The following is a 288,358-nucleotide window of genomic DNA, read 5'->3' as shown; positions in this document are numbered from 1 at the left end:
CACGACATTTTATGACCACAGGGCTTCCTGGAAATGCAGTATATTTAGCAGCTGTGTTATCAGTGACCAGGTCTGGAGCCCAAAACTGCTCCAGTCTAGAGGTGTCAGTTGCTTGTGCACAACTTCTGGGAGATGCCTGTGTTGGTTAGCTGTCTTCCAGCTTCCAGTTGCCCTCCCACTTGCACTGATGCTGGGCTATCATTAACATCATCTTCTTTTTAACTTGTCTGGCAGCGCCATGACCAGAAATACCTCTAATGTAGCCTGGGTACCCTCCTGTTCTCTTGTACCATAAGGGTGTGGGTTTGCTTTTACTTCTGCACAGACCATTTAAAGCATAAAGGAAGGTTTAGATTCCTGCCTGTGTTCCCCCCTCAACCCCTTTTTAATTTTAAAGACACAAGAAAATAAAAATAGATAATATAATAGAAGAATCCATTCCAAATGATTTGGTGAACATTTAATAGTTAACAGTTTGTGCTTATTGGTCGTACTTACAAAGTGGATTTATTCTTTTAAAAAGTGGTTAATGGATTTTCTCCAATGGCTGTCCATTCAGTGCTCCTTAAAGGAAATGAGTTTCCTCTCATCCCATGAAATTGTTTACTTGTTGGTTCCCAAAGCTCACATTTTGGGTTATACCTCAGATCGCATCAAGTATAGGAAGTATCTGAATATGGAAAACAGAGTTCAAGAGTAGGTAATTTTAATTATCTTTATTCTTAACTATTAGTATTTTATAAATCAATGGATGAGTGCTACATTCAGTGGCATTTTTGTGATTTTGATATATTGGGGTCATTTTTTTCTCAGGCAGAAATGTTATCTTCCATTTAATACAACAACAACAAAAAAAAGCACAAACTTTTGCTGTATGTTTCACTTAATCTTAGGAAAAATCAGGTGGGTCTAGAACCTCTCCAGTAATTACACATTACTGCATATTGCCAGTTGTTCATATGTGTAAAATCTTTTCAGCTTTTATAAATTAAATTTTCTTTAGATTTTGTTGGTTTTGCTGCTACAGTACCTTAAAAAAATAAATCTGTCTCTCTAAATGACTTTACTCTTTCTGATAATCCAGTTGATGAGGCAAATCCCACTAATGTAGGCTGAGACATGTCCCAAAGTTCCTTCCTTCTCTAGTCAGAAAATCATAGAGCACTTAATAATCCTTCAGCCTTCTTGAGAAATGTATAACAATATTATGTTTGCTCAGATAGATTTTATTTAATCCTTTCAGAATATTGCATTAGGCTTGGAGGCTGTATTTACTCTTGTGTGTTTCCAGTTAGCAAAGGATAAAGTTGGAAAAAGGAATTTAGGTTAAATTGACTTCTAATAAGAAACTGTTCAACTGAAACTGAGAAGCGCATCTGCATGTGATAAAGGACTACGTCACTTTGACTTCCAGTCATGTAAGTGACTAAATTCTTCTTGATGATATAATTAGAGATGTGCCACTTCCACACTATTAGCATATCAGTTTGTTTTTTCCCTTCCACATGTTAACTGTCCTTCAGGAAGAAGCATTAGTTCGTCAAACTATGTACGTGACTTGATTAACTGCTTCTGCAACATTAAAGTGGAACTCACCCTGTAGCAGCCAGATACAGAAAACTCTCACTAGGAGCAGGTAAACATGAAGCACTCCAGAGCAATCTTATCACTTTAGTAGGTTTGAAAGATGATTACCAAAACTATAATCAAATTTTTGAAGTCTCGACACTGCAAAAGTGAGCTACATATCCCAGCAAAGCAGTGCATGAAGTAGTTTTGGAGCGAATTATTATTTGTCTGTTGACCTTAACACGTTCTACAAATGGTACTTTTCCAAGGTCAAACCTGTATGGAAATAATGATTCTCTGCTAATATCAAATAGGTAGAAAGCAACCCTGAACAGGCAGTAGGAGACTCTGCATAAGATTCTAACGTAATATACATCATAAGCGACTACTGGTAAGTTGGCTCCAGTACGTTGTACTGTGGAAATCTGAGAAAAGTTCGTTCCCAGGGAACTGCAGCTCTTGGGAAGTTCAAACTGGCCTCCCTCTACCCCAAACAGGCCAGGTTGGTATTAAGTGTTTTAAAGTAATTTTCTAGGGGACTCTTAAGAGTTTATTCTGATTCTACACACACACACATGCACGACTTCTGTTTTCAGTTGTCAGGATTTAAAAAAAAAAAGATAATTTTTTTTTTCTTCCTCTAGTGGATGAGTGAATGATAGCTTCATACAGTTGCTTAGCTGAAAATGGCCAGTATTTGGTATGGGATTTGGGGAGGTATCATAAGTACTTGCCATATGTTTATAACTTTCCTAGGAATCATCTTCTGGTTAGGAACAGGAACAGGGCACAGAATTAGACGGTCCCTTTTTCTCGCCCAGGACAGGTGTTTTTTCTGATGTTGACAGGAGACTGTAAACCTTGCCCAGAGATGGATCAGCCCTGTCTACAGCATTTCTGAGAACTGTTTTTCAGAACTTTGCCTGGATATGCTCAGGAGAGCATCTACATTATATTCTTGACTTTATACTGTTAGGTTTTCAAGTAATGAATAATAGGCAGCGATACGCCAGCAACACGCGTTTTTCTTGTTTGTGTATTAAGGCATCCTGTAATGTTTAAATGCCTTACTCCTTTCTGCTTTCTGACCTGGAGTGAAAAGAGCATGAATAAACAGAGAAAGAAATTAATTTTGGACAGAATAAGCCTGAAGAAAATCTGCTGGGCAAAATTCAGCACTGGAGAGAGAGGCTATGAAAAATAGTAAACATCTCTTGTTAACATACTATTATCATGAAATCTTGTCTTGAATAGTAATTAGTACTTAAGGAAAAAAAAGAAAAAATGAAGAGCTGTTTCTGAACTGACTTTTTAAAAGCAGCATAGACTCTGTTAACCTATGTGGGTTAAATAGCTATTGGAGATGCTGGCAGGAGAACAATTTCTCTTCAGAGAGCACTCAGTTCATCTAGCTTATTGACTGCACTTAGGCACGGACCAACTTCAAGGATTCATTGCCAGTGTTTGCCTTCTGGAGCTTCTGTTTCTCCTGTCTTGTTCCACCAGCTTTTAGGTGAACAACCAGTAATAGATGCAGGGATAGTCACTTTGTGGTTTTTCCACAGGTTTCTTGGAAAACTGACTTGTCCATTAGTTAGCAATGGTCCTTATTTGTATGTTTTTCTGGTACCGCACTTTCTTTTTATAACAAGAGAACATCAGATACACGAAAGCCAAGCAAGTGTTCTTTGCTATAAATGTTGGTAAATGAGCAGTGGAAAGGAAAGACTGGATGAGATTGGATACGTCTTCCTGTTTGTAGAGTGTCTAATAAAAAGGAAAATTCTTAGGAAAATTTAATTTATTGTAAAGGTTTGAGAAGTCTTGTCACATGTAGTGACATTTTTCTTCTTTTTTGAGGAAAGAATATGTATTCTAATGACAATGTGAAACAAGGATCTTTGAATGCAATGCTTAGTTCTTATTATTCTTGTTAACTGTCTTTCAGAATGTATTGAATCAGTAGGCTTTTGTTTGCTTTGCTTTTTTAATCAGAGCACTATATTCACTTAAAATGTGTTTGGGAAACGTACTGGAACAGCATTGCTCTGAATCAAACTGATACTGGAAATTGATGAGGGAAAAATAGTACAATGTTGATGTGAGTAATAGCCTTTAAAACAATCAAAGGAAGTTTCAAACACAAATGGGTTTTCTAATCATGTTTTCTTTAGGATTGCATCATATACAAAAGGAAATAGCACATTATTGAAGTGTATTGCATGTCTAACTCGAACCAACAGCACAATTTACCTTATGTCATTAAGTCTTACACAAATAGACAGTATTTTCCCACAAGGGGAATATTTACTTCTGCTTGAAATATGAAGTAATAAGTCTAATAGAAGTAGGAAGGTGTAATATATTGTAAAGCTATTGTGTACCAACAGAATTTCCAATAAGCGTAGCTTTTGCATTCAGCAGCTCTGCTGTAAGTAATTTACAATGATAATGGATATTTCAAGGTTTATGTTGGATAGAAGGGAAAAAAATTATGGCTATGGGTCATAATTAGCAGTAGACTTGATATATGGGTTTTTTTTTTAAGGTATGTGAATTATAAAATAGATGGTAAGAACTCTTAAAGTTTAATTGCAGTCTTAGCAGTGTACTTGCTTTTGATGTAGGGATACTTGGAGAATAAAGTCCAGGGTTTTGTTTACACTTTTTACGAGAAGGTCTGACTTTAAAATTAAGAAAATGATTGTAGCAGATTTTTTGCGATGAGCAGTATGAGCTGGTGGTGTGTGCTGCCTACTTGGAAGGAATGAAGTTATAGGTGAGGATTTTGTACTTAACAACAAAAATAAGATGCTGTTTTTACTGTTTAGGGGCTGATTAAATTTCATGTCCATTATAACGTTTTGAAGAATGGACAAGTTGTGGATTAAATAATGAGAAATTATTTGGTTTCTCCACAATCAACTTCTTTATTATAACGTATGACACTATTGACTGCTGGGTCATGGTTTGCCACTGATTAATTTGTGTAGCTGAGATCTTGCTCTCTTCAAGGGCATCCAGCTGATTGCCAAAAAGGCAAAAAGTGGTAGTATCAAACCATGGGTAATACCTGTATTTTGTTCTTTAATTGGGGAAATTTTTCTTTGAGAGATGCTTAGTTCGTCCAAGCTGATGTATATTTGCTTACCTAGTGTTGCATTTTATAAAACATGCCTTTTATATCTATATCTTCAATTATTTTATAATCCAAAATTCCCACTGTTGTCTTCCATACATTTGAGATAAAGTAATTACCCAAACCCTTTCTAGATCTTTTTAATTTGCTTAGATTAAAAAAAAAAAAATCCTCCTTTTTAAAACATTTATTACAGTGCTTATTAATGGATATGCAAAAGCATGTATCAGTTCTTCCAGGTTCATGAGCTCAGATTATTTTACCTTGAAGGGTTGCATAATACCTCTTTGTACATTGTTTCAAATTTGATTGTAGTAGCTTCCTTCTCTGGTTTCCTACTCCTGTCTACCTTTGCACTTGCATTCCACCTTATCGTTATTTTAAAAAGGCGGTATTTTAATTTCATTTGAGCTCTGTTTAGATTACCTTTAATCTCCATTTCTAGCTGTGTACATTTTTCTTCTTTTACTGCTTATAGCATTAAAGCATTTTCCTAGTTTCATGAATTTCTTTCATACGTTTAACCTATGGCAATTTTGATCTTTCTTTTCATTGTTACAGCAGTAGTAGTGTGTCGGTCCTGTTCTGCTAATAAGAATATTAATCACATCTCTGCTTATGCCAGGTTTTATTTCTGCACAGTACTGTGATGTAAAATGTCTTTTAATGCAGAGTCAATAGTTATCTCTACCTTTTAAAAAAATGTGCTGAGTTGTCAGGATGTGTGTCAAAAAACACTTAGATTTTTTTGTGGGCATAGTAAGAACAGTATTATTTCACCTCTTTAGGCAGTAACCTAAGTTGACTGATCACTATAGTAAATAATGGTTTACTATACTAGGTGTTGTGAAGGAATGAATAAAATTAGATTCAAGAAAGTTCTGGTCTATCATATTTGTTTTTATTTACATAAGCAACATTTCCAGCACTAAAGGACATTTCTCCTTTGCCCGAGTTCCTAAATTGTTTGCTTAATGGAGTAAAGCAGTTTGTAGTGTCTCAGTGGTTTCGGGGATGGTTGCTTTTGTGGTTTTTTTGTTGTTGTTTATTTTTAAACTGCTTTACATGTAGCAAAGGCTGTTCTGCTGCGTTCTAAGCTCAGCAAAGAAATCTTGCAGAAAATCCTGTTCTACATATTTGGGAAGGAACCGTCAGGATTCCAAACTTCAGAACTGGTAAACAGGTTTTTCAGCTCTTCAGAATGGCAAAACAAGCCACATGTGAACAAAATCCATTCAGTCATTGTTTCATCGTATACACTCGCCACTTCCAACTGAACCATGGTGCAACAAGTGTACGTTTTATTTACATGTAAAGAACTTAAAACCAGCTGGAGTTTCATGAAACTTTCAAGAGAGATATGTACCTTTTGAGGAGAGGAGGAGTTCCATTGTGAACTTAATTATCACCTCTAAATCTACATGTTGATTTCCATGTAGATTCCTCTGTCTTTATGGTTGGAGTAAGGGAGAAGGCAATTTGCTGCTTCTGTAATGTTGTCCCCTGTGAACCTCTTGCTTACTTGAGAACCTGGTGAGGAGAGCTGGGAAAGTGAAGAGATGAAATGTACTGGCAGATGGGTATGTTACATCTCTCAGTCCTGTGGTATTGCTGCTATAGGGACCTGTTTTGGACAAATTCATGGATCATCATGAGTAGGCTAAAAATAGGGACCTTGTTGATGTTTCTCTGATAACCTGCCAAAGTTAGAAATGGCTATGTTGAAAGGCGTCATGCATTCTTCCATGAAGAAGTAACGGGTAGAAAAACTAGTGAGAGGGGCTTGCAGAATAACGTCACTTGCTGGAGTTTTTGAAGATCTTACTATAAAAGTAGCATATTTCTCTATCAAAATTATTATGGGCTCTTTCGCAGGTATTTGTACATATTTGTTTGAGGGAAAGGTTAGGATGCATGTTTTAAGTGTGCATGTCTCTCAAAATTCAGGGACATTCCTTTGAAATGGAATCTTGAGGAGGAGGTGGTGAATTTGGCAGAAACTCTGGAATAGCACTGACGGAGAAGTTTCACTTTTAATTTACTGTGACTTCACTGAGAATCTCTACTTCTTTAACCTTGTTAACTGGAAGAGATGAAACCACTCTCCAAGAGATAGCAGAGAAAAATTGGTGGCACTTTAACTCCCTGCTAATACCTTTGTGAATGAAAGAGCTCTTTGGAAGACAGAGTACAGTAATCGCATGACAGATCCTGTGATAGTCAGGCACTTTTTAATGGCTTGGATTCTGAGGGGTCACGGCTCCACAGCTGGAGAAAAGGTAGCATTTCTGGAGGGACATGGGTTCTCCTGCCTCAGAAGTCATCTTCTATTCCTGGATGACTGCTCTTTAATTGAGTTAAAAGAGCAGCTGTGTTGGTTCAATAGAGACATTTTTATATAGAGTAGTACCATTAATTCCTTAGAGGAACAAATATTCTGCTGGCAGAATGATGTTACATGGTACTATATTTCCAAGTCAAGGATAGGGAACCAATTATAGAAGAAAAAGATGAAAAGTGTAAGGAAATGGCTAACAGCTCAGTGAGCTGCACTCTCAGTGTAGCAGAGTTATGAAAATATTGACTTTGCCAGGTCCAGATAAAAACAGGTCTGGAGTTAACAGCCTGTGGCTATACTCCAGCGGTGCCTCTCTCCATCTATCGGAGGTGTTCATAATGCTCTTACTTAAAGTGAAATTTTCTTTTCTCCTTAGATTATGCTTTAACAGGCTGTTATTTCATGCCAAGCACTTCTGTGGGTGTTTGGGGTTTATCTTTTAATCCTGCTTGTTTGCTTTGCTATTCTCTGTCTCACAAGCTTTGCTGTTAATAATACTGCCAGCAGTAACAGCAGAGACTTCACTGCAAGTAAGCTCACCAGAAAGTTCTCCTGGATGACTAAGTAATAATTGTAGTGAGGTTTGTTCAGGTTTTCTCAGTATAACAGATTTAAAGAAGGTAATGACTGACTATGGTATATGAGGGATCCAGGCTCCTAAGGTTGCTAGCTTGCCAGCAAGTTGCCTGAGATTGTACTTAGTTATGCACCTTTCAGTACTTCCTATTTTCTTCCCTTTTCTGGGTTTCTGCTCAGTATTTCTATGCTAGACTCCTTTCCAAACAGTGGGAAAAGGTACTTTGGTCATGTTCAATCTCTGCAGACAACACAAGAAGCTCCCTGCTGAAGGGTGCAAACATTTGATGAGTGTCTGACTGCTCCCGGGCATCCAACAAGAAAAGACTTTCATTGCAGTGTGCAAAGTCACTGTAATACTGGTGACCATTACCCTGTTCCTCATGAATGTGTCTGACTTTTGGATAGTGCTCAGTCTTTTGGATGTCCCAGCAGAACATGAAGCACATGAGGCTACAGCTGTTGATCTGCAGCCCATGAAAAGGAGCACTGCATAAGCCACAGGGAAACTGAGCCAACCCATTTGTAAAAACTTTTCCTTGTACTTATGACTTCAAAAGTAAATATTTTTTTAATAGATTGCAATCTGTCTCCTGCACCTGAATAAAACTCCTGTTCAAATCAGTGGGAGGTTTTACTCCAGAAAGTTAAAGCAGTAGCAGGAAAAACTGGTCTTAAATGATTTTGAAAACACTGTCGCTCTTCTCAGAGATAAATGTAGTATCCTCCAGAGGGTACAGCTTCCCTTTATGAAACATGCATGACTTGTATTAGCTGCTGTTTATTGCGCCTGTGGTTAGTACTCAAGTGGTAACTGAATAATTTAAAATTGCAGATGCGAGTCATTAACTCTTCTATCCTCTACCGTTTTATCAGAAACTGACCTCTACCAAGTCTGTCTGCAGAACAGAGGGAAAAACAATAGTGAAGCTTTGGTTGGCGCTTCTAGTTATTCTGTAACCAACTTCACTTCTTTGATAAATACAGGTGGCTTGGGAAAACAAAATACAATTCTTATAGGATTTCTAGAACCTTATATCAAAAGCTTGGTCACAGCACAAGACATATAAGAGAGATCGATTAGTCTTTTTTAGAAAGACTATAAAATATTAGCTGTAGTTTTGGGGGAAAAAAAGGGCGTGTTTCCTTTTGTTTCTGTCAGTAGGTACTGGTATTCACCATAGTAACAGGAAGCACCAGAAATTTGGGACAGAGTATCTTTTCCACTTGCTAAATAATTTTGGTTTGTGTACTTATTGCTGGTGAAACGTGCTTTAGAGGCTTGAAATGAGGCTTGATTGTTGAAATCAACACTTAAACAAACTTTTGGAAGTTTCTACTCCATAGCGTGTGCAAGAATATAATTGAAAACTTGCTCATTGGGGACAACAGTCGTGACCATCCTGTGCCACCCTTGCCTTTGTCTGTTGGCTGCATAATGATCGTTGGCCTTAAGGCTGTTGTGTGCTCCTTGGCTTGCTTGCCTCTTCAGACATCCAGCGTTTGTCTTGGAGGGAGCCAGGAATCAGGGAGAGTCCTGGGACACTCAGCACATCTTATGTATTTAAGGGCAATTGCCCTGTAAGATGATGTTCACCTGTTGGAAGTTGCCAAGGGGTGACACTGAGGTAGGGACAGACTGAAAGTCTTCCTAAGCAGTAAGTGCAGCCTGCCATATGTGCTTTTCTATTTCTGTTTTTTCTGTTAGCCTCATTCACAAGCAGTACTAGTCTGTTATGACAGACATTGAATACAGGTGAAAGCACGTGCTTCAAGATGAACTTGGGAATTGCTATTCTCCTATAACTTGAGGAAGAATAACTTTGCTCTTGATACTGTTGTAATACTGATGCTTAGCAACCGAACTGAATTATAATACTGCAGACGTGACCGCTGCGGTGTGTGCTGAGCTCAGGCAGTGTGCACTGCAGTCGGTCTGTCACACTGTATACTGCTGGGGTCTCCTGGCGGATACACTTAGGAGCTGGAGAGACTCAGAGCTGTAAATTATTAGTTTGTGGCACATACCGTGAAAGAAGGGGTGAGAACTGCTCTGAATTTCATGCTAATTCATGGTGACATTGCTTGTTGTGAAAGTCTGACAGGACAGATGTGAAAGTCAAATGTCCAATCTTGTTGGCCATGTATTCATGATTTTTGGAATATGAGTAGTTATATAGCTGTCCTGGTTTTGACTGAGATAGAGTTAACTTTCTTCCAAGTAGCTGGTATAGTGCTGTGTTTTAGATTTAGTATGACAATAATGTTGATAACATGCTGATGCTTTAGTTGTTGCTAAAAGTCGTGCTTACACTGGTCAAGGACTTTTCAGCTTCCCACGCTCTGCCAGGTGCACAAGAAGCTGGGAGGGGGCACAGCCAGGACAGCTGACCCAGACTGGCCAAAGGGCTATGCCATACCATATGACATCAGGCTCAGTATATAAATGGGGGGGAGTTGGCCAGGGCGCAGCGATCGCTGCTCGGGGACGGCTGAGCATCGGTTGGTGAATGGTGAGCAGTTGCATTGCTTGTTTTTCCTGGGTTTTGTTCTTTTGTTGTTGTTTTCCTTTTCACTATTGCTATCATCATTATTATTAATTTATTTTATTTCAATTATTAAACTGTTCTTATCTCAACCCCTGAGTTTTCTCACTTTTACTCTTCTGATTCTCTCCCCCATCCCACTGAGAGGGGGAGGGTGAGCGGGCGGCTGTGTGGTGCTTACTTGCCAGCTGGGGTTAAACCATGACAGTAGTGAAAAGTGCACTGAAAGGAAAAATGAGCATACTATTTCCAGAGCAAAGGCAGTTCTTCTGTGGGATGTGGATAATGTGCAAAGTCATCTTGATGTACGCAGCCCAGCCATTCAGATAGGTCACTGAAAGGCCCTCAGGCAAGAGCAGTTGAAGGGTACTGCAAAATCTGCAGCTTTTAATAGCTGAAGTTCTGGACCAAAATCTTGTCTTATTTTAAGTTCATATCTTCCCATCCTGGAAAGCAAATACTTAGCTAAGTTACTGTTTTTAACACCATAGTTACAAAACAATAGGGAAGAGAAGTGTTACTACAGATGAAAATAGGCTTTATTGCACGTTCCACAAATCTTTTGTTTGTGCAGCTACCCTCATAACACCTTCATGCAGTAGTTTTATGCTGTGCTTTACAGATTTGGAAAGCTGGGAAGTGGAAGGTTACAGTAAATTATTTGCTGAACTTCCACAATGAGTTAGAGTATTGAATTACTGTCTGCTTGTTAGGATAGACATAAGCTCCATAAGAACCCAAACTAGTAAGCATAAAAACAGTAGACAACCGTGTTACCCCTTTGGCACCCGCTTTCCAGATGTACAAGTCTTCATTTTGAAGTCAAGTTCCAAGAAGTTTGGCTGTGGTATTAAAAGCCATAGAGCATCTAAAGTTTGGCAACTCGGATCCATTCTCACCATTTTTTTGGTAAGACTATAAAACAGTTGTTTAGAGAATCATTTTTATCTTCCTCTTTCATCCCTTCTGCAGGTCTTCTGACAGGGCAATAGAAATTTGACCTGCTAGCATCCAAACTATTCAGGGAGCAATAATGTGAAAGAACTGTAGAAGCGGAGAAATTGCACAGGCTCAGAGGTTTTATAGCTTCTTCCTCTAAAGCAATGCCTAAGAAATGAGTGGATTTTAGTGAAGGGGAGAGAGTGCAGCTGATTTGGAATAAGTAGCAGGGTGGATGTGTCTGACACAAAAATGATCAGAGCAATAAATTGAAGGGTTTTGACTCTGATCAGAAGCTGCTGTGTATGATGCCATCCTACTGAATGTATTTGGCATGAGAAAACTGAAGTAGGAGATGCAAAAGTGAAAACAGCTATTGCTGAGCAAGATACGAAAATAAAGAAGATGAGCACAGGAAGGGAGACTTTTGGAGCTCTCTGCTAGTTGTGATCTTCCCCACATGGAACATACCTGTTTATTTGACAACTAAGGTAATTTCTTGGTGCTTTTGAATTGCAAATGTATCAGTAATGGAAGATTGTTTCCTATTTTTTTTTTTTGTGATGGAATCCATTCTACTGTAAAGGCTGATTTCTGAATCTTGCAGCATTTTTTTTGTTTTGTGACACATGCAGATACACAACAAAAATTCAAGGGTTACAGCAGCTTCAGAAATCTTCTCCCCTGCCTCCTAGCAGTTTAAATGACCTAAAGATAGCAAGTGATACTGCTTAAACATAGCAAGTGATGCTTTTTGGCTGAAACTTAGTGAATTCAGGAAGAAAAATCACCCCAGGAATTTATCTAAAGTTTGATGTGAATCAAAAATGAGTTCTTGGTAGGATGGTATAACAATGCTTGGTGAAAATGATAATGCAGTGAAAAGATAGCTGTACGTTCCCAGAATAGGAAAACAAGCCAATTACTTGAAAAATTTACAGTAATTCAAAGCAGACTAGCGTATATTGTCTAGGGGAAATTTGCTTTTACATACTATGTAAAGCTTGAAGTGGAATTTTGTACATGAGTGGACAGAAAATACCTCTATATACTTAGGAGAAAACGTGCTCTCCATACTCAGGCATTTCAGCATCACAGATATTGTGTGTAATGTTAACTTAATGGTAATGACACTTGGTATGTTGTAGTATTCCATTTTATTTCCTCTCCATTGGTTTTGAATAAACGAGTATGGTTTTATCTTCACTTAGAAAGCACGGCTTCTATTATACCTAGTTGGCTTTCCTAACAGCTTGCTATTAATTGCACCAGTAACTTAAAAACCAGCTGATTCTTTTAAGAATTTATTGATAAACACCAACAATTAGGTAAAATGAATTTCTAGGAGAAGGAGGTTTCTAAATAAAGGAGTCTATCTCATACCACTTTAATAGGAAAGCAGAATAAATAAAACAATCAACTGAGATAAATTAGCACTTCCCTTTGAGTGCAGCTCAAGCCAGTGACATCAGTTGGTTTTGTCGCTAGGTCCCTTTTCTTAAAGACTAGTTGCTTTACTAAAGACGTCACCAGAGCAAACACATGGTGGCAATATGAACAATGCTTTAGAAAATTCCTTCCAAGAGTACAAGAGCTCCACCTTGCAAATGTCCTACATTAACCTAAAAATCATAGAAAAATCAATGGAATGTAGATTTCTAAATAAAAAGTTGCAAAGAGGCGTGGGTGAGACATAGTTGCCTCACTGCTTCTTTCTGTGTCTGACACTAAAGTAGGACTCTGAAGGTCAAGTCATTTTCTAATTAAGGAAGTGTCTGGATCATGTGTCTTTGTATTTCTTACAAGTACTGTAACTCATGAACATATTAGAACTATTTAGCATTTTCCAAAGGTGAAGACCAAAAATTCAATAGGCAGTTAGTTTTACAGAAGGTACCATATTGTTTTTAGAAACTGCGAAGGAGAATTGTTTTCCTTATCCCACAGTAAAGTCCAAGATACAGCATTTTAATGAGGTTTGTGTTTTGGTATGCTGTTGCATGTAAAATGGGGACCCAATTTGCAAAAAGCGTGCAGCAGCCTCATCTTTGTAACAGTAGTACTTGTAATGTGCTAGATGCCAGCAAGGCCGCACTTCAGTTTACCTTAAGTAGCATGTTCATAAGCCCAACCATTGACTATCTAGTTATTTATAGAATCTGGAAAAGATTTTTTTTCTGTTATTCATCTTAGAAATAATACTGACTTCCTATACTGTGTAATGCATAGTAGATTTTGATTCTTGATTTCGGGACAATGGACAACATAACACCACTCTGAACTAATGGATTTTACAGAAGCAGACTATAACTCTTTTTAAAGAAAAATCACACACCTTACTAAAACATAAAGCATGCATTAAAAAACAATGAAAATAATATTTTGGTTTACTCAGAGATACTTAGAGGGATGTAGTTCCAGTAGGATGGTAACAGTTGATTGCTCATAAAGGATCAAATTAAGTTATGTTTTTAATGTAAAAGTGTCAAAGAGTGAGAACGTCAGGAAAAAATTCCCTTCCATTTTGACTTTTGGCTAATATCTTTAAAGATTTCCAATCTGATTTGTCTAATCCCTTTCATAAAGAGATGATGGGGGATGGAGGTTTATCAGCACTTTAGGTGTCGGTAAAACTTTAAATGGATTGTTGTTTCAAATTAACAGCTGTGGTAGCAACACTCTTTTTAACAATTTAAAAGTGCTATGGAAGCATGTGCTTCAATGGGAGATAGCCGTCTTCTTGTTTCAGCTGATGAAACACAAATAAAACAGCCAGTAATTTGTTTATATTGTAGTGGTTTTAAATGAGACTAGGAATTGAAGAATGTGATTTCCTTGTCTGTCTCTGTGTCTTTTGGGTCAATAATGTCAACTTCCTTTGAAAGTCTTAGCATTCTTGGTAGGTTTGTCCTCATCTGCAGTAGAGCCAGGATTTTTCTCTTCTAAGTGTGTAAAATGTAGGCTTGCCCATTAAAGGCTGGGATATAAGCCACTTCTGTGAAAGACTTAAAACCAGATGGAATTCTATAAATTAGTTTGAACACAATAAATATTGTTACTTTTTTTATTGAATGGCTTCCATACCATATACGAAGTATTCTGGTATACTGCAGTAGTGTTAGTGGTGTGAAACATGGATGTTTTCTTTATGACTTTGAAAACATACTCGTATAATACATATCCCGTAACTTCTTACTCCGTTACTCAGCTGAGAAAACCTAATGTTTTGCAGAGACTGAAAATATATTAGCTTATTTGCAGCTGTCATCCTGTTTACTTTTGGGCTTTTGGGCTTTTTGTCTTTAATCTATGGAATAATCTGTTCTTCATTGCAGTCTGTATAACTGTCTTTCCCTGAAATCAGACTGAAATCATAATGATGTCTGGTTGTAAAATTCACCTCACAGCATCAACTCAGAAAATTCTTCTATGTTGGTTTTTGAAATTTAGAAATTAACTTCCAAGACAAGCAAAAATTAACTAGTACTAACAAAAGTACTAAGTAGGGGGAAAAGAAATCAATAAGGGAAGGTGGAGAATTTAAATGCTACAGTAATTGCTCATACTTTAATTCAGATTCACTTGATCTGGAAAGGTCAAATAACTGTTTTTGAAACATCTTCTGTCAGTAAACTACTTTAGTAAAATCATAACCTGGGAATTCATTGGATAAGGTCAGAATAGCGGGGGAACCAAAGACAGGATTGGACATTATGAACAAATATGCGGGATAAAATCATGCTTTCTAGAACTCATTTTGGGCCAGGAATACTTCTGCCATGTATTAATGAATTTAATGTATGCTGACAAATGAATAACAGCAGCAGCAATTAATGTAGAGGGTTTTTTTCAGGCTGTGCCCACAGTAGAGAGAGAGAGAACCATTTTACTTGAAATGTTTCTAGTTTGGCTGGCTATCTGTGCTAGAATTCTGGTTTGGTCTCATTCACATTAAAGTAGGTATTTTGTATCAAGTGGAGTTGACATGTTGCGCATTACAAGGACCTAACATGGAAATGATTATGATTTTAGGAAGACGTTGGGATTATCATAGGTAGTCACAAGTTTTCTAAAGATACTATACAAAACTCTCAATTTTCTTTGATATTCTAGTATGTTTTTAGGTATACTTGCACAAAACAAAGAAAAACTGGACTTCTCTGACAGGAAATCTAATAACTTTTAGAGGTAAGAGATAAGGCATAAACCACATAGGATTACAATCTTTACTTCCTAAGAAAGCAGAATTTCAAGATTAAAAGTAGTGATTAAGACCTTATTATCTATTTTTAAATATGTACAGGCAATAACCACTTCATGATTTAGCGGATCAATTACTATAAAGTCAAGTTCTCTCTAGGATTGTTCAGAGGTATTTGTCTGTACTCCATAGATTTTAGATTTAGAACCTACTCCATAGGTTATAGATTATAAAATTTTTAAATTTTATATTTTAAAAAGAAAACTGTACAAAGTGTGCATTACTCAAATAATTAAAATAACAACCCAAAACCATTTTCTAAATCTACATTAATTACCCCACCCAGACCTCCACAGAGACAAGAACTCATGTCAGTAAAATACTACACTTCTGAAAGACTGAAGAGATGCTTCTTATTCCCAGAGTATACTTTTAACATCTCTCTCTAAAAATCCCATGAGATGATTAGTGGAGAAGTAGCCATTCTTGACTTGCACTTAATATGCCTTTCGTTTTGTTAGCCCTTTCTTATTTTTTCATCCAGAAGTGGAAAATGGAGGAGCAATTAGATAAATCTTTTTATTTAGAAAAGCTTAGAGTAATACTGGCTATTTAGATGCTAGTATTTAGATGCTACAATGATTCTCTTTATACAATCTTTGCTGCAGTCTGGGAAGAAGTAAGGATATGATACAGCACAATAATTATGTGATTGCTTCTTGAGGGGATACAATTTTAATTCCTTTAAAAAAATAACAGATTTCTCTCGTTAAGAGATGCTGTGACAATCTCCTCGTGCAAGGTGGGCTCCTCCTGCAATATTAGGAAAGGCTTGAGTGCAAGCCTGGGTTGCCTGTGGATCTTTTTGACATGTTTTGATATTAGAGAGGTTCTTTTTGGAAAATGCAGTGTGGTATCAGTGAGGACTGGTTTGACTGGCAATCTGTGCCAACATCTGGCTATAAAACCCCCCAGTAAGAGTCAAGTGCGCGCGTGTGACATCGCCATGCCGAGATGTCTGACGCAGCGTGGAGCAGAGTGTGTGTGGTGGGAGGCTGTGTGTCGGGGTGGAGCTGGTGCCAGCACTCATGGGGAGGAAGCGTGGGCCTCCCCAGGGCTCCCCCTGGGCCGACTGGCCGAGCAGTGCTTGGGGCAGGTCCCAGTCACACGCACCTGTACGTGTGTGCGAGTGTGAAGCTTTCCCTGATGCAGCCCGTCTCCCACTTGGTGCACTAAATAAATGTCCACTTACTGTGTCATGTTGTCTGGTGATCCTCTTTCCCCTGTTATGGAAAGAGTGGAAAAAGCTCACCACAAAAGCAGTGCAAATTTTGTAGGAAAGACTAGCAAAATTGTGCTTAACCATTCTTTATGATGATGGGTTATTCATATGAGAGCAATACTTTTTTTCCCTTTTTAAATTGTTGGAATCGGGAGGCAGACTGAAATCTGTGCCAAAACAATAATGAGTCAAGTTTCTTCGCTTTCTTTTCCAAGGTAGGTGGTGGGTACTGTATTTATCCTTTCATGACGTGTGTGTATATGTGTGTATACATGTATACATATATGTGTATATAAATACACATACAAGTTTGTCTACAGGGAGTGATAGGAATATAAGCCAGTAGATAGATGCATCGACATCTTTAGCACACTGTTAATATAAAATGATTTTTGAAGTGTAGCAACATCTGTTTTAATAAGATACGAGCTGGTGTGCTACTTTGACCTGATACAGCTTTCTAACATGCAGGAAGAACAGACGTTTGTAGATACTGGTCTTAATCTGTAGCTAAATACATGTTAACCCAGAGACAAAACATAAACACATTATACAGTATGAAGAAAGACACATTTTATTGTTAGTGTAACCTGGGTAGTGTAAATGGAGAGAGATACAATGTATGTCCCAAGCTGCTCAGTTGAAAATTAGAAACATAGACCCAATAAGGTCATTAACCTAACCAGTTAGCTATTCTAGACTGATCTTAATTACATATTATGCATCTATTTAATGCATAATATGCTTCGGATTATAAACTTAGACTGAATGATGGCAGAGGTATAGATGCCTTTTTTTGTTTACCTGATTATACTGCTAAGCCTTTCCTGTGTGTTTGTAGCCTTTTTCTTTGCTTGTTTTTATTTATTCCTAGTTATACTTCAGTAGCCTACTAAATGTGTTATTTTCAACAATATTTATCTTTCCTTGCTGTTTAATTCTTCTAAATATTTATAGATCGCTATATTCTCACTCAGTAGGCACTTGGCTAATCTATACAAATTTATCTGCTTTATAAATTATTCCTTCTGGCCCCTTGCCAGATTGCACGTAACTGAATGCGAATTAAACATGCTTCAAACCTTATCAATCAGCAAACCAAGAACAAGAACTCATCTTATTGAAGTGTGGTGGCTTAAGCCAAAAGAATGGAAACTTTGGTTTTTCAAAAGAAATCATGAGAGGATTTGGCAAAGCAAAACAAGTACCCATTCCTACATGGATCAGCCAGCCGGTGAAGTGCCAGAGGTCACTGCTGCTTGTTTGGCTGCATTTCAGTTCTGTTTGAGACCTGACCGCCAATTTGAACCTTGTTCACACAGATGGGCTGCCCTGTGGTGACCGGGAGCATTTTAAGCAGAAGATGCCCCTGCGCCCTCAGAACAGTAGATCAAGGGCCCCAAAAACCCTGTGTAGAAGCAAATGTGTAATACAGAGATGCATCAAATGTTTCTTGGTTATTTGAATAATATTAGAGAGTTGACGGTACTCTTCTGCCTGAGGGTAACCTGGAAGCTTTCTAATTATTGAGAGCCTTTGGATTTAAATAAAACAAAACACAATGCAACATGAACACAATTACAGAATTCAAAAGCTTTTCAGAATGTTTTATTTTTACTCTTAGTTATTTTGATCCTTTGTCAGCAGCAGCAGCAAAATGTAACTGTGAAAGGTGTTTGAGCTTTATGAAGGGTTTTGGGATTTTTTCTTTTTAGTGGAAAGCTTTGACATATACACATGGATTTTAAAAGTTTGGAGGTTTTCCTCATTAAAAAGATTTCCTGGAGGGGGGGGAAAAAAATCCCTGATTTTTGCTTGCAAATATCCCCTGCAAGAGAAGATACATAACAGTATGATTCATGCTTAATTATGTGGTGACTATCAAGCTTACTTCTTGAGATTATCCCTTCTTAGAGTATTTGGGCTTGATTTGACTCAGTATCAGTTTAACTGTGCTGTAAGTGAAAGAGAAGCTAAGCTGCCTCTTGATACTTAGGAGCAGGGGAGTAATGTCAATGGTGTGGAAGTAACATCAATGGGCAAAATCCCTGAAATCACCAGGAATATTCCAAAAAGCTTTTGTGGCTTTGGATCAAACCTGTCTCTCTAAGTTTGGGAGGAAATTTGCATGCACATCCATTTGCCCATGCAGATGTCTGTTCTGTATTCAGAACAAACAATTACACACATCAGCAACTGTGTTCACTTGCAAATATGGGTTACTGTGCATATGGATTTTATAGGAGTTTTACGGAAACAGTCCCTGTAATAACATAGCCAATAGCACCTCCTATTTCAATGGTGTTATTCTGGAATGATCATTGCTGCCACAGTTGCCTAACAATTGTGAAATTTTATTTCTGAAATTGCATGTTTGTAGATTACCTAAAGTCAGCTTTGGCATAGAGCAAGACAAGCAAATAGTGATTCAGTGATGAACGTGATGTACGAGTTTAAAAGCTTAATGTTTGTTAGGTTTAATTACCTCTTAAGTTTAGCCAAAAAGGGTAAGGTGAAACCTCTAACCTACCTTAGCCACCTCGACTCTCAAGTCAACCAAATCTGTATCACCGGAAGGATTTTATGGACGCTGCTGCGAGATAGGTCTGTAAGACATCTAGTGGGTCACAATTTCTTTTAGGAGCTGCTTATCTTCCTCTAATTATCTAGAGCACTCAAGGGACATGAATTTTATCTTGCATCTGGGGATGAGCCTAATCATATGATATATTTATTTGTATAAAATGCTTTTCTAACATCACTGTATGCTTCTAGAGAAGCATGGAATTTTTCTGTGCTAGAATGTGGGAAGTAGAAGGGAATAGACCCAGGTAAGATGGACCGCAAGAGAGACCTTACTTTGGCGTGGCCTTTTGTTTTCCTTCATTGCAATATAGGAAGCTGAGCCTTGCAGAAATGATAATCGTACAGTTTTTTGGCATTGTCACTTGGAAGACAAATTTTGCCTTTTAGACATAGTGATAGGGAAGTCCTACACCACTGGAAGATCACTAGAAAGAGCGAGCAATCCTCCTGAACCAGCCTCCTCCCAGTTTCCGCCCATTACTCCAGGGAATTTACACTTTGCTGCTGGGCTATGACAGCAAACAGTTTGGATGCCTTTGTTCACCCTCAGTTGCTGATGCAGCTGTGGTGAGGAGGGGAATTGCTGTTACTGTGAGTCTTGAGAGCTTACAGCACTGGCATGCCCAGACCGAGCGGTCGTATTGCTTGTGTTAGTGGATGGAGGCCAAGTGACAACTGAGCCCCAGTCGTTTACAAATACGTTTAGCTTGGATTCAAATCCATAAATATAAAATAAAACAGTGTTTTTTCTAAATCAGCTCACAGCTGCGGTGGTTGAATATCCCCGATCAGCATGCAGACATTACATTTTTCTTTGTCTGTGTAATGCCTTCTATCCATGAATCAGAACAAAGAGGGGCTTTATATATCATTTACTCTCTCTGTTTGCTAGAAGCAAAGACTGTGCTGCATTTGTCATAGAGGCTGACAAAAAGCATATGGATATAGGTATTGGTTGTTGCAGGCAGATGTGTGCTGCTGACAGAACCCGAGAAAAATCTGCAGGCTGCTCCAATTTTTCATACTAGCTGCGTTTGACATTTAATGACACGATTGTAGCAATTTGGTTTTGTTATACAGAATAGAGGAGGATGTTTAATTTCATAATGTTTGGAATGGCTGCCTATTTATATTTAACATCTTGGGGACAGACTGGAAACCCTTTTACTCATCAGGTCTAGTCTAAAATTTGCAGAAAACTAGTAGGTGCTCTTACAGTGCAAAAGCAGTCCAAGCAATTGCTTGGTTCCTTTTATACATAGGGCTCTCAAATGACATGGCCTGTCCTAAAAAGGCCTTGATGTTTGCTGCTGTGAGTTAGCTGCCTATATGCAGGCTTTTGCCCCACACATAAAGTAGCTTCATTCTCCTATGAAAAGGAGGCAGATAAGACAGACAGGGAGATAACCTCACATAATATAACTGCCACAAGATAGATGCCTGTACAGCAGAAGACAGCTTTTAGATGATCCTGAGGGAAAGAAAAGATCTTGGCTTTCAGCTGCCGTCTCTGCTCCATAAAGGCTGCAGGGGCAGGGCACAGCATCAGTGTCCTGATTCGAGGGATGTGGTATGTTGTACAAACGTGGGAAGCATAGGGCTGATGGCCTATTTTGGCTAAAAGGCAGACTGCTCTGGTCTGTTAATAGAGCATGTAATGGGGGGAAAGTTAGGGAATCTCTGCTGCCCTCCGTTGTCAGTTACTGGAATGGGTCCTGCCATTATTTTTAGTTTTGAAAAAATTGGCAGCTATTGGTAGAAAGGTGTTGGGTTTTTTTTATTCCATTATCTGACTACACCTATAACTTAATGAAAAATTGTAAGTTGATTAAAAAAACACCAGGGAGACTGGATGTAGAAATTGTCACAATTGTCAGCAATGCTGAGTGTCATATTAATGCAGATTGAGGATTTGGTGTGATGCTGGCTGAAAATGAACAGACATCACTAGGCTGGTGTTCTTACTGTGTTAATCTTCCAGGTTTGGGGCAATTTTTATATTTCAGCTTTTTTTTGCTGATGATAGTAATCATAAGAAAACCGTAAGCATTTAGATCAGATAATTTCCATTAATTCTAAACACACGTAGAACTCAGATCAAATTTCCACAGTCAAATTGCATACTCAGTTCAAATAAATGGATTGTCCCCTTATCAGTGTTTTCTACCTCTGTAGTACGTTTTCATTCTCAAATGTATCAATAAAGTCTGAAAACATGTTGCTATTGTCTTACTCTGAAAATACTTTACAAGACCACCTGTAGTTCTCATCTCTTTGCTATAGATGTTGATAGTGGAAGTGCTAAGGGGTAAAATATTTAAGAATGCAAAAAAACCCCAGCAATTCCATTTTGACATTAATTCAAAATTGCCAGTAGTCTGATGGATACAGGGATAAGAGGAACCTGGATCTCTAAGATATATCCCTGTGTAAGACTTAGGAGTGACACTCTGAACTATTCTAGACTGATCTTAATTACATTCTGAACCATTCCTAATAGAAATTTGACCAAACTCTTTTTCCCCCCCTAGAAAATACTGATCATATCTGCGAACACCCTGTACCAGATGGGAAGCCAACAACAAGAAGCAAAGAGCAGTTTTCCTGCATACCCCATACGTTATCCGTCCCTTCAGCAGAACTGAAAAGAAAAGGTAACGAACGCTAGCAGTGAAAACTGCAAAACAAACCTTGGAAATGCTTACTCATGTTAGTGATTCCTATTGATGTAGGAAATCACGTTAAGGACTGTCAGAAACATTAGTATCAAAAAACACCCGTGCCATTCTTCTACATGTTCTACATTTCATTCCATCCTGTAATGTTCGGGTGGGACGTTTTTCCCTCCAGTTTTCTATACTTTTCCATTGTGGAAACTATGCAGTCTGAATAAAGAAATAAATTATAGGAAGCTCTGAGGTAATGTTGAGTGCCTTGTAACGTCACAATTTCTAACAGAAAATGAAAGTCTCTAATATGATATAAAAGCCCCAAGTATGTTATGCCATCTGCATTGTACTTGCAGACATTTACTTTATTTGTCCTTGACTTTCAAAAGCATCCTAGAATTAAGCTCAAAACCTGCTTTGTCTATATTTCCCTCTTGTTTTCCATTGAACAGTAACATTTTTCAGTATTTCATATATTCTGGATAGTTGATATTATGTAAATTCTGGAAATATACAGGTAAAGATCTTTCCTTCTAGTCCTTCCGTGTTATATCTAGAATGGTTACTACACTCTAGATAATAAAGTAATTAACTTGTGGGGGATGTAAGATACTGTTTTGGTTTCAGCTGGGATAGAGTTTATTTTCATCTTGGTAGCCGGTATGGGGCTGTGTTTTGAGTTTAGGATGAGAACAATGTCGATGATACACTGATGCTTTGGTTCTTGCTAAGTAGCTCTAAGCTGTTGCTAAATAGGTGCTAAGTGGCACTCACACTGGTCAAGGACTTTTCAGCTTCCCCTGCTCTGCCAGGTGCACAAGAAGCTGGGAGGGGGCACAGCCGGGGGAGTGCTGACCCAGACTGGCCAAAGGGCTATTCCATACCATATGACATTATGCTCAGTATATAAGCTGGGGGAAGAAGAAGGGAGGGGGGACATTGGGCATGATGGCGTTTGTCTTCCCAAGTAACCGTTACGCGTGATGGAGCCCTGCTTTCCTGGGGATGGCTGAACACCTGCCTGCCCATGGGAAGCAGTGAATGAGTTCCTTGTTTTGTTTTGTTTGCGTGCACGGTTTTTGCTTTGCCTATTTAACTGTTCTATTTTATTTTACTTCAATTATTAAACTGTTCTTATCTCAACCCATGAGTTCTCTCCTTTTTACCCTTCTGATTCTTTCCCCCATCCCACCGGTGGGGAGTGAGCGAGCGGCTGGGTGGTGCTTAGTTGCTGGCTGGGGTTAAACCATGACAGGTACGATGACACTAAGAATTTTGATAGTATCGACAATTTCACATTGGGAAGCTCGAGTGTCTGAAGTTGTTTGGCCTGTGGACTTTAATAGACAGTCTGCGAGAGAATCCTTCAAACATGTTAGCACCATCTGTGATAGAAAAAAAAGTTTAAAACATTTTATACTCAGCAGCATGTTGATATTTGGAGTGTAATTGGGAAGATCTCACCAAAAGACGCTATGAGAAATAGAAATTATGGCAGCATCCAGGCCTGTCCATTTTTATTTGCATGGTAATGGTTTTCTAGAATACAGTGAGGAGACCACACAGGCTTAGCATTTCAGCTTGTGATGATTTTTCCCTCTTGCATTTTCTTCTGTGTATGCTTTAAAAAACAAAAAAGCCAACATTTGATTAAAAGCATAAGAGTGTTATTAATTGCAGTACCATATATACTCAGGGATTATTTAAGGATTTTTCCTGCTTAAATTTCAGAATGTTGATGATTTTTTTTTTTAAATAGGGTTTGAACGGATTAATTCAAATAGCGCACAGGATTGTCGTACGTATTCGGTTGGTCATACGTATTCAGTAAATTGCTTCTTATTTTAAGGTAGTTTTTGGACGGGTTTTATTGTCTCAAGTAGTAGATGATGGCAATATTACAGGAGTGCGTATATATGATGACATTAAAGTTGCATATGTTTCACTCTAGCCTTTTCTGTTTCTAATGCTTTTATGTGATACGTACTTGAAACTTGGCAAAAGAAATAATCTCAAACCATTGTTATATGTTATATGTGCTAGTTTTTGAAACCATAAGCTTTTAAAAAGTCTGTTTCACCAAAAATGTAGTAGAACAAACTTTGAAATATCTGTGCTTTTGGAGGTGATGTTTTAATATAACTACAGCATGAATTCTGTCACTCAGTTTTGTGTCCAAAACCCAGAGAGAAGTAGGAATCAGATAGTGTTATATGATAAATAGTTTTGCCTATATTTGTTGTCATTGTTGACAGCTCAAATTCGTATTTTAATTTTAGACACTATATTTCAGTCTTTGAAAACATGAAGAACACAGAGCCAGCCAACACTTGTAATTCTATTTCTTTAGCTTTTAGAGATTGTTTTCCTTCATCTTCCAAGCTGTTTGCAGCTTAGTAAAACTTATGGGAGTGGTAGTGTCTAATATCATACAGTAATGTAGGAACATAAAGTTAACAAAATTTTTTGGAGTTGTTGTCCTGCAGTCTACGTATTACTGTCTCTATATATGGCCACTCAGGACAGCATTCTTTCCTTTTGAAGTTACTGATTTTTCCTTAAAAATATTATGAAACGTCGATTTTGAAGTATGGTAGATACATATTAGGTTAGAAGCTTAAATACTTGTAAGTAAGGTAAAGCGTTATGTGAGAACTTCAGACTAATTGCCTAATTCTGGAGACATAATTATTCATTGTGGATGAACTGTGTTTAACAGTATCACTGAGGTAGATTTACACAATAATTTAGAGGATGATCACTAATGAGAATTAGTTATTTGTGGGTAAGAGACAAATTTACTTTTTTATTTGTTCAAACATGGTGATGATCTTTAAATACGTAAATGGTCAGGGCGTTTGTTTGATGCCAAAGAAAGACTCCCTAAATTCTTAATGGATAATTTGCATAATGTGTGGTGTTTGTATCCAGTCAAAGATCATTGTCTTCCTGGGACTAAAAACTGTGAAAGCATGCAACAAAAGGATAACACTTACACCAAAGAGCTTACAGTTTAAACATCTGAGCAGAACTGGAGTAGGTTTGCTATTGTATAAACATAAGATGATGTGAAGATAATGCAATGGCTTATAGTACCGTACATCTTAATAGCTCTTCTCAACAAAATCTTCTTCACAAAATCTTCCTTTCAAGGTAAATCTCTGCAATGTGAACTTTGAAGTCCATCTACTCTTTGACTTTGTCCCCTTACAATTCTTGTATAGAACTCAAAGGCAGACATGTACAGTAGGGGATATTAAAAGGAGGTTTGGGGTTTAATACTGATTAAAATATTCATTAATGATTGGGAGAAATCCTCCATGTGTTTGAAGTTTTCAACTGATGCTATAAAACAGAAGTCAAGGCTGTGTCTTTTATAAACAGGGAACTAAATGCCTTTCAATTGGTATAACAAAAATAAGATTAACTTAATTACACAAGGAGATGTACTTTGGATCCTGATATCACAAGATGTACTGCATAAAGTCATGTCCTGAGGGACTGCTAACAAGAATTTCTGTAGTTTATCATGTCAGTGTTACAGAAGAGCAGAGCAAGCCTGGGTGTATTTGTAGCTTTACTATGGCTGTGACCCACGTATGTGCTGCCACTGGGAGAAAACTAGTGCAATTTTCATGTATCAGGCGTGATGTTTTCTGGCATAATCAGACAAATACTGTAAAAGCCATTGGTAAGCTTTCATACAGATTACTGTAAGCAGTCGCCTTAAAAATATGTATCACTTTATTGGACTGGATGAACAAGAGAGTTACTATTCTGTTTACAGAAAGGACAGTGTATCTGTTGAAAAGTTGAAAAGATCTCGAAGTAATTTTTCTAGGCTTGTGTAGATTAGCAAAATTAAAGGTGAGGAACTACAAGAATATCTTATGATTACATCAGTAGAGAAAATATCAAGATTAGGCAATAATTATTTGGTTTAAAATATTGGTACAGAATTGAATGGATATAGATTGACCATGAATAAATTTAAACTTGATAGCGGGGGGGGGGAGGGGGGGGGAAGAGTCCTACACAGACCTGTGACATCAGTAATGCCTTTAGAGCTGTACTGTGTGGTTTTTTTGTTGTATACTATGGTTTTATTTGGGGTGCTTTGTTATATTACATCTCAAGTCTGGTCTAGATAGTGGTTTTGAGGGTAGAGCATTTTACTTGGAAAACCACACATTGTTGTGTGTACCCTGTGTGTTGCTTTGTAGCATTTTGGGCATGAAACATAACCTGTACGTCTGTATGTGGCATCCTAGGGACTGTGGGACAAGGACATCTGGAGAAAGGTCCTTGGCAGCAACTCTAGGAAATGGTCTAGATTCCTTCATTGAGAAGAGTAAAGGGAAGGAAGGCCAGTACAGGCTTTGGGAAAAAAGGGATTAGGCAGCTGTATGTAAACCTTATTGTCAGTAAAAGAACCCTGAAAAGCCTGCTCGAGTAACAGCGAGGTTGTCTAAACCTTCCCAGGCATTGGGCTGAGGTGGAGATGAAACGGGAAGGGCACAGGTGGCATTACAGTTCAGGATAGTGGAGATGGACAGCCAGGCCTTGCCAAAGGGAGGAGTGCTTATCCAAGAGACCCACACGGCACCACTGACCTTTTATGTCGTAAGTGGCGATTACCCTTTTTGAGTGTTGTTCTACCATGGTTGTTCATCAGTACTGGGTATTGGTGTTTCTGGGGCCTTTCATTGGTGGTGTGACTCCCAGCCTGACTACTGCTGCTTGGTGTGGACTCCCAGCCTGACTACTGCTGCTTGGTGCGGGGGAGTGACAACGCTGAATAGCACTGGACTTACTGGTCCTGTAGCTATATTGCTGCAAGGCGGTTTTACTCGAACTAAATGGAGAGCTATGACGTTTGCATACCTCAGTACTAAAATTTCTGTAGCTGCTGTGTGTGATGACAAATTTTGTTGCTGGCCTGAATTTGCATTTTCTTACACTCTTTTTCTTTGCCTTTAGAAGAACTAATAGCCTGGAGGCACGCAGTCTCACAGTAGACTTTAGTTACATTTGAAAAATGTGTGCCCAGTTCCATACAGGTGAAATGAAAGAAATAAAGATTGCCTTCACTTGCCTGCAATTACTTGTGTTTTGTTCGTCTCTGTATGAAGCAATGTACAAACACCCTGTGTGTACAAGTCCAGCTGTCTCTCCCAAATTTACTGATGCATTTATTCGGTAGCATCTAGATGCTTTTTCCTTAGCATCTTTTGGTGTTGTCATTAGCTTTGATAGGCATTTCCACAATTTGACTGTAATTACTTCTGTCGTACATGTATTTATCAGGTGGCTTGTGTTTTAGCGAAATAGGAAGATTTAAAAGAGCACTGAGAATCACCTGCTTACTCAAAATGCTTTGGGTATATTGTTTTCATGAGAGTCCAACCAATCTGTTCATCATGGATATATCTCCCTTTGAAAGTGACAGCACTGCTTGCCAGACAAAATGCAGCAGTGGTGCAGCTCATGCTCCTGAAGTACCTTCAAAGGAGCTTGCTATAAAGAGAAATCAGAAGCACCTGACTGGCCTGTGAAAACACCTTGGGGATCTTGTTGTTCTGAGAAGGAAGGCGATTTATGTACTTCTTGGAATGAAAAGTCTACTGGACATAGTATGTGTAGTCTTATTTGTCAGTGAATCTTCAATTCAAACATTGTTGACCTGCTTTAGGGCCAAACTCTGAGCCCCAGTTACATCAAAGAACAGAGTTGTTGTGGATGCTTTCAGGCGATTTTATTTTCACAGAACCGCTAGAAATTATACTCTGTGATTCATCACAGGGAATACAAATACCACAATTACACAATTATCTGGTGGTTTCAAAATTAAGCTTTTTCAATTTGAAGGCATTATACCAATAAGATGCATTTAATCAGGCATGGAAATCAGCACCCCCATAGGCTTTTGCCCACGTTAGCACTGTTTGCTGTAACGCGTGCTTTGTTTTATGATAGGGTCACATTTCTCCTGCCCTTTGAGTCAGAACAAGACTCCGATTGCCCATGAATTGTTTTAATCAGTATTATTCTGAAATAAAATGATATGCTTAAATGGTGCATAAAGACTGATCATCCACTGAAGTTCAACTTCATACTTACTTTCTGCAAACATGTTTGAATAACCAGTCAGTGGCCATGCAGAACACGGTTCGATGATGAACTGTGCACAGACTTACCTCTTTCTAGTTCTACAATGATACCTGTCTCATTATTCACACCCAGAGATGGGTTTAATTTAAATGTTGAACTTGAAAAAAATGCACTGTGCAAAAATACTAACTGGAATTTTTATTCCACTTACAAATGCCACATGTCTTGGTTACTTGCACTAGACTACTATCTTACTGGATTTTTTTTGTCCTATCGTTTTTACATGTGTTCATGTTACAGGCTTTATGAAGTGCCCCCACACCAGTTTCCTCTGAAATATCAAATGATACCTTACGAAAGTAACCTCTTTCTCAGAAATTAAGGGCATTTGTTCTGTGTTGCTCCCCTATTATAGATATGATTGTTTCAGAAGCAAGGGAACTGCTCCCATTGCCCAGCTGCTGGAGTGCCTTCTGGACCTAAAAATAGGTATTCAAAGGCGCACTTGTCTTCAGGTACACTCCAGGTTACACACCGGTTATGTACGCAGCAATGTGGAGATACGATGAGCCAAAATCAAACTTTTCTCCATGCTCCCCTTTGGACTAAACAATGAATATGTGAATAAGCACTGAACCTAATTACAAATTATCTGTAATCTCTAATCTGAGATACAGCTTTGGTGCAGAAACCAGAAATGTCAGTCACAATTTGAGCACAGAGATTGCACGTAACTGGGACAGATGTCTGCGATTGTAGCATTAGAGGGAGGACAAGGCACAAGGACTGTAATCTGAAGTGTGATTAAATTGGACTAGTTATAAGGTATCTCTCTGACTCTGTTTTTACCTTTTTAAAAATACAGAGGAAAATCATATTTTCAAGTATTTAAACCAGTTTAGAATATCTTGCTGTAGGTCTGTCAGATGTTATGCACCCAATGCACTGCTTAGTCTAATTCTACATTTTGTCTCATGTAAAAAAGTCAGACGAGATTACAAAATCTCTGAGTTTAAAATGTATAAGTTTATGTTACAAAGTGGGAAAATCCTCTTGTTCCCAGTTTGATGCTTTGGTGGGCTTCAATGGATTCGAAGTCACAATGAAGTTCGCAAAATATCTTACGTTTTATATGAAATAGATATGTTTATTAGCAGATGAGAGAGGAATGCTGTGCTGGGCCATAACTTGCTAACTTCCATAAAAATGAGTTGTTGGTACATACAATTTACTGCTTCATCTAGGCAGAGAGGTTTCGAATGGTAGAAGTAGCTCCAAGAGACAAAGATAAATGAGCCTTTTTCTTTGAGGAAAGCTAGTACACTTGTATTAGATGTTTTTAAGGTATCCAAGTTCTACTATTAAATAGGAATATTTTTCTGAACTGGTCAATAGGCGGTACTGAAGCAAAGTGTAAGTTGATGCTACACTTATAGCAACTTGTGTTGCAAGATCATCAGCGCACGTGAAAATATGTTTTGACCCCTCTGAAAGATCCTGGTGCACACTGTTAAAAGATAGTGGCGCAGAAAAGTTATAAATTTCCTAGGGTAGATTTAGTTGATAATGAAACCGAATAAGAATGCTGCAAGCTACTCAGAGCAAACTGTCTCATAATCTTTTTCCCACTAGGTCTCTGAGGACTACTTTTCTGCAATCTTACTAAACTTGTAATTGGGGGGGCGGGGGAGCTTGCTTGGCTGTGAGAGAGGTTTCTGTTGTTGTGGGTCACTCTAGCTGTACCCCAGGCTCCTCTATAGCCACCATCATGGAGGGAGTCTCATGTCACTACTTTAGAATAGCGCTTCTCTCTTCATAGGCAAACAAGACATAGCCTAAGGATATTTAGGGTGGAGCATCACCTCCTTGGCCCAAGCTTTCCCTTCTAGTGCATGTTTGGAAAAAAGGGACTTGAAATATGTGCAGCGTGTCCTTTTGTATTACAGTCAAAGGCGGCTGTTTTAGTGACCTGAGGTGTGTGTGATTATGTAGGAAACCATTTTTGCTTGGCTCTGTCCTCAGATGTGCTGGCTTAAGCTATTTCACACAGTAACCAATAGAAGGACAGTGTTTGAATGCACTGGCTTCCCTTTCTCCTACTTATATCCAAACTGCCCATCCTGAGTTTGGACACAAACCAAATTAAACAGTCTGTAATTTCCTTGGAATTAGATGAATCCGCATTTTGGCAGGCTTCACTTCTAAAACATGAGCCTCTGTACATGAACCATTTAATTCATAGATTGCCAAGCAAGAAGCTTGTCCATATGCTCATCTCGAGTTGTGCCACTGGAGAACAGTCAAATTCTGTGTACCTGCCCTCTCCCCTGCCCTACTCACCTGGGGGACTCTGAGAGGAAAATACTGGTGTCACAAAAGCATTCATGGCCCTTATGCCAACTGATCTTTTTCCTGTGAACGGGCTCTCTGAAACAAGGGCTGTGCTGAATTTGCACTTTTGACTATTTTCTAAAAAAATGTGCAAGACGTTTTCTGTAGCCTGAAAATACTTAGAAAAAGTATTTCTTAGAAAAAGTTAATTCTAAAACTCAGTGTAGTTTACCTGAGGGAAATCATTGGTGAAAAAAGTAAATCTGATTTAGGCAAGTGCTATGTTTGAAAGTATCAACACTCCATGTTTATTTACTCTTGCATAAAGGAAAAGCAGTACCATACAGTTAAACTAATGACTGTGTTGATGTAATCTTTTTCCCCCAGACTGATGTCCAGTGATGCTGTTGTATAAGAGGGTGTCATGTCTCTTTATGACTTGGAAAATCAGACAGATTCTGTGATGCTTTTGTAACTGAGAGATCCTGGTTTTCCATCTGCAATAACCCCTCTGGATTGCAGCTCTCATATCCTGATGTTCATAAATCATTAGAAATATTTTGCTTTTATGATATTCCTGGTGTGTTGGACCAGGGTAAATATATCCCATTAGAGACAGCAAATATAGACGCAATTTAAAATTCTGCAGTATTAGAGTGACCAATAAGCAAATTAGGCTGAATCTCTTTTGTCAGAAATTACTTTTCAACTCGATACAAAGACATTCGAATATGAAGTTATTGAACAAATATGAACTTAAATAATAACTTGCTGCTTACATGGAATGATTATATCCATGCTGACAAAGACAAAAAAATTATTGGTCTGCCTAACTCTGAGATTCTGAATTTCTGTAATGTTTTCTTATGAACACTGTTGGACTGTGCATTGTGCACAGACAGGACCTTTTGTCTGTGGTAGCAGTTGGCAGAGAGACAAACTAGAGTCCATGGGCAAGCTAGAGTACCAAAGCTTGTTTTGCTGAGGCTTAAGCAACTGTTATTCATTGCAGCATTATCAGTTATCACAAACGAATGGCTGGGGCTACAGGCTCTCTGTGCCTAGCCTCCAGTGAACATCTCCATCTGTCCATACCCCAAAAATGAAGATGTCCGCAGCATGTCCTAACCCTCCTCTCCTAATGATGGGTATCAGCTATTGTCTGAACTGGAGTAATTGAAGCCAGCGTAATGTTGCTTCACCTACACAACACTGCCGGCTTTATAATGAAAAGCGCTGCTTTTTCATTACAAAATCCTGGCTAGATTTTCTTAAAACACTGTGGACAACAGCAGAAACGTTCTGCAGCTGTCTACATAGATGTTTCTCTACAACTTGGTGGTGGGGATACAGCCTATGATTTTCATTTGTTGAAGAAAACTAAGGGTCCTCCCACAGCTCCCCAGGATTTCTTACTGTCCTGCCTTTCCTGTGTATATGTCCCCTTTTTTTTCTGTAACTTTTGCAATTGCGGCGAGTTCATAGATTTGTTGTTTGAAGTAGTCTACACATCACAAGTGTGAACGCTTGTGACGGATACCCTTGACTCCTAGCCGTACTTTGGCTTAGGCTGACTAAGGAAAAAGAGTCCTCGTGTCCTTGCAGTGAACTTGCGAGCTGGAAAGCCCCTGGCTCACGTACAAGAGTGAGGATGCCTTGAAAAATATTTCTAAAGGTGGTTCTGAAACCCAAAAATCCAAGATAACCAAAGTACAGAATAAGATACCAGAGCTAAAATGAAGACATCTATTTTGTCTGTACTATTGACTAGCAGCCAACTACTTCACTCTATAAATATTACCATCAGGTTAAGTTCCTCACCTGAGACTAAGAGACCCTTCCTTGCCCAAGGTTGAGAGATCCCTTATCTGTGACTGATCCTCAGTAAGTGACTGATAGCATGCTGAATTAATACTATGAAACATTACTAATCCATTACTAATCCATGTAGCTGCTGAATATTATTCTGGTAATAATATTATTATTTGAAGGACATGGACCTGTGGGAGAGGGTCCAGAGGAGGGCCACAAAAGTGGTCAGAGGGATGGAGCATCTCTGCTATGAGGAAAGGCTGAAAGAGCTGGGGTTGTTCAGCCCGGAGGAGAGAAGGCTTCAGGGACACCTTATTGCAGCCTTTCAGTACTTAAAGGAGGCTTATAAGAAAGATGGGGACAGACTTTTTAGCAGGGCCTGTTGCGATAGGACAAGGGGTAATGGTTTTAAACTAAAAGAGGGTAGATTCGGACTAGATCTAAGGAAGAAATTTGTTACAATGAGGGTGGTGAACCACTGGAACAGGTTGCCCAGAGAGGTAGTAGATGCCCCATCCCTGGCAACATTCAAGGTCAGGCTGGATGGGGCTCTGAGCAACCTGATTTAGTTGTTGATATCCCTGCCAATTGCAGGGGGGTTGGACTAGATGACCTTTAAAGGTCCCTTCCATCCCAAAGCATTCTATGATAAACATTGTATAGATAAGTCCATTAGACATAAACTGTTGACAAAGTGTGAGACTAAGATTGGACCCAGCCACACCTATAGAAAGCAAGGGGGTCCACTCTGAACCTCGTGACTCACTGGGAGGGTCCGTGTTAGTCTTTGTGTCTCTGGTCTCTGTGAATCATTCTAATTCAATTCTAATTCAATTTTGCTTTGTATGTTTCTTCCATGCAGTAGTTAATAAGGTGAACCTTGCCATCACGCTTACTGAACCTTGGCAAACCACTGTTAAACTTTGTTAAATTCTATCAAATTCATTGAACTCTGTCAAATTATTATTTTACCTCAATAAAACATACTGCTGCTTCTCTCTTTTGAGTGAGGTGCACTCCACTCATCCGCAACAATGCTGACCACAGTGGTGGACTATATGAGCAAGACAGCAATTAGGACAGATAAGAAAGAGGAAAAGCTATCCTTTAGAGTATGTTGTGAAGATTATGAAACTGGCAACCCCAAGCCCTCAAATCTTTTATTACTGATATATTATGGAGATTCAGAATTGTACTGTTAAAAGTGTCGCTTTGTTTCCTGGATGTTTTCTAATTTTCCAGCTTTCGGGGAAAGCATTTCAGAGTGCAAATGCACTTCTAAATGTAACCGAGGAATTTTAGTATTGAGGTCATTAAATAATTTGGCAGACGATAAGAAAAGTGTGCACCCAGAAGGTTGCACATTTTTTCACCTATGTGAAAAAACAAACAAACAAACAAACAAAAAGAAGCCTCCCCTAAGAGAGGACTACCAAGGTTTCAAAATGCTGGATTTTCACAGATTTTAGAGAACAACGATGTTATTATTAATGTCTGTAGGTGCTACATCTTTTGGGACAACACTTCTGCTAAGTACTCTATCAAGTATTCCGTTTATGAAGGATGTCCAAAAAAGTTACGGTTAGTTTACACATACAAATAACTCTTGTTCCCCCTGCCCCAGAATGTAGTTTGTCACCCAAAAGAATTACCTTCAGTCCTGCCTACCAGATCTTCCTCTGCCATTTTAAATATGCAAACTCATCAAACTGGGATCTTTATGAATTTTTTTTTGTCAAGTGGATCGCATGTTCATATCCTTTGGTACGCCCTCATTGTTAGTAGATATACTGATAAATCACAGCCAGATTCAAATTGCTGTGGTTCTGTGAGTGTCTAGATGTCTATAGCTCTGCTCTAGTAAAGGAGAACAGAAAGAATACTTAGCTCTACTTTGAATTCTATAAATTTTACTACAGTAATGCAAGAAAACTCATGTATTGTTGACCGTTTAAAAACTCCTGATAACAACTATATTATTAAATAATGGAGCTTTGGGAGCTACGTAATGGGAAATGTAGTTATCAAGCGTAGCTTCTTTCCTCTTGTCTACAGGCCACTCTCAGCTTCTCTAAATTACTTCGTTATTCATAACTGCATCAAATCATTTGCCTGCAGAAATTGCGGTGTATGGATTTATGTCTAAGTGGCCTGCTCTCAGAATTCGTTAGCTCTGATTCAAGACACAAAGTGATCTTTCCCTTCCCTGACTGAACATCTTCAGCTTTTTTAACAAGAGGCTAGTGAATGATGAACTGAAGTGCTCTTGTTCATGTCTTAATATACTTGTTCTTATGCAGGTGTAGGTATTTGTAAATATTGAAGCACCTCAAATATTTATAGGATCCAGATTGGACACGTAAAAGCATTGAAGAAGAGTCTGTGTAAGGTACCTTTTGGTCTGAATGTCAGTGAAATTGGTTCTGATAACAGGGAGTGAAAGCAGCTGTATCTGAAGGCTACACCCTCTGTTCATTGAGTAGTACTTCATAGCACGGGTCAGTCAGTTGTCCCAGGTCATGTAATGACAGAAACATTATGACTGATAGTAAGTCTGGTAAAATCTAAAGGCTGTACTGTGAATGTCGTTTGCTGTTCTATTGATATAGCTCAGTTGGTTTCAATGGGACTACTTAGGAGAGCAGCATCCCCTTGATCCAAGGAATCAGTTCTGCACCCTGGATGTTGCAATGCTGAAAATAAGATCTCTTGCTATAATGGCAAATATTCTCCTATGATAAATCAAAGGAACTTCACAGAGATCAGAAGAACTCTTGAAAATTTAGGTAATTTGAAGGCGTTGGGTTTTCTTCTCCTCCATATTTCCACTTTCGGACAAGATTCTCATTGCTTTCTGTAAATTGGCTAGTATTTTCCAACACAGTTCTTCTGAATTCATAGACCTATTAGCTAACACAGTTCAGAATCTGACCCTTGTCTGCCTGATCTGATCTCTGCTTTCAGCAATCTCCATCTGACCTCTGAGGTGGCTATTTCCTCATGTAAGTCTCTCATGCACACATAGACGTTGTTAGTAGAATATCATTAGAGAAAAGAAGGAATAGGAAAGAAAGAATGTTCTCATGATAGCACCTTCCATGCCACGTGGTGCAGAGCGATGCTTGGATTTTAAGCTCATTAATGATGTCAGTCTGCATTTCTCCATCTAGCATTTAGCTCTGAGCAAAGTAACGATCAGTCTCCTTTGCTAGCTATTCAGTACTGTGTATCAGACTAATGGTCTTAAAAAAAAAAAAAAAAAGTCACTATGTTCTAGTGCTCTTTTTTTTTTTCCTTGTGATTTGATCACTTTATCAAAGAAGAATTTTGACTACATTACTCAGATTGGACTTTTGTATTTAGGAGCTCTAGTGGTGAATGGATCTCTGTAAGCCTTGTAAAACTGATTTATGAAAAATACATATGAATACTGTCCAGTGTGTGTCCAACTTTCTTGTCTCTCAAAACCTGTCTTCTCCACAGCTACCAGGACACATATGATAAACAGATGCACAAAATGAAGAAGGAATCGGCAAAAGCAAGCAAAGTGTACAGCTTTGTCGTGGACTAACAAACCTCATATGATTGTGAGTAAAAATAACACAAAATTACCAAATCCTAACTGTACCACAACATTAACTGTTCTCCTGTACAGTATGCAGTGTCCAGATAGGCATTTGGTTAATTACAGTAAAAGAAAATCATACAATTTTCTGGCAAAATGTGTTCTTTCAAACTTACTGACGCTTTCTTACTTTACTTGCGTAGGATATGACAAAAATTATAAAGCTGCTGGAGAAACACTGTTTATGTTCGCAGTTCATGCTAAAACTGAGGTGCACTGAAGTTTAAAAAAGGCGGGGGGGGGGGGGGCGGGGCGGCACAAAACCCAAACCAAAGCAAACACTGTGAGCAAATAGTGAATAAACTGACTGTTGCAAAGCTCTTCAGTCTGGCCCTAGAGGTTCGTAACTGAAAGAGAGGTGGTTTAAAGAAGTGCTGTATACTGTGTTTATTTCCAAAGGTTTGGAATAAACCTTTAATGTAAACCAAAATCCATTTTATCTGCTTTTAGTGACAAGAGGATAGCATAGTAATACTTTGCTGTGCTGCTCTGTAGTGCACTTCATGCTCCTTTTGCTTGCATGTATCTTTTGGGGAGGGCTGACGGTGGATTATTTCATGTTAACAGCTTCCAAAAATCAAAATGTTCTAACAAAGCAAGCGTATGTGTCCTGTGAGGCTGATCACTAGAAGAAGCAGGGACTAGAGTCTGTGGGGTGCTCGCAGCCTGCCAGCAGCGATTGAAGCTGGCAGCAGCAGCGAGAACTGGCAGCAGCCAGAGCAGACCGTGTTGAGCCCTCCCACACCATTTGCGTGCTAAGAAACCAATCTGTTTCTCTCCAGTCTGCACTGATGGTAGAGATCGCCTCGCTGTTGATAAATAAAGTGTAAGGTTTTGAGTATGTATTAAGCCTGGTCAAAATTAAGGAATTCCCCGAGCCAATATTTGAAATCTGTGCTTCTGTAGATGGTGAGCCAAATTCTGTGCAGATGCTTAAAAACCATCATGTATTCCCAGGTTTCTGGTGGAAAAATGTTTTGTTCCCAGTGTCCCTTTCTGTCTGTCTGAGCAGAGATTGAGATACAGTTGTGTAACTGAAAGGGTGATGATTTGAATTAAGGCACGCAGGCAATAAATGAGATTGGACAGTTTGTAATAACTTCAATTTTCATTACTGTTTCTGTCATCACGATAATAGATACATGTGGTATCATTTTCTCCTCCCTTTACAAACTTTCACATACAGAAGATGTGTGAGTATTTTAATGCCTGTTTTTTTTTCAGTCACGGGAGCAGCGTACATTAGCTTGACCTTTTGGTTGTCTGCTGCGTCTTTTCTTCTTTTGGTTTGTTATTCCGTTTTTTCCTATGCAGATTAATTATCCTGTGGTAAAAGAAGATACTGTTAAATATCATATCCTTCAGGAAGAGAATACCAGGAAGATAAATTCAGCACAGCCTTCTGTTAAATTTCTGTTTCTTTTTCCTCACTTAGAAAGAAATGTACATTAATTAAGATGTGTACATCATGAAACCATTTTAGAATGAGCAGTAAGGAGATGTTAGCATTGTAGGAGTAATTAATAGTCTTCTGTAGTCTGAAAGAATCCAGTTCAAGTACCTCTACAGGTCTTCATGTGCCAGTCAGGGATTGGCAACGACACAGAAAGACTGTGTCATATCACTAAAGAGCACTTTATTTGGCCAGTTGATTATCTACACTGACAGACATTCTTTCCTTTCGGGTTTTATTGTAGCCTGGCTGAAGGGTGGTCAGCAAAAAAAAAAAAAAAAAAAAACCACCAACCAAACTACTTAACCAGTCCCAGAGATCTAACAGGGAACCCTATGGGAAAGGAAAAATAGTAGTATTCTGAACTTGTTGATTTTATTCAATAAAGAAAGCATAGCTGAAAGTGAGCTGGCTCTTCTGGAAGAAAAAAAAAAAAGGGATATAGATTACATTGCAAAAATGTAACACTGAAGAGCCAGGAATTGTGCTCTGACTTAGGAATATACTCATCTGTCATACTGGTGCCAGAAGCTGTGGAACAGAGCAATGTAGTTTATTTCTGCTGTCAAATCTGTCACGTGACCATTATCGCTAAGATTCTCTCTGAAAGAGAGAATAAGGACTTCTTGTAACTTAATTAGGCAATATGGATACTTCTAGGTGGGACATAGTTCTAAGGAGAAAGCAAAGAACCTAGGAACTGGAAAACAGGTAATATTGTACCGAGGCTTGTGCACAATAGCTTGTGTACGAGTAGCAGATCGAGTGGATGATCTAGGAAGAGGGGCAGGTAAGCCTTTGGTTGCTGTCGTTTGCCTTACAGGTATCCCTTGCCATAGGGACAGAGAGTAATGTCTACATGTTGTTACTAGAGGAACTTTTCCCCTTCTCTGTGCCTTTTTGAGTCACCAATTCTAACAGCTTAGAGGACTAAGTTTAGATTGATGTATATGTTTCTGAGCCCCAGCTTCTGGCAAATTTTTAAATCCCTTGATCCCAGTGCACAGGCATTTTGTGTTACAAAGAAGTAGATATGACAAGAGTAAATAGGAAGATAGCTGGTTTTGAATGCTTTGTAACAGTTGGTATGCTGTGCCTTTATGCAGTGAAACTAATGCTAAGAAACAGGAATAGCGACTGAAATGCATGCTCTATGGGGCTCTCTGTGTAGAAAGCACCATGGCTGATAGAATGAGAAGAAAAACTGTTTCTAGTGCAACAGTTACTATTTTTAGCGGTGGTGTAGTAATTTTTTTATCTTTAAATTGTGAAACTGACCTGTTTTCCAGAACTTCAGCTGATTACATAGGAACAAAAAGTACAAACACTTCTTATGGAGTCTCTTTATTGAGTGGCAGGTTGCAAATATAAAATGATCTGAGTGTGAACTTCAAAGCACAAAGGAGAGCGAGCATTAACATTTGGACTTGGTAGAGAAAAGTGGATTGCATAGGGATAAATGCAAGCAATTAAACAATGCAGGACATAATAACATGATAAAGTTAGCTGGTTAGTGTGAAGCTTCAGGCAATCTTTTTAAGTCTCTGCCTGATTTTTCCCTCTTCATAGGTTAACAGAGAGACAGTGTTGTAAAAAAAGGGACAGATTCCTAATTCCTAGTCACTCATCATAGAGCATTTCTATAGGAAACATGGGACTTTTGGCAAGAGTGGGGCATTAAATAGCCTATTGTAAGCTTTGAATGTTGTCTGTAAGGAGGGATTGCCATCATTAAAGTTGTTTTGCTGGTATTTATTGCTGCAGTTTATTTCTTTTCACCTTCTTCCTGTTTGCAGATTCCTTATTCTGCTGAACACAGCCCCTGATGATGGAGATAAAGAAATGTAGTGAGTCAGTAGAAAGGACTGACAGAGAGGAAGGAGTCGGAATTTTCAGGAACTGGAAGTTTGGTCTGATGATGTGCACTGGTGATGCCTCATGTATAGTTTGATAGTTTTTGAGAATTGATGGTGTAAAGTGATGTTGGGGGTATGGCTCTGCAAGTATGAGTAATAATGTTTAATTCATTATGTGTCTCTTATAGTCTTGAAAATGAAATGTCATGGCAGTGTTGAAATGTGATGTAGTACTGGAGGAAAGGAGGGAGGACCTTGGGGGCTGTTGGTTGACAACCAGCTGAATAGGAGCCAGCAGTGGGCCCCGGTGGCCAATAGCATCCTGGCTTGTATCAGGAATAGTGTGGCCAGCAGGGCGAGGGAAGTGACTGTCCCCCTGTATGTGGCACTGGTGAGGCCGCACCGTGAATCCTGTGTTCATTTTTGGGCCCCTACAAACTACAAGAAGGACATTGAGGTGCTGGAGCATGTCCAAAGAAGGGCAACGAAGCTGGTGAAGGGTCTGGAGCACAAGTCTTATGAGGAGCAGCTGAGGGAGCTGGGGCTGTTTAGCCTGGAGAAGAGGAGGCTGAGGGGAGACCTTATTGCTCTCTACAACTACCTGAAAGGAGGTTGCAGCGAGGTGAGGGTTGGTGCAAATTTATGCACCAACATAAGGAAGGGGAAAGGAGGAAGGGAACCCTCGGAGCTAGGCAGACTAAAAGCCTAGAAAGAGCAGTCATACGATGCTTTGAGATAAGTGTGCTCTCAGAAAGCATTATCATTGTGTCTCTTGGGAAACACCTGGAGTAAAAAAATGCCAAGCAGTGATCATTACTGACTTAAATGACTGGTGATTATAGCTTTGCATTATTTTACTGTGTAACTGAGTTATTCATACAGACAACACGTACGCTGTCTTAATTACAGTTACCTAACAGGCATGGTGCAACTACAATATATATTAGGACCTTGCTTAGATCAACAGGGGGTGATCTGCAGTGAGAAACGGACAGAGCTGAGGACCCAGGACCCATACCACATTTCCAGGATTTTGGTTTTGACTTACGTATAGTCTGATTGTGCTGCTGACAGTTAGATAACAGTAGGTGTGCGCTCAGACACCATCTTTCCATCTTATGATGAAAAGAAACTGGCCTTTCTGAGACATGCAGCAAAACTATTGTAAATTGGGAAAATCATGACATTACTTCAAAAGCTCTCTCCTGACAGGAACTAATGTGGTGACATCTAGTTATTCAGGAAAAAACAGGTGGATAAAATGCAGGCTACAAGAATTTCTGTCAGAAATATTATCTAGGGTCAACTATGAAAACAGATCATCAATACAGACTCACCAATGTGTTGAAAATATCCAGAAGAACTACTGATGACCACTGAAGGCTGACAGTTAATTGCAAAAGGCAGTTTCTTTCTTTTACCGCCACCGTGAAGTAGAAAGATTTTCTCAGAGGTTCTGAGGATCAATACTGGATCTGTACAACTACAATGTAATGCAAAGGATGGCATTTGAATGAGTGGTAACTACAGCGATTGGAAAACCATCTGATCCTTTGTTTTGTATGTTGAAATGTTGAAGTTCTTCATTTCATGAGCACGGGTCATTCAGAACTGGAGCCAAAGGAAATGCAACCTTTAGCATGTCCGAGAGGTTCTTCACGATGCACAAAAGAAATAGCAGTGACTAGTCTGCTTTGCAAAGTCAATTTTTTTTTTTAAAACACACGCAACATGGAAAAATTTTGTCTGAAAGTAAAAATTTCTACCAAACATTCTCCCCAAAATAATTTGGCTGATATAATGAATGAGAGCTTTTTTTTGAGATATTACAATCTCATGTTACATTGTCACATTGCTTACCTTGACCAAAACCACCTCTAATACCCTACACCCTCAAAGTTTCCATGCTGAAGTCATTTAAGATATAGACACAAATTTATAAAATTATTTTCAGAACAATTTATCCAGAACTTACATCAGGTATTTGTTGTGCAGCTGGGGGTTAAATAGCTTCCTTGGTGTATTTGTTCTAGCCTCACACTGGGAAGTGTGGATACATACGTGGTCCTTGCCATGTAAATCACATCTATTTCAATCTCCATTAGTCCTCCATGGATTTAACTACTTCCATCTCTGCCTTTTCTGGAAATACATTATCATATCTATTGACTGACGTGCTTTGATTGAAGATATTTCTTATGACCCTTTTATTTAGGGGTTGTGTAGTTCTGAAGCACAACATCAGTGTATGTGAAATGGTCCCTCCCACAGCAACTTAACTCTAAGGATTACCATACAGGTAATTTTTATTACCATTTAAGTATTAAATTAACCAGTAAAGTACAAGTCTAACAGTCAAATCACATTAATGAGCACATACACTGGCAAGATGTCAATGAAAGTTCAACTAAATTACTTTGCTTATTCATAGCTCAAGAAACTGGGGACATAATTAATCCTCTGTCACAGCTGCTAGACTGCAAATATCAAATAATGATTACAACAGTATTTTACAGTAGGCAACAAACATTTGTTTCTGAGATTTTATAAGAATTTCTAGAAGGTTTTTCTACTATGGAAAAAAAGGGCTTCCAATAAAGTATTTTAATGTGACAGATTTTCCTGTCATTTGTTGGTGGGAACACATAGATGTTTCGAAAAAAATGGTAAGCTTTCAAGAGCTCTGATTTAAAAAGAAAAAAAACCCTATCAGGTCTTTATGTGTGAATTCCTACAGTTATCCTGTGCTTTCCTTTTACCTCTCTGTTTCCAATAGATCAAGACCAACAGAGATTATGAACAACATACAGTCAAGTCACTGTTAGGATTAGCACTATCTTAACTCCTCCATTAACGGTTGCTTTGACTGTATCTGGGATGCACACCAAGAGTAGCCCATGGGTGGACCTTGTAGCTAGGCAGATCACAAGCCTGTGATGTGTTCAGGCTTGCAGAGATGAGATTGAGGGACGCCTCAGAGCCTTCCCCCTCTCCATGCCCACCCAGTTTGTCAGCAGGAGACACGTGGGCTCACTGCAGGGACACGTGGGGTTGCTGCAGGCTCTCTGCAAATGAGCCAGCCAAGCAAGAGCTGGCTTACATAGGTTGGCCTTTAACTTGTATTGGAGCCACTTGTTTTATAAGCAACTGCTAAACATGAGTTGAAATTCAGAATCTGACCTGTGATAACTGGTGATAAACCAGCTTGAAGCTGGGAAGACTAATTTTCAGCTCAGTGGTCACCTTCCATCAGAATGTCACATGCCAGGAAAGTTGAGGGCATTTGTTTGTTAAGGCTTATTATATTGGTAGAGGAAAATGGGAATAAATTATATTAAGCAAAATGAAATCAGAGCCATCACTGCAATACACCTACAATACCCCAGATAATACTAAGTAGCTTCTTTGCCAGTTAATTACTTCAAGACAACATTAACTTTTGTGAAAACTAAAAATGCTTGTCACCATAGCATGCTAATGTGAGCCTCACAGACTGCTCAGAAGGGAACATAAAAAAGCAAGAGTTACACTGTTTCTCTTGTACTAATGTCTTTCTCTTCCCGCCCCCCCCCCATCTTCCCCTCTCTACCAAATGACAGCTCTATAAAATAAATGAATACAAGTAATAATACTTACTTGAACTTCAGTGCTTAAATCTGGCTTGCAGTACGATCCTTTTTATTAAAGGAGACGGCACAAAACATTGATTATTTCTGGGTACCTTCATTTTCTTTAATGAAAGAAGGGAAGAAAACATGAATGGCTTGCAGATTAGAAATTCAAATCCAAACATATAAAAGTAATCTATCACTATTACTGTCTCATGTTCATCCATGGTCTGAAATGAGTATGGTGGATATTACAACAGCCCAGGAATTGTGCCAGAGGATTTAAGGACTGGGCAGACAAGAAGCAGAAATAGGGAAAATAATACGGAATTAGCCTGAAGTGAAAATTTGTAACTGCAGTTTCAAAGTGTGGGACTAGAGACCAGCTTCTTCAGAAAGACAATGAAAAATCAGAAACACATCATAACTATACGTCATTTAACTCCTGACATCCCAAAATTGTAGAAAAGTGGAGACAAAGAAATAGCTGCTCCTGAAAAGACAACCAACAATGGAATTGAAGCAGCCACCCTAAAAGTTTGAAATGCACTGAGCATCACAATTTCATACAGTGAACACCACAGTGATCAGAAGGGGGAGGATAAATGGGAGAGTCCAGAGAAAACAGTGTGCAATGTAGAAACCAATTATTAAGTATTTAACTTTGTAAAGAGTCTGGTGATACTTGGACATAGCACCAATGTACCTTTCCAGAGATTTTCAGATGTTCTGCACACAAAAGGACTAAATAGCATTTTTGGTTTATCAAATATTAATTGTAACTTGATCCAATGGACGGACTTAGGATACTACTGATCCGTCTGAATCTTAGGTGCTGCAAGTTAACTATAAACAACAGACACAAGTTACAGTAAGTTATAAAGCATGCTTTCTCTGGAAGTGATTCCATGCCAGGGATTTTCATAGAAATCTGGAGTACTTCATCTGAAGGTTTGCAGTTGGCCTGTTGTCGAACAAGTTGTGGTAATTAAAAAAAAAAAAAAAAAAAAAGCAGCACTATGGCTTAGTGTACGCCACATTTTGGATGTCAAAGCTATCAAGAAGTCAAAGTTTAGGTTCCTTTCCTTGCTGTGAAGATGCTTAGGGGAAATGGCTGTTCAATTGGTAGGTTCAAGAATAAGTTTTCTATAAACTATTCAGCACAGCTCAAATTGCATTTCTTTCTTCTTTATAATGTTGTATAATATCTGAAAAAGCCTGCTTATTTGTAGGTGCTGTTGCCATGCAACCAGTTCACCTTTCTTTCTTGCTTTTAGAGGTGAGCAGGTAGTCATTCTCCTCTAAATGTTTTGCCCAAACTTGCAAACAACCAAAAACTTTTGCTAATGCTTTTATAGGTATGAACGTATTCCAGCTAAATTTAAGACCTGTTAAAAACAAATCTTCATTAAATACTTTACACCTTTTTCCAGGTAAGTGGCATCATCTTAGATAAACAAACAGCCCCATAAAAAAAAAAAAAAAAACAACGACAGAGAAGCCAACCCAAAGAAGGTGAAAAGAGAGGAGCTCTTTCTTTCCAGAAAAACACATTCACACGTATACACCCATCTAACACTATGAGCGAGATAATGAGAGATCTCATTTCAGCAAACTGTTTATGCATGTGATTATAAAACTATTCAATAAACAAACTTAGGGATATATTACAAAGGCAATAAGTGAAAGGCCATATGATGTATCATCTGCATTTTTTCATATGAAATGGTAGAGTACCTGATGGTAGACATGCCTATATTTAATGAAATGGTAGAAATATATTTGACAATGGTTAACTATCCATATGCAGGTTTTGATTCTACTGTCATGGTAATGCGGAGTGTTCAGCAAGACTGCCTGTATTAGTTTTGTCTTGCATCTTGAAACCCTAGGAGAAAAAAAATCCAACCAAAACCACACTAGTCTTTTGTTGTACTTCAGAAATATATTGCAGAGGAAGGACCGTCTTTGTTCTTCACATGTGGTATCCTATGGTATCCTTTTAGAATTTGACATTTTTCCTTTTCAAGATGGTACGGTGTACACAGAGCAGGTGCTGCATTCCCTTTTACATAAGAACAATGCAATCCACAACTGTAACTAATTACTGGTATTCATCAGGTTCATAGTACCATGCTTTTCCAGCTCTCTGCCTCACCCTGAACTTTCTTGTGCCCGCTCTAGTCTCTTTGGTTTTATAACCTCAGCCTCCAGGTCTTTCACCCAACATGCTGCTCTTCTTCACCTGAAACTGTCACCTTCGCTCAGCAAAGGGAGAATTCAAACAAAAAAAAGAAAAATGAGAGGAAATATGAAAGATGATCATTTCCCATAAAAGCCCAAAGATCTTTATCTTTTTTTAGTATAATGCAGATTATACACCTCCTATTCAAATGAACGTAATGGACCTTGGCTCAGATTGAATACAAATGAACAAGGAGGTAGACTAGGTCAGATTCTTCTTTCTTGCAGAAATAGTCTCAGCATGAAAAAGGTTTATGCCCTCTGCTTCTAATAGGCACTGTTCTTCAGTTGCACTGAGACACTTCACCAGCTAAAAAATCAACCTTTCCATGCATGATACTTGTAACTTTTTATGAGGTCACAAGCAATAGCATGTACATCTTTAAATATGCATGTTTAAAACAACTCATAAGTTGTTCAAGAAAGCATGACATAAGGTACATCCAAAATTAGTAGATAACACTTACTTACTCTGTTACTATCTCTGTTGTTCATCTGAGTGTAATTCTACACCAATAAAATAATATTGCTTAGGTTAGTTAATTCCTGTTTGAGAAGCACTTCGATACCGTAGCAATGAGTGCCACAGTAGGGAAAGCATGAGAGAATTAATAGCTCCACCTTCAGAGAGAATTTGAATAGTGTACAATAAACAAAGCCCGGAATCAGTCAGCTGGCACCCTTCCATACCTATGTATAAAGAAGGGACTAAATTAAGATTACAGAGAACCATAATTCTGGTTTTTCCAACTTGAATACACGATCTGTTATCGTTAACATTATTTGGTTATGTTTTCCTGTATGTAAATATATACACCAATTTTTATTTTTAGTTGCTAACTGTGTCACAATTCTAGCTAATAAAGCATCTGTTTATCCAATTCAACATGTTATTTTATTAAGTTTTATTAGGAAAAATGTTGAGTGTTTCTTTGTACCAGATCACCCAGCATCATCGGAAATAACAATCCTGAAACTGGATAAGCTTTTCCATTTAGGTTAATAGTACAAGGTAAGCTTCATTTCTTTGAAGATGAACAGATTATTTGGAGCAGTAGATTAAAAAGGTTTTAACCTCACTTCTGCCTGCCTGTTTACTAGATTATGGATCATTGTCTTAGTACCTGAAAAGATTTTTGAGAAAATACAGATTTCCATTCTCTGGTATCTCTTCAAACAAAAGGGACAGGGTCTCATTACTTCAAGTGGTTATTATTTGTGAGACTCCTCTTAATTTCTGGAATACCTGCAGAAAGAGGGCAACGCTACTGGCGCTGGATAATTCCACTCAATCTCACCATAATGTTCTGTCAGGCACTAATATGTTGCCTGGAGCGTGCACTCCACTGAAACTAGTCTTTGTCATTTGTAGAACATCTTATTTCAAGTCTATTTGCTGGAATAAGACTCGTGCTTGGAGACCGATATTGGCTAGCATCTATGTGATTTGCAGTACCTTGAGGTTGTTACTTTCATTAATTGCTCTGGATGTTAATGGTCATTTAATTGTATGTTGTGTAATCCAGCAACCACTATTTTGTAAAGGTTAATGAAGCCTTTAGGCAATTATGATCTTTACAAAATTCCCTGACCTTTGTATAATAGCTTGTTCCTCTAAAAATTGCTGTTGACAGTAAGTGTTTCACTGAGGGTGGAAAAAAACCCCCTGCCTTTATAACTGTTGAGAGCAGAGATGGAGGCAGACAGCAGAAGAGAGACCGAAGTGAAACGCGTCATTAAGCTTTTCACAACATGTAAGAAGCAGAAGGAGCAGTCACAGAAAACATTCATAAAAATTGATCAGAAATACCTCCAGATAATTGCTTCAATACAGCAACTACAGCTAATGGTATCTCTCACCACACAGTCCCGCAGAGGACGCGTTCTGGCCGATCAGTTCAGAAAACAGCTCCCATGGGCAGCTGCTGGTCTGGGAAAGGCTCCAATAAGGCGCAGCAGCCCTACCATGCGCTCATTGCACAGCTGATCTCTGCATGCATCCAGAATTTACTTCGGCTCTTGCAGAAAAACAGTAGCAGTAAACCAGACTTAATCGTCTTTTATGGCTTCTGTAGTCAGAGGAGCCCTAGTTGTAAAGATGACATTGCATTTATACCATTCTTCAGAAATTGTGCTGATACATCTTACTCTTACGATGCAAATCAAATTTATAAATTGGTTTGTTGGGGTTTTTTTGTTGGGCTGTTTGTTTGGTTTTTTTTTCCTTAATTGCTAAAACTCCCTGGTAAGCTACTATTTGTGCTAATCACCCTAGGAATTAAAAATACAGTTTAAAATTCTGTATTTAAAATCAAGAATCTGAATTGGAATATGTGTTTGCTCTATGTATTGTTCAGTGTATAGGATCAGTGCATCCAGAATAAGGGCAGATAGATAAATACAGTGCTTGCTACAATCCCTATTGGACTGCATTGGTAGCATCTGACAGACACGTAAGGATCGAGGGAGCACACTTTGCGTAAGTGCAGACTAATACTGTATTTTTTAACAGTTTGTCGACCTCGGATCAGATACAACATGTTCAATTTACTGACAACTTACTCGTTATACATACCTTGTAAGCTGCGTACTGTTGGAGCTGCATTTCTCTATGGCTACTGGTTTCATTTGCAGGATTAGCTGAGTATCTGCTTGTTCTGCAGCCTTCCCGTCATACTCGTTTCTTTCATTTAAGCAGTCAATAGTAAGCAGAAGACAGACTGCCCAATCTGTAGGACCAGAGGGGTTTTTTTTATACGATTATGCTTGGTTGATGGTCATTATATTTCTTACTAATAATGCAGCAAGATTTTATGTCTATCATTACTTCTATAAAAGTGTCACTTTGAACATACTAAATTCGTTTGGGAAAATAATAATACTAATATATTTATTTCCAGCTTCACTAAATGGGAGCTGAATGACACATCGATAGCTGACCAGTGAGCTAATTTTTCTAGACCTAAAGGCTTGATGTTTGCATTTCTATTCTGCAATATGATCATAAAATTTATTTACTAGCCAAACTTCCCGAACTGCAGATTCCTGACTGTTGTTTATAATTATTTTTCACAAAACACACTACTAGTTAGAGGAGAGAGTGGTGACTATGGTTTGGCTGCTTAACGGATGCTGCTATAAACAGCTCTTCTTGGAAATGCTCTCATTAATGTATTGCCACCTTTGATACACGCCAGACTGAAACCTTTTCAGTTAAGAAAGTGTCTTTTTGTTGTCCTGTGTAATTCATCTCCTACCTCACTTGTGTTTTCCAGAGGAAGCAGCTCTGTCAGTCTGCCTAAAACCCAATTTCCTGTAAAAGCACTTGAAGACCATTTCATTCCAAACAGCCTTTGGAGCACTTGAAGTTGGAGAAGAAGGCAGGCAGGCGGGCTGGACGTAGGGCAAAAGGAAGACATGGTATGAGAGAAGTTCCACCTGGTTAAATTTTTTTCATTTACAGCTGCAAACAAGAAAAAGGAGTGTAAAACAGCCCACCCAGAAGTTCCTAGTTAAAGCTTTTCATTAGAATATACTGATTTGTCAAAACTGAAGTGTTTTATGAGCATGTTAGTTTTCACAAAATTCTAGTCAAACCCAGGCTGCTGAGAAACACCTTGTTCCCTCCATTTCCCCTGCCATGCTACTTGGGACAGCAAATGTTTCAAAATCGGTGATTCTGAGCCAGAAAGCTGTCGAATACACAAAACTCTCCATGAAAGGGGAAGTCTGGGTCCATCCCCCTGGGACACTTAGCAGGGCTGCGCAGCTCTGGCTGCCCTGGGGAGCTGGATGCCCAACAGCTTCATACCTTGGGAGCAAGTGACCTGGGTTTTCACATCTTTGCCTCTGTTTGCAAGGCAGAGAAACTCCGAGCTGGAAACCTGACCTCGCTGGACAAGCCTCAGCCAGTCAGACACTGTGGAAAGGATTTGAGGTCCTAAAACCCTGGGCTCCCACAGCAGGTTGCAGGGGTATTTCTGGGGAGATGAGTGTGTGCGCTGCAAGAAACAAGAGATTCTCACCCTATATGCTTTATATCTAGAGCAAACATTTTTAAATAATGTCGCTATTTTTTTTATGGTTAAAAGAGACCACTTGCAAATTTTTCTCGTGCTCCAATAAAACCTATTTCATACACGTGGTGAAATACAATCTCTGAGGCTGAATAATTTGACCATGCAGCTTTTTGGTAAGATATATTTTTCTTCATGAAAGAAATAACCTTAGGTTGAAGAGACTGTTGCTGAGAGCTTATCTTGTTAACCAAACCTTTCTGAGCCAGTTTATAAATATGTATGGTTGAAAACCTTAAAGCCTTCCACCTCTAAGGGTATTATTTTTGCCCAGTGCACTAATCCTCTGCCTCTGGAGAGCTAATCCAAATCTTGGCCTGGTCACACAGACGTAACCCTTTTTTTCCCCCCGAGGAGCACAAGTTACATGAGTAGCATCTTCTCTTTAATGGGAGAGCCCAAAGGATGGGAGAAACCAGTTTCAGAGCTCTGCAGTACGCTAGACCGCTGCAGTAAAGATAAGCCAACATCTCCTGCTACTCCATCTTCTTTTCCCGACTTCTTGAAAAGTGGCCTTACCCATGCACTTTTAAAACCACTGTCTTGAAAGATTTCTTGCTGTGTTTTTGTGGTTTGCATTTACCCACAGTAACGAAGGATCAGCTACAGCAAGCAGGATGCAGTAACTTCACTTGGCAATCTCACGATCGCCTAGAAGCTGCCGATGCTTGCTGAGCTCACCTTGCTTCAGTGACCAGTGCCTCCGAAAGAAGTGAGAGTCCTCACCTGAGGACTGTTTACCATTTAGTCTAGTATTTATTTGGTATTCAGTAGAAAAAGACCTGAAGTCTGATTAATATTCAATAAATTTGCTACTTACAACTTTTCCTTAGAACTCAATTCTGCTATGAAAAACAAAAGCCACTTTCAGAATGGCTAGAAAATTGTAGTTTTTATAGCTTGCTACTCCCCAGAATTTTCTTGCAGTTGCCTTATGTCTTCTCTTTCTTACACTGATTTGTTTTAATCATTAAATATAACTGATACTTTCTCTGGAGCAGGAGATATTTTTCTTCTCTCTGTGAGACAAGTTTGTGAAGAAAGTTAATATCTTTTATTAGAGAAACTGATAAAGTTAGGACAAAAAAAGAGCTTTCAGGCATACAAGCTGGTGGCAGCAACAATTTTATTGCATGTGCTTTTATAGAGAAAGCCTAAAACTTAAGCAGAGCCTCTGGAAAGTACTATAAAACGGATAGGAATATATAAACTGTACTTAATTCAAATAACAGTTCTCATATCTAGACTGCCACTCAAGAATCTCCATAGATTATGGATCCTTTTAAAGACAAAGAAACCTACTCAGCACTGATTACCACTTCATAATAACTAGAAATTTACAGCAAGACAGTATCTTATAGTGGTATTTAGTACAAAAATAACATTTTCCCATCTACTAACTGAGCAGAAATGTTCAGGGACTTCACAGTTTCATTTATATACGTGTATGCATGCATGTTTTGGCTTGGAAGAAGTGTTCTAAGGTACTTGTCTTTGTGATACTCTGCTAGCTTTACTGTATATCAAAGCTAAACAAGCTAGTGATATGCAGGGTGTGCCACAGTAAGCTAAGCAATCATACCAAACAGTCAACTGATTTTTAAATGAGATGAAAGAGTGCTACATCTAAGTTACGTTAGCATTTTTCTTATTGTTGTATAGGGCTTGAGCAGATTAAGATACGATACATAAAAGGCCAAGTTATCTCCTCTAAGAAGAGGCAAAGCACTCTCAAAATAAGTAAGCAAAAAAAGGTAACAGAAATCCCAGTGAACTGCAACATGATGTACTCGAAGAGTAGCTAAAGCCATAGTTGTATTCAGCTTACTGACGCTCCAGTGATTGCTTCTGTGAGAACAGAGGCCATAACCGAGAAGATAGCAGAAGGGGAGCACAGGTGAAAGAGTGAGGGTTCAAAAGGAATATTGCATAGCCATAAGCCGAGTAGGAAGATTCAAGTTGGCTATTTTTGCAGCACAATGCTAAAAATGCCATTGCTGCTTCTCCCTAATGCTTTTATACTAGCAAATGTCAACATCAAACCCAGACCAACGAACCGACAGACAAATGTATGTCTTCTCTATCTGACTGTAATCTTTCTCTTTCACTGCTCCTCCTTTTTCAAAGCCCTGTGGATTTTCGTTTGTTTGAGCCAGTCACAGAGTGAGTAAATGGAAGCATCAAAGATCTCTGCTCATCTGAGAAAGCAAGAGGAAGAAAAAGAAGAATGGCTGATAGATAATAGCTACTAAAAAAGAGAGAAAGTGTGATAAAGCTGTATATGATTTGAAGATATTAAGGCTCCCTTGGTGTGACAAAACTTAGATCACCACTTGCCATGGCTAACACCATCATCTTAATAATTCATTGCTAGGAACTATCACGCCATCATCATTATTGAACAAATGATAAATACCCATTTGTAACACTTGCTGTGGATTTGTACCTACCTTTGCATGGAGAGTATGTTGTGCGAAGGACTATTAATTTTGCAAAGGAGCGCTGGCTCTTTGTTGCCATAGATGAAAGACAAAGAGAGAGCTGTTGAAAAGAAATGGGTTGAATAAAGGTAAGTATACAAATAGCAAAAGAAAGCAGGAAAAAACATCCAGACACAATGTATTTTTGTTTTAAGACAGAGTATTATAGGTAAACTGATGGAGCAGGAGAAATACACAGTTTATAAAACTGCATTTCAAATTTCTCTTATGCTGTGTTGCTCTAAGTCTCGGCCACCTTTTCCAAGCTAGCCCCTTCCCTTAGCAGGAATTGTATTGTGCGCTACAGTCAGCTTGCTTCTGCCTGAAAATAATTTCAAACTGAACACTACAGCAGAATATTTTTTTTCCTCCCCCTACAGCTATTACAGTTGTTCCAGCCCATGTTAGCACAAACTGTGAAAGCCAAAAATGTTGAATAGGCACAGAGCAGACACACCAGGGTTTAAGGTTGTGTCTTATTCTCTGTTCAGGGGGGAAGACCTGTGCTAACCCTCTACTATTTTTTTTTTTTTTTATGAATACCTTTTTTCTTTTCACCAGTTAATCCTAGGTAATACCAGACAGAGCTTTCGTCTTTGGGTTTTGCTTTCTTTCTGTTTACACAGGACATTGGCTTGATTGCATGAAATGATGTGACTAGAGGGACATATTACCAATTGCTTCTTTGCCCCTTTGCCTTGAGTTCCAAGTAGTAAAAGCAATTAAAAATTATGGACCCAGAAAATTCCTAGAATAAATCTAATACTTTTACAACTACTACACACAGTTTCTCAAGAGACAGGGTTTTTATGATATGGCACTATCAAATATGCTTAGCTTTATGAAACAGGCAAACAATCTTACTTTTTACTTATCTAGAGTTTGCAACACAAGGAGCTCTAAGGTGGTAGCAACCCTCGGTAGTTAGTCATCCCCTTCTTTCCTATTTTAAAGTCTTCATGGAGTTGGTCTTTCTGTTTATTACAGGTAACTGGCATTAAAACTATGAAGATGAGGTCCTTATGCTTAACATTTATAATTACGCATCTGAAGCATGATCCAGGTTTCCACAGTGCTGGAAGAAGGAGCTTTAGTCCCTCTGTCTGTAAGCACTGATGTATTTATGGCTTTTTCTGCTGTCCCCGCTATTTTTCAGTTTTTCAGTCGCGTGTATTATAGCAAGCCTCCTTCCAGCGTGCTAGTCCTATTACCAATGCTGTACTCAAATCTGCTTCCACAAAATCAGTTCCGCAGGGAATTTCAGTTAGAGATCTTCTAATGTGTGCTTTCTGTGGTGATTTATTCTCCAAGATCAGATTTCGGATCAATTCTCAGGGCATGACGAATGCTTTCTGGATCTTGGATGTGCAGTAACTTGACCTTCAAAAGGTTGTTTTCTTCCATCATTAGTAGCATTACTCGTATGCCACCAGAGCCATGTGTTTTATTTTTCCCAGATGCCTAAACGTACATTGTGCTGTGTCTGTTTTACAGAAAAAGATGAGAAACAAGAAAGCAGTGGCCACGCTTAGTGGATGAGGAAGCCGAAGTTCACTGAAGTCAAAAGAAATACATTTATTAATCTTGATAGGATGCAGATCACACGCAGACTGATTAATGGGTTCAGTGCAATCACAAATATTTGCTAAAGATAGTAATTGAAATCTAGAGTCCCAGTCCATTACTTAGTACGAGCCCTCTTTCAACACTCACGCGAAGCCTGATCACACCAGTTTGGCTTCCCAATTTATAAGAATTAGGAAATGCCTGTCTGGGCAAAAGGGGCACCTGCCCTGGAGCAGTCAGAGTTATAAGAAACCAGTAAGGAGTGGCATGAAAATCAGCCAGTGTGACAAGATCTGAATAAGCTGCGGAATTACTGTAGAATTTGGGAGCACACTTATAAAATACTTTGGATTTTTTCCTGATTGTTAGGATAAAAGATTTTGTCACTCCAATCATGGTAAGCGGAACAGAAATTTTAAGCTTATTTAGATCCTGCAAGCTTCTGCTAAATAGCATGTAAGCAATAACAATGTACCACTTTTGCTATGCTATAGCCAACCCCAGGATCAGCAGGGGAAAAGAAAAAAAGAAAAGTAAAATCAGTCAACACTGAAACGATTCAATAATACTGAAAAGGTAAGTGGCGCATGCTTATTTTTGTCTGAGAAAGACACTATGGATGAAAACGATAACCATTTTAACTGCAATAATGCCAGGAACAGGAGTAACACCCACAGAGATAAGTGTCTGCAGCAATCTCTCCCAATTACAGGCCAGGTGTTCTGTTCAGCACATCTCCACAGAAGACTAAAACCATAGGCTGGAAGGTAGAAGCAAGAAATCAGACTTTAAATCTCAAAAGTGCATCGCTAACCAGTCAGACCAGCCTGACTTTTGAAACAGCCTTTGAAACGTTACTTGGGAAATCCGAGTCTCCTACAACACACATTTGGGGTTTTTTTTAATGCTTTGTTTTGAAGTGTTATGTATGAGCATTAGATTTGGGGGTCTGACCGTTTATGTTTGTTTAGAAATACCAGTTAATGGCAAAAATAACGAGAGAAGTTCAAACTGAACACAGCCATAGAACAACAACTGGGCAGAGAAACACGTGCCTTAACACCATGTAATTTGCTCATCAAACCAAACGCCATCTACAGGAGTTAGCATAGCTTTGCAAAACTGCCATTGTAACAGTCGTACTTAAAGTCCCAGTTCTTAATCTGAAGGACACTATGTAGCTTCATTCAAGATATTGTTCCATTTATGGCATTTTACAATTGGTTATGGCCACAGAATAGTTCAAACCCGTAAGGCAAAAGCATAGACCAGCCAGTCAGACGCAGAATTCACATTCCTGAAATGAGTAGAGATCACTACCTCTTCCTGGACCTGCGTATTAGTGGTTCCGATAGCGATCAAGAGTGGTGGCATGCACAGAATTTCTTTTGCTGAGCTAAAGCTAGCAGGTTTGTTTGAATACCTTCCCCCAGCTCCCCACCACTTGCCTCAGCACGCGCCTCCCCTGCAACCCAAGAGGGAAGCAAGGTGGAAAGGAGGATGGGAAACCCTTTTAAAAGAAACCTGTTGGCAAGATGTGGAACAGGATGATCTCAGGCATCATCCTTACGGTAAATCAATCCTGCTGTCACAACCTCTCATGGGAACAGCAGTAAAAGTGACTTAAGAAAAAAAAGAGTCACAATATGCCTGTCTATTAATTTCAGTCTAAACAACTGTATAACATTTAGAAATAACTCCAGCTTCTGAGATAGTAAGTTGTATCATTCACTAGCACTTGGCTGGTAGGTGTTCGTACACTTCAAGAATCTCATTTAACTTTAGTCCTTTCTGAACGGAAGGCATTTTAGCTAGACTTTATTTAATCAATACATTAATAATATACACTTTTTCTACAGAAAACAAATGCTCCTTTGTTACCTCACAACCTGCCTTCACTCCCATCCTCAAAGTCCCACTCAGTCCCTTAGGAGAAAATTTGTATGGGGTTATGGAGCCACGTCAAGATCTCACCCTGGCTCCTGTCACAGGAACGGCAGCAGTAAATTCCCAGCCATAGGGTATTTTCCTACCATTAGCTATCAGTGGTGACCAGCTCGTACTGTGTTTCTGTGGTAATGCAACTACTGTGCACATGAAGGAATTTATTGGGTTGGGGAAGATCGGCAGAGCACACACCCCTGAAATGCAAGCTATATTCTCTGCTATTTAAGTCACAAAAGCAACTGTGACAATTTAAACGAGCCAAGTGAGTTTTAACTGCAGGGTTGGGTGTTTTTTTTTCCTTACTATGTGGACAGACATAATTATTCCAACCACAGCAAGTGCGCTAGGTTTCATTTTAGCTCCATTTCCAAAGTGATGAACAACGTTGTATAAATAAGTCCTCAAAATGTTGGAAAAGAGAATGCTATGAATACAGTACCCCACACACAAATTAGAGACATTTCAAGATAGCGCTCAGACTTCCTAATTCCCTTGTAGCGAATCAGCAAAGGTAAAGCACAGTAAATAAACAAACTAAAAGCAAAGTGCTCTTCCAACTCCCTTTCAAGACAGTATTGCCTGGCTGAATCTCTCTTGCCATGCTAGATTTCCACCACAGATCAGTACTTCGTCATTTTTGTCACCATTTGAAACATTGTCATTTTAAATTATACAATAGTCACAAAGAAAGTACCTGATGTGTCCAAATGATGAACCACCAACTCCTGCTAAAAAACAATAACATGGCAACACTTATTTTCTGCTGGGTAAACCGCCTCATTTCTGTATTACAGAAGACTTTTTCATAGCTGAAAAATGGCATGTTAGCAGCCCAGGAACATTTGCAATCTTGAAGTCCTCCCTTTCCCACTCCCCTTTCTATGCTGTCCCTCACCCAACCAGGTTTAAAAACCTGATGGGAGCAGAAACTGCTGGAAGTTTTAATCTGTTTTTTCCAGCATTCCTTCCAAGTCATTCACGACTATTTAGCATGTACCTCAAAGAATCGTGTAGTGCACCATCCGCAAAAATGGTACAGATTATATAGACACTGGAAACAAACAGGTGTTTGTCTCGCCATCTCACTGAACATTTGAGAGATGTCTGGAACAACTGCAGCCCGTCATCCGTAGGAAAAAAATACACCTTGTTGCAAACAGACTCTGCACCAGTGATGCTTTAAAGTGAAGAATGGGGAACACGTGCTCTAAGCACAGGCAAAGAACGTGATTTTATCCCAGAGCATAAGATCTTAAAAGCATACTATTGGGCCAGATTGAAAAAAAGTAAAAACAAACAGAAGGACAGAAACATTCAAATGTTCATTAGCATAAGTGCAAATCAAAGTGAAACACTTGAAAAACTAGCAGTGCCAAGGGATTTTACAGGCACTACTACAGGACTTTGTTTCATCGGGGAGGCTTTTTTTTTTTTTTTTTTAAATTGTCTGAACATGCAACATCTCCCTGGCTTATTTCCATTGCTTTTTTAAAGTGTTGGTAAAATGCTTTGGTTTGTTTACCATGCACTTAACAAATCACCCTACACCAGACAACTAGAGATCTGTTACATGCATTGCAGGAGTTTGTTTATGCCAAATTCCTCTGCAGCCCGTGTTGCTGCGTGTGAATCCAGTGGATCCAGTAACTGAGAAGGCAGGATGCCCTGATCCCATGCCAGGATCCCTACTAAAGCACAGGATCCCTGGAAAAAAAAACAACAAGCTGCCTTCATGACTAGTTATTCCTATGCAACGTTGTTGCTCCTGGCACTTAAGGTACAGGTCAGAGATCTGCCTTCCTTGGGGACCATTCCCATGAGCTCCCTTCTGTCCTAGAGGCAGCAAGTTCAGATTTTTGGGCGAGTAATTTTGTAACTGGCCCCTTCCAGCTAGAACTGTTGAGCATGAGGAATGGTTATCTTTTGTTCCTGTATAAAATTGAGTGTAGGCAAATTAGTTCAGCTACAAGAAAATTACTTCAGACAAAAATCTAAATCTTTAAGTTTTTAAAAAACTTTTCCCTGTGAGGTCTGTGATAAAATTTTGGGCATTTGTCTGACATACATATGCAGTTTGGTTCTAAGAAAGATCCAAGGAGGTCTAGTTTGAAAGCATGTGCCCAACTTATAATTCCCTCAAGAGGTTGCTACTTAGCTCCTTAAAAAAAAAAAAAAAAAAAAACCACAACACACACACACAAACTTCTGCCTTTTTTCTTTTTTTATTCCTCTCTCTTTTGTGAACAGGAACATCCTGCTAGTTTTTGAAAGGTGAACATAGCATTTCACCACTTACCAGCTTAACAAGGTGACAGGCTACATTGCCAGTCCCAGACATTTTTCATGTAGCTTCCCCTGAAGCCGCTGGTCTGCCACTTCAGTTCACCAACCGGGATGCTTTCCTGTTTCATAGGCCTTCAGCATCTGATCTGCAGAGTAGTGCAAATATGGATGAAACCAATTTAAAAAGTTACGGCAGCATAAAGAAGCTCAGTAAATTGGGCCACGCCGAGTTCTGCGCCGTCGTGTCTAGGCCAGTTACAAACAACCCTGGTCTCATCTGTCAGGTTACGGTACGTCCTTGGAGAGAATAAAACTACGCAGGAGGTTCCTGACTGAATTCAAGTTTCAGAGCCTCATCTCTGGATTACAGTAAATTCCCCAGCAAAAAGGAAAAATAGTGCCAATGTCAGATCCAGAGCTGTAATACTCTGCAAGTGGGTTTTGCAGCCAGATAATTTTCTGTGCTAATTTTTGAAAAGTATTACCACAACGGATGTTTGAACACTAGCAAGCGTTCCTTTGTTTTGTTTTTATGTCGCCACCAACCATAGTGATATAGTATAGCCCCTTTTAATGGAAAACTGTTAAGGGTTTTGTACCCATCAAGGTTGTTTTGTTTGATTTAGCAGACCCAGAACCAAAGCTGTTCGATAAAGACCTCTGTTTTATTGTGCACTTTGGGATATGTTGCATCCAGTCAGCATAGATACCATTAGGCTGTGAGAAAACAAGCTATCCAGCAAAGCAATGCTTTGATTTCAAGGTGACATGAAGCCACCAAAGAGACTGTCAAGAAAAACATTTTGTATTTCTGAACAGAACTCATGATTCTAAGCAAGTATTTTGCATTATGACAACCATTGCTAGGTAGCAACAGCAGAATTTCTAATTTTCCATGCTGCAAAGCAAAGAGGCTTTTTTTGGAAATCGGCTATTTCTTTAATTCAACTTGCAAAAGTAACTTCTTTAAGAGGTATTAAATCGGGTCACTTACTGTTTTTACTCAGCATTACTATCATCATGGCTTTCACTACAGTTAACAAGAGGTTTTCTGCAGTTTTGCGAAGTCTTTCAGCATTAGCAATTAAGTGATAACATAAAAAAAAAGATGGTTTAATGTGTACAGCAGTGGTGAAACAGGCGATATTTTTCCTGTTTCCAGTTCACTTAGTTGAAGACTCAAAAAAAACCAAAAACCAGCCCAAACAAACAAAATAACTTACTAGACTTCAGTAAGGAAAGAGAAAATGATTGCCCCCTTCAATCCCAGTTCAGTACCAGTTTACCTGCTTTCTATATTAATTGGAAATCTTAAGCTGCTTTAGGAGAGAGAGAAAAAAAAAAAAAAAAAAAGATTTTTGGATATATGAACAAATATAGTATTCTTTAGCATGCTTATGCTCCCTTCTTTAAAATATGGGAAATTTTTATGCCATTTCAGGAAAGCAGGAAGACAACAACTGTTTCAGGACTTCATTAGAGCATCTTCAAGTAGTGATTTTCCACTTGACAATAATTTTTATATATTATTTATTAAACCAATTCTTAATCTAACTAAAAAAGCATGTTTTCCTGATACACAAGCTACTTCCTTACTAAGAAAACATGCAATAAGATAATCCAAATGAAGCCCTTGCAGAACACCAGGCATAAATATTTCCAGATTAATCACCAAAACAAACAGCCCAAAAAGCTTTAAGAACTGACTCTGCACTATTTCAGTCACTGGGCATTTCTGAATGGGGTCACAAGATCCCAAATCATTATGGAACCAACAAGCCTCGGTGCAGCCTCCAAAACACTTTCTACCGTTCATTAACAGCACAAAAGAATGATTTAGGCACCTTTAAAGCACATCCTTAGAGAACAGATAGTCTTACAATTTTTCCACCCACTCATTTCAGGAAGCCTGCATGCTGTAAGCACTCCCCCTCAGAAGAGTCAGGTGAAGGGTTATTGATATAGTGCTATCACTTAGGGGTTTTTGTATAAACAGGGGATAAGACACACGAAAAGAAGTGGCTTGCATAAGTCTGCTTGGGTGGAACGTCCTAGTGAAACCTTAGCTTCTTCATAGGAAAGACTGTTGAAATTAATACAATTACTTATTTGACCATAGTCCAAGCATAGTCAAAGGGCCCACACACAAAAGTTGAAGGTGCAAATACATTTCTGAATAATCCTTTTTGCAATAGCATGCTAATTAAAGAACTTAAAGCTCCTCCTAGGAAGGTATCCAGGAAAGCTGTTGATCTGTGCCACTGGTGGTGAAGTGTTAATGCTATATTAGTAGGGAGACATGATGTACTGAATAATTTCTGATAATTTTAAGTGAACTACAATGGGCTGTTATCTCTTTAGAAGGAGGCTGAGCATCAAATGCAAACTGGAGAAACAGGGAACTTCTTTTGATGAGATATTTATGATGCTATAGTACTGCTGATAGTTTTTCTTAGGGGAAGCTCCTACAAGATTTAAAAAAATTCGGCTACTATATTGGCAAGAATTAGCATCTCCCCCATCCTGCCCAATAAAAGTCATGGAGATGAACCATCCATGCATTCCTCTCCTGTTTGTGATTGTGGAAGATATTCTGATCAGATCCTAAGAGACCCAGCATATAAACCTTTTCAAGAAAATTTTTCAAACTTTTATGCAAAAAGTTTGAAAAATATGTAAATAAAAATGTGATCCTGATAACCTTCCTAGCCTAGTAAGTTTACATTTATTTCTAGAGTTTTTGGAGGTTGGATTTTTTTTTGGGGGGTGGGGGGGGTGGGGGGGGTGGGGGTGGGTTCCTGTTTATTTTTTTTGTTTGGGTGGGGTTTTTTTTTGTTAACCCCTCCAGTATTTTCTTTCCTTGTGTTGTAAAACATTGTTGATCCAGTGGTAACAAATGTCATCTGGCAAGAGCCTTTTGTGATAGTCAGATAAGAGGCAACGTCTATGAAGGAAAAGGTTTGTTTCTCACTGACATCACTGGAAAACGGGAACAAAGTGGCTATAAATTGTTGAAGAGGCAGGAAGTCAAAACTAGTAGCCAAGAGTGACAATTTGATTCATGTTTTGTATTGGTAGTCTTTGGGAGCAGGAATTAACACTTTCAGTGAAAAAAGTAATGCTGTCTGCTGTTCAGAATTCATCATTTTTCTCCTCCATAGCATGAGTTGGTGTGAGGGTTTTTTAGTGAAATTTTAACACAGTTATCAGCAATTTACTTTTCCCTCAAGCGGAATATATAAATAGGGTTTTCCCTCTAAAAGGTTTCCATATATGTAAATAGTGACCTAATAGTAGCATATTCATGACTTTCTAAAATGTTAATGCATTACCAAGCTTTATCTTTACATTTTTCATTTTCCAAATTAAAAAGATATTTTGTAGTTTTTAACGCTATCTGTATGTCTACGAAAGCTTCTGTACAGAGGAACTCTCTGTGTAGAGGCCAAATTTGAGAAATCTGTGATGAATTTTAGATGACTCTCTGATAACCGAGATTCTTTTGCATTCAAAAGACAAATACTGCGTCACCTTGTCACCAGAACTGATTGCAATTGAGCAGGAAGAAACAAGAAATTCCGTAGTAATACCTTTTGAGTTTTTTAAACATCATACCAAGCTTAGTATACGTTTACAGATAATAAAAACACTTGTAGCCCAGCGCCTTAAGTTTACATGTTCATTTACACTTTTTAAAAGGTAAAGACTTTCCAGTCAAATATATCAAAGAGTAATAAGAACAAAGAAGTTAACCCTCTATTGCACTGTTTTACTTTTGGTACCCTAAAGTCTAGTTTCCAGAAGTTCAGTACAATAAGGAGGTAACAAGAAATAGAAAACTTGCCCTTTGCCTCTTCAGGCTGCTCTGGTGGTTTCATCATTTTTGACTGGTTAAACATTTGGGCCTAGTATCTCAGTAGAATTTATCCATAAACCAAAATACGTCATACGCTTCCCTGAAAAATTAGAGGCCCCTTCACCAGCTCTCCTTTTTGTCAGTGATAAACTATTCACACAACAGCAAATTCCATCTCAGTTGTCATCTTGATAAATTAAACAAATAGACATTTTCAAAGCTAAAGAAAGTTCTTTATACTGATAAACTGAAGTAAGTCGACGTGGGTCTTTTTTTGTTCTTGGATTTTTTAACTTTATTTCCAAAATGCAGACATCAAAGCAAGACTGAGCATTTCAGTATCAAAGTATTAAGACATGCATTGATTTTAGATTTTGCTCTCTCTCCTACACAGCAGAGGATGAATACTGCAACAGGTCTGGAAGGAAGATTCACAGGCTGATAAATATTAAGCAGCACTAAAGCAGCACAGGAGCATGTACAGTATTACAAATTTAAGGCCCACTTGAATTGACTGTATTTTTAGTGTCATTTACCTACCTTTCTCACTTATTCCCTCAGTTTATGTATCATAGATCTGCATTCTGAAACACTTGGTCTGGCTTTCCAGACAATTTATGCAAGTTACTGGTGGGGGGGGGGGGGGGGCAGGGGGAAGAGCACAGTGAAATTTAAGTTTCACATTCTAATTCAAGTCATGCTTGCCAGCTAGTCCATTAACATTTTCAAACCTGACAAGGTACTCCCGATTTTACAGAACACTAGGGTTGATTTAAAACTCTGCTGACTGAGCTAGTATTCACCATTCACTCAAATCCACTCTAGAAATACGAGCAGCATGCTAGATTTAGTATCTTCAGATAAAAATGGAAAGCAAATGATTTTATTGTTGGCATAACCATCACACCACTGATATTTTTTATTACAACCCTACAAACATAGATGAGAAGAATTGACGGAGGAGGAGAATAATTGAATTCTTGCTTATGACTGGGTAGACTTGCCTTTAAATTGTTAATAATCTCTACCAAAAAAAAAAAATCTAACATGGAAGTGTCCTCCATTTTTGTATTTGGAATGCCTTTGGAAACAGAATACCACGGATATTAAAAAGCTATAAATATGAAGAGATTTAAAAAGCCTCAGAAGTAACTAGGGCCATCAGTTTAGAGTAATTTGGGTTGGACAGTCACTGCTGGAGGGTCAGCACAGCAGTATAAACTGTCCTTCCCACCCCCTTTTTAAGCTGCAGGGCAAGTCCTTTCTTGCTATAAATTGTCACTAGGTGTTTACCAGCCATTAACTTAAAAAGTGGCTATAATTTCTCAGCGTGTAATTAGCGATGGTGACTAAACCTGATCGGGCATCATCCTGTCAGCTGTCTCGGATTACGGATGCAAGGCACTTCTCCCTCTCTCCCAGTCATGACAATTCATTAGTTCTGCTGTTTGAGAGCAGCTGTACCATTTGAGATGTAATTTATTCAGATTCCCTCAAAATTATTGCTGAAACGTGGGAAGATAAGTGATTTGACGAGGCTATGTATTTACTGTCAGATAACATTATAGGTTGGATCTGTGGTCAGAAGTGATAGGAGATTATGTTGCATGAGAAATATTGCCCTTTTTAAGGCTAAAGATTAAGTTAGATAAGGCAAAGGACAAAATGCTTTAACATGTCCGTCATGTCTCATACTGTTATCCATAAAACACCCCTAGAAAAGAACCTGTGAAGATCATTAAAATTTTACCTTTCTGTCCCAGCTTATTGATGTATTTTTTTAAAAAGCATCTGATTTAGTCAAACAAAGCTGTTCAAAGGACAAGAAAATATAAAGTGCTCTGCTTGATTAGTAAACTAGGGTGGGACAAGTAAAATTCAGGCAGACTTAAATGCCAAGCTAAAACTGATCAATCGAGAATTTAGGGATTTAACTCGTGTTCTGAGAAGTAACATCAATGCCTCTCTTCTGAACAGACCTGGAACAAATCTGCAATACTTGGAAAACTCAACAATGTAACTTGTGTCTGTGTCTGAACCCCAGTGACAACCCTCACCCCTGTACATGGCAACATAAAGCCAACTCAGAGTGAAAGAGCAAACTGTGGGGTTCTAACCAGCTCGCTCCCCTCAACTGTCATTTTCTTATTTCACGTTAATAATATGCCAGATGACTAGCCATACTGAGCTGGACCCCAAGTCCAGTTTTTAACTTAAAAATAAACTTCATGTCTCAGTTCTGTTTCATCAGAATAATGTTCCTTCTACTTCTTTCATAGTATATACATTCAGACTTGCTTCTGGTCCCCATGACTGGCTGTAACCGAGGATGCTCAATTGCTTATGATGACAAGTTTCCCTATGGATTTGACTTAGGCTTTCACCCGGCTTTAGCATTCAAATATATACGCACATTGAGTACACCGATACCGTTCCAGCAATGAAATGTCAGAAACATTGACAACCTCGTCATGGTCTTAAATCCAATATCCTGTGGCCTCACTGACTTCTGGATTTTAATTTGCTATCCCAGTGCACAGTAATTTCTGGTTATCTATGTCATAGTCTTAAGCACATCTCAAGATGAAATTTTGGCAGGTTGTCACGTTTGCTAAGAACAGGTGCTCTGACTTTTTTTTTTTGTGGTTTTTTTCTATCTACGCTTTGAAATTGGGCACTCTGTGTGTGAATGTATAATCTCTGGCCATCTGAATATGTAGATCTTTTTATCCCCATTTTTATACATACATGCACAGCCATTAATTTTAATCAGGGAAAGCTAAGATGAAATACCATTAAAGAGGAGTTGTTAGGCATGACATTTCATTTATGGATATAGCTGAGAAGATTAATGTCTGAGCCAGGAGCCTGTCCATTACTACCTTCAGCTACTGGGAATGAAACATCATATATGACAACTCATTCCTCACTGCTCATGAGAAATTCTTACTGCCATTTCATTCTATCACCCTCCATTTATCTATACAATAGTATTAATTAGACCATGAAATCCAGGTAATTTTAAAGAAGAAATTCTGCATGATCCCTTCTAAGGGCACATGTGTATGTGTGTATTTGCATATTTTCTTTTTATTAAGATTTTAAATGTCTTTAATGTGCAACTTACATGAAGGGACCTTAGCTCATCAGGACTCTGCTTATTTAAAAACTTCAAAGCGAATGAATGTACCTATAACCTGGATTCAACTAAAAGACTGAACTAATTAATTCCCTCCGAGTACTTTACGTGGCAAGTGGTGTTTTTATGGTTTGTTCACAAGCAACTGGTCACATTTACTAATGGAGTTTTCCCTTGATAATCTGGTAAGCTACCTTTGGCTGGATACCCTGGCTTTATCGACAGAAACCGTAAGCGGGTACTTATCATTCGTTCACCTGGCCCAGTAACAAGAACAGAAGTGAGAAGCAAATACTAGCAGAGTCGGAATAAAGTGGATATTAATTAATTGAAAATACTGAATGGATAGCTTTGATAATATATGCTTTTACAAATAAGGCATAGAATTTATACATCATCTAGAAAGAGTATAGAATAACATAGTAATGGCCTTGACTAGAATCCATCACGGTTGAAATACTTCCTTTCGTGGCAGCCCTCCTCTTTTGAAACCCGTTCTGTAAATTGCATTGAGGATGGGTGTAACGGGAGAGCGCACTGGTTCGGATTAAAAACAAGCACAGCGACGATGTCATTCCTTCTCCCTCTGGGTAGCCACCACAAACCCAGCACAATACCATCTCCATAATGCAGTGATATTAGCCCATTCTACCCTGCCTCCAAACAGCTGAACTGCTCTATGTTTAATCAAAGTGGATCTTAAAAGGTTTTTTTTGAAAGTTCAGTGTTGGAAAATTTATTAATGCAGTGCCATGCTATATGCTTTGAAATGCGGAGTGGGTTTATTCAATAACCCAGGTGTTGCTGCACTGCGCTCTACCAAGAGGAAACGCGTAAAGAGGAGACTCATTTGTTCTGATTATCAGGACATTGGCCTTACACAGGGATTGACCCAGGTACGTTTGAGAAAGCCCACACCAGGCTCATGTTCCAAACATACAGCCTTCAATGAACCCTGAGCCACCATGGTTTGTCTGCAATTTTGGATTAAACAGCAACAGGAAGATTACCCACGTGCTGGAGAAAGCTTTCATGATTCCACCCGCGGGGACACACACACAGAGGCACAAAAGAAAAAAAAAAAAAAAAAAAAAAGGCAATCCAGACCTGGTAGATTGGGTAGAGAACAACTCCATTGCTCCCCCCACCTCCAGGCACCTAAACATAAATATATTTGGGCAGTGCGGGGAGACAAGGAGAAGAATTAGAGGAAATGGAAGAGAAGGGAGAATATGGATGAAAGTAAAAGTAGATTTGTTTGCAGACATCAATGCCAGAATGATTATTCTGCGACTGAGTTAGGAACTTATCCTAAGTGTCTCAGGTCCCTTTTATTCTCAAACCTCTCTATTCACACTGTTAAATTAATTTCTTGCTATTAATGTGAAATGAGAAAATATACTTTTTAGATAAAAAAATGAATTATATATGAAGTACAACACCTAGAAATGAAGAAAAGTCCATTTTATTTTAATGCTTGTTTAAACAGGGTGATATCTTTCAATTTTACCTCAGGTGAGTATTTAACTGATCAAAAAGAAAACGCATTGTCTAAGTTACCTAGCACACAGGGATATCCCTAAGAAGAGTATTTCTTTGCACAACAGATTAGAAGGAAAACAAAGCCTAAGCAGGTTTGTTTGGGACAAAAGTAAAACATGGACATAAAGTAAAATTATGACATGACACCTGTGTGTGTGAAAAAGAGAAAAAGAAAATATGATCTTTTTCCCCATGAATGCAAATAGATTCATCCCAATAGTTATGATGCTGCATTATATTTATAACTAAATCTTTCTGTAAGGTATTTTCTACACATTATACCAAAGGAATACCTTGTATGTCCTAGACGATCCACAGGAACAGTAACTCTGTATTAACACAAAAACTGTTATCCCAGTAATATGAGCTTCTCCCCGATTTCACATGTCCATCACATACACAGAAAGATTGGCAGGAAAAAAAATAACACCCCTTATTAACTCAAATACACAATTTACATAAATTTCTGAAACCTCAGAAATTCAGAGTTGCTGGATGTTTTGAATCTTTGGTCCAGGACTGCATCCCTCCTTTGTGGATATTGTCCAAAAGACAGTGAGAAAACCCAGCTCGTTCAAAATATACATATCATTTACATTACACAGCAAGTAGTAAAAAGACCGTCCCTGCCTTTATCAAATGCTATTTTTAGCAATATTTTGTATATTTTACCTAAACACTTTTCTGCTGTCTAACATGCATTAATATCACACGACAACTTGACATCTTTTACATTTTTCAGAAGGGGTAGCTTCACATAAGACTAGCTAGATTCTGGAAAGTGTTATTATAGAAAAATCACTGGAGAACGAATTGTTTACAATGACAATGGGTTTCTTGAGCTTTCCTCTTTGAAGAGACGCATTGGCTGCTACCACCAGGTATTTTAGCACAGCTTTTTTCCCCACTCAAGAACATTCTTTCTGCAACACCGAAATGTCAGACACTTGGCAGACACTTTACATTTGCCTCATTTCTTGTTGCTGCAATTGTCTTTGGTAACAAAAGAGAAACTCAAAGCCAGTTTTCCCACTAGGAGTATTTGTCATCTCCTTGGACTTCATGTTCAGTGCATTTGGAAAATTCAGGGTGAAGTGACTGACTGACACACAGGTTGCTTCAGCATAAAAATCTCATCATTTCTTTGCAAGATAATGAGGTGGTTGTGCTGAAATGGTATGTGTTTGTGCATGTGTAGGAGTCAACATGTTAAACATGTCCCTGGAGAATTAAAGAGAGAAGAAAATTGATAATTCTAGGGAAAAGCTATTAACACAGCAAAATCATAAAACAACACTTTGAAGAAACTTACTTTTTAATATTGTTTATAAATTGATGCGCTACTTGAATTAGAGATCAAGGCATATCTGCTTCCCACCTCACGGCTGCACAGAAGAATGAGCATTTTCAGATGTGGGGTGACCATGCTAGGACTGTGCCAGCAGCCTTCTGATCACAAACATCAGCAAGTCTATCCACCACTAAGTTTTCTACTACTCAATTAATGTGGCAAAAGCACATGACGCAGTGACTCTTTAATATCTAATTTTAGTATATCAGGAACATTCATTAATTTGAGCTGGACATAGTACAGACAGACCAACACATTCTCAAAAATCAGTCAGACTACCAATAACATCTGGTATTAGCTATCAGAATTTTTTTTTTCCCCTTTTAAAGAAATACCTGGAAATTAAATGCAAAAAGCCATCTAAGTAGGGTAAATAAAAATGTTCCATTTTTTTAATGACTTTGTGTTAGAGCTATCATTGAAGGTTCCTTCCTGCCCTTCTATCGCTGCAGCAGTATTTCCATCTTTTGCTGCTCCTACCTAAATGCCAAGCCTAAAAGAGAGTGCATGCAAGTCTCTAGATACCAAGCTAGCGAAGAGGCTCTGCTTCTCCTCCTGAAGAGCAGCGAAAGAGGAATTACTATACAAGACAGCTCTTTGCAGGATTGCACAGTTGATGCAATTTGTATTTCTCCCCCCTTGTCCCAAATAACTTTTTCTAAGGGCATAGTTATCTATAATTTTGTAATTAATGTATATGTTATAGTATGATCCCTGCAAAAATCATCACCATTCTGCAAAATACTACACAAACATGTCGCTGGACTTTAAGGATGTGGGGGAAAGAAAAATAGACATACGGAACAAGATTTACTCTGGTTGCTCCATTATTAGTATTTTTTGGCCAGGAGGGATGCTTACATAGCCGTTCCCCTGCAATTCAAGGGCTGTCTCAATGCCCAAGCCTCCTACCAGAAAGATAGCCAGGATGCCAGAGAGGGGACTCTTATTTGAAGACATTGCATCAAGATGCTCTCACCAAAAACAAAACCACAACTTTTTAGAATTTACTTGGGCACCCACTACCCAGTAGCGCAGGACAAGATGCTTGCAACTGCCCCCAAGCCTGTAATTAGTCACCATGTACTCCTAATATTTCTTCAGGGGAAAGCTCACCTTCAAGTTTTACCACTGAGCCAAGCTAAGATGCTTTTAAGGTTACCTAATTACAAACGTTATTATTTCTACAGCTTCTTTCATGCAAGAACTACAAAGAAGTTCAATAAACAATTCCATAAAAAAAAAAAGGGGGGGGATTTTTTTTTTTTCTTCCCAATCAAGCCATCAGGTCTCATAAGAAGCAGGTGTCATTCTCATGCCTGCTGTAAACTTCCTGAGTAATCGTAAGGAAATAATTTGTGTTCTTTGTGTTTTAGTTCTCTACTCATTAAACTGAAATAATAGCACTTCCTTTCTCTGACCTTTTGTACATTTTCTCTGAAGTCTGTTGTATATTTTACTGGGCATGTAGTGTCTCTTATTATGTGTAAATTCAGTACCTGTTAAAATAAAGCCTTGATTTCAGTTGAGACCTCGAACAACAACTACAGAAGAAATAATAACATACAGACATTTCAGGTGGAAAAAAATGTGTAAGTTATTATTTTCATTTAAAACACAACATGCTTCAGCTGTGGAGTTTTAAGATGAATGACAGTATAAAACAGGTATTTTAATTCTTTGCTTTGTAATGCCACATCACCTTGCAGGCATCCAGCATTAAATGTAGAAACCTTTCCCAGAATGTAAGATATTGTTTCTAGCAACCAAAGGCGCATTGATTAACTCATGCATCCTTTTTAAAGCCCTTAAAAATTTTATAGGCTATGCAAGTTATTTTTAAGACATAATCTTGAAGAAAGGGATTTCTGATATACGAACAGCACCAAGCCTCTAAAACAAACTTGCAGACAACAAATATTTAATATGTGACCTACTATTATGAGGATTGATTTGCTAAAAGAAATTAAAAAAAAAATAAGAACCCACAGGCAGAAGCATCCTCTACTTAATCCAGAGACAAAAGGGGAGAAAAAAAAAATTAAAAAAAAATCAAAGGGCATATTAGAAATGAAAGCAAAGACTCCTGACTGTGCTTAGAGATGCACAGCACCATTTCAGAGATAAGATTACTTTCAAGGCCAGGCTGTTCGAGCTAATTTCCTGATGCCTTCCTTCCTGGACAATTTGAATGCCAATGTTAAATACTAGTGTTTCCTAGGATCAATTGGAGTGTTCTCTTAACAGACAGATTTTGACCGTGGAACAATGTTTAATGCACATCAAGGAATGAGCGAGCATGATGGTAAACCCTAGATTAACCCATTGTCTTTAAGCACTTTATTTTACTGTATTGCAGACCTAGTGTAATACAGAAGGCCACTGGAAAGCTACACGTCCACGATTATAAACTCTGATGGATTAAATGTTCTTTAGCATTGCCTTGTACTACTGAAGATATAAAGACAGCCTCAATGAAAGTGATGTGGTCCTAACTTCACCAGTAAGCAGGACTGGAGAAGTCACTATTTCTGAAAGTAGTCCTTTCCTGCACTACACTGCTAAGCTAAATACGGAAACCCATTTTTTTTTCCCTCCTCTCCTCTCATAAAATAGACTAATCATTTCCTTTCTCTTTGGTGATCTTGTTTTCACCTTTGCCTGGATTCAATCTCTTTAGATATGAAAGGCTTTTCAGATGCACCCACAGCAGCCAGCAGCATTCCACTAGTATAGTACAAAACCAGCTGCAGTAAATTGACTTTAATATTACCCCAGGTTTTTTTATTTCATAAAAAGAAATAGTTTCTGTGATTGTTTTCCTTAAGGATTAAAAAAAAAAAAAAAAAAGAGAGATAAATAGCAAGGGGACAGATAGGTTGCAGTGTTTGCTATGACAATACTGGCTTGTACCATGCAATCTTCAAGTGCAGGGTTTTCAGATTCATGATTATTTAAAACTGAACTTTAAAGTTGTTTATCCTAAAAGGTGAAGTCTCACTGAAAAAGTTACCATTTTTGTTGCAGGCAGGCAGGCAAAGTTTTGAGAAGAGATAAAAGGGATTTGAATTTCAGAAGAATTTCTACTTCTTTGTGAGGTAATAATTTTGCCTCTCTTATTTTTTTGGAAAATTAACTAGTTTTTGCTAGAGGTCTACTTCAAATCAGAATTTGTCTGCAATCACCCTGTAGTTTAGAAATATATTAGAAAGACTTACTAAAAATTCTTCTTAATATTTTAGTATACTAAAGTTCATTAATGTAACAGCAGTGAGTCTAATATAGCTTTATATGACTGGTTAGTATCTTCAATACAGATCTCCATGAGGCTGCAAACTGCACACTATTGAAATTCATAAATTGGAAAGAGTTGCAAATAATCAAAACAGAAAAATAATTAGTACAGGTTCCATGGACTTGAAAATATGGGAAATAATATAAGGTTGTTTTCTGGAATAAACAAGCTAACGACATACAGAGGAAAAAGTATTATTAAAAGACAAGACACCTAGAAAATAATATATGTGTTTACATCTATACATTCCTGTTGTTATTTAGCTACAAAAATGATTGCAATCTATATTATCTCTAGGTCTTTATATAGTCAGACAAAATATAAAGATCATACAAAAATTAGAAACTACTACTACTACTAACAATAAAACCACTCTCCTTGTCACTGAAGGAAAAGTAATGAAAACATCTCTAGCTCCACATATGCCACCCTGCCTGGCCCTCCTCTCCTCTCCCTGAGGAAATACTTTGTGTCTAAGTTGTTCTTGAGGTACCCAGCCCCCTGGGCTGGAAAACAGGGACGGGGAGCAGAACGAAGCCTTCATAATCCAAGGGGAAATGGTTAGCGACCTGCTACACCATGTAGACATACACAAGTCTATGAGGGCAGATGGGATCCACCCAAGGGTACTGAGGGAGCTGGCAGAAGTGCTCACCAAGCCACTTTCCATCTTTTATCAGCAGCCCTGGCTAACCAGGGAGGTCCCAGTCAACTAGAGGTTAGCAAATGTGACACCCATCTACAAGAAGGGCCAGAAGGAGGATCTGAAGAACTACAGGCCTGTCAGCCTGACCTCAGTGCCGGGGAAGGTTATGGAGCAGATCATCCCGAGTGCCATCACTGGCACACATGGGACAACCAGGGGATCAGGCCCAGCCAGCATGGGTTTATGAAAGGCAGGTCCTGTTTCACTAACTTGATCTCCTTCTATGACAAGGTGACCCACTTAGTGGATGAGGGAGAGGCTGTGGATGTTGTCTTCCTGGACTTTAGTAAAGCCTTTGACACCATTTCCTACAGCATTCTCCTGGAAAAACGGGCTGCTCATGGCTTGGACAGGTGTATGCTTCGCTGGGTAAAAAAAATGGCTGGATGGCTGGGCCCAGAGAGTTGTGGTGAATGGAGTTAAATCCAGCTGGCAGCCTGTCACAAGTGGGGTTCCCCAGGGCTCAGCACTGGGGCCAGTTCTGTTTAACCACTTTATCAGTGGTCTGGATGAGGGGATCGAGCGCACCCTCAATAAGTTTGCAGACGACACCAAGTTGGGGGGGGAGTGTTGATCTGCTGGAGGGTAGGAAGGCCCTACAGAGGGACCTGGACAGGCTGGATCCATGGGCCGAGGCCAATTGTATGAGATTCAACAAGACTCAGTGCCGGGTCCTGCACTTGAGTCACAACAACTCCATGCAGTGCTACAGGCTTGGGGAGGAGTGGCTGGAGAGCTGCCTGGCAGAAAAGGACCTGGGGGTGTTGGTCGACATCTGGCTGAATAGGAGCCAGCAGCATGCCCAGGTAGCCAAGAGGGCCAATAGCATCCTGGCTTGTATCAGAAATAGTGCGGCCAGCAGGACCAGGGAGGTGATAGTGCCCCTGTACTCGGCACTGGTGAGGCTGCACCTTGAATACTGTGTTCAGTTGTGGGCCCCTCACTACAAGAAGGACATTGAGGTGCTGGAGCGTGTCCAAAGAAGGGCAACGAAGCTGGTGAAGGGTCTAGAGCACAAGTCTTAGGAGGGAGCGGCTGAGGGAGCTGGGGTTGTTTAGCCTGGAGAAGAGGAGGCTGAGGAGAGACCTTATTGCTCTCCGCAACTACCTGAAAGGAGGTTCTAGCGAGGTGGGGGTCGGTCTCTTCTCCCAAGCAACAAGCAATTAGGACAAGAGGAAATGGCCTCAAGCTGCGCCAGGGGAGGTTTAGGTTGGATATTAGGAAAAAATTCTTCACTGAAAGGGTAGTCAGGCACTGGAACAGGCTGCCCAGGGACGTGGTTGAGTCCACATCCCCGGAGGTATTTAAAAGACATGTAGATGTGGTTTAGTGGTGGACTTGGCAACACTAGGTTAAGGGTTGGACTCAATGATCTTAAGGGTCTTTTCCAACCTAAATGATTCTATAATGAGTTTCTAGTAGGTATAAGCAAAAGACCCCACCAGGTAACTTGTGAATTACTCATTTATATTCTAACAAAGGGCAATGTCCTTCTACCAAAATCAAGAAGTAGCCAGCAAATATCTAGAGTAAATGGCTCATTTTGTTTCACTGTGGCAGCCATCCTACATAAAAGATCAGAGTGGCATGAGTAGAGGTAGAAGAGGTCTCACTCAAAAGATGTAGAAAAACTTCAGCTTTTTGGTACAAAACCCTAGAAGTATTAGGAAAAATAAAAAACAGAGGAGATAAATCAGTAAATAACTAAACAAATTAGGGGTAAAAAACCTGAGCTAGTACATTGGGAATGCTATTGCCGGAGAGAGGAGGTCTACTGAAAACACAATTTTGGCACACGGAAGATGTTTTGAATGTGCGCAAGAAAAGACCTAACGCTGAGAACTGACAACTAATTAGAGATAAACTTGTAAATTGATATGACAGCAAAGAATGTTATTGTGATTTTAAACCCTACCAATAAAGATTTCATTCTGTGGACAACACAGCTAATTAAATGTCTTCCATTGACAACTGTTGCACCCAAATTTACCATATTGCACAAACCTGGTGCAAACCAGACAGATACAGACAAATTGGAAGGAGTTCTGGGCAGAGAAAAAAAATGTTGCCAACTATATGTGAAGAGACATTTCAATAACATTAATTAGGGCATTAGACAAGATGACCTCCAGCTGTCCCTTCAGCCTCAACCATTCTGTTATTCTGTGATTCTGCAATTGTTCCGATGGTTCAAGAGACACAAGTAACAGACAGAAAATTTACAGCACAGGTGAGACAGTACATTTCACGCACTAGAGAAACTTAATTTCATAACAGTGAAACAGACTGGAAAGGGAGAGATAGTATTTGTACAAGTGAACACAATACAGGGAGAGGATGCTGTATCAGTTCGGGTAGTCCTGTACAAATCTGAGACTTAAGTGAGGTTGGATTGACTGAAAAGCAACAAACTCCAATTTAAAGATGTCTTCTTCTTGTTGGAACGTTTTGGGGAAATTTCAGAAAGATTTCTTTGACTCAGCCTCAATTAGCAGATGGTCAGTATTGTTTTGCCAGGACCAGGGGACAGGAAACACACATTTTCTTCATATCGAACCTCAGTTCCTAACTGACTCCTGTCATCACCGTGGTCTGATTACAATGCAAATCACTTTAAATCAGTAACATCTATTTCAAGAATTGACACGAGCACACAGGTGGGAATCACACAGAATTTTCATAGCAAGCTCAATAATTACTTTGCCTTCTTTCCATATCCTGTCCTTGTCTCTCCACATCAGGTGATGAAAGGAATTAATCTGTTCAGGCACCATTGCACGCACTAAAGGAAAAGCAAAGCATTCCCCCACAGAATCCCACTTTGTTCCTAGTTCGCCTAGGGAGAGAATATCGCCATTTCTTGCGTTATGAGGAAAAGACAGACAAAGCCGAAGAAAACTTCATTATCTATTTGGGTATTTCACATACCTATTAAATATTTATCCTCTGGGGGATATTGCTGAATGGGTTGTCTTTGCAATAGTCTGCAACTTAAGGGGACTAGCTGCTCCTCAGTTTTCAGAGATTTCGACCGTACTTTCTTCCCTGTAAAACCACTATAACTAATAATGTACATAAAAAAAAAAAAATCACTGTAAATAAAAATATACTATGTATACTTAAATACATACACATGTATGTATATATATACACATATAAAATTTGACGTGACAGTCAAACAACAGTCCTCATCATCTTTCCAGTGGCTTATAGATTTGAACCAGAGCCCTGAGAATTTATAAAAGCCAATGACAATTCCAATTTCAGATTTAGCATTTACTGTTGGACCATTCTTGGGAAAGTATAGGAAGTTTTCATGAATTCCCATGGAGAGCACACAGCCAATTTAGCTGGTTAACAAGTGAATCATCTGTAGAAAGAAGGTCTTCAGGCAACATGGGTAGCAGTAGTGCATACATCTACATTCCTTGAAGAAGCCCTTGTTTAATGAATATTAAAATGTTTCAAATAGATCTGCTTAGATTTCAGTGGAGGAAATTTTTGTGATCCATTGTGAGACATAAGAAATCCATATGTAAAGCTATAAATGATATCAGATGACAATCATCTTTATAATGATGGCTACAGTATCATGTCAATATTAAGAAACTAATTTCTCACTCTATTTCCCTCCTGCAATTTTTTGAGATTTAACTGATCATTCCTCAGCTGTAATTTTGAGCTCCACTGAACTGTTGTGGATGTTCCATTTAAAAAAGGAAAAAAAGAAAGAAGAACATGTGTGAACTGAAGTCTTTCTTCTGCAGCCGAGTGGTGCAACTGATTGCGTTCTAATCTTACAAGCAGTCCTCAAATGGTGACTTACTATCTTTGTTGGATAAAGCAAAGATATCAACACTAACCCTGCTTTTTTTTTTTTTTTCCCTGGTTAAAAAGCCACAATAATGAATAGAAAGACAGAATCTGTGTATGTGTATATGTTTGTATATATTTATATATCTTACGTATACATCTGTGTGTACGCAAGATTTGTATTTTAGCTATTCATCCTTCAAATCACATTCTTGGGTGAATGTGATTAAGAACTTGAATTTGGAAGGAGAAATAACATCTAGTCTTATCTGCTATAACTGTTTTGCAGTCTTACGCAGATGTTTATTTTTCTCTCCACTTTTCTTGAAAGGTAGACTAACACACGCTTAAGTTTTTTTGAGATCCTTCCAAGTAAGTAGCTACAAAAATCCAAGCCACATCATAAATCACTGTTGATTACTGGTTTTCATATCTCAACCTGTAAAACTAATTCAGTTATTTGTGACGATAGTGTTAGAATCAACTCACACCAAATTACTAATTTAAAAAATCATTGCAAATGGATAAGGGTCTGGTTAGAAGAAATGAAGTTGTTCTGCAGTGGCAATTAACCTGTCTTTGTACTGAAAACCAAATTTTGGTATACCTATATTAATGTTATTTGGCTTTAGTACAAGACTGTTTGAATCTTGCCTGAGAAAGATGCTTATGAAGTATTTCTGTGATTATCAGAATAATTTTAAAAGCTGTAATTTTTTATATACTTGTAACAGAGCCTTACTAATTCCATTAACTGTTTCCCATATTTCTGCAACGTCAGCTATTTGTGCCTCTGTGTTGATGAAATGAATAAACTATTCAGTTCTGAGGCCCTTTTCATCACATAAGATCAAGAGTAGTTTTATAAAAGAATGAAACAGCTGCAGGAAGGAAGGGAGTTCTACACTTCCCTGCTTACGATGTACTGTAGGTATTTAGATATTGTGAAGCTATCCAAAGCTCCAGCCAATGTTTTTTTCTAAGCAGGAAGACCTCCAAGTCCTAATATACTGAATCCATCTACCATTGTTTGAAACAATTGCTGTTGATTTTTAGCCCAAGAAAAACACTGGATGAAACAAAAGCAGCGTAATAGTATAGGATATAATAGAATAATAGCAATAGAATGAGAGGTTTGCAGAAGCGCAAGTAATACTTAACTAAGATACAGAAAAGATTACGTTGGAGCAGCACGTACATTAATTCCTCTGCGGAGCCGTAATAATTTCCAATGTGTAGTTTTGCTTTTTTCCCCTGACAAAGAAAGTTATATATTGTTTTTCAGAGTCGCGTATTTTTATTCCTTAAAATACAACAACAAATGCCTATGTTGTTTATAGTTAATTGGTTCTGGAAGGCTAGCAACATTTTAAACAGACCTGACATGTTTCACTTGCTCTCAGCAGAAGGCCCGTTACCTTTTACATTCCTTCAACATTATAATTTAATTACTGTGGAAACTCTACATATCCAAGCTGCATTTATTAATAAATATACATCAAAATGTCTAATGTAAATTATTGATATGCTATATTATCTCAGCTTTTCTGTAGAGGTCCTCATAAAAATAATTTTCATTTTGACAGTCTGACTTCCAGGTTTTTATATTACAGCTCTCAGTAGGACGCAATCATGCATATATATATATATATGTTAACCTTTAGATAAATTTTCTTTGAGCAAATATAATCTCTTTGACACCAATCTATGCACGTCCATATTTTGAAGGTTATATTTTAAATTGCAATGATTTTGTCCATTTTCTTGCAGTGAAAAGGCTAGAGATTTTCCAGAAGGAAGATAAAGATGCTCACTACCAAAATATCTCAATTCACAAAAGAAGTTATTCTTTAAGTAAAACTATTAATATACCTCTCAGAATTAACCTACTAGGTTGCACACCCTCCACCGTCAGCCACATACTTGCTTGAAAACCACATACATTTAAACCTCACTAACCTCTAGGTATGATACACAGCAGTTACATCATAGCATGGTGCACAGCAGTTGACATGCATACCACAGCATGGCAATATACCTACATTCATATATACACTCCACAATGATGATGCATGCACATGAGCTTAGAGATACACTTTCCTGCCAGTTGCCTGTACAAAGAGTTTCACGCTCCTAAAGACACCAGATCCATTGTCCTGAAAATTAGTGTCTTAGATGCCCAACGTAAACATTCCAGTGATTTTGGGGTTTTTTAACAGTATTTTCCAGTAATTATAGCATCTATCTGAACCATCCACATCCAGGATTAAGCTCACTAACTATATCTGTCAAAGATATTTATGTGTCACCAGTAGTACCTAGTCATTATAGAGAAGCGATTACTGGAAAGAATCTAAATCACTGTTAGAGCAATCTCAAAGCACAATGCTGTAATTACAATTTGAATTTCAAATACAGAATACAGGGAGCGATACGTCTCTTTGGGACAACTTTTGCTAGTCTTATTGCCTTTTTGTGTTTTTTATTAGAAAATAGTATTTTCCATTATTTTTTTATAACACATTGACACACTGTGAATGCACTGCTACAGGCATAATATACAATGCTATGAATATATTTATATTTACTCTAAATATTAAGGAGGAAGCCTGGATATAATCGTATAAGAGTTATTTCTAAGCTGGTATATTTTTGCATTTTATCCATGAATTCCACTGGAGCTGAAAATCAGTGGAGAAATAAATCACCAACACTTTTTGACTACATCTTCAGGCTCTGTCAGTTTGCTTGAAATATACCAGATGATCCTGCCTGATAAGAAATAATACACCTAGTCTAACAAAAGACCTCTTAATCCCCCTGCCAGCAGCATTCCCCCCCCCCCCCCCAGACCAGCTCCCTCCTCCCGGTCTCCTGACAGCAGCAGGAGCAGTAAGCCCACCTCTCCTTGCCTTCCCCACATATGCCCCTTCCCTCCATTTGGTACAGCTAAGCTTAATTTTGTCTGCACTACTCCAAGAAGCCCCACATGTAAACTTCATTCTTCACATGCTGAAGGCTACTCAGAACTGTGGATCATTACTTTGATACATCAAAACAAATGTTAAGTACACCAATTGTTGTCACCTTCTGGAAATATTTTAACTTCTGTGTTGTATAATTTAAATGCCATTGAGTCAAGTGAGATATTAACAACTGGCATTAATTGGAGCACAAATAACAAGGGTTTGATGAAATACAGAGAAATACCTTGTTTATGCCCTACTCTCCAGACTGCAGTTTTTAATTTGCTGAAGGTAAAACTGATCCTTCTCTATCTGGATACTTAAGAAGTCCTGTGGCAACGTTCTTTTACACCAGTGCAGGCTGATGGGAGCGGGTGGACGATTTACCCTCCAGCAACTGAATAACTAGAGTAGATATTTCTAGCTTCTGAAGAACAGAAGAAAGGGTTTGGGGGCTTCCCTGTTCTACCATCAACCCTCATTTTTGGTAGGTTAGTTAAATTAAAAAGAGTTTTCTATCTAGGCTCTTAGCCAAGATGATTTTTAACTCTAGCTCTTAAAAAAGACTGATGTTGTTGTTTCCTCTCAAATTAAAATTTGTTTGAAATAAAAAGTATTCGTGGCCAGGAACAGTTAATGCCCAGCTATAACAAAGCTTCCTCTTCCGTAAAGAGGAAAGTCTTTTTCAAGACGCTATTGATTATCTAGTATCTCCTGACTCTTACACAGAAGTATCAAATGCAATGGCTACCGTGAAGATCAAATAAACATATCTGGAATCTCACCTTTGAACAGGAATATTTATCTAGGAAAAATGACTGGTAATCCTCATGACAGGTTTATTATTCACATTCCAATTTTCTCATAGCAACATACCAGCCTTCCTAATTAACAAATAAGCAAGCAATTCAGTTTCTCCAGTTCAAAACACAGATGTTACCAAGATCTGTTGGGAGACTTCCAGCCATGCTTTGTTCTGCCAGTTTTCCCAAGTTCTTTTCCTAATTTTAAAGGCTTTCTGTTCTTCTAATTGTTTGGTAGTTTGGTGTTGGTTTTTTGTTGTTGGTGGTTTTATTTGGCTGGTTGGTTTTTTTGTGGGTTTTTTGTTTGTTTTAACACACTATCTATTGACTGTCCTCTGACTGGTTATATTTATGTTTCTTTCTCTCACCTCTTCAGAAAAATGAAAGAAAAAATATTTTTTTTTTCTGCCCATGAATGAACAGGTATTCTTATTTCTGATATGTCTGATTTCTCATTAATCGAGCTCAGGGGATGCTCCATGATGCTATCCTCCCATCCTTTTACTTTACCATACCAGTACAGTTAATACTGAAGGATACGTTAGCAGTCTCCAGAATTCATGAGAGTCAGCTTTAGTATCTTTTAATTATAATTACATAGTAACTGACAATACCACTAATGCTTCTTATTATTCCAACTATCCTTTTCGAACCAAGTTCCACATGCAAATGGGGCAACGAAACACAATAATTTAGTTTTCATTAACATCCAGTGCAGCATATGCATTCCTGCACACTGTTAGTAACCCAGTCAGAGCTTCAACAGGGAGTCAGTAACTGCGTAATGTATAGATGTTAAATCCTATGTGTTTGATCTTTTACAAGTGTTCTGTAGTCAAACCATACCTGCAGCATGTGTAAGAGATTTGATACAGACTGTTCATGCTTTCCATAGTCAAAATGTGTGCACATTAAGTCCAGAACATCCAACACATAGTGCACCATGTGTGTGCTTGACTTCAGATTTGACATTCACTATACATTACACATCAATGTTTCTCCCTGGCATTCCCCTATTCTACGTGCAATATACACTATTGCAGATCTATAGAATGTCAGATTATAGTTTATTTCAAAGCATTTTGGATCAGAAAACATACATGGCTACAACAGGCAACAGTAGTCTAAGTTGGACACTTAGGAGTTACATGATAAAGGAGCAAATGCTGCATAGCTTAGATGCTAATGGGTAACCCACTCAAGGCTCAGACACTCTTAAATCCACACTTGTAGTAGATAATGAATTATTAATGCAAACCAAAACTTTAATCAGTAAGTATTTTTGATGGTTAACTAAATCGATACTTGCAGCAGTTAGTCACTTAGAGTCAGCATCCTCCAGAACTGTGTTATTTCTATTAGAAAGTACTTTATGGAGCAACAGTGGAAAACACTACACCTTCTAGTATTTATGGGTTTATCTCCAAAAGCCTTGCTATACGTAAGATTATCTCTTTGAGAAAATTCTAGCTACTGGAGATAGATTTTTAGTCTAACTTACAAGGAAGTTGCACATTTCTGAAAATCTTGTCCTAATACTTCAATTGTTAAAGATGCAAGCAGGGAAGTCGCAAGAGGTATTTTGCAGCAAAAGCTAGGCGCATGAGTAATGAACATTTTGACAGCTACAGAACATTAAAAAAAGGAAAAAAGCCCACACAACTTATGAGGTTGGCTTGTCCCCTTCCTTTCATTAACCAGGGTGAAAAATATGCTACCTAATTGGAAGTTTGTGTGATACGTGACATTCTCACTGCACATATTGGAATGAATGTGAGCAAGATAGTCTGTGCTCATCAGATGGAGAATCAACAAGGCTGCACATGTAACTAATTAATACACACTGACCACAAATAAAACATGGTATGAAAACTGTATTATTTTCATTTGAGCTGTACTAACAGTGGTCAATTCACATGAATTTGGAAAGACAATTGGGAAGTGTATGCCAGATAGAAACAGCACTTTTGAAATAAAAGCAGTAATAAACTTTGATATTTGCCCCCGTCTTATTCGTAAGCACAAAAGATGGATCAATATCATGTCTGCCAAGCTACCAGTTGGGCACAGTTAGTTTTCTGATTTTATTATAAACCTATTTAATATGTAACATACCCTATTACCACTGTGCAATTCAAGAACAACCTAGCCCAGAAAAATCTCAGACAGTACATTAAACCACAAGAGGTTTTGAAGTATGTTTTCTCACATGGAATAGTATTTCTCAATTCCAAATTTTATTCTATTCTCAATGATCCAATAGCATATTACTTCACCAAAGGCACCCAAGTGTCTATCCAATTTTTGCACAGAAACTCTGGAAATACCAAAATTTCCAGTGATAAAGTGAAGGTATAATATACGCAAAGTCTTGTGAGAACTTAATGTAGCTTAAGAAGCTATATCAAGGAAAAAATGTATCCTAGAAAAGTCTGCTTTTACATTTGCTTATAAAAATCACGTAACAGTTATTTAGTAGGTCTATTATATTTATAGCACTTCAAGCTAACGCTCCAAAAAATAAATTTGTACTTTCCCCTGAAAGTGATTAGTGTCATTCCTGACGTTTGCTATGAGAAGAATTAGTTTAAAAACATCAGAAAGCTATTAAAGTTCTTATTTAAACATCCAGTCTAAGATATTCGGGCTTTGATAAAAATGCATACAGATCTCACCCACTTCCCAGAAGCTGTACAAGGAGGACTACAGGGTGATCAAGGAAGTTTCAGTCACTTAAATACAGTCATGAAACCTCTGAAGGAAGTCTTTCCTAATCTTCAAGAAGATTAAGACTGTCCACATGTGTACAATTGATCCTGGAATCTAGCCATTATGACCTTAACTCATGCATTTTTGGTTTATGGTTCACATATGTAAATGGTTCTTCTTCTGGACTGAACAGAACCCCTATGGTTCTCACATTTCCTGTTATTTTCTCTTTCCATCATATCCTATTAACATAGAACAATTTTCCTTAAAGACTGCTTCAATTGAAACATGTTTCCTTTACTTGAAAGATAATATTTCTTAATTTTTATATTATTTAGCAGCCATTTTCCTTCAAATCATTTTTCCTAATATTCCAGTTTAATGACTTACAACTTTCAGTATATTTTCATCCATTTACTACAGAATGTGCATCATTTCCATAGTACTACAGGAGGGGGGGGAAAAAAAAAAACAACAGACCAAACATAACATTAAATAAAATCCTCTTAAAGCCCTTCTGAAGTACTCTGAATTTTTCTATTGTATGCAATAAAGTTTACCAGTGATTAAGGAACGTCAATAAACCAGGAAAAATTAAAAACAAAATGGGAAATAGTACCTTAAAACTTAAAGACAGTAGATTTTAATGCTTCAAGCTTCTAATAAGTTGTTTGCATTTCCTGACCTCTACAACCCTTGGTCTTCCACATACCGCAACGCCTTATTTAAGCTGTTTGGTTTATCATTCCTGCATCCAGATCTCTGACTTCATTCCCAGCAGTCAGACACAAAACAGCAATCCCCTCCCCGCACCCCTCCAAACTCATCAGAGGTTTGACTGAGTTTAATTATCGCTTGAAGACACAGAAGCGTCAAAGATTTCATTACTGGGGAGCATAGGCATTGAGCAAACAAGGAGCTATCAGTCACATTGCCAAACCCAGTCCCCCAACTATTTGTTGCAAAAGGTTGAGCAATAAGCATTGACAACTTCAGCTTGATACTAAATCTGCGTAACAGCCAAGTTAGTCATCGATTAACATCTTTCCAAGAGCGGCAAAATGACTGTGATCATCTTGACTGTGCTAGAGGGCTGAGAAACCAGGACTGTTAGCACCGCTTTTACTACCATGAGTTTGGGAGGTGTACATGAAATACGCTTTGCCACTAAGAAGGTAACCCCTTCCAGAAGCCTGTGCTTCAATCCTTTCCATGCTCTGCCAGAGGCTTGATTTAGCAAATCTAGCCATATCCTACAGGGACTGCAAAATGACAATTTGCTCATAGTTGAAGAGCCTTGAGCTGAATCAATATCATTTATTCAGATCAGTATAATTTATTCATTACTCAGGAATATGTGATTTTATGAGTTGGCAATCAAAAGGAACCCAGGGATGCAATGCATATTCAATAGCTGGCCTTCCTTGTCTTCTGTGTTGCACGAAAGCAATCCTACCCAGACTACTTGAGGGAATGTCTCAGCACTTGTGAGTAGATGGACAGGAGAGCATGAGTGTGTAGACTCAACTTGCTTAGAACATTAAATCAAAAACATCTTCCAGGCAGTTTCTAGGAGAATTTTTTTGCGTTAATCGCAGCCTATGGAACAGACTGCTAGAGAACAACATGCCACTCTTGCTTTTCCCAAACCCTACCATCCTACAACTTTTCCCGTATGTTTTTTTCCCCTTTGTGACTAGCAACAGAATGGATGCTGGTGAGCATGCATCTATCTATACGCGTATTACAATGGCAATAAATATGGACCATAGGTCTTTGACTATATTCAGGGTCTTCAAAACCTGGTATAATGTAAGTCATACCCCTTAACCTTATTAGCCAAGGTTTTAGAAACAAAGTGTCAAGTCCAGACATACAGGTTTAGTATCCAGATACACCAAACACTTCACAGCCCTCATTATCCTCAGGACATCATGATTGCACATACCTGCATAGGTGATGTATGTCTCCCTTCTAATGTACCTATATTTAATTGATTTTAGCTAAAAATCTGTATAAGGAGATCTCCTCAGGAACTACAGCCATTAGCTACCCAATCCTTCATTGCAAGGAAAGTCTAAGTCAACACTAGTCTTCTACAGAAATTTTAGTAATGTTCTTAAACATCCCTGCAGACTTAACCAGTTTTATTGCATTTCTGGACAGAACTGTTTTGTCATAAAAGTGGCAGTTTGGGGAATAAGCCTGCATCCAAATTTATGTTTCATCTGGTTCTGTAAAAACTAGTTGTAAATCTAGTTGTCGTTATGTTTTACATCATGGCATAACAGGCAGCTAAAAGATGAAAAAAAAGCTACATCTCAAAAACACAACAGAGCAACCAGAGGACCATCAATACAGCTCCTCACAAGTGGATTTTTTCCATGTGGGATCTTTGTACCAACTTTGTTTACACAGCAAACCATTCAAGCACACCGATGCAAGCCAAATGACGAGGTGGGACAGTGGTTCTTTTCTCTGAGGGAAAGCCAGTCTGGTTAGAAGGGAACTTTCATCACAGGGCACAACAGTTCCCTATGAAGTGTAAACAGCCTTCAGCAGAAAGAAGCAAGCATTTACAGGCTCTTTGCTCAATGAGCTAGTATCAAATCTTGGGCCTGATGAAAGAAGCTAGAAGCTGATGTGCAAGGATTGTCTCTAGAAGATTAACATGCTTTCTAAATCTGTATTTTAGTGTTTATTTGCATACACATCTTCCTACAATCCTATTGCTAGCTTTCTTTCCGAGCACCCCCTTGCCCCTGAATGATAGCTGAGTACTCAGGTGTACCTGTGAGGACTGAAATATTAATTCTCTTGTACAGATGACTGTAAGACAAAACCTCACTGCAAGAAGCATTACTGCTGTCCTGCCACCTCCTAGAGCATCCAGAGCTAACAACAAGCATCCAACACCATCCTGACATTCAGAGTTTCACAGTGGATGCAAGTTAGCATCTGAAAACATTAACAGCAGTTTAGTTTCCAAGCAAAAAGCCACATAGTTTGTGATAGCACAGCCTGTGCATTTAAAAGCTCTCTGAAGACTCTTTAAGAAAAACAGCACATGCCCCACTCATTCAGAAATGGGGGAAATGCAGCCTCCTGACATTTTCGACTCAAACAGCTCTATAAAGAGAAAGCTCACATACTTTCCTACTGAATCAGATTCATTTAAGTGGGTGGTGAATTGAACCTGCATATGCTAAGCTTAAAAATGCTTCAGGAGGGAAAACATTGTGTAAGGTATCAGCTCTTTTGATTTTTCCCATACACACACAAGTTATTTTGAACTACTAAGCCATTAAACCCCTTCCATAGTAATACATTACTTAACCACACTTCATTTGAATTCGCTACAAAATTCCAGATAATTCATATTTCACCCAAGAAAGAGAGCTGTGCTACAGCACTTGCTGAATTGCCAGCAACTAACTGTTACCAAGCAAGCGTGCTGAATTCCAAGCAGAGATTTAAAGTCTATGCGCTCTGGTAGAGGCAAGACACGTTTGCCTCAGATAGTGCTTAGCAAAACCACAGTATATTAGGTTACCCCATTGCTCTGTACTTAAAAATAGAGACACTGACCTCACAGATGGGGCTCCTGATCCAGGTGAGAAAAGATGATGACAGCAACAAGACCCATCAACAGTCCAGCGACCCTCAGCACAGGGAGGGTTACAAGTCAGGCCCAAAGTCAGTCCAGGAAATCCAAACAATAAGTCAGGAACAGGACTAGGAACACATATACCTAAAACAGCTCAATCCAAGTCTGAACCTTCAGGCTGGAGCTTAAATGAGCTCCTGGGCTGATGGGCTGCAGCTGTGGGTGGAGCAGCAGGTGAAGCTGGTCAGGGCAATTACAGCCTACTGCTGCCCTGAGGGCTGACAGCCAATCACCCCTCATTTTGTCTAACTCCCTTTTGAACCTGCTGATTCTTTCCCACTTAAGCACCTGGTTTTGGCCAGCATCAGAGGCCTGCACCAGGCTAAACAGACTACTGGTCTTGCCATGTGTGGCTCTTCTCAAGTTAAGTGATTTTCTTTTTATAGCTCTGTGTATTGTTTGCATTTGCTTTGTTTCAATTCAGGTAGAGAAGGAAATGTGCAAGTGCATACTGGGTTCATACTCCACTTGCACCTATGCATAGCTTCTTCTTAAATTGCCACTAACATATAATCTCAGCCTCCTACTGCATGCAGGGCAATCACCTGCAACAACAATGCACAGGTGGGACTTTTGCCTCACATCTACGACTACAGCTCTCCTGTTAATGCCCTTGAAAGCAAAACTTGACAAAAAATACTAGAGCAAATGTCTTTCAATTCAGAATCCAGAGTGAGATCTGAATTTCACAGCCACTCTCTAGAAAGTAATTTGCATATCTGGGCAAACTGAGGTCCCCAAAAGCTTGAAAGTTCATTTTTTGAAGCTCAATTACAACTCTACTGTAGCATCTACTAAAAGGAAGATATTCAGCCGTAGAAATCAGAGGACAAAATGCAATTATATTGCATGAAATGAAACAAATAACTTTGATATTTTGACTGACACAAAAGATCATATTTCTGCCACACATCTGGGAATTATTATTAAAGAAAGGTTTTCATATACACGTGTACATTCCTCTACAGAAAAACAAAAATTACCATACAAAGAATTAAGCCATTATATTCCTTCTGCTCCACCTCAAATTAGTCTAAACAGGAAAACAATGAATTTGTTGCTTTTCCTTAAAAAATAATAAAGAGAGAAAACAGCTTTATATGTCGTCAAAAGAAAATAAGCTTTTTACAAGGGTTCCTTTTCAATGTTCATTTTAAAAGTCTCATTTTAAGCAGACAGTATTTCAGAAGAGAAAAGATGTATCATTTCCTTTTGTTATACATTAATATATTCTCCAGTCTGTCAAACATCTAAAGTGTAAGCTGAGATTCTTAAAACCCTACAAGCCTTACTTATTTTTAAAATTCTTATAGATCTTTTTCTCTGAAGATATGAAGATTGTGAAAACAGACATCAGAGAAAAGGGATCAGCCAATTTTCCAAATGAAATAGTCACAAACTATGTGAGCGAAGGGATGAAACTATCAAACTTCACTATGGCAATGTTGAAATTCCATGTTCTTTAAACATGGCAAAATTGGAGACACCTTCCAGACCACGTATTTGAAGAATGGAAAATACTTCTGGCAAAAATAGCCAAATAATAATAGTGGTGCTATTGGTATTTAAAATTTGACGTGTGTTTTTCAGCATATATTTATTTCCAGAATTACTTAATTTAAATATTCAGCTTTAATAACACATCTGCACCCGCTGCAGTGAAATGCAGATCTTGTTTTCTACTTCCTAGGGAAGTCCAACACAAATGGAACAGAAGTGCTCTATTCATCTAAGGAAGGGTTTCCTTTGGGTACCCACATGACAGTGTGAGAAAGACACTAAAATAAATCATTGATTCAACCAGATATGATTCTTGCCAAGCATTGACATAGGTTAACTACAAAACTGACTTTAATTCCCTTAAAATTATATAAAGGATGCAATCCAATCATTTGAGTGAATTATTTTTATTGCCTGTGAAGAAAATATTATAAAACATGTTATGCATTTGTATGATGATCTGATGCTTTTTAGAATGGACTCTATTCACCAGTAACATCTACCTTCCGAGGGTTTTTATATGCTATTGCACATACTGTAAGTACTGCAAACATTTGTAACAGCTGCATATGTGCTTAGATCAATGGACTCTATTCACCAGTAACATCTACCTTCCGAGGGTTTTTATATGCTATTGCACATACTGTAAGTACTGCAAACATTTGTAACAGCTGCATATGTGCTTAGATCAAGCTACAGCCATGACTACTTAGATTCTGTTTTATTAAGCACACCACATACATGAATTAAAATTAAGAAAAAATGAAAAAAGAGCTGCCAAATCAAATGTCGATATATGTATGTGTTTGTCTGTGTGTGCACCCTTTGTATAAAAAAAATATATGTCTGAAAACATTTTCCATGTTGTTTTTGGCCATAGCACGGCACGCCAGGAACCAGTATGGGTTGCTGTATGCTTCAAAAGTAATATTCGCTTATATATGATGTCTTTGCATTTTCCAAAGAAAAGTGTCATAGCAAAGATTCCTATAACTAATCAGTGTTACCAAGACAGCCTCAGAGGCAATAACACAAGCCTCAAATCCTGCCTTGCTGCACATTGTCCTTAAGACATTGGACTAAAGCACTTACCTTGTGTTGGTTCTGAAGCAGCTATAAAGTTTGGGATGATATTTCCCTCATCTGTTCATCAGCTAAGACAAACTAGCTGATTTTATGAGTGCTCCTACTCTATTTCTGTAGAAACAGAAAACAATACATTTGATTCATTGCTGAAATTTTTGAGGGAGTACGTGGGTAAATCACGACTTTGGAAGTGGGAATAACAGTTTTAGGAAGCCACTCCAACGGTGTTTTGGGCTATGCTTGGTGTGATATGTTATCATTAAAGCTGTGGAAGGAAGGCTTGTTGTTTGGTTCAACTATTGAATTAAAAATGGAACTGCTTTAGAGGAGAGAGAGTTGAACTGCTGCGGCTTTCTTTTCTCTGATGAAATAATACAAATTTCGTACAGTTCAGTGGGATCTATTGCAAAGCTCTTGGCTTTCAGGCTCATGAAAGAAAAGCAGTGAAGGGCAGCAAGTGGATTTTAACCTTGCCTTGAGAGCTCTACCTTGCCCACTAGACTGGACAGGGTATCCCTGAGAGTGGATAACCTGCTTTGTACACGTCGCATAAAAAGTTGCGGAGGACAAGGGAGCAAGACCAACTCTCCAGTACAATATCTAGTACGATTCAAATGGCTTCTTTGATGACTTGCTCCATAACTTTCAGAGGGACTGAGGTAAGGCTGACTGGCTGGTAGTTTTCCAGATCCTCATTCCTTCCCATTTTGAAGATAGCTGTAATGTTTGGTTTTTTAGTCACTGGGGAACACCTGTGATTGCTGTGACCTTTCCAACGCTGGAGAGCAGCTTTGCAATGACATCTCTGTCCTGCATCACCTTCAGATGCGTCCCATCTTGTCTCCTGGGCTTACACAGGTGCAGCTCAGTGAAAGAGTAACAGTAGTAAATAATGTTGCCAATTCTGGATATTTTATAATGGGAACCACATACAGTGATTCTCACTGTGTGAAAACAGGTTGTCATCTCAACCACAACCAGCTTCTGGAACTTTTCCAACCGGCACAGAAATAGAATATAATCTTTATTATTATTATTATTATTTGTTAAATTGCAGCACTTAAAAAGTTTCGTGATTTTGAAGACATTTTTAAAATTAAATTAACATTTGATATCTCTATCCAGTGTTACATTACAGATGACAAAATTAGAAAATGGGAATGCTTTCTCAGAGCCTGATGTAACATGTTGGGCATTACAGATTTCCAAGCTTTACCATATCCCACACAGATATTAACACCCACTGTGGTCATTTCTGATCTGAGGTTCTGAATCACCAAGTAAGTATGAGTCAGAAAAATATTGCTGCTTTAATAGACACAATCAACAAGAGGGTGGAGGGCAGAAGAGGAAACCTCTTATTGTTACACATAACATCTTCCTTCATAACTACCAAGATTTATTTGGAAAAAAAAAAAAAAAAGTTGTTTACTGAGTGGAATTATCAGCAATTTATGTGTAGCTATGGCAACTTTCACAAAGTATGAAAAGGAAAAATGGATAAAGCAGAAAAATAAATTTGCAGGGAGAGTTGGAACAAATAAAATTTAAATTTTCCAAAATTGAGTGCATTTCTATTTAAAAATGATCCTCTCAAAAGGAAATAAAAACTCTCCCAACATGCTGTTTTTTTAGCCTACAATCAGTTTTTATAACTGGAAACCTGTCAAGGAAAAATCAGTCCATTTTCTATAGCAAGAGAGAAAGAAGACCTTCAACAAGAGATTTTTAACTGCTTACAAAACCAGGCTTTTGCTTCAGATTTAATCCTATAATCACACATGGTATGCAGACAGAAAATGTTACAGTACTTACTTGTAGTTGAATTGAATGAGAAAAGTGTTACTCTTAGGCACTTGCCTTATCTTAAGAAGCATTAAATCTGCTGGATGTGATGAAATCTGTTCCAAAGCGTTTATCAAACACTGTGAAAATCGGCAAGATTAGTAACACGGCAATGTCAGCATTTGTCTAGTCAAGGGTAAAGGTTCTTGGAAATGGGAGAAGTAGATAATATTTACTTCAACGAGTAATCTCAGAAAACTTTGACATATTATGCTGGAAAAGCCTGGAATATAGATGCCATTCCTATACCGTAATTCTTTTGAATACACTATCAAAAACTTTGCATGGCTTTTAGCACGCTTTGGCCAAAGTCCCAGATGGTGCAGTCATTCCCAGGGCTTATGCTGTGAAACTACTGCCCTAAACATGAGCTCAGTCTCACACCATGGTGAATGCCAGCTAAGGGATGAGAAAACTCCTGCTCACCTGAATCCTCTGCTCACACAGAGAGCAAGGGATGGAGTGCACTCTTCCAGCATGGGTAGCTGATGGGTGTGGGAAGAGGTGAAAGTCACCTTGCCACCAGCAGAAATGTGCGAATGGCACTTAGTCACTATGGAAGACTTGGATGGGTTCTTCATGTGCATCATTATATATTGTAGCTGAGTCAGAGATACTTGATGGTCCAACCTCCCCACTACCACCACTCAGTGTTCTCAGGCAAAACCTCTTGTCTTCTGACATCGTTTGGCATACTGCATAGAGACTGCTATTTTCTGCAGCTTATTAGCCCCCATTTCCATGCTGTAGTAGCATGCCGCTTCTAGGTATAGGTAGATTGTTTGGGAGTTTGTGCTGGAAACCTACTCTGTGTTTTATAACTCTGAAGCAATTTAGTCAAAACATAAATAAAAAAAATCACCTTTTTTTTTTTATTTGTTTGCGAGTCAGTGGTGGCATTATTCAGTCACTGACATGTTCATGTTAAAAATCAGGGATCTAGCAAAAGAAGAAAATCATGAGAGCACATAAGAAAGGTAGATATGTTTAGAAAAAACAGGAGTGAAAATAGTTACATGTAAGAAGTAACTAGGCTTGTCAGGGGAAAAGGCCAGATAACAGACCTTTGACAGGAAGTGAATGTAATACTTGTTTTAAAATAAGGAAGGACTGAACAGGAACAGTGTGTTAAATATATTGATCCCATTTGTCTTTAGTTTAAAAAAAAAAAAGTCACTTTAAAAATAAATCACTGCTTTTTGACAAAGAGAAAATTCATGTCCAATGTTACTATGTCTCAGACTGGGGGCCTTTTAAAAGCATGTTGCATCTGTCTTACAAAGACAATAAGCGTATGCCCTCAGAAATCTGTGATGTTAGACATTAACCTTAAAAGCCTATGCTTTTTAGCGGATACTTCATATTTTCATTCCTTCCAAACATTGTGTGCTTGTAGAAAATGAGTCGGAAGAATTAAATAAAATTTTCCTTCTTAATAGCAGCTCAAGAGGTAATTATTTCATTAAACAGAGACCTCCAGGGCTGCTCGAAGCACAATGCTGGTTTCACTTTGAAAAGACACCGCTGCTCCTCATCCTGCTGGCTCCACTGAGAGGGGCAACCGTATCCCTCCGCCTGTTAACACTCCTTTCGGATTTCTCCTGAGAGCGATGCGCCGTGTCGGGCTGCATGGGATTGATGGCGAGCAGGCAGCACAGCCCCCTGCGAAGCAAGAGCTCAGCACTGTCATCATGGCTCATTGCCATGTGGTCTGATAATGGATAGCCCAGCTCCGCGATCTCCCAGTATGGCACAGTTCATTAGCATTTGTTAGATCTGCAATTGATGGGGCTTCGGAGAAATACAGTTGTGAAGCAGATTGGTAAACTGCTTTTAATCTAATCATACAGCCTGGCTGTAATCTAATTTAATGGCACCCATGAAAAACCTCACTGGATAATATTCTATGATATAGAATGCAAATGGAGTTGGTAACAAATAGGAAGGCCAGATCTGGAGATTTATCAATATCTTTCAAGATACAAAGATATTGGCTGTATTCACAATGGGTAATTAGGAGCGTACAATCTTCATACAAGATGTAGGAAACACATGCTGTTTTCAATCTGTGGGGATTTAATGCTATATAAAATCATTCCCCAACTGACACGAATGATGACAGCAGTGATGCAATGACTACACTTCTGGCTAAAAGTGATACCTGCACTGTGGCTTCATCTAGGTACAATGTTACTGGATTGTTTTTTTATTAAAAGCTTTTAAGAAAAACTGGAAAAAAGTTAATCAAGATAAAAATTACTATATTGAAAATCTAATGAAATATTAATCACCGGTTATTTCTAAAGTGAAAAAAATTTGTTGTTAAATGTAGAACAAAAACATAAGTAAAATCCACAGCATATCAATAAAATTCCTTACAGCTGCATTGCCTTCTGGCTAGGCAGATCTCTCCACTTCTGTGGCACAGTTAATTTTTTTTTTTTTTAAAGAGTGCTGTGTCCATATTCAATATTCATGTAATTAGGTCTTTTGACTGACTTCTCCCATCCTGGAATTGAATGAGCAATTTTCTGTCATAAATTCCAGCTGATTCAGTGGCTGGTGAAAAGGCAGCGATTTTTTCTATTCATCTAGAAAGCTCAGGAGATGGCTCTCCTAAAGACATTTGGATTGTCCCACATTGTAGTTCAAGTTTGAGATGCCCACTGCACTGCATCTTGGCAGGTACAAGGTCCCCCAAAAGCTGTTTTGTTTGTCTCTGTTCCTTTATTTTGATATGTGAGTATCAACAAATGTCAGCAAACCAATGATGTTTGTGATGCTATTGCAGTCATGCAGAATGAGGGCTCCTAATAAAAAATACAGCCCATGTTGAGACATACAGTCTGCTCTTTTCAAGCTATTGCTGCTTGGCACCCATGAAGTCCTAGTGAACTACTCCAACCAACCCATGAGCAGGAATGAGCCATCCAAACAGATGGCTGCAACTGCAGGCAGCCAAGAGACCACGGTTTTTTTTCATGACGTGTGGGTGTTGACAGCATTTCCAGACATAAATCCAAATGGCTGTCAGTTCTGAGCTTCTTGTCTAAAGGGGATATGTCAGCGTTAATCTACTTCTGAGACAGATTACCCTTCACAATAGAAAATCTTCCCCTTATTTATAATTGGTTTACTCTTAACACTTGCAGATCTTTCCTTTCCTGAGCTGTTATGTAGTGGGTTTTGGATGCCTTTAGCTACAGTTCACCTCTGGGGCAGATGGATCTCAAGAATGAAAGACTAATTTGCACGTGATTTGGGGGTTTGATGTTTAGTCCGACACATAGGGCTATTTACAAGCTAGCATAGAGGCAAGGGTATTGAAAAAGTTATTTGACTTTATACATGTTTACACACAAAATAAAATACATACTTGTTTTGTGTTTACAAATGAATGATTTCACATTTGGTGTACCACTGTTACATACTGTCAATGTTGCGTAAGGTGTTTATGATCAGGAAGATTCCTCATTCCCAACCAGGTCACACTAGAATTGCTACACTGATTTTTAAAGGACAATGCTGATATATGTAATAAGAGCACATGACCTGTCAGGATTTAGTGATGAACTGTCAAAATCAGCTGGGTAAGGCTTAAGGCATAGCTAGTCTACACAGAATATGTGGAAGCTTTCCAACAACTCTTAATTAAATAGAGTGGTGAACCAAGTTTAAAAAAGCTGATTTCAGCTAAATCCGCATACTGACAGCTGCTCTGGCATTGCCCAATACAAATAAAAGTATTAAGAAAATTAAAGAATGCATGGAGGAAACAGTAGAGAACTATGCCTAGTCTGCCTCAATACACAAATACAGTTAGATGGTGTTTGCAATAAATCAGTGACAGAATGTTTTCATCGGCTTTAATTTGCACTTACCTTCTCTATTAGCTCATATCAGCCTTAAAATAGCCTTTGTTTATGCATTATGTCCTGCCGTACAGTAAATTGCCACAGCCTTCTGCATCCCAGACCTCAGATGAACCCTTGGCAAGGCATGGTCATTCTAGAGAAACAATATTAGTTCAGTATTAATTAGAGAAATGTGCATGAAAACTCTCAGTACAGTTAGTTCCATGAGGTGAAATGAGCTTTCTTTGGATAGCAAGCCAATGGCAGCCCACAACAAAGCATGTTATAAAGCCATCTTAAGATCGATCAAATAAAGATAAAAATCTATACGTTGCATTCTAATTTTCTTTTCAACAAAGGACAGATTGATTTGAAAAGGCCTAGAATGCTTTTATCCCTGTTGCCCACATGGCTTCCTTCATCCACATGCCACAGTAATACCCGACATTCAATTAGGAGACAGGAAGAGGCAAATTCATGTTGCTTTTCTTCCTCGTCTTCATTCTCTGTTAGTGAAGCCTTTCATACCTCTCGGGGATCACTAAAGCTTGAGGCACCATTGAAGCATGTAGATGGTGATTTGGCGTCTTCCTTCATTTCCAGGTGAGCTCATGGACACAAAAATAATTCCTGTACCTTCCTCTACTCAAGACTAGGGTTATTCTTCTGTTTATTTGCCATGTTACCACAGTACTTAAAAAGCTTTATGAGTGTATTTACAGAGAAGACAATCATTAATAAGAGGCCTCCTGGGCTCTCCCTTGGAAAACAAGTCACTCAAGAACCCAGCAGACATTTCTGCCTGTCAGAGGGACAAGAACTTCATGGACTCATTTCCTCTTCTCCAGGAGCCCACCCAAGAGCTGGGCTTCTGGCAGACAAAGCTCTAACCTGCCCAGAGGCACCACAGTTTGAAGTGCCATATTGTTCTCATAAGCTTGCTGTGGACAATTACATTTTCTCCTGTGGATCCTGGAAGCGATGTGTACGGGCTGCAAATTCAACATGAAAAAAGGAGTATCTCACATAGATTATCAGCAGCTGCACATGAGGTACTCATTTGAAATTCTCCCATAATTGTAAAGGGCCCCTTGAGAAGAACAAATAAGCCTTGCCATGTTTCCTAATCTTGCTACACTAGTTATACAGAGAAATGTTCACTCCTAATGATGACACAAAAGCTGCTGTAAGCTTTTCTTCTGCAACGCTGCTGCTTCTATCAGCTATTATTCAGTTATTCCATCCTAACAGCGGAGAATCATTTTTGTGCTTTTCATTCTTCCTCCCAGAGGGCAACAGATGTAATAACTTATTCCCTGTCTGGCACATTAAGGCTTGAAAAATTAATGCAGTGCTGCTGAGATTTCCACTTTCTGCTTTACTTAGAGTGCCAAAGCTTTGAATTTCAGTGAAAAAATATTAAGTAATAAAAAGCTTATTTTAAGTTTGTTAATGTGCTTGTCTATTTTAATGCCTTTCTGAGGTTTCCACAAAATAAGAATTCCAGTGACTAATCTTCCTGAATCTCTCTTGCTTCTAAGCTATTACTCTACTGTCTAATTAAGTCCTCTCCCATTTCACAACTTTGATAAACCAACTAAAATCTAAACACTATTATCAACTGTATTATGTTAAAAAAAAAAACAAACACCAAAACAAACCAATTAAGAATATCAAATGAATGTAGATATGCTTACTTGCAATGTTTTATCAGGCCACTCACAAAAAGTCCCTGGTCACATCATCCCACAGCTTAATCAGTCACATACTGCTCTGCACATGTAGCTTATGCTTTATATCCAGGCCTATCCATTCCTTCAAAACTATTGTCCAGTTACATGAATTTTGTAAAAGAGAGTAGTAGTTCAAACCAAATTTCACCTGTGTTTTATTGCTTTTGCTCAAACTGTCCCTTTGGAAGCAGCATGCAAAGCAAACATCGCAGTTACTATGTGAAGCTTGCCTGGGGTTTTGATAACTGTGACACAAGGCTTGCAGCAGAAAATCAGAACCTGTCCAGCTGAAGATTTCATCACAGAGGGTCCAGAGGATGTCGCAGAGGTAAATGCATCATGTAATCCTTTGGAGAAGTACAGGGGATGGATTTATGTGTGTAAATGTGTTTCCCTCTAAATTAGCGCTATCTAATCATTCATGTCATACACCTTCAACAAGCACATCTCCAAAGTGGCTACCTTTGCAAATAATAAACAGACCTATATCAGGTGATCATACTGAAAGAAAAAGGCAAAGAGTAGTAAAGTATGAGTTTGAAGAAGGCTGAGAATGAAATCAGAGCTGGGAACTACCTCTCCAAAAATAATGCAGAATTTTTTTCTGCTCTCTCCCACATCTTCACAGTAAAAGAGATGAAACAATGATTTAGACTTTATCTGTGCAGAAGTCAGTTCTTATGTCAGAATTCTTACCCAAAAGGAGAGGGTGGAAATCCTCAAATTAAATATACATGTTCAAAATGTATTAGCAGTCACAGGAAGAGGAAGTCCCAGGCAATTCTCCCTAGCACTGTAGAGCATTTGTTAATGCTACTGCTTTGTGTATTCCAAGTCTGCAAGCATGGGAACCGGCATTAACTACGCATCATATCAGGCTGTCCTTTCACTCCTACATACAGCCACCTAGCTCTCTTTTCCTCCTTGGATAGAAAACCTCAAGTAATTTCTCCTTTGTCCTGCAGGCTGCTGGCTGGGCCCCAGAAAGCACTGAGCCTTAAAGAGCACAGACTTCCTATTTCCAGGCTCTGGCAACACTTGTTCCTTTATTCCACAGAGAGGGATCTCTGTTTCCTTAAAAGCTGGCTTTGATGATTTGGGCTTCCTCATCTCAGCAGATTTCAGTTCAGAGTTTGATCTATCAGCATCAAAGACATCCTTCTGTTCAGAGCATGCCTCAGCGATCAGACAATAAGCAGCAGAAAAGTTTCAAACGAGGCTAGTGGTTCCCCAGGAGACCAAAAGCAATTAATAACATGTTTTTCTGCATGGAGCAAAGCTAATGAAGCCTGATTTCCTACACATCTGAGACATTCATCTTCTACCCTGTCTGTAAACTGTTAACCTAGTTAGCCCTGTAAACCGAGCTCCTCTGCCTCAAGCCTCCTGTTCACCTGCTGATCCCTCCTTACCCAATTCCTCCTGTACCTTACTGTGACAAACAATCTTCTTGTTCAAACAGTCATCTTTGACAAACATCCACTTTCCTCTTGTTCCTACCAGGACCTCCACAGGGTCCTCAGCTTCCTCTGTGCACATTTATTTGGTCTATCACTTGCAAGACAATACACACTGTGGCTAGCCCAGAGCCATGGGGGTACTCAGGGGCCAGCAAACTGCTGGCAGGCAGAAGGAGCAATGTTTGCACCTTCAGCAAAAGGCATATTAAAGCACAGACCAAACTAGCAATTTTAATGAAAACCATAGGCACTTCACAGCTACGAAACCTTAGTTCAGCCAGAGTTGCCAAGTTTGGCTGAAACAGGCCAATAAATACAGAAGCTATCAGGAAGCATTGGATAAGTGAGACAGAAAGAGCAAGAAGAAACAGTGTGAGTGCAAAAATTTTTCTTTGAAAACCAGGCAACCAAAAGAACAAAGAAGTCTTTCAACAGGTGAACTGTGACCCTGACTCAGTCACATATGCTGATCAGATCTGATATGAACTATTGCAGTTGTGACACTGACCATCTTTATTTTTTCAAAAAAAGATGTGGAAACTGTAATTCTATTAATACCTGTATCATGATGGTTGACTGCCATTTTAAAAAATGAACACTGTTTAGCTAGAAGATGAACAGAAGTTGATCAGACTGACACTAAAAAGACTCTAATTAAAGTCATTTGGTTCCCCTCAAGTGTGTGATTAAACTGGATTATTCTCTATCAAATGATGTAGGAGCACACTTACTTAGAGGAAACCTCTGAGCACAGCTATCTGGCTGTTCAGGGGACTCATCCTGTGGAATCTTTGGATGTAACTTTTGAACATAGCATTTAGTCCTATTAGCAGGAACATGAATGGGTAATTACTTTCATTTAGAGTTGCTCACCGAAATTTTTAAGCCAATGTCTAACCCAACCTACAAACTAACACATCTGCCATTAGCCAGGATTTAGAACAAGCCATACAGATTGAAGTGTCCAGTATCTATGGAACTACTTAATGGCATCTCTTACCTAGTCTCTAACATTAACTGGACTGTACCTTGTCTTCAATCATGTGCTATCGTCAACAGTTTCAAGTGGGAACCGAGCAGACTTTGCAAAATGCTCTCAAGAGAAGACTTTTCATTTAGCAGGCAGCAACTCAGGGAAATGGAATAGTCTTTATGAGATGCTGCCTACCTTCCAGTCAACAGCTTTCTTATAGGTCATGGCATATTGTGATTGCTGCTGCTTATAATAACATCTGCATGACTTGTTTGCAGATTTCGTTCTTCTTATTATAAAATCCAACTCCACAGCTAAAAAAAAAAAAAAGATCAAAGGAGCATACCATCACTAAGAGCATGGTAGTGGGCAATTTAGACCACAGATTCAATGAAGTTAGACACTGGGTTTTTTGTTTTGGTTTGTTTTTTTCCCCAGATACAAACTCTCATACAGATAAAAATCAGCTATACTAATTGCGGATGTTGAAATTGAGGCATATAATTTCTGCAAAGGGTCTGGAATAAATGTCCTTGTTTTCCATAATCCTCCCAGACATAACATGTTTATTAAACAGGACTATGGCTGTCCTGTTAATTTCTGCTTTCTGTGATCAATTAAAATTGAATAAATAGATGTTGCCATTCTGATCCGAACATTTACATCTTTGCATTAAGTGCTCTAAGTACAGGAATTGCATCTTTTTCTGAGGGGAGAAAACTTCTGGCATGACTCATTCACCAGGCAAGACCTTTTGAGACCATTCAAGAGATCTGCTTGGAACCTAATTATCTAACTTACATTCTTTTTTTAACTTGCTATTAAAAAGTAAGATGATCATGCCTTAAACTAGCTGATCACAGGAGCTTAAAATCGATATGTTTCTTGAAGATGAATGGAAATACCATCAAAGGGAGAACAGTTTGTTTGTTTATTTTATTTCAAACTGTGAACTAGTTTAAACTGAGGGGCAGAAGATAGATCAAATGGCTTCAGTAAGACGGAACTTAATAGCAACTTGAATAAAGAATCAAAAGGAAAACAAGGTGACAGGAGAGAGACCACAAATCATTATTTAGTTTCTCTCAGTCACGTCTTACGCTGACCTTTATCTAGTGCAAAATTGTGTTACATTACAGTCATTGACTAGTGTATATATATACACACTATAGTATTTGTAGAAAATGTTTATGAAAAAAAAGAGATTATTTAATTTTCAAGACAGAAAGTTCCTGCAAATGAATCTATTAAACATCTGCAAATCCAAGGAGAAATATTTCACAGCAGCAGTGATGGAAAAGCTCTGACTGAGGATTTACAAACCATGTGTGAAACTATTACAGACAGCTCTTAATCACTAGGTTAAAAATCAGCAGGCTCTCTGAATGTCACTAGTATCAAGGTGAATGTCACACATACTGCAAACGATTTTTTTTTTTAATTGTCAACACTTGAAATGGATATGAGAGATTTTGTAGGCTATCAGAAAGGTGCAGAAAACATAGAAGTGATAGAGCGCCAATGCAGCACTCATTGCAGATGTACCCTTTCACAAAACATTTACTGAAACATTGGAAAATTCGCAGAACATTTTGCTTTAACTGGAGGGAGGGGAAATAAAAAATACTTTCAGAGTACAACCCTCTCCAAATTTGAAGAAAATAAGCCTCCAGAAATGGAGAGGGAAGAGGAGAGGACATAAAGCTGAAAAGGAAAAAAAAGACTAAAGCAATTTACAGTGTTCTAAGACCATACAGCGGAGCTGTTTGTGACAGAATCCAAACCACCTCTTTATTTCATAGAATAGTTTGGGTTGGAAGGGCCTTTAAAGGTCATCTAGTCCAACCCCCCTGCAATGAGCAGGGATATCAACAACTAGATCAGGTTGCTCAGAGCCCCCTCCAGTCTGACCTTGAATGTTTCCAAGGGGTGGGGCATCTACCACCTCTCTGGGCAACCTGTTCCAGTGGTTCACCACCCACATTGTAACAAATTTCTTCCTTAGATCTAGTCCGAATCTACCCTCTTTTAGTTTAAAACCATTACCCCTTGTCCTATCGCAACAGGCCCTGCTAAAAAGTTTGTCCCCATCTTTCCTATAAGCCTCCTTTAAGTACTGAAAGGCTGCAACAAGGTGTCCCTGAAGCCTTCTCTCCTCCGGGCTGAACGACCCCAACTCTTTCAGCCTTTCCTCATAGCAGACGTGCTCCATCCCTCTGACCACTTTTGTGGTCCTCCTCTGGACCCTCTCCAACAGGTCCATGTCTTTCCTGTGCTGAGGACCCCAGAGCTAGACAGATTACTCCAGGTGGGGTCTCACCAGAGCAGAGTAGCAGGACAGAATCACCTCCCTCAACCTGCTGGCCATGCTGCTTTTGATGCAGCCCAGGATACAGTTGGCCTTCCGGGCTGCAAGCACACATTGCCAGCTCGTGTCCAGCTTTTCATCCACCAGTACCCTCAAGTCCTCCTCCACAGGGCTGCTCGCAATCCCTTCATCACCCAGCCTGTAGTGATACTGGGGGTTGCCCCGACCCAGGTGCAGGACCTTGCACTTGGCCTTGTTGAACCTCATGTGGTTCACATGGGCCCACTTCTGGAGCTTGTCGAGGTCCCTCTGGATGACATCCTGTCCCTCAGGTGTCAATGGTACCACTCAGCTTGGTGTCATCTGCAAACTTGCTGAGGATGCACTTGATCCCACTGTCTGTGTCACTGACGATGTTAAACAGTACTGGTCCCAATATGGACCCCTGAGGGACACCAGTCATCACTGATCTACATCTAAACATTGAGCCATTGACCACTACCCTCTGGATGCAACTATCCAAGCAATTCCTCATCCACCAAAGAGTCCACCCATAAAATCCATCTCTCTCCAATTTAGAGAGAAGGATGGGGGGGGACGACGACTGCATCAAAGGCCTTACAGAAGTTCAGATAGATGACATCCATAGCTCTTCTCTTGTCCGCTGATGTAGACACTCCATCATAGAAGGCCACTAGGTTGGTCAGGCAGGACTTGCTCTTGGTGAAGCCATGCTGGCTGTCTTGAATCACCTCCCTGTCCTCCATGTGCCTTAGGATAGCTTCTAGATCTGTTCCATGATCTTTCCAGGCACAGAGGTGACGCTGACAGGTTGGTAGTTCCCAGGGTCTCTTTAAAAATGGGTGCAGTGTTTCCCTTTTTCCAGTCCCCAGGGACTTCATCTGACTGCCACTTTTCAAATACCATGGGGAATAGCTTGGCAACTACATCAGCCAATTCCCTCCGGACTCTGGGATACATCTTGTAAGGTCCCATAGACTTATGTATGTTCAGGTTCCTCAATCCTATTGACTAACTCCTTGAAGAGCTGGAAGTTTTGCTTTCCTAAAATTCAGGGTCCTGACTTCACTCTTTGCCTGACCCATATCCCTCAGGACTGTGAACTCCACCAGTGCATGATCACTGCAGCCCACGGCTGCTTCCAATCTTGATGTCACTGATTAGCTCACTTGTGTTGGTGACCAACAGGTCCAGTGTCACATCCCCTCTGGTAGGGCTGTCTATTAACCAGCTTCAGAAGTTATCCTCAATGCACTCCAGGAGTCTTCTGGATTGCCTATAGCTCGCCACGCTACTTTTCCAGCAGATGTTGGAGTGCTTGAAGTCCCCCAGCAGGATGACAGCCTGCGAGCGCAATGCCTCCTGCAGCTGGAGTAAGAAGGCTTCATCAATAGGCTCCCCTTGATCAGGTGGCCTGTAGTAGACACCAACCACAAGGTTCCCTTTGTTATCTCCGTCTCTGATTCTTCCCCATAAGCTTTCAACCTCTTGTGGCTATTCTTCAGAGACAGCTCTTCACGCTCTATCCATTTCTTGATGTAGAGGGCAACGCCTCCACCCTTCCTTCCTCGCCTGTCCCTTCTGAACAGCCTGTAGCCATCGATAGCCGAACTCCGGTCATGGGATTTGTCCCACCAAGTTTTAGTAATGGCAACTAGGTCATAGCTTTCTAGCAGCACGGTGGCATCCAACTCCTGTTTGTTGCCCATGCTGCATGCATTGGTGTAGAGGCACTTCAGCTGGGCTGTCGACCATGTCACCTTCTTAGAGGAACACCCCTTAGTTCCTTTGAGGTACTTCACCAGTGTTGCCCTGTTGGCTCCTATTACCTCAGGATCCCCTGTCTCATCTCCATATGACTTCAAGTGTGCTCCTGTGTACCCAGCAAGTCTCAGAGTAACAGGCTGAGGGCCCTCTCTAGCACCCTGTCCCTCTAACTTTGGCGTGTCATCCCACAGCTTGTCACAGGTGAGCCTGGTATTATCCCACTCCCCCTTCAAGCCTAGTTTTAAGCTGTCAATCAGCCCTGCTAGCTCGTGAGCAAAGAGCCTCTTCCCCCTTTGAGAAAGGTGAACCCTATTTGACACCAGCAGGCCTGGTGCCATGTAGAGCATCCCATTATTGAAAAACCTGAAACTGTGGCAGTGACACCAGGCATGGAGCCATGTATTAATAGACTAGGTCGGTCTCTTTCTTCCAATATTGCTGCCTGCAACTGTAAGGAGAGAGAAAAAAAATTACCTGTGCTCCAGATTCCCTTACCAACCGTCCCAAGGCCCTGAAGTCTTTTTTGATTGCCCTTGGACTATGCGTTGCAGCTTCATTGCCACCCACATGGAAGAGCAATAACGGGTAATAGTCCCAGGCTAGAAAGTTTCCTAGTGATGTCCTTAACCTGGGCCCCAGGGAAGCAGCAGACTTCCCTAAGAGGAGGATCTGTCCAGCATATTGGACCCTCTGTTCCCCTCAAGGGAGTCACCTACAACTATAACCTGTCTTTTCTTCCTCATGGAGGTGGTCATGATACAGGGGTTAGGCCTTTCTGACCTTGGCCACACCTCTAGTGCAGATGGAACATCATCCACATCACCCATTGACTGACCTTCCACATCCAGAGCCTCATGTAGAGAGGCACCTGGGAAGGTGAGGTAGGCAAGGAGGGGGTTTGTCTGCTGCGTCGAACGTGGACTTGCCTCTGTTCACTTCTTTTCTTTAAGCTACTGCCTTCTGCCTGGTGGGGGGGAGGATACAGGATCCCCTTGATCTTGTTTTTTTTCTGGTGGCTGTTCCTGTTTCTTTCTCAGGGAGGGCAGAGCAGGGTTCCACCAGTCTCTCTTTTTCTCAGACTCCCTGATGCTCCCTTCTACTCTCTCTCATAGCTCTGCCACCAAGCTGAGCAGATTGTCCACTTGATCCACACCTCACACAGCTGTTCTCACTACTGCCATCTGTTACTAGTGAAAGGCTCTGACACGTCCTGCAGCCTGAGACCTGAGCAGCTGCAAGTTTGTGGGAGCTCTGTCTGGGTTGCCACATCCATTATGGTGAGTGCAGAGGACATGACTTTCTGCCGGGTGGATACCATAGCTAAACTCCTTCTGGGAGAGTGAGGACCACCAGCTGAACTGACCTTTTGAGATGGTAGGGTGATAACACCCTTCCTGCACAAGCTGATGCGCCATGCTCTGTTTGCCCGCTCTGGTCACTCATGCTCCCCAGGCTGGTTTGTACAGGTGCGGGGGGTGGCCGCAGTGCTCTAGCAATGCCCAGCCCTCATCAACATCTCTTGCAGGAGCTGCTGGCTCTCGGCGGGTGTCTCTGTGGCCCTGGTGCTTCCCTGCCTCAGGGAACCCTAAAGAATATTTCCTTTCCTAACACAGGCATGGCATGCAGCAGTGATATTTTACACCAGCTAAGAATCTCAGCACCTAAGGGTTTCAATAAACCTAAATCAAGCATGGCTACTTCTGTTCAAAACCTGAATATTTCTGAAAGTACTCCTGGACCAGGCTCAGCTGGAATATCCTTATGAGTCTGATTGTTTGCTCCAGTTATACCCCACGAATACATAGCTCCCTCCACGGAGCACAGCGGGTTGCATGGACCCAGCTCATATCAACAGCCACCACAAGTTTAGTGGCCACTGGAATACCTGTTCAAAACAGTTTGGCTTTAAAATGAAACAACTGCTGATTGCTTTTGAAATTACACCAGCTTTCCTTCAAGGACTTCTTACAACAAAAATAAATCCATAAAATATTAACTGCCAGCTGCAGTTTTTCCTCTCCTTTCTTGCTCTTCTTTCTCCTTAAAAAATAACTAGAATACATAAATCACAAAATCTTTAATGACATCCCTGTTTTTACAATGCAGAATATGAAAATGTTACGTCAAATACCAAATGGGCGTGATTCCTACTTGACATGTTTCAGAGGAGACTAAAACAGTCTTTGGAAAGAGTAACTAGTTGTACTTAAAATTTGTAATTTGCAACATGCAGAGCATTAGGATACAATTTATGTTTATTAGACTTCGTGGGGTGCAATAAATCATTGTTTTCATTTATAGTGCATTATTATAGGAGTGATTTACCTGAAGAAATTCTTCCTCATGGCCTATAGGAGTGAAAGGTTAATGGCATAATGAATTCCTATAAAACAAATAGTAGACTTCCGTCATCCTTCAGCCAGCAGGTGGTAAATTAGCAGGTAATAAAGTGTGTATGCAATCTGCATTCACAGGCCAATAAGTAATATTCAGGGGCTAGTTTTACCTGCTCTAGTTGACAGTGCATTACTGGGACTATATAGCTCCATAGCATCGAGCAAAGGTACAGAGAGCAAAAGGGAGCCGATTTTGCAGTACCCTGACTTTTAGCACTGATATATGTCAGATATTACCACAGAAGCATATCTAGAATATTATAGCAATGCTCATAAATTCCACATTACGCTGTAATAAAGTACTGCTTCTACATGTGGCAAATACACATTCCTGTGGTCCCTTCAGCTTGTGACATTTACTCTACCATGCTATTAATACTGGTGGCATTTCATTCTGGTAATGGAATAGCTGAGGGAAAAAAAACCCTTAATATTCAGCACCACTCTAAAGGCCAAAAAAAACCCCCTCCTAAAATAATATGCTAGCTCTCACTGTGGAAGTTAAACATATTATCAATGTATTTCTATGAAGGGGCATTAATTATCCACTCAGTCTACAAGACTTGTATAATGTGTTGATGCTCTCCAGCTACAAGAAATACTGCTACATTGCAATGCAATTAAATCAAAGTATTATTAAAAAGGAAGTACTTTTTTTTTTTTTAGCTGTAATTGTATTCTTTGCCATAACCAGTCACCGCTTTCCATTTTCTTTCCAGTATTGCAGGAGAACATGTCGTCAGTTAATTCCTTGTTGTTGTTATTGATGGTTCTTTGCTACACAAGTCAAGACGCAAGACTTGTGTAGTGAATTCCAACACTGAAAGTAAATTCAGCAGTTTTGTTAAAGTTTGGTTGTGTTCTGTATTTCCCAGGGAAAGAAGTATTTTCTGACAGGTAGCTGGAAGTTTGGGATAATATTTGAAATCCTTTCACCCTGAAGAAAAGAAAAAGGGTCAGTTTTCTGAGGGTATTAGGATGTTGCTCTCTTCAGCCTGAACAGATCAGATGGTGACTTTTGAAAACCTCATTCTGAGTCCCATGTACCTTGTAATGTAATCAGCCTCAGAGGCTTGTCTATACTGCGAAATGAAACTGCTAAGTTAAGCCAAGTGGCACGAACCAAACAAGACCCTAGGTCTCCTCAGGGCCCTAGTGGTCCTAAAATATAATTGCTATTTGCGTTTGATATTTTTTCCTGAAAACTACCTGTAGTATGAGGCCTGCACAGCAGGCAGAGTGGTGCTTTTCTAGCACATGGAGGTGGCAGAGGGAGCCACGGCTGCTGGGCAGCGCTGGGGACCAGTGGAAAGAGCTCACACCACTGCCAGGCTTCCTGGGGGCACCCCAAACTGCTCCTCAGAGTTATTGCAGAGACTGATACCAGGCACGAGTCAAAACTACATTATAACTAATTGCAAAGCTTCCTCTTAAGTCCATATATTTATACTTAATCTTGCTAATTTTAGTAACTGATTTTATTACATTCAGAGCAGTTACTTCTGTGTTATATAAGTTTATAGATATCTGCTGAGAGAGGAAAAATTCTTCTTTAAGCTCTTAGCATTATCCTAAATGACATTCTCATTTGAGAGCTGATTAAAAGAAACAAAACAAACGCCCTAACAAACCAGATAAAAAAATCATATCAATCAGGCCCCAAGTATGTTATTTCTAGCTTTCAGGAAAACTTTGTATGAATAAAACTTAAAAGAAAAAAATACTGTTATCCTACTTATTATGGTACTTGAGCAAGGGTATGAAAAAGTACATTTCTTGAAGTGACAGAACACCACAAAAGCAAATAATGCCACCACAGCGCTATCAATGTCATTAAATTGCTGTTTCAGTGAGAAGAATAACTGCCCTGTGTGACAAGTACAGACAAATCAAGGAATTCCATGAGTTAGTCCATACCTTGTTCATTTTCTTTTGGTTTTAGTTTGATTTTTCCATCACTCCACCCTCAGTTTAACGTTAAGCTTATGTTTATAGGAGCTTAAGTAACCAAATGGCTGTAGCCAGCACATGTAATACCTGTAAATTGATCATGCTTTTTGTAAAGCAATATTTACCCAAGGAAGACTAAAGGAATTGTTATCTTTCACCCTCTGGTGTTACTGTTGAATGGGTGTCTCATTGCTTCCATACCCACATCACTGCAGATGCTGGAATTAATAGTGGCTTTTTAAAGATTATTTATCACTTTTAAATAGACAACATATGACTCAGCATGGGAGTTCAGGGCTTTTATCAGGTGATAAAAAGGGACATTCAGGAGCCCTGCTGGGGCAGAGACATGGCAACCAGCTTCACAAAACGCTTTGCTTCTGTTCTGCTTTAAAAACACATAATTGTTGTGATTGTGTAAAAATTAGACAGGTAATTGTGGATTGCAATGTTGTTTTAACTTTGAACATTGCCTTTTCTACCAGGGCCACGCAACAAGTTTGGGTGCATATATTTGCACAGATTTTGAAATGGTTAGAACAACCTACCCCCTTGCATTTAGCGTATGATTTTTAACACTTATTTGAGACAGTTTCTAACTTTTTTTGCTATTGAGTACTTTCCACCTGTGTGCAATGCTGGAAAAACATTTTGCAGAAAAAACCCACCCAACCCCACACAATGACATATACCTCTTCATGATTTTTAGGTAGCATCTACTTATTGTAGAGAACATGCTCCAAAACATTAAACAGAGCACATTGGTTATGGTATCACACATACTTCTGTTAGTCTGTTGGTTGCAGTTCTAAGACTCTCCTGCATAACTGTGTTATCCAGGCTGAAATAATTTTGTCAAGAGCAATATAACTATACCACATTTTGAAACTAGGACTGACATCTTAAAATCTATCACAAAGCCTTTTACACTAGAGCTGGGAGCTAAGGACAGGGAGCCATTTTGATGCTGCTGGCTGGAAACCCTGCCCTCAGGCACGTGCACTCAGTGGTTGGACAAGGTTTCCCAAATGCCTCCCTTCACTCAGGCCCATCTGCTGCGATGGCGCAGCGCCCACTTGCCCGGGACGGTGCCAGTTTTGCTGGGTGCCAAGCAAAATGAGTTTAGATGGGCAGTTTGCGAGCCGCATTGCTTCTATAGAAAGTCCCTCCTCTGTGAGGGCACTGGCGCACTGGTGCCAAATGCCACTTTATACTTCATTGCATCTGCTGGTACTTACATGCCAAGAGCAGAGCACCTAAATGGAGACGGTAACAAAGATAGGAATCTACATTTATGCTTGCCAAAAGACTGTCTATGCTCAAACATAAAGCCATTAGAACAACATAGGGTATCAAGCTCGATGTTAAACTAGACCACAACCTCAGAAGAGCCTGTTATGGCTAATTCACAACTGATGATGACATCAGAAAACAAGAAACCCATGAGGGATAAAACGTCCAAAACACAGTTTTACACCTACCTGAAGGACTATAAAGCACTTACAATTGTCTTACCCTTGTGTGTTCTCAGACATGTTTACGGTGGAAGAATTAAAGATGTTAAGTTAAAACCAATTCAAATGCAAAGATGCATAGAAAAAAAATCAACCAAAGCCTCACTAGAAATTCCCTAGCCTGTCTTCCATTTGCCTGCATAGATGTTTATGTTATCTTCTTAATGGGCCAACACGTTAAGTAGTTGACTATTCCAGATCGCATAAGCAGAAAAACACCACTTTCCTTTCCTGCTAAGGCAGAAGACGACAAACATTTAGAGACTCTCTTCAAAAGACAATAGGTGTTTAGTGATATTTTTTTTCCTGCAGCTTCCTCCTTGTGTGACCTCACTTACTGATAAGCTTCTGGCATTCATTTTTTTCCCCTCAGAGGCTATAAATCATAATGGCTTATGATTAAATGTTATTTCATTGTACTGTTTGTACATCAAGAAGATGTTTTTGTTGCATTAGGAACCGTACATGTATACACACACTCTGAGAAACAGGCTCTCCCATAAAGAGCAAACAGTCTGTCTAGACAAGGCTCAGAAAGTGTCCTACGTGCTGCTCATCAGCTTGTTATTCCCCCCTCCTGAGATGGGGAAAAAGACTAAAACACAAAAAGATGTTGCCTCTAGCTTGCAACTTACTTAAGAGGTTGCGAGTCCAGGAAATTATTCTCATGTTTGTGCAAAGAGCAACACACAAAAATTTAATTATTACACTCTAGACCAGCTAATCTCTTTTGCATGTTTTGATTGCAATAATCAAGAAACTCTTCCCAGTTCTTTCTCCCTCTCTCTCCCCTTCTTGTCTGTCTGTCTCTATTCTGTGACCCAGACCATTAGGATGGCCATACTGAGTCATGGCAAAGGCTCACCCAGTCCCTATCTGTCTGCTCTGGCAGGGGCCCATAGGGCTGTTTGAGTAAACACAGATCAAGATGCTTCCCACAGTACCCTATTGGTAATTCTTGATTATAATGTCTAGATCTTTCAGAGAGCTTCAACTTTTATGCTTCTTTTTTTGTTTGGTTGGTTTTTTTTTTTCCTTTTCTTTTTTTTTGTTTTTGTTAAGCTTTTTGGTCTAATTTGTCTTTGGCTAAGGTTTTCACAAGTGATTTTTCACAGCAACTTTTTTTAACAGAGGGAGTGTATTATTTTGTTAACACTTCATATTTCAAGAAGAAAGCTTAATAAAATCTCATATTTTACTCTAGATGACTGTAATGTATTTGAAATGTTTGCATCTTCTCTGAAAGAAGTGTTATCCTATTCATAGATCAGGTGGCAAGAACACACAGAGGCCACCAGAGCACATTACTCACCATTTTCTCACCTAAGCTGTTTATGAAACTTGCATCTCAAGGAAGAGGAATCCATCTCATGATGTTAATGCCAGGTCACAGCAGGAGCTCCCCAGGCTGAACTTAAACAGACTCCCTGGCAGGGGTGGATGGGGGTCCCAGGTGAGGCTAGTTAGGGCCATTCAGGTGCATTAGTACCTCTCCCGGTCTTCTTTTGGCTATGCTTTCTGCTCTGCTGATATCAAATAGCATTAGTCATTCATTCAGGGGAACTGTTTCTATCATTTACTGAGACTTCTGTAGCTTCATTGTCCTTTTCAAGAATTGTCCCAGATGTGTTCCTGTGCCGATCCTGCAAATCCTTAAATATGTAAACAATCTTTGCACATCCAAGTCGTTCTCCTGACTCCCCATAAAGTCATCTTTCTTCTTCACTCTGTAAGTAGGTAATTTTTACCCTCTCAACCTCAGCTACACCCATCCTGTCTCCAAAATACCTTTGATCAGGCCCAGTTTTAAAACCCATTTCCACAACCACATCTCATCTGAGTCAACTGCTATTCAACTCAATGGGAATATTAAAAAAGATCTTACTGGTTTTACCAGGAATTGAATCAAGCATATGATCTTGTAACTGCTGAAACTCCTATTGCAACTAGCAAATGTGTCAGTTCCTGGCAGCCCAGCCATATTTAAGGAACATTTAAATATTAGTATTGTTTACTTTCAAGCAAGTGTAGCAGTCCTATTGCTCTCAGAAAGACTTTAGCACATACTTAAATTTAAGGATAAGATGAAATATTTTCCTGAGTCAGTAATATATATTACAACGGCTTTTAATGACAATAATTTTTAAATATGTCTTTTACACTGTACTATATATCACGTATGTTGGATTGCCAATAGCTACTAGCATTTTTCCACTATCAGTATGCTGCTTATTGCATCAGCACAGACTGTGCTGCTGTTTTTATTCTCCAAAACAGCCTGACTTTATGATTCTGTTTATTTCACACCTGGCAACACAGAAAATGCAGAGGTAATAGAGGGGAAATGCTTTAGCAATCAGTAAAACGACTAGAACTGCAGTGGTGATGTGTGTTATTTTCTCAAGCAGCAATAAAACACATGTGAATTTTCAAGGGAGCTACAAGTCATTGTTTGCTACAGTGACATGCCAGCATATGCTCATGGTATCATTTAATAATATGGAAGATAGCACTCATCATAGCCATCACAGAGCAAAATACCAGGGAGGTAGGTGTTGCAATACAAAGTAACTCAATGTGAAATATGCGTAACACACGCCATTGATGTTAGAAATAGATTTTATGCAGACATACATAAACACAAAAGCTCGTGAACATACATAGGCATACAAACACATGCTCTTCTATTACTTAGAATAGTGAAAAAGCACAGTATATACTTTTACCTGGAACATGATGGAAAGTTTAGACTCTGAAAAAGAATTCCAGTAATGATTTTGTAGAATTTAATCTTTGTGGTTTCATGATGTTTACTTGGCCACAATGTCTTCTACCTTAGTATTCTCTGGTGATGAGACATTTCTTCCTGAGACTGGAAAAATAAACTATATGCTTTCCAATAAGTATTAATAGGAAAGAGACTACTGAAAATCCTACACCTGAACTAGCACAAAGCTTTCAATGTCTTCATTTAAACAGTGATTTACATAGTAATTTTTATTCACCAACAATAAACAGTCTACAATAGTAACCACCTGTCATTATCATGAATCTAGATACAACCCATCTTCCTCATCTGTAGATGGCAGAGGAGATAAGGAACAAGAGCATGGGCCATGCTTGAGTTCCCCAAGCTGAATTTCTTCAAGATATCTGGAAGGAAATACCAGAAAATACATCTGAAATGTGCAGTGGGAGAGAGGTCAGGTCTAGATAAATCCATGAGTCATTGTCTTAAACAGCTAGCTGAAGACATGTAAGAAGGAAAAAATTCCCCAAGACAGAGAATATAGAGTAAGAAGAGCATCACTACAATAAGGATCGTGGTGACCTAAATCTCACAAAGACAAGGCAAAAGCAACCAAGACTTGGAAACTCTCCTTCAAAACTATTTTACACACTCCTGACCTTATTTCAAATTAATTTTCTGAATTTTTTCCAAATAAATTCCTCTGCATGTTGCACCATAAAAATATACATTAAAAAAATCCCTGGTGATTTTATATAGTTTAAAGAAAATTATGCCATTTTACCTATGCAAGCTAACTTTGATTGAGACCACAATGAAACAGTAGATCTTACAGTAAACTATATGCTGAGGAATTGGTTCACAGCTAGTATAGAAAGTGTCCCTGTAAAATAATATATAAGGAAGGGATTCAAATGCAGATTAATTGTTTAATAAAGCATAAATGATTAATAAACATTTAATAAAATTAAACATTAAACTAATTATGTTTACATAAATATTTAATACATGTTTATTAAGTTTTAATAAACATTTATTATTTAAATTTGATAACATTAAATGAATTCATTCCTGAAAGCTCAAAAATGGTCATACAACAGACACATGCAAGAATATAAAACTTTGGGGGAGAAAACCTTTTTATTTTAGTGGTATTTTGTAAATAATCATTATCCCATTGTTTCTAGTAAAGGGTCTTGCTTTAAAAACACCCTTCCAAAAATGTCATGCGTAGAGAGAAAAAGCATATACTCTAATGACTTTATGCCTTATTTTTTCAGGGAAAGGCAAGCCTGCAGGGGCCTTAGGGAAGGCAGGAAACAAATGTCATCTTTCTTTTCATATAATTGTATACCCATGTGCTTTATGTAATCAAAATGAATACTTCAATTTGCTACATATTTAGCTGGAGGAATAGAAGGCATATGGAAAAAAAGCCCCAGGGGCAAATGATCTCACTCACCTGGAAAACAATGTGTGTGTTAATAGAATAATTTGTTAATTAAAGATTCTAAGATGTCCACCAAAGCCATTTATTTCTGAATTACCACTTCCTAGAGTTAAACAAGATCCCGGGTAAAATGTAATTAGAAACTCTATTTTTCCTCTGTCTCAGTTGTTTCTGAGTGCAATCAATTTGACAAGTATCCCAAGAGTTACCTCAGCAGCAGATGGTCTACACACCAGCCCAATCAGCACAGCGCACCAAGAACAAAAAAGATAAAACAATTTCACGCCTGTCGCTAGAGCTCTGAGATACAGTGTTGTATTGAATTATCTTCAAATTAAGCTCCTTACTGGCAGTGGAACACAAAACAGGGATGACTGCAGAAGACAAATAAATACTCATTTATAAGACTCCAAGCACAGTGAAAATTTTTTTTGGGGAACGCTTAAAACATAGGTGGTATTATTTCAGTTCACGGTAGCAAATATGAGAACTTGGCCATAAAGATTTATCCAGCAGCAGATTCCCCTGATACCTGGGAATACCTTCCATTTCAACTATGTGGCAGCCCATTACAAAAGTTTTAGCTGATTTTTTTTTTCTTTAAAGAAAATAAAAAAGAATTACTGTGTTCCATGTTGAGAACCCTGATTACTCTGTTTTGTTTTTTAAAAAGAAACAAACAAAAATTACTATTTTGCACTTATAGCAGTAATATGAAACAAGGAGATAAGTAACCCACAGGTGTGTGTTATTCAGGAAGGCCCTAATTTCCAAGGCTTTCCAGGGGGCTTTTTAGGTTGCTATGGCAGGAAGAAGGAAGAATTGTTCTGGTAGGAACCACTGTGTTTGGCTCTGACTCCTGCTGCTGCTGTTGGCTGTGCTTCCAGGTTTAGCGCTCTGCGTGGTACTTGGTTCTCTATCCTCTCTGAGGCAGGAACCCAAAAGGTTGAAAGAAACTTGTATTGCAGAGTGGTATTGGAACTGGGGGTTATTTTTAAAAGTCCCCTTCCAGGTGCAAAACATAGGAGGAAGATGGAGCTAATAGCTTGCTAAGACAGGGGGGAACTACATACTTCATGGTATGGTTGCTCCTATTCTTAATGGAGGAATTTGGCTAAAACCGTTGGCAGATGATGTTTGGATTATAAGTAATCACAGCAGAGCTTCCTTTTGGCAAGTTGCTAAGAGACATACTTAAGGTTTCAAAAGCTCCATTGTCTGGTCCCCAGGCAAAGTAGGAAAATCGATACCAAAGAAAACTCACTGTGTATATTGTAATTAGTCTTGGGGATTTCTCAAACAAAAGCATCAGCGAAGAGCTATTCTTATTTATGGGCTCATCTTAGGTGTAAGCATTGCTTATCACACGTGTACTCTCTTACAACAGGTTTTGGTCAGTGGTTCCTCACCAGTTTGTTTATAAGGGATTGTTCCTTTAATTAATTAAAGGTTGTTCCTTTAATTAAGCTTATAAATGTAATGTTATCAAATTTTACAGTTGATATTAGGAACAAGATGTTCTCTTGCATTAATATGTGCTTTGCCATATATAAAGATATATTTATAAAAAAATAGGTGTCTTTAGTGATGAAATCATATAAATACATATTTCTAGACACAAAAATCTAAATCTGCCTTTTTAAATTTTTTAATCAAATGCATGTTATGCATCAGTCAGAGAATGTACTATGAACTTGAATACTCCTAAACACTAATCCACTGAAAAATCATTTTGCTGTAGTAAGCATTTAAAAGCAGAGTAATTAAAGTTGACATGAAAATAACCAGCAGTAAGGTTAGTACTCTAAACACAGCATGTAAGACATGATAGTCCATGAAGGCATATGATAAATAATGCTATTCTGTATGCCAGATAATCAGTATTTCTGGAAAAGTGTGACAAAAGTCTCAGCATTGCAGTAGCAAAATGTTTTAACATATGGGATTGATAGTTAATATTCCGGCTGTTACCGATAGAGAGGTTTTATCTTTCTGTGTTGGCCATTGTATCTTCCAAGCTCAGCAATTCTGATGCTCCCCCTCTCTTTCTGTAGAGTAGTTACATTTACTTTTGGCATTTGGCTTGATTTCAGCCATTGGGAACTTTTAATATTGGTTCACTTTGCAGCTCTGAAAAATGTGTTTATTTACAGAGGAGAGCTTTCTTTTTCCTAAACTTCCTGGATACTTTGTCATACCTTTCTTGACTTTAAAGAAAAAAAACCAATACCCTGCGAACACAACCAAGCCTTATTTTTCTACTCCAACAGTCAGTTATGGAAGTGATCCAAGAATCCACCAAACCCACCAGCTTTTCTATATCAAAACTGCCAAAATTATTTTCCTTCTTGTCCTGCATCCTGCCTAAGTGGCCTCTCTAATGCCCGTTTTGCTTCAGACTGTGGCTAAACAGAAGCTCGTCACCTGTCCATCTCACAACCTCTTTCAACTTGGACATTTTTTCTTAAGTCTGCTCTGGCCAGAGAGAATACCTTTAGTGCATAACTGCAACATCAAAATAACACGCTGAAGGTTTCAGAGTTTCTTTCCATAAGGCAGACCAATATGTGAAGAGGAAATATTTTAATACCTCTCTCTGAATCTTCACAAAGCATTATCAACTTTAATTAAATACTACAAAATAAACAAATAGGAAATGTGCTTCTGTGAGGGTCTGCGAATCTGTTTGCATACATCTCCCTGTCCCAAGCAAAGACTTGTCTAATACAATGTTTATAAACTGACTAACTATATTTTTTCCATATCTGGGCTTCTCAGAGAAGACTAGAGATACTGATGGGGTATCGATGCGGTGAGAATGCAAATTTGCTACTTTTGTTATTCAGCAAGGACCCTGTGGAAGTCCTTGCATTTCAGTTTTGGTTTTGGGAATAAACCCACCATCTGCTGCATTATTTCCTCCCTACAATTGCCAGCTCATGCCAAGGTAAATTAATTTGTTATTAGCTTGTATCACCACCAGTGTCTCCCCCTGATGCAGACTGGGATTGTCTCTTTTCACAAAGTAGTGAAGAGTTTGCAGTAACGTGGAGCTGATCAAAAGCTGTGCTGTTACGGGAAGGATTATTGGGAAGAATAAAAGATTGGAGAGGTGCTCTCATGTTTATAGAGATATTCTGTCACTTTGCTAGGAGAGGAACAAAGGGGAAACTACTCTAGGAAACAGAGGGGAGACAGAGTTAATGGATTTTCTAGTAACCTGCACATTTCCTTGATAAGGAACGGTGGGGCCCATTGCTGCAGAGGTCTATAGAGAACGCCGTTGCATACTGCCCTCTCAGCAACCTCTGTCTTAGATATTTGTGTTGCAGAGTAATATTTGCAAGTTCAGGCAGAAGTCTAAACCTATTAGTTTTGCACTAAAATGAAAAGGCTGAATACAATTACCTCTTCTAGAAAACTGATGTATGTGCAAACTAAAATAAAAAAGGAGAATACATTACTAGGCTAAGATGAATCGGTTAATTCCAATTTCTTTGCCTAAGCTGTTTATCAAAGGAAAATACATCTAACATTAAACAAATTTTCTTTTATTTCTACATAGAAATATTTTTAAAGGGAAGTCTGACTGAAAACCATGGAGCCTACTCCGCAAACAGTCTGTGAACAGTACTTTGGAATATAATTTAAGGCTACAAACAAACTCTATGTTCTTATGGCTGCTGGCAGAGCAGTCAGTAAATCAATGCCTGGCAAATCAATAAGATAATCTAATGGGACCATGAGAACAACTTGAAACTCAAGATGTTGAACCAAAGTCCAGAACGGATCTGCCACTGTAACTGAACTGTATCTTAAATTACTTGGAGGAATGAAAGAGTTTTGAAAACCTTTGACCCATTCTATTTGATAGAATACAACTTCAGTGTAAAATAATCAATAAAAGTAATAATTCCCTTAACATCTACAAGTGAAAAGGTTTCACTTGATGTAGTGAATAAATATACAGCATAATTGTGGTTTGTTAAAAACAAATCAACTCTTGATGAAATCTACAGAGATTAGAAAATGTCAGTTGTCAAAAAGGAATTTAAACTATTATAAGAAAAGCATAAATAAAAATGCAATCTACCCCAACAGTGCACACAGGGAAGACTGGATTAAGTTATTGGTAACCACAGAAAGAATGAAAATTCTCACATTTTATGTCTTGCAGTGTGTCTTTAAATAGAGCCACCTGTCATTCTTTTGCTTTACAATTTCACAAATGATTTTTGTACCAGTGATAAAAGGTGAAGGAAAACACAAATAGAGTTCGATAAAACCTTTCTTAATTTGGAAAATAATCTGGGATTTGAATGTCACTCACCAAACCTGGATTTTAATTTTTTTGAGAGGTTGTTGTGACAGGGCTTAATGGAGATGCTGACTTATCTCTGATCCAAGCATGAGACTTAACTGTCCCTTGTAATCCCACTTCTGTTTGGGCTGATTTTTAGCAGTGTGCCTCTAATGAAATCACTAGGATCTAATGGTCTTCCATGTAAGTTGGCAGGTCAGCCATGGCTCTGTCTACCTGATTCCTGAAAACCTCTAAGGATGGATATTCCACCACCTCTCTGAATAACTTCTCCCACTACCGTCTGAATGGGGGAAAAAAAATATATGCAGAACTTCAAGCTTCAATAGAAATTTTCATTGGAACTCCATCAAAATGTTCAGACTTTATTCCCCAAATTTATGGGCGCTTAAAAAAATTATAGTTTTTAAAAAATATTTTTATAACTAAAAATTAAATTAATAACAAATGTAGTAAGTAACATATATTTTTAAAATGACATAACATTTCAAAAATGGATTTCATCTTCCCTCATGCATGTTTAATTAAGGCTTTAAATTATATCATCCTACACTGTTGAGCAATGTTTCTTTACATTATTGAACAATGGTTTCACATCACACCAAAGGTAAAGGCAACATCAGGGCAGTCTGGCTTTTCTCACAGGTTTTGCAATGTTTGTGTTGCAAAACACCCCTTGATTCATTGATATTCATCATTTGATACTTAATTATAAGAAATATGTATGAAATATTTACCAATGTTTCTAATATATTCCAAAATCCACCAGAACTATTTTATCAATGACAAACTTAAACAGTTTAAACTAAACTGGTATTAGCTACAGCACATTACAATTCACATCATAATATATTTTATGACCTGGCTTTTCAACCAACAAAGAGGTTTTTCTCTAAAGTCTTAATAGCAAGTTACTCCATTCAAGTAGTGTAGAAGAAGGTGGGACATAAGCATAACTGCATGAAATCAGTCATCCTGGTTACTTCTATTATTCTTCATAATTGGAAAATGAAATACTACACTACTTTGAATGCTATTATATTAGGAAACAAGTCAGGCATATATATGCAATTTGCTTTATAGGTATTTAATATATATATTCTTTTGTGGCAGTTGTGCTGCCTTTAGCTGAAAGTTTTAATAATTTGTTGTTTTGTTGTTGTTTTTTTTTAAATGATGATCCGTTGATTGAAATTGATGTAAAAATGCATATTTAAATACAAATCCATACACATATTTTATCCCACTTAGCATTCCATTATCACCACACAAGTCAAATAATAGATAAAGCCCTGTCATATAGGTCACCAGATACTTAGAAGGAAGCATCAGTTATTTGCTTTACAGTCATGATTTATATGTAAACTATAAGCCATTTACTACACATGCCCATCACTGTAAGTATTCATAGTGAACGGCATCAAACTCGAAAAGCAGCCTCATTAAGTTCATGGCACAATTTATGAAGGAAAGTACTACTTACAGAGAACAGAATTATTACACTGTAACCCCAAATAGCTAGGAGGAAACACAAGAAATGTTATGTAAAATGTTCTCTACTCATATGTAAAGTGTACTTACCTAAATTCGCACAGTACAGAGCTTTGTTAGACTTCAGCCATGCACAGGTCTTTGGCACCAAGTGAATGCAATTTCTGGGTGTTATTTCAACTGGGAGTTTTTCATCTTTATTCTATTGCTGGTATTGTCACTGTACTATGAAATTCACAATGTGAAGCTGAATTTAAGTGAAGCCATTCAAATGAAGTTATGCTCCTGGCTATGTATTCTTTAATGGGATGGGATTTTGCCTCATAAGCTGCCACGATCAACTGTTGCCTTCCTGGTGGTCTCCCCATTGCATTGCCAGGATGCAGGCATGAAAGAATTGCACAGTACTGTAAGTGGAGGGGAGAAGAACAAAAATAAACCTCCGAAAGTTCAAACAACAAGCAAGACATGAACAGCGTGTTACTGTAGAAATAAACCTCTGTAGTACACGAAATCTAAATTCAGGCAAGCATCAGCAGGAATCTAGAAAACAAAAGTGCAACTAAGAAAGGAGGAGAGAAATGAGACTCTGTTCATAGACTGAACGCCATTTCACGGCAAGACGCTCAAGAGAAAGTGGCCACCTACCCTGCTTTTTTTATCAGTACCCATTCATTAGAGATTGTCCTGGTTATAAAACAGAGTTAATTTTCTTCCTGGTAGCTGGTACAGTGCTGTTTTGGATTTAGTATGAGAATAATGTTGATAACACACTGATGTTTCAGTTGTTGCTAAGTAATGCTTACACTAAGTCAAGGACTTCTCAGCTTCCCATGCTCTGCCAGGTGCACAAGAAGCTGGGAGGGGGCACAGCCAGGACAGCTGAACCCAACTGGCCAAAGGGCTATTCCATGCCACATGACATCAGGCTGAGTATATAAACTGGGGGAGCTGGCTGGGGGGCAGTGACTGCTGCTTGGGGTCAGGCTGGGCATCGGTCGGTGGGTGGTGAGCAATTACACCATGCATCACGTGCTTTGTATATCATTATTATTAATAAATTTATTATTATTATTATTATTATTATTATTATTATTATTATTATTATTATTATTATTATTTTACTTTATTTCAATTATTAAAGTGTTCTTATCTCAACCCACAAGCTTCCTCACTTTACTCTTCTGATTCTCTCCCCCATCCCACCAGGGGGGAGTGAGCGAGTGGCTGTGTGGTGCTTACTTGCTGCCTAGGGTTAAACCATGACATGCACTTGAAATGTTTTTTGTAAATACCACATCCTTTATTACTGGAGCTCACAATTTCAACTATGAACGTCTGAATAACAGGCAATGTGGATAACTAATAGGGGTAGGATTTACCCTCCGGTAAGGAATGTTGCCAGCTAGTGGGCTCTCTATTTGTAATTGAAAACCATCAATTAAAGTGTTCAAAATGAAAATGTTTGCTTATAGTGTAGTCTCTTTGCAGATCAGAATGAAATTCATAGCAGCTGTGACTATGATCACTCTTCTAACCCTCAAAAAACAATTAAGGTTGCTGCAAGGGAAAACATTAATCACGCCAGAGCAGAACTGATGAAGAGCAGAATGCAATGGGCATGAAAAGCCTGTTCAGATCCCATCAACCATGTAGCATGCACAAGCTGACAAGAAGCTGTATAGACCCTGTAAGAGCAGGTTGTAGCAGAAAGATAATGATGCATACCACCTCTGAGAGCTACGCATTTACACACGGCTAGAAAATACTTGTCTTTTCTCAAGGTACATACTAAAGGGTTTTATAACTTTTCTGGATAAAGCTTATTTCCAAATATCTGCCTTTTAAATATTGTACATGAAAGTAATTCATTAGTAACATCAAAAGATATGTAGTTAAACTCAAATGTACTTCTTTCTATTTAGAAGCTTCCTTCTCAGTACCATTCCTACGGTAACCATGTGTACTCCATCCCATCACACAGCACCCACCTGGGACAACAAGATAAAGTGAAATTATGTATCACATAATTGAACATACTTTCACATTCTTACAATATGACCTGATATAAATGCATTTACAGTTTTGGTTGTCATTTTTCAATCTGAAAGAAATTTGTACGCAGCACTGACCTACTGCATATATATAGAAAATCACTGGTCATCATGCTCACTGTAAAAAGAAAGATTTCTTCAAAAATGCACAATTACTTTCTTATTTTGTACTAGACCAAACAACATTTTGAGAAAAAAAAGTTGTGACACACCGAAAATGAGCAACTGATTTTTTGTAAGATCAGATGTGTCCGATACATATACTGCCTGTTTAGCAGCAAAATCCAACACAGTATCTCTGAAAACCTGTTGTCAACCTGTCCTTTCCCACAGTGCACCTACAAAAACACAGACTGAAAATGAGCTATGGGTTAATGACTTCAGTCCCTTACCAATTCAAGCAGCCATAAGCAGCATTTTGTGTTTGGTTTTTGCTTTTTTTTCCCCTGGGTTTTTTGGTTGTGGTGTGGGGTTTTTGTGGTTTTTTCAGGGCTTTTGGTGGTGTTTTTTTTTTTGGTAAAAAGTAAATAATGTATTTAAATACCTATTTCTGCACATTATAAAGTCTTTGGCATTTTGGCTGCATCTCACTGATAAATGTAGGCGTGCCTTGGACAGTTACAGAACACTGGATTGTGGCTGATTACAGGTGTCACTATACTGCCTTGCACAGACCCAGCTTACATCAATTAGCACTTTCCCAAGAAATTACCAGGCACAGTTTTGCATTTTGAACAATCTGGGGACCTTTCCTTCCCTGTTGATACACACCTACCTTTCCTGGGGCAGTACAAGAACCTTGCCACTGGGCCAGCTGGTTTCAGCATCCAGAAACATTTGTAAGCCCATTTACTTCATTATATCCCAGTAAAAGAGAACACTCTGCTTATGAATTCTACCAATCTTTTAACTGTAAGGCAGTCTCTCTTGGTTGTTTTTTTGTTATTGTCTTGCTAAGTAGAATTTGGGCTGAATGGACAACTCGTCATATTTTATAATTTCTACTAAGCAAAACCAGACATAATTTAAGAACTGGATTTTGTATGTTTGTTTTCTCATGAAAATATACATACCTATGATATGTGTGTTGGGATCTGTTGTTGTTTGATTTTACTATTTTTTCCAGGTTGTTTTCCCACATCAGTTTTTCTGGCTCCATTTAGAAAAAAAAAATGACCTGACCGTAAGATATGGTAAGATATCCATATACAGAAAAGAGAGTTATTTACAGTTAGTGAGAGTGGAACAGACTCTTATTTTAAGAAACTGTAAAAAATGGCCTTAAATGCCTTCAGAATACATATTAGATCAAAATCAAGCACTTTCTATAATAAGTGCATAGCCAAAATGATGGCTGAATCATTTAAAGACTAACTGAAATACTAGAGAAATACATGGTCCTGGATCATTCGTCAGGTCCCACGAAATGAAAAGTGCTTTCTCATGTGGATCACTTCGCTTCTATGCATTTTGTTACTCAGACTGAGCAGAGACTAAGACCCAGGTTCTGAAAAACTGATTTAAAGATGGATTTGGCACTGGTGAACACTGTCGCTCCAAACCTCTGCAATGTTTATGGACCTTGGCCAGCGTTTATGGCCTCATTAGAATCTAAGACCAAACAGAGCTGCTGCAGAATGCCTCCCCGTTGCTCCAGTTACAACGATTATTCTCTGTATTTCTTTCAGAAATTATTTCAACTTTTGTAAAAATACACTAAAGATTTACATCATAAATTTTTCTGAAATAATTTCTGAAATAGTCAATTTGTTAATATTAAAAATAATGTATCTTTCTCTTTTCCTAGCTGAAAACTTCACGAAACTTAGAAGTTAATAAAATGTATTTCATCTATTGATCTACTATATTAGAAGATAAGTGTACCCACTATATTAGAAGATAATTGCAATTGTTCCAGTTTCCTAAAAGAAGCAGACAGAAATTATTTCTGTCCTAAATCACACACCATGTTTGTGACTGAAATAAAAAATCAAATCTATGACCCTTCATTTCTGTCTTCAAGTACATTCTGCTCCTCACAATTTAATAACCATTTCAGGATCCTGCATGTGTTCTAGTGTGAATATCCAGGACTGTCTGACAGTAACAGAAATTCCTTTCTAACCCCAAAATGTAACCAGAATGCCACATGCAGCAAGCCTCAGATGTATGCCAGCGTTAAGCAGGAAAGGTTTTCTTTTTCTTCCTCTGCATTTTGCAATGCAAAATGAATCCCCAGAAAGAAAGGTGTGTTTTTAATCTTCCTTTTTGACAGCTCAGGTAGCAACACCTTTAAAACACACTAATCTGACAAGGAGCGTCACAAGACACAGAGTTGAGAGGAAACAAGAATTGCGTTTAAACCCTCAAAGAAGCAAAGGTTCTTTTTTTTGCCTGAAAAATATATCTCTTGGGATAAATAGTCATTCTCTTATTGGATAACAGAGCAAGCATATTAAAATTTCTGAATGACTTGAAAGAAAAAAAAATATTAAATATAAAATTAGTTCCTTGTGACAAACAGCAAGAGAAAGTCAGCTCTCAAAATTTTCCCTGCTTGCAAAAGGGGAACGAATGTGCAAATTATTGCATAGACTTTAAAATAAAACCAATATAGCCAGCGTTTTTAAAATGACTAAATTCAGTTACCCTAAGCAAAATTTGGTATGACGAGATTTTCCAGGAAAATAACTGGATGAGGTACCATTTATAGTGGTTAGTACACAAATACGGTATGCTTGGTAGGCTAAAACTCCAAGGAAGTGGCTGAGTCCTGATGATCAGTGTGATTTCCTCTTTGTGGAAAGAGAAAATTCAAAACAGTTCTTATACAGATTCAAAAAGAGCATCCAGAACCGTTTAATGGCTTCAGAAATTCCTACCAGACCCACAAAGCTTTCAAACGTAGGCCCAGTTCAAAAGTTTGCCTTGAATATCCCAAATTCAAAATCCAGACCTTGGCTTGAGATTTCTGAGCTAAATCTTTAACAGAACCAAAAACCTATTGACACAGACTAGTTCAAGCTACAAAAATATATTGAGAGCAGCTCAACTGTCTACATATGTTGCAGACGAGCATATGCAAATTCATAATTTCAAGTCAACCAGTACCTACTTAATACTTCAACAGAATATTGAAAAGCAAAAGGCCCCAATCCTAGTATCGTGTACTTGTTATCATATAATAAGAGTTGCACATCACTTACTGGAATCATTAATTCAGTTCTAGGGATAGGATGAATATTGCTCCTGTGAAAAGGAGCAGTCATTTAATAGAATATGCAAAAATTGTCTGAAGCTGAATTATCACACAGAGAACACAAACATCACGATGAAAAATAATTAGTCTGACACAATGCTAAACTGGTCTGTGTGTATTGTAGGTACATGAAACTATAAGAAAAATGGAACATATGTAAACCATAAGCATCTCAGGTCACCTGGCACCTTGATATGTTCGTTTCTGATGACCAGAAGCAATCCGCTGCAGATGAGCGCTCACTTGGAGAACCCCATAGGACATGGCACTACCCAGCTGACTGAGCCCTCACTGTTGTGAGGAAGATTTCAATTGCTGGGGTTTGAAAAACAAAATTTCAGTCACTACTGAGTCTTCCATTATTACCCATTTCTAAGCTGGAAAGAAATTCCATCTTACATTTTATTTAAAAACATATGAAAAAAAGTTATATTATATATTAAAAAAATATGAAGATCAGTTGCCTAAATTAGCTAATACTCAGAGGGTACAGACAATTTGCACCATTTCCTTGCAAGACTACTGAAGATCCCTTTTCCATTCCTCACCATTTTGCCCACCTCTGCAACACACCACTGCCATCTCCTTATCCTGGTTTTCCTCAATGGGGCTGACATTCCTTCCCTCTGCCCTCAAATCTCAGAAGGCACTCTCCATCCGTCCTGTCACCTAAACCTACTGAGTGACCCAGTACCTAACTGTGCAATCTCAAACTCTTTTCCATCTAGCAACCGGACTCAGACAACTACCACCACAAAACTGAATTTTGCCTCCCTATAAATTTAGGCCAGGATGACGATAACATTAAAGTTCAACCTTACTGCTTACCTGCGCTAGGGCCAGCCTTGAAGGCTATCAAGATCTCCTGATAACGTGAGTACTTCGCATTATGGCTTTAGGATAAAATATGGATTTATTTTGCACATTATTTAAATTACCTTACATTTTTTATTTCCACTGTTATTAAACTGCAATGAATTTATTTGTTTATGGAAGTGTGCATTGCATGTCTAGTACTGTTCTATAATAGCTGGATTTAGAGCCAGACTCTGATTTCTGTCCTAGACATCATTAAACAATTTATTTTCTGTGATAGGGGAATGTGCTCTTGGGCAAGAGCTCTCCATTAATATGAATTATTAACAATATGTATATACATGCATTATGGATTTAAAAGATGAAAAGAAAGCTTGCCAGTTATTCTATGGAGCTTTCTCCATCTACAAGGCCACTGAATTTCAGAGAGCTGTCTGCCTGAGCGGTCACAGGCAAGGAATCCCTGATGACCACCAGGACTTGCTTTCCTGTTGCTAGAATTATATATAATGTTACAGAAAAAAAATTCTCTGGTTGGCAATATCTGCTTAACCCTCCATTACTTCTTCCCGTTGTAAGGTAACATTGTAAACCAGCTGATAGCTCCCCAAATATCCACGCTCCCTGGAAAGGGGTCTCAGCACTGTCATCAAAATGCATATAGTTTTATTTTAAAATATCTTACAAGAAGGATATTTTTGTAACTGCAGCATTTGAGAAAATTGTGTCATTTTTAGATGTTCCTGCTGACGCATCTGCTTGTGATGTGTCAAATCGCATCTATCAGCTATGTTAAGCTTCATAACCCTGCATGATAATGAAAAACGATGGAAAGAAGCAGCTTTGATACCGTACATCACACTGAGACACAGCAGCAGAAAGAGTCTAAAACATTTAAATCTCAAATAAAACCTCTTAGACATGCAGCTGCAGTGGTCTCCATTCATGTTTCCGTACAATGTTGCTCTCTGTGAAAAACACTCTAATAGGTGTTTGCTCCTTAAACCTTTCCAGGTAATTACTCCCCGTGCTACTGCAGGATTCATACATCCCACTGCTCATGCTAATGCCACACAATGCTGTGTCAGGAAATCCCACTGCTTGGTATCCAGGGGTTAAAACGTAAAAGTACCCCCAAGGAGAACTGAATAAAAGGAGGTAGGGGGGTTTCTAGAGATTAATTATCACTACTCTCTGCAGGCTTGGATAGAGTTTATTAAGGCTCTCTTGAAAAACCCTTGCAGCAGTGCCCTGTTCCACCTGGCCTCCCTTGTATCTCTGCGTTGCTGTCCAGCTCGATGAATATTGCCAGGTTCAACCCTCCCCCCCCTTTTTTTTCCTCCGAAAGTACCTGCATGTTTTCTCCTAAAACCAGTTTCTATTGTCCTTCAAGACATTCTTCAGAGTAGCAATTACTGCTACCCCTCGGCATACTGCTCTGTGTCCCATACAGCACAGCCTCCCTGAATAACCTGCTGCCCAGAATACAGCCACACTCCCAGTACTGGACTGGTGACTGAGAGGACTGGTTTACATAGATATTGTATATCTAAGGATATTTTATATTGCATGTAAAGTATTATTATTATTGCTCTTATTCTTCATTATCAATTTCTTACCTTTGAGAATACCATCGTGATAGCTTTGTGATCGGCATTCTTTATCTCATCCCAACACCTGGGTTCTATTTACTCTGCTTTTTACAACCTGAACAGTGTTTTGCCTTTCTCGTGAACCAATAACACATTTATTGCCCACATTGTTTGGTGGAAAATAAACGACAAAATACCCTACACCCTAGATTAGGCTTCCTTTTATGGCTCCAAGCCAGACCTAGTCCCACCACAAGAACAGAGTCCTGATCGACCTCTGCCACGGGCAGGCAACTGTGCCTTGGTCCAAGGGACCCAAGGAAACCCAGTCTGAGATCCGAGTCCTTTCGCTAACTAAACATAAACCTGGCAGACAGCTGGTGGGTACGCACAGAAGCAACGCATCTGCACCGTATGGGTCATACGTGCTCCTGTATACTACTGCTGGCCCAATGACCTTGTACCTCCCCATGCAGAAACTGGACTACCAGCAACAGAGCAAAAGGAAGGTCCTCCACACTGTTCTACCAAAGTATTTAGTCAAATGGGCATAAAATGATAATCTTCTTTAGGAGAGAAGTGTAATTCATTTCCTTGCCCACCCAATCGCTGGCCGATTTCTTATGAGAGTTCTCACTGCCCAAAGTCTGCAGCGCAGAGAACTCAGCACATCTAGAGCTGATGGGCATTGAATGAGACAGTAAAGCACCTCAGTTTTTTAAATGCCTTATTCACTTAAACCACTTTGCCCTAGTGTTTCTACTTGTGCGCTTCTTTTAAACTGGCTGTAATTCATTCTGAAGTAGATAAGGATTGAAAAGTAAAGGTCCAGTAATTGTGAACACTCCTTCCACTTATGATAATACCTCTGCTGGAAAGGACGTGGTTAATATTCCTCCATGTTCCTCTACACCCAGTGCTGGGTAAACTGGTGGTGCCAGAAGAAGAGACCTTCGTTTTTATTTCTTCTGCTTCTGGAGAATGACAAGTTAACAGAAGTTGAGAAGAACACAGCACAGCTGCAGGCAGTGGCAAAGAGAGCAATGTGCGTATTTTGCACACTGAAGGTTCATTCCAGTGAATAATTTCTCCAGAGAGAAAAGGGACTTTATTCAGAGCAAATTGTATGCAAATCTTCTCTCACTATCCTGTCTTTTTTTGACAATGATGGATTGACAGATCAGCTAGCAAAAGGCATACTAAGGAAAACTGCACTGTTAATTTAAGTGATAAAAAGATACAAAACACAGCCAGGCAATAAAAAGCAGGTGAAGTAACCTGAAGCAACTTCCTGCCACCCTAGAGAGAAAAAGATGGGTTTATTATACAATAATCGCTTTTTCTCCTTCTTATTCTGTGTCAATATTCCTCCCTTCAATGGTTTCTTCTCTTCTACTACGTACATTCCAAACAAGCTATTCTTACCACTACTTAATTACAGGTGTAAAATTACATCTAGAAAAAAAGAATCCTGAACCAGTAACCTGGTATGTGCAGGCCAACACACACATGCACACCTGCATATGTACGTATATGTGTAAACACTAAAATGCAAATAAACTTCTATTTCCAACTACAATTCCACAAGCAAAAAGTATTATTTAGGCATTGGCAGATTCAGGTTTCCTCCTTTCAGCATGTCTTACAGTGACTGCCTCCTCTTTATTTCAACAGGCATTAACATGAGAGAAGAGATTGGATTTTACTGTCATTTTTGTCAGTGCTACAGTGACATAAAAGTCATATATAAAAGAGTCAGTCACACACAATAAGGTTTTGGGTCAAATTAGCTAGGCTGTTAAATCTGAGTTAAATTGCAAGAAAAAATTTGGACCTGAACTGGGCTTCACTTTTTCTATATGCACAGTAGTGCAAACATGCAGATTTAAATGGATCTTTCTTTGATTTATTACAATATAAAAAACAGATTCTGCCCTCTTGTAGTAGAACTTTCTATTTTTTAGCCTAATTCTCCCTCCAGATTTCACCAGCCTAATCAAGTATATGACTGCACTAGAAATGCAGGATGTTTCTTTATAACATGTATGATTTTAAATGTGCAATACTTACTTGCTGTTTCTCATCCTTGAGGAAGGTAGACAGGTGCTATCTACAGTTCATTAAAAAAAAAAATCCATTTTCGAAGTACCTTCCTATTTACTGCTTCTTTTGAGGGGGGAAAAAAAAAGAAAATAATTTCACTTTAAAAATCTCATTCATAGCAAACAAACACCATTGCTGATTTAACAGTAACCTTCTTTAATTCACATAAATAATAAATACTGTATCCATCGTGGATCCACAGTTGAAGTTTACTTAATTATTATGTTTTTCTCTACATGTATTTGCACATTTCATCTTATCCCAGCAAAAATAAAGACCACAGATACATTATTTTACCTACATATTGTATGAATGTAGTCCTACTTACTAAAACTTCTAAATGAGCCTGTATAGGTAGAAAACCCAATGTTTTCAGTAACTGTTTTTTCCTTTGGTATCAGAATAGAAGGTGCGCGTATGTGTTTCAAAACACTGATGATATATAACAGAAAAAGTAAAGATATATCTTTATGGTCATTAATTACACAAATATCCTTACAACAAAGGAAGTAAAAGACTGATTTAAAATGGATTAACTTTACTGGATTGTGCTCCTCCTCATACCTTATGAAATTATTATTCAACTGAAAGCAGCAAGTATTAGGGTGTTTTAATAAATAAAGAGCCCTAATGCCCTAGTTAAATAAATCCTCAGTAATATTAATGGCAAAGCTTCCTTAGACTTCATTGGTTTCAAAATTTCACCAACAGGTCAAAATTCAGACTCAGGACAGAAATTCTCTCAACCTTTTATAAAATCCATAAAATAAAACAGAAGCTTGAAGTAAAAATAAAATGTCTTATAATTCTTAAAGTTGGTATGCTAATTTTTGCAGTTAGAAGTAATAAAAAAGCCTGGGTCATATTCATAAATATGTAAGTTCCAATGAACTCTGATAATCTTACTCATAGACAAACAGAAAAAGAGAAAACTTTATAGTGTTCCTGAAGTAAAGGGGAGAAGGAAGGACATAAAATAATATACAAAACGATGCCTGCTGCAAACATTAAATCTAAGTGATCTATAAAATAACATACACGTTTAGATAGTAAGCCATACTAATTTAAAAATATCAAATGATCTTTATACAGTAAAAATGTCTTTACTTTCAATAAAGAGAGTTGATATAGGTTTGTAAAATTTTACAACAGGTAGGCATATTGCATAAATATGTGCACTGCTACATATATACAAGTCTTCAGGCAATGTACAGTAATGGATATCAGAAAATGAATGTATGGAGTTTAGAACACGTAGACTATGAGCACCACAGTAAAACACCCAGTAGATTAAAATTTACCACCTTAGTTACAAACAAATAACTGTCTTCAAAATACATTCACATGGTCGTAACGTATTGCCTTAATCTGGGAAAGTTAACAAAATCCTTAACATTGCAACATGAGCGATTTTTGGTTGGTACAAATCAATGAAATTCCACCAACGTCAGAAGTTGTACATTGATTTACACCAATTAAGAGTTTGGCCAAATATACTTAAAGCTGTATTTTCAATGCAGCATATCAAGTAAATATTATCATAACGCAAAACATGTATTTTGAGAAAAATGCACAATTATAGAACATTAATTCAGCAGAAAAGTTATAGCCATGTTGTATATTGTATGAGAAGCATATTATCATGTATAGTAATATACTAAAGAGAAATGGATGTCCCAATAGTCTTTTAAAGCTTAGTGTGAACACCATATCCAAATGAGTTTTTCAACAGTGTAAAAGCTTACTAACTAATAAAAAGATAACATTGCAAGTAAAGAAGACTTTGCTTCATAATAATTTCATTGTTATTTGATTACACCAAATGATAAAAATATTCTCACTGAATAATGCTCCATAAAAGGTGTGTCTTTTACCGATGTTTATGATAAGCAGTTTCTATTTCCGTAACTACCCATCACTCAGTCCTGTAGAATTGGAAATCTGGTGATTTCTCCCCAGCAATTAAAAGCTTGCATAGCTTCTAGTTTGTGAAGTAAACCAAATAAACAATTTGATTCTTTGCATGTATTGGTAGCATTAAAAAAATTCTATGTACTTACAGACAAGACAAAAGAGTCCAATTACTCCAAACTGCCCATAACAGTGTGAGACGATTATTTTCCTTAATGCCTGAAAGCTCCTCTAGACCATTGCTCTATGGCTCACGTTACCTGAGAAATGGTACGTCCCCAAGAAGATCATAGTCTGGACAGACTGTAACTTTCCAAGGATAAAAAAAAGCTACTCTTCTCATCTCAGTGGAACAGATTACCTTTTCAAGCATTTCTCTGCAGAGCTGTTCTGAGAAATCATTTAACAAAATCTATAATCTCATTTAGGTTTAGGTCTGAAGATTTAATTCTTGCATTCAGGTGTACCACTTTTACTGTTTATGCTACAAAGACAGCCCAATAATTCTAAAAACTGGCAAATTGGCCAGGAACATAGACACACTAGATCTGTGTAAATTTGCAAATTCTGAAGTAAATTGATTAAACAAATTTGGTTGAATTTATTAGAATGATAAAAATTCAATTATTTAGCATTTGCAATAATTTTTACTTCTAAATTAGACTACCAAGTTATGGAATAGAAAACCACATTTAATCTAAAATACCAGATAAAACATGAAAAAGAAGAACTACCCTTATATAACTTACTCAAAGTTATATATTTAATAATAAAACAGAAACTCAAAAGAGTATTTTATTAGGTCATTTAATTTAGTGTGTTCAATTTTAAACTAACTTGTGATTTATTTTTATATTGGTTTTGCTTTTACATATGAAGTCACATATACCAACAGTTCTAGCACTAAAGGCAATACCATATTAGAAAATTATTACATTTGATGGTTATTAGTCTTTTATTGTAAGTAGTTTATACACTATTGAAAAGCAATTACAGTAGATAGTAAATAATTGTGCAATGTCTTAAAACTGTTTAACAACTTGAAACAGAAAAAAAATTAATTTAAGTTGTAAGAAAAAACGTAATGTTCAAAGCTGTTTGGACATTTTGTTGAAAAAATGTGGACTTCTAAGTCAATAGATGGGATTTTTCAATGAAAATCTGAGATTTTTGCAACTGAAAATCTGAGATTGGTAATTTTTAATCTCCTGCTAGATGAAAATGTATGGATGCGATCACGTGCAATCATAATTGTCCTATGTGGCTTCTTTTTTTCAAGTGTACTGTTAGATAATTAGATGGATTTTGTCTTTGATAAGACATCAGAACCCAGGGGACCATCTGCACTGACTACCGCAGAGGAAGGCAGAAATACAAAAGCCAGCGCAAGTCAGTTAAGATGGGAGATGAAGCAGCTAGAATGCACCTTCCACCTTCAAACAGAGATTCCCATGCTTAGAGCCCGCTTGGCACCTGCATTTTACAGGAGGTAGTGGAGACATACAGATTATGTAGGCATACTCTTGAAATAAAGGAGGAGTATAAAGTCACTTATATGCTATATTTTTCAGGTACCAGATAAATAGAAACAGGTGTTCACCTGAAATTACAACTAGAGAAAATATACCTTCTTTATGGCATTACAGGGATAGATGCTCAGCAACATCCCACTCTGTGCCACAGCCTCAGACAGGGGATCCGAGCTGCTCTCCAGAACCTGACCGTTCATCTGCTCCTTCTTATCAACTTTTTGCTTATTAACATAGTTTAGCCCTTTGTAACTGCACAACACGGAAAACTCACATCCCTTGAGTAGCTGACACTGTAATCATAGTGGCAAGATGCTGTTTGCTATCATTTTAATGTAATATTATAGTAAAACTTACAATATTGATATAGGTAAGTTCTAACGCTATAGATGCAGAAAAGAATACCCAGATATATATGTTTTAGGATATAGTATTACTTTTCAAACGGATAATGTCTTTAACTATTAATATACAAAGTATATTAATAATATTCCAAAATTACTATTCTTTCAGTTCAACTGTATATACTTCTATTATACTATATAAAATGGTGAAAAGAAGTAATTAATTGGAGAGCTAGCACCTACCTTTAATTATGGAGAGCCTACTTCTAGCACTAATGGTCATGCTGCAAATCCTTAGCTTCACTTACATGATAACACTTCATTTTAACTCAAAGAGATGGCTCCATCTCAGAACCACTTCTGGTTTTATTCTGGACCATCGCAGGTGTGGGCCTGATATATCTCATACTACAGCAAATGGGAAAATTTCCTGGGCTAAAGCCGGGTGAGGTGCAACAGCAATAAAAAGGCTGCAGAGGTAGGGAGAATTCTCTGAAATACAGTTAGAAATAATGGCAGTATATTTGTATTATTATTAATTTCTACTCTATGTTATTCTATTTCTTTACCAAAATGTTGTGGAAAAGAGGGGGGTGAAGTGAGGTAAGAATTTGAATCAAACCCTGGTGGGTTCCCCACGCGAAGCTGTTCCTGACCTCCCCTTCACACTCATGTGCTCTTGCTATCTTCACATGTTGTACAGGCAGCAAGGACCTTCATTCTGACAGATCTGTCGCCCACCGAGGGATGTGTGCAATCAGAGAAAGTATGCTTGGTGGAACCAAGACCTTCCCTATGCTCTACCTTTTCACTATAAGCAATATTCTCTTGAAGTCAAACTGCCAATGATATTTTCCTATTTTTTTCCCTCTATCGTTGAGGTTATTTTTGTTACATCGTCTTTTTGCGGTTCGGTATAAAAGGGATTAGCTCCAACAGTCAGCAGTTTGTGCACATACTACAAGTAGGCAAAATTTGTCACGGTGACATCAAACTGCTAACACAAACAGATCCATTACCCTTTCTCTCTTGCTCAGTATGACAGCTGCCCTCAAGGTATTAGCCTCTCAGCCTCCCTGATAAATCACCAACGTATAGGAAACCTGATTATCCCAACAGAGCAGGGGTACAGGATGCTATTCAGCTGCAGAACATGGAAGAACAACATCCATGAGGCTTATAATGAAACATTTTTGATATACTTAAGTAGTTAACAAAAATTTATTGCAAGAGAGAGTTTGTCACTAGATTTACAGTTTCAGAGAACATAGTACAAAACATAGTGCATCAGCTTTGTCTAAACATTAAATAGGTGCGAATACACAAAGATAAAAACCAAAAAGTGAATACTTTACAACAGAAGTTATAGAACTATAAATATATTTTATATACATTATACATATTCTAAGACATGATTTTCACTTATATAGAGAGAGAGTTCATATTAGTATCGGACTATTCAGTGCTTTAGTTATAGTATAGGTCTGACTTTACATGAATGTTTTCATCATTATACTTACAGTAAATGCTTCCCAAGGAACGAGGAATTTTAACCAGTTTATTTCACAGAACCGTTTTGCAAAGCCAAGGGAAATGTAGAAACAGCAGGACCGTTTAGCTGAAGGCTCCTTCCCCCATCCCAGAGAACCTGTCCTAAAAGAGGGGCTGCAGGGGAATGACAGCTGGGTGCGGAGACAGCAGGGATGGGAAGACGGTGTGCGGCAGTGGGGGAAACGCCAGCTGGGTCGGGTGCAGGACCGAGGGCGGCAGCAGCGGCAAATGTGGCGGGGCGACGAAAGCTGTGTGGCCCCCCGGGCAAAGCCTCGGTCCTACTGGTAGATGAGGTAAAGGTGCTCTGGAAAGAGCCGGGACCTGGGAGAGGAACTGCTGGTGGGGCTGGAGAACCTTCAACGTACTGGCGGCGGCAGCAGCGTGCTGCTGGAGAACGGTGTGATGGATAGTGGTAACGGAGGTAGAACACAGTGGTGGCTGCAAGGGTAAGGGCTGCAGCAGGGAATTTGGGGGCTGGATCGCCGGGGAAGGGAAGGCGAACTTCACTTTGTTGGCCAGCATGTTTTGTGGTATGATTTGCTGATACGCCTCAGATGGTAGGTCTTTGAATTTTTCATGGTTATCTGGAGGGAGTATCAACGTCTGATCCGGCAGGGTGAAGGGGGCTATTAACTGCTCAGTAGTTAAAAAGGTATGACTGTTTATATGTGCTTCTTTGAATGGCAAGGGTGGTGGGCTGCTAAATATGCCAGGATTACACTGTACCCATTCGCTGGCCACCTCATTTATTTTCTCATGTGGTAGAGACTCGGCCAATTCATAATGGCAAAGATAGGATTTAGGAGGAGCTTGTTCCAAATGTCTGCTGGGGAGGGGAAATCTATAACGAGCTTGATTTTCACAACTGTTGACATTTTCTTTTTTCTTTTCATCTTGCAGCACATCCTGTGTGCCGGCAGCTGCTGGAGCACTGTGCTCAGGAACAGAAGCAGCAGAACCTGCGACAACATCAGAAAAGTTACTCGGAGCGCTCTCCATCGCTGTGCATGCTGTCAGTTTATCGTTTTCCAGCACGTGTGAACTATCAGTTTCTAGAGATGACTTGCTTTCCTCCAGCTGCATTGTTTCATCCGTATCTTTTGCATGATCAGCTTTGGGATCCACATTAGTTTCCTCTAGACTGTCTTGAGTCAAGAAGTCCCCCAAAATATTTAACGCAGAATTTTCTTTGGAAGGTCTGGAGGTCTCACTTCCTGTGTTCCTGTCAAGAAATACATGATGGATTCTAGTTTTCCTCCTCCTGCGTTTCCCTTTTGCCTTGTGATGCGTACCTAAAGCACGTGCTTGCCTTAGATATTCCTCTGCTGATAATGTCTGTCCATATGAGCTTTCATCTGATGAGGAGGAATAGGTATGCTGTCTCCGCTTGCAGTGGGATTTTTCCGGTTCCTCTGTCAGAACGTTGTAACCTCTCTTTATGGACTGGTTTTGACTTGGACTCTTCTCCTCACTGCAGTGTCCTGAACATTTATGGTCTGGGCTACAGCTTGACCTCCTGACTTTCCAGCTACAACATGTTTTAGAGTACCTTAAGCTGTGCCTCCTGGAACTCAGAGCTAGCTGCTTTGCCTGTTTCCGAGAGCTTGTTTTGCTCTTTCCGTGCAGTCGTTTACAACCATGGTGTTGGCTGCTATTTTTTGCACTCCAAATGTCACACCAGCCTCTGTCCCCATGTACATGATCTGACACACACATAACTCTCTTATGACCATTTTCAATACCAAGTTTTTGATGTGACTGCTGTATCTCACCTGTAGCTAGCCAGATATTCCCTGCATTATGCCTGCACTTCTCTGGATTATTTTGGAGGTGCTGATGTTTATTTTCATCTCTGTAACTAATTTCTTTCTCAGTCACTGAGGACATTTCCATTTCTGCTGATGTTGTGTCCCCACAGTGATGATGATGACAATGACATAATTTTCTTCTCCTTTTCCGTTTTCTACTTTTGTGAAGCCATTTTTCATGGCTTTCTTTGATCCAGACTTTGTTATATTTCTCATCTATCACAGTGTTTTGTCGTAAGTGATTTTTAGAAATGTGATACTTTTCTAATTTTCTAATCCTGAATGACTCATCCAAGGACACTTTATTTTGATTTTTTGCAAGATCACAATTTCTGACGAGGGAAACATCACTTATAAAGGGTATTGTATAGTTGCACACATTTTTATTCATTTCTGTTTCATAATCACCACACTCTGAAGGAGGTTTACCTGTAAAATCCGAGACTAAGCTATGGTTTGATTCAGTTTTATGGTGCAAATGAGGTACATTTGGCGGCTGCTCGGGCTTTTCTTGGCTGTCACTTGCTCTTGATGACTTGAAATCAAAATATAAAGGATTACAGCTATAAGAAATCGATGGGTCTGTACTTGTGTAAATTAACATTTCTGATGGCCACTGAAGAATATTTGATCCATGTTTGCTAAGAACAGGAACAAAGGGTTCACAAGGTCTCTTGTGCATGTCCGGTTTTCTTTGTGGGGCTCCACTACTACTTTCTTCAGACGGTGATGGAACTAATGCATCTGCCCCCAGCTTTTTTGTTTCAGTTTCAGTTGTGGATGAATCACTGTTCCTGTCTTTATCATTTTCCTCCACAACATCCTGCAGAGATAAACAATCCTCCACAACCGCCTGTGCAAGAGTCCTGTTTGCCCGCAGCTCGTAACTGCTGCAGTCCAGGGTCAGGACCTGAGCACTGTCTGCAACCACAGGTAGCGTTTGGTCCGGTAAGTCTACTGCACTTACATCAATACCGTCGCCATTCATGTCTGAGGACACCAGTTGCTTAGAATGGGACACAGGAGGAGTTAATATGGGACTCTCCAGCACCCTGCTTTCTTCACTGGCAAGCTCTTTTGACTCCTGAGCTTCAGGAGCTTCTGCTGTGTCTATGCGTTTTTCCACCAGTGGGTGAAAACAGTTATGTTTCTCCTCAGGGCACAGGACTATTTCTGCCATTGAAGGAGACTGAAGGTTACATGATCCTGGAACAAACCTACTTCTTCTGCTGAATCCGTGCTCCATAGACGTTTCGTCATTATATTCATAGAAAACGGCAGCTGAAGACTCCAGTTTCACCGCTGCTTTCTTAGGAAAAGCAAAAGAGAACCCAACTCTATGTCCTTGAGCTCCTTGAACATGATCTCCACATTTGTTAGCGTCGGATTTATTATTACATGCATTTCCAGGAGTGGAAGAAATAACAGAAGTGACGTCTTTACAATTCTGTGCATCGTGCATTAACGTACAGCTGAAATCCTGTTTGTTGGCAGAATCTATGGCAGCACTTTGTGGGATATCATTGCAATGATCTCGCACAGTCACTGTAGTGGATTTGAACATAGGGCCACTTCCAGGAGCACTAGGAAGGAAAACAAAACTTGGAGTCAGTACCTTTCAGAGAACTGCAGACAGAAATATGGTGTTACATTGGTATCTAAGACTTTTTTTTAAGGAAAGAGGAAGAATCTGTGGATACAGAGATTTAGAATATCAAAAAATGTCATCTTTTATAATAAGTTGACTAGTATAAAAAAATTAATGAGTAAATATTGTGCCCCCAGTTCCTTCATGTAAAGTTATCAGCTGAAGGGCTAATATTCCTAAAAGATAGTTCATTTTTCCTAGGCATTAGGCTGGCCTAATAAGAGACTGTATATCTCCGTAGAAATCTTGCTTCTCCTCCCAGCAGACCATCATGGTTACAACACTATTACTACAAATAGCAGAGGTTTTACATTCCTTTGTGCTACAAAATATATTAAAACAGAGAGCGCCTCATAGACCACTTCCCTCTTAGTCATCATCCTAGTGACTGTTGCTCTGCCCACAGGCAATCACCCAGCAGCTCCCATCCTATTTGTGTTCACAGACCGAACCGCAGCAATCTCAGCAATTTCTTTCATGGAAAATAATACTGGGGAGAGTACTTCAGCTGACAGTAGTGCAGTAAGTGATTCATCCCTCTTGAGAAAAAATTTATCACTGTCTACTTCTGTTCTTCATTTCATGTCCTCTTCCCATCTGTTCTATTTGACTTAATAGGAAGCAAAGAGAAGAGCAAAAACTGTTTAAGCTGCCAATTTTCCAGGATCCACAGGAACTGCTCAGCACTAGGAGTAATGGACCTATGTTAAAACATTTTTTTTTTTTTGTTTTAACCAAATTATTCTATGTTACAGTGCAGAGCAATAATAGATGATGGGTCACTGGGAAAACTTGCAAGTGCCGTTTAGGACCCCAAGAAGTGATGAGGTAAAGAATGATGGACTTAATGTATTGGGTCTAGAAATTAAGACAGAGGTTTTATGAGAAGAAATTCCTTATGAGAATTCCTACCTTGTCTAGTTCTTCATAAATTTAAAATATATATTAAAAACCCCACACAGATCCTTTCTTTAACAGAACAAAATGGTGAATTTTACAAAACCAATCTAGAAAATACCAGTTTAAAAAATCCTGTGTGTCTGTCTATATCACACCTCTAAGGATGCAAAGTGGTACCAAACAGCAATTCTTAAATAGAGAAATAAAGCTCAGAGATAAATTCTCCTTCAGGAACTAGAAGAAAGATATTTTTTAAAAAAACCCAAAACCCGGAACAAAACAGAAACAACAAAACCCCACAAAATCTGTGCTTCACTAGCATGGAAAAAGGGAAACAATAAGTTCCTCTTTCCTCTTTTTCCTGAAATATGCTAAATTCAGATTTTGGAGTATGTTTAGGGGGAATAATATCTAATATCCCCAAGTATTAAATTTGGACAGTTAAAACACTGACGGAGGAGAAAGAGTCTCTACATGACTTATAAAAAGGTAAGAAAATAAAAATCAGGTGTCACGTTGCTCATGTCAAACAGACCTCACAACATTCATGTCCCATCCACCTGCTTAGACAGACTTTGTTTCAGCATGCTTCCCACCATCCAAGCTATGGAGAAAGAGACTATTACTGAACAAGAGCTACAACTTGGTTGGACTTCTCTGTTAGTTCATCTGATGAGACGAAGGCTAGATAAAAAGGAAATATTTGCGTTTGAGCATCTACTTTTTTGCTTTTTTCCTTGAGATTACACTGTGAAAAGTTGGTACGTGTATTTTCACTGGCTTGTCAGTGTCATAACTGTCATATTTAAGCGAGAATACAGTCACAACTAGGAACCTCAGTATTAATTTCAACAGTATGTCTAGATGCAATACTAAAACGTATGACTAGCAAGGAGTCACTTTTGCAGAGGGAGGTAAACACTCTGTTGAGCTGGGGAAAAGAAGCACTTACGTTTTAATATAAAAAATCCAGTTACTGAAATTTAAAACTAGATTTCTGGATGCTTTCCCAGGCGAGCAGTTTGAAAACTAAATCACAGAGATCTGTTACATCCTAGAAAGACAGACTGTATTCCTCACCTCATCAATGAAGTAGTGTCAGCCTGCAAATGCATGACCTAGTTCACTCAGCTTTCAACCAATGTGCCTGGTTTTATGAAATATGTATCAAACACATCTTTTTTTAAACTAAAAATACATGTCATTTTAGCTCCACTGAAAAAGCAACGTTAAACATTTATTTCTGCACATAGCGTGAATCAAATTACTGTACACATACTGCTTCAAAAATGCCATAAAAACGTGTGTGTGGGGCTCCAGCTGAGGGACTCCAACAGCCCTGCATCCCACTGCACCAGCTAACAGTGAAGGGATTATTTTAAAGTATTTTTTTATGTTTCAGCAGCTATGCACTTACCATGTTGCCTCTTTCCTTAGTTCAGCTAGCTTGTGCAGACGTTGAAGGGCTTTTTCCTGTTTCCTTTCATCTTTTCGTGACTTAGATGCTACGTTTCGAGCAAACTCCCTCTGTTTCAGTTCCTTCAGTCTCTGCAAGAAATAGTCATATAATGCACACAAAAAACCCAGGGATGACAAATGTTTATAATGACAGTTACTTTCTGGTAAGCACTCATGGCATGAATTATTTTTGAACCTAACCATAGTGACCCATTCAATAAATTTATACATTTCAAGTGAATAATCAAAATATATAGAGATGCTAGAGACAGGTTAGCTAGGTTAAAGATAACCTAGGAAATTTTACTGTAGCTTTTGTGATTAATGTAGACCAGCCTCAGAAGGACAAGGCAATGTTCATCCAGAATTTTGCTCATGACTCTCTTCCCAAAAACCTTCCGCACAGCCTGATGCTCTTTGAGATAGTAATAAAAAATGAGACCACCCCAGGTATTTTTCCGCAAAGCTGCTCTGTAGCCCGTCGACCGCCCAGCCAGTATTATATCTTGTGTTTTTCTGCCTGAGATGCTGGGCATAGCACTTGTCACCACTGAACTGTGGGAGACCCCTGTCAGCCCTTTTCTCCAGCCTACCGAGGTCCCTCTGGACCTGCCCTGCCACGTTATCAGTGTGGTATCATCTGCAAAGCTCCTGAGGGCACACTGTCCTGCCGTCTAGGTCATTACAAAAGACATTAAGGGGTCCTGTCCCAGCAGGGATCCCCAAGGGATGTAATGCCCAGAGAAATCTTGTATTTTGAAATGGGAAGATCTTCCCTTTGAAGGAGCTTGTTTCCTGCTCTTGCTGGTGTCTGACTCAGCAGTTAAGCAGACACTGAGGTTCGATCCAGTATCTCATTCGATTTCATTTCCACCCTGTTTCTTTGCACAGCCTTGATTCTCCACACGAAAAGGGGATTTCGTTTTCTTTATATCACAGAAGGATAATATGCAGAGACTTTCCTACTCCTCCATGTCAGCAGAAAGTATTCCTGTAAGTCCCAAACCCCATCGGTGTATTGCTCAGTTGCTCAGCGTGTCCCTGATATGGCTCACAGTCTAGACAACATCATCTTATGACATTGTAATCTCATGATTCTGGGAAGAACCCAGTAACTGAGTCACCATCCCTGGAGGTATTTAAAAGATGTGTAGATGTGGTGCTCGAGGACATAGTTTAGTGGTGGACTTGGCAGTGCTAGGTTAACAGTTGGACTTGATGATCGTAAAGGTCTTTTCCAACCTAAACGATTCTATGATTCTGTTAACTTGCCACCATTTTAGTGTCGAGGGCCAAGAGCCGGCCACGAACAGGGGCCATGTGGATTTGCAAAAGCAATAATTCTAACTTCAAATTGTTCAAGGGGCATTGAGAACTTTTCTTATTGCTGGTTGCACATGTTGGATACACATGTAATGGAGTTTGCAGAACTCTATAAGAACTCTTTTCTCCTACTCCTTCTCAATTTTTTATTTTGCTCCTTTTGTGATTTTTTTTCCCTATTCACAGAAAAATATTCCTCATATAACAGCATTCATTTACACACTGAATCTGTCTTTGCCGTTTTGGGTGATGCTAATGCTACCTTGGCAGTCTGTTTAATGCCAAGAAATGTATACATAGAAACACGCTGAGAAAGCAAACAAATGCTTACAGAAAAATGAGTACCACTCTCTATTTTCAATTTTGCATTATTTTTCAAACAACTGGATATTCCTTTGAAGACATCTTTGATAGATACAGTGCAGTAATTTGAAAGGTAATCACTCCTACCATTTATACTTTCTAGATAGAGTTATCAAAATTTGGTTTATTGTGCTAATGCAGTATAAGGTTATAAATTCACTCAAAACTGGATGTATGGTAACTTTTTTCCAAGAAAAAAAGTTTGAAGTGTGAAGCATCTTTGTAGAACATTTCTTACCCCTGTGCATTCTTGTTTTCCTAAAAACAGTATGATACTGACCCTGCTTCCCACCAGCCACTTGTGAAACCTGAAGTATTTCATTTCACAGGTGACTTCTGAGTACTCAGAATACTACAGAAGAGATGAAGTTTGCTCCTTCCCCTCCCCACCTCCAGCCCTTGGCATTTAAAGACAGGATTTCATTCCATTTTGTAGAGCTTAATAATTCCTCAGGCTTTTTTCCCCCTCTAATACGTAAGGAAAGAAGTATACGACAAAGCAAGAGAAGAAAAGAGATAAAAGGACACTTTTTCACAAGGTTACAAAGGAGAAGCTGAGGTGTATACAAATCCATAACCACCCTCCAGCAGCAGCACTTCACTGTAATTACTGGGATGATTATAATTAGTGATTTGATTCTGACCAGATTTTGACCCCTTTTCTCTTCCTGCTGAAAGTTAGGAGGACTCCATGCCATCAGGAGTGCCAAAGTTAACAAGACTCTGTGTTTCAGGGTGTGAGCAGGGTCTCACTCACAGTGAATAGCGACAATGCTGTTAAAGCAAGTTTTATGTGATCTTGGAGGCATAGAAGACGCATTTTATGCCTATCATTGCCAAGCAAACATTATTCTACTGATTTGAGCCTCTCATCAGCCTGATCAGTCATTACCTGTTTATCACATACCAGATCTGGTACAGAAGAACTGTTCACAATTTTTAAGTAATTAAATTGCTCCCCTTGATTGCTACAAGTAGGTGTCAACACGTAAGGCAGGGGAGTCTGGCAGAAGTTTTGTGTGCACAGTCTTCATGTCTGACTGTCTGGTCTTCTCTTCTGGAGAACTACTCATTCCAGAGCTCCCCTTCTGTCAGACCTCCTGTCAAATACACTGCCCCTCTCCTGTACGGAAAACTGGTCTTAGCAGAATATGAACTAGTTATACAACGTGGTTTTTTTTTTTTTTTTTTTTTCCTTACAACTGGTGTCTCAGTCTTTTTCATGGAGAGCTTTAACGATCTATAAGGATTATACCTCAGTAACTCCTGATGACTTTATTCAGCAAATACATATGTATAAGTGGAACCTTTCTTAGTTGTAAACCACAAAACATGCACCTGGTGCAAGTTGGTTTGAGGCCTGATTGGGCAGTTTCCAAAAAATCCTATTTCCTATACATAAAAGGTCATCTAAGTGAGAAAATGTTTTTTCCCCATTTTTTGACATTGTAGTTATTTTCCACTTGTCTTTATTTAGTCATCTGATAAACTATCGTCACCTGCATTCCCTTACTGCACTTAGTCATGCTAGTGATTGCTAGCACTGCATTTATGCTGCCCTATATTTGTATTTTGTTGGTTTTGCTTGTATTATGCAAATGAAAATGAGATATTGCCCAATTATACGTAAAATGCCATTAGTCCATGCATTCTGAGTATCATGAGCCCCCCCCCCCCAAGTTGTTGAAAGTAAATGGCAGCAATAAAAAAACCAAGTGTGCCTTATTCCTAAAAAGCATCTTTTTCTTAATGTTTTTGTGCCTTTCCACGTGGCAGAGCTATTCACTAATGCTAACTTCAATAGTTAGTTTAATGCCTGTTATGTTTGTTTGTTTCCATGGATCAGTAAGCAAATAATTAGCAGGCAGTCATACAGTATTTATATATGATTCCCTCCTGTATTTTGCTCTGCTTATGAACCAGCTCCAAACGTGTAAGTTCTAGCAAGCAGAGTTCAGCAAACAGTTCACAATGAATAAATAAATGACATTTCTCCAAGAGAACTAAATGCCTTCATCATTATCCTGATACACTGTATTGCCACTTTGAACCTGCAGAGCATGGACCACCGTCAGTTTGCAAATGACTTCCCCCAGCCTGGAGCAACGGGAAGCCTGACCCCAACTCTCCAGCCTTGCAATGGGATCCTGCAACTGGGCTGCTTTCACTCGGGCAGAAACTGGATTAACAAATCTAACTGTAACACTGGGCCTGAAGCAGAAATATTCCACCTGTTTCTAACAAACTCAGACAGGAATCTTACTGCACACATTACATCATGCTGAGCTGAGGTATGCAAGTCCAGATGAAAAGCAAGACTTTACCAGCTCTTATGTACCTATGCATGGATGAAACTATACATGAGAAGACCACCTGAGGTCCAAACTCAGGTGTGGCTGCATTTCACTCAGAGGCATACAGCTCAGGTGTCCCCAGGCTTGCCACAGAAGAAACCCATCAAAAAAATCAAAGAAATCCTAAGTGGACTTCCAAGGGGACCCCATTTCTGGTTACTTCACCCTTGTCTTCATTTCCCCATTTACCACAGTTGATTTCAGCATGCCGCTTTTCAAAAAGCTCATGCTCAGTTTCCTAATTCTCCCCTGCATTTTATAACATAGGAACCGCAAGCCCAGATCCTGCTGCCGGAGCCAGGTGCCTGAAGACCTCTGTGGATCAAAGCCTCTCGAAAGCAAAGACACATTATGGCATTAAGTGCACTTCTTGCATCACTATTACAAGCCTTCTGCCACCTTGCAAAGTGGTTCTTGGGGTTTTTTTTTTGAACTCAAGATTTAAGCACTTGTAACAATAGCACTTCAAACTAATAGGTCTTCAAAACGTAGAGAAGACGTTAATTAATAAATACGCCCGGGACAGTGAAAGCACATAAAGGCTGAACAGTGAAACACAGTGTACCTGAATACTATGATACCAGGTGATAAAATGGAAGGGGAACCAGCCTCAAATAATTTTATACCTTAAAACATATAATTTAATGTTATCAGAACTGACTCTGAAGAAAAGCAGCTAAATTTTTAACAAAGTTTATGAAACCAAAGGGGAAATCCTATCAAGCATCAGGATTGATACAGGCTCTCTCTCTAGCATTAATATCTCACATAAAAACCAGCCACCCCCCCCCAGCACAAAGGCATCATCTAAGGGCTGTTTGTTCAGAGAGGCTCCCAAAAACTACCTGTGCAAAGCTCATCTCCCTAGTCTAGGAACAACTTTAATAGGGTCAAGAACCAATGGGAACAGTTTTTACAATAGCAGGAGTCAGAAAGATGCCTATCGGGGGATTTCAGGGCAGTGCAGTTCAGATACTATTATGCTAATTTGCTTTTTACCTTAGATTAACAATTAAATTACGTGGACTTTTATGATGCTGAAAATATGTAGACCATAAATTCATCTTCTGATCAATGGAAGTATAAAATTACAGAACTTAACAGCCATGACATCAAATTTTGCTGCTTTATTGTCTTTTTATTTCATCAGCAAAAATGACCGTATTCCCAGTAGTCACTGAATCCTGAATTTATGTGATTGTTAGCTTTTAAAAATAACTCATCAAAATAAAACTTCCTTTTCTTGCTCCCTAACTATGAAATACTCGAAGCTGCAGCCCAAATAGCATAAGCAGGTTGCTACAGCCCTTTATATATTGAGCACTAAAATACCAAGTGCTTGTGTTACACCTTGAAATTTCTGTCGCAGCTTTTTCAAGTTAGTTGCTTATGAATTATCAGATATAGCAGAGTCACAGCTAATGTAGGAACCTTTGAGAAAGCAGACGAGTGATCAGAGTCCAGCACATAATTCATTCCTACAGCTTTACATTACATTAAGAGAACTGACATACTGTCATGTCTATACCACACACCAGAAAATGCAGCTGCTGCCTAACTGGCACAAGGACTTTGAAGCTGTAAAGGGAGGCAAAGCTAAATGCAGTAATTGATGAAGAGTTAAATTGCTAAATTGCCCACCTCAGAAGAGGGAGCATGAGGAGGCTGCAATGCTGCAGCCACGGGCATCAGTGCCGGTTTTGGTGAACAGCCTGCCAGACCAAGAGAGCGAGGCACAACTCTGCTCCTACTCCACCCTCCCAGCCAGTGACAACATAATTAGGCTGAGACCATGAAGACATGGGATATTCAGTCCTACGTGCGTGTCCTAAATCCCCAGCTGCTATGCTGTCTGTAACTCCATTTGCATCCTGAAAGGAGCTGCAAGTCCATTGCAGCTCCCTCCTGCCCTACAAAAATTTGCTAATTACCTAAACACAGGCAACACGGGTTGGTAGTTCAGCGCTGCCGGAGGTGGCACAAAAGAGGCATGTGGATTTATTTAAAACAAATTAAATATTTCTTCCCTCTAAATCTGTATATGATATAAACCATATTTTTAATTGTTAATAAAGGGTTTTTTTGGCTTGTATTCAGTTTGGTTTTAAAAAAAAATGATTACTGCTTAATACAGGGATTAAATATGAGTATTTCTTAGCTGCCAGCGATTATTCTAGAAGCTGTGCATATTCCCCTTTCTCTGAATACTACATGACTGCTGTTGATATACTCCCTGTTAACTGAGATGGTTTATTGCTTATTTATGTGAATTATGGTATGACAAACAGAGCGACAACGTACTCATTAGATAAACACTTGTCACACCAAACCAGATTAGTATCCTTTTGCAAAGAGGATTGAGCTTAATCAATTATAAATAATAACTGAATAGATCAGAGCTCCTGTAACACCTGTAAACACTCAAATGGGAATGAAACATGCCTTTTAAAGTAGAAAACATTGCTTACTAAGACGTAAAATACACATATTTTCCTTCTGTCTTTGGTGGTTTGTGCAGGCATATATATTTTACTGTTCTGCAACTGGAGACCCCTTTACTTTACACAGCATGACAGGGCAGTATCTCTTCACTTGTGCTCTGGTCTGCAATTCTACATACTTTCCATGACCATATGTTTTACATTATTAAAAATAAATAAATAAATAAATAAATTCTCCCTTTGTAAAGATTATAGAAAAAATTAAAGCTCTAAGAAAAGAATACTATACTACAAGAAGAACTACATGCCTTCCCTAGCAGAAGTTAAACAAGGCAAGTTATTTCCACAGAAAGGAGAAATATCAAGATTTCTCAATGAAATTAGTAATTCAGCCACTCAAATAATTAGGCTAAGCAAGAAATTAATAGACAATTTTTTTTTTTCATGCTGCGAGTATGTAATTATTGCTATAATGTGTTCCTGCAATAGAAAAGGAACAGGGGGGAATTTTAACAGCAGCCTACAACTACTTGATGGGGAGTTACACAGCAGATGGAGTCACTTCTTGCTAGTGGCGGGGAAAGCTTCCCTGCTCGGGTGGTGCAGCACCAGAACACATTACCTACAGGGACTGTGGCATTTCCAACCCTGCAGAAATTCAAAACGTGGCTGAAAAAAGCCCCATCTTACTCGATGATCTCAGGTTGGTGAGCAGGAAGCCAGCAACTCCTTCCAACCACCATTTTTATGATTTCTGTCTCATGCAGTGAGTTATCTCATCTCCTCACTTTGTCACTGTATGGACTACATTGCCACTCACTAAAGAGGCCTTTAATAAATAGCATTGATCTGTTGCTGGCTGATGAATAACTTTCAGTTTGTTGCAAGTTAAAGTTGCTTCTACCTGCCTCTGCCTATGGCTGTATCCATCTCACTTTAAGCTGCAAAATTTAAAACTTTTCTTAAAAACTGAGAGCTCCACAAATTTGCAACAGAACCATATTTTATATGATCAGATATTAAGCCCTCCAGATGACAAGGAACATGCAGGTTGTGAATAATCCTTTTCCTCTCCTATTTCTACCATGAATTGCAGCCATACCCTCCTGATGGTCTTTTAATATTGGAAGAAATCTAACGCACACAGGTATAGATATATGCAGGATTTAAAAATAGCAACTCCTTGGAGCCCACAATATTGCTGAATAGGTAGAATCAGTTGAAGTGAAACTGTGCTCTTTTTCCAGCACTGTCATGAGCATCATCCCAGACTGGGGAGAAAGTGGGGATTAATTAAGAGGAAGGGAAGGCTGGGATTGTTTTACCTGCCCATCGTGGGCCCCGAAGGGAGGCGGGTGATGAGAAGATGAGATTCTTCATGATTCAGGAGATTTTTATTAACTTTAAATGAATTGATGTAATGCAAATGTTCGCAAACAATTATAACTGGCTCATGAGCACACTTGAGCAATACGCAGTAATTCAGTTTGTTGTGTAGTCTGCAAAAAAGAACTGTTGAACCAGCTTTACCATTCAGTTCCTACAAAAATATATTAAACACATGTGTTATGTTATACAACTGAAAATTCACATTGGTCTTTTCTACTTTTGTAATATCAAAACTGAAATTATTTTATTGTGAAATATAATTAGTTTTTGAGACTACCTCATACTTATATATGAAGCATATTTCTTCTAAAGTGTCTTGAGTTCAGTTAGATTTTCCTATGTAAGTTCATGGGGCAAAATAAATGAAAGTTGAGTTTAAAATGAAAACCAAAACCAAATAAAAACTTAATTGTTTTCAAAATCATGAGGAAAATCAGTATATTAAGTATTTTGCACACTTGCACCTGTAATATACATGAAAGCTAGTTATCTTTGATGAAGATCTTACTAATTACTCTTGATTAGGTGACTGCAAAAGATTTACGCTGGAGCAACAGAAGGAAAAAGAAATCTTTCTTTGCTTTCTATTCTTTTTAATGCTTTTCCTTAAAAAATTATCTGCCAGAAACAAACATATACTTCATTATGTGATGATTAATGCCCTTCCCAGAATAGTAAGCCTCATGTTTCATTTGACATCATTCTGGTGCCTGTGCATCTTCTGCTCCTTTCCAGTATGCCCTGCTGCAGGACTCAGATAGCATTATGGCTTACAGTTGAACAAGGCTCCAGGATTTTGACAAATAACAGGTTATGGAGCATAAATTAAGACTTTTGTTGCTTTTGTTTTAAGATAACTATGTTTTCTAAAGTTGACTAAATGGCTGCAGCATTGCCATTGTGCAAAAACATTGTTTTAAGCCTGCAGAATTGCTGAGCGCTGCATTCTGAATATTTCACTGCGATAGCTACTAACCACATGTATAACAACAGCCTGATCATATTGCAAGCTGTAGGATATTTTTTGTTAGCTTCAGCAAAAATCAGCTGAATACTCCATAAATATTAAGGCCAAGACCAAAGAAAACAGCAGAGATACAGAATTAGCATCTCGCCTATCAAATTAATTTTACCAGATAATGAAAAGAACATAAAGCTGACACACATTTGTACATCTGGAAAGTGGTTACATATGCTAGTCTGTAATTTAAAGGTATTTAGTTTAATGACTCTGGGCCTAATTCTACTTCTCTTGAAGTCAGTGGAGAAACTCCTGCTAAGCTCAGAGAGAGCAGAGGTTTTAAATTCACCATGGAAATTTTCAGCAACACTTAAGGAAGCTTCTTTAGTCACAAAGATTAAAGACAAGATCGGTACATGTCACTTCTTTAAGGATCACTTTACCTTTACACCCACTCCTGCACCACTTAGGATTCTAATTAAAAAAAACCATATGCGATATTTTAAATCCTGTCGAGAAATGGTTATTCCTAGTGCCGTTAGAGAAAAGGGCAATGCTGTAGAGAAAAGGGCTCAACTCTGTACTTCTGGGCAGACACAGGTGGCCGTAAGCATGGGGCTGCCCTCACAGGCCACAGCTCCTCTTTGCTGCTCCACGGAGACAACCCAGCATGCATTGTTTTAGACATCATGTGCCATTCCCTGGTCCCACAGCATTATCTGCCACTTTCCTTTCACTCCAGCAGTGAAGTTTAAGCATCTGGAATACTCTTTCTGAGCATAGCACGTAACAATATTTTCAAGTTTGACAGTTCTGCTGCAACCAAAATATTCATTCAGTGAGGCACTGCCTCCTGGTATTTTCAGCCACTGAGTGCTAAATATTGATGACTGCTTTATTCTATGGCCAGTTACAATTTCCCAGGCATAAATAATGAGAGCTCCACAACATTCCACCTAAACTCTATCCGGAAAGCTTTAAGCTGTTGGAAAAATCCTCATTTGAGCAGCATTCATCTTCCATAAATCATTCCACAGGAGTGGAATACTTCCTCACAAAGAACTCCTTTCAGAGAAAGGTCACCTCTACACCTCTTTGGAGAAGGAATACTGGATTTCCCTTTAGAATGACTTTCTAGTGGGAGATGATAAGGCCGCAAAATGGATGGCTCCATCAACACACAAGCGTTGGATGGCTCAGCTGTTAAAGCTGTCTCTTGCTCACTTTGGAGACTGTTTTGCAGTCTTCTGCATGAATAACACACTTGGCAGCTCTGAGATCTTTAAGACTTCATCCCACAATTCTTCACGCCAGTGCCCTCCAACACCTACTGGTATCATTGTGACCCACCAGCTTTTCACTTTGGGCAAAATGGTTCACTGGGTTTCCGGCACTGAAGTTCTCTGTAGGATCATGCTGCTATTCTGATTATTCTTCCTTCTTTACTGAAGGAGGACACAATACCCTTTCTACAAGTACATTAAAAATTGCAAGCAGAAATTTTTAACCTATGTTTTCAGCCTCTTTGGTCATTGACATTTTAGGAAAGACTGCCACAGAGACTGAAATGAACCTACCACAAATCTTAATCTTTCCAGTCTCTACAATGTGCACAATGACTGAAAATGAGGAATTAATATTTACAGTCAGGTTCTCAAAAGGATATTTTCCATAATTCTTGAAGGATATTCTAATAACTCTGATGGTGCTGAAGGAGATACATGAATTCCCTCAAAGTGAGGTCTTTATTTTAATTCTTTATGCCAGAGCTAAATCACAACCACTTTCTCATATCAATTTTATATTGGATCACTGAGCTGTTCAAAGCCTCTGTTCACAAATTGCTTCTCATCACCAGAATCTGGTTCTTGCCAGAGATTATCCCAGGACCATGACAAGCTTCTTCAAAGAATATACAAAGTTTGACCAATGAAAACTGAGACAAGAACAGGCCTTTCCAAATTTTGAGACATCTCACAGCCACAGCTAACTGGCATAGACAAAATCTGTCATCCTTAACCCAACCTTTAATACTATTCACACAGACTCCTCTGAAAAAAACCACAAGATTAAAGAAAAAATTATTAAATATGAAGACTGCATCTTGCAAGGCAAAATGAATTAATACTGTAATTTGACTTACACTTTCATTTTCAACTATGCAAATGAAATCTGTGGTAAAGTATCTTTGATAACATACCACTGACATTACCGTGAGTAGTAGATGTTGGTAGCAAGCAGTTATGAGGGCACGTCTCTATTTATGTGTGTCTTCTACTGCATCATTACTTTTGCAGACTGAAATATTAGTAACTGTAGAGCAAGGATGTATGTGTCACCATACTATGTTAATAAAATATTAAGTTATCAGTAAACCACAGCTTGGAGGCTGCTGAGGGAAACCAGGACTGTAACACAGACCCCCAAAAGGACAAGCACGAGGTCGTAGCAGAGGCCTTGGAAGTGGAAGGAACAGGATGACACCAGGGCCCAGGGCTATAAACAACTCACTGGTGTTCAACTACTGCTTGCTAAAGGAATGCAACTTTAAAATATGCATAGAAGTGGGTTTAGGGATAAAAAGCAAATGAAGGAGTATCCAACATATATAATACACACTATATATAGCAAATTTCACTACAGTACGCAATTGGGAACCACTGGAGCACATATTATTTGTGTTAGCAAATACACTAAAATGACCCCAAATGGACCTCTGAATGAGGAGAAAGAAACCAAACTTCACCCTCTTCCTGGCAAAAAGGAGGAAGAAACCACCAGTATCAACATCACACTCCCCCACATGAAGAACTTGTCATGCTGACAACTTGTAATGACACCTCCCTTTTCTTCTTGAGAGGACCGTAACACCAAAGAAGGATCAGACACTAGAAAGCTTACATATATCTGTATCATTACCAGGAATGAGCTCTTATAATTGGATAATTTGGACTAAAAGCACCAGTATCATTGTAATTGGCCTAATAGTAATTCTTTCAGTAGGCTGTTAGGACTTCAGCTAAACTAACAACAAATTCTTGGCTTTGCATGTCAGGTGTATTTCTCTCACCCACATAACTCTGAAAGGTGTTTGGTCAGGTACCTCAGGCTCAAGAACTGGCTGAGCACATGACAGAGCTGATGATCAGTACAGCAGGTCCAGCTTTCTGTTTTAATGTAACCCAGAAGCAATTCATGGCAATATTCCCCTGCCTCAATCAGATATGAACCTTTCAGGAGATAATGTGCCCTGGATTAAGAATCACTAGGAAATTAATAAAAACAATAATTAGCTAATAACGTAAAGCTCATTACCGAATGGAAATGTACCCAAATCTCAGTCCACGTTCTTAAAGGCAGAAAGCAGTTCCTAAGGAAAACTGACAATATCCATTTTTACCTTTTTTTTCCTGGTAACAGCAGCCCCAGGATAGAAATACATCCACTCTCACAATACAGATTGTGATTAACAGGTGAGCATCACACAACGAAGACAGCACAGAGCACTACCTACAGCACTGAACTCTGAAATCTGAACTGCTATATGCTCAAGCTTTAATGAAAAGAAGAGAAAGAAGCCCATAAAAACTATCTATCTGACACACAAATAATAGGGGCAATTAACTAGGTGGACCTTCTGTATATCTCAGCAGAAGATAGATTTAAAATGTCTATACTCAACATGAAGGTATTGACGGATAAAACACTGCCACAGAAAATGGAAAATAAGAGCCGAAGCTTTATCATCTCAAGGTCAACATAACTGTACGTTTAGGGAAGTTAAAAAAATAAGTGTCTTACTCTCTTTCCCTACAGCAAATTCAAAGAAATAAACTAAAGTACTCCTCAACTAAGAATTACCAGTTAGAGCTATGAAAATCCTTGCCCACTCTTCTTACAAAGACCAGAAAAAATAATCTTATTCTGAGAACTCCCAGCCTTGCAAACAAACCTCTTACCATCCTCAAGCACTACACAAGCATTGCTACAGCACTCCACAATTAGTAAGTATTTACAGACCAGATTCTCTACTTTTGCACAAGATTTACACTATTCAGTTGAAACAAGAATTTTTGTTGGTCTTTAATTTGGCAGGAGAACCCTCTGGGTGATCATCGTATTTTTCTGGTTCTGATTAACCAAAATTGTTGTTTTTTTTTTATGTCATCAACGACACAATCTCTTTCTTTCTAAAAAATCTTATGGGCATTTTTAATGAAGAACAGAGGAAAACCTTTCCACAAATTTCGGTTCAAATTTCTTTATATACGTCTTTTCCTATGGATAGCTGTAAAAAATACAGAAGGAAATCATGACATTTCCTTCTATCCTACCAAAAATTTGGCTTTCTCTACAAGTTATCTCCCATAGAAACCTAGATATTTCAGATACCTGCTCTCAGACTTCACAACATCCCTTAAAGTGGGCTGGTCTTAAAATGTTACTTCTGCCTTAAGGTTCCCACATTACTGCTCCAAGATTTCTTAGCAGTATGCTGTAGTGCCCTCTGGGCTCGGATAGGAAAAAAAATCTCTAAGACACTTGTCTTTCCCTGCCACATCCTCTACTTTTTTTTGCAAAATTGCCACAGAAGGTGCTTAGGGAAGGTTAGAAGAACACAGCTTTACACAAGCAACACCTTTTTCCCTCTGCAGATCTTGGATATATTGTTGGAATTCTCTCTCTTAATGGCATCACAGTGACTCATCCTTCATTGAAGTCTTGAATCCGTTCATCAAATTGCCATCCCCAAAAGCTGTTTCTTGCCTGCTTGTGTAGGATGCACCTACATAGGTACAGAAGGACTCAGAAAGGCTTAGAAAATTTCTCAAGTTCCAATTTTTTTAGAAAATTTAAAAAAAAAACAAACTTACGCTTTTACCTCTAACACAAATATACACAAATTAGAATGTCTTCTAGTTCCAGTAAAAGCACGCAATTCAGCAGAGAATAGCATTATTGCCATTATGTGTACGTATGCTGAAAGAACTACTGTCCTTACCAGTGTGCCACAAAACTAGGCTGCATCAGCACATGAATGCATGGCACACTGGGTAGTGAGCACATTTGTAATTAAAGGAAAACATGGCCAAATAGGCTTCAAATAAAGATAATCAGAAGGCCCATACACCATTTCTGGCTCTAACTCAGATTTATTGTATGGCCCCAGTTGCAAAACAAAATAGCCTGTCCTTCAAACTCTGCCTGTAAAATTGAGTTTGTGTGAAGCAGCTGCCATGAAAAACATTGCACAGTACTGATACTTGATCTGATTTCTGATTTGAGAATATTTAGAAGGAGCTGCAATCCACATGACCCATTTCATGTTCTTTTGTCTTGTTACAGAGGCACAGAGATGCTTACGTGAGGATTAGCTACAGATCAGCAAAGCCATAGATCATTGCTAATATAAGGCAGGAGAACGGTTCATGGTGTCATCATTCAAAACACTTCTTCAGGTGAAGCAGCAGACAAACATCTGACTTATTTCAGGACCATTTGCCATTTCACCATCCTGCAAAGGCAGCGCCAGAGCTCAGTCTGTACACCAAAACCTGCACCTGGACTCTGCAGGACCTTCCTAAATTTTGAGGAATCAGGTCCCTGGCTAGGCTGCTAGCAGACAACTAAAGCTCTTTCTTGATCCCACTGCCCAAATTAGAGCAATTTGTATTAAAAAGAAATAACTTGCTAAAAGATCACTGAAGATGGAACTAAAGTAACAGCTCCTTAGTTTTAATAAGTTGGTTCTAAGTTATATAGTGTTTTCTGTTCTCATCAAATCTCATTAATTTATAGCACTTTACTGCGTAGAGATAAACCGAACATAGCTATGCCTTGAACTAACATCTTATGCTAGGGTTTTAGCACTTTTTTTCTCTAAAATTTAAGAAGGGTAATCAGATCCTGGGTGAAAAATTGCAAATGGCCATCTTTGTGAAAGAAAACCATCTTTTATACTGATAGCCTTCCAAAATGTACACTAATGATTGCATTGAAAAATCAACACTAAAAAGAAAATATAAGGACTGCTAAAGTAATTTTGCGTAATTTTAAGTACCTCTTGTATTAAATTGTTAATATTTTGCAGTGTTAAAACTTCAAGCTTTCATTCAATGGGTAGAAGATGGTGAAGTGTAAGAACAAAATCACTGAAAACCTAAATTTGGATATTTGGCTTCCCACCAGAAATTCGAAGCCTTCCCTGAGACACTGCATACACATACACAGCTGCACCTAACACAAGCACAAGGTGGGTCTATTCATCAAATGCATGCACATTTAAGCAATGAAAGTCCCCAGTACTTGTCACTACTGAAACCAGATCTAGTGTTTTCCAAAAGGCAATAAAGATTTCTGATATGATTATAGGTAGCAGTCTCACACCCTTACAAGCAGATACATTAGCACAGCTTCAACTTGCTTTCCTCTTTTAACAGATGTTGTGGAACAAATCTTATGTGCCTACAAAGAGTACACGTCACTTTGATGCTGCAAATTCTCACTTCTGCCTGGGGCAGTATCACTAACAATAAATCATTCTGTTTGAAATTTCTACTGACCCTCAAGATACCAGCTGGCATCCTGTGTGCAGCACATCTGCAATCTGTATCCAGATTGCTGCTTAGTACCAAGGAAAGCATTGCCTCTCCCACTTCCACTCTGGAGGAATTCTCCAGCCATTGACACATTACAGAAGAGCTTAACTCTATCCACCAGCAGCAAATAAATGGTGAATGGGATGTAAAATTTAGGAAAGACTAAGTCATGTTACTTTCAATGTTCATTCACTTTTAAATTAGTTGATCCTTCCTCTTGTACAGCTCCTCAACTACTTCTGGTCTTTTGTAATGGTCCTCTGAATTGTGTTTATGATGGAAATGTCTTCCATTTTCTCATTCTTAATCCTAAAGGTAAAGGGAGAACCTGTGGCGACAACCATATTTTCTAAGAACTGGTCTTTCTAGTCCCTGCTGTTTGGGGAGACAGAGTTGGCAGCTTGGTCTTCCAGGCTCAGCCCACCTGGAACATGAAAATGAAACTCTAATTACTACCAATTTTGATAGTTTTGCCTTTCACTCTGGAAGATCCTGAATGTAGTGAAACTGTTAATTACACCATCTTAACAGAGGTTATTACACTTCAGAGTCAACGACCTGAAGAGGAACAGTTTATTGGCCTCTCCCAGTTACTGTGTGTTCCACACATTATTGTAACTTCACCATCCTCCACATCAGAGGGAGAAAAACTTCAATTCTAGAGCATGTCAGAGTAGTCATCAGAGAAAAAAAAACCCACCAAAACACATCAAACTCTCCCAAATAATATTCTGCTACCGCACTTTCAGCAAGTGGAAGAAAAATCATTGCCTTTAACTTGCGTTCTCTTCAATGTGATCTGATTAGTGCCAGGGTATAATTGCACTGTTCATCTGCTGACATGTAACCCAAATGCAGAAACCAGGGATTTCTGGTGACTCAAGTACTCAAACACAGACTGTAGGACTTTTCCTTACCCAAAACCTATCTTTCTGATAGCAATGAATTCTACAGTGTAACGATTGCTTTTTAGTCTTTTCCACGTGCTGGGGTTGAGGAGCACACCTATACCACGTCATTCATCAATAAAAACATAACCGCTCTTGACTTAGATGGCAGCAGCTGTCTGACGGTGCCCACCAATTACACCGAACGGCGAGGATGGGAAGAGAAGAAGCCACTATCATCAGCTAAAGCTGCAGGGGGGATTAATGTAACAGAATCTAATCACCTGCCTGGATTTTGGCCAGTGCACGACTGGAATTACCACCCTTGCTCCTAAGAAAGCAGTCTGGGAACTTCAATTATTGTGGTGGTCAAGGTCTCGGTTTATATCTCGAAGGCAGCAACTCCGGCAACACAATTATATTGCTCCAATACAGACTCAAAGGAAAAAGTGCCACCCGTTGAAGTACCATCATGTCCTGTAGCACATAAATGTTAATTAGTGGTCTTTTTTTAGAAATTATGAGATGCTCTAGCCCTGCACAGTGTGAGATTTGATGAGATGAGAGCACTGGGTGGTATAGCTAATAAATTAGTTTACTGTACAACCTCATTTCTTTAATGAAGAGCAAATACCTGAGCCTTAGTAAAGCAAGAGCCCCAGGCATACACTTGCAAACTGAAACGCTGGGTTTAATTTTTTTGCATTCTCTCTGAAACAGGGAGTGCTGACCTACCGCTTGTCATTAGAGAACAGTCTCCTGTCAGGGGGCAACACAAAGTATAAACTTCGATGTCAGAATTAAAAAACACAGAAGAGATGAGTGGCAAGGCCATTATGGGAAAATAACCAGTAGAGGTACAGTTTTCATAAGGGAATAACTTTTAAAAGCTGACAAAAGCTGTCAAGGTGTCAGGCCAGGAGAAGAGCCAGCACAATTAACATATACTAGGCTTCAATCTACTGGGAGGGAAAAAAGCAGGATTTATTTTGGACAATTACAACTTAATAAATGGAAGTGTCAGTTCCTCTGTAGAGCACCCATTAAAGCGTACTAAAGGCCAAAACCTTTTACAGTTTCTGTCATGGTAGGCAACACACTACCATTATTTTATATTTCAAGCAATTTTATTGTCAATGACAGCAGTTACAAATGTACAAGAAAATATTTTCCTTAGCAGCATACCAGGCAGTTTACTTTGCAGAAATCATCTATGCTCCCAGAAGTGACTATTATTTTAGATTTTTATTATGAACACTGTGTATTTTATTTTATTTATTTTTTATTTTCCAAAGCGCACACACATGAACGAGTGCTTGAAGTGAAGTGCTCAGGAGGGCACACCATACCACTTTCCATCCTCCAGCTATACACAATCCCTGCCCGGGGAGTGAAAGGCACCTCCTCAGGGTGCCTGTCGCTGCAGACAGCCAAGCAGACTCCTGCATGCCTGCAGCCACTTCCCGTGGGAAGATGAGCTCTCCCCTCAATAAGCACAAGGGTAGGCAGGGTATCGCTCCCTCCCTGACCTCACCAGCTGCCCTCATTTCTCTTGCTCTGACTCCCCACTTAATTCAGACCTTGCACAGCGTGCAGAGCCATTAACTTGTTTGTGCAAGGCTCACCACAAGAGTTAACCGAGCTCAGAAACATGCTTCTGCTTTTTCTCCTTTCATTTAAAAAAAAAAAAATCAGAACAATGAAGAACTGGGTTGGCTTCACCTGAAGAATCACTTGCCCTCTGCAGTGGACCAAGAAAAGATATGTACACTGCTTGAACCCTGCTATTCTCAGTTCCCTACTTAGCAATAAATTACAGATCAAATAGCTCCAATTCAGATGGTAACTTGAGGGACTTGCAAAGGAGTTAAATGTCCCAGAGGAAGGCCCAGAAGCCCCTTTGTAGTGGTGAATCTCCACTGTACGATGCGCAGGTAGAGAACTTGTACTCAAATGAGGACATAAACCTTGAATTTTATCTTAAATCCCCTTTAAGGGAATAAAAAGCTTCCAAATCCAGCACTTTTTAATACACAATCTTTTCTCCTCACTATTGCTGACGGAAAATGATATGACATTATTTTTGCCTTGTTGATCTTCTTGTTAATTGAGGCAGAGAGATGAGTCATTAGCTGTTCTAGCTTCCCTTTGTTCATAGCCAGGCAGGTGTGCAGAGCCAAAGCGAGATACCCCAACAGTGCTTGAAAAGAAAATCTGCTCCCTGCAGAGTCATTTGGAAAAGAGTAGCTATCATTTAAGACATTATCTACCGTTATTTAAGTAAAGTAACCCCCTACCTCATCATCATAAGTGAGGTTATTCAACACCTACCATTTTAGGGCTGCCCAGCTTTCACCATTGGAAATCCTATTGCCCAGCTGTTATGGGAGCTTTGCTTGGACAGCCACTCCTCCTCACTCTGATTTTTTTTTGAGTTAAGAAAAAAAGAAAAAGGATCCTAAAATAGGCTTGGTTATAGTATATGCCTTGCAGGAATTTTGGCATGGGGTGGATGGACATCTGCTTCAGGCCTGACCTACTTCTAAGCATCTAAACACAAAAATCCCCTTGCAAATGTTCCCTGTAGAGTATTTTTTTTAGCTGTTAATCCCCCAGTGATTTCGCCTGCCCCTCAGACACCTTCTTTGCTCTTTGAGATACGAGTTGAACTCAGTTATATTGCGTCTGGCCATTTGAAGATGTTGACAGTGTTGGTCACTAAGGAGTAACTCAGACTAGAGCTTCCACTGTGCAAAGCAAACACCAAGGGCTCAACGAAGAGGTTACAGCCTTTGCAGGCAAAGCAGGTGGGAGACAGGTTAGGAGTCAAACATGTTCTTATTGAGTAAGCATATAACGTTCACAGGTAGACTCTAATGATTTATCTTAGATGGTATTTTTAATATATTTCTCATTATACAATCCATAACTTTTAACCAACCTTATATAGTAGGCTGATGCCAAGAAAATACACTAATTGGGGTATTCCTTAGAAATGCAAATCATGTAACTATGGGCAGAAATGAGGGAAGAAAATGAAGTAACCCACATCAGTAGCATGTGTTGTACTCACATCCAAACAAAGGAAAAAAGAAAGATTCATTAAGCAAGAAATGAGTCTTGAGATGACATAGAAGAAAAGTCTCCTGCTGGGGCAGAGAAGTGGGATTGCAAAGAGAGATGAGACAGAAAGACAGGTGGCAGCATCCTCTGTCTCACAAAACAGAAGAAAAAGAGAACTATTCATGTTAGCTTAATGCTTGCTTAGCAAAAGAGAGTGAAAACAACTAAGGATGAGTTTGATAAGCATAATTTTAATGCTTCATTGACTTATTTTCTGTTTTTCTAATGTCCCATTTGTGAGTTCATTTTCAAATCCATACAGCATTCCATTTTTTATCATACCTAGTGACAGCAATGTCTCATACCATGCCTTTTGTCCATGAGAAAGACTATTGATAAACTTAAGTATCCTTAAACAAGTGCCGTGCTCTTGCAATGCTCACTGTAAACAGTGTGCCTCCACAAAAACCCCCTGGCCAGGGGTACAGATGCTTTTCTTGCAGCCAGGAAAGGGATGACAATAAGAGTAGGGGAGGAAGATGCACAGAGGTGAGGAGAAGACCTGATCCTTAAGGGAGTCTGCGATAATGATCCCTAACCTCTGGTACTGTTGTAACCTTTCTCTTCCATGCTATCACTGTGAGTCTCTTGCTTTGCTTCCAGCTCTCATTACAAGCAATTTGTAGGCAGACATATCTCTCTGTAGTTATAAATCATGTAACACGATGAGGTCCCGTACCACATGTGAACATACAGATGCCAGTGCAAGCAAGCACTTAACAGCTGTACAAAAATATACAAAAAAGGTGGTTAAAAATAAATAAATAAAAAAACAGCCTTAAAGAAGGTGGAGGTTCTCATTTAATAATTTTTTTATTATTATTATTTTCTTGAATTTCAGTGCTAGAAAAGGGAAGGTGAGTTACAGGTGCAGAGCTAACTTTTTGTGTTCTCTCTCGGTATCACTCGGTATATCAAGACTGCATATCAAGACAACAGCAGTAAGTCATATCAGAGAAGCCAGGCATTTAAAAGTAGTAGTATTAATCATGAATGAACTTGAATTACTATTATTTTTTATATTACAGTATACCATGGGTCTCTTCTCAGTTCTAAATTAAGGAAAGATACAACATGCTGTTGGAACAGAAAATTCAAGGAAAGAGAAGGATGCCTGCAAGAGGAAGGCACAGTCACATAGACTGCTTGTATTTATATTGTATTTATATTCATTCTGCAGATTGAATGTCTCAAAAAAAAAAAAAATCATTCAACCAAAAGACTTCAACATTTTCAATCATTTCATGTTGAACCACTACTCTTCTGCCACACATGGAGACTTCAGAAGAAACTGAAAGGTCCTTTAGAGAATAATTCAGGTTTGTCACAAGGATATTTGTCATGACCAAGCATAGGTGAACGCACAGTGAGAAACTAGGAGGTATTACTGGAATAACAGTGCATGGTATCCTTGAGGTGAAGGAAAAGGCTCAGCTGAATCAAAATACAAACAGGACTGAAGGCAGGAGCACACTTCCAGCTTTCTTTCCCACTGACTCTTGAAATCTTCTTAAACAAGGGCTACTGCCTGTCTGCCAACAGAGGTCAAAACAGACTGCATTCCTACTCGCCTAATCTGTCCCTACAAATGCTCACAGAGCCCTTACTTAAGTCTTTCTTATTTCATTCATTTGCAGTGTGAGGGTAGGGAAAGTTTAATTTAGGGAGTCACTCAGACCTTTACTGGACAGCTGTAGTTGTACTACTAATTAAAAAACAAACCGAAACAAAAGCCAACCAGCTAATCACTGCAGCTCAAACCCAAAAAGCCAGCCACAAAGATAGAAGAGGCTCTGCAGCTGAATTGTTCCAAATGTTCGACTGCACATGGAAAAAGGAAGAAAAACCCAAACTTATATTTTAGACTTTGCTGAACACTCCTAGAGCAGTTTAGGAATTTGAAGACATTTCTGTATAAGCTGCTACCGAAATCAATTAAAATATGCGGAAAAACAGTAATCAGAATTTCTAGAGTAGTACTAGTCTGCCTAAAGAAAGTATGGTGCTAGTCATCTGCTCAAGGCATACAACTTTTTCTTAGATGTACCGTAAGTTAACTCCTGGCTCTGTAGAGGTCCCGATGTCCTACTGCATGCAGCATACGGAATGAGCAGGAATCATCGCTTAAGGGAAACCAACTATCACTTCCACATAGTTTGTTTGCCTCATCACATCTCTTCACAAAAGGCAATGCTGATTGCAACGCTATGTTTTGTCAACCGGTAAGAATCACCACTGAAAAAAGAACAAGCTCTTTCTGAAATGAATGAAGGATTGATTTTGCATGGATCAGCAAAGACTGCGATAATAACCCTAAGATTTACTGTGACTTCTACTGAAAAGGTTGTGCAGTTCTTCCCAATGAAGAATGAACTCTCACATGTAAACCAGCATGCACAACCTGTAGGACATAAAATATAATTCTAGCAGAGCTCCTAAGGAAAAAAAAAATCCCAGAACTTTTTTTTTTTTTTTGGTAGCAAGTAGAAAACCGTAAGGTGGCTTTTGCAGCATCAGGCATGGAGTACTAACCATTCACATCCACCACTTAATTGTTTTAGCAAATTAAATCATGCTAATGTCACAAAAAAATGATTCGCCTTGAGAGGCCAGAATTTAATATATTACTAGCAACATATTAGTTTCTCCTTCATTTATGAAAATTTAAAACTTAATTGCAAATTCCATTTTTCTCTATGATCACTGACAGCTCAAAACCATGGAGTAACAAAATGCTTTTCATATTATTCATTACTTACACTTAATCTATATTCTACTTGATTACTTTCAGGACAGCAATGGAACTGTATTTGGAATTTCTGAAAGTTACAGAAAAGGTATTCTGCTGATTGGTTTGAACTTCGCAGCCATAATAACGCTTCAGTTAACTTTGGGAGATTGATTCTGTTAAGGAATGAATAAAAATAAAAAAGAATATTTTTTTTCCAGATAACTGCTTAGCTGATCTATAGCCTAATACAACAAAGCAAGTGATCGGTAAACCATCATCTGATCTCCAAGTTTGTATAACACAAGTTTTCAATCTTTTCTCCCCACCAAAACACTGTATGCCAAAAGATGCACTACAATATGCATGATGCCTCAGGAATCATGTACTGGAACACTATATTATTTCCTATCTTCAAATCCTAATTATTATGTCCATTCTTATCTTAGGAAAAAAGTATTTTCTTTTGCAACAGTCTTGGCCAAACAGCAGAAATCTGATAAATGCTGATACGGTAAAGCAAAGTTTAAAATTAGCCTGAAGTTCAGATAAGTTGTATGTAGAAATTTTCAGGAATTTATTTAAAAAGACAAAGCTGAACTGAAATTTATGAGTATGGCTTTAAATAAAAGAGTGAACCACACAACAGTAGAAATGCATGCCGGGGAGATGTATGGAGTAAACCATGTTTCTTCTTGTCCCTTATTCCTCCCTCCCTCTTTGCGTTGGGGCTGTATTCCCCCCCACCCCTCCACCGAAGTAACTTGCTCAATCTAGATTTGAAAGATAATAATAAATGAGCAATGGGTGGTTGAATTAAATTTGTAACTTTTTTTTGCATGGAAATATAATATTACTGATTTATCAGGTTATCAGACTGATGTGGATATTGAAAAGGACAGAAAGGAGAAGGCTGCAGTAACACAAAACAGAAAAAAAAAATTAAAGAACTGAGGATAAATACCAAGTTTCTAAACTCAGGAAGGGCTGCAGCTGCGTAAGGCTGCTCCTGTGTTACAGAACAGGCTCCTCGTGGAATCGGAAGTGTCAGTGCATGGGGTTATTATTCTGTTTGCAGACCATTAGTAGGACAGACAGGGTATATACTTCTCTACTGTAATTATGCTTGTTCTAAAAACACCTCTTCCGAAAAAATAACTCAATTAGTTAATCAAACATTATTACAGAGCAGAATTTCCCAAACATGAAAAACAGAAAATGTTATGCAGTATCTTTTCTGTTATAATTACGAAGGCAGGAACATAGTGATATGTCTTTTTTGGTAATGAGGAAACAATGCTAGTTGGCAACAAAACTGGATTTTGCAGTATTAATATTTTACTGAAGAATATCCTCATCTAACCTGTCAGTACAAGTTTTGAGGTAAAGAGTGCCTAAATACTCTGTTACACTGATACCAATCAAGAAGCCAATTTCTGGGATTAAATTTTATAGGTAAAGTAAAAACTGGAAGGAAAATAGTGGTTTTTTTTTTCCTTTTATCAGGAAACAGTGTGTGAAGTTTCTCCCTAAATAGACTGAAATATTCATAAATAACAGAACTTAACTATTTAATTTTAAAATACATCCTGTAAAGCAGAATATGAACTATCATTTGCAGCCTTCCAATGCAAACACATTACTAACAGACCAGCAGAACACCTTCCAAGTGGCTTTGTGCCCTACTGCCATAGGACTATATTTCTCCTTTTCCTGGAGCCTTCCTGCTCCCGCTAATTATCTCCTTGCACTTCACTCTGTCTACACCAAAACCTACCCCAAACCACCCACAACAGACCCCAGAAACAGCACTCTTGGCAGACTATCATCCAGAAACATGCTCCCCCTTGGACATTTCTCTCCAGCATTTGCTCTGGGCACATCATTACATTGCAAAGGAGCAGAGACCCTCATTTCTGTTTCCTTCCTCCTTCGTGGCCCAGTGTGGTCCTGTTATGTTGCCAGTTTTGCCTTTCTCTTCAGAGTAACAGCAGTAAGTTTGTTTGTTTGTTTGTTTTTTTAAAGGACTTGAGAAAGGAAGCACAGTGTCTATTGCAATAGTCTGTTCCAATGCTACCAGCAGTGCTGAGCTATAATTAATAGGTCTGGTGATGACCCTCATTAGCATTACTGTCAGGATAAATGCTTAAAACTTAAAAGGAAGCTTTTTACTAAAGTACAAACAAACCCCAATCCAACCACAAAAGACCATTAAATAATGCAATATTCATGCAAAAAAATTTGAAACACAGTGATAGAGCAGCATGTGGAAAAGGAGGGGGTCATTTTGTGGTTGCACGTGCATTACATATATATATATATGTATATGAACACACAGCTGAACATTTGTTCGTGTTCCCTTAATATTTAAAAAGGGTACAAAGATGACTCTCTTTTCCTGAGGAAAAAAAAAAAACTATAGGAAGAGATGCCAAGTTACATTCTGGGAAAGCAATAATGCCAGTAAGAAAGAGCTACACAAGATTGATTCAAACAAAAATGTTTAAATACTCATCTATGCTTGCTTAACATTCAAAAAGTTAAGACTGCCTGTCCATAAGGTCACACCGAGCTGTTGCTCTCTTCTAACGTGAGAAACGAGCTGAAGTAAGGGAAGGAATATAAAGTTTCTCCATTCCAGAAAATTCAGCTGCAAGAATCCTATCTGATATTAAAAGTGATAAGTCACTTAGCTACAAAGAAGAGAAAGAGCACTGAAATATATTGCAAAGAATTATTTTCACTTGCAAGGAATGGAAAAAAATGACGCTGCAAGTGCTTCTCACCCCAGTTCTCCACAAGCTCCACCCAACGGCATGCACCAGGGTCATGCTTTCCCCAGCAGGGCATGAAGCTGCTGGGACTGCAGCTGCCCTCCTGCTGCCCGTCCCCGCTCTTCCTGCAGAAAGACACCCGCCCTCTCAGTCACACAAGACACCGTGGGCTTGGCACTGCGACATCCATGCGGGAATCGTCTGATCCAAGACCAGCCTAGGTGCTGCTTGCACTGGTGATTTATTTTATCACTCTCGGGGATTTTCACCGCCATAAATTCTCACCATGGCCTTCTTGTCTATTTTGTCATCTTAAACATCCCTCCTGGCTGGGCTCAGTGCACAGCAAGGTCCAGCAAAATGCAATGCAATGTCAGGCAGCATGGAGCTACAGCGGGGCTGCTGACTGGTAGAAGAGGACGGGACCCAGCTGAGAGCAGCCGGCCTTGGGCTCTGTCTCCAGCCTCCCCTCTCAGGCATGTCCCATTAAGCAGAGCCTGGCAAAGGCAGACACATGTCACGAAATGAGTGCCGTCTTGCTCTGCATCGCTCCTTGTGATCCCCTTCACCATTACTCTATCAGGTAACCAACTCCAGCTTATCCACAGGAAGGGCTACACTTAAAACTTGAGAAACAGAAGTTTTAATATTCTTATTTTATGAAATCCCTTATTGGTGATCATCCCCAAAACTCTGACCCACTATATATCACATTTGTTTTGCTTATGAAGCAAATCTTCAGAACATTTTTGAAGCTCTTAAGGTTTTATTCTGTACTACAGTAAAGCTCTTTATTGACATACTGCTCTAGAAGATGACAGGTTTTTTGAGAATCATCATTTCTATATTTCCAAGGTGGTATACAACACATTGCCTCTATCTTAGTCTGATTCAAATAGCTTCAGAGGAACCCAACCTGCAAAAATCAGCTCTGAAAAAACAACATAAAATACTGTTTGCTCCCTGTAAATAGTTAATTTATTTCACTTTGCAATTCTCCGAGTACATGTTGCATTTCCCTTCAAACAGATATGAGCTCTTTGGCTATGCCAAAAGCTGCAGATGGCCTGTGAGCAGATCCACCGCAGTGCCCTGAGCTGACCTACTCGTGACCAGCAGATGCACTGCAGTGCACCCTCTGCAGGCACCAACTAAGTAGAAGAGATGGGATCTTTTATTTTTTAAGAGGGAATAACTCTACAGTGAGATTATTTTTTTTTTTTAAAGCTGTAATGCTGACTACAAGGATTTGCTGCTTTGTTTTTAAATTGCAGAGTCAAACAACTGATAACATCCAATTATCTTTGCTGAGAATACTGGCATCCCCAAATGGGCTATACTGCTCTTACTGTATACCTTATATGCTTCATACCTCATAGGAGGTATACCTTTAGTAAAATTATGGGTTTATTATTATTGTTATGCCTAATCACACCCTTCTACTTCCGAATTTCTTCTTCTTCACCCATATTCCATGAAATATTTATTCAAACACATAAAGATGTTCAAAGTTTGGACTTCTGACTGGCTACAGATTGATATTCTCTAACCTATTTGGCACCGACCTCCTAAAAAATCTGCAAAGAAGAAAAACATGTAGAAAGGATAAAAATGTAGACAGTAGAAGTTTGTGTCTGTAATAGGGAAAGAAGACACCTACTAATTTAGTCTTCCTGCATAATTTGTGTTTTAGTACTTCCATACAAATTTAAAAACATTTTTAGAGCAGGGAGATCATTTTCATCCAGGGAGACACAGTTTGAGAAATGACCTCTGATTCTGTGGGAAAAAACTCCCACTTATGATTTACTTAATTGATTGTATTTGCATATCTAGATGCAAATACATTAGGGCTGTTAATTTTATTTTTCATCACAACTTTTTTTGTTGTTGTTGTTTGATATTTGGAAGAGCACTCCTGGGAGAGGAAACAGCACCAAGCTCGGGTGCACTGCCGTGATATTCAGTGATTAATCACAAGTTCTGGGATGGAGAGGAAGACTTTCAAATACAGGAATAAAATCACTTCATTCTTGTAGCGACAAAAGTCTCCAGAGGAATGACTGATGTAGGGGACTTAGCTGTGTGATCCAGCCTTCTTCACCGACAAGACAAAACTCGCCAACTCTAAACGGCTACGAGATGAACGTTGTTCAGAGCCTTAGACTTAATAATGCTCAGCCACATTTATCAAAACTGCAGCATTTCAAGGAACACAGGCAGGATTTTTTTCACTCTGCATGAATACAGCACTTCAGAGACCTCCTTGTGCACTTCCAAATACTTAACAAAATTCTGCATAAAATCATACAGATGTTTTTAAAGTCCTGGCATGGGTCTCAAAAGCTGCATTCCGTGATTTTAGACCATCATCATCAAATAGCAATTCTCTCATTATTATATTAAATATTAGCCTTAGTTACATTTCTCTCTGTATTGAGCCCAGAACATTTTTGTTTTTAAAGACACCTGCATTATATTTTTTTTTCCTATTTTTGTCTAGGCTTTCAAAGCAAACAAAAGAGTTCATTTTTCTCCATTACCGCTAACTGATTACAAGTTGCTTTTCCAGGAGTATATCATAAAGGCTACAGATACTGCTCTCCAAACCATATTGTCTAAAGCTAAGAACAAGAAAACACTAACAGAGGCAATGGAGATCTTGAGACACTGGCCTGAACTCCATCAGGTCCTAGGAAATCAAATGAGTTTTGCCCTATTCCTATCTTTTCTTTCTGGACCAGTCAGAAGGACCTCATACTATCTCAAAGTGGGTGTTCAGAAGCTATAAGACACAATAAATCAAAACACAACCAACCCCTGACAGTACAGGGCCCCCTATCCAATGGAGGAAAACCACGTAATTATAAAATCTTCTATTTTAAATCCTGTAAATTTTCTGTGCTAGCAACCTTTGAATCAATGGAAAGAAAATCTTCTACAATAAAACTGAGGTACAGGAGCTGTTATGAACATTTTCTCTGATAAACCATTCCATGGCTTAGATGGTGTGATAACAGAGTGCTCGATTAGAATTAAATATGGCTTTTCAGAACAGCTGGGATGAACTCAGGCAGAGCTTTCATCCGTTTGATCAGAAACCACTGTCAGGTGCTGGGATCACTGAAATTGAACTGGCTGCATATGCTTACAACTATTCTTGCATTATGGGAAACTTTTTCTAATAAGTGCTTCCCCTTACCTGTCCATTGTTAGTAGAAAGGTGTGATCAAAGGGAGAAAGTTAGAGAAAAATATGAAGCAAAATCCAAAGACAGATTATCTGTTCCTCTCACCACTACTGAACTGCTGGAAAACTTCTGCCATTGAGGTAGGAAGTTTCAAGACAAAATCAGAGCATTCAACAGTAGCACCTGCAAATAGCTCTAGCACACTTAGTAAAATAAGGTTACTCCAAAAAAGCACATGGTATGAAGTTCCTTGAAAATTCAGCAAATCAGAGTGAGCCTGCACTGCAGTATATGTTGCCAGGCCCTTTTTTCACCCGAAATATGGGAAGAGGAATGGTGTTTCTTTATAACACCAGTAGAAACCACCACAAAAAACACTCCAGAAGAGTTAAACTGGACTTAACATTTTAATCTCAGGAACTGATAGTCTTATTTACCAGTAATATTACAGAAAATTATTACTTCGCCCAAACAAGCATCCATACAATTTTTTCTACTGGAAAACTAGACGTTTTTGTCTGATTTCCTACCAGGGAGATTAGACGTGTGAGGTCTTACAGAGTAAGAGGATGGCTTCCTGTGTTTCACCAAACACATCCACAAAGCCACATGCAAACACAGACACACAGGCCTCCTACACAAAAGATGGAGAGGTAGGATCTGCTGTGCTCCATCAGATGCTGGTGCAGTCCCCACCATCTCCTGTCTAAAGCCCTCAGAAACCAAGAATAGCTACGTGAACCACTGGAAACAAGTCCCTGTTCAGTCTCACACCCGACAGCAGTTTCAAAATCAATTTTTCATTGATACTGAATAGAGGAACAAACACTGCAGCCTTCAGGTTCTCATTATTTAAAAGCACTTCAGAGCACTTAAAAATTAATAAATAAAAATCCTAAGAGAGTTCAAGTGGGGAAGACTCTGCCCATCACTTCTTTTTTCCTGCCTTCCATCAATGAGGTGCTGCTGTGTGAACATAACACCTGAAAATCAGTTCCAGCTGTGTTTTAACTAAAAATATTTGCAACTCATAACAAATATCTATAGGATGCAATGAAGCTACCTGCTAATTTCTTATCTAACATATCTTTCCCTCCAGCTTCTCAGAGATTGCTATTGCTGCTGAGGTCCACATCTCTGTAGTTCTCAAAACTAAATCTAATACTCATGCTGACAGTGTAAATTATAGGCTAAATAAAAATACCAGTGAGAGAAAGAGGGAAGTGTTTCAGGGAGAAGTGCTGAAGGAAAGAAAAGCAAACCATTGGTTTACATAATACAGATAGATACATGTGTAGCAACTCATCTACCTTCACCCTGAGCAGAATTACAGGACAAGGGGAGATTCAATTAGAATGAAAAGCAATCAATCCAGATCCACAACCATATGATTTCACCAGATTAAAAAAAAAAAAAGATACAGGATAATTACCAGCTAAGTGGACTAAGTAGAAATTTCCTGTACAGTTATTACATATCTTTACATTTTCATTACATATCTCTTTGGTGGAGCCAAGATGGATTGTATTTTCCTCTGAATTACATAGTCCTGACCCCTCCGGAGACCAGGACGTCGCACTGGGATGCATTGCCTCTCTTGTTATGTGGAAGCACTGCTTTTATGTTGCCAAAGTAGGACACACAACTTGAAGGTGTGGTGATAAAATGTGGTGGTAAAAATGTACATACCAATGTTTCAAAGCTAACACATATCTCATTGTGAGCTGAGCCAGAAACTTTTCATTACCCCAGTTGTTTTTATATTCAATGCATTTAAGTAAAATCATAGCCCATTTCAGAATTGTATCTGCACTAAAAGAAAGTTTACCAAGGAGTACATCAAGTTTCCTAGCCACATCTGTTGCGACAAATGCCTCCCAGTAAGTCATCTCTTAGGTATACCACAGTATTTATTTATGTGCAAAATTAAACTCATAACAAGGAAATTGTACATTTACACTTTTAATCATATTTTTCATCATTCCCTGTTCCTCTTCACAGCTTAACTGTTCACATTTCCCTTTCTTGCCATCTCAGAATTTTTGACTGTAAAATCTTCATGTTAAGATTTGTTTCTAAGAAAACAGTTGTATTTTGCTTCCCAAAACCTGAAATTTGGGCACAACTCAACTGTGATTTCCAAGCCCGCCTGAAGGACATCTTATTTCGTTATTCTACCTGAAACTAAGTTGAAGTAGTGAGCAGATTCCTCTTACCTGTTTGTGAGCATGATCATAAGAGTTAATGTGATTGTCAAACTCCTGGTGTTTATAGTACTGCTTGTCACAGAGTTCACAGTAGAAGTTGGCTTTAAGATCTTCCAGAGCTTTTGCTATCGTGTTTTTCTTTTCAGCATAATCCTGGAGGGGGGCGGGAAAAAGTAATTTTAGTTTTGCCTTTGATGCTGCGAATGGATTTTGTGCTCTGCAGTTAATCATATTTGTAAACGTTTACACACCTCCGTAACTAAAAGCCTTCACATATTTGCTGTGTTACAGTGCACATATTTACTGTATCTGCTGCGAGGCTGAAGATTTGCACACTTCAATTTGCTATACAATTGCCAGCTCCTCTTAGGGGCTCTGTCACAGAGGCTAGAAGAATTGCCCTGGGTTCTGTCCAAATATAAATATTTATCATGATGAAGGCTATTTTCAAGTTAATTTTGATCCAAGATTCACTGCTTTAAAGACCTGCTAGGTAATATACCCAAGCAGAATAAGCATGAAGATACAAACTACAATAATTTAGTTATCAGGCTTTTACAAGAAAGTACGCTTACTAAAAATAAAATAAAATTAAAGAAACCCTACTGGGTCCTTCTTGAACGCGTGTACACATGAAAACATGAGGAACACTTTCATATCTGAGATGTAATGAATATCTTCCATAGCTTTGTTATTTGTCATCCAATATTGGAATGACAGACACACATCTCCGTTTACCATACATTAACAAAAGCATTACAAACAACCTTGCTTATCATTTATGAGCAAATTATATACAAGTAATATCTATTAATTTCCTAAATACATTGACGATAACATGGCCTGCTCTGAAAGAGCATGGAAATGGTCTGTCATCTCAAATTAGTTTAATACCAGTTAAACACTGAACATGTATAACTTCAGTGCAATGACTCCTGCTTTTGACAAGTCTGTCTGGGATAGAATTGCATCCTGAAATCCCAAATGCAGCAAATATTGTTTAATACAATACACCCCTTTGATTTGTTTCACAAAATTTCATCACTGCGAGCTCTTTGGAACTGACCCTAAATCCCCCTTGTTTCTGTCTTCTTCCTTGTTCAGTTAGATCAAGATAAAAGACGCTTTCATAATCAGAACACCCAAAACTGAGTTAATTTGGGGGAAAAAAAGTCCCTATTTGCTAGCAGTTTTCACAGCTTAGGACTCATATACTTCCAATATATTTTGGGGAGTTTAAAATGGAAAATTTTTGTTTATCAGATTAGAATATTTTCATAACACTGATGTTTATTAAAAAAAGAGAGGAATAATAGTCATACAATTAGAATTATATCCACAAAGTACTTATGTAAACCAGTACTTTATAATTCAGCATGACTGGACTGCTAGCAAACACAACTGATTCATACCCAAACTGAGGTACTCCCTCATCAAAATTTTGTCCATTAAAAGAATTGCAGAAGTCACTTCAGCGTGGTGTTTTGAATACTGGCTGACACGTGAGGAATTCACACATTTCTAAAACAATGTTTCATAAAATCTGTTTTGTTTAAAACCAAAGTGAGTTAGCATTTTATACCAAGAAACAGCAGTATTTTACACTTTGAAATACACTTATGCTGTATGGAAACCTAGCCTGGAAACTCTGCACTTAGTTCTTGGTATCAACTAGTAAGAAACTACAGCATTTGAACCACTACAATTATTACCAAAATGCCTATGTTTAGGAAAGCAGTGGAGACAGCGTATAGAGACCCTAAGGAGATATACTCCCTTGAAACACTTTAAAAGTAATTCTCATAGTCTACAAAGGGATGCCACTTAATTTTTCTTTTCTAAAACACGAAAAAGAAAATTCTGGATTTGGGGGAATTATCAGAACTTTGAAATATTATATACGACATCTGTGAAGGCTGAGAGCGAATGTGATGGATTCTAAGACAAGAACAGTGAACTGAATAATAATTTTTCTTTACAGAAAGATCTCACACCACATTGTTGATTAACCCTCAAACAAGACTTTGCAAGACTTACTAATGTAGCATAATTCCTTGAATAAAGTTTTGTAACTTCATTGGTGTTCCTCTTGACACAAAGCACCATTTTTGAAACAATATACTTATTGTATAGCAGAATCTAACCTGAATGCAATTATATTTGACATGCCAATGCATCCTAATGGAGCAGAGACACTGGAACCCCATGAACAACTTTACTGCAAAATAATAAAATCGCATCATGGTCTTGGGTTTTCTCCTACTAAATTCCTTCAGCTATGGTTCTTTTGGGGGTAGGATTAATTTTACACTACAATATTACATCGCGGTTTCAGAGGCAAGTAAACAATGTCATCACATCATCTAAATTAGATGCAAATATGTAGATGAAATATAATAATGGAGTTCAATCATGCATGGGGAAGGGGAAATACAGGACTTTTAAATCAGAAGAACCAAAAGTATTTGAACTTAGGAAGATATGAATGGCTGTACTGGATGAGGTCAACCTTTTGAACCTGTGTAATATTTTATTCTGTACAACTAAGGAAAGTGACTCTTAACTAAGGACAGTTCCCTTTGCTTTGCTTTGCAGCTGCATTCTGCTAGTTTCAGTTGTTGCATATTAGAAAAGGTCATAAATACCCATTTTTTATTCCCTTTGACTGGGTCATTCATAATTATATACACCCCCTACCACACTGTCTCTCAGGTATCGTGCTCTGAATTATATAGTTCTAGTTTATTCAGGCATTCCTCATATCAAGGCCACTCATCACCTCTGCTTGTTCTTTTCACAGCCTCCAAAGGAAGACATGACAACACGATATACCATGGTACCACGCAGTACTATATTAATATTCTCTATTTTCTATCCTATTCCTTTTTGTAGTAAGTCTTAACGTATGAATTTTTTAAAATCATGATAGAGCACTAAACCAACATTTTTATAGAGCTCCTTTATCACCTACATCCTTTGCTGCTGTATAATATTTTGCTGGCAGATGTTTCTATCCAACTACTAAACTTCACTTGACTTCAGAAACTTCATGTTTCTTCAGTGGCAGCAATGGCCATTAACAAATCTCATGGTTGAGGTACCAGCTTTGGGATCTAAGCATAGGCAATAGCATTAACTATTAATTGTGGGCAGTGAAGTATCGATCTCCAACAGGAATATTCACAGTAAAAGTTTCTAAATAGTAGCAAAAGTGTGTGTTTTGGTTTTGGTGGTGTTTTTTTTGTTTTGGTTTGTTTGGGTTTTTTTTACAAAATTTTGTGTTGTGTTGCACTTCAAATAATCATGAAACACAAAAAAAAGGTAGTTTCTTCATATTAGCGCCTAAGACTACCAGATAAGACTTATGATGTTATTTTAATCTGGTGGGAAAAGATATTGAATCACCTCTCCAAACACCTTTGTTAGTCCTTTCCAAGACTTCAGCTTATTATATTGCACATGTACACACAAAAAAACCCTTAATAAAACCCTCAATGGAGGGTGTTCAGAAGATTCCCTGTGGCCATGGGATCCCCTAGGCTGTGTCAGGATTAAGGATAAATTCCTGTTGCCGGTTGGCATTGGGAGCTGAGGAAAGTCTGATTTCAAGGATGCATGGGGATGGAAACAGGAGAATACAGGCTGCTGGTTCTCTGCCTGCTAGGCTATCTCTATTGATTTTGCAAGGAGTACTACCTTGGAAAAGGAGGCTTTCGCGAGCTCTATCGATTTTGATGAGGGATAACTGCCCAAAAACTGACAGTAAAACATTACAGTCCCTGGACCTTGACAGCACTGGGCAATGGATTGCAGACAGAAATGACCTGGAAACTTATTGGAGAGGAATATTCCTGGAGTAAAGTAACAGCCAAAAAACTCACTTAAAATGGTTAAATATGATCAAGCTTACTCTCAATTTCATCAAGATTTGCAAACCATCCTGGAAGTTTTAAAAGAACTTTGAATTATGATTCAGCTTGGTACTAAAACTCAGAACTGAGCGTCACTTAGTTTCATTATTTTTTTCCTGAAAAGCTTATTATCTGAAAGCCTACAGCTATAATTCACTGTAGCTATTTTTCATAATTTATATGAAAGATATCTAATAAGTGATCACATCTATCAGCTGGCTTTATTTCTCTAAATCCATCTTCTCCATCCTCCAGAGCCTTAAGCCTGGGCAAACGCTACAGCAAAGGCCTGATACACTGGATTAAGAGCAGGCTTCATCCATAGAGGGGCTACCTGTAACTACCTAGACTGGACTTTCTGCTCCCATTATACAAGAGGAAAAGAAGGAAAGCTACTGAAACACTAAACACTTTACATAGATACCTTTGGAGAGTTGAACGGATGTCTCAATCTAGTAGATATTTTTATGGGGTGTACTTCAGGCTCATACTTCTACTATCTACAGAAAGGTCAGCTAGAAAAAAAAAGCAAGAGTGTAAAATTATAATACATCATCTACTCCATGGTGATTGCCAGTGTGAATATTCTTACTTTACAATAAATGTGAGCTCCTTCTATTGCAGTAAGCTATTCTGCATTTACTGTAGACTTAAAAGGGTCAGGTCTGCAGTCACTGCAAAGTAAAATGTATTACAGAAATAACCCCCTTCTCTTCAGGATAATTTACTGGTACAGTCATCCCAGAGAGGATTAGACTGCTCTGGTCTGATCCTCTGGATTAGACCACACTAGACCTGACAGATGTTCCAGTGCAACCTTGTTTCACAAAAAATATTTAAAGCATTTTTTTTCTGTCCCAATAACTAAAAAAAAAAAAAAAAAGGGCAAAATTGTATTTTGAACATTGTCAAAAAACTGGAGCTATTACTCTTGACTTGACAAAAATATTCTATATATTAGCTGTGTTTATATGAAAGAACCTACCTAAAAACATGCTGTTACCAAAAAAAAGAAAAAAAAAAAAAAAAGAAAAATAAGGGAAAAATCAGCCATAGCTTAAGAGCATACTTCTCTATAGTCAATTAACTGTGATACCCATGGACACAATTAACAATGGATTCCTTAATTTCTGGTATATTTACTAGGTATTATAAAGACAGTATGAAGAAGCAGATTTTGGTGAATAAAATGTACTATTTACTAACATCTCCTCTGCTATCAATCCTGGTATTACTTGGTACCTATATTTTTTTTTATATATCTTCGCATATCACTTTTTTTCTCATGTAAGCAGTCTGTACATCATCCACTGATGCACTTCAAGGATAAATAAAAAATAGATATTAATGCAGTCCAGTACCAAATCTAATTATTTATAAGGTTCTTGTCCTTATCAAGGCGGTGAGACCAAAGCAAAAGGCAATTAGATGCATTGATCAAATTACTCATTGATGTTAACAAACTCATTTCCAAGCAGTGTATAGCAAGTTTCGGTTTCATACCAAGTTTACAAGGAGACTGGCTGGGAAAATAGATACCAAGAATATTGTCAGATCTTTTTGATTACCTTACCTGAAACTTTCCCATTAGCTGTGAGATGTGATAGCGACCTAAAACTCACAAGACCATGAACATCAGATGCTATTTCCTTGATTTCTTGCTCCCTTCTGATGTTCTCCTTTTAGGCAAAGGAGTTTCCACCAGCAATGACCCCACTGTTTCATTGTTTCACTGCACTGGATGAGGATAGGCCCCAGGAAGAAGTGGTATCCTGAAGCCCCCTATGTTAATGGAACATGAGAGGCTGAAAAAAACCCACCCTACCTTTACTTTCTCTTCAAGATTACCTGCAGACAACCAATTCCAACCAAAACACTTACTACGTACAACAGAGCTAATCAGTATTCTGCTATGTGCGTACTTAAAAATGCTATTGAAGACATGCAAAGAATTATAAAACTGGTTTCTCAGCTTCCTAATAAACACATAGACAGTATTTCATGTTTAGATAAACACCCTAGCATTAAGATAAATAACATAGTGAAATTAGAAGGAAACAGCAAAATTTATTCCAATTAGTGCTGTTTGCTTCCTAATGCCATCCTCATTGTTTTGAAACACCAAATCTGTTAACCATATACCTACTAATGCAAACAGCTGAATTCCATACCCCCTGTACTAAATAGAGTGAGACAGATGTGAACAGGGACAGCGCTGGACTCAGTGGAGAGCAAAGCAGTGCAGAACAGTGTCCTGCAATGTTAAGATTGAATTAACTTGAAAGGAAGCTTATGATGAGACAGCAATTCGTTATCAGATTTGTCTGTCTCATTAACTTACTTAAAGCACTTATACTGTATAATTACTTTTAACTGAGACTCATAAAAATCACCTGATTGGGTATTTTGGCCATTAAACTAACTGCTGTGCACAGATCTGTAGAATTATTTATTTATTCTAGTGCTTTAGAACCTACTTCCAGGCAGAGCATGCACTTACAAGGCGACAGTGCTGGCCACAAATCTTTGCTTGGATACTTGTATTAAGAAGGAACTCTTTATCAGTGCTTAAGAGAAAGCATGGGTCTAGTTATAATGGAGAAAAATTTATCTACCCCATCTCCACCACTAATCAAGGCAGAACTGAAGAAGGCTTCGCTGTAGAAAATAAAGAAGGTTTAACTCTAGATAACATCTTCTTCACTGAATGTTCATCACTGTTTAATGATAAGCAAGGGAAGAAGGAGCCTGGTATTAATCTCCTTTACTCTTCTACGTTAAATAGTCCAGTCACACACTTTAATTAGAACAGAATTTTGATTTAAAAACATCCTGGGGTTGATTTTTGGCATTTAATTTCTCTATAGCAGGCATGTAGACATCTAAAGATTTTCATAGCTACTTAATGTAATTTCATTGACAGGTAAGTGTCTAATGTAATTAGACTCTTTGGGAAAATCAAGTTTTTCTATTTGATCCTTCCAGCGGCACACTAAACTAAATGAAGTGCCTTTTAACCCTGCAGAACTTGCAGCCCTGGAGATGGACTGAAAAACCCTTCTTGAGCACAAAAACCAAGCACCAGAACAAATGTCAGTGTTCATGCCCAGCAGCCCTCAATCCAAAGGGGTTATGACCATGTCTTGTGTAAGGTGTTTCAGGACCCGAGGAAGGGCAAAGGACAGGGCAAGGGCAGTTGTTTATTTATTTCACCTCAAGTTAACTGACTGCCAATTGACTGGCTGCTATTAATTTGTATTCTTAAAGTTGCTCTAGAGCTCCTCAAGCTTTAATTTGTTGGTGAAGTTCGTTTCTAGTCTAGTAAAAAATTGCCAGTAAAGTTGGCCAGGCCATAGGGAAAACAGAAAATTGGACTCCATCTTATTAAATATATTTAATTTTGAGCACGTAATTGATCTATGGGACAAGTGACACATGAAAACTCTCATCCTGAAAATACAGATATGCAGATTCTTGGTGATTATCGAGTTCAGTTTTCCTAGCTTTGGCTGCTGTGCTTGACTGTAATAAATTTTTTTCTGCAAGATTTTTATCATGATCCTCTATAGTGATTTTTTTTTTTTGCTAAGTTTTCAAAACACTATTTTTCCTGTATTTTCTCTATTCTGCTTCTGCTTATATTTTTAAAAGATTTTTTTTTTTAAGGAAAGCAAAAGGGAATGTAATAATCTTTGAATTGAAATAAAGATGTTTCTGTCCCATTTTGTTCTTCTCAAGAATACAACTTCTCCATGACTGGTTAAAATAGAAATCTGTTCTACTTTCAGACAAATTTGAAACTTTGTTATTTAAACATAAATCAATGTCTCAAAAATGTGAGCATTATATTTGCCCTACTGAGGAAGTTTCAAACCATATTTTAAATTCAATAGGTCCACTGTGTTTTCACAGCCAACATGTCTGTTAGGAGCAGAGCGCCGCTGAACTGCGCATGGTGCCTATGGAAGTAAGTGCTCCTGAAAATCCCCCCAGCAGGCTCAGTAATTTTTCTTTACAGACTCTTTTACTGATTCTATTTTACTATGGCTTTCCAGATCATTAAACCTTTTCATGCAAATTTACTATCTTTTTATAGCTTCAGGGACCCATCCTGACTAGCCTTACATTATGTGCTCTGGAGTTATGTGCCACGAGCACTTAAACACCCAGCCATTGAAAAAGACACCTTAGAAATGAGCCAGGTCTGAAACACTCCTAGGCAGGTTTGCGTGGCTGCCCGACGAGACATGGACACAGATAGGAAACAGTTCCAGCTGCAAAACAGAAGGACGCTCTACTCTGATATATAGCTGGTCATCTCTGTCAGCTTATCCCACTGGAAAGAAGTAACTCCTGCACAGACATTTGGTTATTAAATGGAATACATCCTGTAGGGCTGGACCAATGTACTTTTAATTTTAGTTAAAAAATCCACCACCACAACAACAACAAACCCCCAAACCCACTAGGAATTACTCTCCTGAGCTCCTTCAGTTGTCTAATGATGAATATGTATGAGCTTAAGATTTGCATGACGATGCAGTATGACGCAGTAAATATTTATTTTCCTAAAATTAATCCTCAGTGTTGCCATAGTCAGAAAAAGACTTCATCTGAACACAAAAGAGGTGGAAAAAAAAGCATCATTTCTTTTGGCATCATTAAATAATGCAAATAAATCTTTCGACTCATAAGCCCTCAGAAAAAGTTTGTCCTAATGGGAAATGGAATTAAGTTTCAATTTGCCATAGAAAAAACTCCTTGAAAAAAATCCTTCTAAAAATTCCTTCTAATTTTGGGTTGATTCAAAATACTCTTCACAAGCAGTAATTGAGCATGATGAAGGTGCTCAATCTAAGATAGTAACACTACCTGAACAAAGAGAAATGAGGCTGTAAGAACAGTGCTGTGCAAACGCACAAACTGGTATTGAAGATCTTGTTCTTTCATTTCTGAGATTGTTTTGTAAGCTGCCAAAGTATGAGAAGAGCCCTGCAGGAGCCCTGATTTACCTTGGTGGATCTATGCTAGCTAAATTATGAGTGACCTTATTGTAGCCTTAAACCCAGATATAGTATCTTTGAGATGAGATGGGCCTGGTCTTTGTTCTCACTGAAAGGATAATAAAAAATGTTCCAAACTTCTGAATGATCCTGGGTTAAAAAAAAAAAAAAAAGGAAAAAAAAGAAAAAAGAAAGGAGATTGGAGTAAGTGTAGCTGCCGCTGAAGCAGCAGTCTATATACTAAATAGGCTAACCAATGACCCATGGCAAATACCTTTTTTCCAATGACTTTTAATGACTTTTCTTTACTTTTTTATTTGTGTGAGAAGCAGATGGAGCATTTATCATTGCTATGACCCTCACATATACAAAGAGTTATTTGAATAGATGCAACTCATGAGAATAGCTACTTTACGTGAATGATAATACTTAAGTTTTGAAGACTTTAGGCCATAAAACTGGATAGTTGATAGTCAATAATTTCAATAAAAGGGAAAGACAGTGGAAGCTTAATAAAAATACCACTTAAGGCTCATAAGTGCATAAAAGCCTGATTTTAACTCCATCCCCTGGCCAAAGGGGAGAAGGAAAGATTTCGGTTGATTTGATACTTTTCAACCTTGTGTTGGAAACCGGGGAGAAAACGAAGGACTGTGGTACAGCCATGTGTCAAGATATACTGTTGGGCAAACACTTCTGAAGTTGAGAGTGTCAGATATAGAAAAGGCACAAGAAAGCATTTTTATGCATTTCTTTGTGGTCTACCTACCCAGGCAAGTGTTCAGTAACAGCCAGCCCTGCAACGAGGACAGCCAAACTCAAATGTCTTACGTCCAGCATCTGTACATGAGCTGATGGAAAATACCTAAAAATGCATGGCCATTACCACCAATGACATTTCTAAGGAGACTCTCAAAACAGCGTCAGGACTGCAGCCATGCTCTGTACCGCTTTGCTGCAGGCAGTGCTGTATGAGTGGCACCTTTCACTGCGAGATGAATGCACAAAGATGAAGCATTTACCCAGCATTGCCCATAATCATTAACCGTTTTTAAAGAGATGCAGAGAAAATGAGCCACGTCCACAAAATAGTAAAAGCTTCCTCAAAAATATCATACTTAAACCCACGTTAGCATAAACGATACATTTTAAATGGTCCTTAGTCGCATTTCTCCATTTTTCTCCATTTTCTGTCCTGCTTTGTGCATAGCAAATTGTCAAAAATCCCTGAAGTTGAGCAAAAATGCAGAGAATGACATGTGGCATGTGTCAGGTAAAGAAATGGGGTTTTAAATACATTTTCAATACAGACTCACAAAAGCTCAGGGCAAGACTATAGACTGAGATCTGACTGAAGTTTGAGGGACTATTTCTGCCAATCTGTCACACACTGCAGTGCTCAGACCATCAGAGAGATGCTAAAGCACAAACCCAACATGAGCAGTGCTAATACACTTGTCTTGACTTTTCCTACTAACAGGTACATGGCAAAAAAAAAAAAAAAAAAAAAATCAAGTCCAGTTTGAAAGTCCAGCATAAAAGTATTCCACATATCTTTCTTACTGACCATTTCTATTAGAGCAGTGCCTATAGGTTCCCATTGTTTTAGAGTCTGAACACAATATAAAAGACAGTTTGAGAGTCCCCAGAAGTTAAAGTGATACCTTATAGTTACCTCCTCCTCCTCAACAGCAAGGCTTCCCTTCTATTCCCAGTTACTCCTCCTCACGCCAGCACACTTGTTTGCAGGAACATGCATTTATTTAGACCAGCAAGCTGATTTAGGTTAAAAATACGTCTTCAGGGGAAAAAAATATGTTTAATTACAACCTGAATCAGTTCACATATCCGGTTTAGCAATGTTCAGCTCCATCACTGCCATGCCAGTACAAGTAAGAGTGTGGTTGCATAAGATGTGGAACAAGTCAGAGAGCTGGCCAAGACCGACCAACTCTACTACAGGGAGAATCAAAGCTAATAGCAAAAGCATAATGTCCAAAAGAAATTAGTGCAATAGCCAAAACTAAAACCCAAGCCATCTAAATGTTGTGTACTTTGTCTGATAAATGTGCATTTTTAGGTTTCCATATAACCATAGATCCAATGATCTTTATTTAGTCTTCATGAAGAAGTTGCTATAAGATTGCGAACTGCTCACCAGTTACCGAAGAAGCATCACCTTGAGGCTCAAGGATCCTCCGATACAACTAGAAGAAAAGATTAGAAGGGAGAAATAATGGCACAGCACACTAGACAGACATATATTGAGGAGACGCCAGCATTAGTGGTGAGCTTGAGGCATTTGGTAAAAGAAACCGACTTCTTGCATACAAGTGCTGATTTTTTTTTTCAAAGGCTTCATATTCTTGGATTATTCAACTCTTTCTTAGGCTTAAGCTATCCCTGCCCAGCCAAAAGTTTTCCTTCTTTAGTTGAAAGAAACTCCAGCTGCCTTGAAGAAACAAACAGCACACAAATGCCCGTGCCACGGAAACTGCTGGATGCACAACAGGCTTTTCCAGCAGGCATTGTTGGTGAAATGTATGCAAAATTAGAATTTCTGAGCCTGCTAATGATTTTTGTTAAAAAGCAACAGTATCTGCAATATTGCTGATACAGGAGTCAGATGAACAGGGTTCCAGCTTATCTACAGTTAATAGTAAACCAACAAAATTTAATATTGCAGTAATATGGCTACTTACACAAAAAAATTAAAACTGACATTCTGGATACAGAGCTTAGCAAGGCCTACTTAAAAAACTTGATCCCTAAGTATCAGTGAGCAGACAAAAAGATATATATATTCCCAAACCTTAAAGGTCTTTGGGTCTCGGACTTTGTTCTTCAGCAAAACAGAGCTTAGCCAGCAACTGCATCAGTGGTCTGATTTCCTCCGGACCTGAGTTTCAAGTGCAGATCCTCCAACATTTATGAATACCATCCTCATGCTGTGGTCTTTTCCTCTTCCACTAGATCCTCCATCATTGTACAACACATAAAACCGAGATCTTTGCTTCTCTGTTAAGTTACACTGAAATGTGTTTTCCATTTCATGTATGAACACATGTACATTAACACGTACATATACAAGGTGCAGCAGCATAAATCTAATTTTGGACACCAGATTTAAGATATGCTGCCTAACAGCTAAAGTGACCTACTGTCTTGCTGAATTTCCTGTAGCAACAGAAATGGATTTGGGAAACTATCAGGCCAGGCTCAATTTTACAAAGAAAAATCCCCAAACAATATGACCCATAAAACCAGTGAAATTAGGTAAAACCAGTGTTAGAGAAAAAAGCACAGTGGAGAGCCTCAGGCTGAAGTCTGAACTCAAGGCAGTTTTAATCCTGACCTTACCAGAAAGAAGCATCAGGACTGTCTTTTCCGCTTTTGGCTTTTCTGCCAAATGCTGTGAAAAAAAAAAAAAAAAAAGAGCACAAAAGTGGTAAGAGCTGGAGGTGGTAATGCTGGTACCAGTACAGTGAATGCTCTTCTCCTCCAACAATATCCATCCCTTCACTGCCTCTCACAGTGAAGGCACAGACAGCTATTTTGGATCAATATTCCCATGGGATTTTAAAATACATTAATATAGCACAGGTTTATCACACAGAAAAAAATGACGTACTAATGTCTTGTTTCTTAAAATTGTGCTAAGAGTTACAAGGAATTTTCCTATTTATTATTACGTGTTTATTATACATATTCTGCACATCCAGTGAAAAAAATAATTATTTCTCCAAACTGAATTCCATCATAAGGTAAAATACTTCAAGATGATTAAGTTAGATTCAAGTCTTTTAACCACTCCAGACAAGCAATTTATTTCTTCCAAACAGGGTGGAAGAGTACTCAGCAGAGGATGCTCATGTTGAAGTTTTGTGTCGAGATGCTGCCAGCAGGTATTAAATGAAGACAAAGCAGTTAGGTTTTTTCTTCCAATTTCATCCACAACAATGACGATGAAGCTTTTATATATGAATATTTTTAATGGCTTACTTAATTTTAAGCACTGTTTTATCAAAGTTTTTGGCATCTTTTTATCCCTTTGCATGTCATAAATTTTACAAGCCAAAGTTAAAAATTATATGTTTAAATATACACATATATATACACATAGAATCATAGAATCTTTTAGGTTGGAAAAGACCTTTAAGATCATCAAGTCCAACCCTTAATCTAGCATGGCCAAGTCCACCACTAAACCATGTCCCTAAGCACTACATCTACCTGTCTTTTAAATACCTCCAGGGATGGAGACTCAACCACTTCCCTGGGCAGCCTGTTCCAGTGCTTGACCACCCTCTCGGTGAAGAAGTTTTTCCTAATATCCAACCTAAACCTCCCCTGGCACAACTTGAGGCCGTTTCCTCTTGTCCTATCACTTGTTACTTGGGAGAAGAGACCGACCCCCACCTCGCTACAACCTCCTTTCAGGTAGTTGTAGAGAGCAATAAAGTCTCCCCTCAGCCTCCTCTTCTCCAGGCTAAACAACCCCAGTTCACTCAGCCGCTCCTCATAAGACTTGTGCTCCAGACCCTTCATCAGCTTTGTTGCCCTTCTTTGGACACTCTCCAGCACCTCAATGTCCTTCTTGTAGTGAGGGGCCCAAAACTGAACACAGTATTCAAGGTGCGGCCTCACCAGTGCCGAGGACGATCGGGGGACGATCACTTCCCTAGTCCTGCTGGCTATTTCTGACACAAGCTAGAAAGCTATTGGCCTTCTTGGCCACCTCGGCTATAAAAATAAAGTAGATGGCAACCACATTTATCATCATTAACCTTGTTTTTATAAACAGCTTTTCAATCAGTTTTATCTACAGGAGCACATTAAATCAAGTAATGACGATGTCCCTGCGTACAATAAGACTGCACTGATAGCAAAGGAGCTCGGTCAGCTCTCATAATATGAGTCAGCAATTGTTCTGTGATATCTTTAATTTGTTACAAGCTAAATCTTCTTAAGAGCGCCCGCTGGAATCCAAAAGGTCAGACAGGAAAGTGGCAGAAAATCAATACTGACAGCTTCTGTCACTCTCCACAATCTATATAGCTCTTTCTAAGTTAAATTGCTTCTTTCTAATCTTTCTAATATTTGGCTGCTTGAGTCTTGCTTATGTAACATTAAAAAAAAAAAAAAAAAAAAAGACGAAAGAAAGAATTACTTTCCTGAAGAGAAAGTTGTTACTTTTAGCATTAAAAATCAGAACAAAGCCAGTTCTTGGGGTTTGTGCAGACGCTGTTGAGATAAAATTTGCATTTTCATATACAGACTGTCCAAAGCCACAACAAAATGACTGACTGCACTCCTGTATCAGCTAGAACGCTTTTGAGGTGGGTTAGCCCAAAATTTGAAAGACAGATTAATCCCAGTTTGGCCCATTTGAATTTCTTATAGCTGTTTAAAAAGCACAGTTCCTCTATTTACGTGCTTACAAGGGTTAATATCAAAATGCAGTGAAATAAAAAAGCCAGAAGGCTTTAGATCTAGCTTTAAAAATGGTTTTCTTGCCTACTGTATTTTTAATTATGAATAAATACCAGCACTAATAATCAATACATGCAACATGGAGGAAAACATTAATTTTTCAAGAAAGGAATTTTAATATGAAGCAAAGAAAAGGTCATTCTAATCTAAACCAGATTTAAAGTAAAATAAATTAAACATCCCTTTGAGTTTGATATGAGAATTTAACAGGTGCTGCAGCTGTTAGCAATCTTCTCTTACTAAAAAAATGGCTTAACAACAATAATAGGAGAAAAATACCGATTTTAGCAGACAGGGAATGACAATTTGTGTCCCTGAAAAGAAAGATGAAAATACATAGAAAAGAATCAGTGCTCAGCAGTATCCTGGTTTTATTCAGAGGCTTTCCTTGAGAATGTGAGACATGTCTGTTGCCTATATTATTATCTCTGCATCCTGCATTTGTGAGATTTTTTTAAACATTTTTTTCAGGATTGTGCTCCTGTCACATTAAAATTGGGGTTTATAGCTCAGTAATCACAAGCAGGCAAGTGATGAAAGTAGAAAAGATGTGATGGTGGCCATCACTTTGGATTTTTACAATAATTCTGTTAAATGTTTTCAAACAAGCTACTGAAATATTGATTTCTGTCTTTATTAAAGAAAACCTTTCTTTGGCCAACTCAATTGATACAGCATCTGTCTGAACGGAAACGTAGCCTTCAGCAACTGCAATTAGCAGAAATGAAGACCAAACCTACCATACCAACATCTCATCACATATAAAAGACCCTCTCATGCCCAGGACCACTGAAGCTCCCTGGTACTAGCTCCAGCCAGCCCACCAACCAACCACTCCCCTACAGCTCCTGGCCTCCAGGTCACCCCCAAACCACCTGTTGACCAAACGCCTTTCCAACAGGAATGGAAGGTGAGATTTCTAACTGATATAAAGCACACAAAGCCCTGTAACACAGCACGACATGGATAGGTTATGTGTTTTCCCTGGCTGACTTCCCTTAGGAGTTATCAAATATTCAAAACTGCCAGAAGACTAATTAGGAGAATAACCTATACAAAACTGACAAAATCTGACACTTTAAGAGATTGATTGGTATATATATACACATATATTCTCTACATATAGACTATTTCCATTTTGGAAATATCTTACCAAAGGCAGTGGATCCAAAATTACTGCTGTGAATAACAGCTCCTGGAAGTTTTCACTCCTTTCTCTTTCTTGAGCGCAAGTGTTCAACTTCTGCTTTAAATGGCAATTCAGCCGCTGAACATAAGGCTTTTAATGTTGACCTTGCATGCTTAATTTTAAATGCTATGAGAATAGAACAATTTAATAGAAATTCATTGACCTTTTAAAAAGCTTTCCTACACCATTTTCTCTCATAAATTGGTAAAATATTTACTAGCATGAAGCTTTTACTTTTTCCATTAACAAATACTTTTTCCCCTGCCTACTTGATTCTAGTCATAATATTCTTCTTTATGATGTAACTATATGACACACAAATAATTATGAAATAAAGTATTTTTAAATTGCTTTTAAAAGTAATAGAGTCACAAAGAGAAGTAGCAGGCAAAATAGTTCAACAGTATGTAAGTGAAAATGCAAATTCTTTTAATGCATATTTAAATGGATGTTTGCATAGTCTCAGAACTCCCTGACTCTGTCATTGCTTGCTTCAGTCTTTATTCTGGGCAGCTGAGCACTTCAGAAGAGGATGAGCAGAGAGGAGGGCAGAGAAGAGCTGACTCTCAACAGATGTCATCCCACACCCAAGTAACCAACCCAAAAAGCCCATCCATACTTGAGGGCCTAGCCATTAATGAAGTAATATCTAATCACATGCAAACAATTAGGTCCACCATCACCACTTATGAGAAGACATCATAACTAGTCACAGGATTAACAGAAGTTTCTACCGGTGGCACGGAGCCAAATAAGCCATCCCAGGAGAAGTTCCCAACAGAAAGACAGGACCTGGCTCATTCCCAGAGGTCCACAGCTGTTGCCTACAGCAAGCGAATACTGACCTTAATAAAATAACTTTTTTCTGTCCTCTTTTTTCTCCATATCTTCTGAAATCATGAAACACGAGATCAAGCGTATGCCCTCAACACATTCTCCAATTTTAGGCAGCAGGACCCACACAGTAATGCTCTTGAAGAAAGACTTAAATAACATTTGCTGTCCAACAAAACATAGCATTTCCTTCCTCAGTTCAAAAACTTTCTTAAATTGAAAAGTTTCTGTTCTGGGTTTTTTATGTTGTTGTTTTGGTTTTGTTTCCTATCTCTGGAACATTAAAATAATGTTTCCAAAAATCTCTGATTATATAACCCAATATGGTTACAACAATGAAATCTTAAGACTTTCAAGTCTTGTTTCTTCTCCAAACATAATACACATCTACATGATTTTGTATCTATATCTATCTGTCTATCTATATATATTCGTATCTCTGGTTTTCCATTCCAGTGGTTCTCAGTTTTCCCAGACTCAGTCAAACAGGTTGAGTTTTGGTGAAGAATTTTTGAATAGAGGATCACGGCATTTATGTGGCATTTATTAATGCCACAAGAGACCTTACAACTTTCCTGCAGCCCTGGCATATATTAACGTACAGCATACTAGCTCTATGATTGCACATGAGGACCAGAAGGCAAAGCCATACTATTGTACTTATTTTTTCCAGTGAGAAAGGAGTAGCTCTTAATCTACTGCTGAATATATTGACTTTACATGAACAGAAAGGTGACATCAGTATCATCAGTGGGCAAGATTAATGGAAAGGCAAAGAAGTCAAACAATCTCACCTAAATACAAGAGAACCACATTAAAGCCACTATAAAATCAGATAACACTGATTTGATTGAACAGCACAGGGGAGAAAACGTGATGTGCTGGGCTGACACTTAATTTCATTAACCAATTTCAAACCGTGTTTTTCAGATATGATTATCAACGCAACTGTTTGGAAACACATGCCATCACAAAAAGAGGTCTATAGGATGTCTCCAGCGCTATGTAATTAAAAGCAAACATTGATCACTTGACTGTTGAAGCCAGAACCTCTGTCAAATACAACTTAATTGAACAATAACTTAAATTTCAAATTTGCTTATGATTTTAAGATTAAAGCATGCTGTATCACACACACAGAGCTACATACTCACAACGCAAGCGGAAAGTATTCATTACAAAGGCAGTCATGCTTCAGTTACAGCAATTATCATCTTGCACTTGTTAAATGCCACACAAAATAAGACTTGCTTCAGATGGTTTTATTTCAGCCAACCTGACCTGAATTAAACTAATGATGTACTGCAAAAGCTACACTTATACAATAGCCAACACCAGCAATTGATTACTGTGTGGTCTTTTTATAGGTTTTGGTACAAAAACATCAGAGTGAATACAAATAACATCTTTGATTTTATCCTTATTTAAAAAAGAAATCATCTGTCCTTGCATTTATCATGGAAAAGCAGTTTTATAGATTTCATTTCAACTGATGTAGCTTAGCATCATTTTAAAGACAGTTTCAGATTGGGCTTACTCCAGGTTTATAATATTGAATTAAATATATTAATAATATTGATTATAGGTGATATCTTTGGGATGAGAAGATTTCTTTATTCAAAATGTATAAATACCACCATATAATCTCTAATAGCACCTAGAAAAATGGTTTGAACCTGAGCATATATAAGGGCATTTACAATAACATTTATCAAGCCGCCTCTGTTCATGCTGAAGCAATGGTTCTCAATAGATCCTTTTCATCTCATTTAGCTATTTATGTTACAGGCGGCAAAAAGCCTTTTCCAAAAACAGGGGAGGAGAGTCTTAGGATTGTCATGCTCAAGACATCTGTCACTTTTTCTTTCAAGGTTTTAAAAGAGCTCCAAGCATGCTGCAGCTCTCTTAAAAAATTACAAGAGAAAACAACATATGAATGAAAGGCTGATTAGCTGCTGAAACCCACATGCAAAACAGCATTTACCTTCCAACTAATTAAAGCACAAAAACTAGCTGTCATCCTAGGGCTTGTACATTGGTGGGCTCTCAGGTAGTTTTTTTGCAATGCAAACCAATGGAATGAAGGTCTCCTGACAATCTTTCTTCCTCATTTCACATACGTTTCTGAAGCCCGCTGAAGCTGCTTCTTCCTTGCCATTTATGTCCAGGTAATAGAGGGGAACGAAGGGCAATTCTCTGAGCCACTACCTGTTTCAGTTGTTTGGAAGAGCACTGTTTTTCGTCCATCCTGGATATCAAAGAAAATTCCACAGTAGAAGAAAACAGACTGTTTGGGTCAGGGGAATAAAAGTGCTGATGAACTACAGGTACTGTCAACATGTTTTTTAGCATATTATAACAGATTTGCTCAAGATTGATAAAATCCTTAAGACTTGAAAAAAAAACCCAAACAAAATCCCCCAAGCCCTCTAAACTCTATATGAGCAGAATTTGTTGGATTAGCAAACTTTTATAATGTTTCCATTTTCTTCTCAGCTCCATATGTATCAAATTCTATTTAGGAGTTTACATAATATTTACGTTGGGAAGGAAATTCTTTCTAAACAGCATCGTCTAATCTAAAGAATCAGATCTCTCAAGTAAAATTTGTTCTTTGAAGGTAAATACAGACATTATTCCCATCTTCAAGTACAATTTGTGGCTCATTCCTTAATCTACATATGAAGGAAATATCTGGAGCAAACCATTCAATTTGCAAAAGACTGTCCAGCCCTAACATATAAACAGCATTTTGGCCAATAATACTTCACTGCAACACGACGCTTAGAAAAACAATAAACATGTTAAGACTCTTATGTGAATTTAGCTTTCTGAAGGCAACCTTAAGACCCAATACGCAGCCCCTTTTGTTGATTAAGATGTGATATTACATATTTGGGAAAATAGCTGCAGTTTTGGGAGCTTCGAGATTACATATATAGAACCGGGCTATCCTCAGTCAAAAGTAAGATCTGATTTTGTTTCAGCAGATTTCCGTATAAGCTCCCACAGGATCACGGACGCCCCCTCCCCCCCCCCCCAATAGTCTATTTTAAAAGATGTGATTGTGTTGAAATGCTGATGTTTTTCTGAAATATTTCTGAAAGGGCATTTTCTGTTTCCATAAAAGTACTGCACGCTTGTGTTACTACATCACCAATATTTATTCCGTAAAGTTTGTTAAATTAACTCTATTCTAAAACAGTAAATTCAGTCAATAAATGGCAGAGCTTTGCAATCCATGCCTCCACAGCTCTCCCTGGTCTGGAAGTTCAGATTAATAATCATCTGGCTGAAAACTTAGCTCTTCTCCAGTTTTCTTCCTCTTTTCCCCCTACACCATGTGTGTCTTTTATGCCTTAGCTGCAAGGAAACCAGGAGATTTGATATTAGACCACAATACAGCTAGAAATTGGTGCAGCAAGCAATTTAGATCCGATCTTGCTGATGTCCCACTCCATTTGATGTGTTTGACCTCAGTAAGAACCAAGCTGACAGGCCACTGTCTTTAACAATGGCAATGATGAAATAACGAGGACCTGCCTGCTCCAAAATGTGTTGGGGTCAAGTGGTATGGAGAAGGCTGATACACATAATCAGCTTGAGGCTATTTGCCTCAGAGAGCTACATGAATGCTTCAGAAACTACTGCTCACCTCTGGTCATTTATTCAACATTCATATTTCTAACCAAAGCTTAAGAGAGACCGAGCAAGCATCTTGAAAGCTAAATCTAAATGAATAATTTACTATAAGAACACTTTTTGCTCCAAAGCAAACATGTTTTGAGATGCTTCATGACTATCACATTACAGCTAATACACGGTCAAACTTGAGACCGCAAACTAAACTGGCAAAAGGAAAGGGAAAATTTGTTATCCTTTTTCTTTCTCCCTTCCCCAGCATTTCTAAGAAGCACCATCACAAAGAGTAAAGGCAAAGAGAAGTGCAAGAGATCCCACATTCAAACACATTGTCCTTGCTGAGAATCAGAACAGCGCTGAAAGTCAACAGGCCTTTCAAAACGTAATTAGATTCCTACAAACGAGACTTAGAAAGGCACTGAGGAACCCAGAGACAGATATGCCTCATGTGCCCACCCGCCAATGTACCTATCTCGTTCTTTTCTGAACTATCAATTAGAAAGTGAATTTGAACTTTTTCTCAATAACCTCTAAATTCATATAACCAAACATGCCATACTAACAAAGCTACATCTTTTATTGGCACAATTGCACCGTCGTTTCCTGAACAACTTCCAGCCCCCAGATTTAACCATATCCCTCCATTCTGCATTTATTTCACAGAAAGAAAAGGGTAAGTCTGCTGGCTTTAACAGTTTATACAATTTCTTAGGTACCAGCTCATAAATGTCTACTGAATGCATCTGTTGACATGAATTTAACATCAGAAATTGCACACTGAATGCATGACATATAGGTCAAGGGTGGAATCTGCACTGTGGTCATGAATCAACATTATGCTCCTAGTTACAATATTGAAATATATTTAATTTATTCCCCATAAACATCAGTCAATCAGCACATTTTCATGTCATTTCTGAACAGCTACTATAAATGTAATTTGAATCTAATGAAAAAAACATAGCACATCTTCAAAATCCTGAATTTCTCTTTGCTTCCAGAGAAAGAGGATGGGTAACATTTTTCAGTTATTTGCTTCTGTATAATTATAACCATCACACGATTTTTGTATTAGAATGGAGTTTCGTATCAGCTGAGAGATAAAGGGAAAATTTTATCTCTGACAGCTACTCACAGAAGCTGTGAATCAGCTTTCTTAAATGGATGTCATATAGCAAATGTTAAAATTCATTGTGGGCTGACTATGTCTGCAGTTTTTATAAGAAGACTCTGCTATATCAGTCGCTTTAAGAATTGCAATAATTTACATCTATATTGATGTAACAACACAAGGCCAGTAAGGTCCATCCACTGATATCAGGACTGTGAAAATACACAGAAAAGGACAGTTTGCCTTGAAGAGCGAGATCTAAACAAACCATGGAAATTCCAGTGAAAAAATGACATGACTCTTCAGGTACATGGTGATCTAATAGTAAAGTAACCATCAGAATAGTTTATCAAGAAATAAGATACACAATCAACTGATATGCAATTTCTAATCACATTTTTAAAAATCTAGAAAAAGGCGTAACGCTAGGTCTGCTGTGCCATATTATTAGTGGTTTTTCAATGACATCTCTGTCTCTTTTTTCAAGAGATCAGAGAATTTCTGAAGCATGTGGAGGTGGCCCCTAACTAAGGGATTGTGACAGCTGTTCTTACATCATTGCTCAGAACATCATACAGCTGTTCTTACATCACCATTCTTACATCAGAGAGTAAAAGGGGAGTATTTCATGTCAGAAATGTTGGTACTGTGACCAGCAGTCATCATTGCCTCCTGCCTTTAATCAAATGTTTTTAAAATAGGTTGTGGGTTTGTTGTTAGTTTCTTTGGGTTTGTTTCATTTTTTCAAATGTGAATATCTAAAAAAACAATAGCAGTCTGCCATTAACAAAAGTAAAATCAGTTCTGAGCTGATTAGCATTTTATACTCTGTTTTTTATCATGGTCCACAAACACTTCCTAGAGCCAAAATACACAAGCAACCTAGACTTTGTCCTGTGGGGTGTTCTCAAAGGTCACAAATTTGGAATTTGAATCAAAGTGGTTTCATCAGTGGTTTCAGCTTCTACCTTTGTCTCTGTAAAAAATCAGCCTTTGTAGAAAATTAAGGAGCCTAGAAGCTCTCTCTGTGTCCAATTTAAATTATCTATGCACAGACAAAAGGTAATTATTATATTAGAATTTTGTCATCTCAATACAGGATTTTGGTCAACACAGATTGAGTTTGACAGCTCCTTAACATAAAGTGAAAATTGCACACACATTTTGTCACACACATCGGCAAAGCAAAAAAAACAACCCACCCAACTCACCCAGGAGTTCTTCAATATATCTGGGTGGGATGGACAATCAGTCTTCCAAAAAGCCGTTAAAAAAGGGCTTAAGAAATCAGGACCGAAGGCTCTCGCCCCTCCACCACAGGATATGTGTGACTGGATTCAAGTAGGCTTTCCCTGTAGTGCTTTGGATTCTAACACCATATGCAATGTATCTTCATGAAGATATTTTTAAAACATCTTCATAAAAGCAAGTGAAAAAGTCTTTTACTCTGAAAGTGTGAAGAACCTAAATTATATAGCTAATAGGTATGATAAAGCTAATATGCATCATAATGTCCACTCTGCTCATTTCCACCTAATGCTGCTTCTGAAACACACAAAAGCAAGTTCCCATTAGAGTTTTTGAGATAAGCTTTCCCACCTAGCCATACGAGATCAACCAGGCCCTGCATTTCTGGCATACACAGAAATAAGTAGTAATGCCATCCTTTTTCCTTGCCATGTTCAGTTCAGAGGAACCTGGACAATGAGCGCTGAGTATTTAAAATGCAAAGATGCGCCTATGCTTCCCTAAGCATTTGTAAGAGTACAGACAATGGTAAATGAGGTACAACCAGAATACAGGATATGTGAAAAAATAACAACAAAAAATAGGTATGTATGTCTGGACAAGGACACATCTGTCACTGAACTGACTATAAACTTAAGGCTTGAATGTTGTTGCTTTGTTAGGAAGAATTAGGGAAGAATAAAAACCATTTTTATTTAGTGAGAAAATGTGTCAGCCTGGTGTTGGTGCTTGGGGTTTTGGGGGGGGGGTGCCTCCTCCCCCCCCCAAATATCTTATGTACTTCGAATAAGAACATGATTTTTCTGAATATAAACACTTGCTTGAATTAATTATAGTAGCATATCACAGTAGGGAGAGTATCCAGAATAATTTGGATGAGTGGATATATTAATAATTTCTATCCATATGTGTTAACTGGTTTTAAATAGAGACACCCACAATTAAATCATAGATTCATAGAAAGTTAAAATTCTTCTATACAAGAAGGGATGAGTGTTGGTACAACAAATTTCCTTGTTGGAGAAGCACAATTAATAATTACAACAGCTCTACTATAAAGGCTTACCAGAAAAATACATGCTTTTGGTCAAAAGAACAGTAGTTCAATAAAAAAAAAAAGACACAAGGTACAGAGAGAAGGAAGTAGATATATTTCGTACTCTATAGGATCCCTAATTTTTAATCTCCTCCCAGACCAACCTACTACCTGGCAAGTAAGGAGACATGAAATAAATAACTGTGATGCTACAGTAGCTAAATACTTCCCTACTGGACAGAACAGTCTATCTGCATTTCCCAGTGCTCTTGTAAATCTAATAACATCCCATTATAGCAGGTTAATGAACTGAATATCAGCTTCCATTCACCCAAACAAATGCTTAACGAATCCATAGATATATCTACAGCATGCAGTGCCAGCGACTTTTATGGTCAAATGGAAGGAAGAGATACCTACTACACAGATACTTTAAACAGATGAAAACTACATTTCCTTCAATAAATTATCCTCAGAAGAGGATATGATGCACTTATGCTTTGACTCAGATCTTTTACCAAAGACTACACATGTATCTCGATGAATCATATTGTGATATGGCAAGAATTGCCAGTCAGAAGGAGAAAAACCTAGTGAATACTAACCTCCAGTCACATTTCTCTCATGTTCTAATCTCCATAACATTAGATTTGAGAAGAAAGATATCAAGTTTATATTTTTTTTTTTCAAATTTTATATACATAGCAGAATTTGCTTTGACCTCTACAGACGGCAGAAATACACTCAACAAATGTTTTCTATATTTACAGCTTATTTTTCTGCATTTTTCTTATCAGGAAAGATAACAGGTAAGCAAGAAAGATTACCTGTCCTCCAGTTCTTAGCCAAAACTGAATCTGAATGGTGAGTATTTAACAATAACAGAAACCAGGTTATTTTGTATAATACACCTGGAAAACTAAACCAGCTTGGTTACCAGAAGACAGATGACTTGCCTTTTTTTTTTTTTTTTTTTTTTTAAACTTTTCTGAGAAATTGATCTCCATATATTCTGCTCATTATGATTTACCAGCAGTAAGAATGAGTATAATGAATTCTGGCACATACCATTTTCAAAGACGTCTTAAAAAATCTTGACAGCCTTCGATTTTTCAGCCCAAATATTTTCAGTTGACCAAGTATTTTTTACTAAATTGATCCACTAATGCATCCCACAGACCTGAAACATATGCACATTCCCAGGCTTTTCTACCCTCCAGTCTGCCAGAGGGACCACAAATGAATGTGTTCTTATGGTTGGTCACACATTACACTAACATAACACTGCCAGCCACCACATACCATGGTCCCCTTTTATGTGAATATGGCACCTCTTAACTTTAGCCTCATCTAGCTCCTAGGCCATGAGAAGATGCATTGCTCCTCTCTTTCATGGAGCCACCAGGTGCCTGCAGATTGGAGGGATTTAAACAAATTCCTAACCATACTGTGCACAAATTTGCCACTAGTAACCTACTAGAAAGAAATGATCTTGCGATATATAGGTTTTAATAACTGTGAAATCCCTTATTTTTTTAATTATAGTTTTGAGTAATGATATGACTACGAACAATGAAAAATTTGAGATTACCTGAAAGAAGTCATTCGCTTTACAAAGCAACTACCCTGAAATTAGTGATTACATGAGTTCATTTAACAGCCTTCAATGCTGTAGAGAAATACAAATGCAGTGTCATTAGTTACTATTTGGCAAAATCACTACATTCCAAATAAAGAAGGGTGCCATTAGTAGGTTCTGCATCAATAGCCTTATGTTACTCCCTGTGCAGGACAAAAGAAAAATATCCCAGTTTTGAAGAAATAGAGAAAAATAATGCAAATACATAACATAATTACAACTTTGGTATTGGGAGAAATTACTTTTTTTCCTCATTCTTCCCTTTTTTATGGGGACAACACATATAATTTGGGTAAATTTACTCTTCAAAACTAAACGGCTGAGGGTTTGGTTTTGGGTTTTGGTTTTTTTTTTTCCCAAGAATTTATATTTTGGAAATTGTCCTTTCACTGGCTACATTATGTAGTTACTGTAGCAATGCTGTAAGTTACGGTTTTAACCTAGAATCACATTTCAGCCTTTTCACTGACAAGTCCCTATAGTGATCAAGAGTCAAGTTGTTCCTTCTACAAATACAAACCCGAAGTAACTTCAGCTGAGTTTCTCCAGCTTTACTCCAATGGGAAATGACATTTTGACACCTGACCTGAAGTATTTTACACACTGTTTTTGGCTACACCAGTTCATTTTAATCTGATTCCCCAAAAGAAAAGCAGTGTCAATAACATGATTAGAGCTACAAAGTCACGTCAATATGCATTGTGCTGCATTACTGGAAGATCTCAATAAAACCATTTCTGCACTATGTAGACCAGTAGGCAGCTGCATTTCTAATAACATATTCTATATTCAAAGACTAAGGTCTTATTGAACAACGTATGCTTAATTTACTCCACAGGAAAAGAGGCCTTTATGGGTACCTTGAAAACATACCATTCTCTCCACTCCCACCTTCCCTTCTGCCTTTCACTCACTGTAAAATAGTGAGCAATTAAGCAGGTTGCTATACTTGGTGTATCTAAACATCACATTTGATAGCATAATGATTTTAATAACTACTTTAAATGTAACATAGTGACAAGTTGACACCCGAGGTTTGCATCCTGCAATTTTATTTTTCCGGAATTCTTTTGTTATGCTTCAGGAATAGTAACATGATTAGGAATAATTTCTTGATAGTGCTTCTTACTTTTAACTTTTTTTCCCCTTCTTTTTTTCCCATTATAAACAATGCAAATCTAGTAAGTACAGGCTCTCAGGTAGGTATCAAAATTTAACTCTTCTACAAAGACTCTTGGTGCTTGCTTTATCAAAAGGAATGAATGAATTAACATTACTAGAGGCATACAAATCACCAGGTAGTCATACCCTCTGTGAAAATATGACCAGCAAAACAAGTTCAGAATAATGGTATTATAATATTTCCGTGCTATAATATCAATAAGGATCTCAAAAAGCACTTGCAGAATCATGAGCATCAGAGGCTGTCTCCATTCACAACAGCCAAGATCCAGACCTCGGAAGGAAAAGAATTACCATGTCCCTTTGCCCTCAGAAGAGCTTGAAGCAAAATATTCCTGAGTACTTTAGCCAACATGAAAGCTGAAGCATTCAGTAGACCCATATATAGAAACTGGATTCTGATTCACACATAAGGTGGCCTCATTTCTTGGTCAGAAAAAAGGCATCACAGGAAAGATGTGAAATGGTGCTTAGTTGTATGGAATACTTCAGAGAAATACCAGTCTCCTATCGGATGCTGTGTATTGCTACAGCCCTCAAATACGTATTTTATGTATTATTTTTCATTTTGACATTTTATATGGTACTTTTTCCAGTTTTTGTGCATTTTGATACAGCCTTGTATTTTGAAACCAGCTCTCAAAATTCTGTACGTGTACTGAAAATAACTTTAATTGGAAGTGCAGTCTTCAGAGAATTGGTATTTAGCAAATTTCTGTAATCTGCAGAGAAGTTTACAGACAAAGTGTGTTTCACTGCTGCATTTTAGATGAGAATGAATGGACATAATAAATTCCATATTTTAAGAGTGCACGTAAAAACCAGGGATTCACTAAACAATATTCCCAATGCAAACTTTACGTATCCATCTTTGATGTGTTCCTGTCTCTGAAGAGTATTTTAAAAGTTCTGAAAGCCCACGCTCTTTACATTGGCTAAGTCAGACACACATATAATTTTGTTTGCTCAAGTCAAAGGAAGTTGAGTACTTCGGAGTCACTGAACAGCATTTAATGAAATGTCTGGTTTGATATGATTTTATATAATACATTTATGACTAAGAATACTCATCTATTCATCTATTTTTCAAGACAGATAAATCTTCATTGAATTTACAATGTCAAACTTCCTCACATACAAGATCAGTATAATTTCAAGATTGTATCATAAAAAATGTAGCAAATTCTTGAAGGAATACAAATGATACTCATTGAAAGCATCTTTCCATCACCCTGATTTTCATCATCCTTAATGAACTTAAAAAAATGTAGCTGAGCAATCCTCAGTGATGTATAAGAAGTGGCTTATGGAAAACATTTTAGGATCTTTCACTACAGAGTATGTATCAGTGTTTTTCTGTAACCAATCTTGAAAAAATTGTCTCTGATAATGCCAGAAGTTTTCTGGAAGATACAGAAAAGTGATAAAACGTACTTAGAAAGTACTTTTATGCCACTTTCATGTTCTAATGATGACTAACCAGGGCTCTTTTATATGCGGTATGTAATCTGAGAAACTAGTAAAACCTGTATTCATTCAAATTACACCGGGCAAAGCAGAGTCTCCAAAAAGTAGCATTTGCTAGTTGCATATGATGAAACAGCCCTCCAGCTTAAATTATCTCCTTTCTCATATATTTTTTACACTTTCAAATATTCTTAATAGTATATTATTGCTGTATTAAAAATAATCAGGCAGGCATTAATTATTACCTTTATACTGTGTTGTAATGAACAGCTATGGAAAATACTTAAATGGTTCTCTGCTTTGAGAAAAAAACCTATTATTTTTTAACGCATGGTGGGATTCAGTTGCCTAAGCCTAGAGGTGAGTTGGTATTTTGATTCTCTAGAGTGTCTATGACATGACAGGACCTACAATACACCTGCATATTTCTGGAGCAGTAGCTGCTGGCCAGACAAAATACTTTAAAGCACTGAATACATTAGATTTTGTATTTATAGTCAGGTAAATCCACCCACGTTTTTAATTTTCACTTTGGAAGTCAGTTAAAAATATTTCTGGCAACATGCAAAGCTTTTGACCTACTAAGACTAAAAAATTTGGGAGACAACATTTGTCTCAAAAAACCAATTGCAGCATAATGTCCTGAAAACCCCTGCAATTAGGGTTATTCTCTTTTAACAGCCTGCCGAGCCTAGATGATTTTTTCCTGAGGCTCTAGTAAGTCCTTGTTGTGGGTTTAACCCCAGCCAGCAACTAAGCACCATACAGCCGCTCACTCACTCCCCCCTCTCTGGTGGGATGGAGGAGAGAATTAGAAGAGTGAAAGCGAGGAAACTCATGGGGTTTTTTTTATTTTTTTTATTTTTTATTTTTTAAAGAACAGTTTAATAATTGAAATAAAAAAAGTAAAATAGTAATAATAGTAGTAGTAGTAGTAGTAGTAGTATTAACAATAATAATAATAATAATATTCAAAGCAAGTGATTGCTAACCACCTGCCGACTGATGCCCAGCCTGTCCCCGAACAGCGGTCCCCCCGCTCCCAGCCAACTCCCCCCAGCTTATATACTGAGCATGATGTGATATCGTATGGAATCACCCTTCGGCCAGTTGGGGTCAGCTGTCCTGGCTGTGCCCTCTCCCAGCTTCTTGTGCATCTCCAGCCTTCTCAGTCAGTAGAGCATGAGAAGACAAAAAGTCCTTGACTTAGTGTAAGCACTACTTAGCAACAACTAAAACATCAGTGTTATCAACATTGTTCTCATACTAAATCCAAAACACAGCACTATACCAGCTACTAGGAAGAAAATTAACTCTATCCCAGCCAAAACCCGGACAGTCCTCTGACTAGAAGATGACAGGCCTTGCCAGGGAAAAAGGCTTGATACCTCATTTTAAAATTTTGCTTGAACATGCTATCCACTTACCTTTTACAATAATATCAATGCCCATATACAGCAAATACTTGCAGGTGAACCTTCCAGAGATTTTCTGTCTTTTATTTTGTATAATATTTATGTTGGCTTATAAATGCAGTAATAATCACCTCCAATAACGTATTTTTAAAAGGTGAAGTCTCAAGTATAAACCCATACCCCATGTTTTTATCCTAGAACTGCAAATCTTGGCAGTCGGATGAATTTAGAGTTTTTGTAGTAGTGTTTGCTTAAAAATCCATACTACTTTGGGTTTAACCCAAGAGTTATGCAACACTTAGATTGCTCAATGATTTTGCTCTGCAAAGACTTGACTGACTGACACAAACTTCCCTCTCACGCCAATGCCCCATTCCTCAAGTGGGAAGGCAGGTGCTCATCCCAATAACATGGAAGAATACTCTTTCCACTTATCATTCTGCATTCCAAGACATGAGGATCAGATGATATCTACATTTCAAATCCCCACTTTGTCTCAGTGGCAATCTTCAACTACTACTTATTCGGCTGGTCCCAGGCTAAAATTATCAGATCAAATAAAATTTTCTGTTAGCATAAATAATTAAGCTAAACACTTAACATTGATTTCTCACCTACTGTAGAAGTGTCATAGGGAAGAACTGCAGTGCATTTAAACACTAAATTCAATCTATATCCATGCACTCCAATGATAACCACTCTATTATCCACATATTTAGCAAAATCTAACTGATCTCCCTATTCTTTAAAATGTGGTCATCCCCCCCGCCCCAAATGAATACTGCAGGTCTACGATAAAAGTACAGGTTTATATAAAAAAAAGCCTGCATGTATCAGAAAGAATTGGAGCATGGAGGACAAGTGTGAATGGTAGTTTAATCAGGAGAGTAGCGTTTCTGCACTTGGTTAAGCAGTGCAGACTAAATAGGAAAGAATTATGTATCTCTTGTAATCTCAGAAATCACTGAGATTATACAGTTTGTCTTGAAAAAAGTACAATATATAAATCCTTTCAATTTGAAACATATGAAAAGTAGGTGTAAAGGTATTTAAAGGTATGTTTCTCCAACTTGAAAACTAAAGACCTTTATTTCTGTCCTGAACCAGCAACACACTTGTGTATCCACTGATATTCAAAGAACACCTACAAGTACATGACAGCCTAATCGTAAGTCTGCAATAGATGAAGGATGAAGTAGCCATTCACTCTTCTAATGCTCAAAAAACATTAAGATGGAATGAAAGCAGAAGAGATATATAGTGGAACACTCAAAACACACTGTTAAAAGCAATATTTGGCAGCGCAAAGAAGATGCAAAACCTTGCAATCGATGTAAAATGTTACAGGCATCCAGAGTATAAATTAGAGCTCGGAAATGATACAAGGGCTGAATTTCATCTAGGTAATCTAACTGCAGCACTTGGAATTAATTGCAACCTATTCAGACTCACATCTTTCTATTTAATAGCAAGAGGCTGGGGCTATGGCAGAGGTATAGATCAGCATCAGACCGCTAACGATTGCAAGATCCCTGGGATTGATTCGTGCAAACTGCTGGGCACCAATCTTAGTGAGATTATTCATGGGGGTAACCCTGTTTACTTGTTTGCAAGATCAGATCCATAGAGGCCGTAAGAATAGTCTGTGTCTATACTCTAGACTGCAGGTCTAATTATATCTCAAAAGGTTACAAAAAGAAATGTATTCTGCCTTGCATAGGAGGTAGCATGCAGTCCATCTTACAGCTACGGAAGAACACATTCAGCATATCTGGTTGCCACTATCACATCAGCAGAAAAAAAGTCTCTGTATAAGTAAAAGAAATTAACATACAGAGGAAAGAAATCATTGTAAGTAAAAGGTCCACCAATTAATTTGCTTCCATCAATAAAACCTTGCTTATCTGAGTACAGCACAGGAAAATGGCTGTGAGTCATGGAAGCTTGAGCTTCAGCTGCCTGGAGACTACAAAGCTAAAAAAAATATATAAGAAAAATAATCTATGAGAAGCAAAGGTTGCACATTTTTCATATGCATTTATTTTCACCTGTGTGTTGATAAGTCTCCAAACTACACCACAGTGTACAACTCCAGAGCAGCACGACAGAAAGACTTTTGTTTGTACTACCTTAGCACAGACTAATAATGAGGTAGGAAAACACTGGGCATTGCAACATTTCTTGTTCTGCTGTTACATGTTTAATTTCAAGGATTTAGAATTATGCAGGAATTAAAAAAAGTCATCATCACCAAAGACTGGGCCCTTCCCCCAAGCCTGGATTACTTAAATGCAAGGGAGGAAATTGTGTTTGCTTTGCTGCGGAAAGCTGATTAATTTGTTAAGAATTCAGGCCTTAAAACTCAACCCCACAAAGAAACTGTATGGATAAAAAGAAGAGTACATACACAGTCTATTAAATACTTTAATTATAATGCTATGCCAAGCAACTAATCATATTATCCATTTTTAAATAAAGATACTGTATCTAGATGACAATTTCAAATTATGACTCTTTTAAGGTGAGAGTTACATTAAGGGCTTAACTAAACTATGAAGGAAAATTCCAAGGATTTTATTTAGCCTAGATAACACTGTGTGTAAGCTTCACGGAGATAACTTTTTGTTGTTGTAACAACTTCTGCCTTCTAGCCTGTAACACATTTTCATTAGATGTTTTCTTTTAACAAAACATCAATATCCCCATAATAAACGTGAAGGAGTTGTTCAATGTCCAACTCTTGCCCAACATTATATTTCACTGAATCACACACGGATTTATTGCTGGATCCTAGTGCTACTTACAGACACAAACAAGTATGCAAATTGAAACTAACAAAACCAGAATATGATTGAGGATCAACATCAAGAAATGGATGTAAGTTCTAAAGACAGTTTGACAACGACATTTTCTACCTTCAGAAAAACTTTCTGTGAGGCAGCACAAGTAGATGATATTTTAGAAAAAAAAGCAGAGAAGTTTCTTCCATAGATGAGGAGTTAAAGATGGTGTTCCTTCCTCTTACTGGCTACAATGGACCACTTCACCTATGCTTAATACACTGCGTGCGCAGGCACAAATCAAACCTGTTCAGCTCCTAAGCACTAGGATAACACATATAATGGCAAGTGTAGCATCAACCAAATAAAATCTAAATGCCAGGAAATGGTAGAGAGAAAATACATCATTTGTCATATGTCACTTTCCTTAGAAGTTTTTAACAGGCTCATATATAAAGTATATATTTATATATAGTCATATTTAAACTATTTTACATGAGACATTTACAGACGAGATTAACCTAAGCTGACAGATATGCTTTAAATGTTTAGGCACTCTGTAGGAAGAAAAGACTATTCACAGAAAAAATGCAGCCTCACATTTCATAACCTCTTTGAAATCGCAGTTATCTCCCAAGACAAAAGCTTCTTCAGAACAATACTACGGTGGTGGTTTCGCTCAGTGTGTATGAATCTGGGTTAGGAACTGCAGATGCTCTACAGACAATAGTTGGGGAATGAAAAAAAAACAAAACCACCACTCGGTTTGACCCTATTTCTTCCCTTTATAGAGTAGGAAAGTCATAGCAACACCCCCAGAAACTCTCTGGGAAGCCCTTTCTTTCCCTCAGCTGTGCCAGAGTAGGGTAGAAAACCAGGCTGGATGGGACAGAGAATTTAGTCCTGTGCTATGTGAAAACCAAAATAATCCATATAGCAATAAAATGAGAGTTACTATGATGACAAATACCAGTTTGGTCTCAAAATTCCCAGACACAATGAAATAAAAGATAGAAGAGGCAAATAGGAATAGGCAGACAAAAAGGAATTACAGAAGCAGAGAAGAGGTGGAATAACTAACAGCAGGAATGTGGCAAAATGGAGGATGTCATTGTCCAAAAGGAAGAGGAGGCAGCAAGGCAATCTTTCTGCTCAGCATTGAAATAGCAAACAGATTCTCAGCACAAGGACCACTGGCCATTCAATGCATACCACTAGTCCCCACAATACAACATCCCGTATTCTGCACTGGGGTTCCTAAATTGTATTTTTGAAAGTTTTCTTCCTTCTTTTCTGATATAGAAGTTGAAAGAACAAAGGTCTTCAATCCTCTATAAACAGAAAAAGAAGGCATCCTTTCTGTTAACCTCATTCTGTTCCGATTAGTCTCACAAATTGACCTGGCTTCCCTGCTTTTCTTCCTAACAATATTAATATAGAGAAACCTAGGAAACTTTCCTGAGCTGAGTTAATGCCTGGGGAATTAATATATTTAATATGAACAGTTCAGTGAGTTTAGCAAGTCCCTAGATAATTGCCTTCAGCAACGCTTTTAAGTCTTCTCTCCCGAGTCTCTAACATTAAGAGCATAATTCTGTATTTTGATTTCTAAAACAGTACGTTCCATTATTCCCACAGTTTCCAGACACATATACACAATCACTATACTTTACTGAAACAGATGCCAAATTGATAATGCCAGGTTTGTCTTTTTTAAAAAAATCCAGTCAGTTATAAAAATATATTAAAATAAAATAGAGAGAAGAAAAAGGCTATACCTCCAAACTTTGAGAACTGCATTTTTAATATATCAGAGTATTTTATTCACTTTACAAACACCTGCAATATCCTTTTCTTGTATGTGGCACTTACACATACTTAAACTCATCATTTAGCATGATTGTAATTTATTGCTGATTATAACCATTGCTAAATCAACTTAGAACATAATATTGTTTTGACAAAAGCAGATCCCTTTCTTCGCATGAACATCCCAACACCTCAGATGTATTTATTTTTGAAACCATATGAAAACACTTTTCAGAAAAACTGTAGACTATTTTAATCCATACTGTCTTTTAGAATATCTCCCTGCCAGATTTTCTGTAAGCGAAACCCAGAAAAATATCACTGTATTACATTTAGGATTGCACCTTAGAAATATTTAAGTTTGATCAGATTAACACAGTACTACAATTATATAAAACACAGAATTTTTACACTGTCTCGCTATTTATTTGGAGATGCATTCCCAGATTTTGTTTCAAGGTTTTAGTAGGCACTCTGAAAGCTGCACACGTATTATATCTTGCTTATATGTCAATAATCTATATTGGCATTGAGAAGTACTTACCGCAAACTGCGAAGTTAAATGTAAGTATCCAATTTTTCTTGGTTGTAATTGCAAATTCTGTGGGTTTTATACACTTTTTTTTAAAAATCCTCTACTTATCTGCCAAATAAATTGATTAACACAGAGAAGAATAACCACATCAAGATGGATCAAAGATATCTCTAATTTAATATCTCATCACCAATACTAAACAGATCTTTTTCAAGGTCATTAAAAGCATTTCATGAAAGATACTGGAAAAATAACCATTTCCCAACAAAATTTCTTTCCCCTCCTACCTCCCTCTTTTTTTTTTTTTTTTGTAAATTTACATAAAGAATGAGGGATTTTTACTCTCTTCCATTTTTACATTTCATCTCCTGCAATTGCAGATCTAAAGAAAGAGATGCTCTGTTTTTTCTTTAATCATGCTCTTGGCCTCAGTGGTATTCTGTCATACTGAATTATCCATGACTTCAAGCTCGTTCTCTCAGTTTTAGATGTCATGTCCTTCAGTTTCAATGACTGTTAGTTCATTTTTTTAAAACAGACCTAACTGCTGAAACGGGGGGGGGGGGGGGGGGCGGGAAGAGTGGGAGCCCTCATTATTTATGGGGATGAGAACAGTCTCTTCTGTCCCCTCTGCCTCTAATAAAAAACACAGCCTTTTCACATCTTCCCATCTAAAATTACTTTCAGACTTTTCTCACCTTGCATGCATTTATTATGGACTCAAAAAACTGTTAGTGAAAGCCTTTTAGAGAAACCAGGACTAAAAATATAATTAACTTATCTACTTAAATAAGTAATGGTATCAAACAGTACACATTTTAAAATGTTGGTACTGGAGTTTTCAGAGTAGTTCCTGCAGTACTGTAAATGTTAAAATTTACAGAATTTTAAAATCTAGTGTATTTCTGTGCATCTTCACCAGAGAATTACCATATTTTCAGTAGAAGTGTATCACCTTTTTGCATTCCCTTTGGTTATTTGTTCTCAGAAAGAAATTCATGAAGTTCTAAAAATGTTTTCAACATCATGAACCTCCATAAAGATATCTAGATCTTTTCCACCCATGGCTTGTATATGCATGTGTACACACCATATTGTCTGAGGATAAGATACTGACTTCAGGATAACCAATTTTCTCTGGATGGATTTTACCACATAATTTTTATTTATTTGGACCTAAAAATCTGCATGTCAATAGATTAGTATAAAGAGGGGAAAAAAAAAAAATCTGACACACAAAGCAAAATCAATTATTCAAAATTAATTATTCAAGCAACTACAATGTGTTTAGATAAGCCCTATTTACAGCTCATTAAGACCTGAACCAACTTCAAAAATTCCTCTTGTGTTTTCCATTTTTGCATAAAGCATTAATAAAACCTGGTTGAGATCATGATGAGAAATGAACTGTCCAAAGTGGGTTTTAGGTAATTTTTCTAATAGAAAATATCACCTGACTCATACAAAAGTTCTCCAGTGGAATACGGTTGGACTTCCCATACAAACTTGTGGGAGAGACAAATGTATCAGTTTCCTGCAACATTGCTCAGCAAGCTCTTCATCAATCACAGCTGATGGAAATTTGGAAGTTTTGCTTCTATTCTCTTGTCAAGGTCTGAATTCTCCTAAGAACAGAAATTAAGCTCTAACAAACAACCAGTATAAAAGAAAAAACTCTGATTTACTTTTAATTAATCAATCCTTAGGAAGCAAACCCAACAATTTACATAAGAAGAGACTGAGAAAATTGTAGTAGAACTCAGTAAAAAGGATTGTTAAATTTTATCTCCATATACGCTAACTACAAATTGTTATCTTTTAGCCTTTGTACAATTTTTTTCTGATAGCAGAGGCTGCAAGAAGAAAATTACTTCATCATGCTGTTAAAAAAAAAAAGTCCCTATTTCTGGGAAGCATGATGTACCACTTGACCATGCTAGGTGCTGTACATGTACATTAACTGGCATACCCAAAGAAATCAACAAAAGGACACAGCATGGCAATAAAGCAAAGAGAAACACAGGAGGAGGAAAGAATAAAAAGATGATTTTGTTGTGATCTACCATCCTTCCACCTCTTCAATCTTCACCTATCACGCTTCTCATCCTTAGCTATCTGCACCCTTCTTTCTACCTGTATCTTGATATCAGACAGCATTCAAACACATTGCTCACCATCTGAACCAGAATGTTTTTTACCAGTAATTGATCGTCTTCATTATTTTTAGAAGAATACTGGGATACATCATGCTCTAGGGAGACAGCCCCAGGTAGTAAGTAAGAATGGTCTCTGGCTCAGTAGAAAATAAACCAGTGTCTGTTTTCAAGTTACATTGTTTTCCGTTGTAAGCAGTAAAAAAATAATTATTATGCTGTTAACCATAAAGCTCTGAACTTACTCATTTTCGTTCTACACTGCAAAATAACCACCTAGGTTTTTCCAGATTTTCATCAATACTTTGTACCAAGTCAGTGCCCTACAAAACTTCATTACATCAGCCAAATTTGTAATATCATAAAAATGATACCAAGCTAATTTGACAAGGTCTGTTTTCCATAAACCCATGCTGATTAGCAATAATTATATTACTCTTGTTTAATTCTTTATTAATTGAGTCCTTTAGAAACCGTTCCATTATTTTGCCTGAGGTCAATGTCAGGCTGACAGACTTATAATTATCCGGGTCGTCCCATTTAGCCTTTTATTGGCACAACATTAGATTTCTTCCCGTCGTCTGGAACTTCCCCAATATTCTATGACTTACTAAAAATCAACAGTAATGACTCAGAGAATGACTCAAGAAGATTTTTTAAAACTCTCAGAGACTTGTAATTCAAATCTGTTGATTGCAAAATGCCCAGCATTACCATCCATTATTAAGCATCTTTAGTTACTGTTGTAATGAAATTTTATCATGCTCTTCTGCTACCTATCTTTTCCAAATACAGAACATCAATACTTGCCCAGAATTTCTGACATTTCTGCATTTCAAACTCTTCTATTTTTATTTCTATGGTGTTATTTAAAACCTTTCAATTTTCATTACTAATGAAGTAATCATACTTTAAGTTTACTTATTTATATATATTCTATATAATATTCCAGTATAATTGAAAAAAGAATATTTTACAATGTTGATTCTACCTCATCATTGATTTATTTAGGGGTATATTTATATACATATACTATATATGATAGGTAATACATATATATATGTATTATACATGCATATATATGTGTGTGTGTACACACACACACACACTCCTCAATAGCTTTCTACAATTTCTAGATTCTGATTCATAATCATTAACATCAGCTTCCCCTTCATTTTTTTTAGGTGATTTCTTTTAGCCACTCTCCCTTGTCCTCAGTGAGCTCTTTTTTTAATCAAAAGTGCCACAATTGTTCTCAAAAGCTGGCCTCTTCAGTGCACTGAGCACGCATAGATATATATGCATACACACACACACACAGAGATTTCCTAAAGTCATTCTTGCAGCTCAGAATTTAGCTAACTCATGTTCTTTTGTACTTTGGTTAATTACTCCCTTTGGTACTTAAGCCATCACTAATTTTGTCTTCATCTGTGAAGATGAGGCCTAATACAGAATTCTCTCAAAATCAGATTTTGTAGAAGGAAATTAATCATCTACATTTATGTACATTAGATATGCATATTTTTAAAGAAATTCAAACAGTACTTTAGAAGGCAGTGTGACTCCAGTAACATCACACAAATTGAAGTCTCCCACAATAGTGATTTTTTTTTTTTCCTACACATTACAGGAGGCTTTTAAGGAGCTGGCCATGTTGCTCTCTGCTGGTAGTCTAGTGCACATGGTGAATTAGATCCCCATTTTGCAAATTATACATTAGAAAGTGGAGCTGTGAGTTAGTCAAGAAAATTACTTCATAAATTATTATGAACATAGAAAAATTCCACATATTTGAGCCACCACTTCTCTTCTTCCCTCTCAGTGCTATTTAAATGTTTTCAGCCTTTCAATCATTTGAATTTTCCCATTAGGCTACATTATTAGCAACCTGTTCAAATTTATTATAAATGAGGGATTTCATTACTTTTTATTTATTGCAGGCTCTTAACATTTGCACAAAGGCAAAGCATTCCTTCTTTTAATCTCCTTTGATGTATTGATTAATGTTGTTTTCCAGTAGCTTGATTCTGTGCTAAATTAATGGTTTTTATCCCTTTGCATCCGCTCTTTTCACTGTGCCCTTGGCCACCTTATCCCTTTTAGAAGACCAGCTGCTCTCATAATAACATGCAGTAAACCTCCTTCCACCAGAGACCAACCCTACAACACACCTCAAATCCCGTATCTTGAAATCCTGTCCCAGATTACAGTTCATATCAAGAATCTCTCTTTACCCAGAGGACAAAAGGTCAGCTGGGTGCTAATTTCATTTGCCCTTCTTCCAGTTCTATTGTGGATTTGCTTAAATGAATAATTCACCAATATGGTAGGATAAAGAGAGAACAATCCTGGTATCCTAAAAGCCTGGGGATGACAGAAGTTTAGGAAAAGATCAGTTAACAGTTTTGAATGTGACTAACCAAGCAAGACAGACGAGGACAAAACAGATAAACAGATAAAAGCAGACCAGTAAAAATGTCAATAACATAGTGTAGAGAAGGACTAGCTCATGTAAAAGGTGCAAGAACGGTGGTACAGGTGAAAAAACCTAAAGATCAGTTAGTTCTACGTCAAGCTGTTCATAGATATGAAACAGAAGGGGAAATTGAAGTTTGAAGGAAAAGAGATTTATTATCCTTTTAAAATTTTTTTTAAGATGATAGGATAGTTTATTGTAATTTCTTTTATGAAAAAAGAGAAAAGCTAGTGAATGGCTACGTACATGAGTGAGAATGGAAGGTGGTGAAGGGGGACAAGGTAACAGTTCGGGCAAGCAAAAAGATGAAATAAATTCAGATGGAACATTAATTAAACTTTGCCTACATCTGCATTAGTAAATCATGTGGTGTAACAGGAGCAGATTTCAGGAGGCCTTCCTTTGGGTTAATAGTCTTCTCCCACCACTAAAGGCTGCATGGTCCATCGGAGCAGACTAGGGTTCAGCCAAAGGGAAGTCACTTGAAAACTGCTCCGTAAGGTGAACAAACACGTAGCAAGCAGAGACGACCCAGAGACCGACTTCAAAACTGCAGCCCTAACCCATGCTAATGCTTGATCATGCTGATCAAGCCAAAAGCTTGATACACCCTGTGGTGCGTTGCCAAAATATTCCAAACCTGTTGTGGTCAGAAGTGTTTAACGCCATGACAATGTTAGCTTAAATCAATTTGTACTTCACAGATTTTAATTGTATGAAACCTTTGAAAATAATAATTTGCATTCAAAGTGATGCTGACATTTTCAGTCCACTCCTAAGTCTTCTGTTTGGACAGTGCAGTCAAGTGAATGATTGGTATTTGCAGGCAGGATACAAATGCCACAAGAAAGTTACAATGCCAGAAAATGCATCAGTTGTACAACATAAATTAAGATGGATAAATCCACAACATCTCCTAGTATGCAGTGCTCGTAATGAATACTTTAAATGCTTCTCTATACTGCCTTCCCCATCAACAGAGAAATATTTAAGGGTATCCATCCCATCTATTTCAAAGACTGCTTGTTTAAGACTAGAAAAATATATATTGATTGAAAAAGAAATAGCTTAATTTTTCTGCAATGCCTTTACAAAATAAAGGTTATGATGTATGCAGAGATCAACTTATCAACACCTTTAGTATTTCTGATATTGCCAGATAGAGTCCTTCTCATGACATTTTAAAAAAGTGAATGCCCTTTACACCTTCTTTACTTGTTTTCCTTGTCACAAGATTTACTTTCATCTTCTTCATAATTTTCTACAGTTCCATCAAGATCTGTGATAGAGAGCCACATATGATTTTTTCTTCAATCATGCTAAGTCATAGTGTTGTAGGAGAACAGTTATCAAAATACAATGAAAGCAATAACTACCATTCTTGCTTTTTCATACAAAGCACTTAGGAGATCTGCAGAAAACAGCTAACGCACACCGTACATTAAGGCAGTGGGGGAAACTTCAGCCACAGACACAATTGTATTAAAGTACCAATCCCACTGATAACGAAACCAGGAGAAAGATTACAAAACCAGCCCCAAATGCAGCCTCATTAAGTGAATTAAAATATACTCTTGGTGACTTGAGAAAGTCTTTGTGCTGCAGTGTCAGAGGTGCCTTTATGCCATGAGTTTCATATTTTCCTGGAAACAAAAAGAATAATGCCTACATGTGCATTATTCTATTTTGATATTAATAAATGCATTCTAACATCTGGTAGAAAAAAAATGATTTGGACATTAGCATACAGGCACTACTCTTCTCTCATTATCAGTGTAGCCACTTCAAGCTTTCTCCAGGTATTCAAAAGTGCTGGGTAAGCATTTTGATACCACAAAAGTCCATGTTGTATGAAGATAACAAGGGCACATGCTTGAAAGAAAAGGATGCTATCTCATTAGACCACAGATAACCAAAGATAAACGAATTTGCATGCTTCAGAGAAAAGCTATGACACACTGTAAATTATCTCATATCCAATCATGAAGTTACCAAACAATTTTAAATTTAGACTATAGCTAACATAAGTTATTTAGATAAAACCTAAGGCAGCAAAACTGTATTATAAAAACAGTACTCCTGGGAAATTGGGGAGTTTATTATTAACATATAGATAGAGTTAGCCTTCAAGGTGTTGCAAAAATTCTTTTTCTTCTTACATTGCTTTGTTGAATGCTAGCTAAGGGTGTGCTTTGCTTTTCAATAGTCATTTTCTCTGAAGAATACAAGGCTTACTTTACAGTTTATTTGACAAACTGATCTTTAGAACAACAACAAAAAATTCACCCTAATTCTGGATGGCAGATCCTACATACACCAAGAGGAAAAAACACTAATTCATATACATGCAAGATTTTCATTACAGACATTGCATAAATGCACTTCTTTGTCCCCTGTAAATAAACAGGCTATGAAATCCAATCATTATCTAACTGCAGAAACAGTCTATTTGGCCTCTAAGCTACACAGATGTATTTAACATGTTTCTCTTCTGGACTCAATAATTTTTAGGTAGCATACCTTTTATGTGAAAATAGCAGAATTTAAGGTATGTACAAAATGTATTATTTATTGTGAATGTTCTTATTTTTGCCTTTTCAACTGCAAAATATTTATAGATCTTTATTCCCTGCTATTGAGAAGATCTGTACAAACATAAAAGCCACACGCATGCCTTGTTCACTTCCACTTTAAACCTGCCACTGTTACCCATGTAAGCACTACCTTATTTAGCAGAAGTGGAATCAGAACTACTCAGTCGAAATAAAGAAAATCCAACCTTAACAGTTTTCCTGGATAAAAATGTCTATGACTATATATATTACAGGATATGGAACAAGGCCTTAAGATACATATATCTGTGTTGTAGTCATTCCAACTATAAGCAGGGAGTAATCATCTTAAAAACATGAATGATGTGGAGAGGATGAACGGGGACCAGTTACTCATTATTCTAACACAGGAACCACTCGTCGGTTAATTAAATTAGCATTAGATCAGTTTAAGACCCCCCCCCCAAAAAGGGAGGTAGTTCACCACACAAGGTGTAGTTAAACCATGAACTGACTGCTACAGGATGGTGTGGATGCCAAAAATTATGTAGGGCAGATTAGACAAATTAGTATAAGAGAAATCTGCTGAGGTTTAAAAATCGGTATGAACCATGACTGGCTTGAGAAGCTACTGAGACGCAAAGGATTGGAGGTTGGATGTCAGAAATTGTCCTTGTTTATGCTGGAGACAGAATATTGTGCTACGGTATGACCCAGAGCAGTCTTCACAGTTTTTTTGGTGTTTCTCCACTTTATAAAGCGCTTGAGAAAGTTTAAATCAAAACAGTTCCGTATATACAAAGTACTATTATTATTACCCATAAGCAATGAACAACAGCAAATCACAAATGTCTGACACATCATCAGAAAAAACTGTCTCACTCAAAAAGTTGAGCTGTAACAAACCTGAAAAGCTCTCCCCCTTTTCTAATACCAACAGAGCACACATCACCTGGGACTTAGAAAGAAATACATGACACTAACTGACCTCCTAAGACACACGAAATTCTTCTCACTTCAATCCAGAGAGACATGAGCCTTCATAAACTTCCACAAACATAGCTGATAAATTGCAACACTGGTCAGAAAAACCCAACAATTTCTCATTTATTCAGACTTTTGGAACCAACTATTATTATTAATAAATCAATAAAATCTGAATTTCAGCTAGATGCCAAGCTGAGATTGATCATTCAAAGCCAGAAACTAGTATGAAAATGGGTTAATGTGCACTTGAGCATTCACATAATTGCACTATATCATACACCATATATCATATACTTTGCTTTGAATAAAAAAAAGGCAAAAAAACCCTTTGCTTTTAAATACAAATAGTAGGCAAAATTTTACCTGTTCACACTAAAAAAAATATTCTTCTCATTTTTAAATATACTTCATTTTTCTAATGATTTTACAAAATTATTTTTAATTAAGCTGTTTCTTCCATATCAGTTGTGAACTTCACCTCATATATTACCTTTACAGAGTGCTGCTATTTAAACCTCTCCTCCTTCATTGCTCATATGCAAAAATGCTAACATGATTTAGTTAGTACACATCCATGTACTTGCTACATTGTCTGATTGAATACAGTTCAGTGTGGACATGAAAAGTGACAGTCACGAGGGAAGATGACAAACCTCATAAGAAACCCATTTCCAATAAATTTAGCTTCCCCCTTTACTGTTACAAGCTCAACAGCCTGCAAATATTCAGTTGTTTCTTTGCATCACGCATTTTACTTTTTATGCCGTTTTTAGATTTGGCAAACTTTCTATTACAATCACATTTGACTTTCACAGTTACTGAAAACTTTCACATTTCTCCAGATTAATGCTGTCTGATTAGAAAGAAAGTTTCTGCATGACGGTTTTCATTCAAAACCAAACAAGTTTCTTACCCTTCCCTTTTCTGAGCCTTCCTCTGCAGTTAATGAAAAAATTAGCCCTTTCAATGCAGATGGCTAAAATGGGAGGGCTGCAGTGTCCAGTGAAAGCACATGAAATGGAGCTGAAATCCTCTTCAGTTTTTTGATGGCTGAAGTTACCTGAGATGAATCTAACCCACTGTCTGGACAGCCATAAATTCGTAACACTATATTTTTTCCTTCAGACATGTTTGTGAGTTAGTTTTGGCTAATTTTATTTATTACTGAGAAGCAAACAGGTTACATTTCTAAATGTAACCTGAAAATCTGATTCAAAGATTTATAGATAATAATAATAATAATAATCTCAGCTCCACTTCTGAACTCAAATTATTTTGGATTTATTCAGAATGGCACAAAATACCAAAGTTAATAAGCATAAACAACCTATTAGGGTCTTATAAAATGCAGCTCCATGGCTTCTGCAGGAGGTAGAGTTGGATGTGACTCAACATATGCTATGTCGCTCCTCTTTTCATAAATAATGTGGTGAGTAGTGCTCCAATTCCTTTTTCAATTGGACTAGTGATAGTCCAGTACTTTGATAGCCGATTCTGGCAATTTGGAAACTCTCAGCTAGACACCAAAATGGCATCTACAACTGAAGCTAAGCAAAATACAAAAGGGGACAAAACCAGAACTGGCGTAACATTGCAAGGAGAAGAAAATATCATATAAAATTAGATTTTGTAAATCCAAAGTTTAAAGGCTTTTAGCATTAGCTTTCTATCATTATCTATTGCACCTCTGCAGACTTTGAAGAAGGTAAAGCAAAATTTGATGCAACATCTTTTAAGTACTTTAATGCTCACTCTTACATTACCTACACTTGAAACCAAATCATCCTACTCCTTTGATTTTCCATTGACCCATCCTTTGTAACTCTCCAACACAAATACTTCAGCTCAGTGACACTCCTGGTCAGGTTTTCTGTCTTTGTTTTTTTTCATCCTCTTTGACAGCAATACCCTTTAAAGTAGCCTGAATGTTTCCAGCTTCTTTGAGCCACTGAGTTTTCAAAGCATTGGCCTCACAGGTGCTAACATTTCCTTACATTCCTTAATCCTGAAGTGTTATTAACAGTTTTCTCACAGTGTATGCTTTTTGTTCCTGGCAGAAGGTCTGAAAAAAATCCAACAGCTCAGGTCTCACCATAGTCTGGGATATAAATTGTCAATCAGGGTTAAGAAAGGAAGATGCTCAGTGGGGAGTGCTCTTCACAAAGTCCTTCAGCTCCTATCATCTTCCGAAGAGGAGCTGGTGAACATAGAACTACCACCTTCCAACCTTCCCTCAGGCACAGCAGCAAGATAGCACAGGGACAAGGCCACACACAAGGTCTTCATTATCCACAGTAAGGCAGGATTTGGCCTCAAGTGCGGATGTGCTATGTAGCCCCTTCAGACTACTATTTTTTTTTTTAAGTGAACGGCAAAATAAGGCATCTTCTTGAAATTGTTTGAAGTGGATTGACATTTTTCAGTTGAACACTGTTGTTAGTTTCACAGCAGGCCTAATTTTTAAATCTAATGTTCTAGCGCATATAAAAAGGAAAGCATCCTAGGGGGATAATAACTTCTGGCAATCAATTGATTGCATATAGCTGCTGTTTTTGCAGGTACAATCTCTTTAAGGAGGCTGTAAAATAGGAAAATCGTAGCCTTCGGATGTAAAGATTATCTGAGTTTGCAAGAAAACACTAATGTCAGGACTATTTGCTGGAATGTTTTATATTCTTTTTCTTTCATAATAAATATGTCACAGTAAATAAAGCAGCAAATGGTCATGAGGTCAGAATGCATCACCTGTTTTATACTATCACTCTTGGGATTTTGTTGGGGGTTTTGAGGGGTTTTTTGGTATGTTTTTGTTTTTTGTTTTTGTTGGGTTTTTTTTTTTGTCTCTGTAATCACTTCTGATGAAAACTTGTTTGCAATTTAACTCAGGGGAAAAAGTAAGATTAACCTAGACTATTTTAACTATATAGCTCTACCCAGTCAACTGAAATAGTTTAATTTCCTATTAATGCTACAGCAGTGAACACATCCTCGCACCAACACTTTTTCCAGTTTTCTTTAAGTCCCTCACTTTTTGAGTTCTTTTTCCTAAACACATGTATTTCATGTTACACACACAGAGTAGCACACAGAGGACAAGATATTATTAAAATTTAATAGCAGTGTATAATGAATACCTGTTATCACATTTTTCATATAAAATACAGCCTCTCAGGTAGAAAAGAGTTTCCTGAAACCCATCTTCAGGTTTCTACATTAAATAAATATCATTTAGAATAGTAAAGAGAAATTAAATAAAGGCACTACTATTAACTTATGTTACGATGTAGCTGTTAAATATACATTGTTATATACAATCTATGAAAACTGGCCATTAGGGGAAAAAAAAAAAAAGCTGTTTTCTAAATGCAAGTGGTTTACAGTCACAAATTTTAGCATTGGTGAAAACGCGACTTTCCATATACGCAGAGATGATGATGCAGTCATAAAATCCCCATGACTTTTGCATAAATTTTGAGCTTAGTACTGTTTTTCAGGTACTTCTAGGTTCAAATTAGAATCAGTAAGCACCAGTCAAAACCAAGGATTACAGAAATATGGAAGTCACCAGTGACAGATCTAAAATGAAACCTGTCCCTGTGTCTTGCATCAGAAAAATAGGGAAACATGGGTACCTGCTGTATGCCACAGATATTGTGAGAGATGATGCTGTAGCAATACAGCTACTCTTATTTATGAAAAGTGGCTTTCAAGATAGAGTCATGTTTGTGAAATAGTTATCGTAAAGACTTAATTTTAAATTTCTGTTCATACACACAATGGCTTATGCAATATAGGCAATATACAATCTTGGGGGTGGCTAAGTTCACACAGGTTAGCAGCACATTGCAAATATAAACATTTGCAAGTTTATAAGAAGATTCACAAGGGCTTAATGTCAGACCACTCGTCCTCCTTACCTCCCATTATTTGTTTCTATCAGAATTGGAATGACCAAATACATTCTCATTTAGCTTTGTACCTGTTGCTCTTAGCCAGGCTTATAAATAAAAAAATAGGTGATGACATACTTCCACACAAACTGAACTCAGTAAAAAGTCTTAAAGTTGCTCTAGCAGTACCCCTGACATGAGATTGACAGCCAGATTTCTAGATCAAAACAATACATGCATAGGAAGATCTCAACCTAAACTCTAATCACAATCATTGAGATAAGTTTATGTTATTAAAAAAATATTGCATCTTTTTATTCAATTACTTCATCACAAATACATGACATAAGAGATGAACTTGCATTTAAAAACTCAAGGTTCTGGACTGTTTGAGCTTAATAAGGACAAAATAATCAGTTGCAGATGCTTTCACTTAACATTCAGAAAGATCCCATGGGACAGCAAGATTTAATTTTATGGTCATCTGCCATTTTAATGATGTGCTTGTTATAATGCAGAACATCTCTGTCTTACTTGCCTGGTTATAGAAAACATACTAAACTAAATTGGGAACGCATTTAGCTGCACTATTGCTACCTTGTATCATTAACAAATAATATATGTCCTTGTAATATGGATTACTAATATATCTACTCTTTTTTTTATTTAAAGGAAAAAACATAAACCCTTGCTATTTAAGCAACATTCAAGTCTGTCAGTTGCTCTTATTTACATTTTTTTTTTTGCTTCCAATCTATAATTTCATGCAACCTAAACCATCTTATATATCTTCAATTTTTATCTTTCCAGTGCATTTCTTTCTATTTGGGATGTAATATAATTTAGAAATGTTCAGAGAGCGCATGTGTTTTGGCAGGAAGAGCACATTTACACAGTGAGCACATTTACAAAGAAGGTGAGCTCTTCATGTACCATTACCTACAAGGAAACCTGTGGATCTTAAGTAGCTCTAAAAGAAATCATAAGAGAAGAATTATAATTCATTTGCACAGGATGTTACTGGTCAGATTCTCTGCAGTCCTTATATAAAAAATCCCTAATGTCTGCTGAAGATGGTAACATAACCAAAGTGAATTAGCCAAAAAGATCATTCCTAAGGGTGAAACATACATTCATGGTCTGTTTCCTGTTCCCTTGCAAAAACAAACATAAGACAAGACTAAGCTTTTATTGTAATGTGTGTAACAGACCAAGACTCCAGACAAAAAGACTTCTGTGAGAAGGGAAAAACTGTCATACAAATTAATGTATTTTTTGTTAAGACCTAAATAATACTTGCCATATAATAACGCTTAATTTTAAACTAAATAGTGGTAGCTCCCCATATCTTTGTCCAGGAAGAAATTAACACAGGAAAGGAGAAGACAATCTATGTGTATAATATGGCCATTTCCTTCAAGTTTCAAAAGTCCAGCTGGAATTAGTGCTCTGACTGGAATCCAGCAAAAGAAATGCAAAGACCAAATCAGTTCATCATGAGAAGCACCAACCTTAATATATATTATGATTACTATATTTAAAATTTATATCATTTAAAACTCATTATATCATTGTAAGTACCTTGTATTCTTCTTGTTTTGCTTAACTTTCAACAAAGAAGCTATTTCTATGAAGATTAAAACTCTCTTCTTTACAGATCTTTCACAGATAAGAAAAAAATAACCAACACTTCCAGAAAACAACAAGTGAATTCTTACTTTTGTGCTTCCTTCTGTGTTAGAAATCAACCTTTAGGATTCAGAGCATAAAGCTGTTACAGAGCAGTTAGAAGATCTAGAGTAAGTAAAAGCGTCCATGTTCTCCAAATACTTTGCAGATTTTAGGAACTTGATGCTACCTACAAATACTGAAGTGCATTAGAGTAAGCAAAAAATTATTACAGTTGATACTGTTATTCCTGGTATCATTACACCACTTTTTCACGCACTAAGAAAGAGAGGTTCAAAAGAGGCATGCCCAGATTCATGGACCAAGCCAGCAGGGACAGCACAGCACTCAAGTCCCGATTCTTAAGTCCCTGTTCCACAGGAACAACTTAAGCAAATATTTCCTTGCAATACCTCCTCTTTCCACCCAGATAAAGGTGGTATAGCTATTAACACTTTATAGATGTGTCCATATTATCTTGTAGAGCCTCTTACGACAAACCATGATCTACTGCCTCCAAAGTCCAATCTAACAATACAAACAGGATTTCATTTGCTCCTGTATAAATTATAACAGAGAATCCCATATGCTACAACTCATCATGAGGAACTGCCTCAAATCAGCATCAGTCTGGCACAAGCAGCAGCAGTATCATCCAGATGTGAAACTGGGACAAAAAGCGAAGACAGAGAGGCAGGCACTCAGTCCCGATGCAGTTATCCACACCAGTTGTCTGGGACTTGCATGCTTGCCTCCTTGCTTCCACTGAACTTGAACATTAAAGTTCATACTTTTCTACTGGAATGAAAATGTAATTTATCTGCTGCTAGGTAGTAAGACTTTACTATAAACCTGTCTTTCTAACTAACATTTCTATTCCATCCCCATTAAAGAATCCAGCTCAGTTCTACATCAGCAGCTTCAAACGAACAAACTCACTCCTCGTAAAACGTGGTAGCAAGTATTATTTACTCTACTACAACATGTTGTTGCTCCTGAGCTCTCTTTTCACTAGACCTGATGGTAGGCACAACACAGAATATTTCAACATTGCCATATGTCTCCTTGGCACTTCATACCAAGTGAGTCGCTGTCACTTTGATGGTAAATTAAAATTTCCTACCAGATATATTAAGCCAGAGGCGGCTGATAGGTTGCCCTATCTCCCTCAATGCCTTCTTCCCTTAAATCTAGTTTTGATATTGAACAATCTGAGCATGTTAAGAACAAGCTTCTACATGACATGTATTGAATTGCAGGAATCATCAATAAAGGAATAATATATGGTCTGAAAAAATCCTTTTATAAAAGACTTTTAAAGCATCATTAAATTTATTACAATACTTCTAGTATGTCTTAGGCATTCTGACAAGAGATGGTCACCAAAAAAAGTTAACAGTAATGCTTGGGAGGAAGAAGATGGATGTGGTGATTGGATATACTGACTCAAAGAGAAGTTGAAAACAGCAGAGTATCAGCCGACAACTGCTGCTAAAACAGCAATACTTGCATTTCAGCATGTTCTCCTAAACGTAGCTCTCTTCCAATGTAAATCACTATAGCTACATTAAGAAAGTTATAGCCCCAGTTTCTCACCACTGATTACGCTCTTGTCTGAGACAATCTAATTGTTTATTTCAGCTTCTATTTTTGTAGTTTAAGATGTATGACCCTACTTGACAGCTGAGCTCAGAGGAGAACTGCAGACCTTCCACTTCAGTGTTGCAGGGAGGGTATGAGTAGGTACCTCAAGGGACCAGGAAATGTTGAGGATACGTTTTTTTGTTGTTTCTGTGAGGTGAGCAACAGATGATTGTTATGAAGGTCTATCCAGTTTAATACAAAGAAAAACATATTTCCCAATACCTTTAGGAACAAAACATATTTCCCAACATTTTTCCAAACACCAAAGCCAGGCTTTTCAGGTCAAATATGTTACTTAAAAAAATAAGCCCACTTTAACTCCAAACAAAATATAGTGTAAGATACAAGTTACTTCAGAGGGATGTAGATTATGTTTAGGGCAAGTGATCAAGAAGCAATTAAAAAAAATAAACCATTCAGAACAAGTGGTCAAGCAGACAAAACGGCACATTGGAAGAACAGGGATACTCTCTCCAGTGAAGTCCCTCAGAATACCAATGCCAGGCCTTGCAGAGCAAAATGACAGAATCCACATGCTGAACTTAATTCATACACAAGCGAACTACAAAATAACATTTTTTGTGTAATACTAAGCTACTTGAAAAGAAAATAGGATCCAACACCGATTTCTAGCCTGATGCAGAGATAAATGCAAAGGAAGGATTGAACTAACACGATTACCAAAGGTTTCTGTTCCTGACAAAGCACATAAATGAAAATTTCATAGTCTTTGACTAGAGTACTATTTTTCAGTCTTTCAACATATTTGCATGACTATCTTATATTTCTTACATCAAAAGACTCAGGGATATAGAAGTGTAATAGATAATTCTGTTTCTGAACATGAAAAATGACAGGGATATATCTTAGCATCATTTTATTTAACTGATCCTGAATGGAGAATTCAGGACACTTACAGATTTTCCTAGTGAACTGAAAATTTTAAAAAATTACAAATTTCCCATCTGATTTCCACTTGATACAGAGGACGCTCAGACCAGGTAAAGGCATTCTGTAGATGTAGCTTCCTGATCCGAGGCAGGTAAATGACCCTACAGACCTAAGTAAAAAACAAACAAACAAAACCCAACACAAAACCACTGTTAAGTTTGCCATACATGGGCTGTCGGGAAGGCAGTTGTCTCCAAAAGACACCCCTCCCCTGACAGACACTCACGGCAATGATCAGTGCAAGTATGAAGCGATATTTACATTAAAACAGAGATTATAATACTAACAGTTTTATAGGGTAAACAGCATATGTAGTTGTTGATTTGCCCTGGGCTACTATTTACACAGTCATCTTCCTATTCTGGAATGGTTAGCAACTCCTCTAGAAGATGCTGAAGTGGAAGTTGTGGATTTAGCTGGATGCCAGAGACCACCTTTGTCCATCAACTCAGTCTAGTCTGATATCTATTTAAGCCTGTTTAGCACATACAACACAACCTGTTATTCAACATATCTGTACAGCAGAGGATTTATTTTCCTGTGTTTGCTACTCATCATTCAGATAAGAAACTTAAAGGGGTTGTCTAATGATTTCACTCAGATATAGACTGCTGCAATACAGCCTTGCCAGCGCTGGAAGGAAGGGAGGGCAGCTCTCCCATGGGAACTAAGGCAGTGTATTAATGTTTGTCTTTACGTCTTTAGGGCATAAAGTCCTCTTTGGCCACTTACCTAGACCTCCTTGTCCCAAAGATGGGACATTCTTTATGCTTTCTCCCTGAAAAAAAAATTAATTTACAGGGTTCAAATTTTGGGGTTTATATTCCAAGTTTCTATCACCAAATTTGATAAACGTGCTGCCTTTGAAGATTAATTGTTTGACACTAGGGAGGGGTTAAGAAATGAATTATTATAAACTATTATCTCTATACCATAAGTACCAGGAGGTCTAAGTCATTAACTTACCTAATTAAACATAGATAAGCAGTGCTTGTCAAAGACGAATGCAAAATAAGTTTAACTTTCTGATAGACATATTCTGTCCTTCCTCAGGTCTAAACTCTGGACACTTCAATTCCTCCTCAGCTGCTATGGTCCTGCTTGGCACGCCCCGTTATCCACCAACACCTCTGCCAGGAGACACATTAGTCCAGAAACATATTAAGCTCCTCTATATCATGGGCTAAAATCACAGAAGAAAATACTGGTCAAACACCTGCATCTTCTTTTACAAGATTTGCTTCCTTCTGGTTTACAGCATTCATAAACTGAAAACATGAAGTGTTCCTCATAGGAACTTCATAAGACTCAAACTTTTTACAGTAAGTTGGGCCAGATTTGCATCTGAATCTGAACTGAAGCAATTTGATAATTAGGAACCTTGGGTTTGCCCTCCAGTAAGTTGGATTTCAGTTAGTCTCTAATACTCAAAAGAAAGCAAGAAAACGCTGAGCTGCTAAGGGAGCCAGGAAACAACTCTAAAAGGGAGAGAGTAAAATAAAGAGGAGCAACTTCTTCATAATCCTTTTAAGCAACTACAAGATAAAATGAAAACAACGTTTACTGTAATTCTTCATCAAAATTATTTTTTCCTCTTTCAATGAGAATAAAATATTTTTATTTATAATTGAAGTTAAATAACAGTGGTGTTTGAATCAGCATGATGTTCAATACTTTCTAATGACTTTGGATTGAATGAACATGATTATTTCCACGTTCATTGCTTTTAGTGTTTTGAAATGTGCATTTTCCAGTTTTCACTCTATCTTTATCCTCCACAACAAAAGTACTTCATTGTTATTAAATGCTATGTGTTTATACATACAAATGAAAAATCCAAGTTTTCGTTAATGGAAAGGTAGATGAAAACAGCTATGAAACCCTTTTTCAGCTAAAAATCAGGGACTCGCAACAACATAGAACAGTAGGTATCCCAGATGTTTAAGAGTGGCAATCTGACTGCTGTCTCACTGTTTTAAAGTTGCTTTAATTAGTATCTGAAATCTCAACACGACTTGGTGTTCTATGAGCAAAATCATATATTTTGAATTCCTCAATATTTACTGCTGAATCAAAAAAGGACCCAACACAACCTGTTTACAATATACAGCAGAAGTCATTCAAATCTATCATTCAGTGATTAAAGCTACTCCACGGTTTTATTTTGGTAAGTCTATTTCCTCAACTGGACACTTCTGTCTCGCAAATTTAAAAAGTTCAATGCCATGAATATTCATGCCCATGAATAGGAATTAATATATCCCGTCCTTTCTCTCTGCTTACAAACTTCCTGTGTCCTACACTGATTCTGTCTCAATCAGGAACTCTGAGAGGGTAACAATTCACTAATACAGTGAGTGTATGAATAAACAGAAGAAACAATAGTATTTTACTGTGAAATTACTTTTTCCAGACTGTATTTCTTATTACGATGCCTTCATACACTTGCTATTCTCAACCAGTATTGCTATTCACAGCCACCAATATTCGTATTTTCCTTGAAATATGATTTTTTTTAAGAAAACATCTTAACAAAATCATGAAGGTCTCTCATTCCTCGTTTCTTAAAAATCAAACAAAAAACCTTTTCTGTTTTCCTGCTGCCAGCCACATGCATTATGCTCATCAGCAGAAAGAGGGTGCACACAATTCAGGGGTTTGCATCCAGCTAAGCAAGCCTCTCCCATAAGCCAGCCCAGATGTGATGGGGGGAAGCATTTACCATAGTAAACATGAACCACTCCAAAGTCACTAACATTCAGAGAGCATTTATAATTATCTTGCAATTGCTCTGAGCATATTTTAGTGTCCAAGGAATTCCCTCCTTCATCTGCTGCTGCTTATCCTTCTTGAGCAGAAGCAGCAGTATTGCATTTCCTCTAAACTGACACCCCTCTCGTTCACCCTTGCTGTCCTCTGACAGCATTAACATCCCTCGGTTGGGATTAAATTTCATTGCCCTACATCATGATAACAGGAAAACTGTGACAACAGAATTAAGAAATAGTGACTATTTGCCGTTGAAAACCATCTACCAAATTTGATTTTTTTTCCGTTCTAAATGGAAGGTTGTGAATACTTTATTTATTTATTTTCTAAAAATAAACTATCTCAGAAGAAAATAGATGTTCCCCAAATTTGAAGTTTTCATTCAGATATAGTATTATGAAGTATGTGCAGAAGTTAGGTGGATTATTTAATGGAGCAATCTCCAAGCCAGGTTCTCTTAAACTGCATTACACCAAAACCATGACAGTTATTACTGCATCTCCCCCTTGTAACCAGGATGAAGACTTAAGACTGAATGAGGGCAAAATTTCCACAAGGAAGCCAACCTGTTCAGACTGGAAAGCAAAATCACATGGGGGAAAAGAAAAAATCTTAAAAAAAACCCTAACAAACGAAAAAAACCCACTTGACTTTTTCTGACTAACAATAATGTTAACTCGTTTAATAAGGCTCTGACATTTGCTTTCAGAACAACCTGGGACCTGGAAATAAACTTTAGTATCTAGCCTGCAGTCAGACCTATTATTACAAAAACCAGAGCCCATTTCTATATGTCATAGTAGAGCATTTATATTCAGAGTTTCTCAGCAATATGTTTTCTCCAGTATGCTGTTCAATATACGTGACATCCTGGCAAAACCTTTTCTGAACTGCAGTAGATCATTGTAGATATATCTTCAGATAAGACACAATTATATCCCACAGAAAACAGGAGCAGGCAAATGCCTCAGAGCTACGTAACAGCATGAAGAAACAGGACAAAGGTGGAAAAGGGAATCTGCTACTTTCACTGATTAGAAATAGTTAGGATGCAATGACTTAGATTAAGTTACTTTCTTGGATTGAAACCAACTTGTTTAATAGGATACTTTTGGCCCCGAGGTGACATAAAGAATAGGTTTTAATTTCAACAAATGTAAAAGTTGCTCATTTTGCCAGGCTTCTTCCTGACCATAACCACTGGAATTCAGACACAAAGTTATAGTTTTGCTTACTTAAGCAGAAATTAAAATGTAGACTACTAGTTTCAATGTAAGAATTAGATCATACATTCACCTTATCTTAATATGATGTGAAAAAAGAACCACAGGGTTCAGAAACATTAACTTGGCAAAATTTGTGAGGATCCATTTTAAAAATCATGTTTATCCCTTATTTTATCTACTTCACGTATTGTTTCCCAAATACTTTTCAGCTATGCAGTTTAGAATAAATCCTGCTAATTTACTTTTTTTTTTTTTTTTTAGCATGGCAAACACTGTGCCTCTACTGCTCTCTTTCCCCCTTGACTCTAAATTTATTTTTGTCATGCAATTACAGGAAAAAAGGTTGATTGCTGGATTTTTATTCTCCAGATGTATTAGAACATTAGCTGCCTGGTGAACTAAATGCCTGTGTAGTGGTTGGATTTTATGAATCACTGTACGGTTATGATTAGAAGCACATGTGAAAAAGTCACTGATCACCATCAGATAGTGTCATTGGCATTCTAAACTGGCTGCAACAAATTAAAAACGCAGAAATTTTAAAAGACCTCATGTAAAGAGTGAAAGACAACATCAGGGTAAGCCTCCTCTCAATTTCCATCAGTAATTTCCATCTGACCTGCAGCCACCCAAGTCTGCTCTGAAACCCTGAGCAGTGGAGCCTGCTCCAGGTGACTCAGTGCCTGAACTCACAAACTCTACTTAGAGGATTTGCAGCTGAAAGGCAGCACTATACTGATGCAACTGAGATGCTTTGGGGACCTGACATAGAATTTCACCATTTAAATGCTTCAACATTTAAAACTCTGTGTAGACACACCAAGTCCCGATACCATTCATCGGTCTGGCACATGTTCCCATGAAGCTGGAGCTATTCCTCATATTAAATCTGTATTTATACCATGTAATATATTTGGATTATGCAAAGGTTGAATATACTTTGACAATTTCTGGTACTAACTTTTAAATAGCTATAAAAGTACATGAAGTAATACAACAAGTGAATATTCTGTGGTTATCAGTTTCAACACCCAACTACTGACATTTTAGGACGAAATTTGCCCTCAATTAAAATCCATTACCTTGCTGATGCCAAAGCAGAACATCCCTCGCTCACACTGCAGTGATTAAGTGTTTGGTGAGAAGTCTTGCATGTGAACATTTTTCTTCTCTTCCCACCACTGTCCATTAGGTGTTGGCTGGCTCTTTCAACCCAACACTGAGACTTTTACAAAACCCTGAGAAGTCAAGAGCAGACATTGCTGGCTCAGTTCAACATTCGGAAATGTAACTGATTTTTTCCTGAAGGAAATTCTAAGATTATTCAAATGATTATATCCTCTGCCCAGAATCTATTAATGCATACACCCATGTTTGCCTTAATTGAGTTTTGGTGTTAGACAATTCTTTCACACAATAGGTACTACTTATTTAATAAACAGTACATTATTCCATAAAAAGTATCTTCTGTGTAACACCTAAATGCGTTAGAAAGGTTAATACAGCATTTTATAACACACAGGCTGATGACAGAAAGTAAAAATGCTATTCTGAAAAGCAGAAATGTCAACACATCTCTAAAGACATAAAATGACACAAAATTAAATGTTACCAACTGCTGAGTCTGAAGAAAGGCTTCTTGAAGTTAAGGGATGAAATAAAAAAAGGCACAAATCATATTTTAAAAGCATAATAATCTACTTAATGAAATTTTATAGAATGCTTTTTACACACATAAGCTTCTAGAAATACTGTTCCATTTCCTTTTACTGCAATAATTTCAAAGGGTCCAAAAATAGAGGGGTCCACAAACGCCAATCATTAATCACTCATCAGCTTTTTGTAGCAATTAGTGTCTGAGCTTCCATATCTTTTGGTAAATTATAAATCATTCAATGGAATGTCATGTTTTGGAAGGACATTTTATAAAATGAATCCTGACTGTGTATTTAATTTCATAAATAGGGATGTGTGTGTGCATATATGCAGACACACACATCTTCATGTTCACACTGTGTCATGCTATGTATAAACACATACATATTTATAGAGACTATACATCAAGATCACTGTGTGTGAGTATGCATCTGTAGACAGACAGGTTTCCAAATACATACTATCAGATATTCGAAACAAATGACATCCATTATGTTTGCCTGATGCAATCCTCAAAGCTTCAGGAGGAGGACAGGGTTATTCAGGAAGGTGGTAAGGAAGGGGAGGAGAGAGTTACAGTCTCCCTTATGTACTAGGATGCAGGAATGAAAAATATTTGTTTAAAGTAACCACTTCAAAAAAATTAAACATCACCAACTTTAATTAGCCCAAGCAAAAGTATTGGTTAAAAATAAAATGATATTTGTTCGCATCTTCGATTCCCCCAGTCCAGATTACAAATCTAGCCCATTAGAAAGGTTTTGCAAAGCTAGAAAGTCACAAGGGAAAGTCAGTGTCTACACTTTATCAACAGCAATAACTGGCATCTGCAATAACACAGTTATCCTTACCACCCTACTGATTTCTGAATTATCAGCATCGAATCTTGAGCTCTTCAGGTTTTTCACTTGATGCTTTTAAACTAACATATCCAAAGGCTAACATCTGTAGACAACAGCATAGCCCAAGGTGTAAGGCTGCAAGGAAATGTAAAATAGTAGCTTATATTCCCAAATATTCAGACAAAACCCCACTGGAAGCAGAAGCAGAGCAATTAGCCTTCAGTGAAAGCTGTAGTGTACCTTTATTATTGGCTCAGCACTGCATCTTTAAGTTGCCAAACTAGCCCTGGGAAAATGTCAGGAGCGGAGCTCTGTATGGGTACCCAAGAGGCAGGAGGGCAATAACCAGCAGACTGGATTTACAAAGGGAATTTTAACGCTGCAGAGTCTTGAAGCCCTGGGCCACTTTCTGATGCCAACTTTGAACTCACTTGCCCAAGAAAAGTTATGCCTTGATTAATTTTATTCAAAATACAGACTTTTTTTTTCTTCAAATTGGAGGCAATAAGGTGGTCAGTGGCACTTACCAAGCCAGCTTTGTGGGTTTTTTTGAGAAAGTATGAGTGAAATACGGGCATAAACAGGACAAGATGAGTACAGTCTCGATTCTTTCAATGCAGTTCTTATAGAAAGTATAAAATATGTTCCTTTGCACTATAATTATGATGCTATAATGACTATACTCTTAGCAGACAGGCAGGTAATGTGGAAGCCAATGTGGCCCTCTTCCTTTAGGACTTCAAGTTAATAAAAAAAAAAAAATCTCAGCCAAAGGGAATAGCCCAGTGAATAAAGTTCATCTACCTCTCTCTGGAAGAGCTCGACTTGAAATTCGTACTCACTTGCTCATTTCAAAGCTCTGATAATGAGCATGGATATGTTTATCATACCATGCCAGAAATGAAGCAGAAAGGAGGGGGAAAAGAGAGACAAATGATGAAGGTAATGACTCTGCCTGATATTACTGGTCATTATAATGGAAAATTATGGCAAAACATTGAAAGACAAATCCATCTTAAGATATTTAATCCAATTTTTTATTATGTTGTATATTAGGGAAAATTTCATTTCTGCAAGAAAAATACAGTATGTGATAGTATTTTTAGAGACAGACAGAATCAATTTGAAGGGACACGGATGTGTACAAACACAGCTGTCTGTAGAGGTTCCAGCATAGGAAGGGTATTTTAATCTCCCCTATTTCCTATCAACAGCCACAACGCTGAACAGCTCCAGAGAGTAACATTTTTCTTTCTCCTTCTAGAAAAGCACTATGAGATAGCCCACTACAACACTGATAGACTTTAAAACCAAACCAAACCAATCTTTTGCTTCTGTATGTTTCTTCCATCAATGCTGGATGGGTCAGACCCTGGGAAAGGGATGCTGGCAGGATTCCAGGCTAATTGTTATTTCCATGGAACGTATTCACATCTAGTTATGTTTTTAACTTAGGTTTTTCATGACAACAGTTTTTTCTTCCTGTAAAAGCAACATCCAAGTGTTCAACTCACATAGCCCATGAGCAAATTATAAAGGATTACATAAGAAGACTGGCAGCCATTCAGTACTGCTGGTCTAGTCCCTTCCCATAATGTGAAGCCAGGAGGTACCATACGTACACAGCTACCTTTCTGCAAAGAATATAATGAAAACCTACTTCAAAATTTTCTCATTAATCAGAGATATTGTGCACACATTCAGATGTAAATAACTGTTGCTAAGAGCAATGCTTTCCTTTTTAGAGGTCCATTCAGACAATTATTAACTTTAATAAAGATTTGCCTCCTAAGTCAATAAATTTAGGGAACAAGAAACCATAAATGTATTACTATCAGTACCAAAAGATTCAAGAGAAATATTCCCAAATATGGCAAAAGTAGGACAAATTAGTTGTTTCTCGGGGGGTGGGGGGGGGGTGGGGAATCTACCATGAACATGAAGCATATACAGAGCACAGTCCTCAGGTCACAGATGCACTTCCTGGAAGGCTCAGTGAATAAATGGATTTAGTTTACTAAAAATGTTCATTGTGAATGCATCTATGATTCTGTCATTGATAAAGATTAACAACCTACTACTATTACGCTGGCATCATACATAAGTCTCTGTGAGTTATGTGGATGGATTTCTCTTAAAATCTCTGAATTGTTCACAAGTACGTGCATCGATTTACAAAATAAAGTTAAGATAAAAGTTATAAATTATACTGCAGCCACCACTCTTTTCCATAGAGAAGATTCATCCTACTTCTTCATAGTCTGTTAGTCCACAAAGATTTTTACTCAGGTCATGGGAAGTACTTTCGGAAAATACCATAGCTTCAGTGTCTGAATCTGTGCATTAACAGAACCTGCATAACCTCCAACAGATTAAAGCACTATGATCTTTAAATGTCAGAGTGACTCGTGTTGCTCATGTGGTGTGGAGATGCCCACAGATTCATTCTTAGTGCAGACTCCAATAATCTCAGAGCAGCCAACGTAATCCAAATAACTATTCCATCTTTTCCAGTATTTAGATGCTGGTTTATAGTCTTCAGCGCCTCCACAATCTCCTTGTTTACTGGGCACATTCCTGTTAAGCTCCGATTAATTCTGCAAGGATTATGCTTTCTATCCCTGTGTACTGGTTATGTGCAACTCCAGTCACAGGCAAATCCCTGTTTATCACATTAACACCAGGTTGGGAAATTCCTAAGAATGGGGCCATGGTCATTCTCCATCTTCCAACACGGCTGCAACAGCTGGGGAAGGCAGAGACTGAACGTATTAAAGCCCAAATCAACATCTATTTTCCAAGACCCTTGTAAGCTTTCCAATTCTTGCAGTGTCAAGAGATCTTCCACAACTACTCACCAAAGCAGGAGATAAGCAATTGCAACAAAATTATTACTATTATAATTAACAGAAAATAAAAGCTATACTTTCCTTCCTGCAAAAGATCTCTTGTAATAAAACAACTGACTCTGCCCTATAAATTCATCTTTCATTGGGCTTTTTTCTAGCTCTGTGCTATGCCAGCTGGTTTGCTTAGAGCAATGAGCTGTTGAATTAGATAACATGTTTTTAATAAGTCCGTCTAGTAGACCAGTTTTGAATGGCTTCACAATGCACAGATGTCTAAATTGTCTGTAGAGTAATATTAATACTAAGTGGTAAAAACAGGGACTTAAAATTCTGTTGAGTCCACAAGTGACAAATATACATTTTCTCAGCATAGCTTTCAGCTTTTAATTAGTTTTAATTAGTCCTAAATAAAATTGCACATTTGTATACCATTAGGAATTATTTTAGACAAATTACAGGTTAATAGGAAAAAAGCATCCACCTGAACTCAGAGCCAAACTGAATGCACAAAGAGATATGTAATCCCTAGCTAGTGGTGAATAAGGACAATTTGTGCTACAGAAGACAAAGTTTCCTAAACATTCTTCTCAGACTTTTACTGATCTGAAGAAAAGAATCCATGAAGTCATAAGCCTGTGGCACCAGATAAGCTCAGGAGTCTCACATGCTCCAGGACACCTCTCCAAGAGTCCTACTAGTAAGACAACAAGACCTAAGGAGGAGAGGCTCTCAGATAAATAGATTTTATTGCTGCTGGGGCAGCAGGTACCTGCAGTATAATGCTACAGTGATATTCAGGCGTACTGCAGACCCGACTGAACTGTTACTCAGGACTCAGAAAAGAAATATGCCTGGGGAGCTCTGCAGGACTGGTGTGGCCTCATCACGCTCCCAAAGCGAAGGGTCTTGGCCACGCCATCTGGGAGCCCTCGTGCAGACTTACTGGCACAGAAACACAGCAAACCTTTCCTGAAAGCAACTGGAGATGATGCAACTGGCATGGATGCTCTTGAAACACAACAGCATATCAAAATTATTTTTAAAATAGTCAAGAAAAGCATTTTGACATTTTCCTTGTAGCTTTTCATAAAGTTTTCATTATTTTTCAGGCAGGGTGCTAGTTAAATTCTTTTTATGACTAAAAATTTACTTTGGATTTATATAAAGAAGCACTTCCAGGGAAGACAAGGTTACTTTTAAAGTTGTAAGTGCTTTGTACTATGCAATGTATTATAAAAAATAAATAACTATTAAAAAAAAATTAAAAGAATCAATGAAAACCCAATAAAGAAAAATGTTTTCAGAAGTCAAGAAAATATGCATGACTTAGAAATCAATGAAGTATTTATTCATTAAAGTGAGATTTCTCTTATAGCACAGTACTTAAAATATAAATGTGAAGCTTAACTAACAAAACACACACCAAAATACAGCAAACTAAATCTTTAGATTAATCAATTGCATCTACATAATATTTTACAGTTCAATAAACTTTAACAAAACCCAACTTGTTTCTAACAACTGGGCAGGTTTATGGCATTTGCTAACCTGTATAAGCAATGTCATTTGAATAATTTAATAAAAAAAGAAAAATGTTATCAAGCCATGATAGGTGTCCTACAGTATGCATTTAGATTACTTACTAGCTCATCACATCTTCTAACCACCACAAGAATCATCTCCACAAAGCCAATCCTCTTTGCATCCTTTTTTGTTATGTTAGCTTCACCAAACAGTGCAATTCCTAAAGCATTTTTGCATATGAGCTGCACAAGCAATCCTCATCTACTTATGTCAGCTGGCTCCAGAAGGAGAACTCCAAGATCTCTGCAAGTTGTGTTACTCCCCAGCCATTCAGTAAGACACTTTGATAAATGCATTCTTATTTCCTAAAACTTGACTCTACCTTAATTCTCCACTGTTCCAGTATATTGGGGTGTTCTTGCTTTCTGTTGACAGCAGTGAACAGAGTGCTGGGTATGCTCTAACATATGGTCTTGATAAAGTCAATGGGAGAATCCTTACGACTTGCCACGAGAGAAGACCTCGGGATCCTGGTGGTTGCAGCCAGCAACATACCCTCACAGCACAGAAGGTCAGCAGCATCCTGGGCTGCATTAGGCAGAGCATTGCCAGCAGGTCGAGGGAGGATCACACGAGGTCCCTGCCAATCTCAATCCATCCTGTGATTCACTTCCAGGACTGATCAGCTTCCAAAAGAACCGTTTTTTTTAAACTGAGTGCCATAGCTGTAAACTCCAAAATGAGTTAATCTATTTTTAACTAACAGTTAAGTAATTTAAATCAAAATCTAGTCCATGAGCTTCTGTAAGGGGAAAATTCAGTTCTGATTTACAGTCTACTATGTGTGGATGTTAAGTGAGTACAACAGACAGCTTCACCTCAGGAACTTCAGGTTCTGAAGTTACGAAAACAGAGAAGACAAAAATATCTATAGAGAAAAGGTGAGAGAAAAAAAATGAGAGAGTACTGAATTCTTTGGTTAGAAGACAAATCCTTGTCTTCGTAGATGTGATGGGAGGATTAAAACTGAAGGAGGCTATTGCGCTTGCAACGGCAAGTTCCTTAAGAAAATTTATTTCACAATGTACAAAAATACCCTAAGGTATACAACCCACCTGAAGCAAATTCCAAGTGCAACAAAACAATTTCAAAAGATTACAAAAGCTAAAGTACTATGACCTACTGCATTCTTGAAATATTCTTCCTTCTATTGCGTCAAAGATTTTCAGTATTAAGTTTGTTGATCAAGTTTAGACTATAATACAACTCTGCCAAAAGCTTAAAATAACTCTAACTTTAAAACATTTAATGTATGTTAAAAGTACCAAATGTACTCAAGGTAAAAATCACAAATTTTCTTTAAAGTAGGTTTTAAATCAAGTAACAAAGTTAACAAGCTCAGTCAAGACATTTGTTTATTTATTTCCCTCAGGCTGCTAAATCATAAGACCAGCTCCTAAGGGAGCCTGGAATTGAAGAAAGGGGAGATGAAGGAATAAACCCATGGCTGAGAGAATAATAATGGAAAGAGAGAAACAACTTCTATTTCCTGTACCTAATGAAAACTCAAATAGAGAATAAATATAACTTCACAGCAACACAGACCTATTGATCAAACCAAAATATTGTTGAGATGGGCTAAAGGATTGTCTCAGAAATGTGCTAGAATGGCACAGAAGCTCATAAAGCTTCCAAGCAAAAGACAAATAAATCGCTTTTTAAGAGACGATGCTCTTGGGGATAATGGCTTACTAAATCACAATCCTTGGATTTGGCTCACACAGATGGCTCTTGGCTCCAAAGCTATCTAAAATTCAAATACCATTAGGAAGTATTTGTCTTGTGTGATATTTTTCCCCCTCTCAGGTAAGATTTAGTAGGCATGACTTTGAAGATGATCAGATTTTTAAATATTGTTATTAGTAAATTCGACATTTATCAAACTTTATCAACTGATCCTCCAATAACTAAAAGGTCACTAAAAGTTTAAAAAGTTTAAATCACCATCCTTAGCCATTCCAGCTCACCTTAACCCCATTCATGTTTTATTATAAGCTTTAAAAACATTCAGGTGCATCCAGAAGCATCTGGATTTCAGACTTGTTACAGAAATGGAACTAAATCCACAGAGTATGGACATTCTATGTGCATTAGGGGGAAAAAAGAATTTTAAAATACACTGCTTACAACAGTTTACCGCTACAAATGGACTTGCAAAGCAATGTTGTTAAGTATGTTAGAATAAGAACTCTCATAGACGTTTTCAAGCCTAGCTCCTAAATCATCCACATGAATTGCCATGGATACCAGCTCCAGAAATGCAACATAGATGAAGAGAAGGAATTCTCAAAGAATGAAACAACCTTTAGTCTGTTGTCAAATTCTGCCTAATCTTTAGAAATGCAGATGTGCAGACAAGGCAATACGACATTCAGTTTTGTTCTGACTTATCACTTACTTTTAAAGCACACTGTCTAGCAATTCCATATTATAATCAATTCAAGGGAAGCCAAGTTTCAAAACCCTTGTGTTCTGAGTTCAAAATAGCTGATTTCAAAAATAAGCTTGCTTTTCAATACTGCCAAGTCCTTACAAACGCCCCTGCCCCATATTCTCACAGTTGTGCAGGCAAAAACCAACATGTAGCATCCCTAGGTGTGCTATGTATGTGCAGAAAATATTACAGAAGCACTTCGAAATGTGTCCAATTCAAAAAAATCTGAAGAGTTTTAATTGTACTTTCAGCTTTGAACTATTTTACAATTAATTATATTTCCCCCTAAAAATTCTCCACAGGTATTTTAATGTTATGGAGTGATATAAACCTATCAGTATCATGATCTACTTTAAATTTCTATTGAAATCTGTTCCACAATAGAAATTGCAATGGAAAACACCCAAGCTTACAAAACAATATAACCCCTAAAAACTACCACAGATGTTGCAATAATACTTCTAATTTTGTTTTTGAAGGATGCAGATGAGAAAGGAACATTTTGATAATAACTGTTTCTGTGCAATAGGAGTGCAGTCATCCAAACTAAATATCATGTCTGGCATTTTCATGCAGAAAGACTAACGCTGAATGCTGTTGTACAAGAACTTAACATGGAAAAGAGAAAAATACTTCTTTATTCCCACAGACCCTTGTAGTATATTCTATTGAATAACAATAAAGAAAACACACAAGAATTTTATCTCTTAACTAATGCTTTCTTTGCAGATTTCACATAAAATTTTAATTATTAACCTACATATATATTTTAATATATATAAAACTTATTATTTTTTAATCTTTGCATGACACCTAAGAAGCAAGACATACATCCTATTTCACTGTCGGTTTTGGTGTTTGTGGCAATTGACCTCTCTAGAGACACAAAGATTTGGTCCATGGGATGCAGTCACAAAGCGCAGCTGTAGGCAGCTGAGCCCAAGAGAAATCCTGTCCAGATCAACTCATCCTTGTAGGCAGGAAACTCTCAAGAAGGAAAGACTTACTTTAGCCTCATTAGTGGAAGTTGCCTATCACAGCATGAAGTGTTTAGCCTTTAAAATGAGAAAGAAGGTAAATACTTAGTGTGCAGAATTTGTGTAAGCCTTAAGTTCAAAATATTATCAATAAATTTGATAATCTTTGTTGCACTTGAGTGAACCAGACATAAGAAGATAAGTAAAGTCTGAATCACCTCCTTAATCACCCCGAGGCTGGGGGTTTTTCTGCCCTCAAATTTCATTTCAAGCAATAAAGAGATCTGAAAAACTTAAACAGAAGAAATAGTTCAATTACATGCAATTAAAATAGCAATAACAAAAGTCCGCTTATTTTGCAGGACTTGGATGATATATTTATCACTACACATAGTTTATATTTCTACTAGCATTCAGTGCGCTACTCAAAACATGTAATTATATACCAGAACTGTAATTTGCAGATGTCCTTACTTCATTGAGCACAAAGAAATTAATTGCCCTTTTTCTAAAGAGGATAAAAACTTTGCATATAGGTCTTTGAGCAATTCTCAGAATGTTAATAATGTTACCAATATAATACATTACACAAAATGATACTAGTGGTAAACTTTCCACTTCACACTAATAATTAATCAGAAGACTGCCAGTGCAATTAAGCAGTCTCATATATTCAGCCATAGCCAGTGTCTTTCCAAAATAAACTAAAACTACCAAAGATACTCAGAGTACAGCACTATTTTTTGCAGTGGGTATTAGCAATACTCTAAGTCCTTCTGCAACATAGTATGAACTTTGTACTGTTCAGAAACTGAATTTAAGGAGTGGCTGACTACACAACATCCTCTGATGGGCAGATTCTGATATCTGAGGCTTTACTTGAAGCGTACCAGAATCCAGGATTCGCCAAGTTTTTAAAAAATAAAAATAAAACTGGCCCTCCTCTGGCTCCCCATATTTCAAACTAGCCCATTACGCCTCATTCATACAGGCTTGTTATTGAGTGTGATGAAGCTACCTGAAAGTTTGGCATCAGCGTGGAACATCAACACCTTCATTTCAAAGTCATATCTAAACCCGTCAGGGTGTGACGTACGCTGACTCTTGGAGGAGCTATCCTCCAACAAGTCTCCTTTCCTTCTGGTTATTTCAGGCACTTAGCAATTGGCTCACTTTTGGGTTTGTAAGATAAAGTGCACGGTTAGCAGTTTCTCTTTGGCTGCAGTGGATCACTTGGAATAGTTCCCTGAGAAATCATAGACTTGAGTGCTTACAGCTTTTCTGCATTGCCCCTGAGTTTTTCTTACATTTCTTGAGTCCCTTACAGAATTCATCTGCTTCCTAGATTCACAGAAGAATCCTGCCATGGTAATCTCTCCAGTCTTTGTGTACTCTCCCCTTTTCAGCCATGTTATACTGTTCACTTTAATTTCACTTATGTGATCGTAATGCCTGACCCTCCAACCCGTCCAATACCATGGCAAATCACATCACAGCCCTAAACTGGGGTTGCAGCAACTTTATTTGATTTCATTTCTATTTCTGAATCACGAAGGACAAAGCAATTTTACCTTCTTTTACACAAGTGATGTTCCTAATTCTTCTATGTCATCTTAATTAGTCCATCATACACCAAGTAATTAAGAAAATAACTATTTAGTGGGGTTTTTTTTGTTAAACTTAAGCTATAGCTAGCTACCAAAAACCATACACAGGTTGTGAGACATTTAATACGTATATCTACATATACAAGGAAGGTCAACTGACCTCTACATGACAGTGGGACATAGTGACGGGTACCAATGGTTACATTTGGGCTTTTGCTATGGCACAGGTTAAAAATATGTTGATTATTTGGCTCACAAGGACTACTTTGGCACTAACCAGGGTTTTTTCTAAGATATGTCATTTAGCTATAGTTTATATTGCTGTTCTGAGAAACTAACGCTGACTCTGCACAAACGACGAGATCAAATGGGAAACACAAATGAACACCAGCAAGCGTTAAAGACCACTTCCCATCTTCCATCAGTAATGCTTCCCAGGTGCCTCAGGTTCAGTCTCTGGGCACAATTATTCAATCGTTATTCAGTCCTGATAACATTGCACAACTTCTTTTCTCTATTATGCCGAAATTATTTGAGAATTAACAAAGTCCACTCACCTCTGCCCGTCTCACCACCAAGACTTGTGCCAGCAGGTATTTTGGTACACAGTCACGTCCGAGGTATCACAAACTGCTGCTGTCTCTGCTCACATGATGCACCAGGATGTGAGAGTCTTTGGATCATCTTTGCTCTTGCTCCTGGAGGGGACCTGAACCTAAAACCCCTGGTCTCAATGCTTCATAAGGAATCACTCGGGCACTCCTCTGGCTTATTGGGATCTTGCTCTGAGGAACCTCACTCTGCCTATTTATGAAATCAGAGGCTCCAATACCACCTCAGGTGACAGGCAAACAGATGAGAAGGCACCAGAAAATTACTGTCTGCAATGCTGTTCGTGATGCTGATCACCTTTTCCCTGGGATTTAATCTTCATGCCTCCATTTCCCTCTGTAAGAGGCAAATTACTTCTGTACCTCCCATCCACACTGTAAAATCGATGCTTTGCAGAGCATGGCACTGCAGTGCTATCCTACAGAAAAACATACCAGATTCCAGTTCCTTTATGCAGACAAAGTGATACCTTATTCCAAAATAAGTTACTGCTTTACATGAGAAGTACCAGGATCTCCTGGCCAGGTTTGCAGCCTGCCGGCACAATTCCTCTCAGGAGGAATCATTATTCATCCCAGCTGAGGACGTATTGACTTAAACAGCTCTGACAATTATTTTACCACTTCATACTGCATAAGGAAATGCTTTCAAATACAGATTTGTGGTGGCAAGAAGGTTATTAAATGGACATTTTCCTTTTTGCCACTGTGCTGTAGTAAGCTGAGAATACAGATATAGCATTGCAAAGAGAAAAAAAAACAAAAACAAAAAACACCTTATGCAACATGTATTAGTTTTGTATTTTATACTTTCATCCTCACTCCTTTAAAGGTTTAGCTCTGCTTTTCTGGAAGCAGTTTATAAACACTGTCACTTACACTCACCTATAGAAAAACACTGGAGATTAACCTCACTTTATTCCAGTGACTTATGGTTTCCAAGTAACTTGCTTCCAGTAGCCATGGACAGCAGCATATAAACACGAATAAGAACAAGATAATTCAAAAGGAGAAAAGTCTTTAGCAAGAAATGAGAACTGAACACACTGGGGAGGGGGAAAAAAAAAAAAAAATCACAGTACAGAACTCCAGTTAGAAATCTCCATTTCCATATAGCAGAATACTTTCTTTCAGAAAAATTATTTCCCAAAGAATGAGTCTTGAGCAAAAAATATCCTGTCACTCCTGATATTTAGGCTCTGTATATGTGCATCTAGTTGAATGCCAGGTAAGCAAACCAGTTAGCCAACTGAAAACCAGCAAAATAGCTAACAGGAAAAAAGCTGGTTGCAAACTATTTAGTTTCCCTAACACTCTCCATTATCTCCCCCACACACACACTTTTTCCTGCTATTGCTTAGGACAGAGGAAATCTTATAGAAAGCTGCAGCAGAAATGGTTTTGAAAGCTGTGTAGAACTATTTTTGCAAACAAAGCTAAGGGGAAAAAAGTTATTTTGTCCATATCAAAATAATTATTAGATTTCTTTCATTGAGAAACTAGTCACTTCACAGTTTAGGACTGCAACCGAAACTTTACAAGGAATTTACCCTGGTGTTAAGATGCACTTTTTGCCATCCCATGAAATTTAAAGAAATTGGAAGCCACAGAAAAAAAACAAACCAAAACACACCAAAAAAAAAAAAAAACACATTTCTTTTATGTTTCTTAGACGCTCAGCTGTATCAGCAGCTAATTCTCTGAAGATCCCTTTTACAATGCATACATATAGATGGTAAGATCAAAGGAAGAGACTTCTATTTGAAAAAGAACACTAAAGAGAAAACAAAAATGATGAGGAAGAATTCAATTAACATCTTAGATCGTAAATCCCACAACAAAGCAACATACTGCTAAAGAACTTACTGAAGAACGACTGCTTGCAATCCTGCCTCACTGCTGTATCTGAGCAGGGGGTGGGAAGAAGAAGCGTTTCTTCACAAACATCCTCCAGCAGAAGGCTCACAGACTTAAACAAGACATCTGAGCCCGACATGCAGAGAAGTCTGAGGTTACTTCAGGTACATCTAGCCTGGAAGGGACTGTCAATACTTCAGGTTTATTTGTCTTATACTTGAAAGCCATGATCTCACCCAACAGATGGGGCTAACTGTGTAAGAAGATGCTGATGAAAAGGACGCAGGTTTGTAAGAGAATCTCTTCTGTGATCAGGCAAGGCAGCGTGGATTTTCCTGTACATCCAGAGCTGCAGGAAGAAAGAGGCTTTTGTACTTCTGGATGATAAGAAAGGCTGTGCTACCAATCTGATTCTGCTAACCTCCACTTTTGGGCTAATTGAGTACAGTTAATTCTCTTGGCACAAAAAGGGGAGAGTAAGAAATTAGCCTTTACAGCCTATGGCTTAATTTAAGCACGTTCTTTTAATGTACCAAGGTTAAAAACTTCACAAGTAGACTTTGTTTTTATGTCAAGTTATTGCTGTACAATTTCTCAATGGAGTGCTTGGTCCCCATTATCAAGCTTCTTTCACCTTCCTTCTTCCAAAAACAAAGCACTGAGTAGTGGAAGACATCCTAGCAGACAGATCTTCAGTTACTACTGCAGCAGCAGAGCGCAGCATCTAACATTTTCTAGCCCTTACTCAGCACCGAGCTGCTGTGCAATCCAGAGATAATATTGACAGTGCTTTGGGAATACCTAAAGGCAACACAGCATCTCTTCTTATAAAATTTATATTCATTAGTTTTAGCGTGCTCTTAATTGGTCAAAGCAGAGGTGATTGTTCAGTGGATTCATCACCAATCTGTGAGTAGTTAAACACATCTTTAGGAAATTCAGTAAAATTGACATTTGGTGCCAGCAACGCAGACAGAAGTCAGAAGCTGTGAATTCTCTAAATTTACTGCAAGATATAAAGGAGAGATCAGGTAGTGCTGATAAATCTCGAGGGCTGCCACAAAACCCCAGTCAGATGTCACAAGCTATAAACTTACAGAGAGGGTGACTCAGAATAATTCTTTCTGGGGTTAGTTGTACTGTCATGAGTTATTTCTGCTGTGGAGTCTCACCTCCCTGCAGACACAGTGGAGCTGAGCAGATCCTTGAGGACAGGCAGCAGTTGGCTCGCACCTGGGATGAAGTTCTCCAGGCATCCTCTGCAAGGCTGCAGCACATTCGAACACAGAGCGCTAGTCCTGAGGATGCTGTAACGCTCACTGTAGTAAAAGGCAAGATGTTTCTCAAACAAAAATGAAGCGCTGACTCAATCTGTAAAGTCCTGCTACAACCAGTTGCCATGCACAAAATAAAATCATTAATTCAGTGCTTTGCAGTAGTTCTCGCAGGATAACAGTTTTTCCCCTTCACATTCTCTCTGCCTTTTTAAATCACATTTGCTCATCCAACTTTATTTAAAAAAAGGAGGAAATTAATTAAATCTGAAGTAATTAGAAATTTAAAATCCTTTAATTCACTTCTCTCAGACACACAGCTTTAGAATATATTAAGATGATGTTAGGTCTAATACTCTCCTCAGAAGCCTGAGAGACTAATTTATTTCGATGGAAGGCACACATGCCTCGGAAAGCAAATATAGCCATTAACTCCTTTAATCCCTCCCCATCACAAATGATCTATTTTGTTATTTAACTACTGGATCATTAAAATGTTGAGTAAGAAAGGTTCCAATATACTCAGACCCACAGATGTAAGAGACGCAGACTAAAAACCTCCCTTGCGCTAACATGCCCCTTCCACCCTGGCAGCCAGCAGTAAAGCACTTACAACCCCGCCTGGAAACTCTTCTGTAGTCTGACCAAGTGCTGTCCCAACCAATTGAACTCTTCCCTGGCATAAATGTTAGTAGAGACCTTTAATTCAATGCACCAAGAGAAATTGGGCACAACGTATTAAAAACCAATAGGCTTGAAACATTTAATTGACCACGAGTTTCCTGAATGATGTCTGTTTACAGAAATATTAACTTTAAATGTAATTTATGTACTTACTGCTGAAAAAAGGCACATTGCAATATGATGCATTTTTTTTTAATTGTAAGATCATTAATTCACTTGACAAAACAAGTAGCAAATACACAGATAATTTTATACCATGTTGCTAAAGTAAATTGGTATTAAATTCCAGTTTCAGCACCAAATGGCAAGTTAACACACTTAATAAGCTGAATTTCTGATCGTGTCCCGAGGAGACACAGTGGTAACGCACAGTGCAGCACTAGGAGAAGGCACTACTAATACACAATTTACACTACAGTGTTTCACACCAGACCCATCCCCTGTACATTCTGGCTGCATTAGATGGTTTGGCCTGATGGCTATACACAGTCTGTGGTCACAATCTGTTCTTCTAATCCAGCAGATTAAAAATACATCCCAATGATTAAGGGAGCATAATAATTTTTTTTTCTAATACTGTAAGTGTTATCTGACATAATAGCCTTCAGTAGGTAACTTGACTTTTAGAAGACTATCTATGTAAATATTAAATAATATTGAAATCGATGGTTTTGTCCAAATACACAGGCTGCAAACAAACAAGAGTTGGACAGGTCAGAAGAAGTATTTTAGAGAGGAAATGTTGGTACCTCAGTAAAATTATCTGTGGAAAGAACTGTAATATTCCCATACCCAAACACTAAATTTCAAAGTAGCACTCACAGTGTGCTAAAATGGATCAACCCTCAGTAATATTTATTTCACAAGTCACCTACAAAAGGCCTATAGTGATTTTTTTCTGGAGCTTTAACACGAAAGATTGGCAAGTGTTTAATTTTTTTTTTTTAAAGCAATGCAAAGCAGACAAAGCAGCCTAAAGACGATGAAAATCTGAAAGCACGAGAGGACACTTTAGAAGCCTGAAGATTAAGGGCTTGTTATGTTGCAGAGCAGTTAAACACACTTGAACTTAAGCAGGGGATAATTTCTTCCAGATGAGGAATCGAGGTGGACAGAGGACTCATGATTAATAATTATCCTAATCTACTTTCACCATTCCTGTGCTGAGGTTTTTAACAAAATGGGATTTAGCAGCAAAGCAGGATAATTTGAGCTTGTGTGCAGGGGATGACGGTAAAGACATTTTCACTGTATGCATTCAGTCAGGGTTGTCTTGTTAAAGCTCCGAGTTCCTTTCCATATGCAGTCTTCATCACCCCGTTAAGAGATTTGCTGGCACGCATCCGCATGGCAGAGATGCGCTAGGCTCTGAAGCCATTTGGCAAAACACTAGAGGATGGTTTTTAAATGTTATATCTAAACCACGATATCCAGCGCTAGCTAGACACCAGTGGGTTACCTTGAAAAGGCTGTAAAACTTTAACTGTTTCAAAAGCATTCAGAAAAAGAGATGATATTCACCAGCAAAAAAGGCAAGAACTATTTTAGGGACAGGCTTGGGGATCTCCCTCCCGACCAATGAACACGACGAGCAGGACGACAGGATGTCTGTAGGAAAAGTGGATGTATAGGGTGTATTCCCTTCTGGGACACTGCATCATCCTCCATCCTGAAGGCAGCATCCTATAGAGTGGGATTAGGGGTATGTTGTTTGTAGCCTTAATTTCCATATTATATTGTATTATATTATATTACATTATATTATAGTACCATATTTGTAATCATTCAACAGAAACAGCACTGCTGCAGCACAGTAACTACCAGAGCTGTTGTACTGGCAGTAGCTTGAACCAGTAACTTGGGAAATGCTTGCAGTCTGTTTTGTTGGGTTGAGTGGTAGAACAGTCACCTTGGCATAGCTTGTGATGCAGCCTGTGATGCTGTTAAAGACTCACACACATCTCAAGAAAATTGTAACAAAGACCTGTATTGGTATTCGAAAGGAAAAATGCCCTGAGAGATAAGTACTCGTGCATGCCGTGAGCAGCACAATCCCATGGCAGATGTAGCAGCAAACCCCTCAGGAACCCATACACACTGACTGTAGAAAACGTCTGCCAAAAGCCACGTAGGGCTGCTGAAAAACAATTTTTCACAGCTGGTCATAGCTGGGGGAGGGGAGTCAAATTGGAAAAGTCATGCCATGTTAAGAGAAAACAGGAAGAAATGAAAAATGACAAGAGTGAACAAATGGCATCTTCCCAAAAGATTTTAAGTAACATTTGAAAATAATCCAAATACAAATATTTGATAGAAAAGAGATCCATTTTCAGAAAATAAATCCATGAGGATGATTGTTTTGAAGGTTTGGTATTTAAATGCCAGCAATAATGTCCTTCCCTTTCCCACAGCATAGCTCTGAACACAGGTTGACACACTACCCGGTGACTTTACTTTTGCAGCTGTAATGCAAGCGAGATACGCATGTCTTAGTGAAGCAGCAAAGTGAGAACTCAGCAAATGAGCTAGATTACAGCGACAAAAACTTCATTTTCCTATTTTTATGTCCTTGGATAGATAAAAAATATTTGAGAAAAACTTAGACATGACCTTTTTGATGGATTCTCTACACTGTACTTTCTACTTGTATACCTACATATATAAAAGCCCATCGCTAAACTAGAATTCCATATGTGAAGTACAAGAACCTAAAATATCCAGATAGCCCAAGCATATGTGTCATGAAGAAAACCCACCAGAATCAAACCTCTAAAAGATACACTGCATGCGTATTTTCTTTCTGTGAGCTGCCTTACTATCATTCCTATCAGCATTTACATCTTGGTATTTCACATTTACAGAAGTTGACAAGCTTTGCAAATTCTTCGGGCTCTGCACAGTCACCTGCCATGAAAACCAGCTTGCAAATACCTGACATAATTAATATCTAGAAGGATCTCCATACTTAAGTGTGTGAAATCCAGAAGAAATACAGAAACACAACAAGGATAACCAAATACAGAACAAGGTCAAGTCAAAATGTGGTATTTATATGAAGACTTTCTGATGCTTCATAATGCTGGTCTTCCCTGAGTTGCTAAAGAGATGTTTTTACCATAACAGGGGATGTTAGAGGCAGCATTATTGTAGTAAAACAGGGAATAGTGAAGGCACAGATAGCAAATTAGGGTTAAAAATGGTCTGGAAATGCAGATATTGTACCTCTATCATAAAAAGGAAAAGAAGCAACAGATGGAAAACAAGAAGGTCACTCTATCTGGAAGAGTAGACAAACATGAGTAGCAAAATTATGCCAGAGATTTTTCAGGGATAAGGACTCCTCAATTAGTCCTGTGGGGTTTTTTGTTTGGTTGGTTGGTTGGTTGGTTGGTTGGTTCGTTTTTTTGTGAAGTTGTGCAGAAGGACAGGGACTGATTTTAAATTAAATTTTAGAAAACTGTAAGGAATCCTACATGGCAAAACTTCATAAGTACGCTTAATAAACATTCAGATATTTGGCTTTATTGTTATTTTGTATAATTGTTCTTAACTGTTTATCTTCGCAGAGTAGGGCAAATTCCTCAAGACTACCAAAAGAAACTTTGCATCCTCAAGCAAACGAAGAATTCTAAGACACAGTCTTGTTACCAGAAAAGGATTTGGGGGGGTTTGCTTCTCTGTTTGTTTAGGAAGGGTTTTAATATAATCTACAAACATGCATGTACTGAAAAAAAAAAAAAAATTCTAAGAACTCATATGCTACATTAATTTTTTTAAACTATATAGTAGGAGAATCAGCGTGACGAAATACATAGACAAGAACTAAGCTGGACTCTGCAGCGAACTTCCATGTGATTAATACACCACCACAAACTATGCTGGGGTCTCTAAACATTTATTAAAAAATGGATGAAATTTTACTTATGAAAACTGACTTGTTAAGTCGACAAAACTGCATATGCAGGCAAAATCTTCATGTGTAAATGGACTGAGACTTGTAACTCAGACTGAGCGAGCTGTGGCAAAAAAGGAAGTAAAATAAAATTGCACACAATGTAAATTGAGAATTTAAGCAGAGTGTTATGACTTTCTCAACGGCTTTTCTATAGTGCTTAATGCTAATACATTAGCCCTCACACTATTCCTCAGAAGTGTTCTGTTAATCACGGTTTGCTGACAAGAAATTAAAGTACAGAAAGATTAAGACCAACAGTGTAAAAACAAAACAAAAATCACAGGCAAAACCCCACAAATAAATACAACAAAAAAAGGCCACTGGTTATTTGAGGACCCAAACACAGATGCTTAAACATTGATTTTCATTTTTTACCCCTTGGAAGTGTAACCTCTTTATGGCAGTCATGACTACTGCATTTTGTACGTATTTATGTTGGAAATACAAGCCTATTCCTACAGAAATGCTTGTTGCCCTTCTTTTTTAATTAAAAATTCTGTTTGCTTTTATGCGTAGGCACCATTGCTGCAGTCCTTGAATTCTTGCTGCAGTCATTCACACACCATGTCACCAAAACCAGGATTCTTTCTAACATGATATAATTACTGAAACAAAGAGCCAAAGATCTATACTGTACACAAGGAACACGCTGTATGTATATGGTCCCCAGTACTACACTTCCAGTTCATCTGCAAAACTCCTTGCTGAAACGAAGAATTCACCATTAAAACAAAACAAAACAAAAACCAACCAAACAAAATGTCATTTTCAACTATAACTTACACCAAAAGGTTTGGTCTTTTGTAGTACTCTAGAAAGACTTCTGGGAATAACATCTGCAAGAAGTTTACATATAAAGACCAAGATAATTCAAGACACTGTCTCTGAATTTTTAATTAAATATCAAACTCAGTAATCCCAAGTATCTGCAGGGATTTTCTTCATGGTTTTGCATATTATGAAATGACATAGAGAAGGTGAAAAGAAAACTGCTGTTTAGTTTCTTCCAGTATGAAAAATTAGTAAGCATGTAATAAAATCAGAAGCCTGAGGCAGCTGTTTTGAGACCATATGCAAGTATGTTGCAGGACTGTTTGTCACAGAACTTTTTGGGTACACCAAGCAACATAGGTTTAAAAACAGCTAGAAAATAAAGGGGCTAGGAGGGCAGAAAATAAATCAGTTGGGGCTACTGAATGAAGATCAGTCATTCTCCGAAAGGAAGAGTTAGGTAGAGATTCCCTGTCTAAAGAGAACATTTCGGGGACTCAGAACATCTTCATGACAAGTAACAAATACTAAATTCAGCTTGCATGCATAGAAACCAATACAACTACCAAAGACAACAGTAGTGAAGACTGATCCATCTGAACGATAATTTTTCCCCGAGTAAATGTACGCATCCTGGATTCTGCTTGGATTAGTGTTAGTTTACTGAAAAAACTTCCACCATCTTTCCTATGTGTAAACAACGCTTAAACATCTGCCTGGTGAGGACAGTGCCAGGCACTACGAGTTAGACTGACCCCAACAGAAATGTTTGGAGATTTCAGTTCTTCAGACCAAAAGCCTTTTCCCTCCACTTTACATGCAGCTATTGACACTCCTCAGCAAATGAATCCTCCAGGCTGGACAGATTACAACATCTAGACCATCCAGGAGAAAAGAACAAGCTCAAAAATTTGAGCCTTGTGCCTGTTGTTATACCATTAATCCTCCACAGTTTGGGGTTTTTTTACACCTACAGAATTCATAGAGTTAATCTTGTTCTATTTAAAATCAAATCCCAAAACCTTGCTATCTTTTTCCAAGCCTCTCCATTACACACATAGCAATCTGAAGTGTAAAAGCGTCCTTATGAATTTAATCCTTCATAAAGGCATATATTCTCTGCAATACATATAATTATAGCACTTGATACAGAACTCCCACTAAGACAACAAGGTCACCTCCCTATTGAGGGCTACTAGACATGAACATCTGTCACTTAAACAAATGTCACCAAGCGTATCAACCTGAAGACTTCACTTATCCACACAGAATGGAAGAAAAAAAAAAAAAAAAGAGTTATATTTTCAGGTTTATGGGGTGACATCTGTTTGAGTGACAGATGCCTGTGCCACAGGAGTGCTGAACACAGTGTTTTATTGAGAGAGTAATCACCTCCAAAAGACTTTATCCAGTACAATAAACTAAGTGTTCTTCCTTTTATGATAAGCTCTTTTCATACTTTAAAAATCCCATTTATCAGGGATCGAAGTTGTGAAATTTAAAAGAGCTGCATATGTTAAAAGTAAGGCAGTCTGAAGCGTCTAGAGACACCACATTATTTGTGCCTAAACTTAAATCCTGGTGTTTAGATCTCGTTATCTTGGTTTGACTACGAGACTGCAAACAAGTCATGCAAATTTGTAAAACATTCAGCGTAATTTGTATTAGAATTAAACACTGCTTTGGGTATGTACAGTTTGGGGATATTTATTTTTACTGTTGCATGCTACACTGATCTGCAACTGTATTGATCATTGTATTGAATTAGCTATTATTTGATGATAGCTGTTCAAGCAGAACAGAACAACCCCAAACTAGCAGGGAGTCTTTATGTATAAACAAAATCACACAGATTAAAACTGTGAAAACACAGCTTTTAATTTAGTAATTAATACTTTTTAGTTTGTTTCCTTAGAACTTAAATACATGTTGGGGAGGCTGTTCGCTGTTAGTGGGATGCTGTAATCCCTGTAAAATACTCTGTCAAGGATTTTGTTCTTCATTAAATTATCTGGACTACTTAAACAAGGGTCTACAACAATCCATTGTTTCAATGTCTTCGCTATTATGTAGTATTTTTATACAACAGATAGGTAAGTAAATTTGTATTCTGTTATTGAAACAATCATTAAAAAAACCCACAGTCTGAGAAGAATGATTGGAAGATTTGGCAAAATACAAACTAAAGCTCGCCAGGTAGGCAAAGTACCTATGGGAGAGTTGCGTCAAATCCAGGTTCTCCCTTAGGAGATATAGCAGAGCTGTTACTGACTTCTCCATCAGATCGATTCTTCTGGCAGAAAATGAACTCTCGGTAACATCTATCAGATAATCCAAACTGTAATATTTTATCTCCTTTGCACTGATCTGGAATGCCTACAAAAAGAATTAAAGCATTTGATTCTTAAATAATTTAGCAAAACATTGAAAAGCGCATTCCTGCCTCCCAACGCCTTCCAGCCCTCTCCTCTTCTGTGGGTGGGTCTCTCTGGAGAAATGGTGCTGCCATCAGACAACTCCCTCACCTCTCTCAGTTATATGATACACCAGATGGATTACATGCAGAGGAGCTGCAGGTCTGGATACATTACTGCAAAACTAGTTTACCCAGATGGATTTTAGCGATTGTTTTGCAACTCCAAGTAAAACATTTATATTTTGAAAACATCAAAATGCGTAATTCCCACCCCAAACAGGCTCATCAAAGCTGTGTTTTAAAAAAAGTCATTGAGAGAAAGGGAAAAAAGTGAAATTTCATTCTCCTCTGGTGTCTGGGAGAAAAACGTAATGCTGATACACATACATTTGTCCAACACAATTTATGAATTCTCCTCAGCTCTACAACTTCACAGAAATCCAACAGATTTGCCACGACTTGTGAACCTTATCCCCAGGAGTGCTGGCTGTTTTACAATGACTCCCTGGACACCCAGGGTCAACCCACCCCTTGGACCCATCTCCGTGAGAAGGTGAGGGGACATCTCCGAACACCAGGACAGGCAAGGAGACCCCTGCTGCTCAGTAGCTCTGCAGTGGGGGAGAGCCTGCCAGAGAAGAGCGGGTGACGGGCACAGAAAGATGATGAATTCGCAAGAGTAGGGTGAATGGCACCTCCTCTGGGGCAAGCAACCTAGCCACTGCAGAAAGCTGGGGCCAGGAGGTAGAAGGGGTAAGGAATAATAAATAGGTTGTAGAAATGGAGCCCTCTACTCAGGCTCCACAGGAGAGACTCCTCTGTGACAGTATTTTCTCCGGAATAAATTTAGTGCTACAACACTAGGACAATAAATTTAAAGCAAACCCAATGACAGCTGTCTATATCTCAGCTCATTTCCACTCAAAAAAACATCTTTTTCAGATGCTCACAATTTAAGTCTTGTTTTTTAAGATAAATTTAGCACATTTATTCTTACTTTGTAAATCATTTTTTAAAGCTTTGAAATAAAAGTGATTAGAGGGAAAAAAATGCTTCATCCTTATCAGTATATATTTATGTGCAATCACACAGATTTTTTTGTGATACATGCTCAAAATGTGCACACTAACAGAATTCATCCTTCAGATTACAGCTAAGTCTTCTGGTTGACCAAAAATAGCTATAGAACTTTCTAATTTCTTCTTCAATTATTTTACAGTACATTTAATATTTTTTAAAAGATGCATAACTTAAGTATGAAAAATATTATCATTGCAGTATGACATTTAGTATATACAGCAGATAGGATTTATTTGACTAGCTCCTTAAGTCAATAAACAAAAATTGTGGTCCTGTTCCTCTGATCTTTACATCAGTGTACCACAAACAGTTTACTTTCCCAAAGATGGAAGACAAAACAAAAATAAGTAAAATAAATAAATAGATAAGTAAAAATGCTTGCCTTCATCTTTTTTCCACAGATAACTGAAGCCAGACACAGTCCAGGATTTTTGATAGCCATTAATTGTGTTCGCATCTAAATTTTTTTTAACTTCCCTGCTCAAGGTCGATAAATTCATGAGCTGCATCCAGATCTCCTGCATCCAGGTTAAGTCACTAAGCCACAGAAATCAAAGACAAAATCCTCACTGAAGCACAAAGTAGCCTTACATGGCCAAAAGCCCTAGGGGGCTGTTAAAATATTAGCATGTTCTTTCATTCTGGGCTATTACAACACAGTCCCCATATGTATCTGTCATGTTAAAAACTGGTATCAGAAGAATGATATCAGAATAAAACTTGACCATATGCCTTAATGACCAAGTGCAGCATTTTAATTCAAAGACAGAATAATAAAGCGTAAAAGACCTGCTAAGAAGTTCAGTAGCATCTTATCATGAAGTTAGCATTACAACTATTATAGGTGCTTTTGATGACGATAAGGCTATCATAACTTATGAACAAGTACCACTGAAAAAAGTATTTTTCTTAATCCCCAACTTTCAACCATTGTGTTATAGACTAAGCTGACATATGGATAAAAGGGATTTAATTATCTAATTATCTATGTAGCCTTAAAACACTCAGATGATCTTCAGAATGAAAGGAAAGTATTTCACTATAAATATTTTACTGCAAAAATGTAAAATTAACTTCAGTTAACTCCTCTGCTTTACAGTTAAATCAGTCCAAACTACTGTGGTTAGAAGAGTTAACTATTTTAAGCATGTTCTTGCTGCAAGTTACTTAAGTAATCATTTTCCCCCCAAAATTTCTCTGCCCTTCTCATTGTTTTCATATTATTTAAAGTTTTTCTTAGTTATGCATGTTTCACATTCTTTCTCAAGTATTGTGACACTAAAGCAACAACTTATACTTCAAAGTATTTTAAGTCATTCATGTATAAAAATGAATGAAGGCAATCAGCTTATTACTATAAAAAGAAACCTGAATTAAAGGCAAAATAAATTAAGTTCAGATCAAACTAACGGGTTTTAAAAAGGTATATTTCATGTTAATGAATTTATTTATTCATACGAGCTAAATACATCTCAAACACCATACAACTTGTTAACACCGTACCTCACAAAAATGAATTTAACAGATCAAAACTTCACAAGTGAGATTTAAAGATTTTTTTACTAAAATGTGTCAATATACCCTAAAACAGTCAGGCCACAGCTGTGTCGTGCCAGAGAGCATCCTGTCTCAACCATCCGCCAGCAGACCACATCACAGGGTACGCTCTAAGCACCGAGACCAAGAAGGTTGTCCTGGCTGGACCTACCATACACAGGCTTCAGGTATTTGCCTGCTTCCTCTAGCCCTGGGCATCCTTCTGTCCTGGCCAACAACCAAGTTCACACAATGACACACGTTAACCGGCTCACCCTGCAAACATCTCACTGTCATATTCTTTTCAGAAAAATTAGAGTGAAATTAATACTTTTGCCCTTGCAAAGGCTATTTTATATGATTTCTCTGCTTCCTTTCTATGCACTGTTCCTCCTCTTTTCTTCCTTGTAAGATACCTCCCTTTTTTGTTTTGCGATGGGAATTCTGTGGCGTTCAAGCCCATATTGCTTCTTATCCACTTTGCATATAAAGCTCAGCCTGGGGAAAGTCATTGCTTGGTATTGGGTTTAGCCTTGTACAGAACAAACTGTGATGTGGAGATCTCTCTCCTAATTCTTTTCACAGTTGTCACAAAATACCACACATAGTAGTTTTGCATGTTCCAACTCACTGGCACGCTCAACCATCAAAGTCTTTCCGAACTTAGAGAGCCTGTTAGGAGCTGTAAGGACTAGATAACATTCAGAAAGATTTCCAATAAATATAAAGCAAAAGCAGACCTACTTTGTCCAAGCATAGTACTAAAACTGTTTTTCTTTTATCTTTCAGCAGTGATTTTTCTTTAGCCAAAGGGATATTAAAAACAAAAGTGGTCATTCCAAAACTTACAGGAGCTTTAATGTCTATAAGAAAAAAAAAAAAAAATCACCAGATACTTCATTATTAATTTGCTCTCTTTGCATAATCCTTGGAAATTTATAGCTGGCAACAGTAAAAAGTGGGATATGAACCACTTTGTAGAAAAAACACTTCTGAAGAGAATTTTTTTTAATCATCTTAAAGAGAAACTATTAAATTAATGCATTGTAGATGCATGAGAACTGACATAAGAGTTCCAGGAGTTACCAGCTTGAATCGTCTAAATCATAAACCATCACAGAATTTATGAAAATAAGGCAGTATTTACTGAGGCACTGGTCTAAAAATCAACAATGTTGGCATTAGAAGAAACCCAAAAGTAGTGTTGAACTAAACTGATAGCATACTAATGTTTTGAATACTAAAATTATTTCTGCTATAAACACAGAAAGAAATGTTAGTATCCAGCAGACAAGTACAAATGGAAAATGGGTGTGAAGATTTTTTGTGTGTGACAAGTGATATACTATGAACAAACATACATACAAAAGATAGGATCATTTTTCATTTAAAATAAAAAACATTTTTCCCATTCCTCGCGCCACTGCTCCACCAACTTTTGGGTACAGCTTGTAAGAGCCCATAAAAAAGCTTCACAAGGTTCAGTTTGCCCTTTTATTAAGAAAGCTTTTACTCATTGTGAAGAAATACAAGACTACTGCTTTTCTTATTACCAAATCTCTCAAGGAAAACTAAGCTGGACTGCTAAATTTTCCTTAGCATTTTGCAAAGTATGTTCCTACACAGATTTTTTTTGTGTGTGTTATGCTTACTGTAGCGTTTCTGTACTCATACGTTGAGCTTACAATTCTTCTCTTTTTTTTATTATTTAAAACAGTTGTGTACTATTTGCATAAAATTCAAACTATTGCATCCCACATTTTAAACCGAAACCCAGTCTTTCGATCTACCCATGGCAGATTAATGCCTTTAGCAGGAAAGCTGGGATTTAGCACTTCATTTGGCTTACAGAGTAAAACCTCCAACATGAGTACTGAGATTATCCAGTTCCCCAAAGCCACACCAAATGATTCATGGCTGACGCGTTGCAAAAGATATATGTATACTTACACAGCACAAACTGTTATATTTAACACACACCAACAGAAAAACAAAAGGTGAAAATTGACTTCAAAAGGTCTGTGCTCATAATGACAATGCCATAAAACTGACCATAGTTTGGTCCCCACCATCCAACACGCCAGGGTAAAACACCAGAGGGTTTAGAGCTGAGGGAAGACAAAGACAGGGAAAGAGAGAGAACGAGCGGCTGCTTCATAACCATCCTTCGCAGAAGTCTCGAGAGGATTTCAAGTGAATTACAGACCACGTTCATCCCAGCTCCCCGCCTGACTGCTTGAGTAACCACCACAAAGGATAAGAATAAATTTATAAGTCTGCTGTCATAGGACCTGAGCATGGGGCAGGTGCCTCCAGCCCCCGTGACACTCAATGGTATGCAGAAATGGCACAAACCTCTTACTTCTGTGTCTCTTGATGCTCCATGTACATGGCCAAGGATTTGACCCTAAACAAATAAAAAAAAGTGAATGCTGTAGTACACACCAATAAAAGCCAAACCTCCCACAAAAAAAAAAAAAAATCCTAAAACAAATAAAAAGCCCTCCCCATTAAAAAAAAAAAGAAATAAGGAAGGAGAAAAATAAAAGGTGTTATTAAGGGGGAAAAAAATGAAATCCAGACAATGAAGTCAGGTCAATGTAAATATAGGAAAAAATATGCTGCTGAGTTTATACAGAGTATCCAAGCTTTGAAATTGTCTTCTATATATTTTAAAAAATATATTTTCAAAGGATCCACATGGATATAGTTATAGCCACTTCCACAGTCCAGTAGTTACAATGTTTAATCCCATGAGGAGGATAGCATGGTTTACAACAAAAAAGAGCTCAGTAAAGAAGTTGGGAAACCAATTGCAATAAAACGAATTCACCAAACTAAAATTCCTGATCTGGCATGTGTGGTTCAGGAAGGGGTTACCAATCTTATTGACGTCTGTGTCTACTAATAATCCCAAATTCATCTATATGACATGCTGGAAAGGCAGATTTAAGTCTGTTCCAGAAAATCTCACCTTGGAACTGATCAGCCTTATCCGATTCATCCTTTTTCCACTCTTGAGATGAGGCTGAAGGCATGTAGTACACCGCATGGCACCATGTGTTTTAAAGAAAAAAGACATTCATTTTACTTCTGTACCCTTGCCAAGGTCTTCCAAGGAAACCAAGAAACAGTCAAGTGTTCAAAACGTGTTTAATGACCTCAATTATTATTATATTTTAAAATAAATAGCAACTAGAACATTACTCCTCAGGTCACTGATCAGAGGCAATAGAAAACGAGCATGAGAAGATAATACTATAGGTCAGCCAATGCTAAAATCATAAGTGTAAGGAAGAAGAGATGGGGCGGGGAGAAGCAAGCGTCAAGAGTCTGGCCAACCACTTGTACAAAACAACTTTGCTGAATGTATTTAGAGTCACTCTCAGGTAGAAATAGCTAAGCATTGCTGCACTGAGAGAGCCAGGAAATGTGATTAATGAGGTCATTGCCTACCGGAGAACTCCTGGCAGGAACTGAGGCTGAGGTCTTGGCAGGAGAGCTTTGGACCTGCCAGAAGCTGCAGAAGTCTGATGAACCAGATCTTCACACAAATGTCCAAGTGGGGGGAAAAAAAGGAAAAAAAGAAAAATCCCGCAATGTGAAAGACACCCTGTTTATGAGACTAACTACATTAAACTAAATTTTAATAGCCAGTGCCACAGGACATTTTTGTTGTATTTTTTAAAGCAGCTTTGAAGAGCAACATCTGCTTCCTAAAAATGCAGTCCAGCTCTTCAGTAGAGCTCTCCACCACTAGATCACAAAACACTATGCAGACAGTCAATATCCATCACTGAGATTAAGAGATTGGTAATAGAAGGAGACTTGTGGGAGGACAAGACTTGCCGAATACCAAACAAAATGACATGAAAATGACACAAAACAAGAGACATGTGGGAAGTTACTACAAGTAAAAAAATTTTCCTGGTGACAAAAATAATACCCTTTCTTCCATAATGGAGCACAGTGGTCCTCTTAATTTGCTAGTCTTATAATTGATAGCCTTATCTAGAAAGTTTTAATTCCAATCCTTTTTACAATAGAAATGTCCAAACCCAATCAATGCAATTATGTGATTAAGGAAAATACAAAGTTTTCTTGCAAAAAATACATTTTTATTACTAATGCACTTGTGTCACAGACCTCGTCTACTTCCTTGAAAAAGCAAACAAATTAATACAGAGAAATATAGTGGTTCCCTGCTTACTCAGATTAAGAAAAAACAACCCTCCTGGACATGAACAAAACCAAGCACTGCATCTGTGAAGGTATTATTGGCACATATTCAGAATATAAGGCACTGACTGGCCATGCAGAACAGACAAGGCTAAACTATGTCCACATAAAACTGGAATTTTAGGTCTTCAGACTTAAAAAAAAAAATAAGTCTTACAATAAAAGGTCTATTTTGTGACACAAAATTACAATCATTAGGTGAGCTACCCTACTATAAAATAATTTTAATATAATATGTTTAGCTCCTTGAAATTGTCTTTGTAGATAGTCTCCTAGTAAAATATTTTTTGCAATAAAGTAATTTACCAAGAGCCAAATTGCTTTGCTCCTATTAGAGTTTCTCCTTTACCTATTTTATTTTTGCCCTGACAATGTATTTTAAAGGCAGTAAAGCAGAAAGCAGTAAAAGAAGCAATAATGAAGGAAGAGACACACAAAGTGATCCTTAATGGATTGTCAGCTCATGAAGGCAATTCACAAGCTGTAGCAAAATGAGTTCTATGCACAAAAGAAATCAATACTCATTGTAGCATCCTTCCTGCTACACTGCAATTTATCAGCTAAGCAGAATACTGTCACATCTCATAGACTTCAGAAAACTCCCTGCTCTCACAAGCAGTATTTATTCTCCGCGGGTTTCACCATTGCTGAATTGGATCCACGTACAGCACCCATCTGTTGACTCATAGAAGACCAGAACAGGGCAGCTTCTTCAGCAACAAAGACTAAGGAGGCTTCTCTATAACATGAGCTTGAGAACCACGCACGACACAAGACATCCCTGGAGTTCTGTCTATCAGTCTTATTGCTATGAACATCTGTTTAGTTACCAGATAGGTATTTACACAAGTAACTATACCATAACATTTATTATTTAACTTAAAACTGGGTACATATTCAAACTACCTGAAGTTTGTGTCATGCAATGTGTTTTAAAGACAGCCAGTAAAATAGGAAACATTTTCTTAAAACTGAACAAGGGACCATCCATATACTTACATTTATGAATCCCAACATTTTGGAAGTTGTATAGAACAGTAATAATTTTGCCCTGAGCAAAACTCGTAGTAGTAACACTACTAAATCTAACCTTGAAATAAGTAAATACTTTCCAACTCACAAGTCCTAAAATTCATCCTCACTTATTCATGAGCTCAATGTATTTAACATGAAAATTTTCGAACAGAGTTCAGATTCAGAGGCGTACAGCCCTGCAAGCCTATTAACATGGCTGGAATAAATAAGACTACAGAACGAAGAGACACGAAGGTCACAAGCTCACCATTTACCTAATGGAGCATATTTCTGCATTTCAGGTTATCCAAAGTCTTTTAATGCAACATAATGGCATTAAATAAGATAACCTCCCTGTTAAAGATGTGTTCACATCAACGCACTGCTGTAAGAAGCATCCTCAACCTTCTAAATGCACCCATCAGCTTCAATAGGGTGCCAGCGTTGGCATTAATGAGCAGAGACACAAAACAGGACTGAGCTGTTCCTGGAGAGCAATGATGTTGAACCACCTGCTCTTCCATGGGGCAGACTTGAAGATGCTTGGAAATTGTGGATAAGTGTTTTGAGATTGGTTTTGAATTGCTCAGAGGTCAATCTATGAGTTTTCAATTGATAACTTGAAATCCTGCCCCTGGGAAGTTTTAGAGTGTCTATTCTTCCTCCTCCTACTTCCTCCAGAATGTATGGCCAATATTTAAGATACGTTTGGCATGGGTACAGCAAGTACGCTTTCCATTTCACTGAATAGGAAAAACTAGCATGAAGGAAAGAAGCAGCACTAAAATGGAAATGGGAACACACCATTCTGTTTCATCAGACTCCTCCATGCACACAAAGCACCCCAGATACTCATCAGATATTAAAACATGGGCAGTAATGACAGGATCAGCCCTTGAAGGCCTGCTCAATTTCCTCAAAAGGTAACATTTACTGTCCTCTCTGAAAAAAATATAATAATCTTAAAGGTAATCACTCAAAACCACACTAATTTCATGCTTCCAAATACCAGCTATAAAATTCCAGAGCTGAAAGCTCCAACCTTTATTTTAAATAACCATTATGAACAGTATAATGAAAACACACTTTTGATTGTGTATTGTCATTGGCATACAGGAAATTACAGAAAACACAAAAAAATTCTCAGATCTGTTTTTAGAAAATATTCTGATGAAATTTTTCTTCTCCTCCTCTTTATTAGCAACAACAGTACCAAACCTATGAAGAAGAACGGAAGAGTAACCGTGAAGCTGTATGTTTTAAAAGACTTTCCCCTAAGCAAACAGGCATCTTCAAGAGCAGATCAGTTTTTCTACTGGTATCTTGCCTCCCTCTCTCAAAGAAAGGGAGATTTTGGTCAGAAGACTTAAGAAGCTGCTACAATAGACAGAGCAAATTGGGGGGGGGGGGGTGGGGGTGGCGGGGGGAACCAACAAACTCTTGGGAAGATGCTGCCTACTATTCTGGTAATCTTGGCCAGTTTTTTTTCTAGAAGATGTCCCACTAATTGCAATGGAAGTACTCAAGAGTAAAATATTAGTTGATGCAGGTAAAAGACTAAAATCTAGCTCTCATCAGCCAATGTTTCTCAATTACAAACAAAAACAAGTCTACCACAAAATTTTTTGTTGAGCTTCTACCAGCTTAAGTGCCCTGGAGAACCATATGTTAACGTCAGGACAGCCACAGAAATTAAATGCTATGTGAGAGTGAATGCAAGAGCATGAGAGAGAGAAAGAGAGAGGGTGTATGAAAGATATTGCCTCCTAAAATTAGAAGGAAAAATGCTTGGATAAATATTGTGAACGTGGTTATGAAATTATTTTTTTTCTTAAGAAGCTTCAAGATGGAAATACAGCAGAATGAAATCTTTTCCTAAATTATCAACATTTAGTATCACTTCAATATGCATAGAATCCTGGAGAGTTTGTTTGGCAAAATAGTTAAACCTAACACACACAAACCTAATAATCTAGTGGAGAGGGGGAAAAAAACAACTGACTATCATAAAGGTGCTAGTATCTGCTGAGCTATGCAGAGGGAGAGAGAACTATGAAAACACCTGGAGAGCCCTAGACACAGAACTGCTAACCTTGTTAAAAGGAAAAAATAAAAATAAAATAAAAACATCAGTGGTAATAGACATTGAATTTCAAAAACAGTGAAGGTCCTCTGACAAAACCCTCAAAAAAATAAAGGAACTTTACAGAGGAACTTGCTGGAGCTTTGGATTTATTTCTAAGACACTCATCTTAAGATTAATGCAATGAACAGGAGGACATTCAGTAAGAATATTCTTCTACTGGTTTAAATAGTAGCCTTTGCTTTGGTCTTAGAAAAAGCTGACTTGGAAATCTTTCTCTGCACATTTTAAGTTTCTATAGGATCTTCCAGAGCACTCAGTGACGGTGTGCATGGGGAGCTGGGTAGAAGGCTCCAGCCAGAGCCATGCTCAGTAATAACTGTCTGCAAACTCATTTCAATGAGAACGTGTTCATTATTTGGCACTTCCCACCTACTGCTGGTAAATCTCCACACAAACAATGAAAACAATTAATTGGCAGATTAGGGAAACAAAAGATTTTCCCTTCACAAGTCAGTAGTTTTAAAAATAATATTAAACCATCCATGCACCTCTTCAGCCTTTCCTCACTAATCTCTACGACTGCCTCCTTTAAACCCCCATGTACTGAAAATACACATTAACCCCAGAACCTTGACACACAACCCCACTTCCAATATATAAAACTCAAAGGAAAAAAAATTATGCAGTACACATACTATTTCTATGCCCTGTTCACAGTTCATCAGACAGTCTGTAGGTCAAGGTCACTGCTAAACACTTAAGGCAGGAGAAAATTAAAGATTAAAGTGTTGTACAATCTTTGTATGGGCAGAGACATTTTTCTGTCTGATTTCTTCTCATTTAGCAGGAAGAATAACCACCTTGCCCATTTGAATGTAACTGCAGTTTACTGACAGTCCTGGCTTTAAAGCAGTGAGGAAGATTTCCTCTCAGCATTACTGTAAATTATTTTTAAGGGCTTGACACAGGTTGATAAAGCAGGTTGATATGTAGGTAGGCCTATAAAAATACATATATTTGTGCAAATAGTTCAGGTACATGTACCTAAACTGTGGAGCTGAATGTTAAAAGTTGAGCAGGAAACCTGTACATATTTAAAAAACAGACATACACATACCTATGCACCTATATATATTTTATGTACACACAAGCACACACAGACAGAGTACACGTAGATGAATGATAATCAATGGTCAATGTATGTAGCCACTGGACTGAAAAAACATGCTTAAATTCTCTCCATAATTACTTCAGGAAGAAAAAACAAAACAGGAATGGATAACTCATCCCTTCTTATTACAAGATTTTCATCAGTCACTTAAAGGATAATATAATATTTGAATAATTTTTAAAAGACAGAACTAGCTGCATCACCTACTAGGAGCCAATTATCTTACATACTTTCAGATAAAATACTAACCCTACTAATGTGTATATATATTCTTTATTGACTTCAATAAAACCATCATTCCATCTTCAGCGCAAAGTCTGGTAAAACCACTATGCATTCTCAATATTTTGAGGCCAAAACCTATTCAATATGCCAATCTAATATATAGATTTTGTCAGACATACATACAAGCTGACAGTTCAAAAGAACTTCCATCTTGGAAAAACAAACAAACAAACAAACAACAAGATTTATAACAAATAAGTTGGGCCTCTTACCAAGACATGCAGAGATTAATTAGTTTATCTATATTACTGAATTTTTTGCGTGTTTGCACTATTTTCTCAACAAGGTTATAGCCAGATGCTTCAGTTCTACTAGGTCAGACTTTTTACTGACTCCTTGACATGTACACAACATGTATGTACAAAAATCAGAACTTCATATATAAAAATATGAAATTGTCTGTCTTCTCAACATGATGGGCCTGGACCAGAAGTCACCATTTCAGGTTGGTGATATACACCACCATGCACATCAGAAGAACATGCATGGGTACCAAAACCAGGACCACAAGCCGCAAGTGTAGTGCTGCCTCTCTGAAACAGGAAAAAGAGGATTAAGTTACTTTCCCTCTGGTTATCCATAAACTCAACAGAGTTTTATTACTCAAAAGATACCAGTATTCCTTCTTCAGACAGTCCAAGCATACTTAACTTTATACGTGAATTTTCAGATTCTTACTCATTTTCACTCCTTTATCAGACTTATTTACTTCCACTGCATAACCAAATCTATTGGCTGAGAAAACATCAGGGATAATCATGAAGTTTCCGAAAGGAATTATCACAGATTATAACAAAATCATCACCTTAATAGGATTTGTCACTCAATATTTTAAATTAACTCGCTCTATCTACAGAGGATAACAATTACTTTAAAATATAAGGACCCAAACCTGAATCAGTCATTAGGTACCTAATGACCTCTCTCAATTTACATGTAAATCCCAGGCAGCTGCTCAAGAGCCTGGGTTTGCATGTTTAAGCCAGAAAGCACATGTTGCAGAATACTTCATCTAAGCCTTTTACTTTTCTCATGCAATTATTTATTTTAAGTAACTTAAATAATATTATAGAAGTCTTTCTTGTATTAAGGCATCTACTACTCCGTGAAAAATTGTAATCTGCTGTTGGTTCTTTTTTGGGAAACATCTCCTTCACTCAATTAAAATCAGTTCTAAAAAGATCAAAGCAATTGATTAATCTCAAATAAACACTTCATCAGTTAGGCTAGCAGAATGTTAACACTGTAAACAAAGTAATAAAAAAACAATATACGCAACACACTTGCTAATACCCTGGCCCTTTCTCAGTGAGGTTTGGGACTTGATGAAGAGCAAGAGGAATGGAAGGAGCCTCTGGATAGCTTTGGAGCCTGCAGCGCATTAACCATCTACCAGGTTCCTACCACATTTGCTCTAAACGTTCAATGGCACAGAAGCCCACAGCTGTCACCAAGAGAAGGATTTTGCATTCATGAAAGCACTATGAATCTTGGGGGGGTCAAAATAAATCTAAGCCTGTAATGCCTGTAACCCCCTTCTAACCACAGGTTATAGTGAGAAAATTACCTTTTTTACATCAGAAGTCCAAAGAGGGGAAAAAAGGGAGAACTTAAAACATAAATGTGTCATCGGTAGATAAGCAGACATGGCTAATTTACTACGAGCATATTCACAAAATGCTTTGCAAAACGTGTATGAGAACACTAGAGACAGAGATGCTGACAGGAGCATCAGTTGGTAACACATTTCTACTTTAACCTTTTTCTCTTCATACAAACCAACCCAAGCAGTTAGCAACTGCTACTTAATCGAAATCAGAAGATGCATACAACTGAGTTTGTCTCAAAAGAAACGACACAAATGCAATTAAAATCAATTGCCAGTCTCCTCGAGAATGCCAAATACATAACACCCATGACGTGAGACTGGAACTCAGACAAACTATGCTTGCTAACTGCTGCCCCAGTGTGGTGTATGTTTTAAAAAACATAAGTATCTGGATTACAAAGAAAAATTATCCTTCTTCATACTTTTCTCATATTCCATCATTCTTTTGGGTTTTCCTTTAAATCTCTACGTAAGTAATAGGGAATAGTGTGCTTACTGAAGATTGTTACATGTCAGATTTCCCCTGTACTGGAAAAGAAAAAGAACCACCTGAACATACATTTATTTGCTAATTCAATTGTTCATTAATTTTACCTTAGGTTTGTCAAGCCAGATACATAGCCAGCTTTACATTCCTGCCCACCCTCTCAAATCAAGGATTTGGGAAAAGCCGACTTAAAGAACAGAAGAAAAAAGGTTAAAAGTAGGAAGTTCAGGGGAACAAATAAACAACGAAGAGGAAAAGAAAACACGGGTCTAAGGCAAAGTCCAAAATGCCTTCATCAGTCACAGAGACGGAGCAATATCTAACACCCATAAGAACAGACACCTGAGCCTGCGATGAACTAGGAACTAAGAGCCTCCTGTTGAACTGCATCCTACTTTACATGTCTGTTTCTACTTTAAACAAGAGACTTAATCAAATACACTAAACTTTAAATAATAAACTAAATCAAATATACTAAACTATACTATGATATAATCAGTCTAGGCTTCTCCAAATTATGGTGTCAATAACAACAAAAAATAAAACACAGTGGAATTTAAATTCCTCAGGAATTAAAGTGTGAACCCATTACTACGTTGCATCAGTATCAGCCAGCTAAGCTGCGGGGGCTGTTCTCAGGTGTGGTTCCGTCTCCTGGGAAAGCATCTCTCTGGCTAAACCTATGACCAGACCCTTATCTCCCTTCTCCCTTAAGGTGCTGTAACTATACTTAATCCTTAGCCAGGTCACAACCAGCTCTTTCCTGACATCTCCACACTCTTCTCTGTAAAACTAACTGGTGTGGCAGACTCAGTCTTTTTAATTCCCCTTTTCAATAGCCCTAAAGAAGACAGTGTCCCTTTCCTATTCCAATGGAACAATAACCAAAAAAAAAAAAAAAATACGAATAGTCGTAGGTTTTAAGTCCCCAAATTGCTGATGACAGTTAACATAGTCAACTCGCCCAATCCATTTTCACCTACCCCGTCTTATCTCACTAGCTAATCTAATAATAGTGATTATTTTCCATTACACTTGTCTCTAATCCAACAGTTTCACACAGTACTCAAAGCCTTTACAAGAACTCATTGATAAAGCCTGCAAAAATTATTAAAATTGAAAGCTTATAAAATACAGACATAAAATCGGAGTAATTATGGATCTCTAACACAAAAATCTTTCCCACCTCCCAGAAAAACCCACACTTCTTAAGATTTCATCACATTGGATAGGTGACCATAGTACAGATGAAGATGAACTACAGTACATAAAGACAAGAGCCCTCAAGGACAAAGCTCCTATTTCCAACCTTCCTCTGCTTCTCAGAAGTCAACCCTCTACTTTATGCTCTTGCATACTCTGTAAGCCAAGGATGGCACCACAGATTCCATCCAAGGCAGTCACCGAAGGTTACGTTCACACGTGTTTATGGATGCTGACCCTGCATGCTACCAGATCGCTGCTGGAGCTCAAGTCTGGGTTAGGTCAGACACAAACATATACGTGAAATGGATTTTATGCTGGATTCATGCTGTTGGCAGAACAGACAGCAGCTGCTCTAGTTTAATGCTAACACAGACAGGCTATGCGTGATTCAATGTAAGGTCTACTGGCCAAAGCTACCCTTTCACATTCGAATAAAGAGCGAGTTCTGTGCTACATCCAAACATTTGAGGAAAGAGTGGCTGGAAAACTGCCTGGCAGAAAAGGACCTGGGGGTGTTGGTCAACAGCCGGCTGAATATGAGCCAGCAATGTGCCCAGGTGGCCAAGGCAGCCAATAGCATCCTGGCTTGTATCAGAAATAGTGCAGCCAGCAGGGCTAGGGAAGTGATCGTCCCCTTGTACTCAGCACTGGTGAGGCCGCACCTTGAATCCTGTGTTCAGTTTTGGGCCCCTCACTACAAGAAGGACATTGAGGTGCTGGAGCGTGTCCAAAGAAGGGCAACGAAGCTGGTGAAGAGTCTAGAGAACAAGGCTTATGAGAAGCGGCTGTGGGAACTATGGTTGTTTAGTCTGGAGAAAAGGAGGCTCAGGGAAGACCTTATGGATCTCTACAGCTACCTGAAAGGAGGTTGTAGTGAGGTGGAGGTCGGTCCCTTCTCCTAAATAACAAGTGATAGGGCAAGAGGAAATGGCCTTAAGTTGCGCCTGGAATTTCTTCCCTGAAAGGGTTGTCAAGCACTGGAACAGGCTGCCCAGGAAAGTGGTTGAGTCCCCGTCCCTGGAGGTATTTAAAAGACATGTAGACGTGGTGCTTAGGGACTTGGTTTGGTTGTGGACTTGGCAGTGGTAGGTTAAGGGTTGGACTTGATGATCTTAAAGGTCTTTTCCAACCTAAACGACTCTATGATTTTTCTAAGTTCAGGAAAGAACTCAAAGGAAGGGTATATAAACTAGAAATAGTGAGCTGTGCCGTACTCTATCCAACAGCGAAATTCTGTTTTCTGTTTATCTGCCCAAAGTTGGCTAATACCTATCTTCTCCTGGATTGCAAATGTCTATCATCCAGTCCAGTATTCATCCCCACTGTGCTCCAAAGAAATTGCATTTGAATCGATATGTCAACACTCAAATAAAACTCTACATATGTGGTCCAACCAGAATAGTTAGGTTTCTCTACAGTCTACAAAAATCTTCATATGAGGTGCACCATGCCTATGCATTAATTATTTAGTAATAAAAGACAGGAATGTAAAACACAAGCATCTATTTTAAAGCTTTGTGTCGCGGATGAGTGGAACTATGCTCACATAGCAGGTTTCCTGGAATACTTATTTTAAACTTGCTAAGTAGACTTCTAAGATTACCTTACTTCCAGGCTGATTTCTTTGTAAATTGTCAATAAGGTATTATAAATGTAAAATATTCACTATTATCTTAACAACAATTAACTATTAAACTCTTCCATTCTTAGTAGATTTCCACAAAATCATTGTGATTTTATCTGTATTTCTCTTATCAGGCTAATTCCCAAGGGAATATATGATGTTAAAAGTTGCAAAACCAGATTTTTGAACGGGAGCAGAGTGATGACCTTCTTGACTAAATTACTGTGGCTGGAAAAGCTCTAGATAAAATAATCTATCCTTCTTATAATTACTGAGGGATCTGGGAGGAAGGAAATAAAGTGCTGTAATTTTAAACTAACTTACATAAATGGTATATGCCCTAAACTCCACAAGTAGATTTTGAATTAAAAGCATACACCAATTAAAGCAGCAGGAAAAACAAAACCAACCAACCAAGGCCATGGGAGAGACCTGCAAACAGCAGAACTGGCCAAACCAAGAGAAAGTCCCATGCAGAAGGGGAGATCAGGGCTCACACCCAGACAAGCCTCCCTGCACTCAAAGGGAAAAAGGAAAATTCTCCACTTCTCCAGCCCAACCAGATGAGAACAAAGGAGCTAATGAGCTGTCATGCTTCTCACTTAATTCCTATGTAAACATCTTATACCACGTAACGGACCATCCTCTTTGATTTTGGTGGGTTTGGGTTGCTGGAGGAAGGGGTCGTTTAAGTTATTTTTTATTACACTACTCTCTTACTCTGTTACCCCTGAAAAACACTGAGACTACAGATGTGAGCAGCTGGGCTGGAGCTGTGTCAAGAGTTTGGGACTAAATTTGTAGGAAACAAACATTTTCCCTTTCAACTCTAACAAAGAGTGAAACTCAGATGCAAAGCACAATAATCATGATTTTATCACAGCTTTTCAGCTTTTAAATCATCATGGAAAATAGCAAATTTCTCCTTCACATTAGGTTTTCATACTTAACTCTCTGCTTGTATACTCTATTCCTCTTCCATGAGGCCAAAAAGACACAAGTATTTAGCAGCACCTCAAAGGGCAAGAGGAATCTCTATCTTATACTTGCTGCCCAAACCCCAGGCATCGTGCTGCAGAGTATGCACCCAGATGTATTCAGGATACAGACTAAAGTAACTTGATTTCAATTACAGGACTTTCCTAGCTGAATCACAAGAAACTGCAATACAAAAGTACAAAAAATACCCTACTTTTAATAAACCACTTTTTGGCAAAGAAAATTAGATCAGCTCAAGGTTTCCCCAATGTCATGCAACAAAGATGCTACAGCAGTCTCCCACCCTGCTTGGGAGTCATCTGATTCACACTCGCGCCTGCCAGGACATGGCTAATGGCTATTTCCAGGCTTTGGCTTCCCGCTCCCATACCCAGCTGTGCTGAACTGCTCTTGTCCTTATGCTCTCTTTGAGTAAGAGCCAACTAATCTTGCTCAGATGTACCTGGCAAAAGCAAGTCCGGTCACGAGTCTTTTTCCATCAAAATCTAAAACTAGAAACAGAAAAGGGAAATAAACCCAAACCCCAGGTTTTCAGAACACCTATACCAAGTGGGCGAAAATGGCAAGAGTGGTCACACTTTTACCAAAATATTCTGAAATACACAGCATTACCTATGGCTTTGCACTGGAAACGTGCATTTACACCCCACGCAATATTTCCTGAAGCCAAAAGGAATTAAGAATTGTTTGGTTTTGGTTTGGTTTTTCAAAGAATGAGCAAGATCTGCAATTAAAGCTCGTGACATTCTCAAAACTCAGTATTCCCCCCCCCCCCATTATTGGTTCATTAATGACTGTTTCTAGCTATGCCACTATTAATCTTCAAGTTCAGATAAAAATTTGCATATTATTCTTTTACCTTACACAGCTATTTGAAAATTAGCTTGATCATGCTTCTTTACAATGGAGAAAAGTCAGGGGCTTTTTTTTCCCCCTTAACTTTAACTATACAGATAATATTATTGAGCCAACGAACAACAGTAAATTTTTGAGGTGAAATAAGGAAGGTAGTTGGTAGGGATTTTAAAAAGATCACTACGTGCCCATATATTTTACTGAATTTTTATTGAGCAATTTCTAGGTGGGCAAAATGCCAGCTGAACAGAAGGACTCAGCGCACGCAGATAGCAGTCACCCCATTTAGGACTATTATGTCCAGTTGTTAAGGGGAGCTGTCAGCTCAGGTTATACATCAGTAACAAAAGGAAAATGCATCACTACCAACCTAGCTACCTTGTAATTTAAAATATATACAAGTGAAAATACGAGTGACCTGCCTGTATCTCATTCTGTAAGAAAATGGTATCATTTAAACTCTGTGCAAATTACTTCTATACCCAAAAAATGCTTGGCCACTTAATGTTTTTGTTTGAAAAAGTCAGGAGTCGAAAGAGATATTAGTCTTCTTTAATTTTAAAAATATAAAACTATATACAATATTATAATCTATATAATATACAGAATATTCATGAAAACATGAATTGAAAATGTGAACGATTATTGTAGCCTTTTATACACATCTCAGCATTTTGCTGCAGCAGTAGCGAGCAATAATGTCCCAATATTCAGGTAGTACACATTTAATCATCTATTGCAAACATTTGCACATATTTTACATAATCAGGGAAAAAAAGTCCCATACAAACAGTCAACACTATGAGAAAGGAGCTCCAACATTAAACTCAACAGGCATTTTGCCACCAACTTTGCTGAGAAACATCTGCCGTTTAGGTTACCAAAGTGAGAAGGAGACTCTCAGAAACAAGAGCATACATCAGAGAGGTAACACTCACTCCTCTGGCCACGTAAGGAGCTCCGCAGACAAGAGAAGTCTTGGCCACGTCTCACTGCAGAGCAGTGCCATACCACTGGCACAAGATAGAGCAAGAGAAAACAAACCGCCAGCGTCCCCGTCCCAGAGAGACAGAGCAGAACTGCCTCAATTTTTTTTTTTTTTTTTTTTTTTTAAATCTTTAAGTGAAATCAGTTTTTCCCCATGCTCTTTCAGACATCTGGATCTAAGCAAGGTGATTAGAGAAGGCTGAACAAAAGCACTAAGTTATTTTGACGCAGTGACATTGGAACAATAGCTAAAGAAATGCAAGAGGGCAGCTCTGCTACGTTGGTGCCAAGCTACTCTTCTGTATGTGAAGCACAGCACCCAATTTGACTTAATTACTGAACTTCTACAACAAATTCTGCCTAGTGTCAGATGAAAAAGTATTTAAGGTTTTAACCACCTTTAAATAACTTTTCCGAATATTGTGCCTTGTTTTTCTGGCCTAGTTCATAGAATCCTAAATTGAAAGAGATTAGGAATTAAACTTATGCAGTGCAAGAATCACAAGTTTTGTTTTGTGAACTTTGATCAATAAAGTGAAATAGAAAGGATAAACTACTTAAAGATGCAATCATTGAGAGAAAAATTGCAGAATGTTGGGGGAGATAGCGAAGGTATAGTTCCTCCTACTGATGCTATTACTCCTAATGAAGCCAGAAAGACACAATCTAAGGGGATTACGGATGGACGGATATGGCACTGATTCTGCCCTCAAACACTCAGGAAGAGCTAGAACTTTTCTTGCAAGCTTAGCTCTTGGGGGTTTACTTAAATGATACTCCACTGATTTTAATGATGAGCAGACCAATTAATTTCAAAAGACACATGAATATTCTGCTGGAGAAAAAGAAAACCCAACAGCAAATGTAGATTGACTTTAAAACATTATGGGCTTTCATAAACATAGCTTCAACCTCTCCCATACTTTCATCTCTCACCTGAAAAAAACAAACCTGCTTCTAGTAAATGTTGTTTGGCAGAAGTATATCTACACGAGCAGATGTGTCTACATTAGTACTTTAGTTCCCAAAGTGTGCGCCTCCGGACATCCCAACCGCCCTCATTTACTGTGTTTTGATACACACCATGGAGAAGTCCTGCAGCACACAAGTGAAAGTGGAAGATGAACTCCAGGACTCACCTATGCACTCCACCTGCTAATGGCCTTTTAGTTCACTGGAGCAGATCAGAGCCAGCAGAGCAAAGCCCTCAAGTCCATCCATTGCACACACTGGGGTTTTGATGCCTTGCTCTACAGATCTGCTTCCTTTGTGCCTCCATACTTGGTAAAACAGACATTGCCAGCCACACGGGGAAGAAATTTTGTGTGCATCTGTGCAAGAAGGAATGTTTGCATGCAAGCATATAATACAAAAATTTGAAATATTTTATTCTTTTCTTGCTTTATCACCTCATACGCTGCAAAGGAAATAGTATAATTATCATAATACCTAATTGCACTTTCGTATTATATAGTAAAATGCTGATTCTGGAAATAGCTCAGTCTACATTATATGTAGACATATGGCCATGTCCACATTATAAAGAAATTGCACAAGAGGATGGATCTCTAGATTGATGCAGTTAGTGTAAATAAACATGCACCAGAAGCAGATCAGGGACTTGGCTTCAAACTGGATTTATTCCAATTCCCTAGACCCAACGCACAGGTTTCAAAGCTATCCAAAGGCCAGTCATAGGTTTGGACCCTTAGTGATGGCTTAACATATATTTTGGTAGACTCACAGAGAGGAGTTTCATTTTCTCCAAAAGGAATCTGTTCACCTGTCCCAGCACCACCGTGCAAATCACACCAACGCATGGTAAAGGCGATTCACTTCAAAACTACAGTATCTCTCAGAAATGAATTATAATGCGGGTGCTGGCAAAAACAGTTTTACAGAACTTAAGCCACCTCAGTGCAGCTCCTGTGGCTCAAATGGGCAACTGTAACTTCTCACAAGGTTGTATACGTCAGCTGTCCTTATTCCTGCCCTTAACCATAAGCAATGTAAGGCGATTCAAATTAGCTTAGCCTAGGAGGAAAGCAAGCTAAGCTGAATCGATTTACTCATCGTTTCTCAGGCTAAAAGCATGCTCAGATAACAGAGGGTAACATTTCTAAGCCAAGGTAATGCAATCATTCCTACATCCCCGTGATTGACTTAAACATTCTCCAGTTATTGCTATAGGAGGCATAAGTAGCTCTCTTCTGATTCCCACTCATTGGCATGGATCAGGGAAGGCCATGTGGAGATGGGTAGAATTTGAGCAATCTTCAGGCTATTCAACAGGTCAGATACACATAAAGCATCCAAAGGCACATATATATTAAACGCTAACATCAGAATAAACATGTGATTCAGTCACCAGCAGACCATACAAGATCTCTCATTTACAGTGTATTTTGTTAGTGTAAAAGCAAGACATGACCCTATTTTAAAAGCTGTCACTTACTGACAACTTGTAATATGTTGTTACAACCACTGAAAATGAGTGAGATCGACACTTTGCTTCAGGAAGAATGAGATGGGAACCACTGGTACATGTCTTGGTCTCAACACGTAAAACTTAGCACATCTGATGATAAACAAATGTTTCCAAGACTATCAACAAAAGCTTGACAGTCAGAGGATTGACTGCATGTATGAAGTTCCCATGGGATTAATTTAATTTACCTCTGAAATGCAGGCAACATTAAAGGAAAGAGAAAAATCTATCACATACATTAAGAAATTAAATGTAACAGTGAAAACTAACATTTAATGTAGCTTAAGCAAGCAAAACATACACTACATAAACAGGAATCTTTCTGAAAACCCCACTTTTTGTTCACATGAAGAGAGTCAGGAGTGCTATGTTAAAGTGCTAGAAAGGCTCATGATACCTCCCTGCCTAGCGATTTGAACATATTAAACTATTATTCTAACATGCTTAATACAGTGTAATGAAACCATTTGTCTTCCGATATCTGACACCTTTAAACAATTAATATATTTCAGTACAAGCTGTATTTCCAGGTAGTAAGTGGATCTAAGTATAAAATAATCAAGAGATGTTTTTCCGATCAGTTGAGTGATTGTAACATTAAAAGATAGTAGCGTTATTCCATAAGAACCTCTCAGCTTTCCCCTGAAAAATGCTGGTCTTTAAATATTTCAAAAAGTTGCTTTTTCAGGTTTCGAGTGGCCACTAAATATTTTTAAAGATGTTACCTCCTCACTGAATGTCTCGTTAAGTGGCTTTTTTGAACAAGATAGCTGCTTCCCAGCCATTTAGCTTTTGTACACGCTCCGAACATCAGCTTGATGAATGGCGCGTACGGGTGCCTAACTCCTTACAGCTGACCTTCTTCCATGCACGTACACAGACCAGCAAGCACATGTGTGTGTATGCATAGGTAGCACTGAAGTACCATATATGTGTTTATTATAGAGTATTTGACTATTATTGTCATCTGGAGAGACTGTTCTTGTGGGAAATGAGCTGGAGAAAGCAGAAGGGAAACTGTTCAAAAAAGCTTCAATGAGGTTTGACAGTTAGGAGGAGTCAAAAGTTTCACAATCTTGTTTTAAACATTCCTCTATGCCTTTCAGAGAACACAAAGTTTAAGCAATATTAAATCTTCAGTATATGCTTTTTTAGTATCATCTTGACTTTTTGACTTTATGTAGCCCACAAGTATAACAGAAGGAGCAATTCCCAACATAGCTCATTACATACCTGAACAAAGCTACATGCTACCACAGGTTCTTGAGATCTGCTCAAGAAATGGCCAGAGAGTGACAGACTTCCCTGGAAAGTCCATCTTTCTGCCAGTATGAATGCTGCCCTCTTCCAGCTACCAGCAGTTGAACTCACCTCAGCATTTCTAGCAATGCTGTTGAAGCAATCCATATGCTTTGTTACCAGCCAAATCCTCCTCTGTTTCGTCACCCACCCTCCATTTCTTCAAAATCACTTTTTCATTACTTTTTTACATCTTTTTGTCATGAACAACAGCTCAGGTCTTTATCTAACAGACCTGAAGGTGAATTCACATCAGATTAAGTGTTCAGCATCATGATGGACAGTTTAAAATAACAGATTTCAATTTTGCCATTGTCTCCTTGTCCAAGAAAAATCCAAAAACATCACTGCAAGAAAATTTTACAAGAGATCTCTTCATTTTCATGTGATCACACCCTGCTTACTCAAGTCTACGTAAATACAGCCTTCGCTATGCTGTTCATATTATGAAAGGAACGGTGACCCTCAAAATACATTTTATATATGTGAGCACACACATACTCATCCTGGTGTCCCAGTTGGTTTTTAGCAAAAGAAATAATAGTAGTAACAATGCACTCATTTAGAAACACAAATTTCTGAGTTCTGTCTAGTCAGGCTTTATGAGGATTTTTCTTACTTGTAACTGCTCACAAGAACAAATGTGGAGTATTACAAGCAGTGAAATAGAGTAGCATAAATCAGTTTTGCCATTCTCTCATTTGCAATATCTAAATACAAAAATTGTCGTGTTTTTCCAATCAGCTAAATGCCAGCTGCAACGATATCATTAAATCTGTACCAGATCTAACAAATTAACGAGCAAAGCAATTAAGACTGTATTAGAGACCTTATTCTTACAACATAATCAAAAAAGCTTCTTTACTTCTAACAAAAGTCAAAGCTAAAGCTCAGAGCTTGAATTCTCATTTTCTGATTGACTAAAGGCAGTTAATCTAGTTCTAAAAATGGCATTTGGTTTTGAGAAATAACTTGCAGAGACTTGGGATATGAAACAGAACAAAGCTCAAAAAATATAAAAAAGAAAGAAAGCAGCTTTAGGGAGGTATAGGCAGAAAGGAAAAATATGCAAAAAAGAGCATGTGAGAAAGAAAAGAAAAGCAGGAGCACCAGACAGAGAGACATTAAAAAGGACAGAGACTATAACAGAGAATTACATTTAGCAGATCATCTTCTCAATTACAAGTAATGTAGTTGTAGGCAGCCCCTACCCCTCCAAATGATGGATGTAAAAGAAATGAACAGGGGAATAGGAAAAGGCAGCAAGAACCATAAAATACTAAAGTTTACTGTATGGTTTAAAAAAAAAAAAAAAAAAAAAAAAAAAAGGGGGGTTGGGCAATGTCAAGGAAAGTAATCACTGTTTATGTTCTTCAAATATTTCTCAAATCCAGAGCTTTGTCATGAAAATGATTGCTCACCAGACAATTCCGGCACCCCAGGATTTTATTTCATTTTTTCGAGTGTTCAAGCATGCATATTAACTTGCCAGCATTGTATCTGAAAGTTTTATGATGTTTTCTTTCCTTCCTTTCATTGCCAAGCTCAGTACTCTAATTGGAGTGAAAGCAAGGTAGCCATGCCCCCCAGCTGGCAGGTTAGTGCCATGCTCCAGGCACCTTGCTCCCCAGCACAGAGAAGGAGGGAGCAAAATAACATGAAATCTCAGCAAGTTATGTCCTGTACTTCTCTGCAGCGATGAAGGGTGGAAGAGAACAATCAGACAGATGTAAGAGCTAATCCTGTCACAAAAAAAGTCGACAATAACAGTATTTCTGCAGCCTGGCAGTCTACAGCATCACCAGGAAATGCAAAGGCGGTAGGCTTCTTCAGATTAAATAAACTCACATCTTGACGGCTCTCATGTTTCGTTACAAGTAAAAATTAACTTAAGGGTATTGGTGACTAGCACTTGTCTGCTGTGAAGCTCAACTTCATTCAATTTACGTCTGCAGTTTTAAAAACTCAGCCTATAAAAAAAAGATAAAAGAACCTGAAGTCATGGCAGATGGTAAGTGATGAGAATGCCAATCTAGTCAGAACGGTAAAATTGAGAAAATTAAATTGTACAACTGTATAAGAATCAACAGTGAGATCTAAGTTCAACATAACACAGGTATTTTCAAACATTTGCAGTGAAAGGAACAAATTTGGCAACTTTTTTTTTTTAAAAAAAAAAAAACCCTCAGTGGATTCTGATCATCCCACTAACCAGAAAAAGCATGTAAGGAGAGTCAGCTGAAGTGGACTGGGAGGTCAAAGAGCCATGACAGAGAATGCATGTACCCACTGAGGTGAGGTTTGCACAGAGCAGGACGACAGCAAAATGAGTTAGTGCTAACCAAGCTAAGCAGATTTTCCACAGATGGGGGCAGGAGGGAACTACAGAGTGGGAAATATAAGGCAAAGATTAAAAGACAAAGAGGTCAGAAATAAAACTTATGTCTCTAACTGTGTAGAAATGCTTCATATTTATTTCTGTTCTTTCACAAGGGAAAGAACAAATATATATGTACATATATACAAGCATGAGCAATTAATAGTGCAGAAGGAAATAAATCTGTCAGCTCCTGGCAAGGATCACATTATTCTTACAAAATACAAACAAGTCTATCTTACAAATGTTATAATCAGGGATTTATCGAAGCACCTTCCCGAGAAGCTGAAAATTATATCTGATACATTGAAGGCAACGGAGAAGTCATAGCACAACTACAGACTCCAGAAAATTAAAAACTCTACCATAGCCAAATGCTGCATTTGTGGCAAGGAACTTGAGGAGTGGAGGAGGGAATTGGGGAAGTGATAAGAATAGGATGAAGTAAGCGGGCCCAATGATGTTAGTGAGACTATGTATAGAATAAGCACATGTCACTATAAATACAGACTGCAAGATCCACCCCCAAATATCTGTAACATGAAGGAATCACTAGCAACATCCACGGAATTTTTCTAATTTCACCTTTATGTGGACTACTGGGAACCATTTTGATAGATTCATATTGAAAAGCTGGAGCAAGCTTACAAAAAAAGCCACAGCATAATCAAGACCAGAGGAACTGATGTACGAAAAAAGAGGAAAATTGCTAAGTGTGCCAAGCTTGGAAAAGATGCAAATAATGAGGATTCTTAACAGCTTACAAATATCTGAAGGACATAACCATCGAGGAGGGCCAGTAATTAGTCGGGACAAAACGGGTTTAACTTCAAATACTGCAGAGGAAACTCAGTTGCAAAATTATAATAGTATCAGGAAATGCTTCATCATGTAAAAGTGCAACAGCAGTTATTTTAAAGCATAGAGCATCCTATACAGATGTGCACATTAGATCATCTTACATGGAGTGCAGTCATAATCTACACCTCTGAGAGCCTCGTCATGATCCTACTAGATGGCTGCTAGCACAAGGGTCAACCAGAGAGACTTTGACCATTCTTTTTTTTCACGTGAATGATGAAGCCTTCTTTTCTGAACCAAAATGCACAACAGGTTTGTATGGAAATATAACTATATTGAGTAGTTACAGCTATTCATTTAAACAAAAATTTTGGAGTGATTACAGCTAATAAAGATGCTGTTTCTAAACCTCTGAAGTGATATTATGATTCTGAGAGACCATATGGTTTCAGTGGATTTATATTGCAATGAGCTCCTTGGAGCCTTTTTGTATGTCAGCTGTGACTGAGGAGGTGTACTGGGGGCACATGGCAGCTTTGGGTGGCGGCGGCCTGAGGGGTGACTTGTGGTGGACTCCACGCCCATCGTGGTCGGTCCCAACACTGCTGTGAGCCGCCCAGTCCCATTCAAGCTTCACCACTGCCAGATTTAAGGAAGTGTTTCCTCAATTTAAGTCTTCTTTCCCAACCCCAATACCCAAATCAGTAATCAAAAGTTGGTGTTAATTGGCAATGAATTAAATTAAGCAAAATTCCCCCTATTGAGACTGTTTTGCCAGCAACAGAAGCAGATGCTATTCTTGAGGTCAATATTTAATTTACTAAAATCCCATTCACTTGCTAACAGTGTTGAGCTCAATCAAGACTTCTCCTGAGTCATCGGGAAAGTCATAGCTGCTCTAAGAGTCCCCGACAAGTAAACAAGAATTATTACCGAATAATACACAAAGTCACCAACTTCTTACAACATCGGTCCTATTCTTTAGAGGGATGACATGAGAACCTCTGAGGAAGAGGAGCACTAAGTATTTCTTCTTTATAGGTCACCGAGATATTAATATTTTTTACTTCCTTTCACTCTGTTCCCATAGAGTTATGTCATGAGACAGCAGAAGTCCTGTCACATTAACCCTATTGTAATCCTGCCATTGGCTTGAAAATGTGGCCTATTAGTAATTAATCTTAGAACTGGAGGTAATAACAACACTCTCCACCAATAGCACTGCTCATCCTGCATTTATAGCTCATGCAAGGACCCTTGACAGGGGAGAGAGAACCAGGGGAATGTGTTAGCTACTGCAAAAATGAGATAGAAGCTACTGACTTTGTAACCCATAATTCACCAAAAGCTTTTTCTTCATTTTTTCTGCAGTTAAACACATACTTTAAGGGACAAAAGGTCCATTTTTTTCCTCTTGATGCACACATGTGAGACTCATTAATGTTAATTGGATTTATGAATGCCTGTTGAAAAGAGAAGAAACTGTAAAGATTTTGCATTTGCAGGGAAACAATCAAAGGAACAATTTCTTGTGCGTCTTGCTGATGCAGAAATGAGGAAATAATGGATGAGTCACTTTACATTATGATTCAAAATTCTTAAAATAGAAGAGATGAAAACACTGATTTCTGTACAGGTCATATTCATGCAAGGACTCTTTCTAAGAATCCAATTTGAACCTTCAAGCGTAGTCCTGCTTCTAATTACCTAACTCCAAGAATAAATCATGGTCTCTGAATTGTAATTATACAGATTTGTTGCTGTAATTCAATTTGGCAGGTGTAAAATACAAGCGTAATTTCCTCCACCCCCCCGCAGTCTTCAAAGAGACACTGAACTTGAGCCATTTGATAATTTATTCCATATTGTAGCTTTCACATTTACTATGTATCAAACTTCTGACAGATTTTTTTAGAAGGTGATTATAGATGGTTCCAGTTACTCTACTAACCGATTTGAAAACAAATCCAAAATTCATCTCTTGACTACGACATGGTCAGCATTAGCCACTACCTGGCCTGCAGTGCCCAGAGCACTTCAAAGCAAGCTCAAATCTTCTGCTGTGATGGGGATGGGGGAGAACATATACAGTCTTCAATTAGACAGATTTTCTCTATGGGGACTTCTCCAAGGATGGTCTTCTGCTCAGTCCCATTCAATTAATTGGAAACTGTCTGTATCAAACAGCCCCCTCTTACAGAAAAGAGAGATTCAGCCACTCATAAAGAGCTTTGGCACTGCCTCCCCTCAGAATCATATTTGCTCTATGTAAATCATGAGCTATAAGAAATGAATATGATGCCACACCATTATGTTAAACAATAGGTCTGAATATACAAAATATATATTAAAAATATAACATACAAAAATGTTTTATACAATATATAAATATTACGTAAAATATAATATATAAATATATAAAACCCAAACAAAATCAACCCATAAGCACACCATACCCACTGTATGAGAAGATGCAAAATACCTGACCAATTTCCTGGAAATACTCAAACTATATGAAGTATACACCGTCTATCCCACAGTGCAAGAGCTCTGTGGGCTGGAGAAGATAAGCTTTACGGCTTGTTCCTTATTTTTCCCTCTTTGCAACAATCTGCATCTCCAGTAATGCAAGAGGGCAGCATACAATGCCTTTAGAAAATGCTCAGCTTGAGTTTTTCTTGCCTCTGCATAACGTTGTTCTAATGACAACAAATCAATTCCTCTTTCGGCAGTATTCCTGAGTACCTTTTAAAAGCCTTTCCAAAATCGAGATTATATACTTCAGCAATTTTTAATATGAAAATGTGTAATCAATAAAATACTGCTGATAATGCATATGATTTGTGGGGAGTGAGAGCTGAATATGAATTAGTTTTGGACAAGTTCCGAGTCCATCATCTTTCTTAATTACAAATTGGGTCGCTATCTATGAATTGCATGACTCAGCTCAGGAATCCCTAAAAAGAAATCTGAAGTAGATTCAATAGTTGCATTTGATTTATTTGTTACTCAGAGCTGAAACAAGCACTGTATTTTGGACCTCTGACAGATTAGGAGATCTCCAGAGAAAGTCAGTGGAGACGCCTCTCCTGCCAGCCATCCGTCATCTGGGACGAGGTGAGCCATGGGCACCCAGTGGTCCCGAAAGGCTGTGAGCAGGACATAACAGTGACATGCCTCGCTCCCCAAGGAACGTCATTACAGAAGATTAAATTAAAAGCTGCTCTCCTACAGATCGAACACAGAATCGTAACATTGACTGAGGCTGGAAGGGACATTTAATCCTACGCCTTGCCTAAAGCATGGCTTAAGGCTGCTCAGTCAAGTTTTGAGCATTTCCAAGGACGGAGATTCCACAGTCTGTCTGGCAACCTCTCCCAGTGTTTGACCGCCCTCAAAATTTTTCTTTTTCCTTGTGCCTGATCAAAATTTCCCATCTCTTAACTTGAGCTTGTTGCCTCCCACCACGCACCTCCAAGAGGAGTCTGACCGAGCAAAAATTCTCCAGTTTCTCAATGCAAGAATGTGAATGAACAAGGCAGATACTGCCACTGCCACCACGAATATGCTGACAGCGATAGGCAAACCTTTGTCATGGTCTTTGTCCAGTGCCATCTTATCATTAATCACTGTATAATTGCTTGCTATTATTTGGTAACTATTCCTTTTCTCTGTATGAAAAAGCTTGGCTATTTTTCTTTCGCATACCTAGCTGTGCACTGGAAAACACTGGTTTTCTTTATTTCTCAGTTATTTATAAAGCAGGTCCACTCTGGGCACATTCTGTCACCACCTGCAGTTGCCAGCATAATGCTACAGCTACCAGGTTTCACTAGACTTTTTCTAATTACATTGCCTTGACACTTCCATACCCACGAGCACTCAAAGGTGTTTCATAAAGAAACTCAAGTATTTTTGACATCCTGTTGGTAGCAAGCTCTTCTCTCTGCTCAACAGGCCAGTAGTATTACAACTCCACAAACCTTTGGAAGTGGTCCTTCAAAACTGTTTTAATCACTTTCTACTCCTTAATTCTACCTGCTAGTTCACGCACATTTGCTTATTTGACAAACAAACACGTGTCAGATGATTTAGTGGCTCATTTGCACAGCAGGACAAGCAGGTATTATCTTGATTTTTCTCCCTCATAAAAGAATATTTTCCTTAAAACTATCAGAAAATCAACATTACTATTTGAAATATCAATGCAAAGAACCAACAAAACCCGAATCTATTCAGCAGTACATCCCGCTGCTAACCTCAGAGTACTCTAAAGCATTAACTATATTTTAAGTATGTATCATAAATAAGCAGCATAACAGATATTTTCCTTCAAAAAAATTGCCTATTAACAACCATTGTATTTGTATAAACAGTTGTTTACTGCTCATGTAAAAGAGCATAATGTTCTTTATGTAATTACATTACATTTCCAGAGTCTCACTTTTAAGCAAACCTAAACTTTGTATCACTTTTTTTGTCATTAGGACTATTTTGTAAAAATACAATACTTAAAAAAAAAATTGGAGACTATAGTCTAGTATGCTACGCTGCAAGTACATAAGAAGCCCAAGATCTCTGATATAATGTTATTTATACCACTTCTTTGCTTTGTCATTTTTTTAAATTCAGGAACCAAACCAAGTGAGTGCTTAACATCTAGATAAACATCTTCCTGTGCTATTAAAAATGAGGAAGAAGTTTTGCGCTAATGGAATGGGTAAGTCATTCTTGGTATCTCCCATGAGCTTCTTTGTTTTCCTCAGTATTAACATTTAGGGGTATAAAAACAAGTTATCCAAACATATGAAAAATACTAAGGCACAGTAAATAAATAAAAGCCTCAATGCAAAAGTTACCTTTGCTGATTAATTCAAGTCTGTTGGTCCAGAGCAGCTTATTACCATAGCCACAAATACACTTTAAAAAACCCTGCCTTTTCCAAAGGCCATAACAGCCAACGACACACTTACTCCTTGCCCACTGGGAGCAGAAAGCCAGAGTGCTGTCCCGCAGCTGGTACCCATGTGCTGCTCAGGCGGCTTCCCCATCCTCCCTGCCCACACCTCTCAGGCACTCCTCATTGCCACCCCTCCGCTCCTTCCCAGCGCAGCCAGCAATTAACCAACGAGTTAAGAATTGAACTGGACATGACATTGGAAGACTACATGCCTTTTTTTTTTTTCCTACCACAGAAAAACAGCGTTGCTGAAAAGGGCAGAAAGCAAATCTGCATATTGGGAACAGCCTAAGACCTAAGTGCCGAGCCTGGGACAGGCAGGTTTAGAGACTGGCCAGGCTTTAAGCGAATATCTTTGTCCATGCTATGCTCTCTTGTGATAAACCCAACTGTTTGCAACTGAGCAAGACCAAACATCTTATACAATTAAACATCTTTAAGCAAACTTCCCTATATGTTTCAATAATGACTAGTTTAAAAAAATTAAAATAAAAGCATTTTGCTTTACAGATTTAGGCTCAGTTTGTTGCATGGACTACTTAGCTAGACCCCTGAAGGCATCATAACCCTATACAGACTCAAGAGTGTCCCCAGGTTTATACCTCAGACATTTTATCAAAATCCATTTTATTAAGTAGTAGCTGATACGCTATTCTGTAATGGGTATTGTGGTCTCCTGTTAAAAACACTTTCAGCAGAAATTAAATACTTGGAAACTGCAGCTATTTAAACAGATACCCTAAAAGAACAATTACATTCTGCCACGTAAATCAAGTTGTAAATGTATTTATTGAAAAAAAATTCACAAACTGTATAGACACCTACCCACAGAAAAGACTTTTTTTTTTTTAAATTACAGTCTCACAGGTCTCACATACACTGGTTTGTATTTCTTGTGGAAATATGTTACCAGCAAGCTGGAAAGGAAACAGCTTTCCTAGTCCACAAACTTACTTCTATTAGGTGAAGAGGCAAATTCTACCAGATGTTTTGCACTACAAAGTTTTAAAGAAAACAACCTGACCAAGAGTTGGCCAATGTACATAATACAGCTATACACTAGCTGTGAGAAATCTAGCAACATGAATATTTGAGTTGAGCTGGGTCCCAGAGGAGGAAGTCTGATCACTTGCTATTTGGGGAAAGGAGTCTCTCTAAAAATATCATTTTCACAAAAAAAAAAAAAAAAATCGTTTTAAAGAAATGGAAATCAGCACGGTCAGACAAAAAGCCTGACAAATCCTAAATCATTTGTACAGACCAAGAATATCGATGAAATACTAAAAAAAAATATCTCTCAGTTCCTCAAACCAAATCTAAACATTTTCCAAGACATTTCAAGAATTTTAAGTCAAAGCCCTGTTCTTTATGGTATGCAATGAGGAGAGCAATGCCAGGTGGGAGCTCTGGAGATTACTCTCCAGGCCTTATTTGAGGATTTGCTTTCAGAGCTGTGGGGGAAGAATTTGCATTTCCTTTCTTACAACACTATCTTTATAACTATCACCATTTAAAATTCCATATTGAATATATTTGGAAATTTACTATCTGAACTAATTAAAAAAAATAGGGTTCCACAGAAATTCATGTTTGCACACAACTCAGATGGTTCAGAACAAACATCTTCTGCCAAAGGAAAAACGAAACCCTCTGCCCAATCTGTACCCCTGCCATGGCTAGTCCTCAGAGGAAGGGAATCGTAAACATATTTTAACAAAATAAATTAATTACACTGAGTTTAAAATTCCAGTTTCCTGATGCCTTCGGGCAGTTTCTTATCTCTATTGAAAAAAACAAGGTTAAACATGACAAATATCGTGCATCCGTGTGAGTAAATGTTGTTTTGTTTACTTTGGGTTTTTTTAAACAACATTAAGTCACAGCTTATCATATAACAGTCTCTCAAGAATGCTGGAGGGAAAGCATGCATTCTTGCTCCAAAAATGCATGGAAAAATAAAAGAGTCTGACTAGCATTTGTTTATAAGGGATTGGCCAGATACAGCTAAATTAGGAAGGCTCACTCCCTCTCCCGTGTTTACATTTGAATCACAAGTGAGCAAACAAAAAAATGAACTCACTTTCCACCACCACCAGGCAGTGTTAAAGAATCTATGCTGTAAATAAGGCCACCATCATTATTAACTATATTGAGATACTAAATAACAGAAAATGTTCTAGATTGGTTTTGTGGGATTATCTTAGTCCATCCCTACATCTCATGATGCATCTATTCAATAGCTTTGATTTTTGCAGAGATTAATTGTTCCTGTTGGCATGCCTAAGTGCCATTCAAAACAGGAAATATTGTAATTGTCACCAGTTAGGGGCATCCAAGATCTTGCACCTACTTAGTCAAATCCTACTTGAAAACCCAATGTGCTAAACAAAAAGGCTACTACTCAGTGTCCTCTAGATGTGCTCCTCACAGTTAACTAATTTTTTCAATGATTAAACCCTGCTGATGGGAAGGTCAGAAAACCCATATGTTCCCACAGCCTACAGGAAAGGTGGGAGTTTTAGAATTGCAACCTGTACCTTGAGAAGGTTCAAGAAGTTTAATGAAACCAAAAATATGTGTGGTTTTGAAAATACAGAAGCCAACTTGCTGTTTTCCAGTTAGCATATTTGAGCAATGTGTTAAAATTAATATTATGTATCTCTGAGCTAAGATATTGCTATGGATATTTGCATCAGAAAATATTCAAGGCAAAGGCTCTCCTCAGACTTACTCTTCAAGGCCTTGGTCTGAAAAAACTAAATAAGTGTACTAATTTAACCATGGTAATAGTCTAATTACATTGAACAGAATACCGATGTGTTTCAAGCTTACCATGCATTTAATAAGCTTTTACACTACAAAAGTCTGCCTCAGTAGTAGCTCTGAATCAGAAGCTGTCCCAGTTTAAATCTGCTGCACATTGGACTCCGGCTCCTACTATTTTTTGGACCAGACAATGTACTCATACAGAGTCTAATGGACATGAGAGTGCCGTGTCTCACTGCATGAGACTTGCAACCTCTCAGAGTTGCTTTGGAAATGCACTTAAATTATGATAGCCTCCTGTTTGCTCAACTCACCAAAACGACCCTGTTGATGATGCTTTGAATCAGTGCTATTACCGACAGCCATATAAAAAAAAAAAAAAGAGGAGTCGCTTGCATTCATACAAATGAACTCTAGAAGTAGGATACAGATATGATTTTATTGTTACTTCCATTTTACCAAATTATTTTGTTGTCTTCTGAGCGGTCGCTTTTCAATCATGATTTAAGTGGCACTGATTAACTATTCAAATTAAATTAGGTAGAATTTGTTTTGTCATCTTAATATTTTAATGAGTTAGGGCTGTTCAGCTTCTCTCATAGAAAAGATGTGAACGTTTTCAAGTTCCATACTCAGGTCATGAGCGTGCTGAAATGCCAAAAGACATTAGCAGATCCACGGGGGACAAACCACTGATGAAAGTAACAGGTGATTTTTCTCCCTTAACCAATATAACTCTAGCCTAACAACTCTACCGTACAAACTGCAACGCTAAAGATAAAAAACAATACATTACAATACTTTTATTAAATTCTGCATGCATAAGATATAATTTAAAAATTACCCTAGCTACTGGTAACATACAATATGGCAAACAGAACTGCAGGACCTGTTTTTACCAGTATTTAACATAAATCTACAGTAAGTATTATTTATTTTACATATGTATTAGAAATCAGCAGACATTTCCACTTTATCATGCAGAAGTACAACAGCTTCAGTATTCTCCATCAGGAAAGCTGTTTTACGGGTAGTTTACTGCTTTCTTACTATAGTAGGACATGGACATTTGTAACAGAAATTCTCATAAAATAGATTTTTATGTCCACACAACATATTTACTTTAGTTGATCTGGATATACAAAAACATTCTACAAAATGTAAAAGAACCAAAGACAACAGACAGCCTGAACAGCAGATGGCATTTTCAGAAGACACTAGCATATCAATATCTGAACTCCACGGAGTTTTTATAAAAGCAGAACTAAGCCCTAGGACTTTTAAAAGTAGTTATAAATATTTTTGTATTTTACACACACAGGTATATAAATAAAAATTCAAAGCAGTTTTGTTCAATAAACCGAAGAGGCAAGACAACTGATGGTACAAACAATTGGATTAATAAAATATGGTTTAAATGGACATCCAACAGCTTTTTAGACAGACCTGTACCTACGCTGTATTTTAAAGGTCAACACATGGCCCCTGCACCCATGTCCAAGTTGACTGGGAGACATGAAGCTGTACTGCATAGTAGCCACCTGAAGTTCATGTGATTTTCCTCCCCACAAGGCTTACCACATTGAGTTCAGAGTCTGGTTCCAGTTTGAGATAATTTGTGCCTGCCTCCCTTGGAGCTGGGGACCTCTATTTCAATTCTATCCCTGAAGTCCCCTGTGTACATATTTATAACCGAAGTATACACCTATATATACATATATGCATATATAGAGGTTATTGTTATACACAGTAATAGATTTCTGTATTAGGTACATTTACTACAGTCCTTTAACCAACTACTCACCTACTTTGATCTTACCTACTTTCTATCAGTATCAACAGAACACTTAATATTAGAATTACAATAGCAATTTATACCATCTAAAGGTCTAAATTTTTCACTGACCTCCTTGGACAAGTAATAGGACCTTACTCATTCTGATCACCAACAAAGAAAATGTATTTGTCCAATTACAAGAAGCGAACAAGCCCTGCATGGCCAGTTCTCTACCACTGTAAATCTTGATGAAACAGATAGATACTCCACTCGTGTAAATGGCTCTAAGAGTGAAATAGCAGATATTTGGTCACTACTCATGTACCAGCTACTCAGAAGACCAAGCAAAGAGTTGGTTCTCTTGCTGACCAGAAATCATACATGTAACTAGGATAATGCCTTAAAATGCTTCAGTTTATATTCTGAAAGATATTTTAAGGATTTAGCAAATCACCTGTGGTTGTAACTCCAAACAACTGATTTCTCCCTCCAGAGAGCTATTCTTTCATACAAGTTTCAAAACTTTTTGAGATTATAAGATGCAAGACAGCAGCCACAGCAAGGAAGATGAATTACAAAGACAGACTAGCATAATTTGACATGAATAACTTAAGTCATGAAAAAAGAACACAGTAAGTGCATGAAAACTTCAGGAAATCCATAGACAAAAGAAAGAGTTTGTAGAAAAACAAATTTCTATAAACTGCTACTGCTAAAAAGAACAACCTTGTGAAAAACTTCAAAGTCACCAAGTATGAACCCTGACAATAAATGGCCAAGCAATCAGTCCTATATTCATTGATTAAAACACCAAGGCATAAGCAATATTACATAAAAACGCAGGAAGAGCTTCAGAAAATTACGTATTACTGACCCACATGTAAGTTTTGAGTTTCTTCTTCAAAAACCACAAAGACCAGATAGCAGTCAGTTCACTTGGACAGTACTCCACCAAAAAAACAGCCACACACCTCTTCCAAAGAGCTGCCACAGAGCACTCCAGTAGTGGATTAGCTATCGTTATGAGATTGTACATATTTGAAGAATATTTCAGACAGTAGAAACTGCAGTGGGAGAGGATAAAGCCTTATCCAACGGCCCAAACATCACCAATTTCTTTTAACCAAACTGCTGCATTTTCTGAAGGAATGTTAAGAGTTTGGATGCTATTCTTCCAGATGTGCTGAGCCCCTTTCCCATCAATTCATAATTCAAATTCATTTTCCTGATAAGGAGCAGCGGATCACAACTGGGTAAGTGGGCCCTACCCACACTGAGCAGTTACCCAGTGGGCCTGGGGGAGCACATGTATGCAAAGCTGTACCATCAGATATCCAGAACTGCACGTAGATATGCGTTCCTTCATTTTCCCCTACCATCTCACTAAAGGTTCACTCACAAGCATTTTTTCTTATTTTATTTAATTTTAAAAAGTGGGTTGTTTTTTTTTTTCAATAGCCTCTTTTCTCAGTTTGCCTAAATCCACCCTTTGCTTTGTTTCCTCTTGTGCCTTTCACTTCTCGCCAAGCTCAGGTTTTCCCCATACACCTTCCTTTGAGGAACAGAAGTGTGGCCTTCCCTTCCTTCCCCTACTTGATATTTTCATCCCTCATTCACTTATTTCCACCTCCTAAATAACGCCGTCTCAAAGCCCTGCAATTGGTGGCATTGCAGACAGATACAACTTAGGGAAAGGCCATGCCTAGGAACTAGGCTATAGCGACACTGTTATTCCACCTTTTTACCAAAAAGTAACTCTTTGATCCTGTCCACCTAGAAAGACTTTTTTTTAAAACTACTCAAAGTAGGAAGGACAAAGCTTTGTGCTTCACGTTCCCTACTAGGTGCGCAGGGGTTTGTAGCTCTTTCTTCCTGTTACCTTCCAGGAGCTTTGAACCAAAACTTTGTAAAGCTTTAAATTACTTTTAGTTCTGTGTGAAACAGGACGGGGGCAGAGCATGAACATGTAAGGACCACCTGCAGGGACAAACAATCAGGAAAAAGTATTTCTCAGTGACCTCTCTTGGCGAGTAGGGCACAAAAAGATGAGTTGCAGGTGAATACCAGGTCACTGCAGAGTGGGACAGCAGTCAAAAGCTCTAAGGACCTTCTTCCCCTGAAACCTAACCAGCTCTGGGTTTGCAGATAGGCTAATGTGAAATCATCCTGAAACCACAACTTCATAATTTGACTAAGACCAGCACTTTCCTACTTGCTATGAAATTCTACTGTAGCACGTACAGTCATCTTTCTTTCTACAGTATGGTGGCAGAACTCTTCAAGAGAAGCAAAGCTTAACAAATATCAGAAGTTTTGCACAGAAGCAATTCTATGCTGTACAAGCAGAGGCTGTTTTCAGGTTCTCCTCAGTTTATGAGGAAGCAGTGATTTTAGAAAGCTTGGCGACAGAGTGAATGCTTCAGAGCAAAATGGGAAGAAACGTCTGAGGCAGAGCGGCTCCAAAATATTTCTGGTTTTTAGACTTACAAATTGCTGTTTCTCCTCGTCTTATTCTAGGATGGAAGACACCAAGATCATATTAAAAGGCTGCATTCTTGTCAGAACTTCTAAAGACATATTCTACTTTGTATTAATAAAGATTTTCATCTTTTTAAGTTTGAAAGCCTATTTACAGTGAAAGTGACTGATCCTCTGAAACAATGTAACATTTGATTTTCCCATACAAGCTGGCTGAAATATACTTTAGCACTTCAGAACTACTAGTCTGAACTATCCAATCACCCCACATCACAACCCAAGGGTATCTTTGTCTCCTTTCAATTAAAAATCATTCAAACATAAATAAAAGTCTTGATGTCTGCATATATACCATTTTTTTCATAGTGAAGGACTTCATTTTGCTGTCCACAGAGCCAACATCAAGAACTCACCCTTTTTAACCCCGCAAAAACTTTGACAATTACACTGGTCACTGCCCACAACGAAAGCTTTTAAAGGTAAGGTTTCTCATGGCAAATCCACAGCCAATACTATCTTTTCTCCCCTCGCGTGTATGCTATCTCACTGAAGAGGAGGGTTGAGTTAAATTTCTTTCCAGAGTAAGAGTCTTTCAAAGCCTACGCAATATGTTTATTTGAATTTTAAGTTAACACCAGTCTTCCCAAACATAATGTCACTAATGTTTTTACCAGTAAATAAATCAATCAGGAATGTTGAGAATACAGAGCTGTCTTTTTGCCAAGAGAAAAAAAAGTGAAAAAGCAAGAATAAAATGCTATTGAAGCAGAATCAATTATGAATTACAAGATAATACACAGTCCAAAAGTTACATCAGGGTATTCTCAGTCTTGCCAAATGCATCTTTACTGCAATTGTTCAGCAGAAAGAAGGCGACGTACTATGCAATTATTTAAAGTGTACCAAATATTTCTACAGTAGGTCTTGGTTTTGCAACTGCAACAGTGAAACATTACACGCGTATTGCCATCTCATGGATACTACAAATACTTGGTTAAAATTCAAAGACTGTAATCCCTAACAGAAAAATATGCAGAATCCACAGTAAATAAAATTGTGGTGAGATTTACAGCCCGAAAGCAGGAACTTTACATTTGAAACAGTCCAAAAATCTGCCTCAGATTCTCTCGTAGTAGTTACTATTTTTATGACTTGGCTCAGACTTGCTTTAATCTCTTTATTTAGGAAGAAATTGCAGGCTTGCCAACTCTAGCAAATGTTAAGTACTTTAGTAAATTCCCCATCAATATAGGTCGTGCATTCGAGGGAACAAGAACGCGGTGAGTAAGTTCTGCTCCATCTCCTCCAAAGGGGATTTCGGAATAAGACGGTGATGGGAGAGAGCGATAAACAATGTGGCTAAGCCCCTTTTTCAGCTTCATCCTACTCTCCAGACATCTGTCCGCACTTCGTTGTGCCACGATTGCGATGCTACGTGATGCAGCTCACCCAGCTTGCTGTTATCCTACATCCCTTTTATCTGAACAGGCAGGACAGCACATGTATTGCCAATACTATCGCGTCATAACTCTTCTATTGAAGTTCAGTAACAGTAGCAAAGCGAGTCCAAACAAGTCAGCAAAAACCATAGGAAACCCAACAGAGACCAAAGATATCGAAGTATGGCATATTTACATAGAAACAGTTTTAATAGCCTATGCAGACTTTCAGAGTATCTGGCCAAATTGCCTAAACCCATCAATTCCTTTCAAACCCAGAGTTTTGCTTTTAAAAATAAACTTAGCAGCTGACAAACAAAAATTTGTATCATTTCTGAAGCTATTCTCAAACAAATGAACCCCTCTACCCAAAGAGCTCAGACCTCAAGTAACCAAGTTTCTGCTCCCTTCTCCACTTCGTAAAGCAGGGGCTCCAGCTGCCCCCGGCACCCGGGGTGACGGGAGTCACCCGGTGACCCAGGCGGAGCCCTCCTCGCCGAGGGATGCCCCTCAGCGCCTCAGCGGAGCAGTTGCCGCCTCTCCCAGACCTCACCCCGGGCTGAGGAGCCCCAGCCCTGCGGCTCCCGGCCGAGGAGGGTCCCTGGGTTTTCCAGTCACAGCCTCTCCACCAGCAGCCTCCGCATCAGCAGCTGAGAAAGGACAGGCAAGCGCCCACCCTACCGCTGCTGCACGGACTGCCCCCGGGAATACGGGGAGCCAGGGGCAGCCCCCCGGCAAGGAGGGGAGCCCGGCAGGCGGGAGCTGAGGGCACCGCATCCCCGCGGCGGCAAAGGCACCACCGACCGCGCAAAAAACCGGGCAGCACCCCGGCCGCCTGCATCGCTGGCGGTGCTCACGCAGCGGTTTCCAGTTAGCCGGAGACGCTGCTGTAAAGAGGAGAGAAGGAGGGGAGGGAGGGAGGGAGGCAAGAGAAGAAGCCATTACCAGAGTTTTGTTCCCGTTCTTGCTGAGGGGGCCTCGGAAAACTCCCTTGATGTTGCGAAAGTGCCCGTTGCTGAGGTGCGCGGAGCTGATGACAATGTAGTAGCACTCCATGGGGCCGGGGATAGGGCCGGGGCCGCCTCCCCGCCGCCGGCAGGGCGCTCAGGCCGGCCTGGGCTCGGCGGGGAGGGCCGGGCCGGCGGGGCCTCCCGGCATGTGCGGCGCCGCCGGCCGGCTGGGGGGGGGGGGGGCGTGCAGCCCCTCAGGCGCGGCGCGGCGCTGGCTGCCGGGGGAGGAGCGGCGGCACGGCCGCGGCGGAGCCGTCTGAGCTGCCGCCTCTGGCAGGCATAGTGTTATTATAGCGAGCAGCCTTGCCGGTCGGCTGCACTGAGCCAATGGCAGGGAGCCACTGGGCTGATACCGAGAGCTGTCAGAGGAGGACATCTGTCACACGCCGCCTTCACCGCCACCCACAGCCCCCACGCCCCGTTGCCCCCGCCGCGGACGGGCCGACACCCCCCGCCGGGGCGGCGCCGCGGCGGCGGTAGGTACGGGGGGAAGGGGGAGACGGCACACCCCCGACCGCAGCGAGCGACGGAGCCCCGCAGGCGGGGCGTGCCCCCCGCAGGGGCTCCCCTCTTCTGTTGGGGGGGCACTACGGCGGGCGGGCGAGTGCGGTTCCTCCGGGATTGGGGGGCAGGGAGAGATGCCCGGGGCGCGCCGCCCCCAGCCCCGAGCTCCTGCCCCTCCTCCGAGCAGCCTCCGCGCCCTGCCACCGCATCCTCCTCGCTTTTATTACATATATATATACACATGTGTGTATATATATATGTATATATTTAATGCCTAACTCAGCAGGCACCTTAACCTTTCCAGGGTGGAGCAGCCCCCGCGGCCCCCGGGCCGGGC

General features: G+C 38.2%; 1 protein-coding gene and 1 long non-coding RNA gene across 3 annotated transcripts; both read right to left on the bottom strand.

Annotated features, from left to right (window-relative positions):
• Nucleotides 1–45,148: 45,148 nt before the first annotated feature.
• LOC148052288 (uncharacterized) lies at nt 45,149–85,156 on the bottom strand. Of its 2 annotated transcripts, none has more exons than XR_015699001.1 (8): nt 85,006–85,156; nt 57,251–57,383; nt 52,306–52,924; nt 51,412–51,502; nt 48,697–48,886; nt 48,143–48,348; nt 47,461–47,614; nt 45,149–46,971 (listed from the first exon to the last, which is right to left on the bottom strand). It is a non-coding gene; the product is annotated as an uncharacterized LOC148052288 (long non-coding RNA). The 2 variants fall into 2 exon arrangements; XR_015699002.1 differs by having other exon boundaries at nt 48,143–48,278.
• A 44,902-nt stretch (nt 85,157–130,058) lies between these two features.
• On the bottom strand, nt 130,059–287,563 carry ZNF804A (zinc finger protein 804A). The gene is made up of 4 exons (XM_009468005.2): nt 287,453–287,563; nt 168,824–168,967; nt 138,435–138,565; nt 130,059–136,052 (listed from the first exon to the last, which is right to left on the bottom strand). Exons 1-4 carry the CDS (start codon nt 287,561–287,563, stop codon nt 132,764–132,766), a joined length of 3,675 nt encoding a protein of 1,224 aa, XP_009466280.2. The 3' UTR covers nt 130,059–132,763.
• Between the last annotated feature and the right edge of the window lie 795 nt (nt 287,564–288,358).

This window comes from Nipponia nippon, unplaced genomic scaffold (genome assembly GCF_047370975.1).
Source record: "Nipponia nippon isolate SJK-2023a ecotype South Korea unplaced genomic scaffold, ASM4737097v1 scaffold_5, whole genome shotgun sequence".
Lineage (NCBI taxonomy): Eukaryota > Metazoa > Chordata > Aves > Pelecaniformes > Threskiornithidae > Nipponia > Nipponia nippon.
Note: the sequence above shows the minus strand (reverse complement) of the source record. Positions and strands in the feature narration are given on the sequence as shown.

Coding starts and splice junctions, on each gene's coding strand:
- ZNF804A (XM_009468005.2), bottom strand. CDS start 287,563: ATGGAGTGCTACTACATTGTCATCAGCTCCGCGCACCTCAGCAACGGG. Junction 168,968..287,452: donor AGAACGGGAACAAAACTCTG/GTAATGGCTTCT, acceptor GCCCCCCTCCAG/GATTATGCTGAAAAGAAAAA. Junction 138,566..168,823: donor ATGATCATGCTCACAAACAG/GTAAGAGGAATC, acceptor TATTTCTTGCAG/AGACTGAAGGAACTGAAACA.